Source organism: Atractosteus spatula, chromosome 15 (genome assembly GCF_055471065.1).
Source record: "Atractosteus spatula isolate fAtrSpa1 chromosome 15, fAtrSpa1.hap1, whole genome shotgun sequence".
Classification (NCBI taxonomy): Eukaryota; Metazoa; Chordata; class Actinopteri; order Semionotiformes; family Lepisosteidae; genus Atractosteus; species Atractosteus spatula.
Genome location: NC_142720.1, coordinates 17,123,554 through 17,367,346, shown reverse-complemented (window position 1 = coordinate 17,367,346; position 243,793 = coordinate 17,123,554). Strand labels below are relative to the sequence as shown.

Genomic DNA, 243,793 nt, shown 5'->3' with positions numbered 1-243,793 from the left:
AGAGACCTTATCTGAAGCATATCTAAATTAGCATCCTGTGCTTGATATGCAATCTACGAACCCCTGCATACGTATCCTGCCTTACCACACATTTTTGATGTGGTTGATGAGATGAAAAATATATTCTTAGATCAAAACACACTTGTGATTATTTAGCATTACACAGGCATACTTGGATTTGAAGAGCAGCAGAATATATAGAAAGAGAAACGTAACTGTATACATTGTGAAAACAAAAATCTGCTGTTTAAACAAAAGGTTACATAGATCGCAACTGTAGCTTAGAAAGTTGTCTTTATAAAGATCATTTATGGCAATTTACCATATTTGTTTATATATAAAAAAGTATAAATACTGGCCCCAGGAAAGATGGGTGGGAAGACACCACAAGATGTATTTAAGTATCCACCTGTAATCTTTTCAAGGAAAGTACAAACAAAATTGGACCCATTTTTAAATGCACAAATACTAGGAAGGCTGTGTAAATAATTCACATTAGATATAACTCTGAACATTAAGTAGTAGGCATTCTTTCCTTCTCATAACTCTTGCAGAAAGAAAAAGCAAGGAATAAATCTGGATCTGGAAAAACTTAATGTAAATATTTGTTCTATTCAGCGTGGACTGAGAACCTTGATTGACAGACCTGAAGAACCTTGTTTTGGTTTAGAAGATGACGTAATGGGTCGCGCTGATTGGCTGGTGGTGATTTCACAGAAAAAGACACAGGGGATTCTGGGGGAAGGCTTGCGCTTATGCCTCCCCCCTATTCGATCTCTGCTGACTGAAACAAGATGTTTTCAGTACAATCCCCGAGTCGTATTTTGGAGGGCAACGATTTGTATTTCACTCGTTTATAATTCCCACACCCCAAAAAAAAAACAAATTACTCACAAAACAAAAATTGCAAAATAAATCCCAACTTCACATTTAAACCCTTAATTTGGGGGATAAGGTTATGAAACTAACGCGCTACCGTTCACCATGTTGGCTCTTGCATTTCTTCGATTAAAGATGCGAAGCATTCTCAAAGTTTGAGCCACAATGGCGATCGTTTCATAATCACCACTTTTCTGCCGTCGTTTACTTTGCATTAAAAGACCATATAAAGTTTGGTTGCTTGGGGTAAGGACGGCTGAACGACTAACAGGCAAGAAGAACAGCCAATACAAAAACAAGAACAATGCATCGTCATAAGGGAAGGAGTTTCTGATCTGGTCAAACACGGTAGAGTATGTAGGCGGGACAGAGGCGTCATCAACAATAAATGATTGACATATAGTTTGGCCAAAGGAATTTACGCTATTTGACAACAGCCTGCCCTATCAGAGAAGAGTGGAGGATGGGTTTAATTACGTCATGACTGACATTCAAATTTACCAATGAACACTCGAATATGCGAAAGATAATAGCCAATGGGCAACGAGAATGACGGAACGCAACCCTCCCCTCGACGGGGACAGCAGAGCCTGTAGAGAACAGCTCTTCAATGGAGGAAAGAACGTCATCTGCTTCTAGCATTTAATTCAACTTAGTTGTTTGACGTCTGTTTATTTTTGTTTTGTTTCGTGCTCCCGCGTCTTTTACTTATGAATTAATTAGACTGCAGTGGCTGACCGATCGAGCGTTTCAAAATGTTTAAAACTCCACACAACCAGAGCAGAGAACCGTTGAAAAAGGAATTACTCGTGTGAAATTGAATCTTGATTGCATTAGAAAAAAAAAACAACAGTAAGAAAAGCCCATACGTAAAATTACATTAAAACTAAGCGGCAGCCTGGAGTTTGTTTTTGGAAGTGTATCTACTCTATTCCCGAGAACGTAAGTATGGTTTTTTTTTAATGTGGGTATTGTTAATAATTTTCAGCCAAAAGCGATTTCAGTGATATTTAATAACTGAAAACGGTCTTGCCCCCGTTTTAGCCTCTAACATCCGCGTTATTCGTGTTTGAAAAAGGGACAGTCTGCGGTTATTTGTATCATTGTTCTTCTGCTCGTTTTCAAGTGGTGAACTCACAAGATCCGCACACACGCCACAGACAAACAAGTCGGACCTGGCGCGGTAATAGCAGGTTTGTTATGTAATCTCCCATTCTTTATGACTGACGCGAAGGCTTTTGTGTTTACAACCTCAGTTGAAAGGTTATCTGTTGGAATGAGCAGTGCCGTGAAGACGGCACACCACTGACCCGCCGACGGTTCTTGACTCTCTGTTCGCGATGGGGTGGCGCTATATTTGGGTCGAGTGGGGTGCTGGTGTATGTGTGTGTGTGTATGTTAGCGTTGCAAAAAAACGTCACACCACAACAACACACTGGCCGAGTCCAAATCTTTCTCACCGTTTCAAGCCTCAGCCCCCTCTCCCGCTCTCTATAGTTAAACCACTCAAGGTTTAAGCTTCCTAGATGAGCTGAAGTCTTCCATTTGCCCATGTTTATTTGTTTGATAGACTAGCAGCTTTTCTTGTGGCTTGGAAATAAATCACTGCTTTAGTGAATAAAAGCAAGGCCGCGACGGTCTTTAAGGTTTGGTTGATTCAAGATTGTATCAGGTTTCTCTTACATGTTTTAATATTATTTTATACCAGCTGATGGATGTGCTTTAGGAGGCGTGTTAAAGGTGGCGGGCCTACCGATTAAATTAAAAGGCAGATTTGTAGGGCTTTCATTCAAGTGGTACAGTACATCATATATATGTCAGTGTCTTGAACGTAGCAAGGAAACTTCCAGTCTCTAACACACTAAAATCTAGTGTAAATGGTATTGTTTTGCTGAGAATTTACTAGGTACGTTATATGGGGATGACTTTTGAAGTGTATGCGTTTAGATTTTGTGTGTCCTGAAGGACACATTTCTTGTCCAATCAGATCAACCACAGTGCTTTCTCCATATCATAGTAAGTGGATTAAATAGTATAATATGAGCACGTTTTTTGGTTTGTGAAGTCCAAGATACCAAACACTTGTCAAATCTAACACCTTATTTAGGTTTTAGATTTTTTTTCTGGAACAACAACAGTATACCATTGAATAATTTTCTTTTTAATGATTGGATATTATTCTTAATATATTCCCGAAGGTTTTAATATGTTTACTATAAAAATTGTGATCCGAGCTACTGCAACAGATATTTGGGCATGTAGTGCTTTTATCCTCCATTCTCTTCATTAAGTTAATGTGATTAAAATTGCTAGTGTATGGTCTTCAGTGTTTGTTGTACTCATAATTTTAATAATTACGTCAGGACATGATAGACAGCAGAAAAAGGAATGATCGTTATCGCACCAACTCCAGCTTTGATTTGCTGTGTTTTCTGTCCTCTTAGTAATTCGCAGTGTTTTTGTTTGGCTCTTTATTTTGCACATTGATGATGGCTTGCCAAATAAGTGCATCTTTAGGGGCTTTTCCCAAACACACCACAAGAGAAACTGAAAGTTCCTGCTGTCATTTCCTTTTTCTTTCTTGGTGTGAATAATAGAATCGAAGATGCTCTCGGCCAGTGGTCCCCAATTCTGGTCCTGAAGGAACACTGTCCCTTCTGCCCTTTTCTCCAGCCATTTTCTTTTTGGAACATATTTGCAATTTTCTTTAAGCTCTTAAAAGTTCAGATTTGATTTGTAATGGGTAGCGACCGTGTGCCAGTTTTTTGTTTTTGCATTGCAGAATAGTCTTCATTTAGGCATCTAAAGATATTAAGGAAAAAAAATGTTGATGGTGGGAGTGTCTGATGGTGTCATCCCCACCTGTGTCTGTTCATCCTTAGTCCATTAATAAGAGCTGTTTAGTCACAAATAACGGCAAGCATGTCGAGGTGATGCGGCACCAAGTTCTGTACGCAGGCGTTGCTGGGAACGGTACCCTTGAACTTGGGTATTTTTATCACGCGGGGTTGACCAAAAAACAGGCTCAATCAGTTTGAACAGGCAAGCAGATCAGTTAAGTCATCTACAAGCAAAGAAGATAGAGAGCTCAGCTGGGGAGAAAGCCGTCCGACCTTGTTCCTCCAGGGCCAGAACTGAGAACCTCGGCTCTCAGCAGTGGCAGTGACTGTAGGCAGGCATCTTTGGCCACCAAAAATAGGAAGCGGGCTTTCTCCTGGTGGCCTTGACTTGTAGTTGCTCAGTTGTTTGAGAGAACATTGATGATTGGTGATTGAAAGTGGCAGCTTAAAAGAAGAGACGAGACCACGTGTGGGAACGAAAATAACCAGTAAAGGAGGGGTGGGGCTGAAATCAGATGAGACAGTTGATCTTTAAATAGATGTCATGTATCTACTTTCAACTGATTAATAAAATGCCCTTTAATTTTGACGTTTATTGCTTAGTCCTACTAAACAATAAGTTTAGAGGTAAGAAAAGAGGGTGGGGGTAAAAGGATTCTTGAGGGTCTGGGGCGGCAGTTATGTTCTCTTCAGGATGGAGGGAGGCCTGCTGTGTTCTTGCTGCCACACTGGGGATGTGGTGTTGCTGTGGGGATGGATGTCCAGCTGGGCACTTTGGAGTGAAAACAGAAGGAGTTCAGAAGGATGGTGGAACGTGTGAGAAAGCTGGGGTTCATACCCCTGGTCTTGGAGATCCACACACCTGGATTCTCAGTTACATCATTGAATCTTTAATTGGCATAATAGGGTGTAATTGAACTCTTTAATTGTTTTCAGTTTCCTAATGGTGTACCATTTAACTTGCATTTCATGGGACATCTTGAGCATTTGAGTTGATAATGCACTTGTAGAGGATCCAATCAAGTACTTTCATTTAGGCTTCCATTAACAAAAAGAGAGGGTCATACGGACTCACAGAGTTCCTGGTTTTCACTGCGTCTGAGCTCTTTACTTAAATCAGGGGTTCCATCCCAAATCCCAGTCCTAGTGGACCACACACCTGCTGGTTTTCATTCCAGCCCACCTTGAATGTTTAGTCAAAGCCTTAACTGATTTGCAATTGGAATTTTACCTATGTAATGCGATCGTTAAAAGGTAATGTCAAACACATTTAAGAGATGAAAACAGTGCTATTAATTCTATTACAAATACATTAAATCAATACTACAGTTGTGCACCTGAGAGCTTGGCTGGGACAGAAACCAGCAGGTGTGTGGGCCTCTGGGACCAGGATTGGGAGCCCTTGACGTAAATGAATCTTTTAATCCAACCTCTGAGTTGCTTGGTTAGAACCTTTACTTTACAAGGCAGCCTCCTGCATGTTTAGGAGCTGGAAACAGAGTTCAGATTAAAACTATTATTGGGTCTTTTAGGGGTAATTATTTGAATGGTCAAAAGGTGGAACAAAAAACAGCAGGTATGTGTGTCTCTAGGGATTCCCATTCCTGCTCCTGGTGTAAAAGGATTACATGTATTTTCTTTTTTAAAATGAAAAGCAAAAAAACCCTAAGTAAATTGAAGTTGGTCATGCCATTTTGTGAGAAGTATGTGGGATTGTGTAGTACCTCTAATCATAATGTTAAATTCAGAGCTGTCTTGAAGATCAGACAGGGTATAATGAAGTAATGATAATCAGAAATGTTGAATATTGTTTAATGTAGTAGTTTTAGAAGCTAGGTGTAACCTTTTCCTTCATTAAGATCCTTTGTATATATTATAGTGAGAGAATGATTGATGCATATCTTTTTTAGTCATGAATGGAGTTGGTACTTAATTTTATAAGGGCATACAGTTCTTTGTTGGCATAGAGTTTTAACTGAGATGCACTGTGGTGATTGAAATGAATTAAAAGACTTGTCTGTAACAACACCTACTCGGGATGTCAACTACTACATGGCAGAAAAAAATTCTGGCTTCATTATTTGCTAACTAATTTTATTACAAACACAGCTATGTCTGCTTATCCTTATCATCTTATCCTTTAAAGTTGTACAGTAGCTTTGTTGTTTATGGGAAACCTGAGAAATGTTTATGCACTGCGGTCATACAGCATAATGCATTATACTGATTTTTATAGCCACATCTTTACTGTCCACTAAAGGCCTTTCTGTGTTGGTTAACAAAACTAAAACTTAGTTTCATATACACACGGCTTTTTAAACGGTAGCTGTGATGAAGTTAGAAAATATTGTTATAGCCATAAACATTACATAAGACCTTTATGCATTACTGAAGAACACATGCTACAAAGGTTACATGGAGTTTGTCTGTTGTCAATTACAGAGGTAAGGATTGCGTCCCCAGTGTCAACTGAAATGGTCTGAATTTCCCGTTTTCCCATTTCTTAGTTTCTTCAAATGTGCCAGAAAATACCAAGAACAGACCATTTGTCTTCAGTGATACACAACATGATATAAAATAAGACTTCCACACACATTCTGTCTTCGGGGGGCCTCCTGAGTGGCTCAGAGCTTAACGATACTCACCTGAGTGCAGGATGAGTTCTGCGATCAGGGGTTCTAGCCGACTGTGACTGGGACTCTCCGAGCTGTGGCGTCGCCTGCGTCGCCCCGTGTGTCTGCAGGCTTGCGGCGCCGCTGTGCGGCCCGTGACATGTTGAGAGGCTAGTGGCTTGAAGGCGGGTGGGTGGGCGCAGCCTGCCTGCACTTCCTCATTCTCTCCTGTGTGCTGTGTTTGGTCACAGGGCTCGTCGCTATGAGCTGAGACTTGAAAGGCACGTCTTTGGCTTTTACAAAATAAGTCAATTCTGAATTTCAGAACAAAATCTATATGTTTGTTCCCTGTTTGTGGCTGTAATAGGACTTTCTCTTTTCCCCTGATATCTCCTTGAGTGGATCAGGCCTTTTCTTCTCTGATGCTCCATTAACACTTGAGATCCTGGCTGTTGTTGAAACAGCTGGTGTACTGTGACTGTGGTAAATGCTTCCCAAGTAATTCTGCAATGACTATGGGTAGTTCGTCCTCAAATCCAATTTTGGCTTTACCAGAATGTAACCATGGCCTTTTAAGAGATTATGAAGAGTGCTCTGTATGTACAAAAACATCAAATACAAAATATTTTTGTTTTATTGCCAATGTGTGCTTTATTCTGCTTTGTAATTCTTGGTTTTCCATTTCTGAGTTGATTGCAGTTTTCTGAGGGATTCATTTGCTGATTTTTGATTTATTAGAAGTTATTTAGATTCTGCGCTCTTCTGCTGTGCTATTAAGACACATGCGCGTAAAAGGAGTTATGAACTGAGAATTGTATTTGGGCACAAAGTGTTTATTTAGTTGCTAACAACCTGTTTTATCTAAGATCTTCATGTCTTTTTTCAGTGTTCAGGTTAATGAGTTTGACTTAGTATTTGATGATTTGTACAGTAGACTCTGCATTGAATTCAACATAGAAGACATTTGGCCTTTAGGCTCCATAACACTGAATGTGTAAGACAGCATCATCCTTATTGCATGAATGTCCATTAATTCTGTTTTACACTATATTGTCTTTAATTTGTATGTTTTAAAGTTTGCTACTTTGATATCTAGAACAGTGCTGATACTTTTTTTAGGTGTGTCTAGTCACATCTAAATTTTTAACAGGCTGTGACTGGTGTCTTTTTTGACAAACATCTAGAATGTTTTCTTAGTGTATGGATGACATCAGGTTACAGGATATGTATGATTAATTTCATATCTTGGTGTTATTTTTCTGTATTTGCAAGCAATAAAATTAAATTCTAGTTTAGAGGACGAATTATATAATGTATTTTACTATAGAGTGAAATATTGTATGTCTGCAGTAATTTCATTCATTGGTTTGGAAACCTCATTAAATTACTTTCTATATGTAGTACATGAACTTCAACTTCTGCCTTTCTCATATATGAACTGGTCCAGTTTGCTTTCCATTTGTGATCTGTTGTCAATTTTGCTAGATTTACTTCACTAGAGATGAGAATCCACATCGACATATTGAACGCAAGTTTAGGTAGATTATAAAAATCTCCTGTGTTAGTGAACCGGCTGAGATAATATAATATGTATGAGATGAAGGCGGCTGTGCCGTCATTTGTTAACATTCTTAAAAGCTCAAGGAGCATGGTGAGCTTGGCATTGAGTGTGTACTCTCCAGAGTTAGATATGGGCAGGACAAGCTTTTGCTTCTTTACAGAACAACAAATGAATCATTCATTTAATTCTTTTAATTAAAGATTTCTACATTTCACGTATTGGCTGGTTCTAGAGTTTCTTCTTTCAGAGTCAGGAATATTAACTTTTCCTTAATTTGTATAAACATTTGGATTATTGTTTTTCAATGCTCCACCCCTACCTGGAGTAAATGGCAAGAACGATTCAATTGAATTTTGGCTTTTCAGTCTAGTTTCAACCGGATCACTTGGATTTGGGAGACTAACATCAATTGAATCCTGTGGATCCCCGTGGGCGTTATGGAATGGTGCCTTTAAAAACAGACAGAGTAATCAGTAGGGAATAGATACATTTGGGAGACTGTGGCTGGTTGCTCTTATTGTCATCACACATCCTTCTGTGGAGGTCACTGAACCAGGTAGACTTGTCTTATTTTACCCTGGCTGAGAGCCACAACTTGTCTCATGTGATCCCAAATTCAAGTCTGAATCTTCCTAAAGGAGAAAAACCAGACCTACTGGTAGCAGATCTAGCTAGTGTGTATCAACATATGCTTACACTCATGGTTAGTATGTTTGCCAATATTAACAGAAACCTCAGTTTTTCTGAATGGTCTGTTAACAGGAAAACATGAGCCCCATCAAGTAAATGAATCGGAATTACCTGGTCATATTTGTTCAAAACGAGGTGTAAAATGGTTTCTCTGCCCCTCTGAAGTAATGAAGGTCATACTGTCCACTGTACAGTTCTGAATCTCGGGGCCATGTTTTCTATGTCTCCTAACATTATAAACAGCTGTACTCTGAGAGCATGATGAAATGGGTCCAATTTAACATTTCTGCAGAGCTCTTAAGTTGTTAATGTTTAAAAAAGGAATGGCTAGCCTTCTACATTGTAGCCCTGTACAAATGGTCCTCAAGCCTCAAGCCATGTGCTCGACCATGTGCAGGTAATTATATAAAAAGCTACAAGTCCCTGGGAGACCATTTTTATGCAGGAGCCTCAGACTATGCAAGAAGATTGAAAAAAATCTGAATCTGTACTTTTACAAGTTAAAAAGTTCACTTTTATGTAATGTCAGCTTTGTTTTGTTCAAATAAAAAGAGTGTTGATTGCAAAAAAAAAATTAAGGATTGATTTAAATGTTTTAGAAATTGCCCAAAAGGGTATGGTACTTTCTGCTTCTATTTAATACGTTGTGTTGCTGGAATATGTGGATCATGCTTTTCATGCATTTGACAGTTTCATTGTCATTGACTTCAAAGATATCTGAAAGCTTTATAATATTAATTGCAGTAAGCATCAAGTACATACTGCTTTGTGTATCGGCTAATGTGGTTTATCCTTGCACTAGCAGAATCTTGCTAATTTGAAACAATGTCAAATGTCTAATGTTTCTCTTTTAGTAATATCTTGGTGCTAGTGGATTGTTTCGTTTTAAAGTTAGCTCGTCTCTAAATCTGGTTTGAAGTTAAACTAAAAGACTGAAATTCATATGGAAACCTTTTCAGACTTTTCTGTATTTATGATAAAAACAAGCATTAAAATGGTTAGGCTTACCATTAAAATTGAACATCTTCTACCAGATACTGTTTTAAAGAAGTTCTGAATTTCAGTTATTTAATTTTCTTTGCTTCATCACAAGTTAATATTTGGAATGTAAATGACTTACTGAATGGCAATAACTATTTTACATATTTCACTTGTGACCTTTACAGCGATATTAAAACTGTAGCAAACCACAAAGACTGTTTGCTGAAGTGTTCTTGTCAGATGATTACATTGTATGAGAAGTTTGTTTTTCTTCACAGTTGTGGTAAACTGTTCACATGTAAATGTTTAATCTGGGAAAAGGCCACATTGAAAGTGTAGCAGGCAAAGAAATGTTTAAATGCGAAGTTTAAGATCATTGGCATTTAAAACACATTTCTGCAAAGGCCTGTGTAACCTCCAAATGTATTTCTGGGTTTTTGCAATGCACTCATTTACAAAATTGGGATTAAGATTACATTCTAAGAATGCAGTTATGTTTTTTAGCTAAAGGTCAGTACACTTGCATGAACCTAGACCTGAATCTGTCTCTCTAGAGCAAAGAAGGTTCTTCTGTAACTGGAAGCCTTTATAACAATATTATAGATTATATGGAATCTTCAGTCAATGTTCATTAAAGTACTAGAGGAACAGGAAAAAACAGCAGTTCTCATTTTGTTATGCTCCCCCTATCCAAAGTTGAATCAATTTAACTTTGAGCTTGGATATTTTTATTGCTGAACTAATTAGCAGGCTTTTTGCAGCCATTTGTGATGTGGTTAAGGGAGAATGGTGTAACAGGCCTTTAAAATCTTCTTGTATCTGAATCATGGGTCAGACTCTTTGAAAAAAGCAGTTAGCATCTGTAAGAACAGGAAGAGATAACTTGTGGGTTAACAGCTATTTTCTTGCTTAATGAACAGAATGGTGGAGCAGGATGGATTTCAGCTCCTAGTCTCTCAGGAGTCAACAATATAGAATGGTTGATTCCAAGTGCCATTCTTGGACAAGAAACTATTAAATGTCTTTTGTGTTTTTTTGGGCTGTTTTGTAAGTCATTCAATTAGATTTGAAAAAGAATCAGGTTTTTGAGAAATGTTTCTCTTCTGTCTTTAATTTTATAGCTTTGATCATTGCTGCTTATTTTTCTATGCTTTAGAAGGTCTAGAGATAAGTCTAGTGTAAAAAATCATTTTCCTAGAGCAGGCCAGCTCAACTCCTCACAATCTGAACTCGACCTGTGCCTTAAGAATTCGTTTATGCAGCATCGATCACTGGGACTTGCTGGACATCTGTGAGGTCTGCAGTGCTGTCAGGGAGAGCTGTGTCACTCCAGGTAAAGCTGACACTCTCGTAAGCATTGTGAAATAAATAATGGCAAATGGCATCTACAAGGCCCTCACCCACTCCCACCTCTTCCACACTGGCACATGGGTTATAAAACAAGTGAGTTAACAATAGCTTCAAACGATAGATATGAAAGAAAAAGATTGAGCTTTCCAAATTTTAAAAAGGATGAAATGATGTCCTGAAATAACTGAATGATCAATCATCTTTTCTACCTAGGTTGTCATACTTTTAGGACAGTCCCTTTAACTGCCCTCCTTACGTTTACTGCTTTAGAACTGGAGCCTTGTCACCTTGTCATAACAGTTGAGAGCTTTTCAGTTGCTTGCTTTCTAGTACTTCTGACCTTCATAACCACTTTTTCAAGCCGCGGTCTAGGACGAGGGCATTTTGGCTTGCAGTTTGAATAAGCAGTTCACACTGTCATGTGATGTAGCCTTGGCAGGACAACTCCTAGTTTCCTGGACACTGGCGGATACAGTTTAGACCAGTCTTATTAATATTTGTCCCTACAGCTATCAAAAGCAAGCTGTCTGAACTTTTATGCTTCTGTTATGTACTTTATCTAAACTGTTCTCCATTTTTATGTGACCAGTTTTATATGAGTGCTCATGACAGCTGTCACACCCACAGCCTTGTTGTCGTCAGGGTAGGTTGTTCTTGCCTCCTTGGGCAGTAGTAACCCTATGCCCACCTTGGAATGGAAGTCCTGTGCAGAAATGTGGTGATGCCAAGCTCAGCCATGGCTGTCTGTGTCAAGAGTCTTGGTCAAGAGTGAAGCAGCCTGAGTTGGGGTTTTTTTCTGCGTAAGACTACCTCCTAGAAGGCAGAAAAAATACTTTTCAACAAGGTGGCCATCCATTGTGTGTTCACAGTGAAGCATGCTAGAAATGTGTGTTTGACAAAAAACTAAATCAGAGATTGACAAGCAGGACTGCACTTTGCCTTTCTAGGGATTGTAGCAATAAAGCACATTACTTGTTTTGGCAGTCACAGCTTAACATGTGCAATGTACACAGAACCACTGAGGCAGGTTAATTGCTGAACAAGGCTGAGTCACCCCTGAACCCCAGACCTGTTGGGGCTGGAGCTACATGTGTGAATTTAGCTGGCATACTGCAAACCCTTGTTTGGCTTGAACTTCCCTGCCATTGGAATGCTGCAGATATCCCCACGGAATTTTGTTAATCCTTTTAGGTGCTTCTTTTCCTTGGCAGGATACCAGGCCTGGACCCTTCCAGTACAAGAGAGACCACTATATAGGACAGTTACAGATGCGTGTTGCTTTACAGTCAGCATTTGTGGACTTGCTTTAGACTCTACACTCTTCTGTATCTTCTGCATCTGCTGTTCATTCAAAGAAATGAAATCTAGCTTGTGCCTTTTCAGTGTCTGCCTTTGCTCTTGAAGGTTGTCTCATAGGAATAACACTAGATTGCCCTATTACAGTTTCTGATGCTTGACCAGCAGCACGGATATCTGTCAGAGGCCTACTTTTTATTTATTTAACTCCCATCTGCGTCCATATGCTCAATATGCATTCTGTCAGGGAGAGGTAAAGCTATTGCTGAAGACTAAATATAGGAAATACAGCTCAGCAGGATATTGTTTTCACTGTGCTTGTTGCATTAGCTGCCACTGTCCACGGCATCAACATTATGATTTAAGGTTTACCGTATAAGCAGTCCTAGAAATCTGTTCCAAGGCTGGGTGAAAACTGAGACCTGTACATTGCACTTTGTTTTCAGAAATTATTCTTATGGATATATCTAGCTGTGGTTAACGTTTTGATGTAATCAAATGCAAAAACTGTATAGGCATGGTCAGGTGTTTTCTCTTGTCCTCAAACCTGTGTAATAAGCCCCATTTTGCTCTTTTTTGTTTTGCCCGATGTTCCTTTTTCATATGTTATTTCATATTCTAAACCATTGTCAAAAACCTTTCTAGGCAAACATTATTTTTCTCACTTTCTGGTACTTCAAGCCTAATATCGAAGGACGGAAGAACGGATTCAAATAAGAGGAAGCTGTTCAAACCATCGTGAAAATCAGAAGTTCCTCACCACAAAACAAATATCCAGCAATTACCTGAAATCTTTAGTATTTTAAGCGCTGGCGAAGAAGGAGGCCCGGTGGTGAGAGTGAAACACTTCTCAAAGGGCACTAAGTGTAAATTTCTTATTATAAGTCTTCTACTGGCAAGGCGGAAGCGACCTCTTGTAGCTCAGTGTCTCCCAGCCTCTTACAGCAATCCCTTTACTGACTGCCTGAACTGTACAGTTAACAGCCCCTCAATAACAGTCTGCCTGGGGTCGTTGTGTCCAAATGCCCGAGTATTCAAAGTCATAGTTACTAATTTCAAGCAGACAAAATGTGCAAGGTGCTTTAAGTGAAGAATAAATGAAAAACAAATCCACTAGTGGCAAAATCACAGTGATTGATGGGGAGGTGGGCTCGTTTCATTTCCTAGGTCAGTAGGACTTGGAGGATTGGCTAGGGAAGTATTATATGCAGCAAAGAGCAAGATGGCGTCCTTGCAGAAAAATAAAGCATAGAAATACTTTGACAGGATAAACCGAAGCACTATACTGTGCAGCCTCTGTAGAAGCAATAGTTTAACGCTTATTGACTTTAAACATAAGGATCTGTTACTTGCATGACAATTTTAAAAGTGGAAAATGCAAATAAGGACTTTTTCAATACTGGTTGTTGTTCTGCTCTTGCTGATGAATGATTTACAAAATAAAGCACGTTCTCAAAAACACAGGATGCAAAAGGTGGCACTTTTTTTGTCTTTTGGAATGAAGATAGTTATCTGATTTAAGTTCTGCAATGGTGAAAAATTAAAAATTCATGGATTTTTTTTAATGTTCTGTATGTTAAGATAAAAATGCAGTATTATGTGCGTCTTGTACACATGTACTATTAGAAGATGGATTGCTTCTAATATATTTAAGACCTTATATTATTACTGATTAGATATTCAATTATTTGACATTTTAATTTTAAATACCTAATCTGAAATTCCTAGTCAGGCTAAGTAATTAGAAACTAAAAAAAAATTAACATTCTGCCGAAGCTCAAAAAAGAAAAAAAAATTGAATTTATCTCAAATATTACCAGGAAGCATGTTTTTAAATGCTTTAAACCCTTCCTGGAGTGTAGCATTTCCTGTAGGTCATGGACATTCAAGGGCAGAAATGCAGGGTAGTCAAATCTAAGCATGTGACTAGGTGGTTTGGTCCAGTTCTCCAGACTCGATGTTGGTAACTTTGAGTTAGTGGATTTCAAAAACAAGACCTTATCCCACAGATTGGTACTTCTAGAGATTTACATTACAGCTGACTGCTGTAATGCTCAGTGCTTTTTGTAAAGAATTATTTTTTAATCAGCTGTATGTGATTTTTGAAGCATTAGAATGAGAAAGTTCTCGTAAAATTCTGAACGGGATCTCTCTGGTGCAATACCTGCCTAATATAGTGCTATACATGCCTTGCCTGCTGCTATTTTACAAATACGCATAGGAGTTAATTTTTCTGTCTTACATCCTTAGGACTGGCATGCTGTGTCCTTAAACAAAGATCCAGTGGGAAATCTCTATAGTTCACTTGGACAATGTCTGACTTGTGTAAAATTAGTGCTACTCAATGCCCCTTCGTTATCAGTCCCCTCCAGTCGATCTTCGTGTATGTTGTGATTGCTGATAAGGTTGTTTCTGAGTGTGGACAGTCGCACCAAATTGGGATTTTACATTAAGGTGCTTTGCACTGCTTCAGAAACTGTTGATTTGAATAAGTTAAATTACAATCCTGTGACTGACCCAGCTATTAGAAACCCTCCAAGGATGAGTCACGTTAGAATTTGATACTGCATCATAAATGTTTTCAAGAGTGAAGATGGAATCCGGGGTCTGAGACCAGATTTAATCCAGCATCCTTTGGGAACAGAATATTGTGACGGTCACAATCGGGTAGGTTCTGGTGTATTCAGTAGTTGAAGCCTGTTTTGCGAAGGATTGTGCATTACTGTTGTAGCAGTTCTTTTGAATAAAAATGAATTAAGGCTTTTTTAACACTGGTTACAGGTTGACATTTGTTTCTGTGTGTGGTATTGAACTTCTCTCTGTGGTTTGTTCCCCCAGTATGTTTTAGTATGGCAGTCGGGTTTTGATTGGATTTTACTATACTGGGTTTTCAGTTGGTTCTGATAGTTGGATCAGGGTCGTGACTTTGTATCAGAGTTTCTGCCTTACTCTTTCTGTCATGAATGCTTGTTTGTGTAGATGACACTGGTAATATTTCCTGTACCATCATATGTAAAGTGACATTCTTTGCTGTTAAAACAGCAATTAAGCTTTTTCACTGCTTTAGCGAGACCCAACAGTCCAAGTGTATATATCATGGAAACATTTATCTTCAGTAAGAGCAGAATTTCTTGTGACAATATTCACAGTGTGTGCTAGTCCAAGCAGGGATGAATTGGATCTTTTGGATGAAGGACAGCTAGGTGATCTTTGTCTCTGAGGGTCTCCTGCCACTGTTCATCACCCTTCATCTTGCACTTACTAAATACATCTAGAAAATGTCTGTCTTAGTCCGTAGCTTGCTTATATTGTATAATATCCAGAATAAAATAAATAAACACAGTGAAGCTACTGTGAAAAAATTAAAACAAAATTCAAATAAATCTTTGAATATAACCATTGATTTAAAGTAATGAAAACCAAAGAGTAAACCTTAACAATCAATAAATGATTATACAAAACCATCTACGAAAAAAAAAATCAACCAAGTACCTAAATAAGGAAAAAATGATTTGTAATGTTACTAACGAGACTGGCAATTAAAAGGCTCACTGAGAGTAAAAGAACTAAAAATAACTGTGCAGCTCAGTTGCATCTCTGAGCACATGACTCCTGCATTTTCCACACTGGTCGGTAGCCAGCCCTGCCAGCAGTGCTCCCTTCTGTATGGCTTGATATTGAAACATGAGCAAACATTCAGTTTAAAAATGACCTTTTGTACAACTATATGAACATCTCCCATGAATATGTATGTGTTATTATTTTTATAGGAGAGTGGATTTGGAATGTATGACCCCCTATTTATATTAGTTTTTTCAGAAATGCATCGGCAATGTGAGTCAGTAACTACCTGCATACAATGTGATGAATTGGTTCATAAGTGCTTGCTCACTTTCTGTTTTGTTTTCAGGCTCTTGGTGCTGTTGCCTTGTCATTTTTTATATTGGGCCATCTAACTGAATTCAGCTCTGCAGAAGAAAATCTGGGACTGAGTTTCTGTAAACAGTCACTTGCCTACACGCAGTTCCTTAATGCTGGAGCCGTCTTGAACGGTGCTCTTCATTCAGATGTGCATTGTCAAGGGGGCAAAAGGGAAGCAATACATAACGTTGGAAAAGCTCTTGCCCATAGGGGATGGCTTTGAGGATTTGCACTGGTGTGTAAAAGCACACAGTTGGTAAAGGTTTCATGCTATGCCTTCTGAGATCGCTGTATCCTCGTCTTTTGTGTTCAATGTACTGTCGAATAGAAGCCGATTTCTGCTAGAAGACTCTTAAACAGATTATGTGGACAGAGGTGGGATTCTTTGACTTCAGTACTGCAGCAAATACTAGTCAGGCCTTTTGAAAACCTGATGAAGCATTCTTCCGCTTTTCTGACGAGACGCAAGCATATTGCTCCTTTTGATTAAGTTCAGCCCAATATCTGCTAGGCATATGTGTGGGTCTGTTTTTAGTTCCTTTGTGTGTTCACTTCCAGATTTACTGTTTTCAGAGGTTTCTTTTAAGAGCTCAGTGTTGCATTGCAGTCTGTAGTCTGAAATCGGAAGTCTACCTCTGTCCTGTGTTATGTGAATCTCATGTTTCAAAATACAGCTTTACGTTTTGGATTTAAATTGTTTACATCTTGAAGTAAAACTGGTGGATGTTTAAGAAAATGGCCTGCTTTTCTTGTAATAATGTAGGTCTAATCAGTTTTACCAGTAAGCGATATCCTTTTCAGAATTGGGTTATTAACTAAATCAGTGCAAAGCTATAGAATAGGGTATACATACATTTTTTTCAGCCTGATCACTTTGTAAAATAGATATTTTGTAGTTGATAGTGACTTTTGGGTAAGGCTTTTTCTCGTACTTCCTGTTTTATTGGGCTAGTTATATGGATTAGTTTAATTTTAGTTGTTAGTACAGTTACACCTTTAACTTGTAATTAGCAATAAAAAATACACAAACTAACAAAATAGAATCTCCTTAGTTAAAATTTATTTGGAAATCAAAATTAGTTACTTGCTTTGCCAAACCTTTTAATTAATAAGCAAAAATAAAATTCTACCCAGCAAAGGTGTGAAAAGTCTTCAGGGATCTGTCTCAGTACGAAGTGCATAGCCAGCAGACTGTTTCTTTAAGCTATAGTGTGTATATATAGAACTTTGTCATTTACTCAGTGATGATCTTTGATGCACACTTTTATCCTACTTCTCTAATTACTAAACTGTGCACACATGTCTTAAATGAAACAATACTAATTTGAGTATTTGGGTCATTGCTGTCTTGGGACAAGAAATTCTTATATGTTTCTTCCCAGTAGTAGCCTGCATGTATTTGAGTAAATTTGCAGTTTGTAGTGATCAGTGATTTAATCTTAATTTGCAAAATGATTTAATGAGAACCACACCCATGCAAAATATTTGTTTATATGTGCAGTAGCTCATCTCTTACCATTTTAATTACATTAGTAGCATTCAATTTGTTAATAATGTTAAACAATTATTGCAAATGCAGGTAAATTTTCTAAATAAGCACTTGCATTCAGTTACGCGTCAAAATTAACGTAAGCAGTGAACTGATATTCAAAAACATGCGCATGTTTTCACGTGAATTGGCTCACATTCTGATTTCATTCCTGGGTGTGAACTTTATAACAGATTCTGTTCATAACAGATTTATTTTCATTTGCAGGCATTTGTGGTTGTAGTTAACCAGAAAGGCACTTGTTCGGGGGAACTCATCCAGTATTTTTCAGGCTTTAAATCTATTTTTTACTGTTGTTTGGTCAAATATTGCTTATATTCCAGAGTAATAAATGCATTTAGTGGTGTGGAAGCATTCAAGGTAACTGGCTGTGAAGCTACACCGTAATTCTGATACAGATTAATATTGTCTCCTGTATGATGTCACAAAGTCACGTGTAAAAATTGAAGGGGTGGTTTATCATTCACGTCCAGCCTGTTCACTTGCCCTGCCTTCATAAAAGCAGTAACCCAGCCTCTGCTGCTGCTGGTTAAGCATCACTTGATTGTACGTGCAGGTGTGGAGTGGGTGTGTTTGCAGGGTCCTGTTATTATCCCTGAGGGATATTCACTTTCATCCAGTGGATTGCTGTGAGAGGAGCGATGCTGTAATGCAGAGCACAAGGGTGACTTCATCATTCCTGTGTATGTAGGTGTTTCAGTAGAGAGAGAGAGAGAGAGCACAGTGGAATCATCAACAAATAGTAAGCTAATAGCCCACTCAGTCTATTTTCAGTTGTGTACTAACTGTTCTTGAACGTGATAGGCATATTAATTAAAAAATACTGTGATCTGTCACAGAGAAAACACAAATAGCAATATTTAGTTAAGAGAGTGTTTGTGCTTTCCAGATTTCCTTTGGTTTTGCACCTCAGCTGATGTCTGAAAACCAGTAGCTTTGCACTACGTAATGTTATTTTGACACATGAAGCTACATGCAGGAGATCACACTGTTGTGGGACTGTCAAGCTTCGATGCTTTGGGCTGCCTGTGTTAAGGCCTTATAGTTTGCAGGCCAGTTACACAAATTACTTTATAAAAACCAAAATGTGTGTCCTGCTGAACATGCGACAGTGTTGTGAGGAATGTACTGAAACTGATCCTGCTGGAGTGCCGATCAGCACAGCCTGGAGATGAAATTGCACTGTTTGTACAGCAGGGTGGAGCTGGCCATAATTAGCTTCTTACCATAAAGGGATTGTTGCTCATCCTTTGTTTTGATGCCTGGGTGACGCAATAGTTTATAATGATGGTATGAAGCTCTGTACAGGTATTCAGTACAATTTCTGATTGGGTTGTGAGCAGTGACCTCCAGTTTAATCTGGCATCCCTTTCTTGATTTGGATTTCTTCCTCTTTTTGAGTCATTTCTCTCGTTTTGTGATCTATAATAATGACATCATGTTTACTTGTAGCAAGAAGGCAATAATTAAAAAGTGGTCCAAAAGTGTATTCTAATGCTGTGATCTTTTATAGATATTTATACAAAGTTATGCTGCTCTAAGAATTACTAACAAAAACATTTTTTGCATAAAATACTACCATGATGATAAAAGCTGCTTCTTTATCCCTTCAAAAGACTTTGTGTGGGAGCCATGCTGTTCTGATAGTTCTAAATTGTGTAAACCCTGAAGGTTTAAGAAGCCAGTTTCCTCCTTCGAAAAGGTCATAAGCCCGTTTCAGTGCAGAAAGGGAGCTGTCGAAGCTGCTGACCAAAGGATTATTTAAGCCCTGTATCCAAGGACTACTGAGGGAGTGCCCGATTGGCCACACAGAGAGGACACGGAGGAAGACAGAACCTTTTGTTTGTTATTTTTAATTTTTAATTTATTGTTTCGACTAACCACAGCAGTTTCTAGTGCTCTCCTAACAAAAAGCTTCATTGTGACAGGGAAAGCGAGTATATCAGCAGGCTCGGAGAAGTTGGGAGAGTTTGCTCGTGGCACAGCCAGGCTACAAAACGATGAGCACAGAATAACAACCCAGTTCCAGGATGCTAGGATGCTCTTCTCCTGGACTGCGGGAGCAGGCTTTCTGTCTGTGAACTAGACAGCCACACCGTCTTCAGCTGCTAGTGCTCCAGACTGCTGTGGTTGAAAGAAACGGTCAGCATTACTGATGTAGCATTTTAAAGTCTGTTTAAGTGACACTTAACCGTGTTCTCTGCAGGTTATCTCAAAACTCGATGTGAGTGGTATACCTCATCTTTGTTCCTTTTTTTTTGTACCCTGAAGCGATTGCCATAGTTGGTGGACTTTTACTTAAAAGTTTATAACTAAATAACTACTTGGAGAATGTTACAGAACACTAGATAAAGAAGCTATCTGATAGTGTTGGAAAATATTCACAGAATTGTAAGCAAATGTGTTTTCTGCTGCTTTAATCTTTCCTTTATACATTAATGTGGAATAAAAACAATTTTGTTGTTAATTGCAAACTGCTGTAATGTGTTTACAGATTCTTAAAATGAAGCCTTAAACTTGCTGTCAAACAGCTTAGTAGTGATAATTGTTTTTCGGGGTACAAGGCAGAGAGGAAATGTTTGATTGCCAGTGTTTAGCCTTCTTTAATCATGCTGTTTCTTGAGTACAGCCCACATGTTTTTTTTTAGTTGTAATTTCACGAGAATATGAATGAATGGATTTGCCTCTCCTGTAACCCCTAATCTGAGCAGAAAGCACATGATGTTGATGGTAGTGAAAGGCGATAGTTGAGAATACTAAGTGGTCCCACATGCGCTGAATCTTTTACGTCAGTTTTCTGAGTTTCTTCAAAAGTTCAGCCAAAATACACAGGTTTATGGGGGGGGGTTGTACAATAGTAATTTGAAAAGAAAAAACAGTTTGTATATATATGACAATATATATAATATATGACAATATATATACAATGGGAATATTAAAATGAAAACAAAAATGGTTGTTATAAGTCTCTGTTTTCACATGTAGAAAATGCGCATGTTGTAAAATTTTCCCTTTTATGGCCTGGTTGGCTGAAAATAGAATGGGATCAAGTTATTTTCAATGCACCCCAGTTCAGGGTAGCCTGCTGGAATGCTAAATGAAGTAAACTTGTGTTTAGATAGAAGTACTTGGGGTAGCCTGGCAACGTTGTCCTGTTGACTTTATTTTTAGAATTGTGTTGTCTCCTTGGCATGCAAGATAAAAAGGGGTATAATAAATGTAAGCAGTTTGGAAAATGAAACATGAACGCTAAATCGTACAGATCTGCTCTTTGGGGGTAAATAGGACTCGGAAGTGCCAAGCCCACATTGGTGCTCTTATCTGGGAGAAGTAGATGCAGAGTAAGGAACTTGGGGATTGAACCTGAACGATCTAGCACAGCTCAGCACTCTGGGCTGAGAAGTGTAAGTTCAAGCAGCCCGACCACATTCACCTGCAACTCGGCCTTCTGTCCCTTGAGAACCTGCACTGAGTTTCCTCTAAGTGGAGGGCTAGTTTGTAGCTTCACAAACCATAGTCTTCCCCCAGCTTTCCCTGTGCTGTTGTGAACCATCTGAATTGGATCACATTTGGGTTCGTATTGATTTAAAATATTTTTCTTATTTGCATTGGATGCAAAAAGCAGTTGCAAAGAGCTTGCAATAGGGAATAGGGACTGTACGACATAAGGATTTGCATTCAGCACAGTGGTTTCCAGAGTTTTTTCCAGTTGTGCATCAGAACAGACCCTGTTAAGGACCATTAAAGGCCTTAATGAGACTTCAGGTGAATTTGCTTTACAAAATAACAAAAGGGCTCTAGATTGAAATGCTTTGATGTTTGGTTTTAGCCTAACAGTTTAAAAAGTCAACAAGTTTTCACTGTAGGCTCTATGAACACCTCCAAAAAGGTGACCCCGAGTTTCATTAGATGCAGGTTACTTTACATTTTGAGATTCATTTTAATATTGTGTGAAATTGATGGGTGATGCTGTGGCTGTGTTTTATCTTGACCCTTTGAAAGTCACTGGGGTGTGAAGGTCCATTCAGTTGCCTGGTTTTAGAACAAAGTCAGCAACACAACATTTTTGAAATTAGGGATATACAGTATGGAAATCAGAAGTGAAAATGGCTCTGGGATTGTTGTGTATTTCCAAAATGGAAAGCTTACTTAAAGTTAAAACCAAATGAATTGGGATGGGGATTTAGTTTCTGTTTGTAGTGTACCTTAGCACAAAAGATCTGAGCCCTGCTCCTGGAAGAACATTGTCTTCTGTTTCTTATTCCAGCAGAGCCCGCAGTCTAAAGTGCTAATGAATGATTTAATTGAACTGCGTGCTTGTTCAGAGTTTTGTTTAACTTCTATCTTCAGTCAGTCCTGAGTGTTAAAAATGGCCTACTTCAAGGGAGCAGTTTCCAGCATTGTCGGCATGCAGAAATTTACACTGCTTCTCCTAAATTTTCTTGCTGTTATGTGACTAAACAGCTCCTAAGATCATTAATTGATGACGTAGAGACCCAGCTGTGCATGATGCTGTATGGTAAACGTACTCAACAAGCATTTTTTCTTTCTGCACATACCTTCTGCACAGAATGAAAATGGAGGTTCAAGTGCACTATTACACATTTCCTCTTGCGTAACTAACAAAAGGTTTCTAGGAGATGAGCTTTTTCAAAAATCAAAAGGGAGGTTGGTGGTGGTGCTGTGGCTAGCACTGCTACCTCACAGTGCTGGGGACCTGGGTTTGATTCCCGAGGTGCTGTCTGGGTGGTGTTTGTTTGTACGTGTGGGTTATCTCTGGTTGTTCCTGTCTACTCCTACAGTCTAAAGACATGCTGCAAGGAAATTGGCTTTTGGGAAAATTGGCCTTGTGTGCCCTGTGATGGCTGGACTGTTGTCCCGTCCAGAGTGTAGCCAGTCTTTTGCCTGTTGCTTGCTGGGATAGGCTCTGGATTGAGTAAAGCAGTTAGAGAATGGATGGAAAAAACAAAAGGGGCTCCAGGGTTTTTAGGGTCCAGTGTAATACATTTTCCCATTTTGTCAGTGATTTTATTAATCATAACGAGCTAATCATAAACCTTGGTCCTCAGCCTTACTGGCTTTATGACGGTGAATAAAATAAGAAGTTATACAATGCATGCAACTGCAGTTTTAACTATGCTAGGCTGGGTGACTGTATTTCCTAAACTGTAAACAGGACGCTGGGCAAGAGATTATCAGTGCTCAGGGGATTTCACATACTATTGAAATATTAAATATAGTTTTTAAGCAACAGATTAGAAGCATGTTTTCAAGTGTATATAATTAATCTTTATCATTCTAACTTTAATTTTTGGTGTTCCTAAATGGTATTTTTATAATTGTTACATAGGATTTATTGACTTAAGTACTGTATTTGATTTTTCTGTGTACTGTATGGAACAGGTGGAATGTTTCATAAACCCAGCTGAATAGTTATTGACATGGTCACATGTGAAATTCCTGTTATTTGTAGATCCCTTTTATGTCTTTCTGATGATCCCGTGTTTTCTGAGGCTTTTCTTCTTTCGCCAAGTTGCAGCAGATAACACACAGGCATGATGAGCATACAGTACCTTCTCCTCTTTTTCCTTATTTTTTATATTGAATTTTCGGCAGAAAAACAGGCTTGTATGACCCTAATTATAGGTGAAAGATGTCAGATTTGAACAAGATGCTCTTTCTATATTTGTTATAGGTTTTATATTCAGAATGTTATGTTTAAATTCATGCTCTTCTCAATTGCACAGGTGAAATCGGACAATACTGATTTTCTTCTGGTCTTTAAATGAGTTGATTGGGTATGCAGGTAAATCTCTATTTATCCCACCCCTAAAACGCTTATTTGTCAGCTTGTGTGAGTTAGTCAGAAATCCCACCGTGGAGACCCAAATATTTAGCTGCAGTTAGCACTGAATTCTCTGTCCTCATGCTGTCGAGAGCCCCAGATACACTCAGTTCCCTGTAACGATGCTCTGCTTTTCCGCATTGTCTCGAAAAGGGTGGCAAGGCCGAATCACTTCCATGCCTTCATGCAACTCATTATGGTAGTAGGATCCTACAAACTTCTGGCTGCTGGGTTATAGAGATACGACAGCACGTGCTCAACTCCAGTATGCTGATGATGCTTTGCATTATTAACCAAAAGAGTGCTATAGTTAACAAATTCTAGACATCTTTAACATTCCAGTAGCCTTATGTCTCCATGCTTTCAGGACACAACACACAAGCATACCAAACTATCCACAGGCAAAGCACACCATGTTAAAAGTGCCCCTCAATCGACCAGCTAGGGCCAAGCTGCAGCCTCTCCTGATATGTCAGGCGAGAAACTTCACATTGTGCTGAAACACTTCATCGTTTGTATGTCTTCTTTCAACATTAAAAATATTACTCTATATATTACTTAGGACCTATTAATGTCTAAAGTCTGTCTTATGTTGCTTACTATCTTGGTTTATATAACGTAAGTGTTTACATTTTTCTCATTTGTGCGGAATATATATTTTCAGAAAAAGGAAATATAAGCAGCTGTAGCCATATTTTTTTATTTGTTCCCCTGCACTGTTAATGCACTGTCCTTCACAAGCAACTTTATTGTTTACATGTCAACTTTACATGTTTTCATTGGTTCAGCTTTGATTATTTGAGTCATTTCTCATTTTTGTGAGGTGTTCGTAAGAGGTCATTTTTAAATTTTATTTGTGTATGGCAATATTAATGTAGCCAGGGGTCCTTGTTTTTCAGATCATCTTAAATGGCTGGAGCTGGATTGCTGTTTTGCATCCTCTTTAGAAGAGGAAGCTTAGTATATAATCAGATGTGCTGAAATGTATGCTTTTTTGTTCATCTCTAAGTACAATCTCTATGAAGCTTTAGGAAGCAGAGATATCGATTCATAAATCTTAACTATACTGCACCACACAAATGCACATCTGCTGAAGTACACTAGAAGTGTAGAAAATTCTTGTCTGGAAGCTGTGTTGCCTGAGCTATATAAAGGGATGCTGTCCTCTGAGTCTTGCAGCCTGGTGATGATCTCTTCCCAGCAGAGCCCATGCTCTTCGGTCACTATAGAAACCATGTAGCTGCCACTCCACTAGGGTAACTATGGAAATAGAGCACCTCACAGCAGCCTGGTTACATCACTGAATACTGTCTGCAATAACAGGCAACATTTCATAGTGTGTTCTTTATGAAGGCATGTTAAAGGAGGTGGCCATTTGATTGGTACGTCATTCAGACCTATCGAGCAGAAATCTTGTTTAAAAATGAATGTTCACTAAATGGTGTTCTTTTGTCTTTTGAGTTTTCTGATAATACACCGTTCTAAAGCTAGATCTGTATTCTTACTTTGTGTAGATAAATATAGGAAGTCTGGTAGAGATGCTGAGGTAGCAGTAGGTATAGAAATATTACAAAGATTGCACATTTCAATGGGTGAAGTTAAATCAAATACAAGAAGACACTGTTGGAGAAAGAACAGAGAAGTTTGGTGACTAGGATCAGAGATTTACAACTCAGCTGTTTAGGTCTCAATTTGAATTGCCAAAGAAAACACATCAAAGTGATAGCCTCATTTCCTGCTGCTATTTATTGATTGATTTATTTTTTCAAGTGTCTCATGCCTGGGGTTATGCATTCAAAAGCATGAGCCATCCATAAGTAATGAACCATTATTTTTAGGTCGTGTCTGTTCACAAATGCTAATACTATAAAATGATCAAAGGAGGAGAAAACAGCGATTATAGTTCAGTGAAGGACTGATCTGTGGAACAGGTGTTCCTGAATTATACAGAGAGGTGCCTCTTTTTCTTTTTTTAAAATTTCTTTTAACATGTTAAGTGTTTTGGTCCAGGGGGAGAGAAAATATTAATACTTTCCTCTAGAGAACTGTTCTTTTATAACCATAATTTAGGGCGTTCTAGTCAGCAATCATTTCTTTTGTCTTATAAAAGAATATTCTGTAATGTTGGCGCATAATCTGATGTGAGGAGGAGCAGGTTTGTTAGACAGCTCTATAATACACATGAGCACCACAGGCTGATCCATGTGTGGCCTGGCATCTAGAGTTGAAGGAACGCTGTTCTGAAGGGCAGGGGTTTTTGTGGAAAGCCTACAGTTCCTTCTTCCTTGCCCCATTCTCTCTCTCTCAAGGCTGGGGACTTCCTTGTGCTCGCCGGAGTCCCTTCGAATGAATGGGGTGGGATGGTGTTGCCCTGCTCTGCCCGCAGATTTTGAAACCCAACCCGCTCAGTATAAATAGACTCCGTGTGTAGCATTTTTGGCGTGCTGGACAGCTGGGCAACTTGGGCCATGACACTGCAGAACAAGCCACCTGACAGGGCTGCCTGCTCCAGTGCCATAGGCCTTTTTTGGAAACATGCTTTTTATTTCTGCTCTGTGCGCTGGACCCACACGAGAGCTGGAATGGTACATCAAGCAAAGCAGGGCACCTTATTTTTAGTGCCACATAGGTTGCCAGTGAGAAGGCCGTCCTAGCCCTGTGCATGGTTGCAGTGTATTCTTTAACATGACTTATTTTGCCTTTAGTCCTAGCTGGCTAGTAGAGACAATAGGTCTGGAAAAAGTTTTTCTCTATAATCTTTTTCTGTTCATAATTTTTAAAATTGTGCTTTCAGTTGGAGGCAGTTTCTTTATAATTCCTGAACTACAGAAAGTGATCTCACCGCTAATTCTTTGGTTTATCCAAGCTGGATTTTGTTAGTGCCTAATTTAGAACAGTAATACATTTATACCTCTATTTTTGTAATGTGTAATGTTCTTAAGGGTGAGGTTTGGTCAAAGGAGCTTAAAGCTTCTAAATTCTTTGTAACCCAAGGTTAGGTAACACTTGTGATCTATTAATAAGACACGTATTGAAGAATACTGTACGGAAATATGGCATTTTGTCATTTCTACTTAAAGACATTTACTGCAGGTCCGTCAGAGGTTTATTCTGATTTGTTTTTCTTGGACACTTAAGGTTCACAAAAATATGAGTATTTGAATGGACATCTTTTTACATTTTTGTAAGTAAAATGGAAATAAGTATTAATTATACTGCAATGTAATGCATTTAAGTAAACATATTAAGAAAGTAAGTAAATAAGAAACTTTGTTTTAATTACTTTCAAAATGTTTCTGATTTGTTTTCAAGCATGTAAAGCAAAGTAATTCATGAAACTGTATTCATGAAAATTGTTTAGAGTTTACATAGGCTTAATAATGTGTTTGTTATTTTATTCGGTGAATTCATTATTGCCCTGAATCGATACAACTAAGGGAAACCTCAGTGACATGCAGGGTTGTGCATTTTCTGAGTAGACATGCTGTGCTGCTTTATCTCGCAGTGTGGTTAGGAATCATAAGCCTTCTTGTATTATGCATAATGCATAAATATTTTAGGAGGATAAAAAGAGCACTTTAAATATTTGTACAACTTAATATTGTTCATTTTGTTATGGAACTAATCCAGTAGCCTTAGGTACAGTCCATTTTGGTGCACATCATTTCTTGTTTAAACAGTGTTCAAGGCTGGACTGACCAGATCGACGTGGGCTTCATGACTTTTACGCTGATGTGGAATCTCGTGTCTATACCTGTTGAAATCAAAACTGAAATGAGTACAAGTGTAATTGTACCATTCAGCAAAAAGGTTTTCTCTATTCAGTCTGTTCTGGATTAAACTTTGCTAGCCCTGCAGCTGCCTCCACGCCACTATGACTGTGATTTGATGAAGCTGTCTTGAGAAACAAAATCTAATAATAATGATGTCCAGATGTCTAATGTAAAGTCTCAGTCAGTTTTTTTTGTATGAGAGTACCAGTCCTGTAAAGGGTTCCTGGATGAAGTACATATTGTGAAAAAGTGTTTTATTATAACTTTTCTTGAATTTAACAAAACCGGTTTAACTGTTCTGCATTCTAATTCCTGCACGCTGTGGGTATGATGGGTATGAAGACAGTTGACATTGTAAACCAGTATTGCAACACCCACGCTTCCTTGCAGCCTTGTCTGGGGTTTGTGCACTCTTGACATCTTCCTGCAGAACTGGAAACCCTTTCGGTGGCCTTGGGCTCCAGGGAGAGGGAGAGGCTTCACTGAGCTCTGCGCACATCACACTGTCACCTTCAGCAGTCCACCCGACAATCGTTACCTCAAAGGCACAAAAAGAAACCAGCCTCCATAGCCCTGTCTGCCTTTGGGTTCAAAATAACCAACCAGTGTGTTGAAAGGAATCTCTAAGAGATTTGTTGCTCTAAAACTACTGATGTTTTTGTAGGTACGTCAGTACCTCCCTGGCTTTTTTTAAACTACTGTGCCCAAACATGCCCCACACAGGCTGTCATGCTGCTCCAGCTGCTGCTTTCCAGTCCTGTCGCCCAGACTGGAGATTGTTCGCAGTAGCTTGGGAGAACTAAAGGAAACAGGAGAGTTTACTTTCAAGGCTGTGACTGTACAGCTGTTAGCTGTGCTGAAAGCGCGTTGATGTAACACCTAAGCAAGTGACTCACAGGATGGCAGAAAAGCTTTTGTGTAATTGGTGTTCTGATTGGCAACTTTACACAGCAGGGGTGGCTATAGATTAGTAAGCACAGGAAAATGTGAGACAGGTGTTCTTAGAGATAGTTAAATTAGGAAAACCACTGCTGGGTAATAGTCCCGTGTGGTATAGATGTCTGTAGTTATACATTTAAGGAGGTGAGGTATGGGGTTAAAGATTTTTACAGGTTTGAATATTACAATTTTAGATTTTTTTTTTATAAAAGTAATTGAACGAACAAGTCCAATCTTTAGCTTTTTCAAAACCTTATCTACATGTCATTTGGTATTTGGCTTCATTTGGCAGTGGGATCCAGTAATAATCTTCCACCAGGTTAACATGTTCTACATCCGCCTGCTGTGTGTCAAGACTTCTGTCTACTGTGTGAGTTTGATTTACAGATAACATACTTTATACTGAGTTACTTTCCAGAAAGATGGCTTCATCCAGCTAGATTGCATGAATTTTGTTGTTTTTGCCATAGCCTAAGAAGGTTATCATCACAATGAAAATATAATCTAGAGTGGTGTGTTGGAAGTATTTTGTGTTAACTTCTAAATCCTAAAGTGTGGACTGACTTTCATTTTTTTTAATGAGACTGTTCACAGTTCATTTGATAGAACAGTGGTTAGATGTAACGTTATATTTAGTGAGCATAAATCTATTGATTGCAGATTTTGAAACAAAAAAGGACTTTTCAGATTGTGCTCAGTCATTGCCACGGGTAGAACAAAAGTTTACGGAAGTTATCTCGCTAGATATTCCCCCTTCTGTTTTATGTATGTGGACAGACAAGGTGCCAGTGCTTTCCTGCCCCACACCTTTGTCAAGTGAAGTGGGTGACAGCCCCACTGCGAATGGATAAATGCCAGGTGTGCTGTCAAGCTGCTCAGCACTGTCACACACTGCAGATTGTTGCTTGAGAGCTTTGTGACAAATAATCCTGCAGTATTGATAATGGCTCTTGTTAAAACAGTTCCCTCTTCTGTTGAAACTTGAACCTTTTATCTCGTGCCTTAACTGAAAACCTTATGAGTCTACAGTTTAGAGAGTTAACATTTTGGTTTGCTTTAAAATAAAACTTAGTGTTAACTCCTGGAATGTTTGAAATTTATTATTTAAAGGGAGGGAAGTGAGCTGTCTTCAGATCGAGACATTGAAAAAATATATCATTGATGACATCTAAATATTGCATGTTGTGAGTTCTGTGATTTAGGTAAGATAATATTTTAACAGCTGGCTGGATGTCCAGCACTTGACCACACATGAGCCCGTGAACACTTTTCTTGGAACAGTTTATACGTTTGCCATACATGACACACTTGCAGTACGGCACAGAACGTTTTCACCTGTTACCTCTTGACAAGCGCAACAGAACGAAGACCCTGTGTTATCGTCTGTGAGCGGTTTTCCTCTCTTCTCAGATGCTCATAATCAAAAACAACCTTTGCAATCTGTTCTTTTAAATGCCTGCTTCAGGGCAGTAGTGCGCATGTGATGCCTGGGTTGTCCTGGGGACTGGGCCAGCCTACAGGGTCATTCACCATGCTGTAGAACTTCTTCACGTTCAGGTTACTGCTGTTACTCTGTTGGTCGTTTGTACAGGCAAGATACATCAGCCAGAGTATACAGTTAATTATTGGTTTTAAATACAATAGGGCATTTTCCTCATTAATTCATATCAAAGCAGCCTTTTACTCAAGAGGCAAGACTCAAATATATTCTTATATTTAGGAATAGATTTTTATTTATGTAGACTTTATATATAATATAAATGTCATAATAGACATTTGACTCCTTTTGAGATGATTGAGATGTAGCTACCATCACCATCTTAGTGATGGAAATACTTTGTGCTGTGGCAACATCAAACATGCATGTTTTACAGAGTTCTGAAAAAATCCATTCCTGACTTCTCACTTAAACTCAGGGACACCGATTTTCCAGCTTGTGATGTTCCCCTCCGATTTCCAGTGCCCGGTAGATGCTGCTGTTTCAGACCTGCTGAGTCTATAATGATTTTCTATTTCTGTTATCTGGGTCATTTGTGGTCGTTAAGATAGACACACAGTCAGCCCTGTCTATTAAACGTTCATTTGGGACGCCCGTTGCCAAACTAGTTGATGTATCTTCTGTCAGGCACTTAGTGGGAGAGGGGAATTAGCAGTAAATGCCTGTATAATGTGCTCGTGTTAGTGTTCTTTCATGGACTCAGACCTCAGCCCAGTAGGTCCTAATCATAAGTAGTCTTCAGTTTGAAAGTGCAAACTTTGGGACAGCTTTGTGTGTCTCTGGGGTGTGTGTCCTTTGTGTGACTCTGGGGTGTGTGACTGAGTTTCAAGGCGATGTTCAAAGAAAAGATGAATTTGACAGACAGCAGCTGATCAATTTCCAGGTCACATGGGAACACATGGTGTGTGCTTGGAATCACAAATTGAGTTTTTGGTAGTTTCATCAGGAATGTAAGTGATGAAGGTGAAGATAATTTCGAAAAGGAATGGTATCCATTCTGTGAAGAGTAGATAGTTTGTTTGCATCCAATGTTTTCGTATCCTAGTTAGAACTGAGGAACAGATGAATTACAAAGTTGATTAGGATGTTTTGGCTAGAAACTGGTTCCTTCTATCATGAAGCTAAAGCTTGGTCACACGTGGAATTCATAGGAGGAAAACCATACAGACCAGGCAATGACGGGTACGTTGTTAGAGCCTCTAGTACACAATTTAAGGTATCAGCTGATCACTAGCAGAAGTCAGAAATCCGGAGAAGCTGGAGAGATTCTGCATGAAGGAATGGTCAAATATACCATCATCCCCTTTTGGCATCAGTATTGTTTGGATTTTTTAAAACTGCTCCTTTCATGTAAATACAATACTTATGAATTTTCAGTTGTGATATCTAACCAGCAATATAAATATGCTTATTATGGCTTTGCAGTTACTGCAGCAATATGAGTAATCATTTAGAGGGGAGCATGCATTCAGTAGTGATCTGTTACCTAAGGAAGAAAAGCTTATCTCCATCTGAGTCATAAATCATACATTTCTCTTTTAACATAAATATGAGGATTATGGAGGATTAAAGGCAGGTGTTTTCATATTGACATGGTGGATGAACTTAGTCATGTGCCCTTTTTGCCACTGGTATTCATTTACAGTAGTCAAGTGGCTGAATTGTTTTTACTTTTTGTATGCATTGCCGCTATCGTTCTAATTTACATTAGACTTCAACATACATGCTATCATGAACTACAAGCAGTTATAGATGAATGAATATCTGGAGAGTGCAAACAATTTACTGTACACATCTGTTTTTGGCTATTTGCTGTACACGTCTGTTTTTGACCATTTACTGTACAAATGTATCTGTTAAGGATGCTCAGGGGAGATGCCTTGGTGGTTTCAGGCAGTGACTCAGTATGATCAAACTTCAGTGTATTCGAGTAGGTTTTTCTTAGCCTTGTGCAGTGGAACCCGCTTGTCCTCTGATCTCTGTTTAACAAATTAATTTTGGTAAGCTCTCTTTTTCACAGCTACAGACTGCTTGTCTGTGCCATTGTAATAATGTAACCACTTGGGTTATTGCTGAGGCTTGTTTATGAACCTGGTTACAAAAGTGCCACCTTATCTTTTTGCCTTTCTTTGAACTCTGACCATTCCTGTTTTCCAAATTGTTGGAAACAGTACACCGCTTTAGGGTGGTCATACAAACCTGTTTTTAATGTAAAGAAATTAACCTGAAGTGATGTTTTTTAGGGCAGCTTTTGTTTTCTTAAGGATGAATAAACGAAGAGGCAAAAACCCTTGTGGAAACCAAGATCTATGAAGTTTTTAAAGGGGGTCAAGAGGGACCAGTTTATTTGTAGCTATAAACGTTTTATCGGTTTGTTTCCCAGGTGGCGCACTGAGCAATGGGTGCATTTCTGGACAAACCGAAGACGGAGAAACACAACGCTCATGGTGCAGGCAACGGTCTGCGCTATGGGCTGAGCAGCATGCAGGGCTGGCGCGTGGAGATGGAGGACGCTCACACAGCGGTGGTGGGAATCCCACATGGCCTGGAGGACTGGTCCTTCTTTGCAGTGTACGACGGGCACGCTGGCTCCCGAGTAGCCAATTACTGCTCCAAGCACCTCCTAGAGCACATCACGGGAAACGAGAACTTCCGCGGCACAGAGAAGCCCGGCTCCTCCCCGGATCTCACCGTCGAGAGTGTGAAGAGCGGGATCCGGGCCGGCTTCTTGAAGATCGACGAGTACATGCGCAACTTCTCCGACCTGCGCAACGGCATGGACCGCAGTGGCTCCACGGCAGTGGCCGTGCTCGCGTCACCGGAGCACCTCTACTTCATCAACTGTGGCGACTCGCGGGCGGTGCTGTACCGCAGCTCCCAGGTCTGCTTCTCCACGCAGGACCACAAGCCCTGCAACCCGCGGGAAAAGGAGCGCATCCAGAATGCCGGTGGCAGCGTGATGATCCAGAGGGTGAACGGCTCGCTGGCCGTCTCCCGCGCCCTTGGGGACTACGACTACAAGTGCGTGGACGGCAAGGGACCCACGGAGCAGCTGGTGTCACCCGAGCCGGAGGTGTACGAGATCCCACGGGCCGAGGAGGATGAGTTTGTGGTGCTAGCCTGCGATGGGATCTGGGACGTCATGAGCAACGAGGAGCTCTGCGAGTTTGTCAAGTCCCGGCTGGAGGTCACAGATGATCTGGAGAAGGTGTGCAACTCTGTGGTGGACACCTGTCTACACAAGGTATGTGGGATTGCACTGTGCTTGGTTGTCATGCCTATACACAACAGCTGTTCTGGTCAATCTTTTGTAGGTAATGTATATGTGTGTTTCTAAAAAATCATTAAGCGTACATCAAGGATGGGAAAATATTAGAAGAATCAAGACTAAAATTACAAAAAAAATTCAGCTTTAGCAGTGCAGAAAGCCTTGTGGTAGAAATTGGATGAAAATAACATTCCTTTTTTTTCTCGGCTTTCAAGCAGTGCAAATAGTTCTGTTTTCCTTGTAAGTGATCATTTATGTAATGGCCACAGGGTCTTGACAGTATCAGACTGCTTGTCTGATGGTTCTGTTTGTTCCGTTTTAACATTCAGGTGAATGTGATTCAGCCATTCCTAATTTTAGTTATTTTAATGCTTTTTTTGCAAATGTTACAAGCCTGGCTCATTGTGTTTCAGATTTATATGCGTCTTGCCCTTTCTTAACTTGAAACAACTAGCTTTTTTATGGGAAGTTCAAAAACGAATAAGAAAGCATGCATTGAAGCTGGGTAAATCTGGCCTGCTGACTCTGCATTACCCAGATGAGGTCACAAGGCTTCTTAATATCCACCCCAGCTGTAAAGCTCCTGCTGAGTCCATTCACTACAGAGATAAGATACTGACTCTGTGCTAATCTGAGGAAAGTAATGTATTAACTTTTCCTGACTCTCATGACCACAGATTCACTGATACAGCAGCATGGTGCCACTTTATAAATGAATCCTTTCAACAAAGAATGTAACATTTATTTTCAGTTTCAGAGAGTGACTGTCATTTGCCCTGCCGATTTAACAGTGATGGCGTGTTGAATATGGAATCTTGTGGTCATCTGTCCCAGTTCCCCTTCGTAATATTTAGTGATTTTCTTATGAAACGTTTTCTGAATCAGAAATAAAGTCTTGCCAAATCCCTCTTTAACTGTCTATCAGAATGTGCGTTGTTTTGATTGATCCTTCAACACATCACACTGTGTGAGTGTGAATGTGTGCACAGTTAGCATATCCTTTCCTAGTGTAGCCAAGTAGGAGCCGTACGTGCTTTTGTTGGTTTTGATTTTGTTGAACCAGAGGTTCCTCAGGGGTCAGCTTTGGCAGTGGCCCAACGTGGGGTTAATTTCGTTGTACAGAAGCCTTTGATTTACTACCTTTTATTCTTCATGTTAAATAATTTTAAAAGTTTTACTTTGGGGCTTTTTGAAATTTGCTTTAAGTTAATAAAGAAGGGGGTTAAACCCTTCGTTTGTGGCACAGGATGCATTCAGGCCCAGCCACACCCTTGACATTGTGAGTCTATTGACACTGCTGTCCTGAGGAGATCTGGTACAGCAGGAGGCCTGGGACAAACCTGAAACCCTAAACAACTTTACCTTGGCTACAAAACATGACAATGCACTGCTTGTGGATTATAATTGTGAGTTTATTAAAATAGATTCTGACCATAAGATTTATTTTCAGCCTTCATTATGTTAAGTATTACCCATTTTGGTACTGTTGCTTTCATTAAAAAGAAGGCACTTCTGACCCGGGCAGTGAAGATCAGAAACAGTTCTCTAACTGTTTATTATTAGAACTGTGGCAGGCAGAAAGCATGCTTTGCAAAGCGCCTGTAGGCATGTGCTTGTCACAGCCTTCATTAATCAGAGGTCATTTAAGCTGGAAGTTTGGGTTCATTGGCTTGTTCATTTTCTGTAACAGTCAGGTCTAGAGCGATTTGTCTAGTGTTCTAAAGTGAAGAGCTCTGACAGTGTGAAACGGCCCTTTCCTTTACATTAAGTATCTCAGTGTACAAAAATGCTGTATGCAATACTGAATACAAAAATCAGATTTACTACTGGACATGTAATACATTCAACATCCTGTTTTCCAGTGTGTAAAATTAATATTGTCTCCCAATTATGTCATTCTGAAACTACAGCAGAGGGAAGTGCAGTGTTTCATCTGTCTGCTGTTCTCTGCCAGTGTTTATAATGTCTTGTGTATTGCGTCTTGTGGTGTGGAAAAAAGATGGGAACTTGTGTCTTTTCATTTTAGTGCATATGGTGAATTCTTCCCAAAGATAAACAAGGAGCTTTCTTTTAACACACTGTATGGACTCATGCCAAGGTTAGGCATTTTGTAGCTCTGGGTTTATGAAGAAATAAAATAATGCAGAATTCCTTTTTAAAAAGATAAACAAGTAACTTTATAAACTCTTTTGTGACTAGATTATTCTCACATATCTCTCAATCTAGTAATAAGATTAGAACAGCTGTTAAGGACAAGTGTTTCAGATGTTTTCTATGGGCTTCATTCCTTTGCAAAAGAGCAATGTGTGATTAGTCCTGTCTTTCTGTTGCAGGGGAGTCGTGATAACATGAGTGTTGTGCTAGTATGTTTCATGAATGCTCCCAAGGTGTCGGAAGAGGCAGTGAAGCAAGATGCTGAGCTGGACAAGTACTTGGAGTCACGAGTGGAAGGTAAGAATAGAGCTGGTCACTTCATCTGGAAATCACTATGGCAAATACAAAACATTGTACAAACCACCATAACTAATAGCTTGGACAGGCAGTGTGTCTACCTGCTGTCTTGTTCTTACACCAGCAAAGCAACAGGTAGAAGTATTCAGCTCACCTCGCATATAGAACATTTGCAGATCAAAGTCTTTAACTTGTCAAACGAATCCAGCTGAAGGCAAGTGTACACTTTTCTCTGTGCAGTGATTTTACTGCTTGACTTAAATCAAAGTGCTTTAAGCCTGTTTAAGCCTGCTCACAATGGCATAATAAGGCATTGAACTACGGTAAGTAACATATGTGATTCTGTCATTTCCCCACCTGTAGTACCTCAGTAATTTTAGGGGAATCTGAATGTGTGAATTGTTTGATTTTTCTCCATTAGGAAAGTACAATGTTGGATAGGTGTGAAAGCTTGCTGTGATCCAATGTAGGGTTAATCAGACTGTCTTTTGGGATGACATGATTAACTTACTCTTTTTTTTTTAGTAAATAGTAGGCTTAACCTTTATTGGAGTGTAATGTTGAGTATAAGGTTAACCATGTGGTAGAGTCTCATTCTAGAAATGTCACTGAAAGGTTTGAAGCTCTGCTGACTATATAAATAACTGAACTGTAACGTAACTGAGTCTACAGCCACATCAAATGATAAATGACAATGCAAAGGAAATTTTGGTTTGGTGTACTCATAGCAAAAGCATCTGCATGGTATAAAGCAGAGGAAAGGCAATTAAAAACAGACTGCTTTCACTGTCTTAAAAACCTCTTGTTTTTAAGACAGTGGAACATGTCTGTGCTGCTATTAAAAATACATATACTGTACTAAAAACAGAGGTTTCTGTATTTTTCAAAGACACCAGGCAATCTGTGTTATAACCCACATCATTCACATTGAATACTGGTGTATACCCACTCAGTATTTTCTCTGTCATTTAAATTAATTTCATACCATGTTTTCATGGTAGTATTTGTTGATAGAGCATCACTGATCGAAAACTATTTTGAAATCTGTTCACGAAGCCAGATTCTCTTCACTTGATGAGACCTTTCAGACCATGTTAGTAAGATGTAAAAATGTTATAAATGAAGAGATGAATATATTAATTAATGCTTACCTGAATGTTTTTATTTTTCTTAAAAACTAAGCATATGAATGGCATGAATTGATTTGGTGGTTGTTGTGACTTCGATTCCATTTGTTTCCTATAGTACTTTAAAAAATTTTTTCTTGTAATTGCGTTTTTTCTGTGCCATTTAAAGTTTTTGGCAAGAATTTAAAAAATTAAAAAGTCTGGGGTTATGTAAACTCTTCTTTTGAGTTGGATGAGAGCTGTGGAATAAAGTAGCCTGAACACTGAAAATACCAGAAAGAGCTACGTCTCCTGCTTTGGTTAAAAATGTTTTGGCTGAACATCGAGCTGGCTGCCTGCCTGCAACCTCAGCCTGTGTTCCTGGGCTTCCTCCCCAGCCCACACTGGGCAGCAGCCCTGGCATTGACTGAGCCTGCAGGGGCACTGCCCAAGGAACCCCCTCCGAACACACTGCTGATCTGCACTTTAGTTTTTAATTCACAAGAAAGTCCCACAAAGCTTGCGGGGGGGCGGGGGTCAAGATGTTGTTCAAACAAACGGCTGCTTGTTTGAGTCAGCAAGAGAGGTCAGAGCTTGTTTCGTAGGCCTTGGAATTGAGAAGCAGGCTTGTTTTTGTTTGACTTTTTTGTTCTTGTTTACATCTCTGGTTTCACTTTTGAGACTTGGCTCAGAGTCTGCAGCACTAACATAAGGCTGCTTATTGCTGTGTACAGGGGGAATGAGACAAATCAATCCTCAGATAGTGCTTTCCATATAGTAAATCTTAAGGTTGTGTGGAAATAATTTAAAGAAAAATGAGAATTTATACTCTGTTGCTTCAGCTGTAATGCATTTAGGTTTTCTTAAGCACCATAAAAATGCATTAGCATCATAGTATGCTGTAGTATGCTATTGTGTATATGGATAAATTGAGGTATACAATAAGGTTTGGAAGACTGCATGAGGAATTCATGAATGCTCATTGAAAAAAGTATTGTGTTTATTTTATATTAACCTGAATTTGCATGAACCAGTCAAGGTTCTCTCCAGAACACAAGTTGAACTCTTTGATACTGGAGTGTTATGGGTTCGAGCCTGGGGGATTACCCAAGGTGTGCAAAGCAGTTGGCTGAGCATTACCAAACGAATGGTTGCAATTAGTGTGCAGGGCTGTCTTGGCTCCCTGTAACCTCCTTGGGAACTTACAAGGTTGCATTGCTCTTGTGAAGGATGTGCGCCTCCTTCACTCACAACTGAATCTCCTGTGTCGGGCTGTGTAGCCTGTGACGTATTAAAAACATAGTTGGCTTGCAGATTGATAGAACAGAGGAGTCTGCCTACACTTCTTTGTTCTTTCCAGTGTGTAGTTGCAAGGTTTGTAACTGTGCTCTGAGACTAATGCAAACAATGAGTAAGAAAACTCCATTAGCATGTCCAAAAGGTGGGCAAAACAGTAATATGTGATTCTAAATGTTGAAACAATAAAAACAATTAGATAGCCTAATAGTTCTGATGATGTTGGTAAGTTCTGTCGCTCGTAGCATAAAATGTACACAGTAAGGTCAGTTATTTCTGCCTTCCCTGTGCTTATGGAATGAGGCTCATACTGCTGGCATGTCAAAAGCTCCTCCCTGTCATCACTCACTGAAGGGACACCAGATGCTCTCTGACCCTGGGCTCACAAGTCATCTGCTACACTGCACTGAGTAGCCTCATGGTCAGCCATGGTCACACTGTTTGCACAGCAGGCCAACTGAGGTGATGCTTCAGGAAGCACAGGTGTCTTCAAGACAGCCAGAGCCCCTAGGTGCATATTTAACTCTCAAGATGTGATGCTTACATATTAATCAGGATTAATATTTGTAACAATAACAAAACAGTCTTTTTTTGAGCAAGACCCAACATGTGAGAAGAACTACATACAGACGTTGGTTTCATGAAGACATGGTAACAGAAGGAGCATGAGGTCATCTCTGCTAAGACTTTTTGGGTATTATCACTGGGATACAGAAATACAGTACAGGAAATAGATAACCCAAAGTGAGATGTCTGTACTGGGGTCATCGACAGAAAAATGCTTTATAAGTTGACTTTCCTTATTACACCAACAAAAACTTTAGAATACTTCTGTAATTACTGTATATTACTGTTGCCCTAGCTTTTAACAGTTAACAAAATAAAAGTGTATGTACACATCGTTTTATTTAATTCTTGAATTTCATTTAAAATACTTTTGTTTTCCATTGGATTCCAGTAAACAAATCGGCCATATAATTTAATTTACCATGTATTTAAACAAAATGCGTGCAACCAATTTTTTGTACCAGAACTGGTTTTCGTAACTGCTTTTTAAAGGAAAGTGCTACCTCAGAAATTATGTATTTTGCTTCAGTGAAGACACGCACTGTCTAGGCTTTTGCACAGGGCTATAATTGCATCAGCTCACGCTGAAGCACTTTTCTTTGAAATTGTGCGCCCTTGTAGCAGTGATTATGCTGTGATAAGAATTTAGTGAAAATGCACTGGTCCATAAACATTTTTGAATGTTTGCCTTAAGGAAAGGGATTAAAAGCAGGCAAAGAGCATGCTTTTAAAAAATTCACAGCCATCAAGTATTTATGAATGGAGAAAATGAAGGAATTGTTAGTTAGTCTCAGTTAATACTGTTGCATTTCTTTATTCTTTAGTGTATTATTCCAAGACTGTCCATTGTGACAGTCTCTTTCGGTGTAACAAAATAGAATTTGATTTTATTACATCGGCAGTGGCTAGTGTACAGAGATTAAAAATGGTCTTGAGCAGAACTTGGAACAGTGGCACAACAGGACTCGAATTAAAAAAGATGCTACCATATTTTTTTACCAGGGTAATTTATTAAGCTATCTGCGGTATGAGTCTTGCACTGAGCCTGTGAGTAGCTCCGAATTCAGGAGCTGAGCCTTCATTCAGATCTGATGGGCTTCATTGCAAGTTCTGAGCTCGGGATGAGTGTGGATGAGATGGCTGCAGGGGAGAAGGATGTGAAGGAAGCAGAATGGAGAAACTAGGATGTGATGAGGCTGGTTGTTGCTGGGTAACGGGTTGTGCTCTGGGAGCTGCAAGATGCTGTGATGCCAGTGTGAGTCAGAGCTGAACAGCCTGTTCTCCTCCCTGCAGTTCTTATAGCCGGCCCAGTTCTGTAACTAGTTTATTCTCCTTCTGTCTCCTCTCTTTGTCTTCTGTCTTTTGCTCTCTTTGGCTATGGCCAGGTGAGCCCCCCCCCCCCCCCCACCACAGCATCTCTTTTTCCTTTCCATGTTTGTCTGATCTTTTCTATCCCCTATTTGTTGAAAGAATCCCCTTTCTTGATAGCCAGAAGAGTCTGTTTCTTCTCTGTTTGTGGGCAGTTGGAAGCTGGATCTTTGGTTGCTGATAGTCAGTGTAGCCTTCTTTTCTCATTTGTCTACCTGAAGCCACACCCTCACTTCTCCAGGCAGTATGCCCTCTGTCTGGCCTTCCCTGCTGTCCTACAGTACCTTCCCTCCAGTCTGCCTTGCCTCCTGCAGGCAGGTTCATAATTTGCACCTGGATTACTGCAGCTGTCAGCCGCGGTAAACTGCTTTCAAACTCAAAGGTGGTTTTTGCTGCTTTCTTTTACACAAGTTACATATTGAAAAGATTACTTGCTAATGATCACCTATTTCCTAGCAGTTTAATAGTTTACTTTGCACCACCTTTAAGTACATGAACTGCTTTTTTGAGTCTTAAGAATTATCTTCTTTTGGAGAGCTTTGAGTGGGGACTCTGTTGGTGTGTGAGCTGCAAAAGAACATATAAGGGTTAAATTCTTTGCAGGAGGAATTAAAACGCATTGATGAGGACCGTTTTTCCTCACACTACAAGAAGACTCCATAGCAAACATTTTTTCTGCTTTTCAACATGGAGTTACATGTACTTGTTCCTTCTTCTTTTGATGTCTTGTTGAAAAAAGCCTAGGTTTTCAATAAACCTGTTCAAATAACACTTACTGTTATCTAAATATTTTTGTTTCTGCTTAAAGAAATAAATAAAAAAAATATTGTTAAAATCAGTGTGGTAATGTTGGTTTCCATAGTGTGATCTTTGTATGTGGAAAGGTGACTTTCTGTTTCCTACATTGCACAATTGGTGCTCACAGGACTGTTTTATTCTCCTCTTCAGCACAGTGTGGCTGTCTGTGTGCAGCGAGTGTGATATTCTCTGCTCTAAAACGTCCTGTTCTCATACGTGTTCCTCAGTGTCTGAAAAGCAGGTCACTCCACACTAGGCCTTCTGCATATGCTGGTCTCCCTGGGACTGGCCTTGAAGAAAAATCCAGCATTTGGAAACTGCTGCTGGAGCTCTCCAGTGAGTCTCTTAGGCCTGTAATGTAGAACACACCCAGACGAGACAGGCCTTCTCACTCTGTCTGCAGAGCCAGGGGTTGCTGTGTCCCGTTTCAGCTGAGGAAAGACTTCAGCCAAAAATTGAACTAAAATAGTAAACCAGATTGCATATGAATTTATAATTGTCTTAAGATTATTGAAAGTATCACAAGGTTATTTTTTTGTTTTTTTTATATTCTTAAATATAAATATGCAGTGAACTGTACATTCAAATATTTTACTCACTTATGAAGTATGAGCAGTTCAATTGATGCGTATACCTTGTTTTTATCTTCTTTTTGGTGTTGAAAGACTCTTGTCTGAGCTGCCTGGGACTTGATCTCATGCAGACTGGAATTATTAGCAGTTTTATTTTTTGTATTGTCTGTATATTATATGGATGTTCAGCTGGAACATGCATCGATTTCTTGTTTACATCCAGTGCTTTTACACAAAGTGGTAACATGCTGGTTGTTTTGATCTTTTTTGTCTGTGTGTGTCGGTCCTCTTGCAGAGATCATGGAGACGTCTGGTGAGGAGGGTGTTCCTGATTTGGTCCATGTGATGCGTAACTTGTCGACTGAAAACATCCCCAACCTGCCCCCTGGAGGAGGCCTGGCCAGCAAGTATGAACCTCCATTCCCTCACACCTGAGAACCCTTTGGCTTCCCTTTTCTTCGAGTCATTCACACACTTAGCTTTTCATACAGTCAGCTTAGCTCATGTGAGCACAATTTGTAATATAATGACACACTTTGTTCTGCAATAAAACAAAGGAAAATAATGAAATGTAGAAATAATACAAACTCATGGATTTAATAGTGGATGTATATTATTGCTGTATATTATATATATTATTGCAACTATATTGCTGTAAGTAGTTCCCACTTGCATATATGTAACCGTAAAATTGTGTGCAAATCAGAATTTTTTCATATATGGTGGTTTCACGAAAATTATGGCTAGCGTGACTGCAACAGGAGATCTTGGGGACTTTGAAAGAGGGGGGGGATTGTTGGGGTATGTTTGGCAGTAGTTTCAGTGACCAAGACAGCTCAACCTGCTGATGCTTCATGAGCAGCAGTTTCCAAGTGATGTCAGCATTGAACTCATCGGCAAAGAGCAACAGTGGAAGGAAGTACACACGACAGTGCACAAGATAGTGATGTTTGTCCATAAATTCAGATGTATGACAAAACATAGAAGCAGCTGCATTTGACTGCAAATTTCGCCCTGGGGCGCAAGCAGTTTACTGAGAACTCCACAGAGCATGATTCTATTGTTGGATTGCATTGCACAATGCACTCATCTCACCAGCAATGCATGTCTGGGAGTCCAGTGGTGCAAAGAGCACATGCAATAGTCTACTGAGCAGTGGAGAAATATGGTGTGGTCTGATGAATCGTCATTCACTGTGTTGTAGCAGTGAAGGGTTCTAGTGGTTATGAACGTCTGTGCGGTGCATTTCTCTGGCATGGCTGGGTACTCTCATTCCGTTAGAAGGCAAAAGGCCATGCTAGTTACTACTGAATTGTACTGAGTGATCTTAACTCAATGTTTTTTTTTTCTGCTGGAAGGGGTGTCTTCCAGGTTGACAGTGCCATTATTCATGGATGTGTGGTTGCTTGGTGGTTTGATCAGCATTACAAATTGATGTTACCCATTTAACATATCAGTCATCACATCTGACGCAAGTTGAGCATTTACTGGATACTTTGGAACTGCTCCTTAGATTTTCCACTTCCATCAATCTGGTGTGAGTTGATTGACATCCCTCTGGCACAGTTTTAAACACTGGTACATTTTGTGCATACAGACCACATCCATATCTATCTGCGTTAGTGCTTCCATTTTTTGTGCACTACCTGTATGTTTTTTCAGACATACATGCTGCGTATCTGCCAGTGAATTTTCTCTCTTAACAGGCTGTTGTGGAATTTTAGATAAAACAACATCAGTGTCTAAAGTACACAAAATGTTGAAAGTTAACTGCAATTTAGCACACCAGAAATAGTTTTCTATTATGTTAGTTTTTGAAAAATGTTAAAGACCTTAAAATACCCATTTGGGAGTAGCCATAGCACTAGCATCTTCAAAAAAAGGCCATTTTAGCCCTTTAGAATATTAAAGCCTGATGTTTTATATTCATTTAAACCTAGGCAGGCTTGTTTTCAGACCAAACTGCATAACCGCTTCGCTGGCTTCATTGGCTTTCTGAAGCCAAAATGTCAACTGTAGGAATGCACATGAAAATCATAAATGTGAGCATTTAAGGGATAGCACATATTCTCAAATGAGTATTCACATAAACAAACTGTCTGATATGGAAAATTAACTTAATTGATTATTTCTTTCATGTTGGAATACTGCCAGTCATGTTCCAAATACATAGTACCTCAACTAATAATAATAAAATATTTGGCTGCTTTTAATCACGTTGAATGTCTGGATATGGAATTACCCCGTCAGCTCTTGTATTAGCTGAATTGTAATGAGCCCTTTTCTTTCCCAAGAATCTCAGACTGTACGTAAGTCTTCTTGGTGACTGATCAGGGAATAGACTCTTGCCATCTTTTGGCAGCATTCATGTGTCCCATCTCCATTGGACTTGTAGAATGAAGGTCACCTCACTCACAGATCCTCCACACTGTCTGCTCTGTTCCATTTCTTTCATGTGGACTGTAAATTGGTGACACATTTTCATAAAAGAAAACAAATTCACTGGGGAGCAGCTTAATTTCTAAAGACAAATCTTTTTTTGAACACTCTGCATGTTCTGTTCGTAGCAATAGAAAATAATTTAAACCCAGAATCCTAGTTTTGCAACTGAGTGATTTAGGCTCAGGCATAGTACTGTTACAGAGGCATTATACCTGGAAGCAAAGAGACCTGGTTGATATTGGGGAGTTAATAAATTTGGTTCAGTAATTCCATGCAATATCTTCTGTCCTTAATGTTTGCTTTTTTCCTTTCTTTAAGTGCTCTTTACACAGCCTGCCTATACTAGTGTTGGCACCAGTCTAACCCAGAGGTCCAGCAGGTTTTCACCACTATTATCATGGCCAGAATGTATGCTTCACTCTAACATTAACAAGCATAATGCAAAACCTTTGGCTACAGCTCTACACTCTGTCATCAAGCGTAGAGAACAGCATGTTCTTGGTTGTATTCATGATAAATTGAGCGGAAAGGTTATGAAACCCTCAGACAAACAACTTCCCGGGTAGTGAGAAATAATAGCATTTATTACAAACTAGTCTCCTTTAATCTTCTGTTAAATGGATTACATATGCTGTTGTCTAAACTGTACAGCAGTGTGTACTGACAGGTTCCTGTGTGTATTTGAAAGGTTTAGTGTAAGAGTGAGCAGTACTGAATGCAATTTGTTTTTTGACAGCCCAAGACCTAGCTGACACTCTGAGTCACACAGGTTGGATGGTACTGTGGAGTAAATTTAAATAAAGTTCATCAGCTGTGAGCTAATGCACTTACACCAAAGAAACTGCATATAATTTGCCAAATCTATCAGTAATTATTTTATTCACTGTTCAGACGGTTGGGTTTTGATCTACTGCATCCAGAGAGATTTCTGATATTTAGCACTGGGAGGGTTTATGTGTGTTACCAGGAATGTAGATTCTAGATAGGTTCAGCATTTTTGTTATAACGCAGTAGTCCACACAACGGCATAATAAGGGCTTTTGAGATCTCATTTTCAAATCCTTGTGTGCGATTTCACTTGTACCATTTGAGACAAATACACTGAAGGAAACCAGGCTTAAGGTTTGAAGCAGTTTTGGGGTGGAATACTGCCTTTTCATTTTGTAGTATGCTTATAATGTTATTGCTTTAATAACATCTTAATTTAATTAAAAAAACGTTCTTAATTTTGCAGATAGTACCATTTTAGTGACCATCCCGGACTTAAAATGGCTGTTTCCTAACGCGGTGCTGGTTGTCTCGTTTGCAGGCGCAGTGTGATTGAAGCAGTGTACAACAGGCTGAATCCCCATCGGGAGGAGGACGGGGTGAGTGGGGGGGGTTTGTGACGATTCCTCTGTACTGAATTCCCATGTAGGCTTGCATATCCTTTATTTTAGGGTCAGTGCAGTCCTGCAAAATCCCTTGCAGTTTGTTATGAGACACTCCTTTATGCAAAGAAAACTTTTTCAGTACATCCAGCTGCAAAGAGTGGGTGTATTTCAGCATTTGCCACACACTGACAGTCACGAAGATTTTGTTTTTGTGATGTATATTTTGCACTTTAGTTTTCTTTGTGTAACTTTATTGAGCATTTTTAAGTCCAAAACCTTAAATCCAAAAATTTAAAGCCTTAAATGCTTAACAAAAGTAGGGATACCCGGAGTGACTCATGTATATGAACTATATATATGTAAAGAATATACAACAGGGTAATGTGCAATACAAGCTGGGGCTGAATCATTGAAGCCCACATTGGCTGCAGTGTGTACTAGCCTGGATTGGGAACCCTGTTGTATATTTTACAATGTATTGTGGAGTGAATCTGTGGACCAATGCAAGTACTGGGAATTAGAAAGATGACCTGCTTTTTGGAATGAGGACACGATTGGGTTGTTGTTTGACAGTGGGGATTTCAGTGTCCATAGGTATCAGGGACCACAATACGTTGCATCTTGTAGAAATGAATGGCGTTCTTTGATTTCTGCTGAATTTCTCCTCTCCTCTCGCTCTCCTTTTGTCTTATTTGTAAGAACACTCCAATTGAAAGTAATAAAAAAGGGTTTTGTGTATCTGTAAGACACAAACTCTTGACTGTCTTGATCAAATGTGGTTCCTGTTTTAGTTAAGTTATGGGTTTATTGGGTAGTACTGGATGTCTGGAGCCTGCTGTTGTGGATGACAGTTTGTATGAAGTGGCAAGTACTTGGTACAAGGGGATATATATATATATCTGTGTGCTGGTCTCTAATCTTCCTTCTGGTGTTGAAGCATGGTACAGTTTCAGCAGTTCCAAAACCCAGGAGTCTTGATCTTGATTTTGCATTGCCTGATAAGTGGGCAGTGCAAAACAATCTTGATTCTTCTGTATAGCCCTTGGGTTTCTTCCGATCTGTCCAGTATCGTCATAATGATCCAAGAGACTCCTTGATATGACTCTATTTTGTGAAATGGATCTATGAAAGTGTAGGTGACCCTCATACAGTTTAAAGGTAATGTACATCTGAATATGTGAAGCTTTGAACCGCTGGTGTTTATTACTCTCTGCACAGATGACTGGACCAGATGAAAAATGGGCGTATTGGTAAAGAAGTAGTTGTCTCCTGATGCATCAGCAAAACATGTCTCTATGCTTTGATATCTTGGGGTTTCTTTGAGAACATGTTTACTGTCAACCAGAGGCGTGCTTAATAGTGGTACCACTCTAAAGCAGATACCCATAGGTTCCTGGCACACCACTTGGCTAATCACATGTTTGGCTTCCTTATTACTGCAGCCTTCCTGTGTAATTTGGTAAGTGTGTGCATAAATTCAATGTGCCTCTTTTATTGTATTTAATGGTTACTTGCTCTTTTTCAGACAACACATACTTGTGTAAAAATTCCATTTGTTTTCCTGACAAAATGAGCGTGTTGTTTATCTTCTGAATGTAGGTTTTGATTGTACAGTAACAGCTTGTTTCACAAGCTTGGTTTTTCTGTGCTGAAGAGGGGAGCAGTTTGAGTTCTCTTCTGAGTACAAACAATAAGGTCTTGGATCTGTTGGTGCAGTCAAATAAAGTCCTTTTCTGATTTACTAATAAATAAAATATTAAGATATTAGGATATTAAGTTGCTCCGATTCAAATACGGACTTATAATTTCTAACTTTTAATTTCCATAGTACCTTACTAGTAGACTTCATAGTCAATTCTTTCGTTGGAAAATAAGGTGTATAAAATAAGGAAGTAAAAGGTAAGAAACTGATCTGTACCTTTTTTATTTTAAAATAGTTCAACTTTTTACTAAATTTAACTTTAGTTTTTGTAGAACACTTTTCAACATACTGTACCATTAGTGTAGAAGACATTGCTCAGTGTTGGTCTAAGTGAGCAGTGGTTATGATTTTCTGGGTGTTAAGACCATTGGAAAGCTCTAATTTCTTCTACCCGTGGAGCTCTTGATGGTGACGTTGTCATTTTCCATTCAAGCACTGAAGGTAGTAGTGAGATACATTTAGGTCTCTAGTAGGTAGTATCTGGTACCTTCTAAACTGGAAATGAATAGCAAGTGTAACCAGTTTTGTCAGGTAGAACTGGAGTTCATGTGCTGCAGCACCAGGGGGAACTAATGATAACAGGCTCAATGTTGGTCTTCTTTGCACAGTAAGAACAGGGCAGAGTTGACTATTCCTGGGTAGGAGTGAGGAAGCGGGCAGTTGAGCATGTGCAGTACTCTTGATGGCCAAAAATAGCAATGTCAACAACTCGGAGAGGAGAAAGTATGTGAGCATTAGTAGCCCTGTGTTGTCAGTTTGAAGAATAAGACTTACAAATAAACTCGGCTGAGATGTTTGGAGCTCTTTTGATGTTTTTGGGGTATTTTTTTGTAGGGGTTGTTGATCTATGAATAGCACTCCCCCCCCCCCCTTTTATTAAAAGTATTTGTGTTAATAGCTGCTTTAAGCAGCTTTAGCACATGCTGCAATTGGTAGTGATGAGATGCAGTGCTTTATTTTGTAGCACAGGTGTGCAGTGAGTTCAAAGGCAGATGGAGGGTTATGGTTCACTTCAAAGGAAAGCACAACTGTCTTTTTGCTTCAGTTGTTCTTCAGCCGTATGGTTCTACATTTATTGTGTGTGTGTTAGGGTGTTCCTGTGAGAGTGGAGTAGCCCATGTTATTGTCTTAGGTCTAAACAGTTCTGAACATGTTAGGACATAGGTATTTTTATTCCATGACCTAATCTCGGCACTGGCTTTTGACCAACATCTTGTAGGGGTTTTCCTGCAATTTGTAACTTTATAAATTTGTGAGGGTTGCTCCATTCTTGCCAGAACACCTCCCCCAAAATGGTCTTCCTTGGACATATGTGAATGGCTGTTTCATTGTTGTTGGAACCCCTCTAGTCTTGAGCGCTTCGCAAGTCTAGCCTGCCTACTGATACTGGGGTCTTGCATCTTGACAAGGACTTCCCTGGAGCTGCGGAGGGCGGGACCACGGCCAAGATGCTGGAGGCTCTCCGGCAGTTCCGTATTAATCACAGGGGTGACTGCCGCCACACCCTGGAGGAGGTGCTGTCTACTTTCAGGCTGGCTAAAGAGCCAGGCGCTGAGCCCTCCTCTCAAGCTGAGCTCCCTTCCTCTCCGCCACCCTCGCCAGCTGGGGGGCCCAAGGACGCAGAGAGACGCCCGAGCGAAGCGCCAGCCCCCGAGGAGGACCCCCAGGCTCACCACAAAGACCTGGCCAATCCGTGACCCCCCCACTGCCCACCTCTGGGGCTCTAGTCTGGACTTCTGGACTAAAACACTTCCTTGTGACCCAGCTAGAGTACAGGATTTTGTTTTAATTGTTTAATTAGATTCTGCTTCTTCAGAGCATGGCAAATTCAATAGTCCCGTCTAGGGTCAGTGTCTCTACTTTTCCTTTTTTTGAAGTGGGGAAATATGAAGTACTTGCCATCCAGCTAGTATTTCCCTGGCTGCAGGGAAAGCAGGGTTAGGGTCTTAGTCTGACAAAAAAACCCTGATTGTCTTCACTTCATGTTTGAGTGTCATTACCTGCTCAGAGTTATTTTCTAACCTTAACCAAAAAGTGGAAGACTAGCTGATGTCAGTACAGATAAGCATAATTGTATGGCAGTGTATAAGTAGTGGTGTTGTACGTTGAAGTGGATAGTTTGACTCTTTGTAGTAGAAACCTATATTTGGAAGGTAACAAGGACAGACTTTTGATTTTCTTGAACTGAATTCCACTTTCATTTTGCTACTTTGTAGATTTCACCAATAGAATGTACACTCTATAGCCTTAAGGAAAGGAAACTAGAATGAGCCAATTTTTAATATTTTAAGACTGTTACTCAATGTTAACATGTTTCACAACAGAAGAGCTAATGTATACACTGGATTGGTTTATGCATAACTTCTGTTAAAGGCACATAGTGTAAGTCTTTTTCTTAAATAAAAAGGCATGGATTTTGAACTTGGGTTTACTTTATGACTGCTCAGAAAGTCCTAGACCTTTTAAGTGGTCTTCAGTATGTTAGAGATTTTAGCCCTGCTAGGCATGCTTTTGGCATGTCATGCATGTGTGTTGTGCATTTTTTGTTATTGTTGTCTTGTTGCTGTAGCAACAGAAAATAACATCCATTAATGTCTGTAGCAGTTGGAACCTCCCTGCCTGTGTGTCTGTCTGCTGTTACCCTGTCTGTGGAAATGAATGCATGATTAGGAACAGGTGCTAGTGACATTTATCATGGTTTGGAGTGTCCTCTGTCACTCTGCCCACAGTCTCTCCCTGGTGCGCCTGTCCTTTGGAATCCATTCACATCTGTGTCTGAAACCAAATGTGCAGAATAAAAATTTTCTTTAATTGAGAAATACTCTGTGTTCGTTTCATTCCCCTGTTTCCGAGAGCCCCACAGTTCATAATCACCCCGTTACACCTGTCTGTTTGAGGTGATGTATGTTGTCGAAGCTGCAGGACACCAGAATAGAATATCCCTCTCTATCCATGAAGCACACTGAAGTTCAAAATATACTGTAACATTTCCAGAGGTTTTTTTTTAAGTCAGCATAAATTCAAGGTAGCCTACCCGAAAATGTTTGATTAATTCAATTATATAAAATGACAATGCATGCCTTCTTTCTGTGCTAATTTATAGTCTAGAGAGTGGGAGAGAGTTTAAAATGTGATATTGTTCAGACAGGTCATATCCCTTTGAGAAAGAAGTTGTGAATGCTGGTTACTGAGGTGACAGAGCTGGGCTGCATCCTGTGACTTTTGGGTCTTATCAGACAGGAACAGTCTGTGTGATGATGCAGGTTTCAACCTTCTTAAAATTGTCTTTATTGTAAGAGTTGATTCCAATACATAATAGTTGTGCTAATGGGTAAAAATAAGTACCTGCGTGTACAATATGTTAACCAGAGTCTGACTTGTGAATGTCATAGAAAAATGGGCTCATAATTTTAAATTAGCCTAGACAGTAGTTCACTGAATGCTGCCATTTGATGTGAAATATATGAAATGTTAAAAACTTTACAAATTAAAAATGTTTGAAATGGAATGAGCAAGATAAAGCAAATAGCTTCCTCTCTTGTAGAACCTTGTCGGCACTTGTATTAAAAGGCATGTTGCTAGTTCACATGCGGGCAAGGAGCTGGCACTAACTGTGTCTGTGTAGCACCGCTGTGGAGATGCAGCTGCTGCCATTACCTCATCCGTGGGGGTCGAATAGCCTCTTCTGTCAACAGGGGTGCACAATTAGATCAGCAGTTTTTACTTAAAGACAAATACGACAAGGCCTTTACAGTAACCTGTTATTAACCTCCTGGCTCAACATTAGATGTGGGAAGTGAAGCAAGAGGAGCAGGGTGATGGGTGAAGACTAAAGGGTTGAAATTTGGGGAATGATGCAGTTGGAAACAGTCACTGGGCAGTAAGTAGCAGAATCCATTGCTAGTGAGAGGTAAAAAGTTGGTTTAGAAGATGGAGACATTAATACCTACTCCTGTTTATTTCTTTGAATGTGTGGGAGTATAAAGAAGTTTTGCGATGAACCCTATCTCTTCTTATAGAGGCAGAGAGATGAAGTGATACAAGCTGCAACCAAAGCAGGATCTTCTGTATGTCATCAGTAACATGTTCCACTAATGTTAATAAAACAGTATAATTCCTGTTGACGCAAACACAGGGCTTTCTTCTCCGGCTACACTTCTGTTCTCTTTTGGTGCTGAATTACCTCTGTTAATGAAACATGTTGGATTTACAGTGGAGCTTTGGACTGCTTTTGCCAGTATGCATTTTTTTAAAGTTTTTCATGGGATTCTACCCTACATCTTCCAAGCAGCACTTTGGGCTTTTTCAGCTTAGACCCTCAGAAAATGTTACTATGTTTTTGCCTTTTATTTTATGCTGCCTGTGTCATTTTTTAAACAAAATACAAATAAAGATAACTATAAAATTTTGAACCTCTTTTGTTGTCCTCCTTCTGTCTGAAATATTAAGTGACAGAAAAGTGTTTTTTGCCAGTATTTCATGACAGTGAAGACAGAGTAAATGGTGTAATTTGTTTTCTGTGTCAACCTGCTGACTTGGCCATCTATTCTTGTATAAATGTAATGATCATAAATGCACTGATTTGGTGCTTTTTGTACGCATGTTATGTATATTCTTTTAGTGGATGAGGTAAACAGAATAACAGCTTCTGTGTACATCCCTGAGATTTTTGTGTGCTTTGTTGCATGTAAAAAAGCAAATGTAACAGCTTTGATACCTTAACTGATCTGCCTGTCTGGTCATATGCATCTAGCCAGTTGTAAAGTGGGTTTACTATATGACACTTGTATTTTTTCAGGTTCACTGATGTTTTTGTGCCCTTATGCATTGTATTTGTAAGTGTCACACATTAAAAGTGCAAGATACTAATGTCTAATTAGGTTTGTAATATTACAAACTTAAAAGCTACATAATTTAATTTAACACTTTGTGCAGCTTCGTTCTGAAGGTAGGTAGAGCAGATGAGCACTTTAGACTGCTATATTTTCTGATGCAGGATTATCAAAGACTTTCAATCTGCCATTGTCTCCAAGAGGTGTCTGTGTGTAGATTGCTTCATCTTTTTTTCTAGATCTTTTTATTTCTGTTGTGAGTTAGTAGTTAACTGTATTTTTCTGCTGTTTCAAAAGTGAAAGTGTACAGCTGTGTTTTTTTATGTGTCAGTTTGAATGTGTGGTCAAACTGGAACAAACCTAATTAGACATTCCCATAGTATTTAAACCATGTGCTTTTAATGTGTGACAATTACAATTCCCATGAAAAATGTTTCACAGTAGAGCACTTTTAAATTTGTCATTTCTGTTTATAAAAGCTATTTCATTTTGTAATTTTAGAGAAAGATACTTTTATATCTTTCAGATGTATTTAAGTACTGTACTTCATCTTCTGTCACTTCTAATAATGTTGGACTGCACAGTATATTGTGAATATCCTTTTAATACAGTACTCCAAAGTCAGTAATGGATAAAGGGCCCACCAACTAATATTAATAGAAAACATTCTAATCAAATGTATTAAGAGTTTCAGTTTCATCACTTTCTTTCTTTTATGAAAGTTTGAAAAGAACTGTTTTTTGGTCGTATTGAACATTTGCAGGGAGTTCGTGGTTATGCTTCAAGAAAAAAACCCCAAGCTCTTTCCGCTGTCACAAGTGTTGAGTCGGCCCACTCTTGTAGCTCAGTGTGGCTGCAGAGCAGTTCTGCCGTTGGTCTCTCTGATTAAAATGTCTTCTTTCTCTCGTTCCTCAGAGTGGTGGAGACCTGGAGGATCCCTGGTAGCCGAAGGAGAACAAAGTCACATCCTCAGTAAAGAATGTCCTGAATTAACGCAGAAGAAACCTTTATTCACACTTTTTTTTCTTCGATACCAAGACAAAAATTAAAAAAAAAAAGAAAAAATACAAATCCCAAAGGATGGTAAACATTTTGGAAGGTGGTCAGAAGAGGAACTTACATTAGAAAATATATATAAAAAGGGTTTTTACACCATTTTTGTTGTTTCGTTTCCTGATTCAAGATGACACAAACTCCTTGTGAGGACTTGGCGAATCTTAACATTTGCCTGTAACATACAGAGCACAGTGTTTTGTTGGCCGTCTTGGACTCTTCGATGCTGAAAGTTCAGGTGTCAGATTCACACCGTTCAGGACAGATTGAAATCTATGGCACAATGCAGTGCAAAGTAAGCCAGAGTGCATTGAAGGCGATTTCTACCCAGAAGAGATCGCGTTCTTTTACCTGCAGAATAGCTCAATGGACAAGCGCATGTACAATGTTAGAAGTGGCTTCATAAGGCATTACGTGTTTTTAAGGTTTCAAGGTTGAGAGCTTTTTGCACCTTTTTTCTGACTCGGAGGGAACTTGCATTGACACTGATCCTCCTTGTGTATCTTTCTGTCTCACTCTCTTCTTCTGTTGGTCACGCGCTTTTAATCCTGCTGTTAAAAAGACAAGAAAAGTATATATTTTAAAGTTCCTTTTTTGTTTTTTTTTCTACTGTCAGATGTTGCCTACTGTGCTTGTTTTAAAAAACAAAAAATGCATCTGACAAAAATTCTAATTGTACACCACATGTAAAGGTATACATTTTCTGTAGGATTTTTCCAAGCATGTGCACAGAACAGTAGGTATTGAAGCTCTTGGTAAACTGAGCTTTTTCCTTAAACTAAATGGATTTGTTTTCATCAGAACCTCAATACTTATTCTTTTCTTTCTTCTCACCCATTCTCGTGCAGAATACAATTCTTGCATCCATCTTTGCCTTTCTCTTATGATATTGTAAAATTGTGGTTTTGTTCGATGTGGATTTTTCTATATAACAGCTTCATTTTTTTATTTTTTTTTGCTTTCAGATACAGAGTATTGTGTAATATGGGTATTGTTTGCATTTACTACAAACAAAAGTTATCAGAGTACTCTAAAATAAAAATACAGAAAACTCAAAAAGTTCTTTCTCTAATTCTTTATATGACAAAAAAAGCGAAAGACGGGCTGCCTGTGGCTCAGTGATCTTTGGTTTTACTCTGCTAACTACATGGTACAAGAATGGCTGTCAAATGATTATTAGGTACTTGAATATTCTGTGTGATTCTATTTTTGCAATAACCTTGATTTTTATTAAATGATTTTGAGCTGTGCATGTACTGAGTTGAGGTAATGATGTTCAAGGGAAAGGGAAATATTTATCAAACAGAAGCTGGGGTTAGGGAGATCAATGAATGTAATTCATCTATACACAACTATATACATGCTGTGGATGCCTTGTATTTTTTTCGTGTTCATCCTGTTATTTGATGTGAGTTCCCCTCTTGTGTAGAATGGGTATCTTTAATTGGATCAAAAAGGAATTCATTTTTTTTTCCAGTTCCTCTCCATCCAACACGCATTAACTGTAGGCGTGTGCTAGAACGCTGCCTAAATTAAAAATAAAAAAACTGAAAAAAAATGTGCGCTCTGGTGTCCACGGTCACCTATCCTGAGATTTTTTTGTGTGTATCTACAATTATTGGTATATAGAATAATTATTGCCACAATATATTTTATTTATTCATAGATTTTAGCCTTGTAAATGAGAAATGTTGTAAAGAGAATGGGATGAAATAATGTTAAAAAGTGTGTTCTATCTCCCTGTGCTGGGTGTGTTCAAAGCTGGAGGATGGAGGAAGGTGAGGTCACTGAATGTCCACTCTTATCCTTCCTTGTACTGATAGTTCCCAGTATGATGATATTGTGATGTTTCATACAATACAGTGAACATAACCACCTTGTTATCTTCAATAAAGGATTGCTAAAGATGGTGGGCATTATTATTGCTGTTATTCATTCTTTCAGCACTAATCCAGGGCTCATCTGGTTGGAAAGATGAAAAATAACTGTTTAATTCTGTTATGTTTTATTATTTATGTGTATGTCCTCTTTTTAATGTTTCCTAATGTTGCATGCAGCCGTTAGTGCCAGAATACTTTTGTTGCCACCAGTTCTCATTTTCTAATAAAAGTGTGGGTTTTGGCCTTGAATGTTTTAAAGCAAATGGACAAACAAAGCACTGCATGAACCTTGCCAGGGGAGACCCTTTGCAGCAAGTAGCCTCACTGGATTTAAATAGAAAACTAAAAAAAATTAGCTCAGCAAAAACTGGTGTGAATCTGTGAGACAATGCATACTTCACACAGAAGGGACACCAGCCTGGATTCAAACTCGGGATCCAACAGCTGAGAGGCAGTAGCTACCCCAGAATGATACAGTCCAGAAAAGTTAATCATTCTTAGGAGAGATGGGGCTTGTTTTAAGTGTTGTGCATTGTGTTTGTCTGCTGATTGTCCTGTGTAATTGTAATGACTATGCTTTGACACAAGAGGGAGTCCATGCAGAAGATATATAGGTGGTGGACAGAAAAATTGAAACGCCAATGTAAAATCACTTAATACGGAGTGATTACCTCGTGTAGCCAGTATGGCTTATATGTGCCTGTGTGGCATAGATTCTACCAGCATGTGGAATTCTGCAGGAGGATGTGGTGCAATTCTTTCACGAGAAAGCCAATAAGCACACACCAGGTTGATGGCTGTGGAAAATGCCATTTCTATAATTTCTCATTTCCCATAAAATATCGATTAATTTCAGATCTGGAAACTGAGAAAGCCAGGACATGAGGATAATGGTGCCATGCTCATCAATCCATCTGATGACTACATATGATCTGTGGATGAGGACGTCGTTGGATGTTACTGGAGGGGACACACCTCAAGGCAGCAAAAAAAATGTAACATTGGGTGAGGAAGATTACCAAGTGCCATTTAGTAGTGATTAACATTAACCTTTGAACTCCATGGGAATGTGCACTGCAGGACCATGCCAGGAAAGTTCAAGCCGCAACATTATAGAACCACCAGATCCCTTCACCGTTTAAATCAAGCACTCAGGGCTGTAGAGTTTAGGCTGGTGCTGCTTGTGAACTCGTCTGTTAAGAACATGGTGAAGGATGATTCATCTCACCAGATCATATCTTGCCATTGCTCCGTAGTCCATTGACTATGCTCTTCGTATCGGTGGACTTGAAAACATGCGGTGCCAGTGTAATGAGCAGTTTGTGTGCTGCAACCCAGCTATGGTATCCTGCTCTGTGGTGTTCTTGGTGGACAAGTTTTAATTAAGACGATCGCCCCTAGCTCACAACCCAGGTTGGCAACATTTGGCAACATATTTCCCTCCGCGTTCCATGCTGACATCACCTTACACACTGTTGCTTGTGAAACATTAGCAGGTTGAGCTGTCTTGGTCACTGAAGCTTCTTCCAAATGTTCCACAACAAGCAGCCCTGTTTCAAAGTCACTGAGGTCTCCTCTTGTGGCCATAGTTATAGTCAACCAGGCCTGTCCAGTATTTAGGCATGCTGGGATGTTATTTGTTTCATAAACACATGGGTCCCATCTCTGTTGAAGCCCTTGCTTTCAATGTCCTTGGACTCTCTCATTTACCCAGGTGATTCATTTTTTTGTCCACAACCTATGGATGCAGTTGGTTGGAAACTTGATTGGTGAACCTCCCTCAACATTTTTGGGGATTTCTCTGTGCTAAAGCTATTTCCCGTCTTCTTGATTCTCATTAAAATATATAGAGTATTACAATACAGCCATGGAAATATCTGGGGTGCTTTTAAAAATTTTGCCACCGTGGGCACATTTGGGGTAATTTTTAAGATGACGTCGGGTTTAAACATTGCCTTCTTTCACCTCTTTATGTACACACTTGTCAGTTACCAAGCCATATTAGCAGGGCCTTACTGTGCAAATTACATCCTTTTGAGAAAGAACATCGCAGGCTTGACCACTACAGGCTGTATTTACCTTACTGTTCTTTTTCCACAGCCAGTTTATCAATCCATAACACTCTTACTGAAGAACTGATTGTTCTGTTCTTTGGGCCACAGCGTTATTCATTGACTTTATTTTCAAATCTTGTTGAGCACAAGTTTGGCCACCAGAAGGCACTGGGGGTACTGGGGGTATAATACAAACTCAAAAAGTGAGTGAGATCTTCTGATTTCCCTACGATAACACTGTATGTGAAATTGCACACCCCAACCTTCTGTGCGATAGCCTGCACTACCACCTGCATGATACACACGGAGAAAAGTGCTAATATGTTTGATATTGCTCCACTTTATGCTTTGCACTGTCCGTTTCATACAGCAATATCTCTTTGCCAAGTCTGCTTATTTGAATGCGTAGGGTTCTGTCCAGGAGACAGCTCCTAGTTTGTGACCTCCAAATGATCTGTACACAGTGTACTCGCATACTTTCCGATAAGAATCTACACCTGTGGAGCGGATATGAACAGGAGCCGTTGTAAATTGGCAATTTAAGCTGTCGTTTTTACACCTAAGATTAACCGCTTTTGTTAGCCGTAAACGAATGGAAGTGAGAATTTGCAACCTGCGTAAGAGCGGGGTGTTTTGGCAATGATGAGCCTGGGAAGAGACCCGGTCCGACAGGTTGTTGTGGTCTGTTGGTAGCAGGCTTGACAATGAGGGGATTAACTCCTTCAATCAAACGCCACTCTGCATGCATTTTGCGTGTGCGTAAATGATTCCTCAACATGTTATCAGAAACCCGAGCCCTGTGACTAATTAGCACCCCATGCGCAGATACTTACACAAGCTGCATTTTCTGCGAACCCGTCAGAGAGGTGTCAAACGATTGTCGTGCTGATACCCTAATTGTCATGTTCGGTCGACGCCAGGTATGCCTTTACAGAGTAAAATTCCTGCTTCGCTCCGGAGAGTATTAATTACAAAGTGGGGGAAATATGTGATGCAAGATCGGTCATGTCAAACTTGTCTACGAAGACTCGTTGCATCTTCTTTACTCTCGCATATTTGATAGAATTACAACACATTCCTGAACCCAGAATGCTGGCGATTATGAAGTGTTCCGAGTTGAAAATGTCTGACTCGTGTTGAAGCATCTTTGAATTCCTTAAATAAGTCCAGTTTAAATGTATCATACTTGAAGACGAAAAGTACACTTAAACTATTTTTGTAACAAATCATTCGTAAGACAACATACAGCCATTGTAAGATTATTAAGTAGGTTATTCACATATCGAAGAACAAGGAGCATTCTTTTCCAGAGTTTGTAATTACATTTGGTGAGAGAATGTGCTTTGTTACGAGGTTTTACTCACAGTATGTTATTGTGGCTTTCTGCTTATGCGCACATGACTGATAAGGAATTGATTTTCTTGTGCTTGGTACATAGGAAAACTCCGCCTTTCAGTTTAGTACTTGAAACAGCATTTATAATCCTTTTATACCTTATGCGAGGGCTGGTCTGCACTCTGGACTCTGCAGTCCACAAGAGCGGTCAAGGGTGAAGTAGTATTAACTGCATGTGAGTTTCGAGACACTTCTCAGAACCGGAGCTTCTTGCACGTTGATTTTCACAGCTATGTCTAAAGAGGACCTGAACGGCAGCGTTATAGAGCTGAAAGAAGGACTCGAAAATGCTGGGTTCGAAGAGTATGGTGAAGGTAGCCAACAGCAGGACCCCAGCGCGCCGGCTATCGCGTTGTCGCCGGGGATGCAAGAGGGTGACTATACCCAGATCAGACCTTACGCAGGCATGCCCAAGGAGGTCCTGCTGCGGTATTCGAGCCAGGCGCGCTACCGCCTGCCCCGCGAGCTCCTGTTCTGGCTGAGCGTGCTGTGCACCGTGGTGCTGGTGACGCTCACCGTCACTGTCGTCGCGCTGTCCCCACGGTGCCTGAGCTGGTGGCAGCTGTCGCCCGTGTACCAGATCTACCCGCGGTCCTTCCAAGACTCGGACAACGACGGCGTCGGAGACCTGAAAGGTGCTGTACGATGAGGCATTGTCTTTGTGTTGTATTTACAGTATGTACTTTACCAGACTTATTTTTCTTCTTCCAGGTGTTATAATTCAAGCAACAGGCACAAAAAGACCTTAAGATTTTATTTGACGTTTTCTGCCTCATAATAATTCATTTCAATCATTTTAAATGAATGTCATTTCAAGATTAGGAGCAAGTGAACTTTTATTGTTATCAAATGCTGTGTCAAGTAAATGCTGATCCTTATCTTAAGCCGTGAAGCTATTTTTTCCAAACCTTAATGACTCTGCCCTGACTGGCATTATACATTGCTTTTAAATACTGCACATTTAACACTCCCCTGCTTTTATAGGCCTCCTTTATGGGTGGTAGTAAAACTTTGTATCCAAAAAACCATAGGCAGCATCCAGAAGGAAAAAATAAACCACAGTCAAGTTATTTTTTAAAATGAAAAGAAAGTATTTTAATTTTTTGCTTTTAAAAATCCAAGTGTACTGGTTGAGATAGGTGACTCACATGCTTTGTAGTTCATAAACATGTTACAGACATTAGCACATGGCTTCAGACACTGCTCTGGGGAAGGAATATACTTATGCTCAAAGGGTAATTATCTGACACAATAGCTGTGTCCTCGATTTGTACTGGACCGAAATATTTCAATGTTAACCTTTTGTCACGCCCTCTGTAGCCAGAGGGCGCTCCTTCTCTGTCCCGTCCCTAGTTTCTGGTCTGCCGTCCTTCCGGTCTCTCTCTTTCCCTTGGGCTATATATTTCCGGGTCTTGCACTCTGCCAGGGCTCAGCATTGACGTTCGGATGTCCTGAGACCCGCCTAGCACCAGGTCGCCCCACGTCCGCTACCTGAGGGCATAGGTTTCTATACGGCACTCCTGAACTCTTTGCACTACGAGCCCGGGCCTTTTTCCCGTCTCGCCGCTTCGCATATGGGTCTTTTTCCGCTCTCCTGCTGTCCTCGGGCAGTCCCTTTGGACGTCCGTGACACCTTATCCCTCACTGTGAAAACATTGTTTACGTACTGATGCCCCTGATTTCAGTACATAGTACTAAATAGTAGTACATTGTAATACATACAGTAGTGTTAGCAATGTCTCCATGCACAGTACTTCAGTTGTGACTCCCTTGAGCCAGACTCCACCCTGTTTCTTTCTGCGCGTCTCACTCTGAATGTAAAACTCATTCCGCTTCTTTGGTAGGTATTCAGAGCAGACTGGACTACTTCCAGTACCTCAACGTGAAGGCAATCTGGATCAGCCCATTCTACAAGTCCCCCATGAAAGACTTCGGCTATGATGTGGAGGACTTCAGGGCCATCGACCCCATTTTTGGGAACATGGAAGATTTTGAAGATCTGCTTGCTTCAATGCATGACAAGGGTACTGCAAAGCACACCACCTAGTTTAGAGGAGATCAGATCTAGCTATATAGCATGTACTGTATTTTAGAAGAATAAATACAGGCAGCCAACAGTGTCCGAAATGGAACCCTGGGATGTGGCATTATGTGTAACATCATTTATATGTTAAAAGTTGCTTCCAGTACCTTGTGGTTTCATATTGTGTAATTTCTCTTCTTCAGGTCTAAAACTGATCATGGACTTCATTCCCAACCACACCAGCGACAAGCATATTTGGTTTCAGATGAGTCGAAATGGGACAGAGAAGTACAAGGATTACTATATCTGGCACGACTGTCAGAACACAACCAATGGAACGATTTACCCTAACAACTGGGTGAGCCTTATGAATGCAGCAACTGCTTTGTAAGAAAGTAGAATGATGGCATACTTCCTCAAAATGCAATATTTAGTGCAGTACGTTAGATGGCCATGAATGCAAATCAACCACATAGGCCTGTAGTGATGTTTTAAAGCTTTAGCCCATTCTAAGAAGTAAATCCAGATTCTAAATTGAGCTGAAGGTTTTTCACATCATTCCCAGAACCAATGATAGCTCCTGACAGTTCTGACCATTTCTAAGCTTCAAACAGAGAACCGATAAAACAGTAAGTAGCGTTCCTTGGATTGCAATGAGAACTGTGAGATGTTATTCCAGGTGAGCGTGTTTGGAAACTCAGCATGGGAGTACGATCCAATGCGGAACCAGTGCTATCTCCATCAGTTCCTGAAAGAGCAACCGGATCTGAACTATCGGAACCCTGAGGTGATGAAAGAAATGATGGTAAGTATTCAGAGCTTCCCTGGGTGACTCCCAGCTTTCTCCATACTGTAGACTCTTATGGCTTAACTCCACCAAAATGAGGATGTAACAGTACTGTTTGTTTCCAGTACCACTGGTAGGGTAGAACTGTTTCTGTAAGGCAGAAGGCTTTGCAATATGTTCCGACTGATGAACCCTTTTTCATAAACTCCAACTCAATTACCACCCCTAATTCAAACATAAATTCAAACTGAGTTTTCTAACCTTTATGAATAATGCTACAATCAACTATGAAAGGTGAAAAACAGCATCATGTGAGAGTGTTAAGCGAAAGCTTTCCAATTTTTTTTTCTGCCCACCCTCAGATGTGTCCTAACCTCTGATTCTAACTCTTGCTTTAAACATAACTTCTTCAAAACGTCTTACCAGACAACAACCTTAGGACAGAATATTAAAACAGGCTGCCAGTAATTTAGAGTTTTCATTTGTACCGGGTCACCAAGAAAAAAGCCCTCAGATTGTAGAGGAGAGCTTCTCAAATCTTTCCACACATTCATATCAAAGCTTTACTCACAACTCGTGTAATTACTGCGAGAATTTTAATCATGGGTAGAGAACCATAGATGCAGTACCGGTAAAAACTGGTTATCCCACCATCGATTCCTTCATTGACTTCCCTTGAACCGCGGACAGCCATTCTATGTTGATGCCCATGAGTTTTGGATCACACTCTGTCTCATTCAGTGGGGTTGTGTTTCTGGATGTTTTTGTCTCTCTGAGGAGTGCCATTTTTTTTCCCCGATTTTCAGGGTTGAGTACAGAGCTCACTGTGTGCTCTCCCCAAGGGAGTCATCACAGAGAGCTCTTTATGTCTGATCAGGTGGCACAGTAATCCTAGCCAGGGCCACGGCAAGCTCCCAGGAAGTTCATGGCAAAGTGGACCCTTGACAGCTGCCTCGTCCCTGGGAGCGAGCCGAGCAGCGATTGCTCACCGGCCACTTCTGTTACTGTCAAGCCACAGATCGCTTTCTCCACACCATTAACACATCCGTCAAGCAACCCCCCGGCACAGTGACATGGAAGCTGCTGAATGGACAAAGTGAATACTTCACAATTACATGTTTTAAGCTTAAACTTACACTAGCTACCAGAAATATTGTCTGTAAAGTTAACCATTTTTTCTCAAATTGATCCTGGATAAAGTCTTGGAAAACCAATCTTTAAACGACAGGAATGCCTCTCAGCTGCAAGCTCAGTGGTGTTACCTCAGCAGGTTATTAATACATTTTTACCTACATTATTGTTAGTCTGTCTTCCTAGCACTTAATCTTTAACTATGAGCTTTACCTTTCTCTTAACTGAATGTACAGAGTTTACCTGTACTTATTTGGACATCTCCAAGTCCAAAGAACATATACTGTTAATCATAACGACAAAGAATCTGCTGAATAGAAGGAATGCAAATGTATAATGATATAGTTAGGACTGCAGTTATATATTACTACCATCACTTTTCTGTTCAGACTGAGGTTTGGAAGTTTGGGTAAATCCAGGGTTTTTTTGGAGGGGTTATTTGGGCTCCTTTGTCAAAACAGGAGGAACATAAATCTAATTTAACAATTTAAATGCAACAGAAAACCTTTTTTTTTACTGTGGGCTGCTGAAGTCTTTAAACTGTCATTTTTCTCCAGACTTCTATTACATTTTTCAGGATGTGATCCGGTTTTGGCTGGAAAAAGGGGTGGATGGATTCCGAGTGGACGCCGTGAAGCACTTGCTGGAAGCTCAACACTTGAGGAATGAACCTCAGGTGAACTTGGATCAACCCCCTGTAAGTCTTTGTCTTAATGAGACAGAAGTGCTAACAGCTGTGTTCCTCTGACATCTGTGCATTTAGGGACACAGAATCTTTAAAATCAAGAAGCTTAGCCTTGGCTCATAATGCTTTAAATGACATTGCAATAAGAAGTGACAGAGAACTTAAGCTTCTTAAGTACACTAAGTTAGTGGACTTGAAAATAGTTGTGACTCAATTCAACATCCTTCATTTTTTCATGCCCAGGTAGAAACTGTACCCAGGGTACATGTCACAGATCCAATTAGAAACAGACTCTTTGTTCTTAGCAAAATTCTGTACAAGGAAGGGAGAATAATGGAAAAGCCCGGGCAGTTTAGGAAGTTAGTGGAGAGACTAAGGTTAGTGGCCTATGAAAGTGGAAAGGCAGTGGGTGCTGTTTCAGGTCTTCTTATAAGTTTTTTCTCCTTTAATTTCAAGATCTGTTGTTATTCCTATCCTGTTTATGCATCCATGCAATGTTACGATAACCTCCTGCTTAACAGCTTACCAATGACTGGCACAAGTTGATGTTATTTATTTATCTAGGTTTTACAGAAAAAAATATTTTGTTTACCTTTCTACCAGCTGGATAGGCTGTTTCCTGTTGTAATTCCAAACATTAGAGCCAAAAAAATATTACTCGCGCAAATTTGATTTAAAATTTTAATTTGAAAGCTCTATTTCTGATGTTTAATCCTTGTAAATCAAGCAGGACAGAACTGCGCTGTGCCAGTCTGAGTAGGTGAGACTAAGGTAATTGGAGGGGCCAATGACAGCACTCATTTGCGCTTTCCTGGTCAGGAGAACATCAGCTCGCACTTTGAGCTTTATCATGACTATACAACGACTCAGCTGGGGCTGCATACCATCCTACAAGAGTGGCGTGCCTTGATGGATGAGTACAGCAGAGAGCCAGGCCGCTACAGGTATATCCCCCGTCACAGCTGTCCTTATCTGATCTCCTTCAACCTACCAACCACTCTGTTCATTAGCATACAGAGGCAGAATGAATGCACCCAGGAACTCTCCTACTCTGTTGTCCACATTTAAGCACTTGGGCTTTTTATGCCTTGGAAGTTCCATGGCTGTAGAATAAAACTAAGAGTTACAAATAAGTTTTACTCTTCATCGTGTTGTCCTAATTGTGCTTACTACATTTTATTTTCACATTATCTTCAAGCATTTCTATGCATTCCACTGCTGATAATCAATGGTCATTCTCAATATTTATTCCCTAAATAGTGGATTTATTATCTCTTATTTAAAAAGCATACTGGATAGAATAGGATCTCCCCGGTTATTGTGTTTGCTTACAAGATGATGCTACACTCGCAGCTATGAGACAATGTTGGACCTTTCTGCCAATGACAGCCATACAGGAAGTGTTGAGTCTATTCATGAATCTTAATTTCCGAAACTGAGATCTCTCAGTTCTTAGTCTGGATTTAAAGTGTATATCACATTTTCTTCCATGCAAAGCAAAACAATGAAAAATAACTAAAAACAAATTTAATTAAGAAGAGAATAATTTATTAAATTTCCTTCCATTAATGAAATGTGTGAAAGCAATAAAAATTGAAGGATGCCAGTACTTTATCTTGTGCTTCCTTCCACACCAACCAATGACTCTTGTTCCCAAGGTTTATGGTGACAGAGTCCTATGATGAAGGAGAGATTGACAAGTCTATGATGTACTATGGAACCCCTCTTGTAAAAGAAGCAGATTTCCCTTTTAACTTCTACCTCATTGATCTTCCTGACAACCTGTCTGGTAATGGCGCCTTCAAACTTGTGGATTTATGGATGTCTAATATGCCAAAAGGAAAATGGCCAAACTGGGTGGTATGTCTTTCTTATATCTATTAAAAATGTACATCGTGTATTATTTAGGACATTAAAAATAGACTAGAAGGGTTTTTTTTCTAGTTTGCTGAATCATAAAACTGAAAAATGCAAGTCAATTTTAAAATAAGGAATATTGGATTTGAAATCCAGTGTTCAACTGTTTCTGTCTGTATTACTGATAATATATTTTTTCTTTAGGTTGGAAATCATGATAAGAGTCGAATATTGTCACGCACAGGGAAGGAATACATCAATGTTATCAATATGCTCCTCCTCACTCTACCTGGTACTCCCACTACATATTATGGCGAGGAGATTGGTATGGAAAACATCAACGTGTCTGTCAGTGAGATTCAAGACCCATTAGGGAAGTTCAATATAGTAAGTATCTGCAAATTGCAGGCTCTAGTCTATTCATACAGGTCCTGCCAGTGTTGAATATATTTTTATGACACAAAACTATGTCAGAATTTAATCTCAGAAGTCTTTCCCCTTATATCTCAGTAGTTTGACAGCTTTTCTGGTCACCTCTGCTATTCACATCTCAATCTAACAATAGAGGTAGAAGTAATTTCTCACATCACTTTGCAGGATCTCTTGAAAGTGGTGGGAGACAAACTCAGATGCCTATACACTAGCAGTTAAATGGTGGAGATTAACTTGTCTTGTGATCTTGTTTCTCCTCAAAGAGTGAGAACCGCGACCCAGCGAGGTCACCGATGCAGTGGGACAGCACCGAGAATGCTGGGTTCAGCAAGAACAAAACCTGGCTTTCAGTTCACCCGGACTACGTGACTGTAAATGTAGAGGTAAGGCTGGCCGTACGCAGGCTTGAAAGTGTCCCCCATGTGGTTTTTATTAGGAGAGTGTATTAGAATGGCACATAAAAAATAAACAAGACGCAGGCATTAATGGGCAAGCCTGTAGTCAAAGTGTTAACACACATCAGTGGCAGCAGTGTGGAATAGAGCCAACATGAATAGTCTCCAGTCCTCCTTATAATAATTTTTGCAATGCCTTTAGTTGCCATTTACTCCCAAGAGCTGTCATCACACTGATGGGGTCTCAACACCTGTACATAATCACTGCTCCAGTGAGGATCATGTCCCCCATTGCTCAGAAGGCTTTGCTTTCTTGCCTGTCCATGATGATGGGGATGCTGGGGTATTATGCCTTGCTGCTCTTCCACTACCAGGCGCAGAAGACGGAGAGCTGGTCCGTACTGCAGCAGTACCGTGCCCTGAGCTTCCTGCGCGAGAGCGAGCTCCCCTTGCACCGGGGCTGGACCTGCTTTGTGCTGAGCAGCCAAGACATCTTCGCCTTCATCAGGGAGCTGGACGGCTACCCCCGAGCCTTCCTCATCGTGCTCAACCTCGGCAACCACACCACCACGGACCTGGCCTCCGTGCTGCCGGATCTCCCAGCGCAGCTCAGCGTGCGGATGAGCACCCGAGACTCAGGCGCCGGCCAGAGTCGGCAAACAGCCCGTATTGAAACGGAGCGGGGGGAGGGGCTGGTGCTGGAGTACGCGGCCACCCGCCTCGTCCACAACAGCCCCGCCTTCCAGGACAAGTGCTTTGTCTCGGAGAAAGCCTGCTACCAAAGCACACTGGGCATCCTGTACAAGAACTGCTGACGGAACGTATGACTTGTGTGGAAAGTCATATGGACGGGGTTTGACAATCACAGAGTCTTAAAGGATTTGCTAAGCATAACAGTTTTTCTGCCTCTTTGATCAGATTGTTTTTAGAACAATGCTTAACAATCTGTTCGCTTTAAAATTAAATAGGTGCAAGTAAAAAAAGTCCTTCTTTTCCTCTGTTGTGTAACTTGTTTTCAAAGTATATTATTGGGCTTCTGGAGCCTATGGAAATTATACAAAATTCTCACGAGGAGGTTAAAACGTGTCAAACAGGAGAAGGCTGTTTTCTACATGACCTGGGGACTCTTACTTGCATGACATTAGTTAATGTGGAAGAACAAGTAATAGGTTTAAATGTTAATAGGTACTAAAAAAAGCAGAAAGAAAACACATTTGGGCTGTGGGGCCTTCTGCAGGTGTGATTAATTCATGTGGCCCTGAGCTTGACTAGTCTGTTCACACACGTCATTGCCAGACTTCAAACATTACTCTCAGGTTAACATTTCCCCCTCCATGTTCATTGTCTGGCCACTCTCCACCGTGAAGCAGGTTTTTGGCATCATCTGTTCTTCTTTCTTCAATACTGCCAGTCAATCCCCAGCTCTCTGTACAGGAATGCATACTGCCTGGCAATCTTAGGAGAAGGGCAAAAAGAAAATAAGCAAATCATTCTCGAGTCAGGCACAGCATAGCCCATTTCAGAGCACGAAGGTTATTTTTTATTATTTTGTGTTGACAAACCCATACCAGCGATGATGGAGAACTAAATAAGATCCTTGGACTTTTTTACTTTTACTGTAAAACTCAGAGATGTGGGACAGGTAAAGCTTTGTAATTTGGGACCCTAAGTATGGTAAGAATGATTTAATCATCACAGCACTCTTACCTCATTCAGAGACTTGTCAAGGTCTTCAGGGCCAAAGTGATCGCTCCCTGGCTGAACATCTAAAACAACTGATGGCAAAGATTCTGCTTCTAAAATAAGAGCAGAGCATGGAAAAGCCCTTAAAGATTTAAATAAACTCAGTTTCAGAGATCATTGTGTGCATGCACACTTGCATTCTGAAATTGGTCTGATACAATTTCAATATGTTCTGTACATGGTAGACTGAATGGTAGACTAATACTTGAATAAAGCAGCATGTGTTATTTCAGCCAGGACAAGAGCTTGAGTAATCACCCTGTACAATCTAAAGTCATGCTGATGCTGTGCTGTATGACGATGTTACCATTTTCCTGACACATTGGAACAGACAAATGGTAAACTGCATATTTCATGGTGGCTGTTTAACCACTACAGAAAATACAATGCCAGAAGGAACCGGGGGGAAATGGGGCTTTTCCGTAATACTGCAGAAATTGTAAGAAATGCTTACTTGAAAGTCTTAAATTAGAGCATGTAGAAACAGGGATCAGCTTTTTAGCAGTAGTGATCTGGAGAGCAAAATCAGAACACCAGGTCTGACTAAAAGCCTTACTTTCTGCCATTTATAAAAAGATTAATCAAAGGCATAATTAATGAAAAAGATGCTTCCTATAATACTGAAAATAAATAGGCATATGTCCTTGTCTGGGTAGATCATTTTTTTAAACAGCTTGTTTGTTTCCCTTGTAATATGGTTTCAAAGGTTAATGGGCAAGCCTGCTTACCAGTTTTATTGTGGCCACTATGTGTTTGCACTGCTGCTCTCAGCCTCTCAACGTATCTTAGCACTCCTGCCAGTGGTACTCTCTGATCCCTTTCATAAGCTGTGATCAGCATGGAGGGGTATCTCTGAAACAGAATTGCATTTGACATTGTTCAGTGTTAATTCTCAGGAAAGCAGAACAATGAAATGTTCTGTGCAAACTCCATACCAGTGGTAAGAAATAGAATAAAAGAACATTAAAGCCACAGGTATTTTTTTATATCAAAAGCTTTTTATATCAAAATAGTAAGGGACTTGATCATCTGTCATCTTTCTAAACAGGATAATAAAATGGGTTACTCGCAAGAAATTAGAAGGGAGGACAGGATTCAATTACTTCAAGGAAGAACCTTGTAAGAATCAACTTTTGTCTCCTCTGCTGGATTAGCCGACTCATTGCTACACTGAGGATTACACTTCCCACTACAGCATCTAGCTGGGAACTACACAGCCTTTCACCATGAAACCTGAGATCGGCGCCGTACAGCTGTGTACGCGGAGCGCAGTGCGCTGCAGTCTGGCAGCGTGCTGTGCTCTTGCACGAGGGGGCTGAGGTGAGCTGTGAGCTGACCTGTGGAGTGATGTTGTGGCAGGGGCAGTAGCTGGCGATGCTGTCCCAGTGGCAGGGGTCAGCCAGGGGGTCACCCCACTCTTCCCGTTCCTCGACTGTCAGGGGCAGAGAGGCATCCTGCATTGTGCCCAGGACATCCAGGAAAGGAGCCTGTGGGGGTGGGGGAGGGACAGGCATGAGGGAAGGGGAAAATCCAAAGGAGTTGAAGAAACACAGAATGGAAAACAATTCAGAACATTGACACTAGACAACCTCAAGTGACAAAATCAAATCTCATTAGTACAAAAAGGTGCGGGTCTCAAGACTCAAACATCTGTTTGAGTAGCAGCTTACAGTGGCCTGTAAACTCACTTTTTCAGCAGACAAAGGCCGGACATGTCTCATCTCAGACATTCAGCTAATCCTGGATGGATGTGTATAGTAACTTGTCTAAGAGATGAGGTTGAGTATGTAGTGTGTAATTCCGTAACAGTAATCTACTATAAAACACAGGGGATCACGAAGTTAAGATCACGTAGTTATTTAAGCACAGTATGGTATAGTGGGAGGCTGCTGATGGCAACTGATGAACAAGAAGTGGGGTAAAATTACTCCGTCCTCAAACATTATTACAATGCATCTCCTTTGGATCTCATCAAACATGTTTCACCATGCTGCCCACCATTTTCAACAGTGATTCAATGAGTTGTCAAAGACAGCAGATATAATTCATCACGATTGTAGGGTTTCTGTCTTCTCTGAGATATTACTGTTAGAACCCACTACTCTGCACATCCTGTGAGTGCTTGTTCATTCTGCCTTCCCTCACTGTTGTACACACTATTACTGAGGTTTTTAGTTTAATTAAATCATTAATGTGTGCTTTTCTGAATCCACAGACAGGGCATAAATCAAAGCATGACATGTAAGGCTTGCTGCAGTACTCTCTGTTCTGTAAAACGTATTATTTGTTGCTAGTGTGACTTATTCTAGCTTGCATACAACGGGTATAATATTAACTGAAATTATAAATAATAGAACTTTCCATATATCATACTGTATATGATTTACAGGAGCAAAAATGAAGATGGCTATAAAGTGTATAACGTTTTAAGGGTTCTGCTAGAGGTGGGAGTTGAGACTGCCAGTTACTCCAGAAAGATACAGATGTTCAAGTTTCTAATACATGGTCAGAGACATGTTACCTGTGGCTGAGAGGTTTCTCTCACCTGTAGTGTGACAGCTCTGAGCAGCTGAGGCTGTTCATTGCACAGTGCCCCCACCAAGACAGCTCCAGCACTGTGTGCAGTAATGGCAGTCAAAGTGGGCTGGGAGATACCCTGGTCAAACAGCTTCTTGATACAGGCCTCCAGATCTTCCACTCCGCGGTGCTTCCTCTCCAAACACCCTGCCCTGTGCCAGCTCAGCCCCAGCTCCCCACCTCCCCTGCAGAGCACAGCACACAGCAGCTTACAGAGAGCTGTATTGCTCCCAGCCCTGAACACCACTGCTTTCCAGAGATACAGTATGAAAATGATGCTGTTTCTTCCTTTTTGACATTATGCTGACATTGTGGTCTGCAGCGCCCAAGAGCAGATAAGCACTGAAGTACCTGACATGACAGTAGGCCAAAGTCCAGCCTTGGTCCAACAGCATCCTCTTCTCTGGTTTGAAAGCCATGTTGATGTTCACCCCATAAGCACCATACACGTGAACCAGCAGCGGTGCACTGCCCGGTCGATCCTTGGCATGCCTGTGAAAGACAGTCATTGGAACCAGTGTCCCGTCCTGGAATCACAGAAGAATTTTATCAAGAGGATTTTCAGACATGCCTCAAGCTTTGAGATTACCCATCTTAGGTTACCATTCTTTTGTAGATAAAAAAAATCAGAATTCAGTTCCCTTTAGTTTTTTTTTCTACTCCTCCACCAGCTGACAGTTAAAGAACATTTCAATCACTTAATGCATCTCTGACATGTCTAACTGCAATAGCAAGTCTAAACTCAAACTCTTTTTCCCCAGGCTAGGATTTGGAGTTAAACTTAAATGTGAAAATCTTCATCTGTCAAATTAGCATAATATTAATAACACAGATCAACCAGGACCTGACTGTAAAAACTATGTAGGAGTCACCTTCCTGCAGCCAAGCTCGTAGCATTGAACAGTAGCACAAAGAGCCACATGTTCAAAGGGCAGGCATGCAGTCACTTGTTCAGGAAAACATCTACGGGATGGGGGGGAGGGGTGGACTGGCACCCCAAGACAAAGCCAGCCATTCAAGCCACTTGACACAAGACAACACCTACTTGTACAGACGGTTTCGCATGACAGACTCTAAACAGTACATGAGTCTGACCTTTGTTTCACTCCTTCACTCTTTCGGCCTGTCAATGCATAATTCATTGAAGTACCTTGCTTGTGGCCTCCACTCGTGTAGTACTGTAGGCAGTGTGGTGTGATATCAGGTTTTCGTCTTCAGAGTAGAGCTGGCATTTCCCCAGAGAGTACAGAAAGCGTGCGGGAGGATGAACAGGGGAGGAGAGGACAAACTGGAAGGTCTGGTTGTCCATCACTCTGCTAGCCCCGTGCTCGAAAGCACAGGCCCAGGGAGGGAGCTGCAGGCAGGTCATACTTATTAATAATGCATGGCACCACCCTCCAATAGTAATATCCACTGAGGTATTTCACAAATGCTGTATATAGACAAACATCAGTGCTGTGACTAAACACTACTCTCATCACTTCAAATTACTGAGCTAATTACAGTTACAGGAAACTTAAAATTACTATGTCTACTAAGGAGTTTCAAGCGTAACATGAAAAAAGTGTGGTGTACATATCATATAGAACTCTGTAACATCTGAAAGATTTGTACTGTGTCCAGATAAAACAAATTTCTCCCACTGCATCCACTATAAATGGCACAGATCTGAGTTTCCTGCACTGGCTGCTAGGCCCATAGACAGTGATTTGGAAACTTTGTAACAATTAATGTTCAGAGCTTTTGTTCTACTGCAGCTTTCCCAGCTGGTGAGACATTTTTACATAAGAAAAAAGCAAAATCCCATTAAACTGAAGGACACTTGGTGATTCTTCAGCTGACCACATTCTGTGCAGAATTTTGCATCATTTGTCCATCAAAACAGGTGCTGAAAATATGTTCTTAAAGCCGGAAGAAAGTGTTTATCATGGACAATGATACAAAACCTACAAATGGAAGGTCATAATGACAGCTCATAATGGCGATGTGATTGAATATAATTCCTGGGTGTCACAAAAGCCAAGGACAAACACTAGAATTTAACACTGAATGTGGTTAATGACAAAGAATGTAATTTAACAAAATTACTAGTTACTCCAAGACAAAAACATGGCACTTACACAGAGCAATACTTATCTTTGCATCGGTGTTTGACTTTAAATTGCCATCAAAAAACATTTCAGGTTTTACTGAAATGCATCACACAGTCCTTCCAGACAAACAGGCCTGGGTTGCCTTTCTCTCTATACTACTTACATTACAGAAATACTGCAACTGCTAAACAAATCAATCTGCTCTCGCAGGCTTTCTGGACAAAGAAGCAGACAAGGTGAAGCAGGGAATCGAGCACTGAAATTGTTTCAATGACAGAAGTATGGAAGGCTGTCTCCTTATACACTGTAAACAGGCGTGCTGGTCACCCACCCTGACAGTGGTGATGTACGTAGGATCCGGGAGGGGAATGATGTTTAGGCAGAGCTGCTGGCAGCCTCTCATGGCCATCACACTGCAGTTCTCCAACATCATCAAGTCTATCAGCCCAGCCCCACGGGCGGGCCTGTGCACCACATGCCAGTTCTCCATCCGGGGCGCAGCCAGCGGAGCTCGCAGTAGCTGAAGCAATTGAAAGAATTAAATAAAAAATGCCACTGTTCATAATATGACAGTAAGAAAAATCCGTTTTTGATAGGAACCCTTCAGTTGCAAAATGTATGTGAACTAATGAGCAGACATTTGGATTACTTCAAAGAAACATATAGTATATAGGCACTGTTCTCCTGACATGCAGGGCACATGTTTTCCTTCTTTATTGTCACCTGACTTGACATTCAACAGGATGACTGGAGACACCCCATCACCTGTGTCCAGTCTAAATCGCTCACTAAGGTGGTTTAATGCTTACAGTATGCAACAGTCAAATTGACTAGAAAGCATCATAGTTGAATAGTGATTAACTAATGGGGGCCAAAAACATTTAATCAATATCCACAAGCTATAGACAGGAGATCACCTACTATTAGGTGACCAATAATCTGGATTCCAAAATTTTCCAGCGTTGATTAATGCATAGTGTCTTAATACTGAACTACAATTTGCATAAAGGATAAAGTTAGTAAAATGTACACATGGAACAAATAATCAGCAAAGGGGTCATATATTCAGGCGTCATTCCTATATTACGCAATTAGAATTCATAATGAAATTGCAGTCATCATTTTAAAATGTTAACAAAATGCACAAAAGGCAAGCGAATACAGTGATCTGGATCTGTGACAGCTCACCTGGTACTCATTATCAGGAGCTGTGTTGGCCAGGAGGTACAGCTGTGTGCCTGCATGCTCTGCATAGTACAGCAGGCCTGGGAGGCGCGGCTGCACCAGAACAGGGGAGAGGAGCGGGGACCTGCAGTGTGTTACACGCACCTCTGAGCTGCGTTTACTGCTGCAGTTAATGGTCAGGAGCTGCCTGTCCATGGAGCTGCTCACCTCCACAAAGAACCTGGAAAATCCCCAAAGAAAGGCTCTTCTGCACAGTGCAGTGGAAATCACACATTGGTGGGGCTGGCACTTTCACAAGACAGCACATTATTATGCAAGTATCATGTCAACATTTGCTCTTAACACACACTCACACTGTAGATTGAACTGAACATCTAACAAAGACCTATTCTGAAATTTTACGATTCAATTTGACAAAATCACAAAACCTAGCATCTGCTATGATTTGTACAAGCAGGAAATCAGGACTACAACTAATTAATTCATACATGCACACTCTTCCAAGTAACAAATGACAAAGTAACTCATAGGGCGGGCCCAGCCAGTGATGAGTTATAGTCTTACGCTGGGTCTTTCTCCTCGTAAACCAAGGTCCTCTGAATTCCTTCTGCACGTAGGACAAGACGGTAAACTTGACGGCACTGCATATTTTCTTGACTGGTGTAAAAAAGGATGCCGTCTGTGGCCCATTCTTCAAAGACCGAGAGAATCCTAAAGTTACACAAGCATATGCCTAACAGCAGTGATATATTTCAAAACTGATCAGGATTATGTATGATTTAAGTTTCATTAACAAATGACATGGTAAAAATGTGATGTCTCAGAAGCATTTAAAAACTGCACATTTTTCATTCGTTCTCAGGAATTCCAGCAGGAACAAAACCGAATTCTTACATTCATAAAGTAAGAAGTGTACTTTAGCCCAGCTGCATTGTTTTTGAACACATTCCAAAGAGTCCTTCAAGTCATGGCTGGTTAGCCATAGATCAATAAGCAACTAAACACGATAGATGAGCAAACGTCCTCCTTTCATTTGTAACCTTGCAATGCTGGTCTAGCTGGAAGATTTTTGCATCGATCCATCCTCACCAAAACTGAAGACTTTGGGCTCTGTGTGAAGAAGCTGGGGTGTTACCCCCAGTCGTACAATCACACAGACGGCCTCCTCGATGTCAGGGCTCTTCACCGCCGCAGCCAGGAGTGTCTCCCCTGGAGAGAGTCGGACCCGCTGCAGTGTCCAGCCAGAGGAGCCTAGCCTCTGCACCAAGCCATCCACACACAGCACAGGCTCAGCTCCCCTCGCATCTGCAACAGACAGTCACACACTGGCACACCCTGCTCCGCTGCTGCAATACACAATGCCTGTCTCGCGCAGGGACTGCAAGAAAGGGTGGGAGGCGGGCAAAATTCTAAAAAGAGCATTTTCAAAAATACTTGTTATGTTAACAGGAAAATGGTCTGCAAGCCCTGCAAGTTATTGCAGAGGACTGACTAAAACTACAGCCTCTTTTACAGCCTAATGTGGGTCTGTAAACAGTCCTCCATGGCTGCACAAGATTTACATTAAATTAGGAAAAAACATTACTTTTAGGTAACAGGTAAGCATATACAAGAGTCATTTAACTTCCGTTTCACTGTATCCTCAAATGACTAAAATCATACAAGTACATCTTTTACAGTTTTGGTATAAAGTAGCTGTAGACAGTGTTAGCAAATCTTTTGTTACAAAATGAGCAGCAGTGTGCATGTTCCACTGACTACCACATTTTGACGGTGGATTGTGTTGCAGCACAGTTCTTCCCAGAGTCACTGTAGGGTCTAGTCTAAGGTCTTACCATTGATCAGACTCATTCTGTATATGTTGCCGCCCTCCTCAAAATAGACATGGTGTCTGCCATGGATCTGCAAGGTAAATGTTTACATGCAATATCTCTTCCTTTTGACACGGGAGATTTATTCATTGAGCTCCTGTCTCAGCAAAACGATGCCTACTGAGCTATAACTATTCAATGTGATCTGACAGCTGTCCGATACTTGTGGATGGTAATAGCCTGGCTCACATTTTCTTACATTTCATGACACTCAAACACATAAAGGATTATGCAGACTCTTACTCTATTGTAACGCTAGTTGTGTCATGGATACACACTCTTAGAGCTGTACCCACCACTGTTGTGTCTGGGTAATCTGAAAACCTCTTGTATATTGCTCTTAATCTTCTCTTGAAGTGCGGCTCTGTGGTTCTGAGCTTCCGCAGCTCGACTTTAGAGTCTTCTTGAGTAGATTTCACAATGCCCTGTGGGGAAGAAGGAAATATGGTTTCTTCATAACTTGGGAATAAAATGCCACTATAAACATGGCCAATTGCTTTGATATGGGCTCACAAATGGTCTTATGATGCTGAAATGTTGATACATGTCTTTTATCAAAGTTAAATGACTACGATGCTTTACTCTATGGATTACCTACTAATTTACTGAACCGGCTTCGTTATGTCCAAATATCTGTGTCTAGGGCTATACCTACTCAACCTCAGTATATAACTCATCGTATGTGAACTGCATTGGCTCCCTGTAAATCGTAGACTGCATTTTAAGTTTCTTACAATCACTGAACCGTGTAGTTTCAAGTTACCTCAAGGGTTTATTGCATGTTACAGTGTTTAACTGCAGAGTCATAGTGTAAATCGTCAAATCATCTGATTCCGATTATTTTATGCTGGCTAAAATCAGGCTCCAGACAATAAGCGATATGTAACCAGTGTTTAGCGCAGGTTAAATGTTAAGTAAGCACGATAATTTAATTTAATTTAATTTAATCTTTGCAGACAAGCATTCAAAAGAATGTGAAATCATTCTCACCCGCCTATAGAACCGAGCAGCCTGGCGACGCGGTGCAGCAAAACCAAGTTTCTGCAGACCCAAGAGCCCACCAACGGTCCCTGCACTTTCCAACGGAGCTCCGCAAGGCGTCCGGCCAACGTTGAACAGCAACGAAGTCAATTTAGCCATTGCTGTGGTATTACAGAATTCATATAATAACATCTCGCAATAATATCACCTCAATAATACTGCCATTTGTGTTACCCGGTCCCTTCCAGATTTCTTAGTAACTACTTTTGGCAATCAGAGAAACAGTAAAGCAACACAATCGAGATAACCTACCGCGTTTTAATTTATCGAGAAGTTATCAACAGTTTAGTAAACTGTCAAGTAGCTACTAGACTTATTTAAGCCTAAACTGGACAAATTATCAAATATTCAAGAAAAAGACTTTATGTTTAACTGACACATACAGAGGGAAAAAAGAATGCTTAAAACATGGAATTCATGATACAACCACGCTATAATTCTGCAAAGCATTTTTGTCATGTCTTTGGTATTTCCATGTTTTTTAGTCACCCGGCGCTGCTGGATGGCGTATTGAAGGCAACAGTAATCAAACCCTTAGGAAAAGCACGCACGGTCTAAGTTGGAGCTCGACTAACTTTATGATCTATTGCTTTTCCTTGACTCCACGAGAAACAGGAAGTGTACGGAAGTAGCATGCTTTTCAATAGATCACTGAGCTTGCGATAGTGTCCATTGAGTGCTGGTGGGTTGGGTAGGAGTGCGCAGTACTGTTCTTTTCTAATATGAATGGAAATAAAAAATAAAAATACAGTGAAAAGGCAAAAAATAAAGCATTCCATAATTTTACGATTCAGTTTGGTAGACTATGGAGGGGAATCCAACAGGTGGTTCTGGTCTGTGCAAAAATGAAGAATTGTCGGGTCAAGCAATGTCAGGAGAAAAAGACACTAGCCGTCAGAGTGACAAACACCCTGTTTGCAGACCTGACGTAGCCAGAGCGCGCTGGAGTCTGCTGAGCCAGGTGAAGTAATCTCTACTATTTTAACACGATCTTCACAATAGGCTATAAGTTAATTATAGCCAGTGCAACTGTAGAGATGTGAGACAACGTGATTGATTCGACACACGGTGTCTGACACACGGCTCTTATGTAACCTAATGATCGTTTGCGCCTCTTCATTTTAGCTGCCAGCTTCGGTTGCATGTTTTAGCTGAACAGAAGGGAAAGCAAGTCAGAATTCGGAAGCGTTTGTGCAGATTACAGCTAAGGTACATCTTACATTCTTAGAGCCCAGTTCTCGACCCAAAACATGAGGGGTGTGTTTACTTTAACAAGAAATATTGTCTAAAAATGCCTGCTTGGAAAATGCATAAAACACCAATGGCTTTTTAGCTAATAAATCTGTAGAGCCTTTTTTGCCTAAAGATAAACAATTACATGTGCACACTTTTAGCTGTAAAAATAATATAGCTGCAGCGCAGTAAGAAGAAAAGGTAATGGGATATAAAGTTATAAAGTACAGCAACAGCTGTGCATCTCTTGCAACTCTTTTCGCGCTACCTGTTGTACAGCCGGAGCACAGCGCACCTGCCGTGTCCCAGATTCCACTCCTTTCAGGGGAGAGAAGTGACGCCAGCACAGCGCGCGGTGCGGGGGGGGGGGCGTCACGCTCAGGGCGGGCTGCTGGCTCGGGTCAGATAATATAGCATCCGAGTGCTTCTTTACCCACAACCTGCCCATAAATGGATAGAAGTGCATTCCTGTATCTGTGGTGACATTCCACTGTCTTTTATTCTACATTTAGTATTCCAAAAGCCACTGCGGTTTACTTGAGACTGAATTAATTTTGCTTTTTCGAGTTAAACGACGATGCTCTTTGGTTTAGAAATGCACCTTCAATGTCAAATATTTTATGTTTGCCAGGTTTTATCTTTGTGGGAGTATTTTTTCCCCTCTGTCCCCACGTGGATAGTAGTAGACTAAATATGTTCCAGTAGGTCGCTGCGTCAGCATGTGTAGGCTGCAAATGAACAAGTAAAGGTTTATTCCATGCTGAAAAGAGAAGAATGGAAACACAACGTTTCGGCTGTGGAGCCTTCTTCGGGTGTGACCGAAACGTTGTGTTTCCTTTCTTGTCTTTACTGCAGGGAATAAACCTTTACTTGTTCCTTTATAGACTAAATATTAATACTAATTCCTTAACTAGTTCTCAATCCAAGCATTACCTTGAATGCATCCTGTCTGCAATTTGAAAATTAATCTTTAACGAGGAGGAATATAAAAAAACTTCTGAGAATCTAAATTTACCATGTCAAGTGATTTGTGTGATTGTTGTTGCTAGTTCTAACAGCAGTTGATCAAGACTTACTTTTCCAAAACCATGCTATCTCCTAGGATCAAATTTTCATCGAGTGTAATTCTAATCAAACCATTCCATAACTTTGCAGGTAACTGAAGACTTATTTGTCCATAATTACTTGTTTCAAATTTGTCTGGATGGGCACTATATTCGTGATTTTTCAGTCTATAAGTAATATTCCTGTCTTGAACGAATGTTGGAAGGGTTTTGTTAAAGTCCTATGAATGGCATCTCTTGTCTCCTTTAATATAATCGATAGAATACCAGAAGGCCCTGGAGATTTGTTTATCGCAAGTCCTTCTAGTACCTGTAACACTTCTGACTCCTTTATGATATTATTACATTAGCATAGAAGAGTCAGACATGTTGTGTAACTAACTTAACATAGGCATGCTGTTTACCAAAGAATAAATCATCAGGTGTGAAATATTCATTGAATACACTTTCATTTAGAATTTTTCCTGTTAGTATCTGCATAGTTTCTAAAACGTTTTTTTAAAAAATGTCAGTCTTTTGGTTTTAATGCACTGACCTTAATTCAGATTGGAATTGAAATCTCCTCTGTCACTTCCTACAGTGGAGTGAACAGAGTAGAGATCTTACTTTATTGTCCCCTGTTGGTATACAGTTCTTCTGCTTCCCCATAGGTTACTGGATTCATTATTACTACCACAAAGCTTTGGTTTCCACTAGATATTTATCTCCTCAGTATTTTGTGTAGGTTTTACTTGTTTGACACTCTGTATATTTTATAATCCTCTTTAATTTCCTGCTTCTGCTTTCATTATAAAGAATGATACAGGAAAGATTTCAATTTGGAGCAGAAGTCCTTTCTTCCAAACTGATGCTTGACACTACACTGTCCTCAGACAGAGGTCCTCTCATTGTAGGTATCCCTGTCCTTGCACGTATTCTAATTTCTTAACTCCTGCTTTGTCCCCAGGTGCTGAAGCACAAACAACTGGACAACATAGAGGTGCAGCAAGTGTCTGTGAGGAGGTTTTCCTCCTTCAATCTTTTCACCAGAACCAGAGTAAGGGACCTGGAGATAGAGGAGCCTGGAGATGAGACGTGGTTTGAATACAGAAGTGCTACTTTCCCACAATTCCGTGCCTTCTTAAGGTGAGCCCTCTGGAACAGAAATATCTGTGAACTTAAAGCAGTGCAGTTGTTTTCTTCCCAGACTGGTATCCTGTAATGAGGAGAGGATTCTGCTGTGAAGGGCTTAGTGCAGGCCTACTCACCCTGTGGTCCTTCTGATTCACTCCACTGCAGATGTTTCTTGTAGCTAGCACCTTTGTTGTTATATTGATCCTAGTGATTACCAGTTTTAATTGCAGTGCTGGTCAGAGGTACCCTCTGCAGTGGACAGGATCAGAGGGGTTGCTGGTTGAGTAGTTGTGAATTAAGGAGTCTGTCAGCTGCTGTTTTCCTGTGCCCTACAGGTGGGTTATCCCACTCAGAATTCCACACTGTGAGTTCCTCTGCACCCACTCCCTCTGGTGGCGGACTGCCTCTGTGCACACGCTACATCAGCTTAAAGTGTTCTTTTATATATGATGAATTTAGCAAGAGCTAAATGAACGCTGAGTTATTTCTCACAGGGCAGCTGCCGGTGAAGGAGTTTTAGGCATTAAAACAAGTATGCACAGTTGCTTTCGTCACACAGGACGGTGAATTTGTGTGGAATTAAACATGGGACCAGTGTGGAGCAGTGGTTAGAGTTCATGAGTCGTAGCTGGAAGGTTGTGAGTTCAAATGCTGGTGAGACAGTTATTGTGCAGTTGAGCAAGGTACATCACCCAAATTGTTCCAGTACAATACTAAACTATATAAATGGGTTTAAATGTAAGTTGATTTGTATAAATGTCAGACAACTAAATGTACAGTAGAATATATTAATATTTAGCAGACTGTTATGGTCCATTTGGGGTTTCATATGATTTTAACAAGCTTATATTATGTTTTGACTGAGTTTTACTATAGTTTCCAACCTTTTTAAAGCTTTACCAAGCTTCTCTATGATTTACCATGGCTGTTTTGTGCTTCATGGTACTTTGTGTTTTCCCTGATTAGTATTTATGAGGATATTTACTTTGTTTTTTACAATCTGGGCTTTCCAGGGATAACCTTGGACCTATCAAAGTCAATGAGGTGCTCAACAGTTTCGACAACACCGGAAATGTCTGTAAGTTCAAATGTTCCTTTTTTGGTCTTATGTATTTATTGAATACGAATTTCAGAGAGGAAAACAAATGACTTGGTTGACACTGTTAGCAATTTGCTTGGCCCGTTAAAAATGGGTATGTTTCTCTGAACGCTTACATTTCTGTGAGTACTTTAAAGTGTTTTGTTTTCAAAGAAATAAATACAGGAAGCAAAACATTTTCACAAGGTTGTAAGTTTTAATTTAAAGATTAAACATTATTTTGTGACGTAATTATTATTTTGCACATAAGACAGTTAAGGCTGTTTTTTGTCATTCTGCTATTCCTCTGTGTATCCAGTATAATCTGCTTCTTTGTGAGGATCCCTCTGGTGTATGTTTTGGATATGTATTTTCCTTGTTGAAGAAATCTCGAATTTCACGATTGTTTTGTATCCCTGGACTAGAGAGAGGATCTGGCCATCGGGATAGGATAGCTGTGAATAGATAAAGCTAGCCTTTCCTGATTGCATGCCACTAGCTGGCAGCACTGAACTGAGCTGAACATTACATTACAGCGGTTACCCTCTGTCTATATTAGCCTATTTAAAATAATCTACAATTTACATTTCAGCAGAATACGCTGGATGAAATACAAATCTGTAAAGGGTAGAGTGTAATAAAGAGTGTCATAGCAGCACAGAATTTTTATGATTTGTATGAGGAAAATGTAATACTTCACTTTCCAGAAATAAGTGTTATAAGGGAGAGCTACCTGGAATAAAGTGCTGTAGAATTATCTTATGGAAGATAGTAGTACCTGATGAAATGCTGACCTCAGAGCTCTGGACATTCCCAACACTTCCTTTCATGTTCCAACATTTAATACCAAGTTACATGTCAAGTACAATTCTTGGTTTTAGATTGCAATAACTGTCACTTTTCGACTGTTTTGTGTGATTATAAGGAGTAAGGTGTGTGTATTGCATGGGTCAGTAAACTGAATCCCCACACTTTCTGCATGCTGGCTACATAAACAGATCCAGCAGCATCACACTTTAAATTCTTGACTTCACTGGTTAAACATTACTCTGTAAATAGGTGTAGATATTATTTCTGCTTGGCACCTTGGCGCACAAGAGGATCAACAACGTTTCTCTGTGGTGATAAAATATCCCTTGCTTAACATTACATCGGTGTTTTTAGAGGTGTTAGTGTTACTAAAGGGGGAGTGTTTTAGTCTCCTACTTGTAAAGCCACACACATAGCTTAGTTGTTATACATGTCCATTTATATATATATATGGCTGAAAAGCAAAGTTTTTATGTCACTGTATCCTAAAGGATTTGTCAGTCTAATTCATTGTTAAAATACTCCTTTCACATCAGACCTGTTCGCGAGCAGTTTATATTCCCTTTATGTGTTTCAGAAAACTTTTTTTTTTCATTATCATGCACAGTCTTTCACATAAACATTTGATGGTTTGTTTGTTTTTTTCCACAAGAGCAAATGTACTAAGAGTTTTCTTTAGTGGGATAGCGTGTCACAGCTACCCAGTAACATGTATGACCCAGATATTTACAGGTATGAACCTTACACAATATTTACATCAAAGTGCAGTAAATAACCCTGTGCTTATATGGCACTCAGTGTATAATAGAGACCGCTTAAAAGGAATGTCTGCCCAGTCCTGAGCAATAGCTTGTTAATGGAGCCTCCTTGTGGCTTTCAGGGAGAGAGGTGGCCTTAAATAAAACCCCTCCAGTCAAGAGTAGGCATTAGCTCATGTTTTGCTATTTCAAGGATTACAATGAGTAGATGTCAATTTAAATAAGAAATGTGACAAAACAAAAAGAACAAAAGAGATTTTAGGCTGAAGGCAGATACATCTTGCATCTCTGATTGATGCAAAGATGGTGTTGAGGTTGTGATGTTGTTCATAGAAAGAAAACAGTACTGTGTCCATGTAAAAATGCAATCCAGTAGACAGTAGTGGATTTTTTGGTGAGATACTTGCTGTGTTCCTTAGGTCTCCCTCCCCTGTGCCTTGTTACTGTTTCCTGCTGTTTCTGAAGTACAGTACTAAATTGTGTGTCACCCCCTGGTGGTTAAAACCTGTAATGTAAGCCCTCTGAATGTGAAGGGCAGTGTCTCACTCATTGTGTCACAACATGACATTCTTAGCAAATCCAAAAGTTAGTTCTTAGTTAATTGTATTCATATAATTAATGTACAATTTATAAATATTTCATGCCAAAGGCTGCCAAAGAGCCTTGAAAATAGGAGGGGACCCACTTCTTCCGCCACTGAAGTGTAGAATTCACCTGTGTGACATGCATTTCGTATCAACAGCCCCACTATATAGTACTGTATATCGAGTAGTGATAATTTGCATCACTAATTGAATGAAATTGGAAATGAATACATTTTAGGGAGGCCGAATTGTGCAAAACCAGAGTGGAATTTAGCTGGGACCTCACCCTGAATTATGCTGTCACAGGATCTTTAGTTAGAACTTTGGTTTATTATCTCTCCCGAAAGATGGCATGTTGTCCCCAGTCACCATACTGGGGCACTGGAGTGGAAATTTTGGTGTGGGAGAAGTGTCCCATTTTGCTGAGTTTGATCCTGCCTATTAATAGGGTGGCATCCCTATTAATAACACTAGTATTTCAGTAGTATTCTGTGGATTTCAAATAATCTTCTACATGCATCATGCAGGAGGCTTCTACAAGCCAGACTTTCTTATTTTTGTATGTACATCTGTGTGGCACAGTGCATGTTTTAAAATCAGCACCTAATGACCTAGAAATAAGAAGTTTGTATTTTGTTTGTAGTAAAGAAGCCATTTTAGTAAATATTTTACTGTACAAATAAGTCTGTTTTTTTTAGCTTTGAATTCGCATTGGTTTTCCAAAGCAAAGGGACAGCTTCTTTTCTCTGAGCTATCTGCTCGTTCAGCCTGAATGGTGTTAATGTCAGAGATAGGAGTCGTTGCTTTCATCTCCACACGAGCCCCTGCTGCTCGCTAAAATGCCGTCTTAGGAATGGAATGAAACTTCTTGTCACCAAAATCATCTCCAAGCATTTTGCCTTTCAGCAAACACAAAGGGTAATTGAGTTGCTGTGCCCATTTTCTCGTAAACATCTGACAGCCTTGCAGCTTGATACCGGCACAGAGCCGAAACACAGCCCTGCCAGACCTCGGCCATAGAGCACTTCTGAACTACGGCCCTCAGGCTGACACCTCCAGGGCATCCAGGGGTGGCACAACCAGAATACACTGTGGGGGCATGAGGGGGGCATTGAAGGATTGTTGAAAATAATGAGCCATCTGGTTTCCGTTGTATTCTGTTCTGATGTATTTGGATAGAGGGGAAAAAATTGATCTTTTTGTGTAACATACATTTGATTGTTTTCTTTATTCCTTCCTTTCTGTCAGTCTTCCTGTCTCTTTCTCACTTATCTGTGTTGGTATTTCTCCCACACACCAGCCCCCCTCCCTTCCCCAGATGTGTCCCTTCAACACATTTGTACACCTATTTATATAACTTTTTTTTTTCAGTTGGAAATGAAACAGATTGGTTGGGTGAGAGATTGATTTAGTACTGAAATATGCAAGTGTACTTTTAAAATCAGAGATATTAAGTAGGGTGACTACCTCTTAACGCATGGCTGAAGTTTTGTAAAGAGCAGACTTTAGCTCTTTCTTAGGAGAGTGCTCTTCCTCTCTATTATACATGCCTTCTGTAACTCCTTATTCAAAAATCCATGATACTCGGTTGGGAAAGTCCAATGAATTCTCAAGGTTAAAACTGCTTTAATGTGGACATTCATGCAAAGGACCAAGGCTTTCTATTAGTATCTGCTAAAGGCAGCATATAGAGATAGGTACCCAAATCCTTCCAAAGGTGTGTTGGGTTGTGACTGTGTATATATTACGTTTCCCCATATATAAATGTCAAAGGCGATACACAGGGTTCCTTTTAGATGCACGTTGGACCACTTCAATACTAGCAATCTGCTTGATGGGTTGATTGGCCTCCTCACATTTAAAATTTTTCTGATGCTGTAATGTTCAGATGAATTGGCAGAATGTAATTGTTTAATTGTTGTAATTTTGCACAGAGCTCTGTGATTCTGTGGGGCTTGAACCACCCATGCTTGTCAATATCATCAAACACCTATATACTTGTAACGCCTGTTGCTAACTCTTCTTACATTAGGCTCCTCTTTAATAATTTAGTATCTTTAAGAGATATTGTAACAGAGTGCACTTTTAGGCAGTATTTCTGTGGCTCGGTAGCCCAACAAAATAATGTCTAATTTGTCAGTTTTGCAAGGTACAAATGCAAAGATCGGTGAAGACAAGCGAGAGAAGCCAGCGCTCAATGGAAGGCGTTTTAAGGGGACAGACTGTGTTCTCTCTCTCAGCTTTATGTGCTTTTGAAGTAAGTGCAGGATCTTCAAGTAGCCTATTGCTTGGCTGGGATTCCAGTCTTTTTACACTTCCTCCTTTGACCCTATATAATGCTTGACCAGCCTTTGACTCTCAACTTAACATGCCTGTGCAAATACAACTTGGGTTTCAGATAACAGGAGAGATAAATATCTCAGTCCTGCAGCAGATTATACAGCGAGAGGGGTCACTCTGCATGCCCTGCGCCTGGCTGCAGGGTCAGCGCCAAACTTTTTCAAGCCATCCTTTCAAGCACTTAATTGATCTCACGCATTAATAGGCCTAAATATCTCAAAAGGTACTCTGCAGATAGGCAAAGCTCTCATTGTCTAAAAGAAATGGTCTTCTGCGCTACCTGCCCCCTCCGTTTGCATAGTAAATCCCCCTAATGATGGTACAAGCTAAAAGCCTATGTGTTCCATTCTTCTTGAGCTATTCATAAATAATGGACAAATGCTCATAGCAGATTAGTGCACCAAATGTGTGGATTAAGGTAATCCACACTCCAGAGGTTCAGTGGGAGTCCCATCATGAACACAGTTTCTTAGTTATGTAGAAGTTTGTAGACTTAACTTGTCTTCTTTGCAGAACTGGGAGCATGGGAATGAAAAAAATACACACCTGTGCTCTAATCTATTGTAGAATATTTGTGATTTGCAGGAACATTGAAGCTGATTGTCAGTGAAGCGTTGCTACTTGTTGTACTGGGGAAAAAAGCTTTCCACCATGCTCTGAAAATTTTAAAAAAAGGTATTGAATTCCTGTGTCATATGACAACTAGGACACCCTTGGATTCATCAGTCAATATCAGAAAGTGATTTATTCCTCTTAAGGGATGTGGCAATGTGGACCCTATGCTTGAAGCAGTGCTGGTCTGCACTTGGATGGTGTGATAAGACACGCACAAACACGTGACAAACTATTTGGAGACCGCAAATCATCTATCAGTCACGTTTTTAGAAGGTGAGAAGAAACTGGAGCAGCCGATGAAAACGTGCACGGATATGGAGGGATCGTGTGAACTCCACACAGAAAGGTACTAGAATTGAACACGGCTTATCACTGTGAAACCCCACTTGGATTATAATGTCTACATATGTAGATGATCATAACGCTGTCTGATAGTATGAGCCTTTCTCAGTAAGTGAGAGACAGTGAGAAGCTTATAACATAGCTCTGAAGCTCGCTAACTAGTTAATTTAGTTTTTTCATCTGAATACTTTTTAATTAGACATCTCATGCAGTAGTAGCATGAGATATATTTTCAGGTAACATGTATCGTATTCAACTCAAATTACTCCATATCTGAAAAAAGAAATCTATAAAGCAAGTTACACAGCCTCTTTTTCTCTTTAGTTTTATCCACCCTTTGTTATTGTTTAAAAAAAGCCTGTTACTGCTCCGTTTTAATTTTCTTATCAGCAGAAGAAAGGTCAATATAAAAAGTTTTTCATTCCAGCTAGAAGTGCCTTTGCTTTTCGGGGGCTCCTGCTGTGCTTTAGTTGCGATGCCGCTCCAGCCTCCACCTGTAGGGGAGCTCTAGCACCAGCAGTGTTCCAGCAGGCAGCTGGGTGGTTTGTTTAGTGAGGAAACAAGGCAGACCTGTGGGGCCAGTTCATTCCGGAGTGCAGCAGGAGGTGGATTTGTGTGGAGAGGTACCCCCTGTGGCCCTCTCTCTGCCTCCTGTTCGCATCATTATGCTAATCTTAAACTCACATAATACTAATTATATCCTGTTGGACAATAGCTTTACACCCGGATCACATTAAGGTTCTTTGCTGAAACACTGTCATTCTGTGTTGACACAAACTTTGTATTGGTAACAATTAATTAGCAAGCTACACACTGCTGTTTAAACATTGTTGGGTCTGTAATGAAGCCCACTCACACTCCACTATCTGCAATATTAATGAATGCATTTTAAGTAATACTAACAAGCAGCAAACGTGATGTGCTGGAATCCATTTGTTGCAAGTATAAAAAAGTTAAACACACAAATTAATACACAAATTACACAACGTACATGAATTAATTTATGTTACTTGGGAACACCAGCTGTTTTTGACAAAAAGAAAAATACGAGAGGTTTTTGTAGGACGAAAAGATGAATCTGTGGAGGCCATGTAGGTCAGACGGTTACTCTGCTTATTTTTTATGATTTTGTTTCAGGGATAGTCAAACTTGATGTTGTAAAAAATGGGCTGTTATTTTATTTGGTTACTCTGTACTTTCTAATCAATATTTTCAACTTATCTTCGGATTTATAACATATATATGTCTGTTTACCTTTTTTATGTTTATGAAGAAAGTATCTGAAGGAACACAAATCAAAGCATTTACTTAAAAAAGCATCTCACCCCCCAGCTCTACTACAGTCGCTGGCCAGTACGCTGCACTGCTAATCAAACCTCCATGAAATTTAGCTGACGTGTGTCACTTTATGCGGGAAACCCAAGTCTGTATCTGGTTTGTATTTTACTGAGCTGCTGTTTTTTAAAAAAAGGTTCTTCTGTCTAAATTTAAATTAAAGTATTAAAGCTAACAATGAGTGACTCAACACATTTATTTAAGGTTTTATTTTCTTTTAGCCATGATATCTTCATGAACTTCCCATGTGTATTTAACATTTCAAAATTACCAAAACTGTAGATGCTAATTGGATAAGAGAATCAAGAGCTATTCCCAGTCAGACATTTGGAGTAGTTGTTTGTGTTTTGTCGGAGTGAAAGCAAGTGTCAGTGTCTGGAGTGCCCCGGTATTGTGGAACAATGGCCCAGTGTCAATATGTGGAGTGCACAGGTGGCAGTGTGGGCTAATGGAAAAGGATAAGGAGGACTTAAAGCCTTTTTTTCTGATTTTGTTTTTTGGCTCTTGCTTGACTTGATCCCATGGCTATGTTCCGTCTGGAAAGAAATAAAAGGTAAAATAAACAAAATTGCTCAGCGTGTTTTCCACTTGTCTTTCAAAGGCATCTTCATGTGGGCGGTGACCTGATTGAGCAGATGTCGGCACTTTTGGAGACTTTTGATGGCATCTCTTATGGGAGTGAATGAAACAGTAAATCCATCCTTTAGGATCTGTTTGTTTGGTTCTTGTCCTGTTGATGTCACGTGACAGACGCACATTGGTGTTCTAATACAAATTCTTCTGAGCACTTGGAAAAGCTCGGTCTTCCTGGATCGTTTATCTGTTGGTTCCATTTGTCCCCAATTCTATATGCAGCTTCTGTAAAATGATGTTGTGCATATAGAGGTATAATGTGGCCAATCACATCCTATTTGTACTTCAACCCTACTTCTAATGTAAAACACTGTCTCCGTTTATTTTGGTCTGATGCAGAAAACATATTGTCTGTATCCTTGAACTCGGAGATTGCAGTGTTTCATTTGTGTCAGAGACCACTGCACAGATGTAAATGTGTGTAACTCTTGCTACTGCTGATTTAGTGCTACAGCTGCTCCGGGATTAAATTTGTCAGGGTGAGGATTGTGCTGTGTTGAAGAATGCAGTGAACGCAAGGCGATAATCTCCCTCTCTGAGCCCTGCCTGTTGTTGTTTGGCTGGGAAGGTGTTAATGCAGATTTGTTCTCCAGCTCAAAAGCAGCCTTTGGGGATCCTGTCTTTTGATTTAATTAAACGTAATTGGTTCTGTTGCTCCTCCCCAGTCCCTGAGGGGGTTTTGTTTATTGCTTACTCTGCTCTCTAAAGCTTCAATTCAGGGACCCAAAGATGCAGGACAAACAGCGGCCCGGTTTCCCCCTCCCCCTCCCCCCCCCTCCGTCCTTGCAGTGCCACATTGGGCTGGGTTTGTGCGCCGATCATTCCCCTCCAACTAGTTTGGTTACACTGTGAAAAGTAAATGACCGGTAAAAAAAAAAAGCTCACATGGGCGGCAAAACAGCGCATACCCAGCAGCAAGAAATTAGCTACAGCAAATGAGCTGGGATTAGGAGAGGAAATGAAGTTGGGAGAAATTTTCAAGGGATAGGCAGGGAGCAGAGATTATTAAGAGCTGGGTAATAACAGGGTAATGAGAAAGCCATATTTGGGCGAGTAGTTGTTCTCTCCTTCTTTTCTTTGGGTGTAGAGTTTGCTTCCTGTTCGAACAAAAAATCCCACAAAGAAGACCTCCCAACCTGCAAGTGTTTCGTACCCCAGGAGCTCTTTCTCCGTGTATTAGCATTTATAATCCTTGCTTGAAATTGATTTTTTTTAAGCATCACATCATGAAGAATGCACACATTCTATTTTTGTTTTTTGAAGAAAGAATTGGAAAATTAAGGAAAGGATCTTGATATTTTGGGGGCTTATATCTAGTTATTTTTTTTTTTATTGCTCCGAACAATTTCCAATCTGTGCTGCTTTTAATGAACATTTATGCAAAATGAAATTGTGGCAGATTTTCAGAATTGCATTTCAGATAGTATTGATAGTTATTGTAATGGTGAAGCTGATCTTTGTGCTTTCTGATTGTACCAGTATGCACTGGTGTCACCCTGATGGCCAGCAGGACATCGTCTTGACTTTAGATGTAGTTTTGTGCTTGCCTCACTAGTGTTGGAAATGCTATCTCGGGAAGAGAGATGAACAGACATATCATGATAGCTCAATATAAGTGTCGAATTAAGTGCTTTTATATATTAAGAAAAGTGCTTGTCAGCAGAGTAGCTCTTCAGCCTGTGTTGTTTTAATGGGCATGTGCTGATCACAGTGCACCGTGTGTTGGAGATGGGTGGACTTGTTTTACTGGCTGTATAATGAAGATTTTTACCCTTTTCCTAATTGTTGCCAAATCCGAGGCACTGCTTGCCTAGCAACTGCAGTGCATCCATATTAGGTGTTCTGAAGCTTAATGTGTTTCATGATATTTTAAAATAAATACATCATTAATCTGATTAAATTCTTGGACAGGAACACAGCCCCCAAATCATTGTGTGCCATTTGATGTTAGGCATGTAGCCAAACAAAAAATCAAGGAGGGTATTGACAATGCCAAAGCTCTTTGTTTATTGGAAGCGCAACTCATAGCTGGTTTGTTTAGAACACTGATATATGACAATTTGGTGTGTAATCAGCCTGATCAAAAACACAACATTTCTTGTCTGGCTTGAAGCTGCACTTTGTTTACTTTGTGTTCAAATGATTGATCTTCAGCAGCCTGAAAGAGGTAACAGAAAACACCAGTGTGGAGACAGAAGGAACCAAAATCAAGCATTTAGCCTGCAATGTAAAAACTGCCTCACAAAAAGTGCATGCTTACAGGAGGTGAGCGCCGCTGCCTCACAGCTCTTGCATCCCGAGTTCGATTCCGGTTGGGATCCTCTTCTGTGTGGAGTTAGGTGGAAAGACACACTGGTTGTGGGTTGATTGATGTGTGTGTGTGTGCCCTGCAGTGAACTGGCGCTTGCATCTGATTCCGGGATTGGCTCCGGGTTGCTGCGAAACTCCCCATGGCTTTCTGGTAACAAATAGATGTTTATTTACATCATTTGCATTGTTCTGAAGCAGAACGGTTTGGTTTCTAGATTATATCAAAATGAGGGGCTGTGTATTGTGTTTACTGTCTTTCGTGATCCTGTTTCACTGCGGTTTCGGCAGAAGAATAAGTGTGATTTACACATTGCTGCATGCAAGGTGTGCCGTATTTACTGACCTTTCACAAGAGGAGTCAGATGACACATCACATTAGCGATCAGTTTTAACCATTCTGCTTCGTGTTTAATGCATGGGTGCATCCGGATGCTGTTTGTGCAGTGGTGTGTATATATATGCATACACATTGTGTATGGTAATACTGCAGATTTTGTACACTCATGCTCACACTTCTGCACATAGATTTGATGCAGGCTTACGTTAGTGAATGAGGGCCTCTTGTTAGAATGGGATCATTAGCATTGGAAAGTGGAACTAGGCCCACTACTAAGGATACCATATGGATCAGGCAATCCTGGTGATGAGACCTTCTGACTAAATAGAAGAGGATCAAATCTGGAAAAGACATCTCTTCCAGAATGTAGTTGTGATTCAGCACTTTCAGGACTAGACTGAACTGCAGGTGGACAGACTTCCGAATTACAAATTACATGCCTAGCGCCTTATGGCAGCTCCCCATTGAGTGCAGTTTAAAAACCTCAGGAAAGTCAACATCAAAATCAAGCATCGAGTTCGTAATTTTCACCTGTGGGCTCATTTGTAATTATAATTTTTTTCCTTTTTCTTTATTCGTTTTTCTTATTTCTTTATTTCTGATAATTGATTTTTATGTTGATGGTGTTTAATGATTGACTCTAATACTTTTAGCAATACAAACCATATGTTTTTCTCACTTTCAAAAGCACTTTAATAATATTCTCTTAAAAACTCGTATGCTATCATGTTTTTTCTTAAGCTGTTTTTTCATTTTTCTTCAGAATATCACAAATGCACTGTTGAAACAGTGTAATGACTTTATTAAGACTATGCCATATTTTACTAACTAGAAGTTAAGAACTATCTGTATTGATGTTATAAAGAATGTGAAAAAGCTCAACGAAAGTCTGTTTTGTTTTGAGGAGTGTAGGCATTCCTACATTTCTAGCTGTTGAAATTGCACTAAATTGCTTTTGTTCTGGGCTGTTTTTGTAAGTAGTTTCTTTAATGCTCTTTAATAACACTTTTTGTTGACAATTGGGTATTACCACACCAGAGTGCTTGAAAAGCACTTGGACTGCACATGTACATTAATCTTATTATGTTGCTTTTAAAGGAACCGTGTTGTGTTTTTACCATTCTAATTTTAAAAATCAAAACTCTGACACATTTTTCAGCATGCTTCCATTAATGTAGAATGTAACTTGTCTTAAGTGGCTTTTTATCAAATAACTGTTCCTATAAACATTATAATGTTCCACTATTTATGCATTTACTTTTTTGCTATAAATTCAGTCCATATTACAATAATTTGTAAAGATTAAGTCACTCGGGAATCCCAGATCTGCCTTTTTTTTAACTCCAAAAGAAAATTGAAGAAGAAATTCAAAGCAAGTTCAATTATTGTGTTTTTCTAATTGAAACTTTGCATATTTTCTGTTTTGAAAAACACAGCTTTTTTAATCACAATTCTTGTGTATGATAAATTTGATTAAAGATTTATCAGAGACCTCCAGATTGATTGTGCTGTTTTTAAATCAGAATCTTATGATGTGATTTGTAGAAGTACCAGCTTGAAAGGTGGAAGTGATAAAGGTTAAAGTGTCATTTGTGAACCACTCTCTCGAGAAGGAAGGATTGTCTCTCCGCTGTTTGTGATGTGTTCGCTTTCTGATTACTACCCTTCTGCAGGTACTTACACTCCACAGAGAGACCGTCTCAGTCAGGGCCTTTTCTGACTCTGCGATTGAAGTGGAAAATGAACTGAAGTGATTCAATATTAGTTATCAAATGTATATCTGTGCTGCCGATCATCTTACAAAACGGCTTCGCCATCAACCAATAAAAATATAGCAGGTAGATTTGCAACCCGATTCCAGTGTCATGTCATAAATACATTTTCGATTTTTCTTTAATTATTTAGAATGAACTTAAAGAACTGCTGCAATGTAAGTTGAAGTATAGTAACGACTGAAGATGAGGAGTGGAAAACTCTCAGAGATACTCGACCAAAGCAAACATTCAAGGAGGAACAGCTTTAATTGCCTCATGTTACATATTTGTACTTTTTCTTAGATTGTCTTTGCAAAAATGAGTTATTTTGCAGCAAATACTGTTGAGTGCAGAGCAGGTTGTTCTAGTTGTTGTGCTCTGTGCTTGACTGAGGTGTGCTACAGGGAGAGAGGTGCGTGGGGCTCAGGTGAGGCGCCAGGGCTGCCGTTCACCAGAGACTCCAAAAAGTAGATAATTTCATTTAATTAACAGCTCGTCAGACCTCTGGGCTAAAACCTCCTTCTTTTCCTCTTTCCATTTTCCAGTGACCACAGCTTGACTGAACTGAGATGATCTGCAAAACAATAATGAAAATAATTGCACGATAACAGGTTGAGGCATAAGAAATCTGTGAGGGAAAGCTGCCAAAAAAAATAACGAGAAATGTTTAAAGGTGTGTAATAACAAAGATTAATATCATACTGTTTGTAAGTACCTTAAACGTTTTGATTGATTGCTTGATCATACATTATGTGCAATGTGCACCTTTGCACAGATCATGCTTTCTGTGCAATGTGCACCTTTTGTGTTTGAGCTCTTATTCTGCACGCTATTGGCCCTCTTGTATGACTGCTATTTTAGATGTTGCTCATTCCACGAAAGTGACCTGTAAAGAAAAAAAAAATGTCTCCATTGCATGATAGGTTGTTCTGTGTGCGTGCGTTTGTGCATTTCTGCATGTCTTTGTGTGTCCTATGTGTGTGTGGAAGGGAGAGAAAGGACTGCCAGCCAGCCGACCAGTCAGCCAGCTCTACACACACAGACTAATTGGTGGATGAACATGCCCCCGGAGCAACCATTTTAAGGTCATAGCGAGCTCAGTGAATAGTGCTGACTTACGCAGTGTCTCAATGATAGCTGATCTTACCAGCGTGCAGGTTAGAGCCATTCAAGCCTGAACTTTCTTCCCTGCGTCTTGAATGGGGATGTCAGCGGGCACTGTTCCGCAAGGCCTTTGTGTTTGTCCAGTCAACTCTGCATTCTTGGCTTGAGCCCTCGCAGAGAGAGACGGAGTAAGAGAAAGAGTGAAAGAAAAAAAAAGAAGTAATTATTTTCAGTCATTGAGTTCTGAAGATCTCAGTGTTAATTACGGCCTTGCTACAAACACTGCCAATTCAACTGAAAAAGTAGGAATGTTTATAAAACCCGCTTGGAACATGACACCTAAGCTGTGAGCCTTGTAGCATAAGAAACAAGATTACAATCCATTTCTCTTCCGGAATGTTGTATTAACACTTTATGGACACAATCTCCTAATTTATTTATTTCCAAATATTTGTGATGCTTCACATTTAGATCTAAAATGTTTTCCTGCCGCTACATTGCTACAGAGAGCAACACATATTTTAATTTCATTTATAGGATTTCCTGCTTTTAAATTCCTCTCCCAGTTGATATTTATCTGTTTTTTTTCTTTTTTTATATCCTAAACATTTATACCCGTGGTTTGTTCTCTCATGGCGTTAACTGGAAACAAATCTCAATGATAACTTAGAATTCAAAAATGGACTTGATGGCTTTACAAATGTTTTGTAATTTATGTTTTCATAAACGTGTCTGAAATTTTGAGAAAGTTTTAGAATGGTTTCATTTTTTTAAATTATTTGGCTTAGAATTAATTATGAAATTTATGTTAGTCTATATTTTAATCTGATATTGGATATTATTTCTAAAACAGTGAAATGTTGTCAGGTTTACTCTTGTGGAAATTAATTTATTTTATTTCAGGAACCTTTAATTTTTAAAAATTGTTTATAATTGGTATTTGCTAAACATCTGAGTCTGATTTTTCAATAATCCCCAACCTGATTTCTCGGTGGTACTCACAGTGGCTTATCTGAAGTTGAACATGTTTTAGCAGTTAGAAGAGAGATAGATAGAGAAGCCATATGTTTTTCATGTTTGATTTTTAGGATCATTTCAGTGTTGAGCACTCTTGAGTTTTAAAATCCACTCTAGCCTTTTAAAGTAGCACATGGAGCAGCCGAACATATGCTCTTAATGTCTTTCTCTGTGCCTCTTTTGAGCTCGTTTTGTCTTTTGTTTTGAAGAAACTAGGCAGATTTGATCCCATACTAGCTGGTCTGTTAGAAGTAATCTTCTACGAAAGAAAAAGTCATTTATTACAACATCGAGTTTTATGCTTCAGAAAATGTATTGAATTAAATATAATAATCACAGCTTGGAATTAGAGGAGGTTTTTTTTCTTCGGCTGCTCTGGAACGGATTATCAGGGGCTTTATGTTGAAACAGGCTTCTGACTTAAAGTTTGAAGGCCTTCCAACTGTGCTTTTCATCAGCTGGAGCAGACTGGGGAGTTTTCTTTAATGAACAAGGCCGGGGGAAGACACAAGTTGGGTTTTCAACTGCTAGCAGTAGGTTGTGCTGGATGACAGAGAATTGGGTTAAGATTTTCAGATTTTATTTGTGGGATTCTGGGGCCTATCAGTGATAGCCTTTGTCAAGCCTTTTTAATTTTTTTTCCCTTTACCTCTCTCCCTCACTCAAGCCCTGCAGGCTGACAGCGTGCCAGTGCAGAAGTGCTGAGGTGTCTCCCCCTCTATTATTCAGTTCTCTTGTGCTGACGGCTGTAGGTGTTTTTGCAGCTTTGTAAGTGGCTTTTCGCAACTGTTCACAATAGAAATACTAATTACTTTTTTGTTTGGAGAGCTGGTTAATTGATCGGTATAATGTCCTAATTGGGTCTCTTCTTACTTTGCTGTTCAGAAACATTGGTAGGGGTACATTTCAAATGCCTCCTCTGCATTTTGACATATTGTGTAAAAAGTACATACATTTATATATTTTCAGTCCACATAAATTAACTGATATCACGGAGGTAATTCCATTATCTTCAGTGAATGTTCAGTAGCCTCACTGCTCGTCGATCTAATCTAAGATCCTGCTGCAAAAGGTAAAGAAATCCCATCTGTGATTTACATTTTCGTCATCTCTCCACCTCAAGAGTTATTCTGCTGTTGGCAAGTGTGAAGAGTGCGGCTCTCCCTGCTCTGCGGGGATTCGAACCCGATCACTCATGGGCTCCGGGCATGCACAGCGCCACTCCCTAGACCAGATCCTCTGCTGCAGCAGAGTCTTCCACTGTCAGGCTTTCAGAGGGGGCTTGTGCATGAGTGGTGTTTCACATGTACGGACAGTATATGAACGCATGTACTAGTTCCTCCATTCTTAACTCACGGTCCGTTCCATGACCTTAAGTAACATTACTGTTGAAATTGCATTCTTGCTATGGACTGCTTCCTCGAAGGAGGAGGACCTTGGGGAGATGGGTCCTGTTACACAAAAGGCTGAGAAACACTGCGCTCGATCACACTCATGTAAGAGTAATAATAAGGTTCTGGAGAAAAAAAGGTGGAGTCCATATTATTCAATGCCAAAAGAGGAAAAAAAAACCCGAAACTGGCTTCTTCGTCTGTATTATGTTTGTCACCACCACCTTAGCGGCTGGACTTGGGATGAACTAGTGCACGGCACAGTTTGTGTTTCTGACAGCCTGGCTGCTGGCGAGGTGAGCCTCATTTGTGCCAGTTTGAGATCCTGTAGCCATTTGGAGTTTCAGCTGTTGTAACGGTCTGGGAGGCAGCGATGGACATTGCAGTGCCTCCTAGGTTGTGGTGAAAATACCTGCATCCTTCCGCAATGCTGTAAAGAGAATCCTTGTTTTCTTTGGCTTATAGTATGCAGGGGGCTCTCATACTTCAGCTGAGGGGATAAAGACATTTTTACAAGTTTAGGGATTAATAGGCAGTATATCCTGCCACAAATACTACCTTACCTGATTTTACCTCAGACTTGTACTGACACTTAGGGAACTCTTCAGACTTGCAGAAGCCTTTAGGGCATGTGTTAGGCTACTACTTTATTACTGACACAGCTTTTCGAGTGCTTGTAAAAGTATGATCCATGTCTTATTAGCGATAAGTGAACAGTTAGTATTAGTTATTTACTTACTGTTATTCATTTATTACTGCTAGAAGTAACAGTACTTTTCACATGGGATGTCCATGTGTTTAATTCTAGGATATCATTCACATATAACTAGCACATGCAATCTAGAGTTCTTCTATACTAAAATATTACCAACAGTTGTCAGATTTTCACATAAATACCACTGAATCACTGATAAAATAGCACTTTTACTATTGGTTGGATCTACATAACCCTTTTGATAGCTGCTTTTTAAGTTTTCAGATGTTACCTTTTCAAAAATCTTATCTGGCAAAACAGCTCTGTGTTATTTTTTGCAGCATTATACATCCATTATAATATTCTCTAAGATACACATCGCTGTCAACACAAGACCTATTATTACCGTCCCTTTAAAACTACAATATTGGAAGCACATGTGCTCTTCTGCACTGTGTTGCTCCAAAGTGGGGCATCGCAAATCAATTGGAAGCATTTAGCCCATTCAGTATAAGCTGACGAAATCCAGCATTTGCTAATCAATTTAAAATAAGTGTCATTCACTTTGCCAATGGGGAGAGGCAGAAGAAATGAACAAAGGCAACAGTCATATTGGTTATAGCACTCTGCTCTGCACAGGAGAGCAGAAGTAACCAGTCTTCACATCAGCGCGTATGTTGCAGCTAAATAAGAAAATATCTGGAATATATTATTGATAGTAACCTTTCTGAGAACAGATTATGGATCCAAATGATCGTAAAAGACCTTGAGAACTACAGCTCTTTGGGTTGTAATAAGTGACTTCAGAGAAAGAGGGAGAAAAAGCTCTTTTCAGTAATGTCTCATGCAAACTTTATACAATCAACCAACCAACTGGTACCCCCCTCCCCCCACCTCCCTTCCAAAATGAAAAAATAAAAAAAAGAACAAGGTCAGAAAGATAAAAATGGTTTTGATTCAGTTCAAGTGAACCATCTCATTTAGAAATTAGCCTTGGGGTTCCATAAAGAATACTTACAATCTAAACGTATAATGCACATTGCCCAATTGCGTATGTGCATTATTTAGGTTCAGTAACTGCAGTGCTTTGACAGGCTATTACAGAATATAATGAACAGCTATTTTTTAAACAGAAGATATTGGTGGTGACAGCTTGGCAATGAAATTCAGCTAGTGGCATAATGTTTGTCTTATTTGATAGGTAAATAGGGTTTACATTCTCGCTTTTCCGAGTTATATGGTTTATGGCCTTGATGGAACGAGCATATCTTAGATAAATTGTATTAGCCACAGTTGTGCAGCTGCATCAGAGCATTCTTAATGAGTCCTCTTAAAAAAGGACATTTTTTATATCTCGGTTAGATGATACTGAACAGGGAAAATAAGGCTCATATTCATAAGCTTCTGCTGTTCAATTGATGGTATAACTTGATAAACTGGAGTGTGGGTCCGCAGCTTTTCTGTCTTTAGTGCTAGTGTACACAGGCGGGCTTGAAGCTAGTGGACTGCTTGCCTGTTGCTGCTTGTGTTGTGCCTGAGATACAGAAATAATTGGAACAAATCTCAAAATAAAAACTAATATGAATAATATGAACTCCTCAACCCAGGAGCTTCTTGTTGCCCTCTTGGAAGAGTTACAGGGCATGGATGTCTTCCACCCATCCAGAGTTATTATTATGTTTTTAAAACTAGCCTGGCACCAAACATTTAACTTAAGTCTTCCAAATACTAGAAGCAGCTTTAGCAATTGGAATAACATGAGGGAAATTATGCACCCACCCCAAACTGCAGATTCTGTTCGTCCCAGACTCATCATATGAGCTGCCTGGGACAGACACACTGCACACAGTATACTGTACTGTGTTCACAACGCGTTGCACATTGTATATTGTACATTTGAAATTTCTGGAAAGTCAGGGCCATTTGTCGTGTGACTCAAAGATTTTATAGGAATAAGTCAGTGAGCAGTCAGCCGACTGGTCAAAATCTGTACTTTTATTCACATAAAAGGATAGTCTATGTTTAGAACCTGCTTTGTACGAGGCTACTCTTGTTGTTCATTTCTACCGAAGCAATGTGAGACCGGGGGGGCAGTCCCAGAGTGCTTTTGTTTGTTCACAATGATGTTATTGCTGGTTAAGTGAAGTTTGTGCCTTCACTATTAAAAGAAGGGCTCTGAGCCTGTGCAGTCAGGGGACATCATGTAACCTGTCACCCATTAGAAAGTACAGCTGGAAAGGACTGGGATGGAAATTTAACTTGATGAACAGTCGGCACTAATTATGCCTTGCAAGTGAGCCCCCTTAATGGGCAAGGGAGAGAGCCAGCAAGGGAGGAATAGACTACAGAAAGTAAGAGAGACAGAGAGTGAAAGAGAGGGAGAGAGAGGCTGTTGCTCTGGTGCATTTGCGAGGTTGGTTTGTGACTTGGCACCGTTAGAACGTTAAGTGATGTCCTGGTGTCGCTCTGAAATCGATCATGGCTGTGATGCTAATAAGAGCTTCGTTTGAAAGTGGCAATGATATAGAAAGTGCCTGAAGTTCAAAGGTCATAGTCTCCTTTCTCAGAAACTCATTGAAGTCCGCCCGTCTTGCCAGTGCAATAACTGAGGCAGACAAGCATACAACTGACTTGAGTTAAAATGAAAATAATGGACTAAGCCGGGTGCCGGGGGTTGTAGTTACGATGAGTGCACATCAATAAGCATTGAGTGTTATTCTATGCTAATGTTAGCCTGATGGATCAGCTTTCGCTTTTAGCCTAGAGGACCATTAGTGTGTGGAAGCTGGGTCGAGCTGATACAGTGAGACAGACTAACCCGACAATCCCCAATAACAGTTAACCAGCTCTAATCCTCTCGGTGCTGCTGCAAAGTTGGTATGCATTCTTCACTGCTGCTGGTTTTGTATTTTTTTTCCTGCTTGTCTGCAAAATGAATTTTGTGAAAGTTTTCTGAGCCTTAAGTGAGCCTCGAGTGCTTCCAAAGCAGAAGGGTTATTTAACCGTCGAGTGAGAGCGGCTGGGGAGCTGCTGGCTCAGAACAATGCTGTGCTTCCGCTGTGCTACAATGGACAGGGATTTCAATTGATCCAAATGTTTTAATTGATCCAAAATTCTTCTGATTCCCTGGCTTTAAAAGAAATGGGCATGCTGTAAATCAAGAGCCATGCACAAAAAATATGGAACTCTTTATCCGTGGTTATGCATTTTTCTTTCATTTTTATTGAGATGAGGAAAATTGCTATACTTAAATGTGCCATTGAACACAGGGCCTGTATACCCAAGGAACACTAGCTTTAGGTTTTGTAGTAAAAAGGGCTTTTTAAGTGTTGTATTAAACCTTTGACATGCATATCAGTGTTTGTTTTCCTTTACTTTGGTGCCAGTTTGAAAAAAAATATTGTTTCAAAACTTAAAAGTAGCTAATGCCCTTGGTCATGTCTTTTCTTTTCTTTTTGTTTCAGGCTGTTACAATCCAAGTCCTATTTATTGCAACAGAGGCATTTTTGCCCAGTTTTCTTTATTGTGTCCGAAATAAAGTTTCTCATGAATAAGGTACTGATTGTGCAGTTTGTTTCCTCAAGAGGAATTCAGATTGTACTGAGCAGTGGTTATTGGACAGGAGGGTATGATGTGATGGAAACAATGACAGAAGCTGTCGGAGAAATGACAGGACTGTGTACTGCAGTACAGATAGGTGGGAGTGTAGAGGAATTATTGCTATTAGTCATCTGCACCATAATAACTGTAGGAAAAGTTCATGGATTTTCACTAGCATCTTATGAATAAATTGACAACTTTATGTTCATGACAGCTTCATGAATTAACTTCACGGAATAAGGAATAACAGTGACATCATAATTTTTAATAATAATAATTTTTAACTCCTATGACCAATATTAAAGTCAACATAAGACCTCTCTGTGTTCCCATAACCTCTTCAACGCCATCAAATAACAGTAAAAGGAAAAATATTTGAAGTTGTTTTTAACAGAAAGTGGACATTTGTGGACATGCATTATTTATCTGCACTTTTTGGGGAAAAAAATATTTCTTGACTGCTACTGCTTTATGCCAGCAGAAGGTGGTTAGACCAGTCTGATACAAAATAGTTAAAAGATCTTTCAGCTATAATTTAACAACAACAGAGATGTGAGAAAATAGATTTAACCCCCTTTGAAGTTATCTGATTTTTTGAAGTTATCAAAACGAGGATTACAATGTGAAAATAAATTGTCTTGCAGTATGTCATCGATTCTTTGTTAGTAAGAATCTGTTTTGTTATGTTTTGTTCTAGAACAGCGGGATCTTTTTCTCCATCCAGTATCACATTTAAAGTGCAATACAGCTCTTTTTGTGGTGCAAAATGCATTAGTGTGATTGGCTGGGGATGACAGCATGATTTGTAATCAATAGCACACTGCTCTGCAATGCTTTAGAACTTGTGAAGATTATCTTTGTACTAATTTTAGTGCTGGAGCAGATCCTCATAGCACACCTCTAATAGCAAGATGACATTCACACAATTTACAAGCAATTGCTTCAGAATTAGCAGCACAGTCTCGCCTTGACATCCACAGTGATGGAGTGGTGTGATTTACAGAGCTTTTTTTCTTTTTCCTTTCTGTACTTTGAACATAGAAAGGCCCTGGTAAGTGCTGAAGGTGGACAAGTGCAAATTATTCTTCGTCTGTCTCAAAGGCTAGGCTGCAATTTTTTTGATGTTTTTAATCCATTTCAGGTCAAGGCTTGAAATATTTTCCTGGTATCTGAGTGACCATAGAAACTCCAGCCTTGAATTGAAACCTCAGCTAATTGGTCAGCAGTTAGAAAGCTAGACTTACAAGGAGATGTCAGTAGCAAAAGTGGAGCATTTTTCACTTTAGAACATTGGCAGTCCCAGAGAAAGAATATCCATGTGCTTTATCCCATTACAAAATGCATTAAAACAATGACTTTTATGAAAACAGTATGCTGTTCTAGACATATGCTACAAATTGCTCTGTAACAAGGATCTAAGCAGTCTGTTCTACAGAAAATATTTAAGAGTTAAAACTTTGGACCACACATTAGTGAGCTGTCAATGTGTATGTCACATAAACTGAAAAGAGATGTGCTCTTCAAACACAATACATCAAAAAAATGTTCTTGTTTGGAAGATTTTTTATGAGGAAAGCATCTTTTATGTCATGAAATAAGGACATACTGTTAGGCGTAACATTGCACTTGTTATGAATAGTTTTTATGTAAAGCGACCACCTTCCAAAACACTTTTTAATTGATAAAAAGAAAAGCCACTGAATCTTGTTTTTCTCTGTAATTTACACCAGATATATGCCAATAATGCTGGTTAGTTCAAATTAGATTTGATAAACATAAGAAAATGCACACTGATTTTACCAAAAACAGCATTGCAAAATGAAGATAAAAAAGTAAAAAAACAAATCGTCATGTCAACATCTGAAAACTATATTAAATTTGTATGTACCAAGCATAAGCCGTAGTGTGCTTTATTTTTCTGTTCCTTAATAAACTTGAGTTATGTATCCAGTCTTTTTAAATTCGTTTATTAAAAGGGGTTGGGTTGGATTTAATCTATTTTCCTGTCTTTCTGTCTTTTAAATTTTAAATAGTCGGCACTCCTGAAATGGCCTTAAATACAGGACTGTAAGCAGTATGTAAGTTCACCTTGTACTGTATATCACTTATTGCAGCAGAGAGCTCAGAACAGCAGCTGGAGAGAGTCCTCTCACTGATTGCAAATCTGGGTGTCATCTTTATTCTAAATTGATAACCTTCCAAAGATCAAGCATACTCCCTACAGCTGTTCAATGAATGTTTTTTGGAGAGTATGCCCACTGTATACAAGGCCACACTGTTTCCTGCAAGAAATATATTCTAAAGAAAAGGATTTTATTGTGTTAAACCTTAAACTTCATGTTGTCCTCATCAGCAAGTTAATATTTACTCTGATGGTGTTAGGATACATGCACATTTAAACTTTGCATTTCAGGTCATGTCAAATAGCAGAAAACTGAAGAAATAAATGACAACATAGATAGCTAACAATGTTATGTCTGGTGAGTGAGGTCATGCGTGTGTGTTATATATGAGAGAAGGGTCGTGCAATGTATAGTTTATGGGGGGAGAGGTCATATAAATGTTGCGTTTGGTTCTGACAACAGTTTTAAAACCCTTGGGACACACCAACTGTTTGCCAATGTCGCCTTGAGAGCTGTGCAGTGGAAAATGGAACTCGCGTTACAAAAAAAATAGAAAAAGAAACAGAACCATGAACAAAATTGAACTATAACTGCTCAGAAAGTTAATGTTCAGATACGTACATTTTTTTTTCAGGGCTCGACAAGTCCTTGTTTGGTTACAGCATTCTTTCTAAGCTGCACTGCAACTCAGGGTCTTATTTTATGATAAAATTGGATTGCTGCTTAATGTTTAGCATTTTGGCAGGGTTTGTGGAATGTAGTGTCTGTAGTGTATACAAGCACCCCTTTTGATGTTTTGATTCCTTTCTGTATTGATTATATACCTCTGTTTGTTGACTGACAGAATCAGAAGAGGTAGGGGGTATGTTTCCTCTCGGCAGCAGTATCATTCCTGATTTACATACTAATTACCAAAATTATCAAGTGCAAGTCAGATGGCAAATAAAATCATCGTTTTTAAGCACTCTTGAACTGCTAGTTGTAATCTCCCGTGTTCCTCAGCAGAATGCTTTTTAGACAAAAACTCGCAACGCGCCTTTTTAATTTTTCATTATTCATTTACATATTAATTACTGGGCCGAAGTAATCAACTGCAAGTAATAACCGAAGAGATAAAAACATTGTTTTTGTTTTTTTGGCAACTCTTAAAGGTGCAAGGCTCCCTATGCTTCATACATTTTAGAAAGCTGCTGTGTTGCGTGCCAATGTGAGAGTTGTAGATACAGATTTAGCTCTTACAGCAAAATGATTTGTTTCTGCTTTTCTCTCTCTTTGTTCGTTCTGTATAACAGGCACCCATTTTCATATTGTATTGATTTGTTGCAGCTGTGGCATAACTGTAGCATTTGAGATCTGGACCGGTAAAGAACCACAGAGACATTTGCGCTGTGGCTAACTCTGCCATTGTGGAACCCACAGAAATTACAGCCTGTGCTCGGTTAGAGAGGCGAGAGGGTGGGTGTGCAAGTGAGCCGGGGGGGGCAGCAGACAACTGAAGAATCTTTTACACTTTCTGCAGCACCGCTCTTCACGAACGCAAACAAACAAAAGAAGAAATGCCCTGACATAAACTTGAGCTGTCTTTTCATTTGGCTTCTCCCTGTGCCCAGAGGGCAAATCTGCAGCGATAACATATCAGGCTTCAGTAAGAATCCACTTAATAGAACATGACTACACTTGACAAAAAAAGTAAATTCATATCCATTTTAATTCCCCTGGAACATCAGGCTCTTGAGATAAATTGCATCAACAGAGAGACAGGGATTTATATTCCTTTGCGGGGCCGTGTGCTGAAGCTCCATGAGTTTAGAAGGATTGTCCTGGGCTGAGATTGAAGGGCTTTTCCTCACGACTGGGGCTTCCACTAGTAACAGACATGTACGCTGCTGGTGAAATGGTGGGATTTGTAGGTTCTTGCGGTCTGTTTCTTGGCTTTCTTTATATCCCGCAGTGTCGAAAAGTCTTCCATCTTGACCCAATGGCAGTCAGCCTCTAAACGAATTCATATTTTTTTCTCTCTCGGTCTGTCTTCCAGTTCATATGCATTCACTCCAATGGCAGCTGCTTTTTTGCTGTCAGATGTCAGATACCAGATAGTTGTCATATTCATCCGCCCTTGTAGTCTCCAGTTTTGTTGCATACTTTATTTATCCATCCATCTTCTAATTGCTTTATCCAATACAGTGTTGTGGGAGAGCCGGTGCCTATCCCTGCAGCAATGGGTGCAAGGCAGGATACACCCTGGATGGGACACCAGTTTATCACGGGACAAGCACAGACACAGACGCACAATCGCTCATACCAAGGCCAATTTCATAGAAGCCAATTAACCCGCCAGTATGTCTTTGGACTGTGGGAGGAAACCCACATGAACATGGGGAGAACATACAAGACCCTTGCAGATAGCTGCCTAGGAACCAGTGCCCCAGTGCTACAAGGCAGCAATTCTAACCACTGCTCCATCATAGCACCTTTGCTTTAGTTTTATCTATCTATCTTCTAACCACTTTATCTGATATCGAGTAACAGGGGAGTCGGAGCCTATCCTGGCAAGCAAAGCAGGGCACACTGAGGACGGGCTCCAGTCCATCACAGGCTTGATTTTTATTTTAAATTGTATTTTTTATATTTTGAATTGGCATTGATTGGCTGGCTTCTCATCAAGTATGCAGAACTGTTCACAAAAAAATGCTGCAACTATGCACAGATATACGTCTGTTAAGACTGTCCTACTTTACTTTTTCCTGGAACGGCGATTAAAGGTCACATATGCCTGTACATGCCGTCTGAACCCTTTCTCAGGTACCAGCATCCTTCAGCCAATCTAAACAGAAAGATGATTGCTCATCCATTAAGCAAAGTAAGATGCAGCTTCTCTCCTTAGTCTTACTGGCAATCAGGGACATTGGACACAAGGGACCTTCTCTGCACTCCCTCACCTCTGTCTGAGGTACTTCAGTTAACGAGTGTTAAAGTTAATATCTTAAAGAAAAGGGGTAGTGTACTATGCCTTGTGTCAGCGCATGTCTGGAAAAGGCGGAATCATCGCTCAATAAGCTGGGAAGAGTTTATTACAGACTTTGCTGTTGCATGAAGTTATATGGCTCAGCTTTGTCACACATCAACAATAAAATTTGTCCCCAGCATGCTAACGGATCTGTTTTACCCCAGTTTGCAATATGCCGGCAGTGTAGAATAGATAACTCTTCCCCAATTGCTAGATTAGCAGACACAGCCTTATCATGGCTAAAAAAAACATTTTTAGTTTACAAATAATTTACTGGCAAACAAAAAGTTAGGGATGCGTTATATTGCACCATAAATATTTTTTTGTCAGCCGCAGTTCTAAATGCATGCATAGTGTGGGTAAGCGATCTGTACTGAAGCATAGACTTTATTGGCTGGAGAATTCAGAGTTTGTTTTGTATTAACTCTGGAATGCAGCATAGTTCATTGTTATGTGGATATTTTAATGTTTTTTGTATGGACTGAAACCATCTTTCTGCTCTTACTAGCGCCAATTTTTAAAATAAGTGATGGAGGGACAGGCAGGGTATTTTTTGTGCTTTGCTGGCTGTCTGTAGTGAAAGGTAGCATTGTCCCAGTGTCATGGACACCATTTGTAAGTACAGTGCATGTAAAATACCTTTCAAATCAAGAGCTATTGCAAGAGGAGAAATATGGGGACCAGAATTATCAAGCAGTTTTTGTCTTTAGAGCTTTATTTGCTGCTTTCTATGTGTCTGAACTGTTGAAGAAATCATTTCTGTTACACACTGGTAACATAAACCTTAGATTTTAAAGATTATTGGAAATAAAACCTTATTTCTCCACAGGTAATAGTGCTTCTAGATTATTTGCAATGCCGATAGTGGAGAGATCCAGTGAAACATCAGGTCTGGCTCTTGGACACTTTCTGAACATATGGGTCTATTTTAATAAAGGTGCTTATGCATTTAAATTAAAGTGACCTTGGGTCTTTTTGAAAGCACAGTGTACCATTTTTATCACCTTCCTTACTATATAACTTGGAAGACAAATTTATTTCAGTTAGTGCTTAAGCACAGCCTGCCAAAGTCCACAAGACTCTCTCTGTCTTTATACTGTGCTTGCAGAAACTGTCAATTGCCTGTACAGCCTTTCATTCCTTCCATGCTTACCCTCCCCATAGGTAATGCTGGAATATCTGTTATACACTCAAAGAAAAGCTCAGAAACCTGCATTGCTCAGCTCCAAGGCCACTAAAGGCTAAATCACATGTGGCTAATGGCCACTTGGAATTCACAAGTGGTCATTAACCTGCGAGATGCCCTTCCTATCACCTTGAAGCAACACTGGTCACAGTGCAGCCTGGCCTGCATATCTTTTTCATTCACTGTGCGCTGGGTGATGTCGGCTCAAGAGCTGTGACTGCTCTCCACAAGAATTGAAGCCTTTTTTATTTTAAAATTTTTCATGTGATGTGATTTCAATTATATTGGTGGGTAGGGGGGTGGTAAGCATAATTGTGGCAATACCACAAAGTCAGATATCAGTGTATGAGCCAGGAATGGAATTCGGCAGATGAAAATGGTCTTTTTTTCTCTGAACTTTCACTTTAGTTTTGCGTTTTACTTAGCTGTCATCAAAAGGTTGTAAAGGTTGTAAATTTTAAGATTACATTACGGTGTTGTGAGCAGCATTATGGGGGAGTGGTTGGACTCTCTATACTGATGGGTTGTGGGTTCAAATCCCAGGTGGGTTGCTAATTTTTTACTAACGAGCAAGACACCTCCTTCTGATTTTTCTAGCAATTGCAAAGTTTTTCATTATTGACTCATCTGATTAAATAAAGGTTTGAAAAACTCTAAAGAAGAGGCGTCTCTGGACCCAGGCAGAAAAGCAGTATGAGACATGGATAAGAGTTTTTCCCAACTTCTACAGGAGATCTTCCTTATGTGATTTCTGTTTTGCTCACAGATAAATTTAAATGGCCACTAATTTTTTTGTCATTTTTGTCATGTCTTGTTGTTTATGGTCATCTATAAAGTTTATTTGACCTTCCCAGTGCCTGAAACAAGCTGCTTTCTGTAACTGTGAGCTGCATGATTGTCCCTGTCTCTGTTGCCTCTTAAAAAGGGTCAAAGTTATAAAGTATAACTGGTATTTCCAATAATTCCTCATCCCTAAAATTAAACACTGTATGGTTGTGCTGCTCCTTTGAGGTTCAGAATAATTTGTTCCTCCAGTAACTGAAGAGAAAATTGGGAAGTACAGGGGAGCAAAGTTAGACATTTGTGTTTGTCATTTGTGTTTGTCATCATTTAGTCTCAAAAGGCCCTCCACCTTTTTTTCCTGATTATGTCTGATTGAAAATCCTACCTTTTCAACAAGCATTTGCCTGTGCTCTCATGATGACCTATTTATTATGGCTCTAGCTGCTTGCCTTTATATAGCGTAAGTCATTAAGCTCTTGTATTGTCAACTGCTATTTTTACGTGCATTGCTCCATATTAGTGCAATTGTGAAGCTCTTTGACTAACCCGTAAAGTGCCACACAGATAAATAAATGATTGCGGTAATCTGGTGCTGTAATACTTGTGGAGTGCTGGGGTGTGTTTTTAGAAAGTGCACCTGGAATCCGAGATTAAGAGACCTGGGAAACCTCTGATTTCATCAGTGTGCTACTCCTCTCCTGGGCATTGGTTTGTTCTTACTGATATGCAGGAGGGCAGATATTTAGAATGAGCCGCTACTATGACTATACAGTATTGCCACTACTGTTAAATTTAAATATCTGTGGCATGGGTTGTGTGCAGTATCATACTACAGTACCTGACATAATCCTATAATTTCGCGTTCCAGTATAAACTGTCAGCCTGTTCTGGGAATCTTTTGCAGGATGTAACACAGCTTACATCTGCTCATTTGGCCTAAAATTAAAAAGAAGAGTATTTATATGACTTATATATATGTGTATGCAGACAGGGATGGTAGAGTGGACATTAGCACTGCTGTCTTATCGTTCTTGGCATTTTAGTTGGGAACTTTTCCTCAGTGCTCTCTTGTGAGTACAACATACTGTATCTGCTGATTATTTCAAACCTCTGGAGAGCTTTGCATATTTTCCGTTCCATCTTATGCCTATCGGGGCCCCACAACATATATTTATGGCAGACGTCTTTTGCATCTTTATTTTGAAGAAGGCGCAGCAGAGCTTTAATAATGATAGAGGTGGGAGCTTTTTATTTTGACTCCTTTAAAGATTTTTAAATCAGACAGTTTTCATTTCCTGTTCTCTCAGTGTTAACATTTTTCTCCTACAAAGCAGTGAAAAGTGCCGTGGAGTTCAGGGGCTCTCTTAAACTTGTCTATAGCTCTGCTCTTCTGTTTCTGCACAGCATTTCATCTCTAAATCCATTTGTTCTTGCAGGTTTCCAAGCTGTCAAACAGTGTCATTTGTGCCTTGACAAAGGTGGATAATGAATACAGTGTGAAAAACATGATGCAGTACAATCTTGTGTCTTGATTCTGGGACTGTGCCGAGTGTTATTCTATCAAAAAATAATGAAACGTCTAAATTGATGCAATATATAAATACGAGCCTTTAGCATATTGTGTTTTTACCAACCTCTTTACTGCTAAGGCTTCATTTTGTGCATGAGGTGAAAGTGTTTTCCTTCTTCATTTGCTCGTCTAATCAAACTGCCGTGCATGTAGACAGCTGTTTAATTGATTATCTGAAACACCCAGGGAGCCCATTACTCTGCACATGAGTATTTGTTTTATTAATCAGCAGCCTGTATTTGGGTCACTATCAGAATTTTTTGCCTTTGTTTTCCATCCTTCATGTTTAGCCCAAAAGCAGAAAAAAGCCTTTTAAAGAATGAGAGGCTGGAGCAGCAGATGTGATGAGCATTGAGGTCAAATGTTGTCTGTAAATTAGGCGTGGGGCACAGTATTGTGATCTCTCTAGTGTACAGCTCTGTGGAAATCGCAGTTTTCTTGATTCTGAGCAATTGCTTTTAAACTAAACTTTGTGTAGTGGCCTGCTTGTTTGTCTTTGAAAGCGACTGCTCCTGGGGATGGAAGTGAACAATGGTGGGGACACCTGCTGTTTGGAAAAATAGGTGCTCGGGAGTCCAAGAGAAACCCAGCAGAGGGACCTAGTGCTCCCCGCACGGTGAGGCACTACCGTCTCTGTCCTGGAGGTGGCAGCAGTTACTACTTTTTGGAAAGTTCCTAAAAAATAGGAACAAAACCTTTTAATTATGATTTATTGTTTTGGATTTTTTAACCGAAAATGAATCAGAACATGTTGTGCTTACAATGTCATTGCAGGGTTCTTTTAATGTGTTAACATGATGTAGGAACAAGAAGCCATTACACATATGCATTTAACATGTGGCTGTCTGTAAAGTGTTCATATGCAACTGTTAGATTCTTAGAGAAGACAACAAACCCCTACTGCAGTAGAATAAAGGTGTGTTTATTATATATTGTGTTACTTAAACATGTAAACTTCTTTTTTGTGCTAAAAATTGATTGATTTCTGTTAAAGCATTGTGGATATTTTCATCAGAGAGGGTCAATATCAGAGATCCTTTGTAGTAAAAAAATAGCCTATTGATTACTGGCATTTGTGCATCAAATTCTGGCTGCTACAGTAAATCCACAACTCTGAGACATTTATTAAGTCATCATCACAATGTCATTTTTCTCTGTAGTTTCTAACAAAGAATATTGCACATTGTCTTCCTGTGTCTATGGAGGTCTTTTCTTTTAAGAGAAACCCTGTGCAATTGTGTTTCAGATAAAATGAAATTGAACTGTTGGGATTATTAATAGTCACAAAGGCTGCTAGTTGTGTCAGAACCCTAAGGGTCATCAAATATGTTGTGATTTTCTTATTTTTTATATTTGTGTTAATGCAAGTAATTATTTTGATTAGTGGTCAGTATAACTCTTTATCTCTTGAATGACCTTAGCCATTCGTTAACACAAACTACCTAAAATAAGTCCTTACACTATTCCCCATGCTTTGCATGCTTTGTTTAAGGAGGCTAATTCAAGGCTTACTTTGTAAATTCTAGAAATTCTGCTCTCTTTAGGCTGACTGCAAGACACCTATACTTTTGCACTTCTTATGTTTGGTTGATTTTAATAATTCAGAGCTTAATTCTTTTGCTGAGAAACACAGTATGCAAGCCTATTTATTTCAATACAAATAATTTTAAATGTTACTTAGTTTATGTTGCCATTATCATGTACATCAGTCACTTTAGGAAGTGAACCTCCGTATATGCATTTGGACAGGCTATGAAAGACTTCTCCGAATTCGGTAAGACACTACAGTTAACAAGGGCAATGAGGATGGAGGAGCTAGAGGTGCTCTTTGTTTTACTCCATGTACTTTATTCTGAAGTGATTTTTCTCCTTCCCTTAGAAGGCATGCAAGAAAACCTAGGGATATATCCAAGAATATATGTACAGTACTAGTGGAGGAGAATTTTGAAATGAGTAAGATTGCAGTTCGATAGATGGGTGTTTTGGCAGAGATCATCTTAATCTTGAATTAGATGATCACTTGTGTTTCAGGATGTGATTGATATTAGACAGTGCGGAGTCAGGATTTAGAGAAAGATTTCAAAAACTGCGGCTCTGTTCTGTAAGATCCAGAATGCTGCACACTACAGTGCTGCATCAGCAGCCCGATCCCCCACCCATCCCCAGCCTTCCCTCTGTAGAAAGACACTTTACTCCCATGCTATTTTGCTCTTAGCTGAAGCGTGATCTGCTGCAGAGTTTTTTTAAACCCTTTTTTTCCCCTGATACCCAACCTAATATATTTTTTTTTACTGGGCTGGATCCAAGAATGTTTCTGGTATAATCCTCTGCTTAGGCCTGTGTTGCCACAGAAACATCAATAATATTCCTGCTATACAACATCTTAGAGCATTAAAGTGGTCATAGGGAGGCACGGCACTGGCTCTCTTTTTCAGAGTAATGCATTTCACTAGAAATCCAGGGGAAAAAAGCGAAACGCAACAGTGCAGGAAGAAACAAAAAGTGAGGTATAAGGGAAATTGGGATTGCTCTTGTTTATAAGTCAGGTTTGTAACCCATTCTCCCGTGCGATTGCCAGGCTCCTCAGTCTACAAAAGCCACACAGATTGCAGCGGCCCCCCGCCCCTGAAAAGAGTGCAATTATCTTTGGTCACAGTCTTGATCGGCAGAACTCGGCTCCAACACACCGACACCGGGGAAAGCCGAGTTCCGTGTTCAGGCGCGTTGTCGTGTGTGGAAAAGAACTGCCACAGAGGGAAGAAAAGTTAACCATAATAACAGAAAAAAACCTAACTGACTGGAGATTAAAAAGACTTTTTGTGGAAGAAAAATACATCTTAACCATTTGTTTAACAGTTGCCATGACACTGTGCACAACACACCTTTAATCGTGTTAAAAATAAGGTTAATGCTGCATGTTTTCAAAGCCTGTTTGCTTCTTATTTGACAGATGACATCTGCAGCTTATCGGCGAAGAAGCATTTTGACAAATTGGCAGAAACATACGAATTAAATGTCCAGCCTCCTGCTCCCACTTTCCTAGTTTTGTCCACCCCAAATGTTTGCTTGTGCAGATATGAAATGCCACATGGCTTCACGTCATTTGAGAGAGATCATAGTGGCTGTCGCTTCATTTGGAAAGATAAAAAAATGAACCCTGAATGCTTTCTGTAATCAGGTTTAATTGCATCCAAGCTTGCATCAAGTTCCTGCAAGTAGCCCAGCCACTAGGCAACACTGTCTTCATGGTGGAAGGTGGCAGACTATGGTTATCTGACCAAAGCCTCTTTTTCATCCATCTCAATTAAAAATAGCATACCCTTTTGATTTTGTGTTATATATAAGCCTTCTAAATCTAATCTCAGTGAAACTGCCAAGCAGTCTAAAGTCATTAATTTGAGTGACATCAGTTCTGACTCTCATTTCACAATAGAAATGAAAGTTAAGAACTTCTTTCAGTTGGTAACACTTTAAAAAGTGGTCCTGGTGACACACGTAGTTTCTGAGATGTAAAAAAAAGAAGACGAAGCTGAGGTGTGAGAAGCCCTGTTATTTTGATTGGGTGCTGAGCTGTCACTCCTTGCGTTTCTCGAAAAGAGTAGGGGTGTCACCCCAGTGTCCTGGCCACATTTTTCCGGGGCCTTCATCAGTCATGATCTCCCCATCTATCTATATCTATCAATAATCCCCATCTGTGAATTGACTTCATTGCTCTGTTCTTTATCGTACTGGTACACTATGGCTGCTGTCACGTTATCCACATTCACATTGCTTCACATTGCTGGTGGTGGAGGTGAGTCCCTATGATCTGTAAAGAGCTTTGAGTGGAGTGTCCAGAAAAGCACTATATAAGTGTGAGGATTTATTTATTCACTGATTCATCACAGCCAGCTACATTCCAAGTCTGGGTCTGGCCGAGTCCCATCCCTTTAACACAAAAACCCAAACCCTGAGCAGGTGGGGTTCACATGTTCATCCACTGCAGAACCCGAGCTGTTGTATGTGACGTCAACAAAAAGCTTCTTTGAGGAAATAGCAATATGAATATTAAGAGACACATGCATACAGTAGTAGTCTTATTTTAGATCATTTTTAAAATATTTTAATTATTTTTGTACTCTTTATTTAATGTTTCTATTATTACAACAGCATTGCTTCGCATTTTGGCTTACGTCCATTATTGTTAATTGCAATTAAAATAAACCTTTTGGTTTCAGACTGAAGTTTTCAGCCCATTTTGAATACCAGAATTTACCCATACCTCCACACCACCTTCTTCCTCTTTTGTGCAGAAAGTGAAGCCCTGTGGATGTAGAAGTCATTAACCTTGGTCCATCGCCTTCAGAGCCATGACCAAACAGGTTCTGAGGCTGGAGCTTCATGGGATAGCTCTCATTCACTTTAGCAACGCCTGTATGGAGCCTTCACACACCTCAGTAGAACAGGAATATCAGAGTCACAAGTCATTTTAGAAACCCCCCCCCCCCATCATGAATAACAAATCGTCTAAATAGAAGGTTGCTAGTCCTGAAAGCCTACACAGTAGAGCTGATGAAGACTTTAACAGACCTATGACAGAAATGATTGGTCTGACTGGTATATTTATGTCAACCAATTATTTATTGACACAGATTCTGAATCTGGGCCTGCACCATTCTCACACAAGTCTCTCTCCCCTACCTTTGGGTTGGGTTTTCCGATTGGTGGGAGGTCTCCTAGAACCAGCAACAATTGATTGCATCGTCACATGATTTGCAGATAGAGACAAATGCATTGTGTGTGTATCTGGGGACCAAGGCAGAGCGCCTGACCATGGAGGAGCACCAGTGCTGCCACTGGATCTCTAGAGCATACCTGTTCAACACTGTATTGCAATGTTGGCCATTGTCCTCCTTCAGTGTAGACAGAGAGACAGTGCACCCTCCAGAGAATAGACCATTGGGCTGACCTGCACCATTATCACACTTTGGATGGAAGTGTTGCTCACCATAGGTAACAGGAGGAAGGCTGGACAGGCCTGTGCAACAACACTACCGCCTTTGCAGGTACTGAAACCCTTAACCTGCTGTTGCACCCATAGCCGAGGTATTCTTTTTAAATTATATGAGGACGTGCAATGGATGCATTCTCACATCAGTCTCATTTGCAAATGCTTTTACACTTTATCAGCACTAATTTGTAACTCATGAGCAGACAGGGATCTTGAAGGCTTGGGTTTTTTAGCCTAGTGCTTGTAGTTCTCCTCTCTGGTTTCTCTCTGACCTAAGCTCAGAATTACATATGAGTTAATACTATCTAAAGATGTATTTATATTTATTATATCGAAGAAGCTTTCTTTATTTTGAATCTGATTTTGAATCTGTTTCCTAGTGGAAACTCTTTCAGAAAACTGAAGTCTTAAACCCTTCAATTGACTGATTTAAGAGATACAGAGATGAATAACTCACGTGGGTTGGGGTCTGGTGAATCAAGCGTGAAATTCTACGGCAATAAGTTGCCCAGACTTCTATGAATTTATGTCTAACATAAGTAAGGACTTAAGAAAACACACAAGACAAGGTCATTTGGTCAATCTACTTTGTCACATTGCTTGTAGCTGTTGGTGTCAAGAATATGATACAGACTTTTATTTAAAGAGTCCAGGACATCACCCTTCACAACAGCTCTTGTTCCAAATGTCCACAGTGTTTTTTAAAAATCTTATATACATGTGGAAAACATGAATTTGTGTATTTATTGTGTGAAGAGGTTAAAGTGGGGATCTGTATCAGAATGCAAGCTGAAATGGAAGACATTGAGGTTAATTCCATGTTGAAAAGTAAAGATAAAGGAGAAAATGGAGCCTCTTTGCTTCCCCATACCACTGAAGAATGCTCCATAGCTCAAGCGTTATGTTTTTCTTTGTTCTTTTCACTTTTCAGTGTGAAATTAGCCTCCGCTTGTTCCTTTATAGTATAAAGCTGAAATAATTCTTTGCTTGTTGGTTTACCACCACTACTAGAAAAAAAGTATTTCTGAGGAAAACTTTAAGGCTCATGAATAAAGAAAATACTTGATGGATAAAGCTTATAAAAGAAGGTTTTAAAAGTACAGTTGTTGTAAAATTATCCCTGATTTGTGACATTTTCTGGGGGGAAGGACGTACAGTATTTATTCATCATCAGAGGATCCCAGAAATAGCTGACTTTGGCTGCTGTCTTTAATCAGCTGATTGGATTTATTTTTTTCAAAAATAAAAAAAATGGAGACAACATATTCTGTGGTGTGAAGTCCTTGATGACTCTTGCCCTATGTTTATGTCTCAGTAAATCTTGCTGTCACTACTTGATACAGGGGAATGTTCAGAATTATGACATCTTCTTTGAGCAGCTGATAAATTCCTCATATCAATCAGTGTGTTAGATGTCAAGCAACGTTTTTTTTTTAAAAATCATCAGTGCATATTTGATTTGTGTCAAGTGTAAAAATTTTGTTTAAACTTTCTGCATTGCACACAGAAAAATCCCAAAATAATCTAGAGAAATGAATAGGAAGTGTGTGTTTGTGAAAGGGGGGAAGACAGCTTTTAAAATGCTGACAAGTACAGTACATGTGAATGTGCTGGGGAAAATGGAGAGAGAGAAAGAGATGGATGTACAGTAAATGGCTTGTAGAAGCGCTGTACTCATGAGATTTCCTTGGCTAATTAGCAGATACCCAGTAAGCTCATAATAATATGACTCTAGGGGCTGGGAAGGTGTTTGAAAGTCTTAACAATCCTTAAAATGCATTATAAACATGCAATATTCAAGACCTTTAATTTAAGCTTTTAGAGCCAAGCTCTATATGGTTTCAGGGCGCCCTAAAGCAATAGCAATCTCTGCTGCAAATAAGAAAGATTTTTTAAAAGGGAGCCTGATGAATCTCGGAACATGTTCTAAGCATTAAACCTAAGTACAATGAGTGATTTTTCACATAATAGGTGACGCAACTTGCAGCATTTGTTAAGATTGCTGTTTAAAGCCACCACATACATGCTGAGTTTCTATCTGGGCCTTAGACAGCACATTGCCAAACCTTTTCTTTCCTTCCAGCATTTTGAGAGATCATAAATGGCTCCTTCCAACCAGCCATGTATGATCTCCAGTCCAAGGACTTAAATTTTACAAATACTGTAAGAGATGTGTCCCTTGAAATAACTTTTTTTAAGTCAACGAGAACCTGAAGCTATGGGAACCCACATTGCCAAAAAGCGAAAGGTTTTGTGAGAGAGCTGCTGTACTGGATGTGTGGACCAGGCCTATCCCAGCAGGCACTGGGAGATACCAGTAGCGCTCTCTTCAGTACTACACAAGAGCATTCTAATGCCATTCTAGTGGAAGATTGTTATTTTCCTTATTAGTGGCAGGTAATTGAGTAAAATAATTAACGATCTGAACTAACGATTAACTATTTGCACCTGGATATTTATTTTTGATTTCTACTAAGAGTACGATTCCTGTTTCGCACTCAAACCATTATCTGAAATTAAGATTTTCTGAAAGTCACAGAATGGCTAAAATTGACAAATGCGGATTCTTGGTAAGGTACATTCTTAAACCAGGTGCTTCTCTATGTGCCCTTAGCTAAGAGTATTTGTTAGGCCTTTTTAGAGTTCTGGTAGACTGTACTGTATTTAAAGTACTCGGAATAAGGAATTAAACAAGCATTAATGGACAAAATGCATTGTTGTTCATAGCTCTTTTATTTTAGCTGAGGTTATTCCAGGATGAAATGTTGTTTTGACAGAGTACTGAGTGCACCTTTCCTTAAAGCTTCTCAGGGACTGCACTGACTTTCACATTCTCTCTGGTATGTTTTCTCTGTCATGCGGTTGTGGAAGTTATCCCTGTCCTTCTCCTAGTGCATGGCCGATTACTAACAGTGCGGCAGTCCCACTGAGGGCGAGTACCTCATCCCGCACGCCAGCAAGCATCTCCTGTCCAGCTCTCTGATATTGATGCAGCAATGCTATAGTCACCATGTACTGTACCTGGTGAGCCATAAAAAGCCTCAGCTGCACCTCTTTATGGGGAGCTTTGATTAGAGATTTATTTATTAATTTATTGTACAGGGTGCTGACACTGGCAGTTTTAAAAGGAGCCCTGCTCAGAATCTGGGGCAAGTGAGGGCTTATATTATAAACTATAATAAAGCGCTATGTCTTGTTTCTTTTCTGCACACAGAAAGCTATTATCCAGTTTTTGTGTATGTAGCAGTGGAATTTAGAAAAATCCAAAGGTGCCTTAATTGTGCCATCATGATAGCATATTTTTATGTTTTAGAGAAATGTGTTGGTTTAAGTGCAAGTTATTTCTTTGTGTTTTTTTCACAATGCCATTTGTTGTCTTGGCGGTGATTCCTCGTTATTTTCTTCTGTCTGAGACATTTCCATTGAGAGAGGGGCCTCTCTGGCCGCCCACTCTCAGGATGGACAAGGAGGTGCAGAGCCGAACAACAGGCAGGTCAGAAACATGTCACTTCCCATTGACTTGCACGGATTGCTTTCCGGAGTTGCAAGAGGTCACACACCTTTGCTTTATGTATGTTTAAAAACTGGACTCTGAGAGCTAATTAGCTGTCGTTGGATCTCAATGCACTTGGCCGTACCGGACTTTGTGGCTTTTGAAAATGTGTATTCATTCCTTTTGAAATAATTCACAGATAGCTTAAAAATACACAATTATTTGCACTTGTCGTTTTCTCCCACTACTCATCATAACTGTAAAATTATTGTTATTTGAATCTATCCATTAAATATCTGTCTGATATTGAAATGAAAAATGAAATACATTTTTTCTGTGCAAATCAAGGTAAAATTTGTAGTTCAGTAGTGGTTAGATTAATTTCTGGATTGTTAAACTATATATAAACTATGTGGAAATTTATATATATTATATGGAAATGTGAGTATTAATCAGCTTTACCTGTTTCACAACTCTATGAACTATCTAAATAGATTTTCTTTTCCACTTTGTGTTTATAAAGCCAAAGACAGCAGCTGAAAATAGTATATCAGGGCTCATGAGCGGGGAATAGCTAATGTTATCTGTATATACAGGGTTGATTTGGAAAGTTTGAACAGTTTGGTTAAAAGTGAATCCAGGATACCCTTTTCATAACCTCATTGTGCTATTCTGAAAGTAAAGGCTTTAAGCCTCGTGGAGTGTGAGGAGAAAATCAAGAGGAGTGTGCAACATTTCCTGTCCTGCCTTTCTCGAGCAAAGCCCGGGGTGGGGCTCGCTAACAATGGGGCTGGATTGACCTGGATCCGCCGGGCAGAGGAGGGGGCTGTTCCACCAGCCTCTCCTTAGTCCAATTACAACCTGTTTGATTTGATTTGATACAGCCATCGAGATTAATCCTAGTGATGTGAATATCATAATCAGATAGACCAGGGTAATGGACACGGACAGAAAAATAAGACTCAATTATTTTGAAACTCCAAAGCTGCCAGCCTGTTAAAACGATTAGAAATGAGTGCCCAGGGCTGCACCTGCGTCAGCTTTGCCACAAAGGACAGGGAGAAGACGCATGGCACCCAAAAACGGGCAGCATCTCGCTGGTAGCTGGACTGGGCTTTCATGGCTGTGAACTGTAAAAAGCCATGAAACGTGACAGACGACACATTCTAGAGTAGAGCGCGACGGTTGAGGTAGTGGTGCAAACAGTAGCTTTACATTTCCTTTTCCCTTCCACAACCGCACACATTCTGTGCTGGCATTTGAACTTACAGTGTGGCATGTTGAAATGTAATCACTGACTAAATATTCTCCTCCGTGTTTCAGATCTGGCTTCCCGCAGGGGCCTGCCTTAAACCTAGCTCCTGTCCTAACACTTGGGGCAGCAGAATAAGAATATGCTCCTTTTCAAGGGGAAGAAATAAGTAGGCAAAATGATGTCAGTTTTGTAAAATTTACAATTGCACTCTGATAGTTTAGTATAATGCCATTGGTAATTAAAGACCTCCTTTCTTAGCCTGGCTTCAGAATTAAGCTTTGTCTGATGACGCTAACAAAAGCACTTTTTGTTTTACCAAGATCACATAAAAATAATCACTCTCTTTGCTTTCTATAGCGAGATATTTGAAGTTCACTTTTTCTATTTTTATATGTCAGGTTTTATGAACATGCTTTTTAATACAGTGCTTAAAGAAACTAACAACAGGGCACAATTATCTCCAGCATGAAGTATGATTTAACCAGCACACATAGGCTTCGAAATAAAAACATCAGTCTTTAAATTACTTATGACTTAAAGCTTTTAGAATAGGGCACCAAAAGGGTAAGTGAGAAGGTGGCCTAGAACAACAGTGGTACATGCTAATCTCCTCTGCAGTCCTGGTGTATTACGGTGCTTCGCAATATCAAAGTGAGTTCCTGAATAATTGCAGTGAGGAAGGCTTTTCAATGTATATGTGATGAGTTCTAAAGCTCGTTTCACAGAGGTGCAGTCTGCCTCATATGAAACTCTATCCTCACCTTAATCCCTAACCTAACTCGCATGAAGAGGGGATTTGCTGCAGTGCTGCCTTCAATATGAGGAGTCACAGAGGAGTGTTAAACTGTCCTATTTCATACACTCTGTCACCTGTGATTGTCTTGAGTGTAGTTCTTGTTAACACAATTATGTTCCGTCATCCAGGAATTGCATAGAAAATGTAATAATTGCATAATTGCGGAGCTGGCATTAAGCATTTTGATCATTTAAAAACATGCAATCATAGGCTTATGTTTATCTCTCTGTCTCTGTCCATCCATATATATGTAACCGCGCACAGTGCTGGGGAAAATGACTTTCACAAGGTAATCCATTAGTTCAAAGCTACACGTTTAATAGACAAGGGGAAGCTGTGTCAGCATGTGCTGTAATTCTGCCCTGAAAAATAGAAAGGAGAAACATGTGTTGGACACCTGAAGCAGGCTCTACAGCTGCAGCATTGTGTTTCTTCTTTCTCTTTTGTAGGGCAGTATTTACCCTTATTTGTTTCTTAGTTTTATAGGCTGTGTTTTTAAATTCAGAAGTAATTGGGGTAAATTGCTTTTGAGGCAACATAATATTTTGCATGGTCGAGACACACATACTACATTAATGTGATTGATCATGTTCAAATTTTTTACCTAACGTTGCCAATTTTAGGAACTTTCCCTAGTGTTGTTCACATGTACCATATATATATATACTGTATATGTACCATGCATATGCCCATAAATGTATAAATCTTGATATCCTTTAGTAATACCTGACCTATGTTAGGCACAGGAAGCTTGGCATCCCCCATCATGCCAAGCCTTTTACAGAGCAGGCAAGACCCCAACCTAATGGACAGTTTTCAAGTAGGTGGAATCTGTTGAACTTTTCAGATGGTAACTGCCTCCACCCACACATGTACACACACACACCAACACCTCCTCCCACAAAGCCCACCAGAGAAAAGATCCCATTCAGAGCGGGAGAGAAGTATGCAAATGCAGCCATTGTCAGAGAATAAACATTTTACATTAATCTCCTTAATTGTCATTAACCCCTGGAGCTGTGTGGAAAGGTGTTTTCACAAAAAGAGAGAGAGAAAAAACCCTTAACAAGTGCTCTCCATTGGTTGCTAATTTCCTCCCCTCACATTATTGATTCAGGGATAGTGGCTGTTGAACGGATCATTAATTACAAACCTCGCTCTCCCAATGGAGGCGTTGTTGTCTATTAATCCTGGAAAAGGGAACATTTAGTGAGATCACCCCAGCTTTTTTTTTCTTTTGGGTGTGTCGGAATTCGTAGGTGGCAATCAACAAAAAAGGTATTATAACAGATGTGTAACATTAACACTTTCTCAGGGGTTAACAACACAAAGGACTGGCTGAAATGCCTCTCTGAAAACAATTCTTCTCCTTGTTTGTTTTGCGCTCTGTTTTATTCTGCATCATGCTGGGGGTGGTACAGTGCCGTTACCTGCTTTGCATTTTAATTTGCATGAAAGAGGCTAGAACTTGTTTCTTTGGCCGGCAAATTATGGCACCTCACCAAGATGACTGCATTTTGGGTGCTGTTACAATTTGTTTTATGCAGGTGTCTTTCTTCTTTCGTCACACTTTCTTCCTGTCATTTGATATGATGTCGCTGTCAAGAAGGCAAATAATTCCAAAATGTTTGAACTTTTTAACTATGTGTATTAGAGAATCTAATGGCAGAGGTTAAGCACAGATGAACCAGATGGCTGTGTTTGTCGTGAAGCTCTGTAGTTTTATTGGTTCATTATGAAATTTTCCTTCATTTGCAACAGTTAGGAGAGGCAACTGAGGTCTTGGGCTGTTCCGATCACTCTGCTGCTATTTAACCACTTGCTAAGCTCTGGTTCTTTAGGAGTTTAATATGATGAACGTTCATTGTTGACTGATATGTTATCATTTTATGTAAAGCTCACCTTTGCATGTCTTAGTTAAGTAGAAAATAAAAGCAACTGACTTTATAATGGGAAGCTACCAATAACATCCTTAGGGTCACCAACAGCTGAAACATTTTATAATCCAAGTTTTTTTTTCCACGCTAGCAGAAGCAAGGCCAAAACATCTGTGAGCCTGATGATGTACATTTCACAGCTTGTTTTACAATGTGTCTGTCAAGGAGAACAACAACAAAAACAACAACCAAAGTCTGCTTTATATTTCTTGGCAGGGACCATTTATACTAATAGTTGTGGGAATATCAACAAGATAGTCATCCATGTTGTTGAAGCTGGTACTCTGGAGATGGTTGGGTGATTACCCTTAAACCAGTTAGGTACCAAGCTACCAAACAGGCTAGATGGACAAATGACCTCCTCTCATTTGCAGCCTTTCTCGTTTTCCTGAATGCCTGGGTTTTAAAATTGAATGCAGCTGATTATTTTTCTCTCTCCCTTTGCTTTGTTTTTTTTTTCCACATTTGTTGCAAAATGTTCTGTCTGGAATCGGTGGCCTGTGTTGGAGCCGACTGCTGTGCCTGTGTTTTTTGGGGGAATGTCCTCCCCCTCTCCCCTTGGGGCCCTGTGCTGGTGGGGTGTCATTTGGCAGTGCACCGTGGCTGGTGGGGACATAGGGAATCCCAGCGTGAGGTTAATGTCACCACGCTCTCTCCTACTGTAAGCCATTATCTAGCGCTTGCATTGCACTAAAGGCCTATTGACAGAACAGGTGTAGAACTTGCAAATCCCCTGGTAAACCATTACTCCACTTGAGAAGGATACAGCACCTGTTTATTTGCACCAGAGCGCAGACACAATCCAGGCTAAGCTTCTAAGTCAAGGCCCCCCTGAATGGCGAGGGTGATTGGAGATTTAGAAAAGGAAATCATTCACAAAATTATACTGCTGTGGTAAATAGACCATACTGCCTTTAAAACAATAGGCAGATTAATCTTGGTTAAAAAAGATAGCCAGGACCCATGGCTAATGTAATGAGACTCCTGTTAAAAGACACTGCTTGACCCTCCTGAATAAGTGACAGCTAATCAAGCACTACCAGAATAAAATGTGTAGGGACAGTGTCTAATGCACACCATGTCACTGACAGTGTTTTCTTTGTAAAGGTTAGTAAAAATGGCTACTGTGTCAGGTATTGGTGGAATAAAATGCATTGCACTATCTGCTCATCTTTAAAGAAGCAGATTGCATGTTTTTAAGACCCATAATAACAATTTTAGTGTTTGTATTTGTTCACATAACACGCCTTTATATCGGAAATTTGTGTAGAAGAAGACTTTCATCTTGAAACTGTTCTTCAGTAATGGGATATTTTGGATCAAGGCGCGATTGAAACCTTAATTCTTGCTCTTATCTGACTGAAGTCGCTGTTTATAGTACTACTGAAATCCCCCTCTTGTGGCTATCTGATTTATAAAAATTAGAATTAGTTGTGAACTCTGGTGCTGTACATTTGCATGTTTTAGATCCCAGCATTTTATCAAACTAAGGCGGGAATGATTTTCCATTTAAAGTATTGTGTGAAGTTCTTTATTTTCATTTTTTTAAAGGATTTGTGCAAGAAGAGATACTTTTAATGTGAAAATAACCTCTTCACATTTATGTATACCTCTTACAAGAAGTCATTTTTAATAGAGTGAGCTGTTTTTACTCTTTTGTTTTGTTTTGTATGCTTGCCAATATGGAGTCAGTTTTTTATCTTAGTTGTGCAACATTAGTAAAAAATATTTTATGTTCAGATTTTGGTAAATACTGTACTTTTGAACCTTATTGGGTGTTTTTTTAACTACAGCAATATACAAATTGTTCAGGTGTGCCGAAGTTAATCAGCCCATCTGCTGCTGGAAGTAATAATTGAAAGACAGTGGCTTATCTGAAATTCAAGACGTTGACCTTTTTGCTGCAGAAGAAAGTTACACTTCATTTATACTTGGAAAATATATCTTGTACAGATATATACATTATATATACATTTTTAGGAAGTACAGATTCCTAAAAATATTACTAGTGATCATACTTTCTGAAGTACACTAACAGTAGTAATCTGTACTTATTTCCTCCAGTCTGAAAAGTCTTTGTCCTCTTCCTCAGAAGTAAGAAATTTGTTTCTATTAAACTTCTTTCCTTTACATATATACTAATGCGTTGATAGAGTAGGTTGCAGTGAATGGTATACTGTATATAACAGATCTTTTTAAAATGTTTGTTTAAAATTAAAAGTCACTTAAAGACATGATGGGCTTAAGCCTTGTTATTATCAAATAATATATTTGTTTCGTGCTGAGTTTCTCATAAATACGGTTAATTAATTCTCCCATTTGTCAGTCCTTTGTATTGGTCTGTGTATTGAAGATTGTATTGAACTAGTATTCAAGTTGTTTCAACTCAGTAGTTTAGTAGTAGTTGTGCACAAGGAGACTCAGGATTAAAGGAACGTGTTCTTAAGAGGTGATAGGCGCATAGGAGGCCAGTCCAGAAAGAACATTTCTGAACATAATAGACTATGAATTTTCTGTAGGTAATGGGCATTTCTTCTATTGTCTTCTGTGGGAAGCCCACTGTTAGGAGTGAACATGAGTCCACGCTGGTCTCACTAACTGCAGAGCATGACGTCTGTCATTGCACCCACCCCTGACCCCAAGGGCTTTGAATCTGACTCCATCAACTCATTTGTTCCGAGCCTTTCTAGCAGTGCAATCATAATTTAAAGGTGTTCTAAATAATTCTTGTGGATTATGTGATTATCTGGGTATTGTAGCTGCTTATTGTGAGGTATTACCATGGCTCTTCTTCTGATGTAACACGCTGTTGATGAATTGCTTTGTTTCCTGCTGAATGGGTTACTGCTCGCCCTTGCACGGGTCACTGCCTGGAAAGAAGCGGACGCTTTCCAAATTAAAAAAACATATTTATTGATTTATTTGATTTCTTTTTTAATGTTATTAATTTCATACGCTAATACGTTAGGATTTAGCAAATGCTGCCACCCTTTCTCCCCAGTTTATCTAGCAGGCAAATCCAGGAAATTGTCCCCTGACAGCTTGTCTTTCCCTGTAAGGTTTGCATCAGCAAGAAGGTTGCTGAACTATCCTGACCGTTTATCACTTCAATAAATGAAAAAAATACATTATTTAAACTGATGAGGCCCTGTGGACCACTCATTGTCCAGAGAGCAGTAATGCTTTCTGTGTAAAACCACACAATGTGATTCTCAGTTACAGAGGTAGTCTTCTGGGAGTTGTACAGTACTTGTACCGCCTCTGTGCAGGTGTGACTCTGTAGCACAGAAAGGTCTGGTGAGTGGATAGTATTGATTCACTTGACACAAAACAGCCCCTGACCCCAGCTCTGGTGAAGGAGTGCTGCAACACTAAAACAGTGCTCTACAGATTAGGAAAGCAGATTTCTTCCTGCCACCATTTTTTTATTTGGATATATAGAATGTTGAGACTGTGCTTTTGGCAATTCCAGAGATACTGCAGCTAACAACACTGTGAAAAACCAATAGAACGCAATTTTCAGCCAACAGGGGACTTAAAGCAACATGATTGTGCAATTTAAGATTGAGGGGAGGGAACTGAAAATGGATTCTGATTATCAACCACTCGTGGAGAGAACAGTACATTGCAAATTTGCCTTGTACATTTACCAGGGTACACCTCCATTTGTGTTTCCTGTGAGGTAAGCTGCGGTCTGCTCTGCACTGTTACGCCTGGCCCCCTACACTGGCTTCTGGCTCGGTTTCTTGTTTTAGGGAATTGTGACGAATTCCGACTTTGCCCACACCCAGGAGATGGCAGCAGCTAGGAACTGACATCTGCTCAAGCTGCCACTCCCCATCTCTTTCAGCAGCTTCCAGGGCTGCGGCTCAGTGTTTGACAACACTCATAATATGGATCAATACTGGGCCTCTTCCGTTAGCATGGAAAGAGACAGAGAGAAAGAGACATTCTGTAGCTGTAAAAAAAAAAGCTGCATTGCATAGCCCCTGGGCAGCTGTCACAAATGGATAGTTATTAATAGTCTGTCTCCCCTCCCTCTTTCTCTCTCTCTCTGTCTCCCTCCTTTTCACTTAGCATAGTCAGTGGGGGTCAGCCATGAAATGATTTAATCAGTTTATGATATCTGTGACAGGGAGCACTTAAGTGTAATCACAAAATTTAGGTAGAAGTGTCCCAAGGCAGTTGTAATGTTAATTTTCGCTGTGCTCTGTGCTCCACGATGCTGACCATAGAAGCAGAGGAAGAAGGAGGAGAGACAGAGGGGAAAGAGTTGCCAGAACCCGGTGTTGTTTCACGCCTCCTGTCAAATTGCGCCAGGCTGGCACCAAGGGCCTGACATTTCCATTCCTCGCAGAGCTCCTTTCTTCCCATCTCCTCTTCCTGATGGCCCTTTGCTGGTGGTGGCTATTAGTTTAATTTGTTATGCTTTTATCTGCCTGCTGGTCAGAATGCCAGTGTGCTTGCCTGGGTTACTGTAAAGAACAGGGCAGCTCTTGCCTTCAGATAGCACATGGATTAATAAACACAGGTGGACTGTGCTTTGCTAAGTAATTTGGAATAAAAAAGGGGTCTGAAAATAGTTCATGACCCAAAGACATTGAGGCTTTTAGTACATTATAAGACGTAATGATATTGGCTAGCAAAGGGAATGTTTAAAAAAGCTGAATGTAGTGGTAAATAATTATTTGTGTTTGTCAATATCACCATCACCCCACCTCACCATCATCTTTAATGTGTACTTTCCTATGATAATGTGTTGTACCCCATGTTCACATGTAGAGGACGTGTCAGATGTGCTGTTAGTATGTGTGTTTGCAGATGTCTGTCAGCATGCAGTCCTTAGCCTGGAGAACTATGCTATATTGCACTGTTTATACATTTTAGAGGAGTGGTGGGTAAGGAGGTATTGATGAGAGTTCTTGGGATTGCAGCTTGTCCGTTGCGACCCCAAACACGCCCTCCTGCCTGAGCTGTGATTAATCTGGTCCAACATCTGAACGATTTGTGTTTTATTTGTATTTTTATTTTTTTCTCATTTGCTGCCAGACCCGCATCACCCATTCTTCACAGGAGAATAAAAGGTGGAATCGAAAGACCTTGCTATTCAGGCTCTGTGCCACACATTGAAGCTTTTACTACAGAATTGCTGGGAGCACATTTGCTGCTTCTCCAGGCCTATTCTTGTGCTTGTAATTGACCAATAGTGGAGATGAAATCCTCGGTTGACTGTCCGACCCTGGAGGTCACTGCGTATAGAATGCTCACAACCCTATTTCCCTGCTTGTGTGTTGGACCAGAATTACTGTGATATGGAAGGGCAAATCTTCTAGAACTAAGTGCTCTGAAAAGCCTTCGTTTTCCCCTTTGTTTTTTTTCGTGAAAGGTTCCAATTTTTGGGCACAGATTCTCTATTCTCTAGCTAAATTGTCAGACTTATCTGTCGGCTGCAGGAAGCTCGACAGTTTGATAAGATGCACTGGAGATCCATGGCGGGCTTTGCTTTTAGCTACAGGTCAAAAACCTGTGCTGGGTTGCACCATCTGTGAAATAATATATCTGTATATAAACACCTCTGAAAACTGAGAATGCAGAAGCAGAAACACTACATTCTCCTTTTCCCTCTGATTTCTAGATTACAAAGTAATGATGTCTCATACATAAAATAATAGCTTCGACAATATGTGTAATCTTTTTTTAAACTGTGTGGATTTATTCTACCTTTTTACTCAATCCTCTCTCTTTTGCCTGTGACATCTTGGCATGCAGAGGAGCCTTCTTTATCTTATTCCCTCATTCACTGTGTTTTAGAAATCACTGCTCAGTCCTGTTTTTGGAAGCCAGTATGTTTTTTTTTTTTGCCGCAGATCATGATCTGTATAACAAGGCTCACTCAGAGCATTCAGCAGATGTTATAGTGGCGTTCCCCTGGTAGAGCCAGTATTGTTGGCTGCTCCTGTGACAAGAGGCCACCCTTTTGGTGCAGAGGATTGTGCCAACATTTAGCAAAGGCACTGCGGGTCAGGAGCACGATGGAGAGTTGGAATCCTGGCTAGGCAGAGATCACGCGGCTTCAGGGATTTTCTATATACAGTAAAAAGTTGATATCTCTGTGGTGCATCAAACCTAAAAGTTGTCATTGAAAAAATAAATCTATTCAATGTCACTTTGTGCGTTCGGTGGCGTATTGCATCTTCGTTTTCAGGAGTTTGCATGATGATCTTGTGGAGATTTTTTTTCATCATTCAAATAGTTTTTTTCACTCTTACAATAACATAAAGCCTGCATTTTGTCACTTCACTCAAGAGCATGGATCATTCAAAAAGCATACAAAAGAAAAATGTTTCCACATAATAGCAGCCAAACACAAATACAAAATCCCTTTTGAAGAAGCCCAGTGAATCATAAGACTAGTGGCATTTTTTCTGCCTGAGAAGGTGAGGTCTCCTCAATTAGCTCGGTGTCCTATGACTTTGATCTTACATGGTTGATTCTTGCTAACCAGATGCTGCTGTATATCCCACTGGAGACAGTAGTGAGTATACATACTGCGTGGCTCAATAAATGTCAGAATGGACCTGTAATTTCCCAAATGTTGCTTCAGTAGCGAATTGTCTTTCAAGCTTTCTTGTGCTTTTTGGGATTGAAGCTTCAGCTAATAAATCCTGGCTACAGGGTTTGGATAACCCAGTCTCAGCCTCGGGGGAGCCATTCCTGCCCCCTGAAGCATGGCTGTTCTTCTTGGCCATCACCCTTCTAATGGACACATCGCCAGCTGTACAGCCAGCACCCCAGTGCCACACTGCACTTCCCTGTCTGGCTGGGGTCATACCACAGATCCCGTGTAAAAAGGAGCAGTGTATTAGAGGCAGTTACAGTGCAGAGAGGGAGAAAGAGAGATGTGCCTTATTGATCTGAAATGCAGGCAACAGATAGAGGTCCATTCATTCATCTGTCCATCCAGTCACAAAGGCCTGCCCCTGTGTCTCGTTGGTCACAGATGACTGAGTGCACTGTATGATGTGTGTTAATCTTGGGTAATCTACCATCGCACTCCATCTTACAATGCATTAAAGTAGCATTTCCGTGAATAATGGTCTGTTTGTCCTAAAGGGTAAATGGTATAAATGGTGAGTCCCACTCAGCTTCTGTTCCTTCAGACTCCTATTCGCCACCTTTTCATTTTTCTTTTCTTGATCAGGAGACACGCTCCCCAACGCTTTCCTGGTGCTCTCCAAACTCATTATTTTCATACCTGTAATTATGCTTTTTTATTTATTTTTGTGTTATTATAAAGTATCCCTGAATCTTAATGAATGCTGTGCAGTGTAGCGCTGATATTACTTCACTTTCAGATGTTATAGCATATTGAATTTGTGTCACTCAGATAATCGGTGCACAGAGACTGACTTCACTGTTCGGTGAGATGATTTGAAATAAATGTTTGTAAACTTGATTATAAGGAGACCTGTTTTAGATGCAGAAATTACAGCTTTTGTGGAGTTGTGCTATGGGCAATAATTGCGAGGGCAGTATAATTATTACGAAGTATTACAGTAAGAGGAGGTCCCCATGGTTTGAAGGAGGTCAAGGGTCAAGGTTAACTGCTATTGATTTGGAGGCTGGATGTTTTATGCCATTAAAAGGAAATCAAGGGTCATTTTCAAGGTTAAAGGATAATTACATGTGTGCTGTCAACACCTGTTTTTAAATACTTTGCAGTCACATATTTCCCAACTGAAACACATTAGTATTCTGTTATAAATTACATCTCTAACATATTTTAATTGCTTTGGAAATAAGTACAGCTTATGATTATGGCATGTTTTGGGGTCTTGGAGGCAGAAACGCAGATTGTATTTTAGCATGTAATGTAAGACAGGAGTTCTCAACTATGGGGTGCAGTAGATGGAAGGTCCTGAGGGAAAGAGAAAATGCATGTACAAAATCAATGCCTTATAATAAATCATATGTCTGTTTTATGCACACATCAGATGACCTGTCTCTGTGTAGCTTTGGACAATAAAAACAAAGGGGACCTGTCTATTCTAAAACTTCTTCTTCTCTATTGTTCCTTTCAGCTCTAGTCTAGTACTAAAGTAATATATACTGTATGAGCAAAAAAAAAAAAAAGATTGTCTTGTTTTCTTTCACACGCTTTGTGTTTGAACAGAGGATACAGGATGACGACGTGTTGTTCAAGAACAAACGCTTTGTTCTAGAACTCTAACCCCGAACACGCTAACCTGTGCACTCCCTGCTCTCTGATAGCTTACATGGCTCCTGTCCTTCTACCACCAATCAATGTACAGCATCACGTGCAATCAGCCAACGGCAGCTGGTTATGTTCAATATGTCACATTGATATTATACATATCACTTTTATAGATGCGTGTTTTGGGAACATAATGTATACAGATTTAAAATATTGATACAATATTTTGATTAACACATTTTTTACGACTGATCGCAATGCATTAAAAGCAGCTCATTAGTAAAAGAGTTGTAAGCCTGTCAGGAATCAGGAAGAAACAACACAGACAGAAACCCATATGCCCTGGACCTCCAGAGAACAGCGCCTTGGTGCCATCGGTATTGTATGAGGCTGGACTAGGTCAGTGCACCATCGCTGGGGTGCTTGCATGAAATGACAAGGAAACACTGTATGTAAATAACATACAGGAGGGATGGAATGTGATCACCCAGGCCGTGAGCTAGGTGATCACAATGATAACGAATTACAACACCTTGCCAAGACTGATTGGGAAGCTCCAAATGTGATTATTTGGGTAGGAGTGTCTTTGCTACAGAACGCCCCTTGCAATTAATGGCAAGACTGCTGAGGTACGACCCCAGGTGTCGTTTTCACATCCCCAGACTGCCCTGCGTTTCTGTCTTTTGCTGATTTAGTTTTTTCAGTGACGTGACTGTATTGTTATATTGAGATCATGATATTTATTTATTTAATCTTTATGCCACATTACAGTATGTTATCTTACGTCAGCTGTGCTTTTGCACTGAGAACATTCAGCCTTGCTCCAAGGCTGAATGCGTTAAAATGTTGGTAAAATAACACAGAAAGTGTTTCTATTTTCCAATCAGTGCATTTCATTCCATGCTGTTCTTTTGCAATTGAAATATCATACATTTTCTGCCCTTGAGAAAAAGCATTAAATTGTAGGTTTAGCAGGAGATTTGAGTGGAATGAGGACATTAAAAAATGTGACTACCATCTCTGTTGGAAGTGCTACTGTACACACCAAGCGCTGCATAAGCTTGCTTATAATATCAGAATTTACTGAATGAGACTATATTTCGTTTTCAAAAACAAAGCTGTCTAACATGTTCTGTTCTGTACCCAATAGCAACATGTTATTGAACCGTTATATTCTGTGTTTTTAATCCTATTACTGCCAAGGTTGTGTCTGATTTTCTGATCAAAGTCCTGTGATTCCGTTTCGCTTTTATCTCTGTCGAAATAAAAAGGCTTTCAATGATCGTCGCTCTAAATTGCTGGCGCCCAAGTGCAGTTCAAGAAAAGGTTGAGTAATTATCCAGTTGTTATTATTTGGCTGGTATGTTTGGGAAAGGAGAAAGCAGGAGAAGGAGGAACAGAGAGGCAGAGAGAAAAGGTTGCTCAGATGATCCGTGGATAAAATAGCCAATGACATGGAGCTGATGATCTTTTGCAATATGATATTTTAATCGGGCTGTTTTGCCCCTCATACTGCAAAACCTTATCAGCCTTAAATTAATGATGGGAGTCTAATGTAAACATGCTATTCATTAAGAAGAGACTATAAAATTGAAGCCACAAATCTTTTTAAAATGGTGAACTGTTTCTAGTTGACATGCATTACTTTATAAGGGCTTCTCATGGTTACTGGTATGACTAAAGCACAGAACTGTCTCTGTTCTTAAAATATTTAATACCAATATTATCTTTTTCAACAGAGAGCTGGTCACTAATGAAATTGTCACATCAAAATCAATTAAACATTCCCCTGCTTTGATCTATTAAGATCTATTATATAGAATATAGATCTATTCTTCAGCTGACTGCACTCCTGATTCTAAGTATTTTTTTTTGTCAATGCCAGACATCCATATATCCATTTTCTTACGTGAAAGTGGGGAAAATGGACAAACTCCACACAGATAGTAGTACCCCAGGACCTCTGCAGCAGAGTTGCAAGGTAGAATGGTGTTGATACGAGTGAAAAAGAGGCAGAAAGCGTCCTGAGGTAATTCTTCACAAGATAACTTTTAGAAGGAGTCAAACTTTAGAAAGTTTTGTATGAATATACAAATGGAAATGGGGACCTTCATCATTTATTTTTTGTTACATTTACTCTTTTGGAGCAGTGTTTCATATTAAGTGCTCTGATGTTGTTGCTTGCCATGAAAAGGTGCTTTATGAATTAAGAATTGTCTGCTTGAAAGTACTGTATATACCAAAAACTGGCCTATGTCTTGCTGCAAGCAGCGTAAGTGAATAAACGTGCACTGACAAAACGGAAAACTCATGGAATACAAATTCTTTTTAAAGAGGATATTTCTACCATGCACAGCTGTGTGTTCATTGATGAACTGATAATTGTGGTCTCTATGTTTTACAGTACCTGTCTAACATGACAACTTGTATTGTATCACCTACATGTTATTGGTACAGTACACCCCTGTGAAAGGCAAGAGGAAATGCTTTTTATATTGATATGCAGCTGTTCTTTCAAGCATCATGTTTGTGTAAATCTTAGAATTCCTGGATGCTAATGTTTTAAGCACTAAAAGTAAGGATAATAGCCATTATTATCAGAGCATATTCTTACAGTTAGACAATTTTACAGCTGAAGCACTTTTTTATCCCCTTACGGAGTGTGAATGATGAGCCAGCAGTGAGCCAGAGGGCACGTAAAGTCATTGGAGATCAGTGATCTGTGATGGTTTCTGTGTTTTTCACATTACCTCCTTCCACAGTGGTATCTCACAAAGAAACACGCCCCTTCAGTATCACTTTCATGTTGAAAAGATTCAGACACGCCATCCTTACTCCCTAATTGAGGGTCATCAGCTTTTACTTCCCCTTGTGCCTCATGGTCTGTGCAATCTGGCACCCCTCTTCCATATCGCCTACTGCCTTCATCGCTTGTACCAGTTGCCACCTCTCCTGAAACAGCTGCCACCTTCCAGAGCTCATGCGCTGCACAGAACTGAACTGTATTCCTTAGTGCGGTAATCTTTTTTGTCATAGGGGAACCCAGTCCAAATGAAAACATTTATGGTATAGTCCCAGCTATTATTTTCACGTGCCTTGGTGGGTAGGGAAGCACTGGGGTAAGAAGTTCACAAGTTCATGACCCTGGAAAAAGCCAAACCTGCTGACTTTTATGTAGTTTTCTCGATGGCTAAACATGAAGCACAATCTGTTCCGGAAACATTAGAGGTCCTAAGCCACTTATGGGTCAGGACCAGAAGCACTGACGCCATTTAAGAAGTAAAATGCCTGATCTGAGGATTAGGGCCTTGAAGATTCCAACTCACTGCAGGACTGCTCTACTTGACTCAAGAAACCAGTGACTCACTGGATAGTGCTTTGAAAGAGACTGCACAGATATACCCTGCCAATGCCTACTGGAGGCATTATGGTAGATTTACATACTCGAGACCTTCTCAATTATTGTTTTTTTGCGATAGATCAGTGGCATTTTCAAGTTTTTGTAACATTTTATTTTTATTTAAAGCTTCTTGGTTTTGGACTTCTTTGTGTCTACTTCAGAAAAGCAGAAATTTTGAATTAAAGATATTTTTGTCACCTACCCTAATTTCTTCATTTTTTTAGCACATTAATATAATGGCTGCCACTATGTGAACATGCTAAGTCTTTTGACAGGAGAGCCGAGTGACAGTGCTACTAAGGGCTAACACATGATAGAAAGTACAAGCAGTTTATTTCAAAATAATTACATTGGCCCTGGACTTAAAGAGCACCACAATTGAAGTGTTTACACAAAGCCTGTGAACTACAGGACATTTGGCAGAATTGCAATACAAAACTGAACGGGTGGCTAATTGGCAGAGAAATAAGAAATGATTAGAAAAGACAAAGATATCATAGTACTGTTTTGAAAGGTGTCGGGTTAAGGGAAAGGCAGAGAGCTAAAAAGCATTTAGAGCTGCAATACTAAACAAGAACTATTGTAGTTGAGTTAGGTGGTGACACTACTCTTGTAAGGCTGCTGATAAAGCCCCTGGAACAGTGTGTCTGTAAAAGAAACCATCAGAACAGTGGTAACCAAATAAGCAATAAGCTGGCAAAACCAAACAGAATTCAAAGGAAGTGTAAAGGGTGAATATGGGAAATGTCTGTTACACTTTGTCTGTGTTGCTACATAATTTGTTTCAGGGCACTGCAGGCTTTGTACCTTAATTAGGTGGAGAGATGTATGTCTCTGAAACATGCATGCTGCTATAATTAAAAGGTATCTGCTGCTTAAAAGCCTTAGCTGCATAAGTCATAAGGTGTTATTCAGAAGGCATTAAGTTAGGCTTGTGTGAATTGGCCCTAAACAGGCTCTTAGCTCCCAGTGCAGAAGCCCAGGGCTCAGGTGATTCAGAATTTAATAGAACTGGAAAGGCCCTGTGGTCAAACCTCTCGCTGTCCTCTGGCCCTTAACGTGCTTGAAGTTGCATGCTTTTCACACACTACCCATTGACATCTTTCAGCTTGCTTCTAAAAAGATCTTAATTAATGAGTCATTATCATTTAGTTCTGTAATGCTCACAGGTTAGTTTGTTAAATGGTAAACTGTGAGGAATAAATCTGGCTGTGGGATTTGTTAGATGGACAGACAGTCAAGATGCCTCTCTGGTTTTGCATGGTGGAGACAATCACCATTGAAAGGATTCAGCAGATTTTGATTTAGTGCCTTGATGGGCACTAATACAGGATCCTTTTCAACTGCACGAGGACACATGATGTATGTGTGTCGTCAGATACTTTTTTGGAGCCTTCAGTTCAGACCTATTAACCCTTAAAGGTTCTCCGAGAGCAGTTGGCTAAATTGCCTCCGAAAAAGAGTTTGGATTGTTTACACTGTTGCTTTTGGGGTTTTTTCCTCTGTCTCCAAGAGGATGTCTGCCTTAAAAATAGAACTTGGGTAAAAATAACAGAAAGAAGAAGGCAGGGGGAGGAGAGCTGACCACTAGGCAGACATTGACACATCGAGTGTGTCTCCGCCATGACAGAGGAAATAATGGAGGCAGTTAAGGAATAAGATGTGCACTGTCCAGGTGTCACACTGCATGACAGTTTTAAACAGTTTGAAGACATCTGTGCTCCACTTAAAATCCCAGAAAAAACTGTTTTTATCTGACCTCTCGCCCTCCGCTCAGAGTGAAGAGTGACAACTGAAATAAAGTAATGAGTGGAAAATAAGGAAAAATTATGCCTAATTAAATGTCAATTTGTTCTTTTTTTCCTCTGTGATTTGTGGATATTCTTGGCTCTTTTATTTCCGAGGGGGGAATGACAGGCAAGGCAGTGCCCAATGCAAATCACAGACAGTCTGACAAAACCAGAGAGAGAGAAATGAGGGGGCTTCGATTAGGATAATATGTAACAAAGTAGTGCCAGACAAAGAAAAATTAGATACCAGTCATTCTTTGCTTAGTAGTTTGTGTAAAAACATATAGAGAATATAGCAATAGATGCCCATACTTGTATGTATACCTGTGAAGTTCCAAGTGGAGATAATTAAATGTTGTTTGCATCAGATCTTTAATACAGGTTTCTTATGAGAAGCAGTACCTGAGTCCCAGCACTGTGTCTGACTGAGAAAGCTGCTGTTTTTATTAAGGGGATTAACAAACCTGAGCCTCAGTGAGACTGGTTCCTGATAATAAATACTTTCTGCCACACTGCCTCATGAGGTGAAATTCTGGAACATATCTTTGTTTTTCTGTGAGAAGTACAGAGGGCAGACCTCCTGATCCAGGTAGTTGGCATAGGCCTACTTCTTTAATGTCATGGTTTTGTGTTCCCATTTCTAGGCTATTTGCTAATACATTATATGTGTTTAGTATGAATAGAACTTTATGAATGAGTTCAGGTTACCAAGCAAAAGCGAAACTGTTTGGCAGAACAATAAGACTTACATCAATAAGTTTCCCAAAATATCATAAAATATGATGGTGAGATCTGATAATGATCTGATCATCACCTGATCACCATATATGATGGTGAGGAACGGAGACAGATATCCTAGCAGTGCAGTTGTTATGTGGCTGTGTTGTGCCTGGAAATGCATCCAGAGATAATAACTACACTTTTTGTTTTGATTGTATACTGTGGTGTAATCTGCTCTGTAAGTGTATCAGGCTGCATGTTCCATTTCAGGTTCAGATGTGTACAGTACATAGGGATGAACAGCAGAACACCAGAATAGTCACTGGGCTAAAGTTTCAATATGTAGTGGTTATATATATCTATCCCTATTAGAATAATGTGGGACATGCTTTTAGATGTAACATGCTTTTCAAGGCCCCCTTTCTATAGAACTTTGCTAAGGTTAAGAAGTCAAGAAGTCTATTAAAATGATTTTGGAGTTTGCAGATTGTGTGCTACAGATGATCATATTAAGGTTTGTCACTTGCCTCTTAAACCTTACTGAATATTGAAAGAGTCAATTTGCCATCTGGCCCTTGGTATGAAAACACGGGCATTGAATCCAAAAAATAATTTTGCAATGAAATGTAATTTCCATTTAAAGAGACTTTCAGTCCCCACACAAACAGCTGTGAAGTTCACCTTAGCTTGAATATGTCAGGATACTGTCAATTCCTTAATTTGTCAGATAATAGCACAAACAATTTTCCTGTTCTCTTAGGTCTAATTTTTATTTACCATTTTTACGAAATTTTAAATTCTGCCAGAGCACCATTCCTCCATGATCTGGATATGTAGTAAATATATGAGTTGTAATGCTGATGCAGACTTTTGCAAATCTTTGCTTTGCTTGTCTTGATGTTTTAGTGTGTGTTGGAGTTGTCATTCACAGTTTCTATCACATTTGCTTGCTTATACAATCTCAGCTGCTGGCCGGACTAGGCTAAAAGGTTGTGTTACTCACAGATATAATAGTATATAATCAGGTCTTGTTCTCAAGGCTGGGGAATTTGTTACACAAATGTCAGGTGTGGAGTCTTTTGTTTTTTTTTTTCCTGTGTCAAATATTTGAAACAAATAGAGGGATGTCTCAGAGAATGCCCAGCAATTCATATTGCTGTGAAATGGAGCAAATGAAATGCAAAGCTCTTGTGTGGGTCCAATTTCAGCACCGAGCACTTACCTGTCAATCAGAAAGATTGCCACTGAATAACAAAACTGGGGTTTGTCTTGAGAGGGGGAGAAAGGAGAAGTAGGATTTTGATGTAAATGGTTCTGGGCAGGGTGTTGGCTGAGGTGGGTAGCAGCATGAAGCAGAGCAACAGAGGAAGATGGATGTGCTGAAAGACAAGGATATGACTCCTTGGAAGGTACAGCAAAGAGAAAATCCCTTAGTATTAGTAGAGATGAGAGACTCCCTAACCTGATGGATCAGGCACTACGTGCCCTACTTCTAGAACACATATTCCAAACAAGAAGACATGATGATGCATTCCAGTATCCTTTTATTGGGCAAATGCTACTAGACATATACCAGAAAGTATCCTCTTGCCCACCTGGAAACTGAGGTTATATTGTGACTGTCAGTCACAAGTGTAAAACAAGTATTCCAGTATGACTGGAGAAAATTACTACTGTTGTCACATTATTGCCATCCCATAATTCATTTTGACATTTGAATTTGAAGAACAAAAACATCACCAACACTAACAAGCTAAAGTAAATAGTTTAAACTTGCAGTCATACCATCACAATAGAATACATGCACCTTTAATTTTACATCAGTATTCTTTTTTATATTCTTTATGCCACTTAGTTGTTGATGCTTTCTGTTTGTGCATGATTGTGCATGTAGAGCATAGAGCATACTGCATCTGTTTGGCAATGGATTAGAATGTACAGTATATTTGTACTGTATCTTCTCCTGCAAGAAATACCCCTGTCTCTTCCATTCAAGTGTAAAGATGCTGTTCAGGGATACAATTTACGAGAATTCTAATTGAGAAATTCCTTTAACTAAAGTGCAAATACTCCTGCTGCTAAATCAGGTCCTCTAAGTATACTGTACTCAATGTTGTGCCTCATTCCTTTAGTTTGCAAGGCAACAAAAAACTGCACTGCAGGGGTAGATAAATACAACAGCAATACAATAGGTCTTGGTACTGTAAGCTCCTTAATTGCTGTTCCAAGTATTAGTGAGATGTTTGTGCACATAGTTTGCAACAAAATTTCTTCTGTCCTATAACGTACATTCTATATCCAGATTCTACAGCGGTCTCTCTTACTGGGTGCTTAGCTGGTTAAATGGAGGCCGTGCTAAAAATAATAGTAATGAATGTGTAGATTTTTCTATCCCCTGCCTAAACAGTATTGCAGGAAATATTGAACGACCACTGCTATACCTGTAAATATTTTTTCTGTAAAAACATGGTATCTCAAACGTAACCATAAGCTTAATAATCTGTATACTTTACAGAATGTTCTGTTTTTCTTTGTTTAACCTTTATCAAGCTGGTATTATCCATTTTTAACCAACTCAGCTTTACCATAATAGTCTTTCTACCAGGACAATGCACACTTTTCTTACAACAGCTTTTCACACAATGCACGCAGCTGAGTCTGCATCAGACAGAGGAGGGATACACTCTCACTGAAGAAAGTAATGCAGACTCATAGAGATATTACACGGATCATCAGCCTTGCAAGGAGACTCTAGTCAACTCAAGCCCACCCAAAGCCAGCATCAGTTGGTCAGTTGTGCATTGCTGCTTGGACAATCCTATAGTCAGCATTATTTGAAGAAGTTTAGACAGTAGGACCTTCACCCTGAATGAACCAATTCACAGGTTGACCACTTAGTTGCCCTCTTCAGGTGAGTCTGATTGTATTAAAGTATTAATGGGAAGAAATGTTGAAGGTCTTTTTTAAATGCACCAACAAAATATAAGACACAGCTACTATGAAGGCAGTGGAGGGTGTTGAGCTGTGATTGTACAGTCTTCTGTTTGCGAATAGGTGTGATATTAGTATTTTACTGGCATGTGTTTTCTGTCTCTTTAAAAAGCAACTTGTTTTCTTTGTTACTTCTCCACCAGTGTGGAATAATAATAATGAAAAAAAAGCTCAGGGAGCTTTCTCAAATTTAATACAGTTTTTAAAAATACAGTAAGTGATATTTTAAGTGACACATGGCAGGGTGCTTGCTTTTCACAGCACCAATTTCCTCGTGGTGCCATGTCTAGCTTCCTTCCATGGTGACAATGAAGCGCAGGGCGAGTTGAGAATAAATTGCCTCTAAATGTAGATACCACTCCAGTCATTTTTCTAGCCTTGGCTGCTGTCACAGAGCTGCTGGGCTGTATAATTGGAGTTATTTCCACAAAGTCTCCCAAAGTTCCTCTCTCACTACTCAGGGAAAGTACTCTGCTCCTTTCTTCATCCCACAGAGCCAGTTGGTGAGGCCATGACAAGAAAAATGTTAATTCCAAAGCCATGAGCTGTTTACATTTTTAAACAATCCGTAGGTCTTTAATAAGTGACAACAAGAGCTTGGGGACATCAGAGACAGCAGAGCACCGAGTAGAATCCACTTAACCCTTCACTTGTTCCTTTGAATGTTGACAAGTACAATTTACAGGAAATAGTTTTGCACAAGAAAGAATGCAAATAGCAACAGGAAAAAAAACACTTTTGTCAATACTCTCGTAAAAGCCAATAACCAAAAAGAGATTCCTATACATCAAAGTATTGTATAGGTATAGTATAGTATTTTTTATTTTCTAGTACAAAAGGGAAAAATAATACATGATCAAGGTTAACAAGGTACTGTTTAGAAGCAAAAACCTGATCAAACTCCTGGTAAAGTAATGATAAGCAGTGACTTTTATTCAGGAATTACGAAAGAAGAGCAATAGAAATATGATTTTCAGGCCTGGCCTGCATAATGTGTTCTTTCTAGTACTGAAACACTGAGTACTGCCCAGATTCTCAGGAAGCACAAAGTTACTGCAAATCCTGTATCCAAAATGACTAATAAATCCTATACATATTGTGTGTTTAAATAGATGCTTATATAAAGTAAGCAAGATCTTGAGGTAGAGATCTCCAGTTTTGATGGGCAGGTGATGGGCAATATTAAAAAAAATAAATATGAGGGAGACGTCAGAACCAATACGTTTTTAGAAACCAGCAAATTTCACTGACTGAAAAGCTGAGGGTTATATCAGAAGAAGAGTTTATGAAGGCTTTGAGTTGATATGATCCCCTCTGTACTATGTGGGGTTGTGACTTAGTGGAGCCCCTTGCAATTTCAGATGTTCCCACTATTAATGTGCAATGTAGGTGGATGGCTTTCTACGGAACTGTGTCCTCATTCACATACAAGCTTTTTGCAATCCAGACATAATAACATGTAATAAAAGTGCTGCGTTTAACACCTCTGGATGTGTTGACGCCAGCGAGAGCCTCAACGGGCAATCAGTATCCATGGAGCACTTCCCATTGTATGATCCGGAGGGCGATGGAAAAGGTAATCTGAGAAAAAGAAAATGACACTGGTAAAAACATGGTAATTTACGCAAAATCAAATCACGCAATGCTGCCAAGGCAATCCTGACTGTGTTATTATCCTGCGAGCGGGCTTCCATGTTGTTGTAGATGCATTAAAGAGGGGATAAGAATGAAAGAAAAAAATCAGGGAAAAAAGCAACAAGCATGGATCAATTTATCTTCCTGGTTGCGTGCATTCTGTTTTTGTTTCTATTACTTTCTCTTCTCCCCTCGGGTTTTAAATACCACATTCTTCGCTGAATTGTTTACGTATTGTTCATTTGAGACTGGCTGCGTAAGGAATGTCAAAGCAGAAGGTATCAAAAGAAAGAGGACAATTTGATGTGTTGGGTTTAGGCTGTTTGTTGATATCTAGACCACTATAGCTTGATTGCCTAACATTAAACCTGTAATAACAGCCCAATCATAGCACTAACACCATGAATGCAGCTTCAATTGAAACACCATTTACTCGGGCTGCTGAATTGTATCAAACTTTTTTTTCTCGTTTTTTTTTTTCGTGAAATGCTTATTAGTTGGCATTGATCTGCCCTGGTCAATTGTTAGCTCCTGTCATCCGAGGTGTATTGATCGCATAATCAGTAGATAGAGGCTGTAGACAGATGAAATTTGGTGTTGTTGGGCAAATTATTGGCTGCTTGCCTGTTGACCCAGGCCTCTCTGCTCACACCTAGCTCGCTGGAAGCCGTGATTACGCGTTCCCCTGACCCTGCTCGGCGTCGGAGGACTTCCTATCATTATGCAAGATGAATACTATCCTGCGAAAGCACCAGAGCCCTGCTTCAGCACACAAACAGCCACTCACTCAGGCTGAAACCCCAGCAAGCTGCCCCTTCTCACTGCGCATTAACAGTGACATTTTTTGGCTTGAAACTCCATATTTCATAGTCACTTGATTATATGAGGTTTCCACATTATCGTTTTTATTACTGTAGGCACGCCATTATTTTATCTGATGAATGTAATTATTATATACATTTTTAAATTATATTTAATGTACTGTATACACATGCTATGCATACATGGGGGAGCATGTATACATAGAATTGTGTGGGAGCCTTTTGTTGTTTTTTATGTATACATATCAAACTGCAATAAACTATTGTAAGAAGAAGTGAGATTCCGGCATTCTGAGATGACAGTTTTTACTACATACATTTGCTCCTGAAATTATTTGTTCACCGTTATGAAGAGAATAACATACTGTGAATGGTGTGTTTTCATCTGTTACATCTGATAAGTGCTCTCTTTATCTTCCTACTGGGCAGAAACGTTGTTCAAACCCAGTGAATGATTAGAAATGTTACCAACTGACTAGGTTTGAATTCCACCTGTAATTGGGCTTTCTTTTGCTCAGTACCATTGAAAACCCTGTAAGCTCCTATGCAATTTTTGAAGGATTATAACTTCTTTATGAATTATGACCATGGGAACTGCTAGTGAGCATCTGAAAATTTACCATGGAGTCTGAAGACATTATTGTAAAAACAAATATACAAAAGTGAAGTAGCTTTTAATTGGGTCTCTCAAAAGAAAACCCTCTTTTCACAATCAGAGTAAGTCCTAGGTACTACATGTCTCATTGGAGTGTGTTTCCTCTTCCTGTAATGCATGCACCAAGAAAGCAATTATGTCAAGAATGGCCTTGAAATTTTCATTCAAGATACTTCACTACCAAGGACTTTTCCAAGGTAAATAAGAATAAAACTTTATGGTATCAAAAGCAGTATCCCACCATTTAGACTAACATAAAGGAAACTTTTCCTGTTGGCCTTCAAAAGAACTGAGAATCCAGCTTCTCACTGAACATATATATTCATCAAGGTAAGGCGCTATTATCAAAACATCCACATTGTTGAAGCAGAACACACTAGGACCTGGATAGGTCACTTTGCAACCCTTTTACATTCAGCTAGCTGTTTGTGTCCAGTAAAAGAAAAAAAAACCAGCAACTTTCCAATTGTGGCAAGGGATGGAATTAATACTTATTAAAGCATTTATTATTATCTATTTCAACTTGTGGAAACTGTTGGCTCTTGGGTGAAATGGTACTGGTTCAGCAGAACCTCAAGTATGTTTTTTTTATTTCTGTCTTTTTATGTAAATGTCAGATTAGAAATTAGAATAGGGCTCTTTTAGCAATTCCAGTGAGCTCTACAGCCTCCCTGGCGCCTCCCCTCCAGTCAGTGCTGAACCTCCAGAATGAGCCTGTGTTACCTGTGGGTGGGTTGGAGAAGCCTGACAATACCTTGTTATCCTCTCCTGGTGAGGCTGTGGGGTATGAACCAGTGAACCACGACATCAGAAATGGTACGTATGACAAAATTCACTCTAGATTAAAAAGCATGAAATATTCAAAATTTAGCAATGACTTGCATGTGAATACAATGGGAGACTTATTGCCAGCCCTGGGTGGTAGCATTTGAGTATGCAGGTTAATCTTCATATGTTTTGATCTGCTACAGACATTGTAGATGTGTCCTTTCTGGACAGTTGGCAATTCAGTGCCCTACAGCTACATCCAGAGAATGTGTTTGGGTTGGCTAGTAGTAATAATACTGTTCATTTATATAGCTCTTCTCATCCCAAAGGATCCCAAAGAGTTTAACATATAGGTGGTGACCCTAAAACAAGAAATGGCATTTTTAGCTCAACAGGGGGTGCTCTTTTTCCTTAGGCACAGGTTTTAGGACCTTTAGAGAGAGGTAGGGTTTGCCTGTTGGATTACATCATGAATTAAGACCCTGTTCACAGCAGTGGGCAGCAGTGCCTTCCCATCAGGCAGATATGATGGCTCCCATTAGGTTTGCAAATTGATTTCAGAATCCTGCCCTCCTGTGTAAAGGGTTTCTTACTCTACTCTGTCTCTACACAGATGGTCTCACGGGGCCTATAAACAGCTGGCTTTTGTCTCATTTTGCTAGAGGCTGATCTCCACACTGTCACCCACACTCTGTGGAGCCATCTTCTTATTGTGGCGCATTTTGCTTATAAACTTTTAATAAAGCACTTAACTTGCATCTGTTTCAGTCACATTAACTGCAGGCAAGGCGGTAATCTGGTGTGCAAATGACTAGTGACGTGAGCTGTGGTTCGGGACTTTATATTGGAAGATCTACAATGATAATAAAGTTTATAAAAATGTGGTCATTTCTGTAGTATTGGCTGTAAAGAACAGTTTTTATAGAACATAACGCTTGGAGCAAAATCGGTAATTGCCACATGACTTGGATACTTGTTTGTTTGGAAAGTTCCTAGAAGTAGAGTCACATGATGATGATCCATCATCTTATTTATTAGTTAAAATTATTTTGCTGAATCTTTTATCAAAACCAATACATCTTTAGACCCGTTTATGCAGTACATGTTGTCAAATTACTGAAGAAATTTGGAAAACAAGTGCAGAGCTTGAGGGAGCAAAGGCAGTATCACACCTGGAATCTGAAGCCACAGCCTTTCAGCTGTGAGTCTAGAGCCCTAACCAGGGATGGAATGAGTCTTGGAGCATCGGTTTAGTCCAGAGAAAATATGGCTGAAGTAGCCAATCAAACTGTAGAGTACTCCCAGAAGAGTACAAAACATGTTGCAAGTGAAAGGGAAGTAGTCCCAGTTCTGATCTGTGGTGTCAAGTTATTACGCTGTGTGACTTTAAATGAAGTCATAGGTGCTAAGCTCTGCTTTATGTCAAAATCTATATTATAATTGACTGGATACAATTCTAAATTAGCACACAAGTTTCATTAAATGCCGCCCACTCTGCACAATGCAGTGGACACTCTATTAGCTTTAATGTTAACCTTCCATTCCAAGAAAATGAATATAGTATTGTGTAATTTTTGTAATGAAGTTGCAGCATAATAAAAATGAGAAAAAAAGCCTCCCTTTACAAATAGACACATTTCTCAGTTACAGTCCAACTGTCCTGTTGTGCAAAGTGGTACATCTCTCCAAGGTTATTGCATAAAGAGTTGGCATATAGCTGAAATAATAAAAAACAAATGTAAAGGGGAGAGAACTTACAGCATACAGCAGCCGAGCAGCAGCTCAGATAATGAAAAGGGGCTTATGGAATAGCTATCCACTATTGAAACAGAGGCTCTGCTTTGTAAAAGGTTTTGTTTTCACTCCAACATGGCTGTGCCTTTCTCTCTTTTTTTTAAGGTGAAAGGCATCTGACAGTATAGCAGGAAGAGAAATACATTTAAAGAGGCAGGTGTGTTTGCTAATCGCGGCTACAGCAGGTCACCTTCACAAGTGGGCTATTGATCAAAGATAACAGTGTTTTTTTTTTCCAAGGTGGCACTCAGATTATTGAGTGACAAACTTTATTGAATCTGACTTGTGGAAAGTCGCAGTTTGCTGGAGCAGAAGAGCCAGCACACATCAGCGTCGGAGCCCTTCTCCAACAGGCCGAGAGCAAAGCTCAGAGATGGATACCGAGCTGTGTGTTGCATCCTCGGAGATTAACTGAGCAGCCTTTTCTACCAATTCCCAAGCCTGTCAGCAGAACCAATTAGATTTTCAACCAGTAGACAAGCAGGGCGGCAGCCATGGACCTCTCTGTGTTAGGTTGCAGGCTTTTCAGACTGCGGGGAGATGACATTGATGATGACACATTGCGCATTGGTTGGGTTTAAGACAAGTTAAATTAGCAGTCTTGAAATGATTCCAACTGTCTCTTGACTTCTCACTGTTGCCATATTCAGAGGATTCTGTCAGAAGCTGGCTGATGACTTAATAGTCTTTCTTGAGTGGATTTGAGCACTTTGGCTGTGTGTTTACATGCGGTTGTCATGCTTAAAATATTCATATGGAGATTTAAAATATTCATTTGAAGGCTCCTTCAGCAGAGTTCAGAGACGAGCCTCTCAATGCTTCCTCCCGCTGGTTTTGCTTCTACAAGCAGTAATTCTTAGCTGTTGACTTAAATTACAATTCAACATCGCTGTTCTGAGAAGAACGGTTCGGAGACTGATGGTAAAATATGGTATATTAATGCATGTAGGTATATCAATATGTATGGCTAAAAATAACTTTCCACACAAAGTAATGTACCTCCATCATGTTTAAAAGAAAATCGCATCAGTGACTGAATTTGTCATTCAGTTTAACACGTGCACGGTTTTTCACTGCACATCTTCACTGATTTTATGTATTATTTTTATTTTTTAAAACCATTTTTTAGAATTTGTCCATTGCTCACTTATAGCCACATTCCATTTTTCTGTGGGTTTTGCACCAAAGGAAAACAAAAGCTTTACTATTTTGAAGACAAAGGTTTCTATTAAGTGCTAAGAAATCACATTAGCAAGCATTATGTAACCATCTAAAACTGAGGCAAACACTAAGAGTATAATCAAGGATTTTCTTACATGGTGCATAAAGACTCCTAGCTACTGTATGCAGTGCAGGAAATCGCTTTCTGTTTTCCCTTGTCTCATTTTTCTCAATTTCTGTAGTGAAAGAGCCTTCCTTTGGATTCTGAATACTTGCCCTGTGATTCCATATGTTTGAAGTCGGCGTCCTTGCTGAAGTTGCACTGCATTGCAAGTGACATCAATGTACTAACAATAGCTGAGGACCAGGATTTAATGTGTGAATCAGATTGTAAGACTGTGCTTTTTATCGGATTATACATATATTACCGTGTGTTTAGGTATGTGTTTCTGTGTTTTTGTATGCAGTAGCACATCTATAACTGGTCACTTGACAGCCAGTGAGATACATTGTAGAGTGAGATAAAAGCCAGTCTCCGGCAGTATAACTACAGTGCCTCTTGGTATCATGCATGTATTGTATATATTGTACAGTATACACACATGTATGTGTATATACAGGTGGAGTGCCCTTTCAGACACATAGAAACAAAGGTTTCCCAATAGAAATCTTTAGCCATCTTCATCAGTGTTCAATGTTCAATAAAATACTGTTTTACTGAATAATACTGTTGTTTTTAAATCCTCTGCTGGTATTGCAGTCATCAGGAGTAAAACTATGTGCATGCAAACAAAAAATGATGCACAGTGCCATTTTGTTTTTTTCAATCACTTCAAGTAAATATTAGAAAATATCTAGGCAGTATAATTTCATTCTCAGCTCCTGCATTTCCATCTCTGTCTCTGTGGTTACCATATGAAGCGATTATTATTGTTTTTATTATTTATTTGCTTCACTGACGATTAATTCTCCTTCTATAGGGCCTTCGATTTGTGTGTGTGTGTGTGTCAGTATGAAAGGCTCTGTGGCTGGGGCTGGCTGTGGGATTGTGCTATATATAAATGCAGTGGTAGTTCATAAGTGACACTAATGATACGGCTGAACAGACAATGGCAAGTTGTCAAGGTCAGTAATTGAGTGGGAGGGAAACTTCATGGGATGAGCTCTCCATTTCATCCCATCTTCTCCCACAGTCCAGTGTCACACAGTAGAAGAGCCCTTGCGATATATAGCCCTGTGATATAAGTCAGTATGCAGCACAGAGTTGTCCCTCACTGGAGAAGAGTGTCTTCTCTCTCAGCTCTATGGGCAGTTGAGAGAACAGCAGAGTGAAGTGTCTGTGCTTCTGCTACCCAAAGAGCTTACGAGAAGGTACTCTTGTACCATGAGAGATGCATATTATCTTAGCATACAGTGCATCATTATGTAATTTTTATGCTCCAATTTTGTTTTAAAATGAAAATCTTCATTTAAATGTTTGAGCATACCACTCGTAGGTAAATGGAATGCTCCTATTGTTATTGTTATATTGTAATAAGCTATTTTGCTTTGTAAGAAAGTGGTTTTTATTACAGTGCTTAATTAAAGAAAGGTCGTTAATTACATTTAATTATTCGGTTTAGTATTCCTGGGTATGAAATGTACACTCTTTGAAAATCCGAATCAGAAGTAACTCTTGACTATAATAGAGTGTTGGAACAGAGGTTATAATTGTTCATGTACAGAGATATACCTCTTGTCCTAGAATGCAAGTTAGTGTGTTGTAGCACGTGCTAAGAGAGGGTTCATCATTTTGCATGAGACAGGCCTTCTTGTCTGTGGTCAACTGTGGTTTCTTGGATGTTAGAATCAGACCACCATACTAAGATAATGTGCTTTCAATAGTCAGCAGAGCTTCTGGGGAAATAATATACTGATGAATTGGCAAAAGGTAATGATTGCAAAGTCAGTCATTTTGGTTTTAAATATTTTTTATAATTGTCTGTTTTGTGTGTACTATTATTATTAAAATAATAGAATATTAAATTAGACAGGTATTCCGTTATTTAAGACTTGACTCTTTCAGACGAGTGTGAATTGTGTCATTCTCTCAGGAGAGAATGAGGTATGTACTGTAAACATGCACATTTCATTTCTCATTTGGCATGCTTCAGTTTTTACTGCACCCTGTAAAACAGTGGGGTTAGCACTGGCTGGGGGACAAGCTCATATCTCACTGGCATGACTATAAGTTTGCAGGCAGCTGGCATGTCAAGAGGACCCTGGCTGACCAGTCACAGCCCTGCCCTTTGTGTGCCACTGTTTGGTGAATCCCTACCTAGGAGGCTAGTGACGTGACTCGGGCTCAAACTACCAGTGTCTTGGCTGTAGTGCTGAACCTGTGCTGCAAGCAAGTGTCAATCTGGGAAACCCATTGACATACATTTTGGCCTTCTTTGTGTATCCAGATGCCATGGGTTCTAAAGAATAATTTCAAAGAGCAATTTAAACTCCTAAGATAAACATGTTTCTTGTACTTCTTAATACATCACAAACTAAATCCATAGTTGAGTAAATTCAGCTGTGATATTTTTTGACTAAATAGAATACTGCATTAAACATACCAAGTGTAACTGTAAAATTCACCCAAATTCCATTCTTTAAAGTAAAACACATACAAAAACGAAGAACGTGTACAAATCTGATGCCCATTTTTACACAAAAAGTTTGCACAAAAGATTTTTTTTCAAGTGACATGGTTGGGGCTTGTTCAGAGGCTGCAGTCTGGACAGAGCTGTCTTGAGCCTGGGCTACACCCATTAGGAGAACATGACTGAGGTTCTGCAGGAGGTGGTACACAATGGGCCATGTCCTGCCAGTGTTGGGTGAGCTTGAGTCAGCCACTGTATCGTTTATATCCCGCCTGGCAGTGACTTGAGACTGATCTACTGTATTGTTGGCAGCAGCTGCATCTCTTCTCAAGTCAATGCCAGGCGGTATAAGGTACCCATAAGGTACTTTGGGATGCACAGTGTGCAAAATGACAAATGGTTCTGAAAAGCATATGTTGTGGAGACAAGCATCCACCTGCATTCCCTTCATGCTGGTGCAAGACATGAAGAGATGAGCTGAATCAGTTAACAACCGGTGACTGAAGTTTGGGAGAAAAATAAGAAGAGGAACAACATGTGAATTGTGATTCCATATGAAAACTAGAGATACATACGGAGACTCTGAGGTTCATTGATGGTGTTAGACTAACTGCACGAAACTTTGCTTAACAGCTCATTTGGGTTGGCCCCTGACAATGGTAATTGCTTACTGTGGTACTTGCACATTTGTCTTTCACTGGGGCATAGGGAAATAAAAAAGGAACAACTTAGTTATAAACTCTTACACGTAAAAAGAAAGAAGTATTATACAGTGGATTGGATTTGTTTTATTATGCTTCACTCATAGGCAGTGTTTACTCTGTGGTTTGATCAATATAGAGGCCACGGAGATTTAATAAGAGATCTGTGTGTTCCTGACCATCACAGAATGTATAGGGGCTTTAGCTCATGCAGTAATGTCATCAAAGCAAGAACACTGTCTCAGATGATTTACCTTCAGTTCTGCTGTTTTTGCCTGCACCACTGATGCAGTAGCTATATGTAATTTGCTTTATGGAGAGATTTGGGAAAGGAGTTGAGAAGTACTGTATGACAGGGATGTCTGGGCTATCCATGATCATAACTGTGTCAGGTGCTCTGGATTTATGGAGAAAACTCCTTTTTCCAATTAGAATTCAAGAGATAAAAAAGTAAACTCTTTGTCATCTAGGATTGCATCTCTTGAATTAATTTATACGGAGTTCAGGAAAATGAAGGACTTGTCTGTCAGTCGAAGTAACTTTAAATCCACAAGAATAACAAAGGGAAAGAGGAGTAACACAATGCTGTAGTCCCCTGGGACCCATTTACAACCTCTTCTCAAATCGTTTTGCAAGATGAGATATTTAAAAAAGCAGTATGGTCCCAATTACGTCCACATGTCATCTGTTAGCTTTATTTAATATCAGAAACGGCAGTGGAGTTTGCCATTCTCTGAAATGTCTTTGCGATGAAGGGTAATGCTCTGTAGTAAAACCTCAGTTTTCCAAAAATGTTAGATGACATAAAGTGGCCTGACAAATGGAATTTGTTATACTAGGTCACTTCTCATACTTTTCAGAGCCATGGTATCTAACTGGTTTGAGCAACATTTGTTTCTCATTTAGATAAAGACACCAGTCTGTTTAGCTTCTTGAATCAAGTCTGTTCTGAAACATGCACATTTGTCACAGAAATCCTTTACCTATGGGCTGTTTTTTTACACTGTGAGATTATTGTCCTAAGCAAGAAGTGGAATGTGTAAGATTGCACCTGCAAGATATATCTATATGTACTGTATGACTTTCAAACTCATGTGAAGCACAAGTACAAAGTGAAAAATTGCCTAAAATACATTTACAAGCAAGTAAATTTATTTATGCATGCAACTTACAATATAGCCCACCATGTAGCTTTTAAATATTTGAGGTAAGTTATACATTTGGATATTAGCAACCTGAAGACTAGAAATTAGGATGATGTGTTTAAATCCCCACATTCACCTAAAGACAGGAAAAAAAAAGACTAATATGAAAAAATGTTTGGACTACAATTCACATAGATTTTGATATTTTTTTGTGCATGTGTGCCTTTCTTTGGCAAGCATCGCCATAGGGTATGGACAGTGTACAGTTCAGTAGCTTAGGGGGAGAAGGAAAATGATTTTCCTGACTAACAAGATCTCCCTGCTTTGGGTTAGACTTAGTTAGCAAATTATCCTCAAGACGCCCAGCGTGCTACCAAGACTTCCTGAATCAGCTGATTAGGTGTGATTTTTTCAAATATTGGCCTATTTTTGGTGAGACTCCTTCTCTTGCCTAATTTGGTGTGATCCCCTCTTTCAAAGTTCATGGAAAATGCCCCTAAAGTGTCACTTTAAATAACTAGAGCTCTCAGACAACAGCGCTGCACTTGGCAAGTGGGGATTTCAAAGGGCACCTATCTGCAAGGGCCACATGTCCCATGGGCAGCCTGGCTAGACAGCTTTTAGTGCTTGTCCCTCGTAATTGCTTTAATTGTTGAAGTTCAGCAACTTTGCTACATTGCTCTGCTCACCAGAAGTTTTCCAACAGAATCCATTTAGGCCACTGTAGTGCAAGCCAGTAACATTGTGTGGGCTGCAATGTTTGTTCCATGCAGCTGGATCCTTTTCTCTGCTGTGCTACATACCCAGGCTTTAATAATACAGAAATAGTAATGCAGAATACATAGAGGGGTATCCTTAAAGACAGTTCAGGAGTCCCAGCATGGAGTGAAGATGGAGAGACAGTTAGATATAGATGAATACAACAGAATAATTGTAAAGTGGAAAAAGGACACAACAGATAGGTAGAGACAGAGACTCTACTTCAGGATGTATGGTGAAAAATGATTTGGATTAGAAATCTGCACACTTTGCCTTGAGCTGCCACAGAGGGGAGTCTTGTGTATATCCCATGAGAAGATTTTCATGAGACACTGCCAATTGATGTATATAAAGTTTCCTGTGTTAGGGACAATAATTAAGTGCATGTTATTAACAATAATATGCTAAAAGAGTATTGTTTTCTGTAAAAGGTAACTGGCTTTGTATTTATCAGCAGAAGTTATTTGGAATCCTGTCTCTTTCCCATTTCTGCACGTCGATACACAATGACTTTAAAAGGAGAGATGAATCAGGATTTGACCTTATTTAGGTACACAACATGGCAGCAATGTTTATCCAATTAACATATCTGTAGATATACCTATTAGCACAATTTTTCTGCTTAAAAAACAATTGCGGTTTCAGCATTCTCCATTGTAAAGCCATGAATGAGCCCGTAATAGCTGCTCTGCTGGAATCAACATTGCTGTTCCTTGTTGTTCTAAGCGACTGAAAGCTTGGGGCTTTGGGCCAGAGAACAATTAGAGAACAGGGGGGCTAATGCCTCCCTTGGCTGGCATACTAAACTGTATGGCTTTGTTGAAAGCAGGTGGAGTGCAACCTTGTGCAAAACATGACAGTATATTATCAATAGCATGCGCTATTGTGACATTGTGGAGGCTGTGTTTTAGTAGGAGACACAGCAATGAGAAGTGTTGCAACTCATGACAGAGCCTGCAGGAACTCATCTTGCTGCTGCACCTGCTGCTGTATCTTTGCAAGCTTTCCTTAAAAGTCTCTCTTTTTGCCTATTTGTTTTATTTTGCTCGTACTTGTGCTAGTAGATTTCTGTTCTCTGCCCATGCAGTAGCACAGTGGTATATCTTCTTTGTAAAATTTGCTCTTGGACTGAAGTTTTTTTCACTTGTTTCCACCATCTCCCAGGTTAAAGGCAAAGACTTTTTTCATTAAAAGCACCATGATGAATAAAGATCTGCCATCTGTCCTGCTTCATTACTGCCTCCATTTCCTATTGTTATATATACATGAAGCCAGGTCAAGGTTTGCAGTGAAAATCCATTAGTAATGCAAAAGGTATCCTGACTGCAAAGTAAAATTTTCCCTTGTAGCATCAACCAAAGAGATACCAAGATGGTGGTTCGGAGGCATGATAAACAGAAAAAGGATCTGAAACATAGGGGTTGATCAGAAAAAAACAAATCGTTGCTGACTTCAGCCATGAATAAGCGGTCTGTTGACCCGAATGTAGCAAATTGAAGATTTTAGCAGTTGACATGGAAGAGATAAAGAGTTAGGTCAAGAGATAAATCAGGGCATTGGGGTTATTGGGATAAGAAGAGTTGTACTGGACAAGGTAGTGGGGCCTGGGGAACAGGGACTCCCATTAAGCAGTGTTGGATGCCAGAGGATGTAAAGAGGAGACATTATAGGAGGCTTGTTGAATGAGCTGGAGGTAGGAGCCTGTATGTCCCAGTGCTGGGGAGGTTATAAATATTAGATTATACATTGAGGAAGATAGATCATATACAGTATATTTGGGTTCTGAAGTGTGTTGAGTTATAAGGTTTTGAGGGTTGTGAGCAGAAAATGATATTTGAGATTTAGGGATAGGTGGACATTGCCATAAGTCATGTTGGATGCCAGGGGTCAGTGAAGAGAATAAGGGTCACAGGTTGCCCACTGGGTGAGCTCAGGAGGCAGAAACAGTAGTCGGAGCCAAAGGAGAAGGGATCTGTTTATGTTGCCTCTACTCTAGTCTCAGCTGTTCAATGGGGTTCGAAAAGGTTTTGAAAAATGAGATTGAGAAGAACGAATGCTGAAGGAGAGAGACCTGACACCAAGTTCAGTGTCCAAGGTTTCCCATTAGAAATGCTTTGTCTTTAGAAAAAATAAAAAATAAGTCCAGAATGATGTGCATTTAGTCGTGCCATTCTTGAACAAGGGACAAAAAGTCAGAGACAGACACAACACCAAGTGCACTGCCAGCAGGCCAGCAGGCAAGGAGGAAAAGACAAAAATACAGGCAACATTATTGGGGCTTAGGTAGGATATCCAGTCTTAGGAAGGGAGAGACACTGAGCTGTATTGAATGCCAGGGGACATGAAGAAGCAGAGAGAGATTGTAGGACACTTGGTGACTGAGCAAAGGTAGCCAGTCCTGGGGTCAAAGAGATGATGTCAGAAGCAGCAGGGGCCAAAAAAGTGAAAACTGGAGGATAAAAGACCTGGCCCATATTATGTATAAACAGTAGTAGAAGGGTAGACAGAGGAGAGAAGAGATAAGAAAAGTCAGAGATGTGACTTTGAACTTCAGGCAGCAGTAACGAAAGGTAGGGACTAGAACACGTGTTGACTGAGCTGAGGGTAGGATGCCAGCTCAGACCTGGAGCAAAGGAGGAAGCATCAGTAGGAGGAGAAGCCAAAATAATGGAAACCAAGACCAGCAAGGCAAATAACAGTTCCTATTAGTTTGGCCAGAGCGTGTTAATCAAGTTATTGTCTGCTTTTTTGTTTGTCAAGCCAATTTAGCACTGACCCTAAGGTCATGTGACTGTGGTTCAGTGGTTGCTGCTGTCTAACATGGTTTCTCCTACTGGCTAAAAAGACACTTATGTGAACCAGTGGTATTTCTGAACTTTAGTTAGCAGCCAGTTTCATAATGGTAAACGGTAGGTATTCTAAATGGCTTCCCCTAAACTTAAGAGTGGGGGAAAAGGCTGTAAACGTTCAGGAATGAGAACCTAGAGAACATACATTAATTTTCTATACCTGCTTCTTTTTTATCAGTATTTCTTTTCTTGAGTATAATTTTAATTAAAAAGGTTTTTGCGAGCTTTGTGTAAATGTCATACACATTGCCTTACTTTGGCACAATAGCTACCTGCAAATTATTTTTTTAGCTTAATGAATCCTTGATTTTATTTTTTACATTCATTTCAGTAAAAATTTAAGATTGTTATTTTATATTACATTTGCTTTTCCTTTTTGTCGTGCTCAATTTATTTGATTGAGTCAGCTCCATCAGAATGTTGTTTAACGTTGGAGACAGTGTAACAGGTTCATATAATAATTTGTATAAAAAGTAAAGATAAGGCTGTAGTATTTCCTGATGTGTCTTCTGAAATGCATATCCTGAAATAAAAGACTAATAGTTATAATGCATCAAGCAAGAATAAAACACATATTTGCAAGGCATGATGAACCTTGTGGGTAAACTGACAAACACAAGAATATTGTTTAAAAATTTTTAAAACATCAAAAAAAATTTTAATGTACATAGAACATTTTCACAGGGTTAAAGATTTCTTTAGTAAAAGAAATAGCTGACAATCTTGAGATGAATGAGTCACTAAAATCGTTTTTAAACTTAATTAATTTTTCTCTATAGCGGGGCTAAAACTTAGAGTATAACCCTTGGGCTTAATTATCATCAGTTCTCTTCATTATGACTGTTTAGTAACAGGAGAGAGTGAAGTGGAAAATAAAATTTAGGACATTGCCTTTTTTAAACGCTTTAAGTCTTGTTACGGGTTTTAATGTAAGATAGGTAATGGCAGGGTGTGGATATGATTGTAGCTGACGTGTGATGTCATTCCTAGTTACCAACGACTGGGCAGGCCTATATGAACGGTGGAAACAGATGAGATAAACTGGTGCAAAGATTATGTTTTTAATAACCAAAAAGGAAAATCTAATCTTAGGCCACTCAGTGGACTTGCATTATTATGACAGTTGTTTCAGATTTGTTTTTAATTCCAGTCGTTGAATATTTGATTTTTGGCCAGGCCTGGCAATGATCAGAATTGTTCTTATATAGAGTATTTAGCCATTTTTAATGTTTAAGGCAGCTGTGTATCAGTTACCTTTGCAGGTTTATTGTGCTGTTATGAGAAAGGTTTATCTTATTTTTTTCATTTATACAGTGTTATTCCATCAGATTATGTGACTTGCGTGAAAATGCCATTTTGGCCGCATCGACCTACACCTTGACTGTGCCGTACCTCAGTTCTCTCCGAACGCTAAGCCTGTGTAACCAGCAGCGCTTATCGTGGGCTGATCTTGGAACAAAATGAATGCTTGCCTTGACTTTAGCATATCAATGCCCAAACTTCACATGTTGAAGAGGATTTCAATACCCAGGGAAGCGATAATAATAGTCTTTTAATTTCCCCATGCATATGTAAAAATGCAGTGTTAAAAGTGTTTAGTGGAAAACGGATCATGTAAGGTCAGTAATAGCCATAACTGTTACGGCTATTATTTCCTCCTTTCAGAAGAGGGACGCCCAGTGCAATGAGATTGTCACACTTTCTGTGATAGGCATGGCTCCGACAGACAGCTAAAAGCCTCTTCATGTAAAGGATGTTATTTCAGAGAAGCCACCCGCGCCGGATTATCCCCATTCCGCTTTAAACTTCTTCCAGCTAGTAGCGAGAGCGGCACAACGAGATAAAACAAAATAGCCTCTTACCCCAGGGGCAGAGAAGTGCTGGCCGGGCAAGCTTTGTCCACAGCTTTCACTTTGATTAGGCAGTTGTGAGGAAAATTCACTTAGGCTGAGAGGTAAATTTAATACCAGTTATGCCCATGCTGTTCAGATCACAACCGTTTTCACATAATGCCACTTAATTCTCTGCAAAGCGGAAAAGGTAAATCAGTGACCAGCCAGAGAAGGTGTCGTAATGCATTAGGACCTTGGATCGCCATGGGGGGATAATAGTTCTGATTGCTGTTGATTCATGTCTCGGCAAAGTACCTCATGTAAAATAAGTGACATTTAAAAGGCATCAAGATGTGAAAAGAGGTAAGAGAAAGAGAGAGAGAAAGAAGTACTAATCTTTGCACCTGAATTTAAAGTCCTTTTCTCACCGAGAGAAAGTGCTAGAAAATGATAACTCGTTGTGTCACAGCTGACCTGCGCTGCTAAGCTTTTTAACTTCTTGTTGTCTTTTCTGTTTTGCCTTTTTTCCTGGAAAATCTGGACTGCAAGAAATTGCTTCTGGGAAGTGCACCAAACGGCGCGCTAAAATCATTTCAGGTTTAATTTTATTTCCTCCGAATAAGCCTGAAGATATCATTCAGTTCGTCTTTATTTAAAAAAAAAAGTAAAGCATCAAGTAAAACCTTAAGGCAGTTTCAAGTTAGTCACTACTGGTATACAACAAAACGGCAGCCCTAGCCACCGTAGGGGGAATTAAATCTATTTTTATAAAGAGAATCAGATTCCAGTTTACAGCAAGCATATGCTGCACAGACGCCTGGTCGCCTTTATTTGTAGAGGAGACACCGATAAACAGACCTTGTTTATACCCCACACACTCGAGTCTCACGGGCTGGAGAGCTGGGGATTTGAGGAACAGCTGATCCCTTACAACATTTAACTGATGTGAAAGGAACAGCGAGGGGGTGGTGATGGAGTGTTGGGGGGGGGGGGTGGAGGAGGCTGTTTCTGTTCTGTAATGCTGCCTTAACCCTCTTTGTGAACCTCTTAGCCAAAGTCATCCGTGTCTGAAGAAGCAGAGGGTTCAGAGGCACACTGCGTAACTTCCAAAGGGGTGTGTGGGGGAAAAAGCCATGAATCTCTTCTGTGCAAATAACAGTAATAATGTTAATATCACCACAGTAGGCCATGCAAACTAGTATGTGTAATGTGCAGAGTTCACTGGCGGGTACCTGCAATGTGAATCTTGTAGATTTTCTAAGCCTGCTTAAGTTCTGCATAGTAATGATGAAATACCCTATACAGTTAGGGATTTCACTGAATTGTCCATTGCAAATTCTGTTCTTGCAACTTTCACTCCTAAAACCTTGTTAAACATCATGTGAAGATATTTATCTTACAGAGTGAATTTCAGAAATATTGTGATTGGTGTAAGAAAAATAAGATAATTGTTATTTTGTTCCATAATAAAAGTGACCAGTATTTGGGTCTTGATATGTTTTTGACACTTTGGTTCACTTCCATAAATATAGGCATAAAACCAGCAATGTCTGGAATTTTCTTTCGGCTGTTTTTAAATCCTTTCTTTTTTGTATGGTATAGCGAATGGTAAGTGAAATATAAAAACATACACTTTCCACTCAGGGTTAGAGATCTGACAATGAACTGCAACCATCGATTTCATTTTCTGTATCTTTTCAAATTTGACATTCTTAACATTATTCTTCTCCACAAACATCAGGATTCAAAACGTATTGCTCAAATGTATATACTATGTGTGTTAGAAGTTGAATTATTTGGTTATTGGAGTGTGATGCTCAGAAGTGTTTTAGACATTGTAAAAAGTAAAAAGTCTTTCTTCACATTTTCCTTGATGTGTACTTGATGTGCATTCAGTGTTCATGTGGAGAGTGTGTGTTTATATGATACAGTCAGTCTTTGGTCCTTCATCAGTCATTGTTGCAATCCTCTTTATGAATTCAATGCTTTCTGGATTAAGCCATATAATGAAATGAATAAACAGGGTCTTTGTCTGTGTTGATTTTAAGGTAGCCATGGAGCTAACATTCATTACCATCTACAATAGAAATATCAGGCACTAATAAAAAGGCTCTTTGTTTTTAGTTGATTTTCTTTTATTCATTTTTGCATTGAAACCACAATTAAAATTCTTGTGAGTGAAGATTCTCATTGATTTTCTATTTTTACTTCTTTGTTTTCAATTTGAGACTTGCATTGGGTAATTTAACATAAATCATACTTTCAGGGATGTTGTGCTGCTTCCAAATTATTTCTTGCATTTTATTTTCATGGATGAGTTTGCTTAATTTTAATAAGAACGCACCGTATACAGTGTTTACATACTTCTGCAAAGCAGGAGCTGTATGGGGAATAGCTAAGTGGCCAAAGTATAAAATGTACCAACATTACCGAATCAGTGATGGATGCAGCCATCCTTAAATGGTGTATACAGGTCCCTCATTGTCTTCGAGTTCATCTGGCCTATAATATCACGTATGGGTTGTAAATGTAGCTCACAGCCCAGTATTTTCTATGGCAACCATAAGCTTCAGTGACTGCAAGATGCTCATGGAGACTATCGATATGTTCTAGCTGTGACTAGGGAGATGCATGACTCTTAACCATCTGTCTGGTGCCAGTGGTAATGTACATGGACATCCTCATCGTCAGGATGTCAAGTGTCCTAATCTGTATGCCAGTGGTGCCCGATCCCGATCCTGGTCCAGGTCCAGCTGGTTTTCATTCCACCCCACCTTCATTAGATCGTTGAAGCCTTACTAAATTTTAAGGAGTTTCTTCAATTGAATGTTTGCATTTTGTCTCTCGTCGCAAGTTTGGGATTTTACTTCACTTACCAAATACAACGGTTACAATCTCCAAGAGCTGGGAACAAACCGTTCAAATTACTTTTAGTATTATTATGTTTTAAGTATTATTAAGTGTTAAGTAATTATTAAGGAAGGGTTGATCGTGTATCTAAGGGCTTGGCTGGAACAAAAAGCGACAGATGTGTAGGTCACCAGGACCAGGACTGGGAACCAGGGCGTTACGATCAGTAATGTAACATCTCAGAAAAATACTTATGGTGCTGCTGTGAGATCTGAAGTTGTTGGCAGCAGCCTGTTGGGACATTCCAATTGAAGGCACAGTCAACAGCTGAGTACGCTTGATCATTAAATCATTGCTGTGTATGGAGCACAGGCTTTCTTCTTGTGAATTAATGGTGACTCAACTTCTTAAACCCTGAATAGTTACCATACACTCTAATGAATCAACCGAGTCTATGCTTTGAACATGGAAATTCGAGGAAATTCTGAAGCTGTGTTTGAAAATAGTTTTCGTATAAAAACTTTGTTTGGTTGCAGTGTGTACAGTGTGTGAATCACAAAAAATAAGCAGATTCAGGGTAATTCTCCTTATGTGGTAGACACAGTTTCCTTTCTGAATATGTACTGTATATATACAGTGTAGTTATTTCTGAATGAAGGAAATACAGAGTAGATGCAGTAAAGTGAAATTTCAGGACACTACATCAAAGCAAAGTCTTTTTGGAATTTATACTTTGTAAAGGAAGCTTTGAGATTTTGTATTATTGCCAGTTCTAATGTTCCTTCAGCTGTAGTGGGTTATTATTATTATGACCATGCTGTCTCATCAGCGACAGTGCCTGCACTGGGTTTTATTGAGGCAATCAAGAGGACTTGGAGTGTATGCTAGCTGAGATTGGAGTAGCAAGGGGAATGAGACTATGAGTTCTTCAATTGCTTTTACTGTCCTCAAATTGCAGATAATGGCCAGGTCTTTGAGTTCTTTAATGCTGTTTAATCATTTGAAACTCTAAACCTCTGAGTTAGTAATAATAAGAAAGATAACTGCCAAGTTGAACACAGAAGTTAGTTTTTTAGCAGTCCTGGGTAAATCTAGTGCTTACAGTGCACTGTTTTTTGTGATTTGTCTTGCAGAGAGAGTTAGGCTCTCTGCACACACAGTATTACCAGTATGACAGTGAAGCTGCAGACTTTGTATTCTAGCTCCACATTCCAAGTTAGTGGTGGTTAATATGTGGAACAACTGGAAAAAGTTGTCTGCGTGACTGCAGATCTTGAGTTAGGCACTAGTGAGCTGGCACTTTTCTTTAAAATTATAATATTACGCCTATTTCCAGCGTATTTTATTTTTATGCTCTTAATAGAGAAACATAATGAAACACATTAATTGTAATGTGAAATTGGCTGCTTTTTGGTTTTTTTTAAAAAAAGAAACTAAACTTCTTACACTTAGCGAATTAAGGCTCTGCTTTATAGGTGATGTTATGGCTATATTAAGGAAGCATTTAATAACATTTGTATGCTCAGTTTGCATTTACTATACAGGTGCAGTATTTAAAATTCAATCCTATGGTATCTTTAGATTATAATTTTATTATTGTTTTAAATCTAGACAGTAATAATCGATCCAAAAGGATGAACATGCAACCTTATGAAACCTTCAGAATGGGCCTAATGTTCTGTTGGTGGCCACTGCTCTAAGCTGCACGTTAAAAGGAAGTAGCTCAGACTCCTTTCTCTGAGGATGGCCTTTACTTGCGGACTTATGATCTACCTCATAGCACTCTCCTAGCTGTAAATTGTCCTTCCGGTAGCACATGTGCAGCTGTTCAGCTCCGTCTTGCGCCTTTCAGCTGCAGAAGCTCATTTTCCTTGGTTTTGCTGAGGGACATGAAAAAAGGAGAAGTCAGGTGAGGAGGGGATTTCAAAGAGAGGCAGTGAAGAAACTTTTTGGAAAACTGCTTTGGCTTGGCCTGATGGGGCACCAAGTGTGTGCAGTAAAAGCAAAGGATGGAAGACAGTGCTCCAGTTAAAATAAAGGAAGCATCATTCAGCTAACCTCTCGGTATTGTGCTGTCGGTTCTTTTTTTTTAACCAGATCTGGGGGTGCTGTTAACCTGCCACTTCCAATATGTCCCCCATAATTAGCCAGCACAAATTAACATAATTAATTTTTCACCAAGTAATGACAACAGTACAAGACCTGCGTGTTACGAAGCCATTTTGTTTCAGCAACGGCCAAGCAGTCACCACCCCACGCCACCCCCCTCCTACCCCCACCCTCCTGCAGCCCCCCCATCTCCTCTGCTCCACAAGCACAGTCGACAACACCCCCATCTCCTTTTTTTCTTAATTGTTTATATACATTAACATTCCCCAAATAGACAGAATCCAGGTGACAGGACTGTAATTTGAAAGCCTGCTAGAAGAGGAGTAAGCAATTTAAGCTGTGCTGAACTGTAATCTTAGGTTGTCAAAAAGAAAGCCATTCTCCCTATGCTAATCAATCAATGTATCAACCAACCATTCATCTGCTCAGCTTAGCATATATCCCGAGGTCTGATATATCTATTAACTGCCCATCATGCAGCTGGCCTGCTGGATGATGAGATTCCTCTATCTTGGCATTTGAAGGCAGATAACTAAGCTATCAGGGGCTGGGATAAATAGCAGTGTAAAGATTTCACTGCCTTCCCTGAGAGCAAAGACAATGCAACAGCACTGCACAGATAGCCCCCTTATTATACTGGCCACAAGACTTAATCCAAAAAGTTGTTTACTGAGGGAGAAAGCTGTGTTATCTGAAAGAACCACATTATTTATTTAAGAACACTCATGTACACAGTTCAGGTTCTGTATTTTAGAAGTCTCCGGGATGCAGCTCATTTGGAGCTCATTTTTCTACTCATACTTTTAAAGTGTATCACAGTATACGTCTCAGGTCGTTATATGCTGTATCATTATATGCACATATATATAACTAAATAAGTGGAGTTGCAGATTTTCACATCCTGTGTCTTCATAAGAAATCTTAGCTCCTAGATTAACTTAAAATATCATAAAATAGGTATTGTTTGTCAATATTTATTATGCTTACATTTGTGTTTAAACTAGTTGCAGATGAAGGATACTAATACTGATGTCTGCATCAGTATTGTGTATAGTGTGTCCACATATTTTACTTTATTTCATACACTGGCACATTATGAAAAGGAATGACCTTTACTGCAACCCAAACGGTCAAACCTTGCAATCTAAATAGCAATAAATCTGATCAACTGATTTCAACAACAATAATAAGAATATCAGTTAAGTAACACTTGGAAGAAACAAATAGAACATTTTTTGAGGTATGAATCTGAGAATCATTGCCCTAAGATGGGCACATGACCAGCATTTTTAAAATAAACATATTGAATGACAAACTTTCCTAACTCTTCTCCCTCGATTGCCTTACTTTGGAATTTGGAATGAATGGTACCACCTATAGGGCTGGTCAACTCACACCACCTTCCACTTAATCCCATTCCTCTCAGAGGCACAGCTACTGAGAATTAAAATATTTGAAGATTGTACTGTATATGCAGTAGGGGATTTTTTCTAATTCTGTTCTACCTGTGATGGAGTGAAAGCACCTCATTGCTAAACACTCACAAAATATTTAAACAGGACATTTAAGTAAGAACCATTTTATGAATACAGATTTTTTAAATGTGAGCTACAAAACATAGAATGGGAAATAATTGGTGCCATGGTGGAGAGTAAATTAATGAGTTGGATTAGGATGAGGACCTGAGATTCAGGACCAGGTCTCCTTCCTACAGCTTGGTTTTAGACTCAGCTGTCGTAATGCCATTTGTTTGTGCAGAGGTTTTGTTGAATTTTCAATCGCTAATCTCAACTTGAAGCAAAGTACCGGGCAGCCTGGACAGATTGCCAGTTGATCATGTTGAAATGCTCTCTTATCCATTATTGGATCTGTAACAGAGGAGGCTTAAGAATTATCTGACTTCTCAGTTAATGTGCAGATCATCTGGAAAGCTTGGGATGATGACTCCGAGGGAGGTTGCTAGTGACAAAAGTATGTGTACATTAGTAAAATACAAGATTTCCTTTCTGAAATTATAATCTTGAGTCAACTCTTAAAACTTGCACAGCCACACCAAAGACTTATAAGGGCAGGTTAACTACCATGTAGCAAATTTGGAATGGCTAATTCCAAATTTAACTGTGTGTTGTCACACTTCTGTTACATTTTAATTGGTACCCTTGCAGTACACTGTTTTTGCCTTCATATTTCTTTGCCTTCAAACCATCTTTGACAGCACAAGAACAGGTCCTCTGGACAACCAGACATCTCTCATGTCTTATCTAATTGCATTAAACAATTGAATAACTGACATGTTTTCTACAATTCCACTGAATTGGTTTCAGCAGCGCACGAAAGGAAAGTGCTCTGAGCTTTAACCTGCCCGTGTAAGAAATAAGGTTCTTTTAGCATTTCTGAATGCTTTTTTGTTTGTTTTGTACATTTTCTGCTTGTATCGCCTTATTCTTGGTGCAGAACGTTTTTGAAAACATTTTGAAAGCATCTAAATATAACCTTGTGTTTATCTTCCAACATGAGGAAGGCGTGTCCCAAATGGAACTTTGTAGTACACTTTCTATATTTAATTGCACGTCTCGCTAAGAAAGGACTGGCTTTTCCATGCTTCTTTTGGCTGGACTCTGCTGCTCTGTGCTATGCTGCTTTGTATTGTTCATGGATAAGAAGACGAGAAAGATCGCTTATAATCTTATGTTCTCTAAAAGCAGTGCCCTTGGATCTCTTTATAGCAGCCAGTCTCTTTATAATAACCTAACTTTAGTGTTGCACTTGGCATCACCAGGACTGAGTCTGAAACAAAGTTTCACATCTTAAGAGAGTGGGTTTTAAAAAAGACTGTTTTTCACATCTCATGCTTGCAGTTACAAAACCCACCACTGCACACAGGGAAAGAATGAGGAACTGCAAGCAGTGTCTTCCAACCCACCCACCTTCAAGCCAGTCGTCCCTTCACACATCATTGTGTTTCTGAAAGCCAGAACAGCCCTGGTCAAATAATGTCACTTTCCCTTCAGAGACACAAAGTTTGCGCCATTTCTTCAGGAATCCTGATCGCTGTCGTGTAATGACTTGTGATCACAGAGCTCAAATTATACTCTGATGAGCACCACTACCAGTTCAGCCACTCAGGTGGTCACTCTCTTAATGAAATTTTTAAATTTCTTCACCAATTTTACTCAAACCCTCATTGCATGGGTGCTGTGACTGTGTACCGCTATGTTTCTACCTCAAAAGAGATGTATGTCAAAGGTCTTTATTTTTGCCTAACTGAAAAACCTGTTTCATCAAAACCACAAGTTTCATGTGGATAACAACACATGTTTGTTTAAATATGCAGAAAGGTTCTGTTTTCTCATCTTTCCTTGTAACTGTATTCTTTAAATAAAATTGTGTTGGTCATAATTTACCGATTAACATAAACAATGTTCTGCAAGTTTGTTAATAACTCTGAAAATATATCTCATGGTATAAAGTCTCAAATCGGAAATCGTTTGTTCATCTCAGTTAACGGAAGTGTGTCTTCCTCTGACCTGATTTTCAGGCCTACCCTATCGAAATTAATTGAGTGTTTCATCTCAAGGGATGATATATTACAGTGCATCCCTCTGAAACTGCAGTCCTTCATTTTCCACTAACTGTACCTATAATTTATTTCTGAATTCCACCTGTGTGTATATTGTTATCCAGTTCTCAAGTAAAGGCATGTTATTTTGAAGAATCATTATGTATCAATACAAAATATATAATTTTATCATAGGAGTAAAAAAACTGGAAAAAATGTGCTGAATGCTGTAGTTCAACATTATTGTTCACATTTGAAGATATGTATTCAGCTGTATATTACTGCGTATTAATGCACAAGCACTTTTATCTATTAATATATTTCTACGCGCAATTTTTGTGTACATTTTTGTGCAAAGTATGTACACTTATAGCTATATTTTATTCATTAATACCATGTGTATAACACAAATGTAATATTTGTGTTTCCATATACAGTATACATATTACATAGTATATATACTTTAGAATACCTGTATATTATATTTGTATATACTGTATGGTGCCATCATACTGTATATACAAATAATAAATATAATGGATGCACATTCATGCATGTACTGTATAACGTTTCTGCATAAGAATATACCTAAAAACTTTTGTAGAAAAAAGATTGATGCCTAATTGTAGTGTAACTACTGTTAATTTTTCTTAGTCAGGTGTTTTTCCAGTAAATACCACAGCTTTCTATGTCTCTTCCTCCCACGCATTCACTCATGCAGGAACGCAGAATAAATTCACAAGAAAACAATCTGGCATCCTTTTTTAATGGGAATGAAACACTTTGACGCATTATCGATAAGTATTTATTAAATCCCCTTTTGCTTCACCACATCACGGAGCTCAGGGAGCTGTGGGTGCTGGCTGTGAATGGCCCTGTGTCTGGACATGGGGAACTGCGGATGGGTGCATTTAAGCTGCTTATTATATCGACTTCTTTTCTCTTGTGTTTTTTTTTTAATTTCGGCTTCTCTGCTATGATATCAAGAAAATAGCAGCTGAGCTCCTCCATCAAAGATACCAACAGCCAGAAATGAGTGTTTATTTCTTCCAGTGCCAAATTTGATGCAAAAAAAACAATAGAGGAATTATAACACTTTATTACTTAACTAAACGAGGACAACTGACAGTAACTGATAAGCACATCTGCCTGTTACAATTGATAGGTGTTCCCAGGAATTGAGAATATATTTATATATATAGTTATATTGACTTTTCAGAGCTTGGTGTATGTTTAAGTAGCAAAATTATACTCGTGAAGATTAGTAAGAGAGCTGCTGTGGTACTGTGTAGAGCTGGAGGTATCCTTTTGTGATTATTTGCTCTGCATCCATTTTTTATTCTTCTCTTGTATCCTGTGTTTTTCAACATGCAAATATAAAAGCTTTTTTTTCTGAGGGAGTAACAGCATGTGGGATTTAAGATCAGAATGCAACAAATCAATCACATAAACAATCAGGCTGTAAATATTTAAAATTCACATGAGCAGCAGTGTCTCAAGGTTGTATAATTATTTTTTTCTGCACATCTCTTTGTCTTCCCTAAGCTATGTAACAAAATACAACCTCTTATCAAGGCACATTTTGTGCCTCCTTTCTGTTGCATATTAAAAGTATGTTTATGGTTACTCCGTTTTGCATCCAGAGCAATATACTTCCTGATAACAGCTCCTGTATGCCACAAAAGAAGCTGTAGTTTAGGATTGGGCACACCTTAGTACACCTGCTACACCTTGTGTAGTGTGGTTGAAAAGACTGATTACCTACTGATCACCATCAATCTTTCAAGTCCAATATATATCTTTACTTCCACCTGTGTGACAGGGCTTCTGGTTGTTAATCAGCTTTTCCTTTTTTGTATCAAATCAGTCTAGGGACTTTAAAACATAAGTTCATCCTTAGCTAGGATGGTGGGAGTAAAGGATGGAGAGACTGAATCTCAATGCTCTGCAATCAGTGGATATGTGCTGTAGGCTCTGCCCAATTGAAAAAGAACCTCCTAAGTGGTTCAACAAGTACAGAACTTGTTCAGAGTGTAGGCTGAGCCCTGTAGTCCAGGGAGTTATATTTTGAGTCAGGGCTGTGTCATTGTCAGGCTGCAACTAGGAATCCAGAGGCAGTAATCCACTGTTGGCCTGGCACGTCTGAGATAGGGTGGGTTTAAACTAGCCAGGGACCTGTGGTGAAATCTGTGTTAATCCTTTATTCATTGGTTCTTGTGTTGGTGCTGTTGTGTGTCCTACAAAAATATAAATGGTAATTGCACATATAAGAAAACATGCGATCTGGTCAAAGTTATAAAGTGTATTTTATATTTATAGTCTTTATAAGCAGAATATTAAAATTACGGTATTACACTCAGTATTGTTTGAAGGTGTTTAACACAACTGTTAGTATTTTGACTCCCATTTCAGCAAAGTAACCTCTAGACAACGTTCCATCGTGATTAAGCTTCTTTTTCCCCTGCTCATTTCCAGCAGTTTTTAAATTCTTCTGTGCTGTTCTGTTGCAGGTGTATGGCCATCAGAAGAAGTACTGGCCTATTACTGCCTGAAGAACCGCCACATGTTCAGGTAAGTCTCACTGTGCCTGGCCTGTGCTCCCCTGCACACTGCTGTATTGATAGCTGCTGACTGACTGTGTTGATTGAGGTTTAGTACAAAGGGTTCTCGGTGCCCCCCCAACTCCCCACTCCCTGCTCTCCGCTTCAGTCGTCCTGCTGCCTGTGGGCGCAAATACTGCAGTGCAAGCTCCTGGCTGGGGTGAAAGGCATCTGAGACTTTTGATTTCCACTCAAGGCGTTATGTTGCTCTTTGATTTCCTTTTTTTCCAGAAAGCAGGAGTGAAGAAAAAGAGGATCGATTGGTTTTCATTCTGAAGGTCAGGCGAACACTGGTTTGCAAATAAGACAGCATTTTAAGAAAGACCTGCAAGGTGGTTAGGGACAAGGGGAGTTGGACCTTAGAGCTTGGGGGGAATGTATTTTGTCTGTGCTCATTAACCTTTCTAGGTACATTTCATGCACACATCATGTAAAAATAAAGTACAGTAAGTGATGAACTGCCTGTCTTCTTAACCCTTTTCTCTCAGCCCCCTTCACACTCTATTTTCCCAGTCTAGTGATTCGGGTATTCCCAGAAATTCTTATTTGACATTTGTGGGCATTGCATTAAGAACAGTTTTTGTCCCGTTGATAGGATTTAAGTCAGAAAAGGATGAGCTTCACTGCATGAGATTAATGTTTGTGGGTACTGTTCTGTTATGGCCAGAGCAGGGAAAATGTGTTTAAAACATAACAGCAAGAAACACTCTGCAGAGTGACATGAAACAGGAACACAGGGGCGCTCTGGATACGAGAGAAGTGTGTGTGTGTGTGAGACATGCTCCAATGTGCCACCTCTGGGAATGATGGATTTCATAATGTTAGCTTCAACCAGTACACCCTGCTGCTGTCACTTGTCTTCACTAACCCCCTCTTCAAACTTGCTGGAGACACTCAAGAAAAGCAACAGATTTACTGAAAGCTCTAGGATTTCAACATATCACTGGATTTTTTTTTATCCCTTTAAGAGACTGTACAGCCAAATAGCTACCTGTCAGTAGCCCTTTGTCCTAACTGATGCTTATACCAGAACCATTGTGCACATTAATTTTTAATTGCTCATTTTACAACAATGTGGCTTCATTGTTGAGTTATTTTTTCTTATGCTCATGGAAGGTTCAATATTGTAATGAGTTTCCCATATTTTTAAAAAAAGAATACCAGGATTGTCGTCTATTAACATTAAGGATACACTAAAGAACATGTGTAACGTGCTTCACTGATGAATGCATTGCATAAACCACAGGCATATTTATGAAGCACTCTGCTTAAACCATAAAAAAACAATTTTATCCTGAAGGTTTGTGTGAAAATTAAAAATTTGTGTTTCCTTTATTCCTGGAAAATCAGCAACCTTAACCTTTGTTAAAAGTATTTGCCTTTTCTGTTTAGAATCATAAACTCTGACAGATCCAATAAAAAGAACAATTGTTGTTGCTCATATTTAACAATTTATTGCCAAAGAAAGTCAGAACTACACTAAATACAATCGATTCCAATGCCCTCAGTTTGTTTCTTCAAGTTCACTCTGGAGCTACCTGAATGCTGCTCTGGCCGTTAGTCCTGGAGCTCATCCACAGTGGAATGATGGATTGTGCCCAGATTTTTGGTGATGTGACAGTTGTACTCCCCTCAGAAAAGAACGTGATTTACCCTTGTGAGTCACAATCAGTCTTCAACTGGCTGGCATAATATGTAAGGCTTACTTTTAAAAGAAATCACATTTTATAAAGGCATGAGACCTTTTCACTGTCCTCTGTACAATATTTTAGCTTTTAAGCAGCTGTTTTAGTTGGTTCTAGACTCTGTTCTTAAGGGTCGTGGGTTCTAATCCCAGGTTGGATGCAGCTGTTGTTCCGTTGTTCAAAGTACTTTGCTCAGGTTGCTTTTGTAAATGTCATACTTTATAGAAGGGTCCCCAGTTTGTCTCTGTAAATCAGAATTTGCTGTCAATTGACTTATGTGGTAAAATAAAGGAACCAAATAGTATTTTCTATCTTGGTATTTTCTGCCTTTTTATTGTTTTAAATGTTTTTTTTATTTTACTTATGCAAAGGGACATCATTTGCAAGGCAAGAATTAGCATTTGATTGATTCCCATTGAACTAGTACAGTGCTGACAGAGTGCAAGAGGCATCTGCCCCTGGGCCCATGAGCAGGACAGCCCAGCCCATTGCCTGCAACTAATAAAAAGAAGGAGCAACAAAAGCTGCAGAAAAAGGACACCTTGTCAGATTTCGCTTTATCTGTTTCTGTCAGCCTAGTGGTATAAATGTTGCAGGAAGGGCTAATGAGGCAGCCCCCCACTGTCGCCACTGCTTTGTGACTTTTCTTCCTCGTTCTCACTCTGATAAAGACAGCCAGCAGAAGATGGTCTGGCAATTCTTCCCCACTTCCTGGATGTTCCTGTTGTGCCTCAGCTGCCAGATGGTGTATTTGTGTGTGAGTGATATGCAATTGGGCCCGAAAGCTTGGACACCCATCTTTATCTGGCATTTTTCAAAAGTAAAATGGTTGTGTAAAAGAAAAAATGTCAAATGCCAGTCCTCTTTTTTTTTAAAAAAAGAAAAATACTTTCCCTTCGGAGATGCCTGTTAAAGACACAAAAATATATCACTGGCCACTCTGGAATAACATTGGGCTCCCCACTGTGAAGAGTGATTTATTGGCAGGTCGTTAATTTAGTGTGACAAAGTAGTACGTTGTCATGTGTTGCACAACACACAAGCTGAATCAACATTTCCTCCAGTTATCTTTATATTCCATAAGCAGCTGATCAGTTACAGGTGATGATATTTAATTTCTTCTTCTCCTGTAATTTTAGGGATGTCACTGTGTGTGAGTTGGGTGGAGGGATGACCTGTCTGGCTGGACTTATGGTAAGAATCATAACATAAATTTACACAAAGAAAAGCCCCTCTAAAGCACCATCATTTCACCAACGCCGTCTCACAGGTACACATGAGAAGACACGTGCGCTGACACACACGCTGAACGATTTCACAAGGTGCTGGAAGAGAAAAAGCCCTAAGTACCACTTCCAAGTGACAGGTTTGGGGATTGTCAACTGCATCAGCCGAGGTCAAGCTACCGAGTCTTAAGAGACCCTCCAGATTGACTGGCTTTCGAATCATATTGATTTGATGGTTGCTTCAGATGAGCAAAAGCATTTTATCTCTGTGTAGTCAATATCTCTTGTTGTGACATTGCAGGCCGCCAGTGGAGCCTTTTCTTCTCTTGCCGCCATTTGTACAAGCCCCTTCTCTCTCTTTTTTCTTTCTGTCTCTGGAGCACTTCCTCTCCTTTTTTTTGGCCCATGTTTCAGCACCAAAATCTGTTCCAGTTAACCCTGGGCTGTTTTGTTGTATAGCCCATCTCTGACCGCCAGGCAATCAGAGTGAAATTGACATTGAGAAAAATATTTGATATAATTGGAATAACAGACTGTGTAAAATATCAATTTCTTCTTGGACATATATATATATACACACACACATATATATACATACTTTATGCATTATACTATAATGTATACATTCTATTTCAATAATGGAATATAATATTTATTCTATGTGGATATATAAATAGGGAGAAATACTGTAGAATTACAGACATAGTGGAAAAGATCACTAGTCTTTATCACAAATGGAAATTTAGTGTCAGAACAATGTAGAAATGTCAACTTTCATTAGATAAACAGTATATAACAATTAACAGCTGTTAAGATTTCTCTTAACTAGGGATCTGATTTTTGATGTTTAGAGGCCCTCTGTGGGTGTTTGTTTTCAGCCCTTTGCTTAGAAACCCACTGAAGACATGGAGACAGGACAGGGGTCTGACCTGGAGTTGACCTGAGCTGTCCCCAGGTCCTGATCTTTAACTGATCCAGGTTACTGGGCAAAATACTGCAGCGCTTTGTCTGTCATGAGCTGCAAGCATCAACCAGTGAAAAGGGGTCTCAGCAAGACTGAATGATGAAATAATTTGCAAGGTTTCTCTCCTGTCCAGTGGCCAGTGTTGGTAAGGAGGCCTGTGCTAAAATTGAGCCTGACTGAATGAATACCCTGCTGTACCTATCGAACCCCCTTCACTCTTGCTTACTGTCACTCTGCATAGGTCCAAGGCAATGTGCACATGTGGGTGACAGTGTACACGCTGCAGAGGGAAAAAAAGAACTGCACAATTAAAACATCTCAATACAAACTCAACACAGCAGTGTGTGTTGATAGATGATAAATGACCAATGAACAGCCCAGCCAAATTTCCCTGGTGATGCCCATCATGGTTTCCTGCATTTTTATACCAGCAAGACTGATCCACGGCTCTAATTAGATTCTTTTGACTTCGTTCGGCCATTGAGGAACCGTCACCAGGCATTCTCTGAGCCCTGTGACTCACTTTTTATGCAGGCACCAATTTTATGTGGCAGGAAAGCGGTTTCTTTTTCTTTTTTTTATGTCCCACGAATAAAAGCATATTGTTTGGGGTCTGATTGGCATTTGACAAACCTGTCGCGGTGCTATACAGCATTATACAATGTTACAGCCCCAGTGCAGGAGCATGTCAGAGTACACACAGACACACACCGCGCACACACACATTCACTTACACACACAGACAAAGCCATGCATACAAGAAAAGGGAGAGAGAGAGAAAACGCAAAAAAAAAATAGCCTTACAAAGCCATCTGCCTGCAATGCAAAGTTATATGAAGGGCATCAGGCAAGCAGACAGAGCAAGCAGAGCGGCAGAGTGACAGGCTTGTATGATGGCTCTGCCAGATAAACAGAAACCCACAAATGAAAGCCTCTCAGAATACCATCATCCGCTGTCACAATGCAATTACCGAACAGAATGATAGCAAGATAGAGGCTCCTCGCAAATGGAATGATAAAAGTATTGACTGATTTGATTGAATGATTAAAATAATGCAGACATAAAATGAAAAAAAGAAGAAGGGAAGAAGGAAAAAAAGGGAGAGTGACCGGAGACTGTTGCAAAAGAGCTAGGTGAGGAAGCAGCAGAATGCCAGCAGTCGGGAGCTCGGGGTATGCTGGGGCCTCCTCGGGACTGGCGTGTATTTTTTTTCCTACATTCATTTCCCCCCTCTCTCTTTTTTTTTTCTCAGATCGCTATTTCTGCTGATGCGAAAGAAGTTTTGCTATCAGATGGAAATGAAAAGGCCATCCAAAGTATCCTTGTTCTGCTTTAGAATCAACTGAGCTTCGTGCTCATATGCTCATATATATATATAATTACTACAGACCCACAAGTGGTTATTTCTGTTAAGGTATTACATTACATATGATGCAATACTGCAGTGCATAACTGCATCCTGTAAACTTGGGGAACCGTAAGAAGGTTTGCAGTATTTTTATGTTTTAACCACGGTATGTGTATATATACATGTAGGAATATATGTAGGAAACTGCAGTCCACCAACTTAAGTTGCTTTGCATCTCGGTCTGTTTTAATCTGTTGGATTCAATGGAAATGATTTTATTTACTGCAACCAAATTCTACCTTGCATTGGTACTGTTTGCAGTATTTACTTGACCTAATGTAAGAGAAAATTAAATGTTAATGTTACAATTATTTTGCTTTCCAATTGCTGTATAGATGAGGGTTTCAATGACATTTGATTATATAGCAATAGCAGTGCACACGCTGTAGTTTTGGCTATGCCAACCATATGGTTTTATGTCCTTTGTAGTGTTCATCTGAGAATGTCCCACTAACAAAGCGTCAGAAAAGGCTGGGTCCACAAAACCTGTCTAAACATTGCAAAATATCTCCATTTGACTTCTTGTGTAGAAATGTTATATTTCACGGTTCTCTCCTGTGTAAATATATACTGTTGGTAGACTAATTTAATGGAATCTGCTAGTTGATACCCATGAAGCATTGCAGGGAGCCAGCGAAGAAATCAGTTGCCTTCTGGAAATTCTTCATTCATTCTAGAGGGTGTGGGGTTCTGTTGACTTTTTTTACTTAATTAGCCAGTCATCTGAAACAGTAGAATTTAATTTCCAAAGGACTAATCTGTTTGCAGTTTAGACTGAAATCTGTAAGACCTGTCCCATCCAACTCATCCTAGTGACAGAAATGAAAACTAACTGTATGGTAATAAAAACATATTTGAAAATGAAAGCAATGAATAAATCCTCATTGAAACCAGCAGATTAAGGATGCTTTAGAAAACTAGGACTCCGGAATTGTGCTGTGAAATGTCAGTCAGTCCCTTAAGATAAAAAGAAAGTTGTTTTGCCTCTGTGTCCCTTGGTTTAGTCCATTATTCATACTTAGAAAAAATTACTGTGGTCCTACCAGTCATATGATACTATTTTCATTAATCTATGCAAATGGCCTATGTCCCTAATTAAGACACAAATCAGAGGATACTGTACAGTTTCTCATGGTATGGTATTCCGCAAGTCAGCCTCATAAAAATATACCAATATGCGCCTTGACATTACACACATTAATTTGAGCCTCCTTCAGTTAGATTAATCTACCAGTAAAGTAAACACCTGAAGTCATCAAATGTTCTGGTTTGTACAATAAATATTTATTAACTTCAAACACTAGAAATTAAAGTTGTCAAATTGAGTTGTATGTTAACTTCCTGTCCATTGTTCGGTACGGTATTTTTTCCAGTGACATGCGGGGAGCTCAGGTTAAGGTCTTAACAAACAGTACCATATTAAAATGCTGATAGCAGCTTCTCAAATGTTAATTACTTTGCAACCATCGCCAGTTCCTTAGTTAAAAACAAAGTGAAAGCTTTTAGTGCCTGAAAGAACCAGGAAAATGCAGATATTGTAGTGTTTTGGGTTTAACAAAGGTGCTGAAATGATTGTGGGTTTTTGTAGAATGACCAGGCCCAGTGTAAGTCCTCATATTGAAATTAGAAAGACGTGAACAATAGAATAACTGACTGAAAATAAATACAATTTGCTCTCAATTTGTGCTCTAAAGAAAAAATATTTTATTTGTATGACCATTACAGACTGGACATTCAACATGAAAATAATGGTTTGGTTTTATTTATTTTTAACTTTCAGGCTCAATGGGAGAAATTATTTTGTTCTGTGTAGTGTATGATTGCAGCATTATGCTGAGCTTTGCCTTTGAAACTGCACTGTCCATTAAAAATATTTTGTGCATAAGATTGAACAAAAACATTTAGGGAGATCAGCTCTGCATTAAAAACTGAACAAAGGAGTTTTGATTATCACATATAAATAATTTGATGAGTAGAGTCCTTGACTCTATCTTCGCAACAGTGATACGTTCTGAATTTATGGCTTGTATTATCCTAATGAAGGCCTGCTCTAATATTTTATATATTTGGCATTGTTGTAGTTTGTAAAAGTAGATTATGTAGGAGATAACAGAGAGTATGCAAGTCTTTTTTCAAAGAGGAACAATACAAATTTTGACAACATGCTTCAGATTGCAGTAATCTGAATTTTAAAAAGTTTAAAAAAAACTTGGATGGTCGTACAATCTCAAATTATGTGTAAACAATTATAAATGGCTGTTTAAGAAATGTCATTGGATGTTTAAACTTAAAGAGCTATTTTAAAATAGCAACCGTTATTTTTTTAGTCATGTGAGGAGTTGTGCTTTTCATCTTACATTTTAGATGTAGAAATGTGAAAAGTCATGTTAAAATACTTCAGAAACATATTAAAGTCTTTCCGTATTACTATATTTTTTAAGCATCACATATAACTGGAAATTCTTACATACATAAAAATACAGTTAAACTTTTGAAGCTTCATTGGCCTTAACCTATATTTGCACGACAGTATCCATTTTCAAGGTTTTTGTGGAGGTGATTTATTACAGCAATGTTATTCACTAATTTCATACCAGTTGTGAGTGTTTAACATTTCTCATGAGTTTATTGAATACCAGGGCCTGAATAGGATTTTGTTTTGTTGTTGGGAGAGACCAATATGTCGCATATATCAAATGATGAAACATTTTTAAAATATCTTAAAAATAATTAGGTGGGCCAAATACAAATTTGGGAATGCTCGGTCCCCTATGCCACTACCCTTCCATCTGAACCATTTATGCTAGCAAATGGTAGTTTAGGTTGTCAGTTAACACATTGAAGACTCAAGGTGTGAAGTCTTTTTTTGTAGCTAAATAAAGGATGTGGATGTTTAGAAATATGTTTTGGATACTTAGAATTCCATTGCCAACCAATTGGAAACACTGTGTAACAGAGGTGGTGAGGGAACCAGACAATTTGACTAATTCTTCACTGTAATCCCTGAAATTGCCATACATCACTGAAAAAAGAACTGCCTCTAAAAGGGCACAGGAACTTTGATGTGGAAGGTACACTTGTATATTCTTAGGAAATATAAATGTAGGGTATTCTAAACTTCTGAACTGTACTGTATCTCTATGACTGTAAACACAGAAAATGCCACTGGGGCTCTGTGCCTTCTCAGTCAGTCTCCATTTCTCTAATTTACAGTGTCTGCACAGAAAACTGTTTTGATAGCCATGCCTACTTCTTACACTCTTCTGTCAATGCTAAACAAAGTATTTGGGTGTCGTAATGAAACACATCTATTTAACCTGATTTGTTTTGCTGTGGGGTCTGTAACATTTTTTCCTTCTCCTTTAACTACCTCTAGGGTGAGTTTATTTCTCTGAGATTGTGTACATTCTGATTGCATCCCTGCATCTGTATGCTGTGAGCCCTTGTCCTTGTTACTCTCAATGCTAAAACCAGGCTCTGTCTCAACCATTTAAACCAGTTCTGAGAATCAGTATCTACATCACCAACAGCACATCCATTCAGAAATGCATAAATACGTGAGATTGTAACAGAGCTTGTAAAGAGCCTGGAGGCTTTACTGAAGAGGATCACTAAAGGGTACAGTCATTGAAGTCATACTTTAAAAAGTGTACATTTCTGTACTTCAGGTTAGCATAATCATGTAATAGACGATTTATGAATCTACTCGGAGCCAATGCAATCAATAAGTGAAGACTATCAATACTTTAAAAGAATATTTTTGAAAAGGAAATTATTTTTGTGAAGCTACTGGGAAATAATAATGAAAAAGCTCTAGATTTTCATTCCTACTTAAATGGCTCCTGCTTAAATGTAGCGTTTTATATACCAAACGTTGTCTTCACATAATTAGGCTGCATTACTTTGGTTGGCTGAGGAGAGAAAAATATAGAAATACAATTGAAAATGAATTTCTGACAAAGACCTTTGTAATAGAGAAAAATATTAGTTTTTTCCAACTAAAAAACAATACGCATGGTACACTTCATAATTAGATTCACTGTACTGTACCCGTAAAAGTTTAAATTTTAAGCATCTGAGGATTTAACCCAGCTTTATGAGTTACATTTTATGTTTTTATTCTGAAATGTCCAATAGTTAAAAATCAATCAATATTTTCCCATTATGTATAATTGATACATGTCACTTTCTCACAGGCAGGAGCTGAGGAGAAACTCTCCTCTGTCTAGAACATGACTTAATTTTGAAGAAAGCACCGTAGGGGAGATATGCAACACTTTTATTGGCCCTGTTGCCTGGTCTCCTGTCTGTGTTCTGCAATCTGCTTTGTTTTGGCAGGATACAGTAAAGCAGGGAGACTTCTGGTATCTTCGACCTTTCACCCAGGTCACTGCTAGTGATGGGATTACAAGATAAGCCCCTCTTCTCCAGCAGTGACAGCTCAGCTGAGCTATATACATTTTAAAAGGGTACAAGGTGCACATTGAAGACACTCCAGCCTTTGATCTTTGAATTGGATCTGTGCAACCACTCTGGTTATATACAGTATACATATATAGGATTTATCCAGATTCTTTGGTTCTAATTAAATTACCTTAAAGCTACAGAGCATTTTATAAATAAAATAGGGTTGCGTCTGTCCAACAAATATACCTTTTTATTATAAATTGAACATCCCTTTGCAAAGTTGCTGATGTGATTTACATGGGTATATTTTCATCCTTTTCATTACAAATGATCCCAAAGTGATCTACGTATAGGGACAGAAGCCCAAATAAGGTGCTGCACCCTCCTGGGTAGGAGTCGTTATGTGCCAACAGCCCCATTTCATGCCAGATCAGGTAGATAACAGCAATTGATTCACCAATTGAATTAAGGGGGAACTTTAGATAGGCCAGACTTTATAGGCCCAAGGGTACTTTAGCCAGGACACCATCATTAATATCACTTCTCTTATAAATGTAACTGTGGAAGTTTATTTAACAAGTAGTCATGACCTTGACATATCTTTCTGAAAAATCGCACCTCCTACAGCTTGAGTTCCACTTACAAGAGGCATTGAGGCATTACTGAGGCATTGGCTTTCTTTAGAAATGCTATCCAAAGGAAGATTGCTACCCACTGTTCCACCAGGACTTAAGAGCAGCTACCTGGATTTCCTTAAAGGTGCCCCATCCCTGTCCTGACCAGGCCCAGCCTTGCTTAGCTTCTAAGCTCTCAATTATAGTTATTATAAAAGTTCTCCAGGACCGACCCTTTTCTGTTTTGTTTGTCTGAATATTCCGTAACAGGCTGAGTGTTTTGTTGAGTGTAATTGGACATCAGATACACTTCTAAATAGGTGAATTAAATTGTGTTTCTTGTTCTTGTTTATATAGAATTGAACCTTACAATTCAAGAAAAATAAAAACAGTCTGGAGCAGTGCCTTTTAATCAGAGCAGTGAGCATAGGCCTAAATTTCAGTGTAAATATCGTGTGTTTCTTTTGTGAAGAAACACATCAGTAAATATGAACAACAAATGCTGTTTTGCAATGCTTGTACTGTAGCATGCAAGAACTGTGCTTTGCCTTGGTTTTTTCCACAGTTAGCCCTACCCTGCCATGACATTTTTGCTTCACCTCAACTTTGTCTGTGTGTGTATGTGTGGGGTAAAACTTCCATATTTTCTTAACTGACAATCAGATGTGCGCAAAGTCATTGAACTGAACAGAAAGGCTGGCATTTTCAAGACAGACACTGTGTCAAGCTGGTAAGGCATCAGTATTTAATCCAATTGTTTCATAGTGTTTTAATAGCTCTGAATGAAGCTGTCTCAAGTGCTGCTAGTATACAATGTCATTAATTACAATTTAAAAGAAGATGATGACCACAAACTTTTTTTCATTTATTTTAATATGTATAGCTTTATAATGCAGATATCTAATTTGCACAAAGCATTCGTTTTACATTTTAGTGGATCAGACTAAACAGGTAGTCTGTTTGGTTTTGTAGATCTGAATGATCTGGGGTCAGGGCTGGGTTGCATTGAACTTTGTGTCTTTATACAGTATCTTGTAATGATAATGACTGAACTCATTCCAGTTCTAGAGGTGACTCATTCCAGTTCTATGAAGGGCCAGTTTTTCTTAGCCTCTGAGATCTGAGATCTGACTTCATAGTAAAGCTTTATTTTCTCTCACTGATATACCATTGATGTAACTTTCATAATAAAGTTGGTACAGTACGTAGAGCACAGGTGTACATTCCTGTCCGTGCAAGTACAGATCTTCAGGCTTACTTTACAATTAATGTTCAAGTTCAGGAATATGGCTGTGCTGAATGAAAACTTTTGATTGAAAGCTTTCATCCAGAAATAATTATAAAGGAAACATACAGCACTGGATTCCATGTTCGTAAGTGTAGGGTAGGGATAGGGAACTGGAAATAAAATTAATTATCTCAAAAAGCCATTTTAAAGTTAAACGATCTCACTAGTTGTTATTTTTTCTCCTCCTCCTATATTTATGCCATGATGGTAAATTGAAAAAGTAAACATATAATTAGGCTGCATTACTTTGGTTGTTTTTTTTTATAGATTAAGCTTCCTGTCAGAACGTGAGATGGGGAGGGTGAAGGTCGTGTGTGATTGTATGAGGGTGTTTCTGTTTCTGAAGTCACTGAATAATAGATTTCAACCCCATGCTGGGAAGAAAGATTGTGTTTCCACAAGACATAATTTTTGTTTACTGAGTGTTAATAATTACTAATTAATAATCAGATTTTGTTGTCTGGAATATGGCATCTTTTAAGGAAAGTCAAGTGTTTTAACTAATTGAGTACCATACTTGGGCTGCTCCCAAAGCCAGGTTCTTTTCCAAATATTTCCCTTCTCAGGTCCAGGCATTGCTGGGTCAGAGTGGATCACACTCTGAACGCAGGAGTAGTTCAGAAATAAGCCCTGAATGCCATTGCAGTGTGCTATCGTCATGTAAGGCGGTGTCTTTAGAAGCTCTTAGTACAGAGCTGTGTTTTCTGGTTTCTTGTTATAGCGGCACAAAACCAGTATTATAATGTAAGTTGTACGAGTTGTACAGTAAATAACTCTCGGCCTATGAAATGTGTGAAGTGCTTTCTGTTTCAAACCTTACATATGTCCCACTGAAAAGGCCGCTTGCTTCAAGATCAGAGTAGTACCTTGTGAACAGAACCCTCTGTTCCATTTTTTTTGGTTGTTAAAAAAACTGCCACATGATTGGTTTTAATTAAATAAGACTATTTTGAGACTAAACTTTTAAGCTAAAAAAAGTAAAATGCCCGATATGTTCCGTGATTTTTGATCTTCTTATTTTACTGTTATGTGTAATGAGAAAACTTGTGCTCAAAATTTATCAGAGGCTTTTTATGGAGAATTTAAAGTCTGCTTTACCCCAGTTTCACACTTCTAAGTTCCTTGCTAAGCAGAATTTAAAACCCACAGTATTTCATAGTTGCATGGGGTTGAGAACTACAGCCTCACAGCTCCAGGGCCCTAGATTTCATTCCTGCTTGAAGTATGTGTCTTTGTGGAGTTTGCATGTTCTCTCCGTGTTGACAAGGGTTATCGCCAGGTGACCCACTTTCTTCACACCTCCCAAAGGCATGCTGGTTAGGGTTCCCAGAGGGGTTTCTTAGAGGATTTTAGACCTGGGGATGTTCTCAGTACAACCAGTTCAAGCTGTGGGACTATAGAGAAAAAAACAGATTAGCTCAATGGAGTGAAAGACTTCCTTTCATTTCTGGTCTTCATGTTATAATGTACTGAAAATTCTGGGTGGATTAGAGTGTCCATGTTCTGATACGTAAATGCATGTGGCAATACTGCTCAAATCAAACCTTGGGTGACGAGGGTTGTTTTCTCTGCTAAGAAAAAAAGCTTGTTCTGGCAGTGCACCATGTTTCATAGTGTGATCATCAGGTTTAAAACATTACAGACAAGGTTTATGAAAGTTATGTTTACTGTGTTATGTAATGGCCGTTTGGGATTATTAATATAGAAGAGTTATATCGCAGCAGTATATATTCAGTGCAGATCCATTTGATCCCTTAGTGGTAACATTTTCTTTCTATTCAAAAACAGATCTCTGGCTGTTACCATACTAGAAAGGCTATCCTCTGAGCCTTTTCAGCACTAGTATTCCCCTGTATTTTAAATATTCACTCAGGGGGGAGTACAGGGTGCATGTTTTACTATTTAAAAATGTCTTTTATTGTTTGCAGGTAAAATAAAGGCTAAAAAATCAGCACAACTGTCCTTTTTTATTTAAGCAGTTATATTGAATGTAATAGCAGGAATGCACACCTCTTTAAATAAGGAAGAACTGTGGCTAATTCCTTTTTTGTGTTTTCTTCCCAGCGTGGTGCGATGGGACGATGAGTCTGATGTCTCGGCACTGGAAGGCCATTTTGACATTGTAATCTGTGCTGACTGGTAAGTACACACAGGTCTGATGGAGAGGAGATGAGATGAGAATGAAAAGAATCCAGGGCACTGGACGCGAGGTCTTATTGCTGCCTGATGGCTCCACAGTGTCAACAAGATGGAACAAAGCCACCTTAACACCGACAAATTAATATTCCTCTCCATGTGACAGTTATCAGATAGTCTTCTATCAGACAGTAACTTCTACCACATTATTTCCCCAAGGCTGAGTTTGAGAGGCATTTCCATTTTTCTGAAATTGCCTCTTTTTCATGCTTCACGTACCAGCAAATGGATGACTTAGGCAAATTGCAAATAATTATGGCTCAGTGAGGAGCAGAGTACAGGGAAAACGAGTGTAGCAACACAAACAGCTCAATTAGCTGAATTCTTATCATAGATCTCCCTACTGATAGAGGAATAGTATTTTTTTTTAATCCTATACTTTTTCTGTCCTGGGGCTTCTACATATGTGTTAATGTGAATTTGTTTCATTGCCTATTTGCTCATTACTTGTTTTGTCTCTTTTTTTCTTTGAGAGAATTTCCTCCTTCTTGCTATGTGACTGCAGTGGTATATTCTCTATTTCCTGAATCTCAATAATGACTGTGCTGGAGGAACTAGCTATTAGTCCGTGTATATATATTACTGTATATTGGCTTGTATGTGATAGACAGAAAGAAACAGGAAAAGTAATGGTGTAAGTATGTTGTGGTGGACTGAAATCTGTAGCCTATACTCTGATTATCCGTGATACTCCAGATACAGGTGACCACAGTGTAAAGACTAATTATATTACAATTGTATGTTATAGTTTGAACCTCCTGCTTGTGATTATATCTGAGTACTGTCCTTTGCAACCCTGGACTCAGAATGTGACTTAATCAAGTATTGCTGTGCTTTCCAACTCTTTGTGGCTTGAAAAATTCTTCCCAACACAAACATGTTACGATATGTTGGATGCTACTGAGGGATTTTCTGAGTTCTGAAACGGTGAGGAATAAACTTTAGTCTGCAACTCAACCCATTGAAAAAAGTTCAGTTGGACTAACAGTCTTTGCAAAGGTTCAGGCCAGTCAAGTGAACCTTAAGGAGAAGCCTAACAATATCATTTTTGAAGGAAAAAGGGAGAATATTTAGGCATTATTCTAAACTTTTTGTAACAAAGCCGAGAGTGTAACGGTCATCTTTCAATAGCAAATGAAGGCCTTGCCATCCTCCAATTGCGTTTGTGTGTCCGTCACCGTCAGACAATCAGAGCTACATGTTTGCATGAACACAGGAAGAGCAAAACCAATCAGAACAATACCTTCACTTGACCTGACATTCTGTGAGAGGTCAGTCATTTTATTTCCCCTGCTATTTCAGCTTGCGTTTCTCCCTGCTCAGTTCTGAAATTTCCCATGTTTAATAATAATAGTAATAAAATCATGATAATAACAATAACAATGGCAAAAATCAGTTTTTAAAAAATGTTGCAGATTTCAATCATAAAAAATATATTGTGCTTTGATTTATTTTGTACACATAATACATTTCATCCAGTGATTCACACAATGGCGTTTTATTCTGTGTTGTTTCGGTCCTTGGTGCTAGGCAGCTGATAATTGCCAGGAGAAGAGTGATCACTCAGTGATTAACGGTAGGGCTGACGATTACCTGGAAAAGGTCAATAGCTACACTTCTCTTGTTATTAATTATAGTCTTTCAGGCAATCACACGGTAGGGACAGTTTGCATGGGACTGACAGCACACGGCAGCAGAGACTTCATTTAGTGGTTCAGGTTGTATTAAGTGCATTGAGCACTTACACTACACAGAGGGGGAAAAACAACAAAAAAACAGGTATACGCTTTGTATTAAAGTGGGAATAACTAAACGTTCCTGCCTACACAATTGAAACACTCCACTTTCTGGCCATATTCTGTGGCAGCACAAAAGGAGCGTGCCTGCCTTCTGAGGTACTCATTCTCAGATCTGGGATTTGAGCACCACATGTGAAAGTATACCTTTATAAACTTATCATTGTTTGTGCTTTTACCATAGTTTTGCTATATTTTTAGCTATATTTTTTACTATAGTTTTAAAATGACTCCACTCTGCTTTACCAGAGCAGACCACAGAAACAATTGTACATTACACTAAACTTTGCTTAGAAACATTTATGATGGTATTCCTAGGGCGGAAGTATTTGGAAGCTGTAGAAATCCACAGCACACTTTTGAAAAACCATGGTAAAAATGCAGCATGAATTTTTATGAGGGTCATGCCAACACAGAAACGACAAACAATCTGAGCTTAGGTTGGTGTCTGAGAGGAGACACAGAAAGAAAAATGGAGATTAATAATGTTATGAATAACAAGCATGTAACAGATGCTTAATCCCTGAAAATGATTTAATAAGGCTTATGGAGTAATTAGTAAGGTTCCCTAAGTTTACAGTTAAAAAATGTTCACTCAGCTACCATATGGTCAGTCTGCATTATTAAACTGTCTGTTATTCCTGTTATCCCTCTGTTCAACAGTGAGACAGTTTTAACCTGCTTTCAGGAACTGTTACTCTTATTGCCTCAACATGATATTGCTAAAAAATACAGTGTGGAGGCAGACAAGCCGGTTCCTGTTTAAATTTGCACTCAATGTCACGCAGGGGCCAAGAAGCAGAACTACATTTGATGTTTCTGACTGAATAATGCTTTTTTCTTTTGTACTTTTTTTTTAATATAGTTGTGTTCAAGGCTCTGGACAAACAAATCCAGAGGAGGACAGCTCTTTTTTAGTGGAATGTATTCTGGCCATATGTGGCCCATATTAAAAGTAAAGTAAGAATTAATTAAAAGTAAGAATAACTAAATTTGCGTTTTGATATATTTAGCATTTTATATACTGTAACGGACAGCCATAGTAGCAGTCTTCAGGGTTAATTGGACAGGTGAATTTGTCAATGCATTTACTGTTTATCAAATGGGAGGAAAATGTTAGATTTTTCCCCTGCTCTAGTTTCTACTGCTATTGAGTATTCTCTGAATTCCTCACTAACTATAGGAGACAAGTTGCATAGAGCTAACAGTTGCATAGAGCTTTTTGAGAGCTAAAGATCCTTTTTGTGTACCAACTGTGGTGCACTGGAATAATACCTAACAATCACTTTATCTGCTCACCTTCTGTCTGATAAAGCCAGTATTGTGGACATGTGCATTAAACAATTACATTTTTAAAATTCACAGGTCTCTATAATCCTTTTGTTTGGGAAAACAGGAGCAATAGTGGGGCAGTTTTAATCATCTTTTACTTATTTACATTTTTAAGGGAGCACACTTCATTTTCCATGATACTAAATAGCAAGTAATTAAAAAGGTGCACAAAAATAAAAAAAGTTCTGCATCAAAACAGGTAGGCTAGATGAAATAAAATAGTTGAAACTCTTGAAACAACTCACACAAAGGAACCATTTGGCTCAGTTTCATGACTTAAGTATCTTTCTAATTTTAAACCTTGAATTCCAATATAGCTAAGTCTGCTTGGCTAATATCACTTTTGGCACGTCTGGTCAGGTCGTCTAAGCTGCCCATGTGGGGGCATTCTGTTAAACCCCTTTGTCTGTGTCCCTGGAAGGCCACACTGGAGTTTCTTAATCAGACTGAAGGAAAGCACTGTCCTTTCCCCAGCAGTGCTCTTCTGGGTTTTCGTGGCTAGGAATCTGGAGTCAGCCAAAGGGAGGACCATCGTGCATCACTGGTGAAGCACAGATCTCTTAGTCTCCAATCTACTCACTCAATCACTTGATCTGCAGATGGTCCCAGCCATCTCTTCTGACGAATACACGTGCGCACAAACTCGCAGGCGCTCAGTTGTTATCCACAATAAGCTGGGAGCACCGTTTATCTAATTGTTTATTTACTCAATATGAAGGAGACCCTGCTTTTGTCCTTCACCAGAGCTTGGAGGGGCAGGGGGAGCTTATTTTTAGAAATCATTTCATTTGATAAAAAGCATTTCATCAATTGAGGAGAAAGAAGAATTAGTACTGTGGAAAAAAAAATCACAGCGAAACAATCAAACAAACCATGGAGACACATACAAAAAAGAAGGTATTACTCACTAATCGTCAATAACATGAATCATCTGATTAAAATAAGCAGCTAAGCAACACCATATGATTTCGGCAAGTAATTTAGTAAATGCCTTCCTCACCCAATATTAGAATGGATACTTCAGGTTTCATTGCACCAATGAAGTTAATGCGGGCCGGATTAGACCAGATTAAGTATGAAAGTCAGGTCAGAGCGGCAGCCATCAGATTGGGAGACACTGGGCTTCTCCGTAGCTTAGATGAGCCTCACATATGGATGCTCTCCAGATTATAAGGGTGAGGCAAGGTACTGCCAAGAAAATTAGAGTCAAATATTGCTCTTCAGACAAATTGTGGAATAACTTAGATTGGCTCCCTACACCCCCCCTCCACCACCACCATATTGTTGATATTCTCACCATGTCATCCTATTTTGTACTTGAAGGATAACAGAGGGGAGACTCCATAAGAAGGTTTTCGTTAATATACTTTTGTAATGCACTACCCTGGCTATTTATAAAGGCTTAAGTAGCCTGTTTTCCCAGACCAGCATGACACAGGCAGTCTCTTAACCACCCTGAAGGATGTGCTTGTGTATTGTTTTTGGTTCGGTAATAGGAACACTTCGCCGGAGGGGGTGCGGAGCCTTTCATTTCAAAGCACCGACACTGAAATTTTCGTGTTGGGGTTAGGTGGTTGATTGGCAAGTCGTTGGAGGTTCCTTTTTCTCCCCTCTGAATTTTTTTTTGTATTTCGTTCTCACAGGTTTATCACTTACATCGCTTAAGAGTTCTCTGTGATGCTCCCTGCTACAAACCTCTCAGCAGGCATTCGCTGTGTTCCCGACTCTCTCAAACATTCATGATTGCTCACCATGCCACGCGTGTCAGTCACTATTCATAAAACGGTACTACCATCAAAAAAAAAAAAAGGAGACACATAAAAATGGGGCTCGGGGAGAAAAGGCACTTGCCGGTTTTCTTTTTACATGTGCAGGTGTGGTTTTTTCTAACAGTGGCGGCAAAGTGGAGTTGAGACCAGGGAGTGGAGGAAATCGAAGTGCCGAGACACTGTAGACCAGCGAGTGTGCTGCAGGAAGAGTCACGGACTGCAACCTTTTTTGGTTGAAACGCCATTGTTAAAATGTGACCTTCCACTTTCCAAACAGGAGCCTATTAAGGAAGGGGAAAAAGAAACGGATTGTGTGTTTGGAGGGTTATGACCCTAAAATATTTAAAGAGGTCATTTCCAAATTTATCTTCAGAGTTTGCTCTCCACGTAGTATTTTACATGAGTGGAAGCAGTTTTTTCAAACAAATTAAAATGGTGGCAGAGGAGAACTTCACCCCCAGATGTTCTGCTGATGCTTCAAAGGCAATTGAAGATCCCATGAATTCAAATGTTCTTTTGAAAAACCATGGCAGAAACTAAAGACAAATTGTACAAGTTTTTTTGCAAGAGACTTGAAATTATCCTTAGCTTTTAAGATGTTCTTTTCACCATGTATTGCTCAAGATTGATTAGGGAGTCATTTATTCAAATGTCATTGCAATGTAAAATGTTTATCACAACTTTGATGTCAACATTTTCAAACCTACACTACACTTCATGTTATTATTACCATCTGCATTGTTAGTTGTCTTAAATAGTCCTTTTGTTGGAAAAAACATTGAAATGTAGGACTCATGGGTTACTTACCTTTTTGTCACGGGTATACATTCACAACAACCATAAAGGAAAAGATTTCAAACATAGTTAAACTAGAGTGCACTATTATTATGTCAAGATTATAGAATGCTACCGCTGCATATACCGTGTCAAGAGAAAGAGTGTGGTTGTAATATTAATAACTCACAGTTTCAGGACAAGTCAGCTTAGCTTCCAAATATGACAGGAACAACAGTTCATGCACGTCAAACTAAGATTTCCTGATTTGAGCTTTTTTTCCACACCTTTATTTCTGCAGAGATACCACAGCAATGCACAACAATGCCCGAGGCCTCTGTGCTGTACAAACCCTTATTACACGTTCAGTAGTAATATAATTAGATTGACGTGTCTGCCCACGATACTAATGGAGATGACATTGCTATAATTATGTTTAAGATACTGGGAGCAGCTTCTCATGCTGCTCTATGGATGCGAACTGGGTAGTGTGTCACATTGACCAGATTCTCTGGAATCAATACGTCACTTGCACTGTCACAGCAGTTTACGTGAACTGTAATAACTCAATGAATGTGTAATTTAGGAAATTGCACTGGAGAGGCATTATATGAGTGGGACTGCGATACAACAGTTTTGTAACATGGACTGTCATGGCCTGGCAGGTATTTTTTTTTCCTTCATTGTGTGGGGGTCAGAGAAACGTGATGTATTTTACCTAGTGCCCTAATCTATTCTACCTCAGCAGCTCTTTCCCTGTCCAACTTGATTGAATTAATTGGATCTGGTAAAGACCTGTTTACAAGTAAAGGCATTGGTTTGAATTAAACATATTCTGCAGAGAATAATTCAGCATCATGGTTCTCTGCAACACTCCTTGCCACAGGGGTGTTCAGATGTCAGTACCTATTTCCCTTCACGTCACTCATAAGGACTGGCAAAGCCCATTGCCTTGCACAGATGATTACACCGGATTCTTAATAGACCTCTTTAGTGACACATCTCCATGTAACCCTCTGCCTTTGCCCTTTGCACTCTGGTCATAATGAAGATAATCAAGTGACTCTGATTTAGGTCAAGTCAAGCTGGTCTTTAAACAAATCTTTCAGAACAAGAAGGGCTGTAGCAATCTGACCCTTACTTTTTCAGCTTTTCCAGTGTGACCATGTTAGTAATAAAATAGAAGAGTTAAAAGCAGTGGCTAATAAGAGAGAGGCCTTCTAAATGGCAATAGAGACGTTTGGCTAGCTTCTTTGAAATTATGGGTATCCTTCAGCTTTAAACATGGTGCTTCAAAGTAGCATAGATCATGTGTAAGCTATGGAGGAGTTACGTTCTGCGTGCGTCATGCAAGTGAAAAATAGAGTCTCTCAGCCCATCCGTTCTTGTCCAGTACTCTGTGCTCAAAGCTGAGAAGTATAATTACTAGGTCTTGAGTTAAAATTGCTTGCTATCCAATTGGCCATTCATACATCACTTGCCTTGTATAATAATCATTATTTAAAATAAAGAATGCATATCGCTTCTAGGATGTAGTAGGTAAAATTACTCCTGATATATGCACATTAATGGCTTGTGCAACTTTCCTATGTTACTGTAGACTATTCAAAATAATTGCATTACAAATTCAGCTACTCTGACATACTAAATGTATCAGGTTAACTTCTCATGAAATTGAAGAAAAGGAAAGAGGGATTTATTGCTGATATTTCCTCATTGAGACCATTTGCATATGGAAGGTCATTGACTAATGTGACTGGAAACTTTCCCCTGATTCCACAGAAGGTATGTAGAGATTTGGATTATCTGGATCTGCTTGTATTGTTTCATTTAATGAAATTACTTGTGAACTAATTTATTATAATATTGGAATATTAAGAGTGCACCACGCACTTCAATTTTAATTTGAGTAACACCACCAGCGCACGTCAGTAGGATGTAATGGGCTTGTGTTGGCATTACTAGAATTAAATAGAGCCCATTTTGTTGTTTTATCTGATTGCTAATGCAAAGTATATTTTCAGTAGCTTATGGGGTGCAATGAAGTGAGAGGTAATGTCTTTCAATGATATTTACCCTGTTCATTTCCTCATCGACTTGCGCTCTGTAGAGGACTGAGTGCTTCTCAACCTAGAATTACAATTTTACTGTTGGCATTTTCTCTTTTGTCGAGCTTTTAAACCCCTTCGACACAGAAAGAATGACTGTTTCAGAGAGTAGCTTTGGAATTTAGTCTCCAGAAGCACAACGCTGCTGGTTTTGTGAGGAGATGGCTGCTGAATTTGAAATTTCAGGATGAAATTAAACCTAAGGGTTTGAACTTTTATTTGTCATAGGTAAAATCGCAAGATAAAAATTAAAAGAAAACAAAATGTGTTGTTACAGAATCATGGATAGGATTGCTTTATTTGGATGCAGTTATCCATGAATTATTTGAAATCCAATTATTCCTAATAAAGGTTGCAAATACCCAGAGCCTATCCTGGAAACAAAGTGTACAAGACAGGACTGCACTCTAGATAGGATGCCAGTTCTTCATAGAACATGGTCCACTATTTCAGTCGTATGGACAGGACTGCACTCTGGACTGTCCGCGCTACTGTAACTGTCACACCAGTGTGCCACTCACTGCAGTCATATCTAGTGTGATTGGGTAGTTGGTGCACATCCTTGCAATGCTTCCCTTTCGAACTTCACCCCTTTACACCAGGCAATATTGTTCTAACATTCATCCCATATCTCCGATGAGCCCTTGGGGCCACTCACCTCTGTTTAGATCCCAATCAGATGAAGCAAATAATAACATATTCAGAAGTCAGGACCACAGAATACATTTTAAACATTCCCTGATTCTTGATATAACTGCTAAGCTGACTTTCAAGCGGTGCAGTTGAGAAAGACGGACACATATGAGCAAGAAAGGTTTTAAATTTGGTATTTTATAAACGGAATACATTAGTAAAGTATGAATTGAGTGACATAAATGAGATCATAACCAGTCACTGCTGTAGATTAATTCCTTAACTGTAACAAATCCCTAATGTTGAACAATACACCTAACCTTAATACTAGGGTTATTTGCATGGGGTATTTTTTCCCTCTATAATACTTAATAAATGTATTAACAGTTGTTTTATGATCCATTGATAAGTGTATTTTTCCGACCATAATCTAAAATTCGATCAGGAATTCTTCGGATCAGATTTTTTTTTCAGAACTGTCAAAATTACATTTATGTCCTTGTATTCCATGATTCATTTTTGGAATGAATGGCAGTTCTTTTCAAATGGTGTTGATTTTTTTTTCAATTCCTCTCGCAGCAGCTGCTGGTTTCAGTGGCTGCTATTCTGCGTGCCCTCCTGTAGATGGCAGCGCAGCTGGGGCGGGATATGTGTGTGTGTGCAGTTGTGGAAAGAAAGGGAACAAACGATAAGGAAAAAAATACTCTAACTCATGCAAATTGTTTTTCTTCTCTTTGTGGTTTTATTTGTAAACAAATGAAAATAAATAGCCTTCTGCTTATCTTTAGCCCCTATCAATGGAATGCATTTTAATCTGGCTTCTCCTCTTCCCCTCTCAATGTCAGCCTCTTTCTGGACCAGTACAGAGCCAGCCTCGTTGATGCAATAAAGAGATTACTCAAACCGAATGTAAGTGTGTTTCAATTTTCTCTAAAGCACTGGCCTCAGAATAATTAGTCCGCATACAATGATTGAGACAGTAATGGAATGGCAGGATTAATGTCATGTAATACTTTAATACTTATTATGTCCAACTCGAATTGAGTCTTCTAATCTATCTGATGCTTTCCTAATCATAAACTAGGGAACTTCTTATACTTGGCCTTCTGATAAGACCCACGGCGTGTGAAGCAAAGTAAATGAAAAAGCTTCAAAGATAGTATGAGATTACTGTTTATCTCCTGGGTTTTCAAGTATTCGCTTTGATAAAAATGTCTTTATATTAAAAAAATGAATACATTCAAGGTTTGCTGTGTTGGCCTCTGTCATTTGTAATCCACTCAGCGGTAACCTTCCTGATCTAAGCACTTCTTTCAAAATTCTTTTTTTTTTCCCCTCATTTCCCCTTTCTCACTTCCAGATAGTTACAGCACCGTCTGTCCCACTAGCCAGGGAGGAAAAAGGCCAAGTAAAGTGAAACAGCCTAAGATTTTATCCAAGAAATGAATTACAGGAATAAATGCTATAAAACGAAAGCTATGACATTGCTATGTGTATCCTTTTAATAGAAATCATGGCCTTTGTTAGCTTTTAAAGTATACAGTATATTTTCTGTTTTGTACTGTATGAGAACAGCTCATGTTTTTCATAACTCAGAAATATAATATCATGACTTTATACTGTTCTTTTCACTAACAATTTAGGTTATAATAATTTAATTGTTACTTAAACATACTTTGCTCACTGTCTTATTCATGTACGAAATTGTTAGACTAAGGTACTTGTAGGATAATAATAATAGTTGTAAATGAGAGGAAACCATTCGACCCATCTAGTCCCTTTTTAAGTTGTAGCTAATTGACTCAAGGATCTCCTCCTGTAATTTCTTAAAAGAAGCCAGGGCTTCAACAACATGACTGGATTGACGTATGTCGTGGGGGACATGAGGGAGTATGTAGCGTGTTACATACTCCCACAGTCTTTTAACCAAAGAAGTTCTTACTATTCTTGGTTTAAATTCTCTTTCACATAGTCTCCACTTTTGTCCTTTGTGTTTCATTGCACAGAACGAATCTGCTGGATTGACTTTATCAGGCTTTTAAAGATTTAAAAAATGTTATAGGTCCCCACTTAGTTGTTCTGTTCAAGACTAAAAAGGTTCAGTTCCTACAGCCTTTTGTCATTGTAGGACCAAAACAAAACAACAGCACCTGAAGAACTTAAAGAACTGTTGCCTTGGTCTAGACATGTCAGTAACACGCTGGTGTAGCTCATTAAGAGCTGACTTGGAATGAAAACTTGCAGACATGCTGTTCCTCTAGGACCAGGACTGGACACCACTGCTGGACTGTCTCAGTTATCTTGTGTTTGATCAACCTGTGAAGTATGACTTGTGGGTGGACTACATGCCTGACCTTCAGTTATTCAGAATTCCCCCAAGCTCTTTATATTATCAGAATCCCACAGGCAGATCTTCTCATACCTTTTCCCTTTGCCCACAAACCTGTTTGACAGCACTGACAGGTGTCAGGTGAGCGGTCTTGCTTCTTCCTTGCTGCGTGTTATAAGGGAGAACAAAGTATAGCTTTTGTGCTGATAGAAAAGATCATCCTTTATTACAAAACAGAATCAGTGCACACACCTCTTATCTGTGATGAATGACTTTCCACCTTCCAAAACAATCAGCTGTTCTGCCTAGGTTTTCTCATTATTTACTTTTATACACTTGTGTGTAACAAACCTTTCAGAGCAAAATTACATTCTCATATGTGAAGAACAGCTGAATCACTTGGTTTCTTCAATAAATAAATACATTATTAAATGATAAGACCATCTGCATTGGCATAGTTGATGTTTTTGTTGTTGAAGCAGTCTGCATGTGCATGGTTGTTGTTTTTCCATTTTCCATTTAATTAAAACAATAAGATGATCAAGGTATAAAATAATATTTAAAGCCAAATGATTCCAAAGAAACTTTGAACCTATTTCTAATCCTCTTACTGCATGACTGGATGCATTGGTTTATCTATAAAGTGTGGATGTGTTTCCATGTATTGATTGGATTAGGTGAGCTTTAATCTTTTTGTTTATTATCTAATATAATACCTGGAAAAAACCTTGGGCTGGCCACTCTTAGGGCACTGACCTAGAATGAGGAGAAACTGTAGGGGTGCAGACAGGTGGCCTTTCAGGGTTGGGCCAGAGTAATTAGGTTCTCTGACTGATTTACCAAATAGATCACTACTATGCATCTCACATGCTAAAACCCTAGCATTAGAGAGGCAAAAGGCATGCAGTAGTAATATTTCTGGTTAGAATCGCACTTGTCAAGTGCTATCAGTCCTCAGAGGTGATCGCTGGGATTCCAAAGAAGAGGAATCACTTCTGTTGCAAGCCAAGACAAGAACACTCCCACACAAACAATTGTACAGTTAGACACCGCATCTTGGACATACACCTGCCTGAGCAAACCAACAGAGAACCCCCACTCAGGCTTCTGAAAACTGTACAAGGTCATAGCTCGTAATAACACACAGCAGCACAGTGGCATCATGGTTACCTCTTCTGCCTCACAGGTCCTGGATCCTGGGTTTGATTCTGTACCGTTGGCCTTCTTGGTGGAGTTTGTAGGATCTAGTAAATAACACTCAGAGCGTACTTATGCAATTTCCAAAACTAATTACCAACAAGTTCAGTTAGAAATAATCTCAAAGCTATCTTTAATAATGTAATAATGTAATAATGTTGTTTTTCTGTTACACTGTACACTAATTTTATGAATAATGAATGTCAGACTAGCATCTGTGAATTATATAGCTGTAGTTTTGTGTATTTCTCTGTGAGGCTCTCGCTTTGGTGTGAATGATTATACTTCACAGCTGCCCAGATAAAACACTTAGCATCTCTACTGAACATCAAAAGAAACATTTCTCTATTTAAGGGTATACATTTTTACAAGAGAAAAGTACCGAATTAGGATATTGTGTAAATGAATTTGGTGCCATTTTGATTAATTGAACACACTTACTTACTGACCAAAATACTCATTCCTTGATGAAAAGAGTTGATTAGACACAAGTAATGAGGTGATTAAGTTTGTGAAATGTCAAGCCGGGTGAAAATCAAGCAAAACTACAGAAAGGAACCAAAACACCCTACTTATCAAGAGAACATCAGCTTCATCCCATCAACATGTTGGAGGCTAATATAAGTCAGCTCATATTAGTCACTGTTCTCACCCTCTGGGGGGTTCACAGTCAGCCTGGCAAGGTTACCACCAACCACAGCCCATCAGTGATCAGGGAGATCACCAATCACGTCTCCTTGACGAGATTGATGGAGATCGCCAAACCTGATGGTCTGGGCAGCAGTGTCTAGTCACCACAGAACTCCACTTGTAGTAATGGATGGCAACCTGATTGCACAATGCTAAATTGATCATGTCTTGGGATCCCATTTGATGACTTCCCTGTACACTCATCCCGGCATGATAAAATTTCAGCTGATAGCATACCGAAGCATTCAGAAGATAGTCATAAAATGACTTTCTTCCGAAATAAGAATGTAACGTGTAGTCAGTGGATGCTCTTCTTGACAAACATTAAAGACATCAAACATTTTGGGATGAGCTGAGTTGACAAATTATTCATTAATTTGTCTGATGCTTTTAACCAAAGCATGTTAGATTGATATTTATACAGATGGGTAATTTACTGAAGCAGTATGACTGAATACTTTGCTTATGAGTTTAATGGCAGGTCCCACAATATTATGGCCCACAGCCCTGCCCACTCCTCTATACTGCTGCCTCTAGGGTGTGTAGAGTAGGTATGTCGTCTAGGACTCAGAGGCACCTGCTCGTTCAGGCTCTACACAAGAAGAAAAGGAACAAATCCCACAAAACAACATCTTCAGTATAGTGCAAACCATGCATCGAAGACATACAGCTAGTATTTCTTACAGTAGTGGCCACACATGCTACTATCCTGTGACTTCATACTGTAGACTTCCTGTTGATCAGCTCTGTTGATGACAAATATTTATTTAGCTTCATGATAATGTTTGTCATGTTTCTGGTTTATGAATTTATTGATAAGTTTATTTTGAAACTACTGTACTGTATATCAACAGATCAGTCAAGTACTGTCCTCAGTTAAGCAATGAAAAATATACAGCCAATTTTTTAAGGGGAAAACCCGACGCTGGGTTATTCAGAAATGTTTAAAATGTTAAAAGCATCCTGTATGTTATCCATTAAAATTGCATTGAGTCTGAGTCATCTCTTAAGGCATGAAACACCATAAAGCAAGATGCTCCCTTTAAGATGAAGGGCCGTTCACCATATTGTCTATAATGAAAGACTGTTGAGGACGAAATAATAGAATTTGTTTAAAGTGAAAAGCATCCTTTCTATATGTAAAGCGAAACAGAATTGCATATTTTGCCTTACTAATGTGAAATTACTCAGTTAATTAAAAATGGTGTTTTATAGCATAATAATGCTAGTGTACAACAAGTACTTGCGATTTCATAGCACAGAAGTGTGGGACTATAGATGCTACATCGTTTTGGAGTGCACATACATGTAGGTGTCGATTTTGTGTTGTGTGAGAAAGCCTGCAGGAATGCGGCCCCCAGCAGGCTGTACGCCGTTCTCAGCCCCTCTCTCCTCCCGCTGCAGGGGAACGCCATTGTGCTGGCTCCGCGGCGAGGCGGCACGCTCGGCGAGTTCTGCAGCCTGGCCGAAAGAGCCGGCTTCTCCATTTGCAGATATGAAAATTACGACGAGCACATTTGGAACCTTCATTCAAAGGTTAGTGCACTGCCTCCGCCAGATAACACAGCCTCAATCCGCTCCCAGTCAGGGAAGGATCAGGGGCCTCCTGACAGGCACTTTAACTGTCCGATTACAGCGTTCCCTGAGCCCACTCCATCCGAGCAGGTATTTCTGCTGCTTATTAATTATGCCACAGAGTGGATTAATTCCTCTCCTAATCTCCCTGTCTTGTAAACGGATTATTAAAGTGGCAGTTTCTTGCTTGTATTTCTCTCCTCACTCACAAGGTTTTTCACGTAAGAACTTCATGTGTATATACAGCATATACTGTATGCATACAGAAGTCCAAGAATTGCCATCACACACTTAACATATTCTTATATTTATTATTTCTGTCTGTTTCATATATACAGTATACACCACTTTATAGAATGACATATATCTGTGCATACGTCATATGTAAACATAAGCATATGTGTATTGTGTTTGTTCTCCACATCCACATCTATAAATTAAAGATTCTGCAGAGCGCAGCAAATGCAAGCCTAAAATTTAAACAGGTAAGCAGCCAATTTCATTATCCAGAGGTGTGTTTTTTGGGGATTTTTAGTTTTTATTTAACAACAATTCTATAAGAGAAACTGTATTTTTTAAAGAAAAGCATTGGACTACTAAAGTCTGGCCTATGAGGATATATTTTTGATTAAATAAAGGTGTTACACCTCACATAGATGTAATAATCAAAAACAATATTATACGTATTTCTATAAAATATGAAACAATATAGATGTTACTGTAGATTCCAAAGTCGACAGTTTTTCTTATTTCAGAAACCGGTGAGATTAAAACCTATCAGGCCGAGTAATCAAAAGCATACAATGAAAATAAAAAAAAATCTAATCGGGCTTATCAGGCATCCTTAAATATTACTGCTGGAGGAAAACAAACAGCCCAATCATTTTAGTTATTTTTTCTTTAGTGCTCTTGCTCAAAACAGCTGCATAAATGACCACCTAAAAGCAGCAGAGAACAGATGTTTCCAGCTGTTTAACAGCAGATACAAGCTGCTCCCAGCTTCACGGAGGCAGGAGAAGGAAGAGCAGCAGGCTTGAAAGCAGTCATTAACCAGCGCTAGCCTGTCAGTATTCAGAAGGGCAGGTAAGGGGGAAATTGTTCTGTCAGCAGGACGTTGCCTGCTTCTCAAGCCTTTAAAAGTGATTTCAAATTTATTAAAAAGCTTAAGGAAATTTTCTTTTGATTTTCTGCCCTTTCCTTTTTGGTGCACACTTTACACAACTGACAGAGGAGGTGAAACAGTTTCTTATGGCAGCTTGAGGCTGCGCTGCAAAGTGTGAATCTGTGGGAAAGAGGTTTAGTTTCTGAGTCACTTTGGCATCTGTGGTGGGACCAGCAATGATGTAAACGGAACTTTTTGGACCGCGTTTTCCGATGACATTTTCTAATTTAGTTTTTAGGCAAGCCTTCCAAAACGATGTTGGAGCTCTCTTCCTGAAGTCTCTGGACTTCATTTAAACTCCTCTGCAGCAGAACGCAGTCAGATGGATTCTATAGAAAGAGGCGCTTATTTAAGATGTGTTGGCTCGAAGGCAAATAGTTCAGGGCTCACTAGACTTTGATACCACAGATGGCGCAAGGAAGCAAACAAACATGGCGGTATGTGTGCAGGAGCCATAGGGCCGGAGAAGAATCCGGCCAACTGAGACATCAGGTTTTGTCAGCGTGGTTCCTTCTCTCCACACTGTGCCTCACAGGGAGGCTCTTCCTAACACAATCAGCAGTCGATATCTGTTTGGAGAAACAAATGAAGTTGTGTTCTTTCAACGCAAAAGTGCAGCTCCCCTACTGGCAGCTACTAATAGCACTTTGTAAAGCCTGAGTCCACTGTCTGTGTTGACATTCACTGAAGATGAATCTCATTGTTATCAGAGGCTATCCTTCTCATGCATGGGGGAGTACCTTTCAAACTGTTGGTGCTTGCTGAGCAGTCACGAATAGCAGACTATACTCAGCATAATCATAATGTAAATATTTTGAAGTGTTTCATGCCAAAAAATAACCACAGTAAATCTGCACAACGGTGTTATTTATTCACCCATGCAAGTCAGTGATAAGAAAGCCTTTTCTATGATTCTTCACGTCTATCATTTTGTTGTTAAACTTAGCTTTTCATTTCCATTTCCACATATTCTGATTAGTTCCAGTGATGGGAAAAATAGTGTGAACAACAAATTTCTCTTAAGTGACTACTCCTACATTAATTAATTTAGTTTCATGTTTGAGGTTATGTTAAAAAAGAGTTATAACAAAAGATCCTTTAAATTTTTTAACACTTCTGATTTTCCACCTAAATTGTAAGAGAATTTAAAAGTCCATGTGATTTTCATACTTCTTTTTGAGTCTGGAGTAAACTTTTTTATGTTCCTTTACAACCACTGCAGAACCTCCTTAGAAGCCTATGATAACTTAGATTGCTTTCTATACAGTTACATTTCAAAGTTTCAATGCTGTGCCTAACCTTCAGATGTTCCAGAGCTCAAACTGGTTGTGTGTTAGGTGCCTGTATGTCTGGCAGCCAGTAGAAGCATCAGGGTGTAGGAGCTGGACATAAGCCATGTTGTTGAACCCAATACCCTGGATTCTTTCAATTAATACTTGGATGAGATACTTGGATCAATTAACTAGTAACTAGTAACTTGGCTGTATGGGTTGAATAGCCTCATCTCATTTTTAACATTTTTATTTCCTTGAAAGCAGAGGGTTCACTGGGTCTCTCAATACTAAAGTCCTTTTCTCAGACCCCTTTTATTACATTTTAGAAAGGCCCTAGGCCAGCTTTTTTCAAATATGTCTAAATTTAGGCCACCATTTTCATGTGACCCAAGGACAGCAATTGCAGGACCGGAGGCAGACTGTATGTGAATACACAGCTGGCCTCAAGTCTCCCTTTTGTATCATATTACCAGCAAGAATATTCAAGTAACAAACCTCTCCCAAACTCACCAGGGGGCAAAAAAGGTAAATGAATGGCACTTCTATACTGTGCCCTGTGGTGGACTGGCATCCCATCCTGCCTCGTGCCCGTGGTTTGCCGAGATAGGCTTCAGCTCCTCAGTGACCCTGAACTGGATAAAGCGGTTAGAAAATGGACAGGGGGGTGGATGGCTTTATAAAAAAAAAATTACACCCTGAGCCACTTTGAAATGTAAAAAAATGTCTTTAATCTTTTTTTTTTAATTGTCAAGTTTAAACCTCTTTGATTATTGTTTATCAGAATCAGAGTATTGGTGAGGTTGATTCAATTCATTCAGTGAAAGAAAATACATTTAAAGCTTTTAGTTTTGCAACGTTTTTTAACGTTTTACACCAAACATTCTTGCCTCCTCACCTGATAAATTAATATTATCTGAACGATATGTTTCTGACTGAAAGGCATTTTTTTAAGAGATCTTTAGTTATCCTTTCTGTGTTACTACAAATAATAATAAAACGCTTTTTATCTTCATTGTAGTTTTTTATTTTATTTGCAAGCATATCTCAGTAATTGCTGTTGCACTGGTGCTATAGCTGTGATGCATAAACACCTTAATCAGACAAAGCAGTGCTAAAGGAGGAGGGCTTTTTATTCTGCTGGTGCACCTGAATCACAAGCTGTCTAAAACCATTCTGCAGGTCCCATCCTGTTCACGCAGCTTTGCCTTCTGCTGCACAGACTATTATCTACTAAAGTGCATAGTACTCTACTCCGTTGGCTAATTCAGCTGTGTGTCTGGTAGTCACCTTTGATTAGCTATGTGCACAGTGGTTAGATATGTGTTCATATAATCAGCTCTGTGTACAGTGGTCAGCTCTAAGTCCAGTGGCCAGCTTTGACTCTAGAGGTCAGCACTGTTCCAGTAGTTAAGTGATCCTACCATTTACCCTCTTACCTATAAGCTTTACTTATTAAATACATAATGCAATAGACTTTGAATATGACCTGAAAAATACTAGTTTCCTACTAGTGTTAACTGCAACAATTGTGGTGAATTTGTATTAACTGCCTTCTATAGCATTTTGTGTGTATGTGATGTGATTTTTTAAAAAAAAATCAATGCCCTGTGTTCAATGACCTTTCGGAAAGCATAGGTCTTTGACTTTCTGGTGTAAGAAGCCACAAAGAAAAAGTCCAGTTTTTCAGGACTGGAAGCAGGAAGCATCTGAAGTCACTTACTTTCCAAAGTGCTTCCCAAGCAGCCCCTTCTGACCACAGAAGGCAATGCTGTTGTAAGTAAAAATGCCCTAGACAAGATTACTTATGTCACTTAGGCCACGGTATCAGACTGTTGGAACTGTGTAGTCGGGTATTAGAAGTTCTAAGATTGCACTGTCTGTATGTACCTGGATAAATAAAGCTCTGCTTCTAAGCAGCAAAAGAGGTTTGCCGCAACACTGCCCTTTTCATGCACACAGACACAAAGTGAATCGTGTGTTCTGGCATATATGGCTGAAGGTCCTTCTGAGGCGTTATTGAAGATTAAGTGTGAGACCTTCTACTTGCTTCCCCTTTTACCGAAGATGTATCCGTTAGTCCTGTCTGTGGCAGTGGTTGAAACAAATTGTTAGTAAATGCACATCATTTTCGTTCACTGACTAAAAACTAGTAAATGCAATGTATTTTTAATTATGTAGTAACTGTACTGTTCTTGCACACTGTTTCCCATTTAATGCATTATGACTTGTTCCTTATTTAATGTGGCAGCAACATATTGTACAAATATATTAGTTATGCTTGCTAATTTCCAGGCATATATTCCCCAATAAATAATTGCATATGAAATACAGTGTCAGTGTGTATATCATAGTACTGTGAGACAGGCTTCCAAACTGGAATATTGAATATTCCAATATATTGAGAAATGGAATGTTAAATTGATGAACATGATGATCGTGAAAATGTTGATATGGCATGTTTTACCTACTAAATAGCTGATCAGATATTTTTTCTAGGATAGGATTGGTATCACGTGCAGTCCAATAGACAAGCTCTGTCGGCTTCAGGTGCACAGAAAAGTAAGGGCAACTTGATAGGTTGTTCCGATGCAGACAAGTCTCCTAAAAAACATGTTATCAAGCAATTTGATGTGAAGTCCCTTTGACAGTGTGATAGGGCATATGGCAGTGATCATGAAAAGCTGAAGTGAAGCTGTCATTGTCCCATGACCTTAGAGTAATTGACCTCCACATTGAAGGCTGTCGTGAGTGCCACAGGCACACTGCACCTTCACGAGCGTGGCATGTCACAGGCCATCTCGCTCAGACACAGTGAGGTATCATAGCCAACAAAGCATGGGCTCTGCATCCTCTCTGCACCTTCACACAGGTATGCCATGAACAGGCTTTAGCAGTGCTAATGGATGATTTGATTTCTGATGCATGAGTGCTGCCCAGTGTGCAGGACAGCCGTTGCTCAGCACTTGCTTCCTAGGTATTAGGAGCACAAAGAAATGACACCTGATACCTGGCTCAATATGGAAATTTAGTGACACTTTACAATAAGTGGCTCTTAATGTACATTAGTGCTAGGATTAGCAGGTTGGGTAGGATTTCATACGAATTAGCACCCAGATCCCCAGGTGTGCACTAGAGTTCCACCTTCTGCACAGGGCCAAAACACAGGGGAGTCAGGGACACTTTGTTCTTTCTGTTAACACTCTGGGTGGTTGACTTCATTAGCATTCGCTGTTTCATTGTCTTCCTTTTCCTGGTCCCTCATCTCCTTTGCAGTTGCTTTTTTTAATTTTTTTTGTCCGTGTCTATCCTAAGACAGACATTTTAATAATAATAATAATAATTGCTTACACTTATATAGCGCTTTTTCTGGACACTCCACTCAAAGCGCTTTACAGGTAATGGGGACTCCCCTCCACCACCACCAATGTGCAGCATCCACCCATTTTGTTCTTGTATACCAAATAGCAGGCAGCATGCAGAATAAAACTGGAGATTATTTCTTTCAGTTATCCCTGACATAAACAGTTTTCACTGCTGAGCACATTCACATTTCGATTGATACATAACAATCGGCTATCGGGCTGATGGGGGCAGCAGTTTTGTGAACAGTACACCTCTCTTGACCACTCCTAGGGCACCCTACCCCCACCCCCCCCACAGAGATGCACCTGAAGGCTTGTGGGGTCTTTGTTCAGGACAGACCACCTACTGTGGTACACTGCCTTTTCAGATAATGATGTTTTCTGAATTGTGAGGAAGCGAAACCTGAGTAAAGTACCTTTTCTTACCTGTCATTTGTGTTGAAGTCTAAAATTACAGAAGGGGATGGGTACGGAAAACAGGAGAATCCGAGTCTTATCCTCCTTATGCAACACTCACACACACTCACATTAGGTAGAATTAGGTAGAATTGTTTTATTACTATAAAACTATCTTAAAGTGGGTATCCAGTGTTATCTTCTGATTAACATTCACACACCAAGGTGTTGTGCCCCAATAGTTTGTGAGTTGTTTGGCTGGTTAAATGTTGTGTATCTCTCTTCATAAGCAATATACATCTTAGACAGGACAACTTTGTTGTGCTTATATTATCACTGTATCAGAATCTGTAATTCAGATGGATGTAACTTTCAGTAAATTCACTGAAATACAGTAAATCTTGAATAAACTGCAAGTGTTAAGCTACATGTCTTCTTCAATTATTAATGTTTCTTACATACTAATTATACTGAGCTGATGAACCTTTTTTATTAATTTAGTTCCTTTTACACACAGTGATACAAAAGTAAAGCCACACCTTTGTGATGAACGTTATTAATAGGAATACCCAAGTGCTGCTGTTCATGACGCAGTCGGGTCTTTAGTGCTCTGTACTTCCACTGTTGTATGATTTCACCACTGCTGCCCTGTGGTGGAATAAAATGCGCAATTTGTTCAGGAAAAAAATCAACAGATTGAGAAAGAATTAGTGTCATTTCCTTTCAGTTAAGTTTGAGTGAAAGGCAAACAAGATTTAGCTTTTACAGGGCAATTCTAGGAAAAGGCAGAAGTAATAATGCAACAATTTCAAAATATTTATAGCAGTGATATTTGCTGTAATCAAGATACCATTGTGCAGGCATACTTTTTTTTCCCCTTAGATTAAAATGTCCTGAATACAAAGCAACGAATATTGGGATCTGAAAGGTTTGTAATTCAAGCTGTCTGAAAGGACTGAATTTGTTTGTGCTCTCTGCCGGGTAGATACCGAGCCTGGGCTGTGTGGATGTCTTGGCAGGCTCTCAGCCCTGACTTCCCTGTGGCTTGGCGCTCCTCCCCTTGTTTGTTCCTGCAGCCCCAGCGTTCCCTATTCTTTTTCGGATGAGCCCTTCTCGACAAGCAGGGAGATGCCACGTTTTTTCAAGGCTGCATGTTATCCTCTTATCCCCACTGTTTTGGAATAGAGCGTAACCAGCTGGAGAACTGTAAGAAGCCTGATAATGCAGCTATTTTCTGCCGTCCCATCTTAATCTTGTTACACAAATGGTTGTGAAGAGATTCATGAATTTTAATTTCGCCCCCGTGCATTAACCCCTTGTGTCGATCATCTTCTGCAGCCTCCTGCTGAACCCCTCCTGCTCTTTCTGTCTGTCTTTCTCAGCATCTGTCCTCTTCAGGGACGTTCACCCTAGCTCTTATTCCCCCTTCTTGAGCTGTTTTTTTTGCAAAGAAAAAGAGAGTGGCAATAAAATAAATGACTTCCATCTTGGCAGCGCTGCGATTAAAAATAATACAGATTTAACCAGCCACCCATGAAGCCGATTAGCAGCGAGTGATCAGGAGGAACAGCTTTGCTTGTTAAACTTTTCACCTCTGCTAGCTCTGAATTTTTCCTTTCCTAAGCATGGGGTGAATTTTTAATGTAAATGTGTCCCTGCCTGGAATAGGCCGCTGGGTTTCTCTTGGCTTAGTGTTGGGCAACTGGCCTCCAGATAATCAGGTCGAGGGTTCAAATGCTGCCTGCACATGGAGTGGTGTGGAAGGAGATAACACATATCGAGGGGTGGAGGGAGTCTATTTATCTTTTCGTTTAAAAGAAAGGGGATTTTACTTGAAAATCATGCTGGTTATCTTACTTGAATCAGGACTGCAAACCTCAGAGCTCAGCCCTTGCGGTCTATAAGCCGGTATCCTGTGTGCAATGGTGGTAACAGAAGAGCTGTGATATTATGCTGGTATCATTGCAGTCTCTCAGCATTCCTCTGTTAATTGCATGAACTGAGGTAATGTTAGTTGTTCTTATTAATTGTTTAATTCTTGACCCCAGTCTTTGCTGTGATCAGCTTACTGAAAGCCGATCAAAATTAAATGACTGGGTGACTGTAATGTGTTGATGATACATAAACTTTTATTATCTTTTCAAATGAATATTACATTGAATTGTGTGCGTGACAGGTTTTGTTTTAAGTATTAATTTGTATATTTGTTGTTTTAGGTCAAATGCCTGATCCATGTACATGTAGAACATGATTACACTTTACTTTCTGTTATGGTTAAGGTTAAAAAATTCCTATTATTGTTATTATTTAGAATATTCCTCTGGTATGCTTTTGTTGCGTGTTGATATCTCAGGAGTCTTATTTGTCTAATCCGATTTCAAATTATGTGCTCACTTACTTGTGTAAACATGAGTAGTATGGCTTCTTTCCACACGTTTTGTTGTCACTTAGTTCTCTTAGTTTATTGCTTAAAGATGCCAAGTTCAAATCCACCCCCAAGCCCTTAAAATACCAAGCCAAAATGACTTGATCAGAGAGAAATGGTACTTCTGGGGTCTGGCTGGTAGGAGGCAAGGCAGCTGGGTTTTTTGCTAGATCATCTCATTCCTGCCCAGTGGCACCCATCGAGGAAAACAACAGGATACTAGAAGGAAAAGAACATTTGGAGTATTTTGCAACTTTCAATGACTTCAGGGACCGATTAACTTCTAACGTAAACATACACCAAGACCACATGCAAATTAAATTTGGAAAAGAAATAAAATGCAGAATATGAAAAAAAAAAACAGGCATATGAAGTAGACTCTTTGAAGGTATTTAGGTGTGCGGCCCCTGTATTTCTGCAGCCCCTACAAGGGGAATGTTTTGGAAGATAGCAGTGCTTGTTTTAGTGGCCCTGCCTATGGCAGAGCCAAGAAGTCTGTGGTGTCTACCCTGAACACAGTAAAAAAGGGGGTTAGACTGCCAGATTTCTTTTGCAATTGCCAGTCAAGTCTCTACTCCTGCCCTCCTCCTGCTCAGCCTTTTCTGAATGGCTCATAAAGGTAAGGACCCCTGAGACTTGAACCAGCCTTTTAAAGATCTCATTTATGGACTGACATAAAAACATCCCCAGCGTGAACTCTCTGTAGCCACTCAGTGATGGTGAGGGCCAGAGCTGCTCTATGGAGGGCATGCAGACTGCATTACAGGAGCAGGCTGGGACAATGTAGAGGTCCCAGAATGGCATTTGGCAGTTTCCTGCACATTGCAAACAAATACTTGTGGTGTATGAACTAATGCACTAAATGTACATGGATACTGTATGTACATGTATGTGCTGTAAGTTTCCTTAAAATAAAGCAATTTTTTGAGTGCATTCAATTTATGAAACAATTTAAGTATAACTTTTACTACAAAATGGAGAAATGTTCAGTCGATATCAAAGACTATGTTATTTAAGCTACAGTATATACTGTATTTGAACTGCTGGTTGAAACGGATGAAGGTTTGTAGAACCTGAATGCTGTAACTTTATAATACTTGTAAACTTGAGGCTGTGTGTTGTATATTAGCTGATTTATTTCATTAGGTTTTCTTTGAACTTGATTTGTATGTCATCCCAAAGTGCTTTAAGAAAATTACAACACAGCTCTTGGGAAAAATGTGAAATCTATGTTCTTGCAGTCTTTCTTACACCTGGAAGTGCAGCCAGTCTAGCCAAGTGAAACACTGTTATTCCACAGACTTTGTGTATCCTAAAACACCCCCCCCCCACCCTGTAGTGTTTGTCCCTTGACCAGCCACTCCAGCACTGCGGCCCCGTGTTGCGACACTCAGTTTGGTCCCATTAGCCACTGGCTTTGCGGTGCTCTTAGTTGCAGAATGGTGAAAGATCCCGGCAGGCAGCCGTCAGGTAGGATTCTGGCAGTCATCAGGGAGACAGTAAGAGACCAAGAAGCAGTATGTGTCCCTCAGCCCAGCAGCTGTTTCCCAGCCTGTGGGCCCAGGGCTGTCTGTCTTCATTTCATTAGACAGGTCGTTGTGCATATTTCTGCCAACAGGGAGAAGACTGGTTGGCCCTTCTGCTGTCGATGGCACAGGGGAGACAATGGGGGTCCAGGAAGCTCTGATCCTGAGACTGGGCTCCTCAGATTGTGGGCATTATGTAGCTAAGCCACTGACATCTATACTTTGTCTTTGGACGCATAAATGCTCTTAAAGCTTTCATGACAGAGTGGGTGTGGGCTGCCACTGTTACACCAGCAGCAGACAGACTTTAAAAAAAAGCACGGCTTTAAATTGCACGTGTACAGTATGTGTGTTTCCTTTAATTGTAAAGCAAGTTCTGAAGCAGAGCAGGTCTGTCAGACCAAAGTTCTAAGGTCTAGCCAATGAAAATATTCCACAATGTCTGTGTACATCATTTGCTTTTTGCAAAACGTATTCAATGTGGTCCATACACATTTGTCTCGCCTTTTTGAAAAATGCAGATGGACATGAATGTGTAACTATAGAAGTGTTCAGTACGTGTTATATTACAAAATAAATACTGTGTATACAGTGTGGTATGTACAGTATATATTGATGGATTTCTGTGCTGCTGATTTGTAAAGTGTATTTTAATATCTACTTCTGAGTAGGGAAGTTGACGGAAGTGGGCTCCTGACTGTGTCTCTGTCCTCCTCATTTGGCCATCGTTTTTCAGATGAAGAGTGGGACGTCACAATCGTATGATGAGAATATCCACTACCCTGTGTTGCTGACTCTGACCTGGAGCCGACCTCAGAAGCACACCTGACCAGAGGACCTCGCAGTGGTACAGCAGTGTACCTCCATCTCCTCACCTGCCACTATGCCTCAACCCTGCGATCACTGTTAACCTGCGTATGGTACTATATTCCTTTATTTTTGTTAGCAATTATAATTCAGAAGCTGATTCAGTGTTTTATAAAACAAAACTCTTTTTTTATTGTAAGTCAAACCCTATCCTTGTTCCCCTCTCCCTCCCCTACCGTTCAGTACAAATCATGGTGAAAATCAGTATTAAAGATGTTACTGTTATTTTTTATATTGTGTGCCTGGACTTTCACAAGGTTTTGTAGCGTGAAAGTGTGTCCAGTTTAAATGTGCAAAGTGTAAAATAATGACACGAAGCAGGTGAAGAGAATGATGGACAATGCAGAATGATGACAATTCATCGGCAGAAGTTCAAACATTTTTACTTTTGTTACATTTAATAAGGCTAATTTATAACAGAGTAAGCCTCAGATATTCCATACTGCTCTAATGGCCTGAAAACAAGATGGAGCCCGCTTCTTATGGACCAGGAATATATCACATCTACAGTAAAATCAAGGAACACTAAACATTATTTTAATTCTGTGCCATTTTTCACCTGACACAGTATGATGCAATTTATCTAGAAAAGCCTTGAAGTATCACTCCAGATACTTTGATGCTTGTGTCATGAGTTCTAAATTGTGCACTGCTCAATGCAAGAAAATAACGTATGGAAATCATTCAGTACAGTTCCATCTTTGTACGTTTTTCTTTTCTGCCTTTTTTTCCATAGTTTTGGTCTCTCTCAAAAAGCAGTTAATTCTCAGCAGTTGCACAAAAAGGTACCACGTCTGTGATTTAGCTCAAAATAACCCTTGCATTTAATATAATGTGTCAGTTGAAAGGACATAGCTTCTGCTTTTGGTGTTCTAACTGTGAGATCAAGTGGGTTCCCTAAGTTTCAGGCTGTAAAAACTGCCATCCTGGAAAACCAAAAACCTTTCTGCACTGTTTTTATCCCATGCCATTAAATTGCCAAGGGCACTTTATGAGCTTTTATTTGTCAGCCAGACTATCTGTGGTTTTTGTCTAAGTTCCATCAAGAGATCTTGAAAAACCTGTGCTTTTTACTATGCAGATGTACTGTATATGGAAAAGAATTGTAAGAAGGCATTTATTATGTTTTATGTGTGCTAGCCATATCATATGGTTATAATAACTCTTGAATAAACAAATGGAAATATCCCAAGCTGTTTTTTAAATGTTTTTTTCATCAAATAAAATCAAAACTACAGCAAAAATGATACATGCAGTTATTGTGGCATTCAGAATAAAATACCCTGCTCATAATTTTATGGAGCCAGAGCAAAAACTAATTCCTATTACTGTTGTTTTTCTGACATGCTACTTTTTTGGCTGATGTATGTCACCCAGGTAGGCACTACAGTTGAGTGGTAGATGGGTCCCCTCCTATACTGTATGTAAACTATTTGTAATCCTTTGTAATGACAAGCGCTATACAACCACAATTATTGTTTGTAAGCATTTTGTTATTTGATCATGGAGAAATCCTTTTGAACCTGGAGTATGTTTTTTCTGCCTTGGTCTGTTATTGGGCAGATTTTGTTTTGGATGAAACATTTTGAAGTGTTTTATACTATCAGCAAATCAGTAAACTGTCCAGTTTAGAGAGCCATACTAATTTCTTGGTGTTCGTGTGCAGCGTGAAACAGCAAGGGGGAAGAAATATGCGTTTACTTGGGTCGGGGATTTCAGTTGAATACTGTATCCTGCTGCTGAAGTGGAGCCATTTTCCATTTTATAAAATGAAAAACAAAACCACCCCCCCCCCCAAAAAAAAAAACAAGTGGCTAATCCTTGCCCAATTCTGCGGCAGGCTGCACAGTGGAAACATATGGGCCTGGCTCGATCTTTTGATATTTTAAACAGGATGGTTTTCTCCTCCCCTCCAACTACAGAGTACGCTCCCTGCGTCAGACAAGGGCCTCATTAACTTGACCACTTGCCCTTTGAACACAAAGGCTTGCCCGGCCCCCTGCCCCTCCCACCCAATTATGTGTGATTAGGCTCAGTACGCTGTGTCAAGATGAGGGAGTGTGCTGAAAGAACATTATCTGTTTAGGGACAGCAGCACTTTTAGGCTTCTGCTTGGAATGACAGCCGTACTTTACGGGCACAGGGTCTTTAGCCAGGCGGTGTCCATGAAAACAATAATATGCGCAGTGACCAGAGTGGATGGACAGAAGCTTTTGCCTTTGACTCAGGCCATTCAGCAAGTGTTTCATCCGCATTTTGAACAACAGCTGCAGCACAGTGTCTTACGAGAACAATACTTATAAGATAAAGACCAAATTTATGCTATTATAGATTTTCCATTATGATAGCATTTTCTGCTTTAAACATCCCACACAGTATATCTTGTATTGTGTCTTGTCACAATTTTGATATGTAAAAGAGGAGTTCAGTCACATTGAGGAGCTGATTAAAAACAGATCATGCAGCGCCGTTAGCCAAAGACAACGGCTGTAACACTCGATACAGATGTTAAATTAAAAACAGATTATTAAGTGCCATTGGCCAATGATAATGGCTGAAATGCATCGGTCCATATATTAAATAAAGATTTTATGTTTTAAATCAGCTCCTGAGTGTTTCTGAGCTCTTGTTTTAATTGTGTGCTGTGCTTCGTGCAAGTTAATGGAGTTGTGCTGTTGTCTCCCCTTGTTTTGTCAAAAGCTGTGCAAAGAACTGCAGGACTTTCTAAAAAGATTTCAGTACCTTTAGGCTATAAAACAAAGAATTGTGCATAAATATACATTGTTTATTGAAGGTGTTCAAAATACAAGAGGACTGCTATAAAAAAAACAAGAGTGCTTGTGCTATGTGCAAGAATGAAAATAATATTGTAACGCAACGGGGGCTCAGGCGGCCGCCCTTGCCGCATTAGGTCGGCCCCCCACCGTCGGGGGCTCGAACCCGGGACTCCCGCGTCACTCAGCAGGGACCCAGCCCGGTGAGCTAAAGAGAGATCTCCCCACAGCCCAGGGGCTGTGGTCCTGCTATCACAGGGAAGGGCGGTGACGTCACCTGCTCTGGTAAGCCGGCTCTTACACAGTACCTGTCGGCCGTAAGCGTTACAATATCAAGAAAGTTGAAAATAGAATATTTAGCTAAATATTAGCCATCATGTGGTAGGAATGCTAAAATATATTCTGCTTTTCTTTTTGATGTTGTTATCTGATAAAAAAGGAGAGGACAGAATATGGTGAGGTTCAGTTTTGGTTGTTGTTTGTTCAGACCTATCCAGGTTTTGCAGAGCAATAGTTGATGACATAGTCAGCTGGAAACGGGTTGGTTTTTATCCTGTTTTTAATTACAGTGTGTTTGTTTATAGAGTACAACATGGGCAAGCATCCAAATACAAGTGCCAAACACGGCACATTACGGATAAACCCAAATTAGTGGCTCACACAAGCAGTCAGATGAGTGAGGCGCAGCCTGTTCACACAGCACAATCACTGCAAAATGCACATCACCAAACAAACAAGTTGTGTCTCAATGGTAAAGAAAATGGGATGTAAAGACGAACTACTCACCATGCAGTTCCCAGTTGTGATAGTAACTCTGCCATTGCATGACTTAGAAATGCTAAGGATGTGAAATGTGCATGGTATGCATTGAAAAATAGTGTCATTTGGAAAGCACTTTTATACCAATAAAGTATTGGATATAATATGAAAACAGCTCACATTTATGTGGTGCAATATATATAAATGCATAACAAACACAAATTTGCATCGTTTCCAAAGAACATTTGATATGGCTCAAAGCTGAAGATCAGTCATTATACAATGTAATGTTTATAAGGTAGAAGATGATCTTAAAGAAGTAATCACTACAGCTAAATGGAAAATTATGTTGGACAGCACTTACAGTCCATATAGCCCTACGCATGATATGGTGATGTACCCAGATATGAGAGAACCTTCTATCCTCTTCCTACCTCTACCTGGCTGACAAGCAGTGCCTGAGGTTTTCCTTAATATGGTTTCACTACGCTGCTTCTTTGGCTACAGTGTGCAACATTTGTGTCCCAGAGCTGCTTTTCAGTTGCACACAGTGGTTACCTGTGCCAGACAGCACTCAGGTGTTTTGTGGTGGTGTTTGTGCCAGAGAGCAGATAGGATCACAGATCTGCCTTTTTGACCGTTATGCTCCTGTCACTTCTGTCGATGTGAAATCCGAGTCTGGGGTGTTACTTTGTTTCAAAGCATTCAGTCACCTGCTTCCTTAAAAACCAGACGGGCTAGAGAGGAGGCAAGGGAAAGGAGTGCTTATATAATCCACTCAGAGCGATCAGCGCTGGTGATGGTGTTGTTGGCTGAAGAACTGAGCTGCATCTCCCAGGAATAAATGTGTGTGCATTCTACTGTGTGTTTTTTAGTAGGGGGGAAAAAATTATGTATACACTCACTCATTCTCTCTTTATAAACAGCGGTAAGTTGTTAAAACATAAATGGATAAACTCTTCATAGAAATGGACTTAGAGACTTCTATTCATCACCGTCATCTTTTGTGTGTTTTTGCAATGAAATTTAATTTAAAGTTTTTCTTTTTCTTCTATCCATTTCTTATCTCAGCATGCCTGGTAATCCCCCTGCCTGGTGTGTTTTCTGTACACTATCTCCAGTGTACTATACCTGCTTCCCACTGAGCGGCCTTTCAAAACATTTTTCAAACGCAAATTAAAATGGGAGAAATGTGTTTTAGTGGTCTTATAACTGACTGACTGGCGTCATTTAATTAGAAACTGTATGGTCTTGCAGGTACTGTAAATTGTTAGATATTGTATTAAAAAGGATTTAATATATTTATAGTCACAGTTGTTGCACAGTGTATTAGTTGCATAAAATAGTGTTTGTTTTTCAGATATTTGTAACCCCACTGCTGCTTATTTTTAATCGTGTGTAAGGAATTCAGATGTGTTGCCAAGAGCCTGAGATCTGGAGACAGCCTCTTGTCCTGTAGTTGCTGCTCAGGTCCATGAAATGTGAGAGGTTTTAGGAAGGGACAAGGAGCTGAGGTGGAGTAAATTCAGGAGGTCTCTCAGGCCTTGTTCTGGTGACACAGGGGCCGTGTTTCACACCCACCCTTGTAATGGGGGTAATTGTGTCAGGGTGGAGCGCAGACAGGGAGAGGGGCCCCTGAGGTGAGGAGTGCGGGGCGAGGGGAGGAGGGAGAGCTTGTTGTGAAAGACCCACTGCTCCCTCTGACCTTGAGCGCTCCCCCATTGTACAGCCTCAGCACAGCCACTGCTTTTCTTCCTCTTGTCACTGAGCTGCCCAGCACACAGGAACAAAAGAGGAGTCAGAAGCGGTGGGCAGAGCTTTCCTTGCCAAGGTGTTTAATTTCAGTGTAGCATACTTCTAACACCAGGGGAAAGTGGGCTGGTGTTTATTTCCCCTGTTTCCTCCTGTGTTTGTATGTTTGTTTGCACACTTGGGCCAGGTTGAGATTGTGATGACAAATAAAAAAAACATTATTCGGACCGCAAACGTTTTGGAATTTGGTTGGAGAGAAGTCTAATACTGTGAGACAATGCGCAGAGGTCTGAAAAAAAGGAACCACTTCCACTTTGTCTGCTAACCTTGAGATAATTACAGAAACAACAGGGTGAAACTGTCCTTCTTCCCTATTCTTCAGTGTTCAGTGTTCAGTTCCAGTGGTACTCACTGATGGCTTAAGCACATTATTCCAATATAAAAGCTGGCTTGAAAGCAGACCTATTTGACATACCAGCAAGTCTTAAACAAAAGGTTCTCTGGCAAGGTCATTGGCTTTCTCATCCCATAGAAACTGAAAATGGATAGCAGATCTCTCCTCGAAGAAAACATTATTATTGATTACTGGGACGTTATATGTTTTTAGTCAATTAGCCACAATGTTTTCAAAATTAAAATAGAAAATGTCGCTGGTATTTATGTGCTTTTGTGTGTACAGTATGTGTAAAAAACAATGTTTTTTTTTCTTTACAAATTAATTGATATAGTGCGTGCTTAACAGTTAATCCAGGCTGAAACACTGCATACCATCCTAACATTCAGGAAACAGTGCAAATGAATGTTGCTTAGTGTTGCAAACAGAGAAGGAAAATTGTTTTTAATTAGCACCTTCATAAGAACTGCTGATTAATACTGTTTGCTTTGGTGAAAAGCTTTCAGCTGAGTAATTTGAGCAGCCATTACTACAGTTTTGTCAGTGCAGAACTCCTGTTGTTCAACACAAACAGCAGATGATAATAGTGGCAGATGAGTTTGTCAAGTAACAATTTGCTTTATTGAGAAACCTCTGTGTAAAATCCCTGTACAGTAGGTAGCAAACATCAATCATATATTTAAGGCTTTAAAAAATAATAAAAGGCTCAATTAGAGTTTTTCAGGGACTAAAATTAAAGCCCAGTTTATTTTCATAAGCTGCTGGAAACTGCTCAGGGCAAGCACAGCCAAAGGAAAACACACATCTGTCTACATGGCGCCAAATATTTTCTTTGTAAAAAAAACTAAAACAGCTGGCTACACAATGATTTCTATCATTGTAGCTTATTTAGTCCTATAAGTTAGGAAATGATGAACAAAGGCTTTTAAGAGCAATATATCATCCTATATGCCATAAAATATATTAAGCACGTAATGTAAGAAAGACCAAAATAAACTGGGTATTATTAAGCATCAAGTACAAAGGCTTACAATCAGAAAATACTAAGATCTAACACTACTGACACCTGTACAGAGACAGGATGATTAAATGCTTTAGTTCTCTAGTGTTTCACTTTACAGAATAAAGGCTATTCACATCATCTACACAACAGAAACGCTGTCTTTCCAGATATATTGTAAATAAAAATAGGCCCTCTCCAAAATTGAGTTAATCGCTGGATTTATTCAGCTCGTTTTAATACACAACTGAACAAAGACTGAAATTCATTTGAACATATATGGGGATTTTGAAGGGATTAATAAATGCTGGCACTCTTTAATAAAAAGTAGAAAAAGAGAAGAAGGAAGCTCTTACCCCAGCTAAGACAGAGTAGTGATTGCTGCTTTCAGAGCACCTTCAGATCTTCAGATAAGGTATACAAAAAAATAACCTGCATTTGCCCTCTCTCTGTTAATATTTAGGAGAAGAGCTCTCTTATCTTTATTGAACTAACACTCTCCAGGTGAACATTTCAGGGCATAAATTTCATTATAGGTAATTTAGGAACAGCAGGTTATTGATGAAAGCAACATTACATTACAAAATGCAATGGAAATATTCAAGTAATATTTTTCAAATGCACAGATGTGTCTAGGCTGTTATTCAGTTTTGTATTCTCTTATTAAGATGATCCAGTCTCCTTTACCAGGACAGTCTTGAAGAATTCTAAGTATATTCTCAAAGCGAAACCACATATATATGCCATCATTTGTGAAATTGTTTTGCATACATACCACAGAAGACTTTGTAGAGAGCCAAGCAACCATTATTTAACAGATTTGAGAATCAACAATAGTCTAAAAAAGGCAGCGTTGCTTTTTTTGCTTTAGCTACACAGGTCTGCTAATTGACTGTTTGATCGTGTTAATTGGGCACCTACTGTTGGTCTAATTTTCTACACACACACACACAAAATGAAAACAACAAAAAGTGGCTCTTTAATCTTGGAAATGTAAGCTTGGCTGCCCTGCAGGAAATTCATTCTTGTATTTTTTTTTGTATTTGCTATATTTATCAGTGTATGTTCTGACTCATTGTCAGCAATAAAATCACAAACAATAATGCAGCCTTCAAGAGAGAGGGTGCATCCTTGGCTAAAATGTAGCTCTAACACAAGGGAGTGGAGGGGAGTGGATGGCTCTGGCACCCTCCAGGCAGGCGCACTGCCAGGGTGGTGTGTGGGGCTGAGGGAAAGTGAAGGCAGTGGGGTGCTGCTTTTGTGAGCTCACTTCCCCACTAATGACAACGCTTGAACTTCATGGCTGTGCCATACAAGCCCGAGACAGCGTAATAGACTTGCAGGAGAAGCTACAGTGCACTAATGTGAAAAAGAGCTGTCCACCTCATAGGGTAAAACCATCAAAGGTCATTTTGATGGCAGCGCTGGTGACATGAAATTACTGGTCACGCCAGAAGCCTAATACTCTGAGACAATCTGCAAGCCCTTAGCCCACAGTGACGGCTATCATTAAGTGCTTCCATCATAATAAACTTTAAACTGTTGGCTTTATAAATTGCTCAGAAGCTTGAGTCGCTTCACAAATGGAGCTTGCAGAGCCTTAAGTGGGATGCAGCCTAATAGGGCTCACACACCGTGTTTCAGGCGCTCAGCACTTGGCTTTCCACTCCTGGGGTGAGCACTGCCCATTAAACTGTGTCTCGGATGGGGTTTTGTATTTACTTATTTACTTCTAGCAGTTTTTTTTTACTCGAGAGTTCCATGTACCCCTCAGATTTCTACCTTGCATGTCTAGAGTTCCTCCTCTTTCAACATTTTTACTAAGTCTTTGAGGAATGATTTGCCACAATCATCTGTTTGATTTAATCATACATTGATTCGTGCATTTAAACTGCACCTTATCGTGCATTATCCAGTGATGGCCAGTCATATACGTACGACAGGATGACACGGGCACTGTATGTCAGTCATATGTGGGCAGAGGCTTTACCTGATGAATGGATGAGCCTTCAGAGCTCTGTGGGTCAAAGGAGAAGATGTATACACAATGTAGACATCACTGTCATCCTAAGAGGGTGCTGAGGAAACTGACAGCACATCTGGTCAGCAAGTGCTGGTTCTTCCCAGTAATCTTCAGATTATACCCCATGTCTGCCACTGTTTTGAACAGACACACTTCACTTAGTTGAATGAGTCTGAACAGCACAACTGTGTTCAGCCGAATGTGTTTCTCATGAATGAGTAATGCAGTACACGCATGTGTGAGATAGAAGATGCTTTGATTCTTTGCTCAGTTCTCAGGTAACCAGTGCAAGAGCTTGCAGGTTATAGGTTTTCATCACTGCCACTTGCCTGTCTCGGTGGATCTGTTACTATGATGCCTGTTACTGAATTTGTCTTAGAAACTGAGATAGCAAAAGAGCCCAAGAGTTTATATTATTACTACCATGAAAATAATAATAATATTTATTATATTTTATTATTGATTTACTTTTTTGAGTAGAGTACATATAAATGTAGTTCAAATAACATTCATTTTGTCCAAGCAGTGCCCTTTTCGTTATATTTAAATACATTTTCAAATAACATAAATAGTATAAAAATCAAAGTTAAATTCCAAAGTGCTTCTTTTTAAGTTGATTCCTGAAAATTATTTTAGAAAACACATGGGCTACATGTGTCGCCAGAGGCAAGTCAGAATATTGTACTGTATGAGGCAGGTGAAATTTTTTTTTTATTTTAAAAGGAAGTTTAATGAAAATGAATTGGAAAAACAAGGATTACTATCACTCATACTGCTGTTTGCTCTTACTAGGGTGTTTTTCTTATCTTTGACAAGTCTTCCAATCCAAACTAAAGACAATACAAACTGTATATAAACCGATTCACTGAGTTGGATAGGCTCCAAGTTGCTGAAACCTCTAACCAGAAATATATGGTCTTCAAATAATGGAAATAATAATGGATGTATGAAGTGAGAAATCAGGAAAGATCTCAAACCTTTAGCAAAGCTTTGTAAAAACCATTAGCTGTGCATGCTTATTTCAACCATAGATGAATCTGACCTGAGATGAACACCCCTAACAGCAGCTGCCTAGTCTCATAAATTTCGAATCACCAATAAGGAAATTCAAATGACCTACACAGAGAAAAAAAAAACGCTTTGATGTCAAGTTACTGTAAAAATACATGATGCCAAATTGTGTTGTTCTGCCAAAATGGGAAGAACATTTTTTTCATGTTTTAGCTAGACATCACAATGTCTTCCTGCTGGAGGGCTTGATGTTTCCTGTTTTATAGCACCATTCACAAGCATTTCCAAATTATATTGTTAATGGAGGACTGAGATTGGGCTGGAGGCTACAGTGGAACAGTGGATTCCAGCTTCAAAGTCGCTTGATAGTCACGCATCAGCTGTAGCAGTGCTCTATCCAAGCTTTGTTCCAGCTTCTTAACATCTAAAACAATGACTTCACCCTCATTTTCCTTGTCGTAAGTTCAGGGAGAGAAGGAATGAACCTATGTACTGCCCACCTGTAACCTCGGGCCATGATAAAAGTTTTCCGAATAAAAACAAATCTAGCAGTGTGTTACAGTTTCCGCAGTATGCGTGCGTTCCTGCTCTCCACCTGCCAAGTCCACCCAGGCTACTCGTGCTGCTTCCTGATCTCAGACCTTTCCCACCCCACTTGTCTCGCCCTTGGGATCTGCTTGACACAGCTTTACAGGTCCATTGAACCACTTGATATTTACTAGGCTGGAATTGTAGGTTTTTCTTTCATCTAAGAAAAGCACAACTACAAAAGCCACAACCCTGTAATTTTTTTAATAGGAGCTGAAGACCATTGTCCCCTCCATTCTTGCATTACTTTCTAACTAACCACATTTACTTAAGCAGTGACACAACCTTGCCACCATATTCAACACTCACTGTTGTGTTCTATAGGTTTACTATAATTTACCATTGGTGAATATGGCAAAACATAGGAACAGTTCATCTGAACATTTAAGTCTACTGGGAGAGCAGTAGTTAAGAGTCTGGACTTGTAACTGTACTGTTGGGGGTTAAACTCACTGGTTAGACACCCTTGAGTGAGGTGCTTCACCTGACTTTTTCTAGAAAAATAAACTGCATAGATAAATGGAAATTTAAGTTGCTGGATAAGATGTATTTTTTGGATAAAAGCATAAAACAAATAAACCAACACATATACTGTATACTTCCCCAGGCTTGTCCAGGCCATGGCTGACTGGCCTGTGTGTTTGTGTAGTACTGTAGTGCACTGGTGGCTTGGTGGTGCAGTGGTTACTGCCTTGTAGCGCTTGGGCCCTGGGTTCAATTCCAGACCTGCGTTGTTGTCTGTTTGAAATTGGTACCTTCTCTTTATGTATCTTCTAGGTGCTCCCACGTCTGGGAGTTATTTCACTTCTGGGGAACCTGTCCCTAGGTTTGTCTGTGTGCGTGTGTCCAGTGATGGACTGCTGTCCTGTCCAGGGTGGACCTTGCTTTGTGCTTGTTGCTTACTGGGATAGGCTCTGGCTCCCCTCCAATCCTTAGAAAGTGGTTGGATGGATGTAGTGCACTGAGCACACAGCCATCCTTGTCACAATGAGGAAAAGAGGAGATCATTGTATATAACGTGAAGGGATGTCCTCTTCTAAGTGCAAAGTACTAATAACTATTGTTAATAATTTTAAATTGGTTTCTACTGCAGTCTCAAGCAAAGCAGTGCTGTGCATCACAGGTATCATATAAACAGAATCAGCTAACCTTGCTTTTTTCTTTTTTTTTTTGCTTGAGTACAGCTCACAAGACAACTCCTGCCAGTTTCAGCAGCCCTGGTACTGTAAGAGAGAACACGTGGGAGACTGAGCACAGTTCTAGGCTGTAGGAGACTGACAAGCAGCTTGGGCCGAGGAGACAGATCTGCTGGTGCAATGTGCTAGGTCTTGACACTCCTGTCCAAATGCAGGAGAAATAGGACAGTTTCTCTTGTATGCAGCTCTCCTCTGGGAGTCTGAACACTTGTTTTTAAACTATCCTGCAGCAGATAAGCTTTCCCCTTTACTTGTGCTCAAACACAGTGCTTCCTATCCCGTACAGATGAACGGCTCATGGAGGTTAGGAAAAGCAGAGTCGCAGAGCCTTCTAGATCTGTTTGTTCCTGTTGGGATTTCAATGTGTTTTTTTTTAACTCGTCATTCTTAGCTGCATTTTCTCCATTTTGAACTACATTTCATTAAACAGGCCAGCATGTAATTTCCTTTGATCATTTTCTCTTGAACAGATTTACCAATTGGTCCTGATTTAAGGCTGGTAAATTGGCTTCTGGGAAAGTTGGCCCTTGGTTTGTGTGTCTGCATTATTGCCTTGTGATGACTGTCGTCCCATCATAGGGAGTATCCTGCCTTGCATCCTAGCTTTTCCTATGTTTATAACATATTTGGCATAGACAAAGGTCCTGAGAGCTCAAGATAGTGTGTCCATGTTCACTGTTACAATACTACCAACAGAAAAAAGTATGTAAATTATATTGAAATAAAGTAGAAATAAATATATATGCTATAATATTAATATTTCACAAATATAAATAAATATACTTATTATGTATATCCAGGTCATGTATGTTTAGGACATGCCTTATTTAACTCAATCTCTACCTTATGCAGTTTTAGTTCCATGATTCCCAGGTACAGTACTCACCAGGCTTGGTGGTGGGATGTGGACAGTAGTGGAAAGGTGCACTGTGACGCAGAGCTACAATCAAGTGAGTCTTGAGTCTCAGCTCTTTAATGAAAGCTTATCACACCAGCTGTGTAATGTGGTGTCTGGAGCACGTCCTGTTTCAAAGTGGAGACGCCCACTTCCTCTGCCAAGCTTTGATGTTACATCCCAGTAACGTGCAGTCTGTGAAAAAATCCAAAATAAAAATGTCAATTCAGTTCATATTAAGACATTTAATAGTCTTATGGTAACACATAGAGAGGAAGGTCATGGGTAATTATGTCCCACCTTGATCATTTATCCTCATGCCTGAAGTAGGATGTGCATTTCATGTTCTAGAGACACCTTCCAGTGGAAATTGCACCAGTGAGATCAGGATTAGTGCAGGAGTGCGGTTTGTGCTGTTTGCTGAGGCTGTCATGTCTGTTTATTTATGAAGTATTCAGAACTAGCAGCACAGGATATAGAACCAAATAAGGAAAGTGAGATGTGAGTAATGATATTAAAATACATACAAGTCCTTTAACTTGCAGAGGATTAAAAGATCTGGTTCAGACATACACAAATTTAGAACACATTGTACACTGCCAATATGGAAATGCACAATATGCAGTGCTGCACTGTGTGCATGTGCACACAGATAAAAGCCTTTTTTAGTATTTAATTGCAAGTATAAAGAGTGTATTGTTCGGTGTAAAAATAATTTGAAAAAAAGAATTTGGGTCATTTTCATAGTGTACATTTGATAATTATACATGCTATTAAATCATAAAAAGAAACCATTTCCTGGTATGTTCCCATACACTGCATTACAGAGGGGAACTAGATAAAAGCATTGCAGGAATCACTAGCTGAGACCTTGTGTTTGATAATACTTGCTTTTTTTTAATGGTATTACTTATCTTTCTTGGCTTCATGCTGTGCAGAGTTGACTTCATAGATCTGCCATTGTATCATGCGGTGTTTAACTAGAGAGGATAGCGATTCTCGCCATTAAATCTACACAGCACTACCTTTCACTGAGTGTCAAAGAGGAGCCTCAGAAGTTTGAGAACGTAATATTAAACCTTGGCTTTTGTCACTCAACTTGCTGATAAACTGTCACACCCTACTTTGTAGTACAAGCCAGTACTTCAGGAAAGATTAGCTGAGCAAAAATAAGCACAGAAAACTTTAAAGCTGTCAAGTTTATTCTGGACCAGACAAATCTGGTCTTGTTGCATTATTAAAGTGCTGCTTTCACTGTGTATCTATACAGAATTGTTGTGATTCTAAAATCTTTTAACTCACTGGGGCTTAATATTTTACTGATATTCATTCTTAGAAGTGCAGAATCTGATTCCTAGGATGTTACAGTAAAGGCTTGGATCAGTTGCATTAATCCATCCAATCTAAAGGGATTTAAAACCATTTCGATGAAAAGACTTTGTGATGTCCCAGTGAAACATGTATAAGTGGAAAAGTAGGTGCATCATATCTTAAATGAGAAAGACAGTAGGTCTTTGTTTAAGGAATGGACAGAAGTTGGAAAGAGCAGATTGCTCATTATAGATTATTTAAGAACCTCTGAGCAGAATGGGAGCATAAAAACTAGAAATAAAATAATGTTTTTAAAACATCTTTCTCAGGAAAAAATGTTTAAAATATTTAGATTATTTTAAACACAAGAGGCAAACATGCTTAACACACAAAATGCACTGTGTATTGTATATTCCATGTTTATTTTATGTATGATAAGGTATTTTTTAAATTAATGAAGACAATTATTTATTTCATTACATTATTACATTATAGTACATTAAATATTTTAATGTTAGAGTTATAAAACAGAAATTAAATTAAGTGCACTTTATAGGTACTTTAAAGTAATAACATCCAATAATGACATAAACTTGTTTTTGCCTTTGTGCATTGAGCATATGTTACGTTATGAGCAAATATTTTTTATTTCCTTATAACTAAACGTCATTTGCAATGGGTCATGCCTGAAACACTGATGGGGGGAAAAGGGATTCTGAGAGCAGATCTGTATTTTTCCCAACAACAGGGGCAAAACAAAGTAATTACATTATCCAAGGTGGTGCCGGGGGGTGAACTGGAATGTGTGTTATTCCCCACTATTTTCCCAGAGGCTGTTTATCAACATCCGTACTGCCCTAGGTCTGGAAAATCAGAACGTGACAATCAAACTGCCTGATTGTCTCTCTGTACCCTGCTGATCACGAGCCAACGGTTCACATAATATTCACCTAGCAGACCCCTGCCACGCAGAGCTACCTTTCAGTTCCGGGGCTTAATTCACTGTAAACTCTCAGCGATCCTCAGCTCCACCTGTTTACTGAGCTCCACAACCGCCAGGGCTCAGCTCCTCCATTCTGTCCCTTGAAAAAAAAAAAAGGCCATTAATTAAAAACCAGGAAATAAAAGAGCTTCCCTTCTAAGACAGGGCTGCAGGCGAGGCAGAGATAACCAGAGCTCTTGAGAAGAGGGATTTGGAGTTAATTTCTCAAATCCACAGCAACTCAGCGAGAGGGGAGACAGCTCATTTGACTGGGAAAATGGAAGACGCCAAGGTTTGTGCTAAACTGCTGCTTGGGCATACAGACAGCTGCACCTTGGAGTGAAATGTAAGAATCACAGTAAAGTATTCACAAGAATTTTAAAACACTGCTGCTGTTAATTCTCAAAAGAGTTGCAGCACGTACATCAAGATACATTGTCAGTGCTTACATGTAAGAAGTACTACATTTCACATGTGTGTTTAAAGCAATATTAACCGTTATGTCACATTAATGAGCAGCGGGATTGTACATTAAAAAGTGCCTTTTATTCTAGAAACTAAACCATACTTCACGTAAAAAACGTCTCATCTGGATAGAGACAAAACCAGTCTCATCCTCCTGGTTTTCTGGAAAAAAAGCCTGTCGTGGGTAATTAACAATAATTTATCTTTACTGTTCTTTCTAAAAGTCTTAAGAAAAACATATTTCGATGCCTTTCTCAAATATTACATTTGCCAGTTTTCACTGATTTACAAAAGTTCAATGAGAAGCACTCTAACCCAGCTGGAGGCGCTGTGAGTAGAGACTTCAGAAGTGGCCTCAGATTCCTTGACCCAAGACAGATGAAGGACAGGCTCCACTGAAGATGATGCTGAAGATCATTCAGTGGACATGAGACAGCTCTTTAAAGCAATGACAATGAGATGACCTCTGATACTACACCTATGGCACTGTGGGATCAGATTGGGAGTTGTGGTAACTGATTAGGGAGACAGTTTAACTACTTCAGACTATTGATTAGATTCCTACCTAGACTGTTCTCAAAGGATGGATGTCTTACTCTTGCTAGGTTAATCCTTTATACTAATGTGTACAATTTGTAATGGAAAATGTGAAAACTGTCATCTCCACAGACTGCAATCGTTCTAATATACTTGAGACGCGAGTTAAAAATTAAGAGACAAGGATCTTTTATTAACATCAGTGAATACATGCCATGTATAGACACTGTATTTAAAGGGTCAGATTACATTATACCTCATTCTATAAGGTTCAGAATTCAATGCAAGTTTATAATGACAGTGCTTATTTCCATATTGTCCTGTAGCAAAAAAAACAACAATATGAGCAAAGCTCATTGGTCATTAGGGAAACAAGAGATTGCCATATCTCTAATTTCTAAGAGACAGAGTAGTTCATTTCAGAGCACTGAAGCTAATGTTTTCTAATTCCTGATTTTAAAAAGGAATGGCAGTTAACTGAATGGTGACTGGCAGAGCTTCATGATAGAAATCAACTGAGATGGGAAATTTCAGCTTTCATAGCTTTCACAGACCTCACTGGTAGCATTATGTAAATCTTTGTCATTTCCTATGTAAACCTGCTTTTATGAAAAGAAAAACATTAATGTCTTGTATATATTTAAAAGCAGCCTGCTTCTCCCTGTGGCATATCTAGTAATCATGTTGACAAATTAATGGTAGAGAATTAGTTGTACATTAAAACTGTATTATGCAGCACATTGGCACATAAAATTACATCAAATAGTAGGAAAATAAGTGTAAATGAATTCTTCATGCTGATTTGGGAGGCATCTGATTGACATCTTTGGACTTGAAACCATCAAAGCAGTGTAAGTGCTTATGTTCCAAATAAATTCCACGAAGGTTATTATGAACAGTAGTGGATGGAGTAACTTCTGACTCTGGAGTTGGTAAGATCTCTGAATTTTAATGTAATGCTGCAGCAAAAGCTCAAATCACGGGACTATTTTACAAGGCATAGCGTTAACGAGGCGGGGGGTAATTACCACCATGTTATTTTCCAAATCTGATTTTATTAAAGATAATTTCGCACTCAGCTTACAGGATAACATGATTTTATTTCTTGAAATATGCCATTTCTTTTTTACTGTTAACTCTCAGTACAATACCTCATGACAGGACTTGGGGAGGTGAGGGGGTGGTTGTTGAAGGGCCGAAGACAATGAGACTGAAAAAAAGACTTCAATGTTTTCAGTCTCATCTGGAGCTGTTATGGGAAAATGTTCTCTGTTAAAGTCAACACAAACTTTCTGGTTTGACAGAGAGACAACAAAGTATAACCAAAGCCAAGATTTTGTCCCCCCTCCACAAAGGTATTTTTTCCTTCTCCTAAGAAAATAGTAGTCAAATTTCAGTTTAAAATAACATCTGGCCACTTTAGTTGTTTTCCAACATAACTATTTCACAGATCTGACTGAGCCTCGATACAACATGATATTCTCCTAGTGCAGTGCACCCTAACAATCATTTCGCCCCTTTCTGTCACTAAGAATTTACCAAAAAAGAGGATCAGATAGCGAAAATTGTCAATGGCATCAATGAAAATAAGTTGGATGGAGACAGCATAAATTTACATCCTTTCCTTGCTTGTGGATTGCTCTTCCTTTTTGTTGGTCTCTTTTTTCGCTTCTTTTCTTTACAATTTCTTCTAATAACCACAATGGAGAAAACGTGCCAGAGGCTCGTGGGAGGAAAGAAAAGATTACACTTTTCAAAGCTATCAGCTGTGCCCTACCACTAGTGCCTGTCTTTTCACAGCACTGGAATGACAGCAGTTACTATAGACAGCAATCCTCCCCTGACAATGGTGCCCACACGACTCGAATGATATCTATAGTTCATCGACTGTCACAGGGCTGTGGCACCTGGGCTGTCATTCCTATTGTTGTATAAAACTGAATTCTGTTTTTTTTATTTTGTGGCTGGCTGAAGACACATCATTTATAGCTTTCAAGGCAATGCAGTGAACCCTTTGTAACCAGGCGTTTATATTTTTGCAAATCTGTTCTTAATCAGATGTATATTAAATGAATCTTTTGAAAGTACATCCTTTGCCCATTGTGTGTCCAGTTTTTCATCCTGCAAGTCCTTTCCCTCCCCCCTTCTAACATGCGCTGCTGTAGAGAAATAATTACAGGGGTGGCATTGGCCAGGTTTCTAGCCCCCTGGGTTTTAAATAAATGGAGCATGGTACCTGTCTAAGGGGGCTCCACAAAATATCAGGAGGCTCCAAAAAAAGATTTTATTATTATGACTTTTTTTTCAGGGAGGAAATGAGGACGCCAGCATGAATACGGGGCTCGGCCTCGGGTTTAGGCCCAGAGTTTAGGCTCATGCTGAGTCACTAATCAGCAGGCCTTTCTGGGCCTCCTGAATAGGACCAACCACACAAAGCAAGGCATGAATTACGGAGGAAAGGGATAAATGTGGACATACACGTTTTTTTGCAACAATACCTAACTGGGCTTTTCAGACAAGGGTAACTGGTGTACAAAAGCACAACGGAAATTGGAGTAACTTTTGGAAGGCTTGCAGCTCCTGTCAATACTAAGAAGCAGTAGAATGGTACATGGGATTGCTAATTGTGAGCAGGAATCCATTGTTAAACGGGGAAAAGACATTGGGGCAAGTGGGGGGGGGTGCTCTTTTTTTTAGTTGTTGTGGCCTCCTCTGTAATGACGGCTGTGCCTCAGGAAAACAAAGAGGAGCAAAGGTATTTGTACCCATCTTCTGTTAATGCTGGATTTGGTTAGTTACTTAAGACCTCCCTAAAGTACTCGGGGAGCTTGGAGACATGAGTAAAGCTTGTTGAGCCATACAAATTGTCAATCCAGTGACTTAAAAAGTTTAGACATGTTTATTCAACAGAATAGAAGTCATTACTCTGTGCAATGGAGTTCAATTTTCCTGAGATTTTTTTTCTCCTTTTTTTATTTCATTCAAATTGTTGACAGCAATGTAAGGCCCATTTGAAGGTCACAGGTTTCATCTGCTATTCATACGAATGCTTGAAGAGGTTTGGGCACAGATGTTCGAAGTGTGTGTGTGTGTTGCTGTGTGGGTAGAGGTGTGTCTAACACTCCAAACAGTGTCTGTTTTTGAGACACTGAACATTGCAAAAAAAATTCAAGAGTGAATAATAGTAAACACAGAAATGTGGCTGGCAGTGTTTTATGCCTTGACTATAGACTACTTTATCAACAAAGTGCAAAGAAATTATCTTCTGCTTTCTACAGCAGCACATACAGTAGCTACTCTTCTGAATTTCAAGGCTTCCTAAAATTCAGAAAAGTGCAGGTATATCTTTTCAGGAAACACAGAAACACACTCTCCGGTCACTTCTGAGACCGTCAGCACAATCCAATTCATTCCCAAGCTTCATCTTTGCAGTTTCCTTGCCCTCTTGTGCATTTATCCCATAATAATCTACAGATTAATTTTTACTTTTTGTCCTGAAACAAATGAAACTACCATTTGGGCTAAATAATATAATTTATGAAACGTTTTTAGACGCACCTTTTCATTTTTACATAGTTTTTTTAACTGGACATTGGAATTCGTTTTTAATATCGTTGCAACCGAGGTTCCTCAAGCGTGACTATGCCTATGCAGAATAATCCTCAGAAATGCTGTTTTGAGAACTTAGAATTCTGAATGTTGTAAAAACATTGCATAATATCAGTTAAATACCAGTACATGGAAGGACATATGATACTGCACTATAAATAATGCTCAGTATGCTCTGTACATGATCTTTGATAATTTTTTTAAGAACCAGCTACATTTTGCTATGTAAATTGGTCAGATATTTTTTGTAAATGAACATTGCCTAGATTATTTATATTGTTGTGTCGTGGCTCGTCTGATACTCCATTTAGCTCGTTAATTATCTTGTTTTTTGGGGGGGAGGTTTGTTTGTTTCAGCAATTGAAAGTCAAGCCGCTCTAAAGCTGTGCACCATTTGAAGGTCTAAACATTACATATGGGTTTTATAATGAAATCCATAACCATAAACATTGGCAAGTAAAGTTGGTTGTTTCCATTGGGTTGAAATTGGTGCACTTATGATGAGTGGGCCATTGCAGGGACTGGCTGTATAGCAAGGAAGAATGCCTTGAATAATAAGCTTAAACAGAACCCTTTGTGAGGCTTGGTATTCTCAGGCCTGAAAATTAGGCCTCTCTTTTTTTTCTGTTTTTTTTATAAACCACCATCTGAAGTGGTTCATTACTGCCGATTCCCTCTCTAGGTTTTGGCCTGGCCATTCCCAATACTCGAGGTCTGTAACTCCCTTAAAAAGGAAAAAGGAAAACATGGCACACAAAGGTCTTGTTAGCACTTCCTATGTGAAATTAGCAGCTTTCTAAAAGGTACAACTCCAATTACCTCATATTGTGAGGACGCGCACAAACCCAACAATGAGCCCTGTCTCGCAAGTGACATTCTGCATTTCCAGAGTTACTTCCCTAATTAAGAATGAAGAAGCTCTTCTACCCTGAGTGCATCTATTTACGGTGCTCTGTGCAGCTTTATCCTCGAGCGTCCTTCCTAAAGACCAGTGTTAAAAAACAGAAGTGCTCTTTTGGCAGAGCTGTCTATGGCAAGGCTTCACATTCCTAACTGTTACACCCTCTAAAAAAAGTGGGCCTTGCTATTGCAGTATTGTTCACACTTCAGAATTCATCCCGGACAAAGGTAGCCTTGGCCTAAACAGGCTCTGGGAACAACAGCACACAAAAGAGAGACATTCTTGGGAGAGTCTAATGATGGACAAAAAGAAAAATATTTATTGCCTTTGACAGTCTCACAAGGACCAGAAATCCTCATCGTGGCTAACGTTTCGTCAGCCCTTAGTAGAGAGGCCCCCGAACTGTGGTCTACAACAGCTCAGGTCTTTTGTTACACTCTTGGGTAGCAGGTCTGAACTGTGAAATTAAAGAATAAATTCATTAAGGGGAAATATGCTGCTTGCATTGTGGTAGGTACAGGTGTTGCAATGGAGCTGTGGAAAGGTAACAGAGATCCCATCCTACACTGAGAACCTTTTGAGGAACACTTCATTGACATCTCTGCTTCAACCCCAACCTGCAACTGGTTATCTGTCTCAAAGATGATTGTTCTGTCCAAATAATTCATAATATTTTTGCAGTTATTGCATGCCTGAGTGTTAATTAATACATAGATTTTAATAAGGGGAGGAATTAGGTATTGTGCAGGGAGACGTTTTCTTCACAAGAAAGAAGATCTGGGTAAGGGCTTTGAGCAATGTTTGGATCATCTCTCTTCCTATGAGCTATTTCATTGACAAAAGAAAAAAACAAATAAACTAACCAATGAGTTAAATGGCTTTCAAAGGCAGAACCAAATGTATTTATATAGCAGTTATCGACACAAATGCTAAAGGTTTTAAATAGATGAAAACAAATGTCAGACAATAACAAACTTGGATACCAGGCAAAATATGGTAGATTCATAGAAGTCCTAAAGTATTGAGACATTAATGTTCTGTTTTTACCAGTAAACTTCAAAACCTACCTACCTTTAATTTGTGGCAGTATCAGAATGAAAATTTGTGAAATAATCATTAGAAGTCAATATTAAATACAGTCACTCTTAATCTACACTATGACTTTATTAGTAACAAAAAATATTTCAGTAATTGCTAACAAGCAAAAAAGCATTTTCAGTAATTCCCTGCTGATTTGTTTATATGATTGCTGGTATACTTACTGTATATGCACCACAGTTTTAGGTGGATATAATGTGATGATTTTATAAGAAACAAAGTGATGAACACCATGTTTATTTACAACATTAATTATTAACTGTTATCTTTTCTTACCATCCCTTTGAAAATTACTGATCATTTTATTTTTCTGGACATTCAGTATATTGTATTACCTATATCCCCTATATGTCTTATCACTATGTAAGTAAAAGGATATAAAAATACTTAGTGATTTTGTAACACTGTACTTCCAGTACAGTTACGTAATGCAAGATTACGGTAAAATGCAGTAACATTACTTCTGTCTCTGAGGAAAAAAAACAGTATTGAACACACAGCTTCTGAATGAGGTTATGCTGGTTTGTATGGTTCTACAGTAGTTGTTTTAAAAAAGGAAATGATAAATCACGTGTTTAGGGAAAGCCTTGTGTATTCTAGATGTGTCAGTTCAGACCCAAGATTCAAAGAAGTTTATTTAATAGTAATAGTAATAATTACAATAGAAATTAAGTGTTGGGAGTATGACAAAGAAATGTTTAATCTTTACATGATTTTTTATTATCCTTGCAAGAAATCCTCAAAAAAAGAACACAAAATTCACAGAACTGGAATTTAGGTTTTTAAAAAACAAGGTTTTTTTGACTATATATTGTTTCTGGAAAGACATACTATATGTGTTTATGGTAGTATTGTTTACTTTTTAAAAGATGATTTCAGCGTCTTTACTGCAATTTGAAAAAAAAAGTGACAACAAACAACTCCAACTACACATCGTATTTGTCTTTAAATCAATTTTCTAACACAGTATGGTTATTAGAATTAATCTCGGGGCTTTCCTTGACATGGAAGGTGTTTTTTAACCCTGTTACTTAATTCATTAGTTTTATGTTTATTGCAACTAATTACATGTAGCAAGGCTACGTAATTTAACAATATTTCAGCAAGGTCAATCTGAGAAAAAGAATACAAAGACTACTGATTGTGCTTTTCAGCAGAGTAAGATGGAACTTGGCACAAACACAGAGGCAAAAAAACTTGATTAGAATTGTGTGCCACAGTCTCTCTTTTATCTACCATATTTTTTACAGGTCCATTTAGATACATGAAAATGTTTCATTTACATTTCTTCCTGTAAATATTTCTGAAAAATAAAGATCATCCCACACTTTTCCTTCACTCCAGAAAATGTTCTCTTCAGGAGGACATTAACACTTTCTAGTAAAACCCAAATGTACAGTGTGGTATAGATGACATGTCATCCATTTTATTCGAGAAAGTGACCAGAAGTTGGGAATATAAAAGCCATGACCATTCAGAAAGTTGATGTACAACCACAGGCTGTAAAACACAGACAAGAATACTTTGGTTATTATTCCTAAGGTTTAAAAATATGTTTAATCAATTTGTGTGTAATCTCGCTGTAAAGGACTGTTGCACTGTTTTGAAGAACTGTCCTCATTTGGTCTTGTCACGGTGTATAACAAACACTGTTCTGTGCTTTTACATACCTTTTGATGATTGTTTTAACATGACAAGAATTCAACAAATTGCTTGCAAGTAGCTCTGTCTTCACAAAATGTGTTTTCCAAAAACATTTCATTTTACATTTCTATTGCATTTTAAATGTTAACACACAAAAAAAAATAATTAAAATAAAATGACTGCATAAACAATAAAACTTATATCGGAACTGATTAAACGAGAACGCTAATATTTTAATGAAATTCAGAGAATATCCAGTTAATACTGTAAGATTTTTTTAAAGAAGAGCAACACTGATTTTTTTTCAGGGTTGGCAGAATTATAATACTTGTTACTATTTGTACTGCAAATATTTTTTTATTTATAATGGTTATTTTAGCTACTGATAGCTCTATTTCATTTTATAATTATTCAATTAATATTTGAAATCTTGAGACTAATACTTGTATCTGGAACATGTAAATAAGCTTTGAAATAAGTTTTGAACTATAAACCCAGTTCCCGATATAGCACACTAATTAAAAGAAGCATTACTGCAAATGATGAAAGTGCTATAGATATATGACAGGGATCAAGAACGAGGGTTAAACTAAATCTGGAATGTATCATTAAAATAAAATCTATAAATGGAATCTAGACAGCATTCTCCCTCAAATAATAATCAGAAATAATTCATGCATGTAAAGACAGGCCTCACTGCCATTGTACGGCTGTTCATTTATTTTTATTCTCTGTTATGCAGTATTCTCGGTGTATGCATACGATTAGACACAGCACAGACTGGAAGTCTAGATGCATTAGCCATTAAAAATTTAAGTAAAACATCGGAGCAGTATGAAAGTTTAAGGTTGCGTACAAAATAATTAAAGCCTAGCATAATTAATAATGCTCTGTGTATCAAAGAAGAAGCATGATATGAACAGTTCAATATTAATTGGTATGAGTTTACCCACGGGATCATTAAAGATGCTTACGTATTCTAGGTAGGCAGTGGTATCATGTATATGATCATTTTTCCGTTTGATATGGACTTTTTAATTGGCCGCTCTATCAATAATAACAACAAAACCAGAATTTTACAAACATTGCGTAAAATGACGGGAGTTAAATATAGGTATGTATAAATATTTGATTACCGCGTTGCTGCTAATATGTGCATGCGCGTAAGACATTAGGATGGGCATATCTTCAAAAACTACCATTAATTACTCAGTGTCAACAATATGCCCTCGTGGTATGATTTCTGTAGGTTTCTAAAAAAATCCAGCAGTTTTATATTACTGATGTAAACGCGTGTGTTTGCTTTGGTATGGTCTTTTTTCGTTCTTTTTTGCCTCTTTTTAACATTTACCTCGTTTGAATGGGGACGGGTAATGTGATTTGTTGAAAGCTCTTTATATATTGCAGTTAGTCGCTGACAGATACCGCATTAGAGCAGGCAGTTGAATTTTCTCCCTCAGTGCATTTTAACAACGACAAGCAGCCTCTATGCATTTAAAGAGCACAGAGCAGGTTAAACGGGAGATAGATCCTTGTGCTTCTAAACCCAATCACGACTTAAATCCTGTTTTCAAACTGCTGAGCATCGAAAAACACACATATACAAGCACATATATTTCTAGGAGTATACTGTATGAGAATAAGGGAAAAAGAAATTCTCAGAACAGGTGTATTTTATCATTTCAATTTCTTGTGTTTTTCCAAAACGTTATTTTATTATCAGTTGTATTTTAGAAACCCGTAAGGAAATTACCACTTTCTTTGGAAAATTTCTATAGATCTCAAATTTACCTTAAACAGATAAAAAGTGAGACCTTTGCAATTACGCATAAAGGCTCCGTTTGCGCAATTAGAACGGGGCTATCTGTATTTCTTTGTTAGTAGATTAGCGGCAGAGATTCTGTAGGATTACGGATACAAGTGCATCTCAATGATTGCAGGATGTGATTAGAAAAATGGGCTACTGGGAGCAGAAGGCAACAACGCCACACCAGGAATCAAGAAGAGGACGGGATTCTGCTACAAAGATACAAAATGCAAAACTTTGTACGAGCTGTACACAACCATTGCTTTAAACTGTCAGAAATAACTCTTTTTCAACGCTACTAATGCCGACGAATAGACTGGAGACTAATTTATAATGCATTTGCATCAGTGACTAAAATATTTAGATACTCAGTTTTCACTTTTGTTAACATGAAAAACATAACTCTTTAATGGCTGTTGTATTTAATTACAGCCGATGAATGCCACCTATTGCTGATATGAGTCGATAGATAGTATGTAGTAGATGTATATATAGCCTTTTGTACATCATTGCATCTATCTTGAATACTAATCAGAACTAGTTTATTAAGAAGCCATTGGTTTTATCTTCCAATAATGCAGTTATGCCAAGGTAAAATAAGCCATATGCAAGCTCTATCATAAGGGATTTAAAAGCAGCTCTTGTGGAAACACACTGGAGTTCAGCATTTGATTTCATTGTATACAGATATAAAAACACGATATAATTGTAATTTAGATTGTGCACAATACAGGAACAACCGACACTATTGCTACGAATACGAAAAAAAGTATCTAGTATTAATATTTATGTGTCTTTCTATGGCGTATGAGGTTTCTGACAACCTTGGAAGTAAGTACACTGCGTTTACCATCCAGAGAACCAAAGAACTACGGAAAAACTTAGAGCATCCCTTAAATTACCTGAAAATATTGCTGCTACTAATAGCACAATTTCTGCCACTTGTGATTTAAATCAGGTCATATAAATAATTATGCTCCTTAAAATACACTTCTGTTACACTGAAGTTTTTATTCCTTTTATCTACCAATACCTTAATCATCAAAAGCATTTTAAGATTATATACTGTTGACCAAAAAGACCTTTAAAATAATCCACGTTCTGATTATTTTCAGTTTATAGAACCTCTGTTTCGTGTTGACAATGGAAGAAGAGGGAAGAACATCCCGTTGAACATTTTCCTTGGCAATTTATGCAGCACTAATATAGGGAAAAGTCAAGCGAACATCAATTTACAGCCCGTTCATTCAGTTATAGTTGCAGCGGTCCACACGGCTTTATTTTCGCAGTATGGCATCCATTTCTACTTGTTTTTGAGCAATGCAAATGTGTGAGCTCCCTAATGCAATGTGTATGCACATACATTTGCTGTGTCATTTGGAATTAGGACTTCCTGTTTGTTGTGTCAGTGATCTGGGACAGGGAAAAAAAGCGCTCAGTATAATTAAACACGGAGAGACAAGAAAATAAGCGAAGAAGAGCTGCTATTTAACTCTGTGTTGTACTGTATATGGTTTATAATGATATTTGTATTTCAGAAAAAGCGAAATGCTACATTTCCCTAACCCCGCAACATTAATTTGTTCTGAAAGCATACTTTAGTTATACTATTGAAAACTATATGTTAGCCTATTTTACGTAGGGTCAAAAGATAGTGGCTGTATGGCGATCCAATTTATTTAACATCATTCATTATTAAGGCGTGAAGAAAAATAAAAACATATATTGCATAGATCCAAACAGGACACAGAGTCACGACACTAATAGTAAGAACACGCTTAAAAATTGGAAATCTTTTTATTTTGTTTACAAAGAAAACAAACGAATGTAAAAAACATTTATGCAACAGAGGAGACAATCTAAATATGAAATGTGTTGATTATGAAAGTCATCATTCTTCCATTATTTTTACCTCATCTATGTATTATTACACATATCTATTCCTTTTACTAGCAGGTGAGTACAGTACATAATGAAATTTAAAGTCAATATATTTCTAGAGGCTAGAGAGGGTAGCTGAATTAGCGTGCGAACTGCAAAAAATAAGTGACTAATCTCAAGACAAGAAAAGGAAACACGTAAAAGGTTTTCTTCAATACATTTCTATTTGTCACGTTTTTGCTGACTGTAAAAAAATATTGTCATATTTAACATTTCTCTATATTCCCAATGGACATAAATATCCCACGAGGTGTAATAAACCGTATCAGACACATTTCTAGTTTCTGTCCTAAAGTCTTCTATTTTTAATAGTTCACACACACACATTAAATATCTCCTAAATGAAATCCAGTGCTTGGTGCTAATAATAGTCATTTATTCAAACTGAAAACCAATTTCAAAATTGTGATAACACATTGAACAAGGAATATGCAACTCCCCATGTCAAATGACATCCTATATTCTGACGAATACTGTCAATGGTTTATTGGCTGAAGCGTGTACATCAAGATGTACACAGTTTGGTAAAATATTTGTTTTTTGTTGAAAGAGATGTAGAGTCTTGCATTATGAAGGGACAAACTTTCTTTAATTTTTTTGCTTTTTACTAAAATGTTGTCAAAAGTTTCTGCTTTACATTATGCACAGAAACTGACCGGACATTTTTCTATCAGACTCACGTCTATCACAAAGTCTTTTTTAACACGTGGTGAACCTCAGGGTAAAAGGCTGTACATACATGCATACATAATGCATCCACAGCCACTCAGTCAGAAAACAGAGTCAGTGTCAATTGGAAAATACAGAACACAATGGAGAACAATCCTGATGGTGTAAATCCAGCATCTGCTAAAAAGGGGATTCCTTCTATTGGTGAAGCCCAACTACAGTCCATAGTGATGCTGGAGACAATTACCATAGCACAACACACCAAAATCTGATCACAGAATAGCCAAAGGAAAAGTATTTTTGTGTTTTATTCCTGTTGAGAAGGATTTTTTTCCTTCAGGAATGGAAAATTAATTTGTGCTCTATTCTAGTCTCGTATACAGAACAGACATACAAAATGCCCCTCTCGTTTTCTATTTCATGTAGAAGACAGTACTGTAGGTATCAGTGCACTGAGACTTGTCCATTAGTCAAGCTACTAATTTTCCTGTCATAGCCTCTCTCATTCTTAATCATGATGTATAATTGAGTCCTCTGTGAATGGCAAAATTTAAGAGATTTCTTTATTTGTTGTCTTAAAAATGACTCGAGTCAATTTTGGCAAAAAGAAAAGCTGAAATGGAAAATCACATGGTGATAGAGTTACCATGAACTATGTGAACTTACTGTATTTAGACATTTCTAGCAGATTATATTATACCACTGTGTCTGATATTAATCCACTACTTTATGTTTGGAAGAAATTCACTGCTTTGAAAAATAATGCCATTAAAAAGTGTTTGACCTTTTAAAAAATTATTTAGAAATGACCTTTTTGTAAATGCCTTGAATCAAATTTTAATATCTTCTTCCCACTTATTTTTTAATTATACAGAAAAAAAAATTATATTTAAGTTGTATGTTGGGTAAGTTTGTTTAAAGAATAATGTGACATAAATAGTACATCTCATTTACCCAGTGAAACAATTCCCAGGTTAAGCTTAAAGTTTTCGGTTGAAAAGAAAGAGGTATACAACAGCATATTTCTTACGGCATGTATTTGAAGAAATTATTTGCATTAATCCTGTGCAGCTTCACTTTTAAAATTAGGTTGGAGAGAGCAATGTTGCATTCCAAATTCACCTCCCAGAACCACTATTACCAAGTGATTACTCTGCTTCATAATAGTCTTATGACCTAATGCCACACATTAATATAGAAAGGTTGTTTTAACGTCACTATAAGGGCTACTGCTAAATAAGAACACCTTGCTTTACAGAAAATATACATTTACATTGTTTAATATTAATGTCAGGTAAGAGGACATACTTAGAAACCTCAAATGCATTTCATGCAAATTAATTCTCTGTGTGTTTTCCAAGTTTCATAATTTTATACTGAATTTCATGTTTGAGAAAATATTGGGAAAAACTGACTTAAAACTACAAGTATGTTAAATCCTATTTTATAATGGTCACAAAAAAGCAGAAAACAGAGAACTAGGCAAATGAAGTGAATGTGTTAATATACATTTAAATCCTGACGTACAAGGAGGCAAATATGACAAGTTGATATTAATAAACTCTTTTTAGATTTATGAGTCTTCTCAGTTTGAATTTTGTTGCAAGACCTATAATTAAGAAATACTGGTATGTAACAATCAAGACACTTTTGTTTTTAACAGTCAACTCCTAAGATTCAATGATTTTAACAACTGAAACTTTAACAATTAGTTTTTTTTGCAAAACTGACTTAATCACTAATTAGACTATGTGTGTATTACGTCTCTTAGATTAGTTACAGAATATGGTTCATGGGAAAAAGAACCCAAATCAATGCTATATTAGACCAATATGCCTTTGGGCTATATAAACCATTATTACGGCACAAAACGATTATTAATGCATGAAAAAGGATCAAATATGTAAATGTAAGATTATGCTGTAGGGGTAACAATAATTAACATATGGCAGAGAATTGGATTTAATGCCATATCAGGTTACAAAGACTTGGTAAAGAAGGCATTACAAGACAGTGTTAGAAATCAAAGATTAAAGAAAGATGAAAAATGTGAAGATAGGAACAGCAGATTGGTTTAATTTCTCATCCATCGTGGTCATCTCATATACTACAGTGGTGAAGCCGAACATCATGTCCGGAAAATGGAAAACTAATGGCTGTTACCATAGAGCATGGAAGTCAGATCTTTCTTCCTGTTCATTCCAGTTGAGGTAACAGTCAGCTGCTTCTTTAAATAATTGAGATAATCATTTAATTAATTAAGGTGTCCAAAGTCCAAAAAGGTTTGGGGGTCAATTCCTCTAGGTGCTAGGACATCTTGTAAATGCAGATATCCATTGTTCTGGAAGCCATAAAACAGGTAAAACAATAGAAAACATAGCAGTACCCCAAAATATTGGATTATATTTTTAGAGGAGAAAACTTATAATCCTCTGGGCCTTATGCTTGCAATTTCAAACATGTTGAATATGGAGAAGATCCTTAGCAAACAAATTCTGTGTCTGAGTATACACCCAAAAGGAATAAAAGAATGGCTTGAAACCTACTCATATTTCTCTTAGTAAAACAACTCCTCTGGCGAAGATGAGAAACTGCTTGGGCAATTATTTAAGAGCAACTGCTTCCAAAAATTGTTACTTTTAACAGTGATGGGTAGTAATAAAATGTCAAGTGTGCAGTGTAAAATGTAGTAAATTAAAGGTGCCCAGGACCAGAGCTGAGCCATTAATGTATTAAGAACTATGTCTTCAAGGCAAAACACTTCATAAAAAATCCTTTTCATGTACATTGCTGAACCGTTGAAGGCGTTCAACATGGACTAGATTCCAAAAACTGAGGTTCCCAGGTGAGTGAATCATGAAGAATGATCACCCGAAGAGCAGTGCAAGCCCTATGGTCCACACTTCACGGGCTCAGGTCATTCTTCAAGCAGTGGGACAAGCGGTCCGATACTGTCAGAGCTGAGCGCTTGACTAGGCCAGGGCATCCTCGGATTGCTTTGTCGTGCAGCAGTGACCCGAGTGCTGTCATCAAGAGCTCAGGTGATCAACAAATGATGATTTTCAAGTGGAGGGAAGCATTTTTTAACAAATAATTATTGATGCCTAATTAATTAAAAAAACTAAAAAACACATCAATTTTGTTAATTAACCTGTCATTTCCCTCCTACCATTTTAGGGTTAGTTATTTTGGAACACTTACACCTGTTTACAGTATTTTTTGTATTAAGGTTATTATTGTTACTATTTGTTTTTTTCCTTCAAAGATTATTTAATTTACATTTTAAACATGTATATTATAAATGATAATAAAGACTCTGTAAAAATGCTCCTTAATAACTCAAGCTTAAAGCTTTGGAGAAAGAGTGGTTTGTGAATGCAGAGCCAATCTGGTTATGTTTGCTGTAACATTCACAAGAATGAGAGTTATTTGCCCATAATCACAAATGCATTGCTCTCTCTTGTCACAGAGCTGTGCCAAAGGTGACACAGCGACAGTAGTACACTTTCATTATGATTTGCCTTTAACCAAGGTCTTAGTTACATTTCGTTCTCTTTTGAAACACTGAAAAATAAAAACCAGAGTGTCACTGCAGTGTGTTTTGTTCAGGGCTTACTGAATCAAATTCCGTCTTATTGGTCTGAAATGCTGGCCAAGTTTGTCTTCCAAAGAAGGGGTGGGAAGAATCAAAAGGCTTTAAAAAAGTGGCCTGAAATACCCCCAAAAAAATCAGTGGAAATCAAGACACCTTTCATGAGGCTGTAATACACAAACATTAATTAGCATGTGAACACAATAACTGTGCAAACACACTCCATTTCCCATTAGTGATGCTTTAGTTGGTACCTTAATATCTTTGTCTTTGTGGATGTCTTTCTCTACAGCCCCTCCTCCCCACCCCCCATTCCGTCTGCCCCTACCTCCAGATTCTGCATACAGCAGCACTGGCAGTGTGTGTAGTACAAACAAAGATGTGTTTTGGGTAATTGGTCTTAGTGTGTTTGTATGGAAATCTCTGAGAGTGTGACAAGGCTAGATAGCTTCCAGTGTTGTTCTGATCCATACTTTAGGCCAGCAGCCAAAGTATTTTATCTTTTAATGCATTAGAGTGATCTTCCAATTAGCTGTTGCTTATAATACCCTGATTTTGGTGGCAGTGGCTGAGGGGGGTGGGGGAGACTTGATAGTTCTGCTTGAGAGGTGAAATGAGGGGCTTATTATAGAGAGAGCAGGGGTTGTGCAGTAGCTGAGTTCCTGTTGTAAAGTTTGCAGATAAGGGAAAACTGGCCCTTGAGCATCCATTCTGTTCTGTATATTAACACTCCTTATCTGAGCCGGAGATAAAACTGCATGCCATTTGCCTTTGGAGGAATTAGCTCTGCCTTCCTTGGCTAACCAGGCAGTGGTGATTAACCTTTAAACTGTCCAATATTCTCAGCAGACTACTGCACCCAGATTAGAAACTATTAGTTATGACCAACTAAATTAACAGCTTTTCCCCTCGGAGGAGGCAGTGCTGGGAGGTGTGTTGTTTAAGGTGGCATCATCGCTGAAGTGTGAAAGCAGTAGGCACAGTCTTGTTTCCGCAGACGTGAACTGCATGAACACAAACACACACAGAAGAAAGTCTGTCGATTTAATTATGTTTTCAGATCATTATGTTCCGTGACTTGAAAAAAATAGATATGTAATTATTATGGGCCTCTTTATAAAGCAAAAAAAACATTATTATTTTAATAATTCTAAAACACAGATGTATTTTAATCATTACCAGCTTCTCCGGTAAGAGAATATTTAAATTCATTAAAATAACCTGCTCAATCCTTTATGACCTCAAGTCATCATAAAACAAAATTAAAAGAGAATTTCTATTAAAGCTGATGTGCATCTTTTTAATTAATTCAATAAGAATACATTTCTTGAGCATTAGAAATTTCATTACAAATAATGACAGTAAACTCAGAAGAATCAATTAAGGGCTCTACACCTATGAAATTTGAATTTATGCAACACAGGCTTTTAATTCATCTAGATATTTCAGATATAAACTCAAATTTACATTATTCCAGTTTATACAGATTATTCAGAAGACAGAAAATTAAAACACTCAAACCTTTAAAAAGCAATACACAAAAATGCAGTGATGGAGATATTAATATTTTTGCAGGACTGTTACAGGAAAATCTTGTTTGCCCGGCATAGAGCTTTGAGTGCTTCAGTTCATACCATATCCCTGCTCACTGTTCTTGACAGAAGGTCACAGTAAATAATGTGATACGCACAATATGGAGAAAAGAGACAAGTCTGCTACTCTTCTAACCATGAGATAACAATTGCCGTGACTGGGGGGAAAAAAGGCGCAGAGCTGAGCAGAATTCTTTTGCATGACTTCTTTCAGCATTTATACCCCCCCTCCGCAAGCACTAACAATATTAAGCCATCACATCTGTGAAGAATTGACAAGCGATGCGATGGACTGATTTACAACCTGCATACGACCGCAGCATTTCTGCCATCGGCCAAACCACTCACAGTGCTGCTTTCCCGCTGCAACACTGCTTACATTATCCGACTGCTCCAAAGATGCTGTGACCCACACACACATTAAAACAAAGGTCCTACACCTTCAAGGATGTTTCAGCATTTATGCCACAATAGCGCCAAGGCCACATGTACAACAGAGCTCACAAAAACAACAGTGCTGACATTTCTACCATAGGTATGATCTTTTGTATAAATGTACAACGCACAGTACTGTATATGATATGATGTATACTTTACATATATTATATAAAAATGCTAAAATGTTTATTTCTATTTAAGTTCTTGGCATTGAGTTTGAAAAGGGGAAGGCTTTGCAGAAATATGAAAATCTGTTTTAAAAGCCAAAAATGTATTCACAATTTAAAACTGATATTTTGAACTCAAGACCTGAATTTGATGTGTTTAATAAAAGTCAATTCAATTTAAAGAAATACAGAAACACAAAAGCACCTTAACACGCTTGTCATTAGAAGCTTGTATTACACAAGCAAACATGGAGAAAAATAAAATTAGTGGTGAACCAAAATGCCCAGGCAAATGGACACCAATCACAATCCTGTTTTTCTGGGACCCTGGTGTCTGAAGCTGCCTGTGTTGAGCTGGAGACCATCCGGCAGGGCTGAAAGGACGTGCTCTCAGACTCATGGCTCCTGGAGAATGACAATCACACGTGTGCCAGCTCAGACACTGCAAGGAGTAAATACACTTGCAGTCAATACTGGTGGTCCTTCAAGCCTATCCTCAAATACGGGGAAGCATTGCAAAAGTCAATAAGGTTCTCCACCATTACTCTGCAAATTAAGCCTTCCTTCCACCTTAAAAAAAGAATAATCAAGGCCCGAGATTTGCAAACTGTCAGTCAAGCTTCTATCTTCAACATAGGCTTCTTCCTCTAATACCAATTTAAATCATTCACAGGCCTTCCTTTGCCATTATTCAAAAGATCATAATAGTTTCCTTGCGCCCAAAGCACAAAAAATCAATTATTTCCCCACAAAGACTTGAAAGTACTTAGCGAGAGCTGCAAGAAAAGCTGTGGGTTATATCAAATTGAAACTGCACTCATTACACACACCACAATTAGTTACCACTAGTCTGTCTGGTTCTTTAATTCCAAATGGCATATCTGTATTATTACAGAAACAAGCATGCAAATACCATTGTTCGGGATTTAGAGAAATCAATAGGATATAGAAGCATGTGTTTGGTGGGCTCTGTCACTCAATCTGCTGTGGACTGGAGATAAATGTCTGCATTCAAATTAATGAAGCAAGCGTGTGACATCACAAGTGACATCCAAATAAAAGAAATGACTACATGATATATGTAATTATTCTACTTGTGTTTTTGTTGTATATACTTGTGTTACTGCTTTTCATATAAAAGGATTAAGTGTATTTTAATGAGAAACTGTAATTGTTTTCCTGTACAGATATGTGTGTATGTGTGCGGATGGTATTTAATGTATTACAGAACTGAAGCAGTGATTAATTAAACAGGGGTTATTCTTATGAGGTGAAGCCTCCCTGTTGTTATTATTCGCTTCTTGCTTCAGGTCTAGGTGATGTGCCCAAAGCTTGATTAAAATAAGGATATGGAAATCTATTACTTTCTACAGTAAAATGGGAGGGGGCGCCAATTATAACAAAGTGATGGTAACATTACATGGCCCATCTTTGTATTGGTTTGCATCGATTTTACGATTATACAGCAGACTAAGGTGTATCACTTTACTAAATAATTGACTGATATAATGGATAGATAATATATACTGCAGCACTGACATATTCATTGAGAATATAAAATCGGATGGCTTTTAAACAATGTATTGTTGTAGATGTAGTGAAATACTCAACAAGGTAGATGATGCATTTGGACTTTATTGTATGTGGTATATTTAGCTATTAAGATTTTAATGTTTGTCACTTTTTCTCTCTCTATATATAGGTTTTTCTCATGAATAACTTTCACAATAACTCTAGTATTCCATATAGGAGAACACTGTATAAGCAGGCCAAATATTGTAGGTACAACTCATTAGGATTATTAAAGAGGAATTGCTACACTATTTTTTTTATATTTTGGAGTTAGAAAGAATCAGCACAGAAACTTGTGAAAGCTCCAATTTACATCACAAAAGAGATGAAATGTCCAGATATGCGCAGCACCATATTCTGCAATTCAGAACGAGGCAACAAAACGTCAGGTGACGTGAAGCGGCCCTGTGACATTTTAAACAAGCAGGCTTGTGAATACTGTACATCTCTTTTAATCCAATAGAAATATTGCTCTTGATTTTGAGACGGTTTTGCTGACAAACACTACTTACTTGTTAACTCTACATGCAGATCTCATTGGAAATTTTCTGCAGTGAAATATCTGCTACACAATTTTACTTATTTTTTCGAACAAAAGCTTACATTGGTCATTACAGTGACTAGTGAGCAGGAAGGGCCACATCATGCTGCAATTTGTGGGAACTTTCGCTCTCGCCCACGGCATGACTGCGTTTTTTTTCTTAACTGTCAATAAATTAATTTTGTTACCAAGATTTGACAACTGGTCTGAGAAACTGGGACTGACATTCCCCTTTAAAATGTCATATGCACAGACAAATCTGTATATTGGATGGAGTAGCAGTTGCTGTATGTTTCCCACTGATACACAGAAAAAAATAAAATTGGTTGACTTCAATCAACGCCCATCACCCAATTTGATGGATATTCAGTCAGAGGACCTTCTGCAGAAAACTCTAAGACTGTATCAGATGAATGTTTTTTACACAATCCAGCTGATACAGTCTCTAAGTCAGACCAAACATATCTAGTAGCAGTGCATTTAATCCATGCACATACTGTATAAACAAGCAGGGAATTAGCAAAAATCCTGTACCTGTATTTGGAATACCACAATATGCAAGGTAAGAGTTTCTATATGGTATTTCTGTGAAGAAGTGCTCCACTAATGATTTACAAGATAACTCAATAATTATAATATAACGATAATTACAATACATTATGATTACACAACAGGAGCACATCCCAAAATTAGAGTATTTGGATTAAAAAGGAATATGTGATACCTACATTTTCTGAGCATGGAAGGCTATTCAGTCCCACACCCAGTCCTTGCCGACCCCTGGGTGAACCCTCATGAGTGGCACACAGAGTATAGGTGAGTCAGGCCTAGAGCTATGGACAAAGCCTCTGCTCACTGGAGAGGGGCAATCTTCACTGTCTCGCTGCTTGACCTGTGGCTTCGGAAATACCTCAGATTAGCTGTCACCCTGATTACAGCTTTGGCTTTGTGCTAAAAGTTTTTTGGCTGCATTTAGTTAGAAAGGGAAAAGAATTACACCACCACCAAACAAGAGCTGGAATGCGATTTGTCTGGAAGCAACATGGAGGATTTAAGAAAGGTCAGCTGCCCCTGTACTGCTGGGTGAGTCAGGGGCTTACTATAGCCACTGCACAAAACCAAAGGATTGGCCACTCCAAATACAAAATACAAATATATCCCTTTGTGGTGGGTTATGCATTTTCATAGGGAAAATGACATTTGTATCTCTTTTGTGTGTGTAAAAAAACATTTCCTACCATTTCATGATCTAGCTGTTTTCACATTATTTATAGAAAATGATAAATGACTTTTGGAGACAGAAACAAAGACTGTCAGCCCAAGTGTTTCTGAGCCAATGTTATCACCAGGCTTATCTTTGCCATGATGTCACATCTGCAGTAGACTGAGAAAAGTATATCGAGAGGCATTAAAAAGGCAGCAAATGGGTGTTCGAATCATTAGCATTTGTTATGTTGTTAATACCTCTCTTCATATAATTTTCAAAATACAAAAGTTACAGTTTTAATCTGTCACATGAATTAATTTCATTTGTGTAGGGTTTTTCAACCCAAAGAATCCCAAAGCACTTTACATGTAAGAAGGGAGGCATTGTATCCATCTAAGAAGTGCAACCCCAGCCTGGGTGACATGCAGGCCCATAATGCACCAGCAGCCCCACCACTGTCCCACTATCCTCTACTGGAGAAATATAAGAAAAATATGGTGTAATTTAGATCTCCCCTTTTAAATACAAAATTAATACTATGCTATTAATGATTTACACATGGCTGAACCTTTTATACCTACAGTGATTGAGTGCGCTGTAGCCCGAAGATAAATGTTTCCTTTGACTGTCATTTTTGTATTCCTCTGAGCAAAAAAGTTAGTGAGCAAAGGGCTTTTGAAATGTCCTTTTTCCCCTTCTCTGAGGAAGAGGAGGGTTTTGAAACGAGGAAAATGCCCTTAGTTGGCCTTTCTTTTTTCCCCCTCGCTTTGGTTGGCACACTTGCAGCTCGAAGGCAAAGGCTGCTCATTCAGCAGCAGCTAAACCTTTTTCACAAGGGTGCAAAGCACCACAGGCTGAAACTCCGCTGCTAGGGGAGAACATGGCACCCTGTCAGCTACTGCCTGTGGCAGGGGGAAGAATGAGAGGAGGTCAGTCAATTATGTGTCGTAATCACAGTAAGCATATTATCTGAGACCCAGGTGTCTTCCCTGACCCCACGTGACATAGCTATTAACCCCAAAGCAATAGGAAGAGACGAGGAAGGAGGCGGCTCCTGTCACTTAAGTAAACTGGCTCTTTTCAGGCTGTCCTTGTTCTTCCAGTCCATAAAAGATGGAGATATGCCCACAATTTCATTGGGAGCTATCCTTCGACATGACCTTCCTTCCAGGGCAGGCCGCGGACCAGCCTGCTCCATCTATGGGCCTTTTCACTGGGCCCAGTCATGTGAGATAAAGAGAAGCAGCCAGGCTGAATGAGGTTGACAAACAGGCCAATGAGATGTGTGAGGCAAGGAAAGGAGGAGGACAATTCAGCTGAAACCAATGAACATATCTCACAGACCAAGCCTGGAATTCACAGGAAACTGCGTGTGTGTTTTGGATGGATGTACATCTTTCCTTACAAGTATTATTTCATTACTGTTTAGTCTGAATTATTATGGCAAAGGATAAGAAAGAGACAACATTTGGATCCTGGCCCAATAATTTCTTATAATGAATTGTTTTTTTTCGTTTTGTTTTCTTGGTTTCTAAGAATATACACTATTTGCCTTATAAGAGTTTTTTTTGTGTGATCTGGGACACTGCAAAGTTTAGAAATGAATCAGCTAAAGCACAAATGTAAGAGGTTTGTGTTTCTGGGTACAGCACCTTAAACACGAAAGATTTATTAAATCATATTCCTGAGACTTGGAGAATTTCCTCTTCAAAAGAAAGTGTGAAAGGTTACATCAATTACATCTGCTTTGTTTTTAAAGTATCTATGCACTAATTCTCTTTCAAACCTATTGTTTCTCCTTTGGATAATTGGTATCACAGCCTTGATCCAGTGGTCTTATAATATCTAAGTGCTCACATACCATAACTCTCTTTTCAAATGTGTTTCATTGAATTTATGCAAGGTTGCCCATAAAGCGAAGAACTATAGTAATGTTATCATTCTTTGTTTCAGCCTAGTGATAGGGGTCAGAAGTCACAGTGCACACAGAAAGGGACTCTGACAGGTTGAATATTGGTTTCCAACTTGTGGAGCCCTGTATTGATGTAGTCCAAACCTCAGTGTTATAAGATGTTAATTCTGCAAAGTGCTCTGCATTGATTTAACTATATCTGACGCCTACCTGTGGGGCTCTTTGCGAGAGCATTGCTTAAGAGGGCTTCTCCCACACAGCTGTGGTGACCTCGAGGCAAATACTAAAGCTGTAATCATCACTACTACATTACTTCTGCCTTTGAGTGCTCTTCCTCCAAAACAAAACTCACTCAAGTCAATGCAATAAAGAAAAATTGCTATTATTATTATGTACCAAGTCTTGAAGACCAGTTTCCCGTTTGTAAGAATGCTGCTGTTAATAATGAAGCACAGTACTACACAT

General features: G+C 39.2%; 4 protein-coding genes across 11 annotated transcripts; 3 read left to right on the top strand and 1 right to left on the bottom strand.

Moving 5' to 3' along the window:
- The first annotated feature begins 1,433 nt into the window (after positions 1 to 1,433).
- ppm1ba (protein phosphatase, Mg2+/Mn2+ dependent, 1Ba) lies at positions 1,434 to 54,467 on the top strand. Of its 5 annotated transcripts, none has more exons than XM_088934285.1 (6): positions 1,434 to 1,821; positions 32,118 to 32,978; positions 35,336 to 35,453; positions 41,456 to 41,567; positions 44,912 to 44,969; positions 52,425 to 54,467. In XM_088934285.1, the coding sequence occupies exons 2-6, from the start codon at positions 32,133 to 32,135 to the stop codon at positions 52,452 to 52,454; spliced, it is 1,164 nt and encodes a 387-aa protein (XP_088790411.1). In that variant the 5' UTR covers positions 1,434 to 1,821; positions 32,118 to 32,132; the 3' UTR covers positions 52,455 to 54,467. The 5 variants fall into 5 exon arrangements, with proteins under 5 accessions (XP_088790411.1, XP_088790408.1, XP_088790409.1 ...); XM_088934282.1 differs by lacking the exon at positions 52,425 to 54,467 and adding an exon at positions 48,087 to 49,496; XM_088934283.1 differs by lacking the exons at positions 1,434 to 1,821; positions 52,425 to 54,467 and adding exons at positions 2,003 to 2,072; positions 48,087 to 49,496.
- A 3,584-nt stretch (positions 54,468 to 58,051) lies between these two features.
- Positions 58,052 to 66,532, top strand: slc3a1 (solute carrier family 3 member 1). The gene is made up of 10 exons (XM_088934281.1): positions 58,052 to 58,526; positions 59,736 to 59,915; positions 60,118 to 60,272; positions 60,594 to 60,719; positions 62,410 to 62,529; positions 63,337 to 63,461; positions 64,176 to 64,377; positions 64,579 to 64,761; positions 65,070 to 65,189; positions 65,576 to 66,532. The coding sequence occupies exons 1-10, from the start codon at positions 58,124 to 58,126 to the stop codon at positions 66,014 to 66,016; spliced, it is 2,055 nt and encodes a 684-aa protein (XP_088790407.1). The 5' UTR covers positions 58,052 to 58,123; the 3' UTR covers positions 66,017 to 66,532.
- Positions 66,532 to 76,171, bottom strand: prepl (prolyl endopeptidase like). 3 transcript variants are annotated; one of them, XM_088934278.1, is made up of 15 exons: positions 75,964 to 75,975; positions 75,661 to 75,812; positions 74,967 to 75,095; positions 74,635 to 74,701; positions 73,889 to 74,104; positions 73,364 to 73,490; positions 72,803 to 73,019; positions 71,946 to 72,134; positions 70,672 to 70,875; positions 69,873 to 70,048; positions 69,490 to 69,706; positions 68,282 to 68,431; positions 67,673 to 67,796; positions 66,909 to 66,997; positions 66,532 to 66,656 (listed from the first exon to the last, which is right to left on the bottom strand). In XM_088934278.1, exons 2-15 carry the CDS (start codon positions 75,808 to 75,810, stop codon positions 66,600 to 66,602), a joined length of 2,112 nt encoding a protein of 703 aa, XP_088790404.1. In that variant the 5' UTR covers positions 75,811 to 75,812; positions 75,964 to 75,975; the 3' UTR covers positions 66,532 to 66,599. The 3 variants fall into 3 exon arrangements, with proteins under 3 accessions (XP_088790404.1, XP_088790403.1, XP_088790405.1); XM_088934277.1 differs by having other exon boundaries at positions 75,661 to 76,171; XM_088934279.1 differs by lacking the exon at positions 69,490 to 69,706 and having other exon boundaries at positions 69,873 to 70,013; positions 75,661 to 76,171.
- A 167-nt stretch (positions 76,172 to 76,338) lies between these two features.
- Positions 76,339 to 206,141, top strand: camkmt (calmodulin-lysine N-methyltransferase). 2 transcript variants are annotated; one of them, XM_088934237.1, is made up of 11 exons: positions 76,339 to 76,672; positions 78,955 to 79,133; positions 80,135 to 80,199; positions 165,858 to 165,918; positions 168,772 to 168,826; positions 171,076 to 171,139; positions 176,916 to 176,982; positions 179,605 to 179,679; positions 188,994 to 189,057; positions 193,769 to 193,900; positions 204,821 to 206,141. In XM_088934237.1, exons 1-11 carry the CDS (start codon positions 76,517 to 76,519, stop codon positions 204,911 to 204,913), a joined length of 1,011 nt encoding a protein of 336 aa, XP_088790363.1. In that variant the 5' UTR covers positions 76,339 to 76,516; the 3' UTR covers positions 204,914 to 206,141. The 2 variants fall into 2 exon arrangements, with proteins under 2 accessions (XP_088790363.1, XP_088790364.1); XM_088934238.1 differs by lacking the exons at positions 193,769 to 193,900; positions 204,821 to 206,141 and adding an exon at positions 189,509 to 189,646 and having other exon boundaries at positions 76,345 to 76,672.
- The last annotated feature ends 37,652 nt before the right edge of the window (positions 206,142 to 243,793 follow it).

Excerpts from the sequence above, each read along its gene's own strand:
- camkmt (XM_088934237.1), top strand. The coding sequence starts at position 76,517 with ATGGAGGGGAATCCAACAGGTGGTTCTGGTCTGTGCAAAAATGAAGAA. Across the intron at positions 80,200-165,857 it reads CGACAACACCGGAAATGTCT|GTGTATGGCCATCAGAAGAA; the intron begins GTAAGTTCAAAT and ends GTTCTGTTGCAG. Across the intron at positions 176,983-179,604 it reads ACAGACACTGTGTCAAGCTG|CGTGGTGCGATGGGACGATG; the intron begins GTAAGGCATCAG and ends TTTTCTTCCCAG.
- prepl (XM_088934277.1), bottom strand. The coding sequence starts at position 75,843 with ATGTTATTATATGAATTCTGTAATACCACAGCAATGGCTAAATTGACT. Across the intron at positions 72,135-72,802 it reads CTCCTGATAATGAGTACCAG|CTACTGCGAGCTCCGCTGGC; the intron begins GTGAGCTGTCAC and ends CAATTGCTTCAG. Across the intron at positions 67,797-68,281 it reads GCCACAACATCACTCCACAG|AGATACCCCTCCATGCTGAT; the intron begins GTCAGCTCACAG and ends ATTCTGTTTCAG.
- ppm1ba (XM_088934282.1), top strand. The coding sequence starts at position 32,133 with ATGGGTGCATTTCTGGACAAACCGAAGACGGAGAAACACAACGCTCAT. Across the intron at positions 41,568-44,911 it reads GGAGGAGGCCTGGCCAGCAA|GCGCAGTGTGATTGAAGCAG; the intron begins GTATGAACCTCC and ends TCTCGTTTGCAG. Across the intron at positions 44,970-48,086 it reads CCCATCGGGAGGAGGACGGG|GACTTCCCTGGAGCTGCGGA; the intron begins GTGAGTGGGGGG and ends CATCTTGACAAG.
- slc3a1 (XM_088934281.1), top strand. The coding sequence starts at position 58,124 with ATGTCTAAAGAGGACCTGAACGGCAGCGTTATAGAGCTGAAAGAAGGA. Across the intron at positions 60,720-62,409 it reads AGGTGATGAAAGAAATGATG|GATGTGATCCGGTTTTGGCT; the intron begins GTAAGTATTCAG and ends TACATTTTTCAG. Across the intron at positions 64,378-64,578 it reads GAAAATGGCCAAACTGGGTG|GTTGGAAATCATGATAAGAG; the intron begins GTATGTCTTTCT and ends TTTTTTCTTTAG.